Genomic DNA, 288,358 nt, shown 5'->3' with positions numbered 1-288,358 from the left:
TCCTTCCCTGGTTCCTCTTGCTCAAGCAAAGGGCACTTGCTCAGTTCTTAGCTAAATAACTGTGGCTCCTCCTCTGCCTCAGCCAGGTCCTTCCCTGGCTGCATTGCTTGCCTTAAATCCCAGAAACTGTCTATTTAGCAGTTTGGTTGGATGTAATTTGAATTCTTTATGAAGGGACTCTTCATTTGGTCTGGTGTCTTCATTTTCATGGTTGTGCAGCTTACATTTAGTATGTTTCCTCTCTTCCAATGTCTTTATACTGTCAGTTTTCACACCAGTTTAGACTAACATATTGAATATTAAGTCATGAATCTGAGATTTTGTTGTAAATTGAAGAACCTAGACTGTGAGCGCTTTGGCCTTCGATAAACTAGTTAAAAAAGAGTTAACAAGTGGGTTGAGCTTCCCTCTTGTGGCTACACTATGTAACTAAACACATTCTATAAACATCTGAGCTTAGTCCTGAGAATTTTTTTCATAGAGAAAAACTCCTCTGTGACCTCCCTTGAGTTAAGATTGCTTGGGATTTGCTGGTTTTGAAGGCCCCAGCTGTTGTTCTGTTACAGGCATGTCCTGTAAGTTACAGTTACTGTTCAGTTATGGTTCATGTATATTTTACATGAAATGAAAAAAACCCCTAAGATAAAGTAAGAAGATTAAGGGTGACAAGGAGCAACAAGTAGTAGTAAGTAGAAAACTTTATTTTCTCCTTCTGACACTCGGAAAGAAATCCCATTTGCCTTGCTGAGTATTTGGTCTCAGGGCTCTTCTCTGCCAACTCTCTTCACTCAAGGAAGCAATTTCGTATGAATAAATAAACTGTTGATCATTTCTATATTGATTAATAGCATCTTCCCTTAATTTTTCCAGTTTAATATTTGCTGTAGTAGAAAGATGTTGGGTTTTTAAAATTTTTTTTTTAAACGCTGTACCTTAAATGACCTCTGTTATTAACTGTTTATGATAGTCACCACAATGTTATATTTGGACACATTCGTCCAGGAGGGAGGTCTGCCATTAGGTGTGCTTACTCTCAGTGCAGTACTCCCTACCTACCTGGTAGGGAGTAAAGTGCTGACAGTGGAATGATTGGCACCCGAAGCAGTTCATAACTAGAAACTACTTCTCATATCTTGCGTGCATGGAGATTAGGTGGTATTATAGAAGATAATGCAATGCTTTTAATTTGACATTATATTTACTCCTTCTCTCCTTGGTATCGTGTTGTTAACCTTGCTAAGAGCATGTGTAACTCCTTCCTCTTGTCACTTTGTTGTCGTCTAGAGTAGCTTCAGCCTTTGCAGTAGCAACAGATCCTATTCCTCCAGCTGAAAGGGAATCTTTATTAATTTTCAGGAGATAGTACAGTGATTAGAAAGCTTTACATGGAACTTTTGCAGTCCTTCCTGCTACGTTGTATCTGATCACTTGGTCAGGACCATGCTGTGTGCATTTGGAGGGTGCAATAATGTATACAGTTAATAGAATATTTTGAGAAAATTGAAAAATCCATCTGACAGAGGTAACAATGAACCCCAACTGAAGCCTCTTGAAAACACAATACTTAATGGAGTTTGAACGTAAACAGAAAAAAAAGAAGTGTGATTTTCCTCTTATTAGTCATTAAGCTTCAAGGAAATTTTTTACATTAATAACCACTTTCCTGGTTTAGCTGTAATACAGGTGGTAAATAGAAGTCCACATTAGAAGTGATGCTTAGCTGAAAGCATGCTAAGATTGTTTGCACGGTGGGGAAACTGTCAAGAAGTCACAAGATTATTTGTCCTAACACCTAATAAACTAACAGATGAAAGTTAAAGGACTGTAATTGCTCACCTGGAAGAAATTTTTGTAGAAAAATAGCTACAGTATGTAGAATATTTTTATAAGTAAATAAATCAAAAGTAAAAAATGAAGATGTTGTTAATACTGTGGAGATAGTATGGTTTTCTCCACATTATTCTACTTCATTCTCTAACCCAACACTTTACTATATCATTTCAGTTAATCAATAGGAAAATCAATGTATGATCTTCATCAGTATTAGTAAACAGATGTAATTTACTGCTTAGTATACAAGTCTTGACCCCTTGGGAGTATTGTGGATAATTATTCATGGATCAAAGATTGTCTTATAGCATGAACTATTTTTATCTTTTTGAAAGCACATTCAAGAAAAAGCATTTCTCTCAATTCACAGAATATTTAAAAATGCACTGCAGCCTGAAAGAGAGACAAAATCAGAATCACGGTGTGGATCCCGGGGACAGAAGTTACTGTGACTGAAAGTCCTGAAATAAGCCTTGTGTTTTTTCTTGGTAAGATGTTGATTCCTCCTCATTGTGTTAGCTTAGGAGTGACATGTTTTCATTTTCTGAAACACTTGATTCTAAAAAGTTTATTTAAAGTAAATATTTAGCATATATTATTAAATCCATGTGTTTTCTCATTTAATAATTAACATTTTTATGACAAGCAGCGTGATGTCAGTAGTCAGTATTTAACATTGACAACTTTATTATGTTACCATAATATGGTATGTATGGTTTTCATTATTCCATTGTGATACAACCTGAAAGGTCTGTGTCAGTCTTTGACGGATGAAGAGACTAAGGATGATGTTTATAGGATAAAGTATTAGTAATTGTTTATCTTGCTAAGTGGATTAGAGAAAGCAGTTTTAACGGTGCTTTATTTTAAGGCTGTTTAATATGGTGAAGAGGTGTATGTGTGTGTGAACATCATTAGAATTCATGCTCTTTCTATTGCTTTTGGGGTAGACTTAATGTGTTTCTGACTGTGGAACTCTAAGTGGCATTGAATCTCTCCAAGGAATTGTCTTTTTTCTTTCTGATGTATCAGAGTGCATGATGTAAAACTGAAGGCAAGGTTATACTGATAAGGTCCTCTATTACATCGTTTTGCTTTGGTGGGAGATAAACAGGTTCCTTGGCAAGCCATGGCTTTGGGGCTCACTGAAAGAGCCACGTTCTGTCCCAGCATGTGTCAGCTGGTAGCAGCAGGGTGAACATTTTATTAGATTTTTAGTATTTTTAGGTTACTTGGTTTTATAAAAGGTAACAATGGTATCTAATTTTTTGGCAAGGGTTCATGATGCCCTAGATGGATCTGCTTTTCTCTTTTTGAAGTAGAAAATAGCCAAATGGCATTTTGCGCCCTGTAATAAATGTTATCTTGGTACCTCTAGTTTAGTATGGGTGACTTTTTAAAAGATTTATGTTGCATATAGATTATACAGTGAATGGCCGGACGATAAAATGAAAGGATTTGATTCTTAGCTATTATGTGCCCTGAAGTAGGTGGGGGGGAAAGCTAACTGATAAGTGCAGTTGTGTTTAGGCCTCAAGTGGGGATATTTAAAACCAACAGATCTCTGATCAGCTATGTGTTTAACTGTGATTTTTTCCCCCCCTTTTGTTACTTCAGCCTTTTATAGAGAAATATATGTCACAACACTGATTAATAGCTGAGCTGTTGAAGCTATGGCAAAGATTAAGGGTGATTTTGTTCTCAGTGTTGAAAAATAATGTCTCTTCAGAATTGCAGCACTGATTTGATGGACATGAAATGTGTTTTCTGAAAATATTAATTGACATCTGTAAATTTATAATTTAATGTGTATCTTAAGTCATCAGAGGAGATTCTCTTTGTACTTTGGACATAGCCATAACTCACTGCAATCTCAAATATATACTGTATTTAAAGACAGTTCTGAGGCTTATTATTGAACTTTGGCTTTGTTGTAGCTGGTAACACATTTCACATGACTGTACACTGAAATTCTATCCTCTGGTTAATTTATAAAAATCTTCAGACCCAGTTGACTGGCAGGATTTCATATGTCCATATAGTCCAGTTTTTGAGGACTGGTAGACAAGCATTCTTTCTTTTAGTTGTTCCTCATTCTTCCAGCCTCCTGTGATTCTCTTTTGTGCTGTGAGAGGCTAATAATTCACCTCTCATCATTCAGTTACTTAGATTTTCAAGTCACAATAGATTTTTAAAGTCCTGAGATTCCCTGAAAGAATATGAAATGCAACTACACTACAGAGTGCTCTGGTGGTACTGTAAAACTTCTGGTTCTGTAAAAGTGAAGAGCCTTGAAACAGGATCTCTTTAGATGTCAAGAACTCTAATTTCTCTCCTCCATCCACTGATGATCTTCAGGGGATCGCTGCTTCAGCTCTGCAGGTCTGCAGAGTCTCTCAGGAGTCATTTTAGAGTGAGAAGAAAGACAGAAAAGTGATGGGATAGCTGATAAAAAGGTCAGGCTGCATCACAGAAAGCAAAAAGGAATTAGAGTAGAGAGCAAATCAGTAGATTTAAGGATGAAAAGCTAAATTCCATGATAAAGGAGATAATGTAAGCATCTGGGAGAAGTGTAAATACAGAGATGTGATATTAGGGTGAAAATTAAGAGACTATAAAACAGAAATGACATGACATGACATGACATGACATGACATGACATGACATGACATGACATGAAGGATGTTTAAAGAAATCACCTGAAAACTGGGAGAAGGACGCTAAAGGAAGGTGGTACCATGTTAGGCATCAAAATGCGCTGTAGGAATCTGGGTGCATAAATTTATCCTTTAAAATAAAGGAATTAAGACTATTAAAAACCCTGATTGTGATGTGTATAACACTCTGGAAAGTGAAAAATTAATAGCTTACAGTTCAGTCTGCATGTTTTCTTGAACTAGTGACCTCATTGCTTACACTTTCCTGTAAGCTCTTTGCTTAATGCTATCATGTTTACAATTCATTCCAACAAGGATGACCTCTTTTGTTACATATTGCATATATTCTTATAAGTTCTGTGTAGCTGCAGTTTTTCCCCTTCTCAGTTTGTTCTTTTTGTCTTCTAAATATAACTTTTATTCCCTTGAACATACATTACTGGCCTGACATACTGTCAATAGTAAGAAATATATTGGTACATAAAGAAACCATCAGGACTTAGAAAACCACTAATGTTTCCCAGGTTAATTCTGTGAGAGAGAGAGTGAGCAAAATATAGTGCCTAGTCTAAAGGAATGTTTTTAGAAATCCCTTTTTTGTTTGTGTTCTGAATAACCCTGCAGTAAATGTTCTTGGCTTAAGATACAGTGGTCTTTTATTTTTCTATATTAAACCATTGACTCTTCACTGCTGATGAACATTTTTGTGTTATTAAATACATCCTCTTTGTACAAATCATGAGATTTCTTTGAATTTAATCAACTAATATTAAATGTTAACCAATTAAATATATTTGCACTTTCTCATTTGTAGTCCTATTTTAGGGATGATCCCTAAGTTTTATTAATTAATTAAATATTGGTTAGCTATTAGAACTGCTGCTTGCACAGGCAAACCTCTTAAGTGTTTGAAGTTAATGCCTCAGTCTTTCTCTATTGCTATGCTAGACTACTTAAGTACACAAACTAGTTTGGACAACTTTGCCCCAGGGTGCAGTTTGCGGTAGAGGCGTATCTGCTCAATGTAGGGCTGAATATATCTTAACCAAAAGCTGCAGATGAAGAGCTGACATCGCGAGTGCTCTTTGGCAATTAACAGAAGTGAGCAGATGTTTCTGAACATTATTAATAATTTGAATATTGATACTGATAGGTCTAGAAGGCAGCTTTGAAGTGAGGTAGAGTCTCCTGAGGCTAAGTGGTAATATAATTTTAGTCTCTATTAGAATATAAGACATTCTATGGGAATATTATAGAAAGTATGATTCTTACAGGCCTAATTATGCTCACAGCTAGAACTGTTTTCTCTGAAGTCAATTCTTTACTGGTTGAAATGGAAACAACACTTTGAAAATCTCAATAAGCATGTTAATAAATTCAGTTTCCAAAGACATTTTGGCTTGGGACAACCTTTGCTTTTGTGAAAAAGAACCATGCTGGATGTCACTTTGCTGCCTTCTTTGAATTAGGGCTGCTGTCTACAGCAGAGAAGGTTTGATAACAGGTATCAGAATTAGAAGCATCACATTTAGATTCAGCTATCTAGATCCTGAGAGGCTAATGTTAACTGTGCGTATTCTCTATTAACCATCCATGAATCAGCGTGCACTCCAATTAAAGTAAATTTAAGAAGCTGCTTCCATCAGTTCTGATTAAGTTTTGGCTTCATTTTCCCATTTTGTGATTGTGTTGATAGTGTGTGCATGTATGTGAAGGTGTATTTCTGACTTTTGAGGGTTTGAGGATAAACTGGAGGGATTTTTGTTCGTATTAGTCTGTGACAGAATTTGTTCACTTTTCTCAAAGAGAAATTTGGAGCAAACCCATTCTTTCAGTTATATTCTTTTTTTAAAAAATAGCAAAGAAATTCTTTGGTGAAGAGCATGTCCAGCTGTTTATGAAATACACTGGCATTTTTTTTCCAGGGATGACTTTGGAATTGGGTAGCTCCCTGGATGCCTCATTGAACTAAGCATGTATTTTCTTCCTTGTGATGAAATTACATCAAGTGTCAGTGCTACTCTTTTGTTCAAGTACTAGCTAGGGCTGTTTGCGAAGATGCAGGGGGTGAGCCTTCCTCTGAAACAACATTGAAACACATTTAGTGCTTGTGGATGGGGTTGGATAAGGAGCTTTGGAGGCAGAAATCCTCTGCTTATCCAGAGAGCACGTGGTGGAAGCACTCTAATCTCCTGACGGTCCACGTAAAATTTTGATCTGGAGAGCTGAGTACAAGTGATAGTTCATTTGCATTCACCTTTGCACTCATTTAGTGTGAAGCCTTTACAAGGAAATTTTTGAGATTTCACATTCAATTAGGACCAGAAATCTGATAGCTAAGAACTGAACTGAAAACATGAGTACTTCTCAGGTAGCCAGCCAGAAGGCTTTCAGATAATGGCTTTCAGGTAGTATCTGGAGTTAGTAATGAAGGCTGTATTTCAGTCGTTGGCTAAGCGGTAAAAGGGGTGATATCACTTAAGCACTTGTCTGATGATGAAAACTTTTAGGGGCAGTCAGAAAGTTTAAAAACACAAGTTGCTCCTCAATAGGTAGAACTTATGTCTGAAAACTAACCTCATTTTGCAGCTTTTGGAGAGTAAGTTCATTTTGCGGCCTTCCTTGCCATCAGTGGGGACTGCAAGGGTCTCTCTTCCTGAACAGGTTATGAAGTTTATAAGCATTTTCAATACCTCGGGATTTTTACTTCCCCATTGCACTTAACGGAAATTTGCAAACGGATTTACAAGTCATTGAAGTTATGCAGTTTCAACGCATAAATCTCATTTCCTTAGGAGATCTGGCTAGGAAATAAATTGCCTATACCTTAAGAGGAAAAAATTAAATGGGAAAAAGATTCCCTTTTGTAACAGTTTAATAGAAAGTACTGACTGAGCCTGATTAATTTAAATGACAGTAGAAATTACTGTTACTGCAACAAATACTGTTGCTCATGTAGAGCCTCATTTGTTTAAAGCTATCCAAAGGTTTATACAAATTCAGAAGTACAAATTGCTTTATTCAGAAATATAAAAACAGCCACCATGTTAATCAATGTGTTATGAAGGTACGGGGAATATGCCAAAGAACAACTGGAAAGAGCTGTATTGTTCTGTATTGAGGTACTGGGCTTTAATCCAACAAATGACACCTTATTGCTCTTTATATATTTGGTAATAGTGGTCATTGGCAGAAGATTTCTTTCAGGCAGTTCAGGAATTCTTTTAGGAATATCAGTAAGGCTTTTTTTGTGAATTTTTGTTTTAAACATGATTAAGAATTAATTCTTCCTAAGACAATTTTCCCTCTAATATTGACACCCACAATGGAAACTTAAAGTGAAATATGGTTATTCCAATTCCCGTACCCATAAAGACTGTAATTAAATTAGCAAAATTATCTCTTTTCTAAAAAGAAATCCTGCAGATTTCTGATAGAAGTGCTGTATGGCTTTGTCATCCTTAAAATGCGAGGTTTATAGAAGGCTGTTGTGACTCTCTATATGACTTTTTTTTCTTTAATGGTAACAGGCAGCATAATTCTGTTGATGAAGACCATCATAATACAAGAAACCTGTCTCTTAACATGGTCTCAGCCTCTGACAAAAGAGACAAAACCATCTGAGGACAGCATGTTTCTGTTGAATCGTGTCTAGAAGCCCAGTTAACTGATAACTGGAGACAAGGATATAGAGCAGTTGGGAAATGTTAGTAAAGGACTACTAACAGTGCTGCTTTAAACTCCACATCTCAGGCTGTGAATGCAGAGCAGGACTCGCACAAGGTGGAAAGTGCCTGTATGATTTTGCTAGAGGACAGATGCCTGCTCTTATTAGATTACGGAATCTCTTGCATTGATTTTTTTTATTTGACCATTTGATGGTCACTTGCATTGATTTTTCAAAGTAAAGACCGGTCTCTAAACTTAGAATAGTTGAATGGGCTCTGAATCTGTCAACTGCTGACTGCTTCTCTTTCATAAGCAACATATCTTTTCTTTGGGCTTTTTAAAAATCCCCTTAGTTTTGCCTGTATGCTATCTGAATCTCCCTAAAATGCTAAGAGCTTTGCATGCTTGTCTCTTTTGCTTCTGCAGTGACATTTTCAGCCTGGGATTGAGCTTTTAAAGAATACTCTTTTGAAGGACTAAGCCTTGGTGTCTTGCCAAGATTTTTTAATTGAAACTCTCTTCATCAGATATGTGTATTTCCTTAAAAAAAATAACAGTATGGCAGAGCAAAGACTACAGCATGGTATTGGTGGAATAGACTTTAAATGTATGATTAGAATGTATGCACTTGAAATTTAATTTTACAGTTTTCTCCTTCCCCATAAGTTCCCTACTGTGGCTTAATTGTTACTGGCAGTGAGTATCTCTAATAATTTCAAAGACATCTGGTTCCATCAGTTTTATTAACTTGAAGCAGATAGGAACAGATATATTATAGCATAGCTATGTCTCAGATATTTGCAATCTTCAAAAATGTTATGTCATATAGGAATGGTTCAACCTTTTGTTCACATGCTGCTTAGCTTTCTTAATGTTTGGGGGAAAAACATTTAAACCTGTGTTTCTGGTATAAACTGTGAAAATAACCTAATATTAAAATTACATGGAGTTGGAGAGCTAAAGTGTGAGAAGGTAAAGGTCCAGGAGGAATCTTACTATTGGTCTTTCTGTAAGACAGAAAGAGAAGAGAAATCTCATCAGCTCCTTCTGGGAGAAGTAGCTGGACTCCAGCAGAGTCACTCTGAATGTGGCAAAAAAATGTTGCAAGAGTATTTGAATATTATGTGCAACACAAATAGGCTTTTTATTGTGGCATTCTATTATAATTTTAAGGATCTCTAAAGGACTTGTTCTTTTGTGAGTGTTTCAGGTTGGGGATGTTTTAACCTTATGATTGCTTATAGTTATCTCCTTGAATGAAGCACCACCTTGCATGATAGTCCCAAGCTTGGGGAAAGGTCAGGCCAGCCGAATACATGTTCTGTGTGTAAGGATTAACTGCCAAAATTAAAGAAGAGTGTGAACGCATGGCAGATATTTTGTTTGCCAAGCCTTGCAAGCTTGAGTTTAGGCTCCAAAAATGACATTGGGATTTTTCCACTGCAGACCCAGCAATAAATGAAAAACAGGCTATCAAGTAGCCCTGCACTAAACCAGTTGTCTTCACTTAGCTTGGCATATGTGTAACAGAGGCTGTTCTTTCCTTTGCATCATCCTGAGAACTATTTTGTAAAATCTATCTAATCTCACCCTCCTGTACCTGCATTTTGTCTGGAATGCCACTAGGTATTGATATTTTCTAAAAATAAATAAATAAATAAAATACATGCAGATATGACTGAATAGCCAATGGAAACCATTATGGCGAGTAAGAGGCACCATTTCTTAACCATCTTTTCAGCGTAACATAGGCATATATCGTCATATAACCATTCTTTGGTTTCGTGAGTTATCAGTAATTAAACAATCATGGGCTTCTGTTGCTAGAAGAGAGAATTAAGGACCAATATTAGCATTGTTAAATAGAAATATGTACTTAAAGAAGCATCATATTTTTATATTAAAAAAACCCCGCTGATTTTTCCTAAGTGCATTGCAAAGCTCTTAAGAATAATAAAGCATTTTAAAGTTCTTCAATGTTTGGTAAGCTATATTCATTATTCACAGAGGTAAAATGAATAAGTAATATTGAATGGCAGCAGATATTTGTATTTTGCTTGTAAAAGACTATGTTAATGGGGTCTGCTGTTAGCACACATCATGAAAAAAAGCCTGTTTACTTGAGATGTGAATTAAAAATTAGGCAAAAAATGTTCTGAATTAAAGCGGACTCAAAAGTCTTTGACTTATTTATTGGGGGGATGGGACTTTTCTACTTTCTTGTTTGTTTTTTTTTCCTGAAGACTTGTCATCAAGGCAACTGGGTTAATAGATCAAAGATGACTATTTTGTTCTAATCTGGTATGTGATATCCATTTCCTTATTTCTATCTCTGTAGTACACTTTGCTGTACAGGAAGGATCCCCTAATCTTTGCTTTTCCAGTACTTTAATATGTATTTAGTGCAGAATCCCAGAAAACAATACAGCATAAGCTCTAGAGGAGCCCTTTGGCTCTATCAAAGGATTTACTTGTGCTTCCATTATATTGTTTTAACTTTATTTGAGAGCTGTCTAAGCAAATTTTAGAAAGTGAAATTTCTTTGAACACCGAAGAAGTTCTTTTGAGCTCAAAATGCTTTAAATGATTTCTGCATTATCAGCATTATTCTAGATAATATCTGTAAAACAAAGTCAGAAAGGGGAGAAATTCCTCTGACTAAAAGTAGGCAGTTTTAGATGACGACCAGGTGTTCGGCTGCCAGCCTTGGTGGGAGAGGACCCCGTAGATTCCCAGTCATGTCTTCTAGGCCACTGAGGTATCTACAGTGGGAGTAAGGGTGGTTGGTAGCATTTGTGTTTGAAAAAATAATGTAAATCCACTGATAAGAGAAAAAAGCCGTGTTGTGAAACTAAGAGGATGGAGGGAAAGGCACTATTGTGCACAGACTCAGCATAGTTTAATGATGCTTTAGAAGCCTGGACGACCAACTATAATAAATGAGTAAAGAATCTGTTCATGTTTGACAGGACTAAAACTTACTTAGGAAGTGTTACTGGCATTGCAGTTATTGGTATTCACAAGCTCTGAACTTTAAAACACAGCAAAATAAATAAAATATAAAATACAATAAGATAAAAGTAACAAAGTACAGTTCTGTCTATTCAGCTACTCCTTGCCATAATAAAGCAGATGGGAAGGAGGACATATCGAATTACTTTGTTATGTGTGTACAGACTCTAATGCAGTTCCCCCATTTTTTCCTTTATGTGTTTTTTGTACTGATAGTACTACCTAGCAAATGCCATTTTAATATCTATAAAATGTCACATTTAGTTGGCAGAATTTGCTCCCTTCTAATCCAACCACTGCTCTTGCATTCAAAGTATCATGAGAGATTTTCTAGCACATTAAATCAAAATAAATGAGAGTTTGAACTTTTATTCCTTCCTTTGCTGAATTTGAAGTTGTAATGATTGTTTAGGGAAAGCACATTTGAAATGAGTGTGAAAAATAGCTCAGTTCAAAGCAGCAGGACAAATTTGGGTTAGCTTCTTGTTTAGGAGCAGTTGAATCAGCACACAGTGCTGATAAACTTGTCTAAAATTCATAGGTGTAGCGGTGGGAAACTGCATGTATTCTTTAAATTCTTCCTGTAGCACTATATAATTCTTATAGCTTTTAACAAATACATAGCAATATTTTTTCTAATAATTTGGTTCTATAAAAGTGGTGGGAAAGTCACTGTGTTGAAACAAATGAAAGATTGCTGAATGTTTCTGTTAGGATGATTTAACTCTGGGGATTAATTTTACCCTCATTTGCCTTTGTGTTTCCTGCTGATTAAGCTACTGCATGGGCTTTAGTTCAGAATGTGGTTTGTTTCTACTAAGCGTCAAACTACTCTTTGCATTTGCACACCTAAGTTTTATCTCCTCTTTTCCCATATGGCTGGTAGGTTGAGATGTCAATAGTGTCGTACTTACTTGACTGGAACTCATTAGCAATCTTTCGATATAAATCTTCAGAGGCTATTGTGGTTTGGTGGTTGGAAAAGGATTAAGATTTGCTTCCAAATAAATCAAAAGGCACACAAAAATTAGCACAAACAGGGCACATTTCTTGGTATCATGGCTTGGACATTTCTTCGCATTGCAAAGAGAAATAGGTACTACTTTTGCAGTTGTCAACTCTTATATTATGCCATTTCCCTGGACACTGTTTGGTTCTGCCCCCCAAAGTAGCAATGACAGCAACTGTGCTCTCTGAACTGAAGAAGTCAGCAAGTGCAAAAACATTGACTACTGAAAACAAGAAGTACAATCCGCTGCACTCCCTAGATCGGCCCATTGAGTGCTTTACTTCACTTAGCAGAACAAGTGCTCCGCTGGAACAGTGTAAGCCAGGTAATAACGTACTTTATTAACAATGTCACTGAAGTTATGCTGATACTGCGCACTGGTAGTTAACCTGGGATAATGGCAATATCCAGTACAATCACAGGCCACTTGGGGGTTGAAAAGAGAGATTCATACTGTACTGGGCTCTTTTCTGAAGTCTCCATCCCCTGGTTCCACTTGCAAGTTAGCACTGGTAAGGAGACGGAGAGGTTAAGTCTCCATGTGTGGCTGGGAGTATGGGAGAAAGAGCCCACAAGGACAGGGGGAACAATTTCTTCAGGGTTAGGGAAGTGTCTGGAATAGCGGAAACCTACACAGGAGGGACAGGTTTATATGAAAAAAAAAAAGTAATTAAAATGCTGGCACTTAAAATTTAAAAGGATGTAGAATTGTTTTTAAACCAAAGTAAATTTCTTACAGAAGAGGGGGGCTATTCAAGGATGCTGTACCAGAAAAACAGAAATAACATACATATCAAAAGGTTTTGGAAAACAAAACCAGAAAGAAATGGCATTGTTAAACAGCAGAATAAGGGCACTGTAAGAAGCAAGAAAACATCCTACCAAGAGGTGAATCTGTGTTCAAATGGGAAATATCCAAAGGCTGATAGACTCTGGCAGGTTAAATGTAAAAGCATGAGATGGGGGGGGGAAGAGGAACACTTTGCAGACAGAATAAAGATAAATAATAATGTTTTTTTTCAAATACATCAGAACCAGGAAGCTAGAGAGTAAGGCTAATAGATGATCAAGGTGTAGAAGGAGCTCTCAGAGAAAATAAGCCCACAGCAGAAATTTAATCTTCATTTTTACTTCTGTGTTCTTCACCCAGTGTAATCAGCCTGTGGAAGCCTTTGCAATAAGACAACATAAATTCTGAAAGCTTACACAGCTTTCGAGAGCAGATCAAAGAAATTAATGGAAGAGGAACTTACTGAGGGCTAAATGCAAAGGTGTTCTCTGTCTCAAAATTTGCTTGAGCTACACATCACAGGGTGCTGGGAGAGCACATTGCAATGTGTTACATACTTTTCTTATGTATTTCCCTGAGCATCTTCTTATTGCCTTGTTTTCCTCTCCCTTTGCTGAGAGCACTGCAAAGCTTTACTAAGTGACTCGGCTACGGCAGGATGTCAGAAGACTGGAACAGAGTCCGGATTTGAAGTGTCAGTGATACTCAGCATGAAACAGTGTGCTGCATACTCTTCTCACAAGCACATCTGAGAGAGCTGCTACGGTACTGCCCACGGTGGCAGCAAGTGCTGTGGAGTAGAGAGGGATGCAACAGGAGGGTAGCAGCAACACTGGAAAGGCAGCAGTTCGGAAAAGGGGATTGTTTTCAGACTCCCTGCCAGCCCCCAAAGAAAGTGTATAATGTTCAGTTCTCTGTCAATTTTCTAGAAACCTGAAAAAACCCAGTGAGTGGGTTTTGTTGGGTATAGACTTGAGGCTGGATGGACCTCTGGTCTGGCCATGCTTATCTTCTTCTGTACCTGTCGGTAGGAAAGGCACAGCATTTACCTTTCACAGGTACAGTTCCTGCTCATTACCAGTGGGAAGAGAGGAGTCGCTGACTGCCAAGGGGCTGGATCACACATCACCTAGCCATCTATGGAAAAGCTGTGATTGCTCCTGCCATTGTCTCTGCTGCAAATTGGGTTATGGCAGTGCTGTGTATGGCCTAATGAAGCTAGAAAAAGTGACATCAATCTAGTTTATCGATAAATTAGTGGAAAAGTCTGGTATAAAACTTGAGATTCTCCTTTTCCTATAGTATTTCACATTACTTTGTCTATTAGACTGCAAAGATGTTCACATGCTTCATTCTTTTAGGACAGATTGCATATCAACTGTCTGATTGCTGTTCCCTAGAATTTACCTACATGTTAGTCATTTTAGGCTACTGTAGAAGAATTTACAGAGACTGAGTAAGCTGCTTTTATTCATGACTAAAATAATATTGCCTTTTTTTTTCAAATAAATGTTGTACTACTCAACACTAGGATTATCCTGCTTAGGAATTTTGCATACAGATAATCTAAACTAAAATCTGATACCTATTCCCTTACTCTTCTGTCATTCATTACATTTGCTTATTACATATCTTGTGTCTTAGATTACAAGCCTTGTAGAAGGTAGGGACCAGAATATGTCAGAGATGATGGACCCTTTTCTGCTTGTTACATACTGTACAGCAAAATATTTAGTTCTCCTATTTGTATCTTGGTAATATACAGTACAGAAGTGAAGACAATATTGAACTCTTACTATCACCTTCTGCTGTCAGTTATAAACAGGCCAGATGGTTGCTTGTCCCTTTTCATGCTCCTGTAGCATCACTCGGGCTGTTCTGTGATCTAATTTGAATTTTGCTTATCAGTGTGAGAGATACTGTGAGCACTGTCCTTGAAGTGAGGAGACTTCAGCTTCATGATTACACAGGCATAGATCATAGAATCATAGAATCATTAAGGTTGGAAAAGACCTCTAAGATCATCAAGTCCAACCGTCAACCCAACACCACCACCCACTAAACCATGTCCCTAAGCGCCTTATCTACACGTCTTTTAAATACTTCCAGGGATGGTGACTCAACCACTTCCCTGGGCAGCCTGTTCCAATGTTTAAACACTCTTTCAGTAAAGAAATTTTGCCTCATGTCCAATCTAAACCTCCCCTGGCACAACTTGAGGCCATTTCCTCTCGTCCTATCGCTTGCTACTTGGGAGAAGAGACCAACACCCACCTCGCTACAACCTCCTTTCAGGGAGTTGTAGAGAGCGATGAGGTCTCCCTTCAGCCTCCTTTTCTCCAGGCTAAACAACCCCAGTTCCCTCAGCCGCTCCTCAGAAGACTTGTTCTCCAGACCCCTCACCAGCCTCGTTGCCCTTCTCTGGACACGCTCCAGCACCTCAACGTCCTTCTTGTAGTGAGGGGCCCAAAACTGAACACAGTATTCGAGGTGCGGCCTCACCAGTGCCGAGTACAGGGGCACGAGCACTTCCCTACTCCTGCTGGCCACACTATTTCTGATACAGGCCAGGATGCCATTGGCCTTCTTGGCCGCCTGGGCACACTGCCGGCTCATGTTCAGCCAGCTGTCGACCAGCACCCCCAGGTCCTTTTCTGCCAGGTCCTTTTCCGCCAGGCAGCTTTCCAGCCCCTCTTCCCCAAGCCTGTAGCGCTGCATGGGGTTGTTGTGGCCGAAGTGCAGGACCTGGCACTTGGCCTTGTTGAACCTCATACAGTTGGCCTCAGCCCATCGATCCAGCCTGTCCAGGTCCCTCTGCAGAGCCTTCCTACCCTCAAGCAGATCAACACTCCCGCCCAACTTGGTGTCGTCTGCAAACTTACTGAGGGTGCACTCGATGCCCTCATCCAGATCATTGATAAAGATATTAAACAAGACCGGCCCCAGTACAGAGCCCTGGGGAACACCGCTCGTGACCGGCCGCCAACTGGATGTAACTCCATTCACCACAACTCTCTGGGCCCGGCCGTCCAGCCAGTTCTTTACCCAGCGCAGAGTACACCTGTCTAAGCCGTGAGCCGCCAGCTTCTCTAGGAGAATGCTGTGGGAGACAGTGTCAAAGGCCTTCCTGAAGTCCAGGTAGACCACATCCACAGCCTTTCCCTCATCCACTAGGTGGGTCACCTGGTCATAGAAGGAGATCAGGTTGGTCAGGCAGGACCTGCCTTTGAATCCAGATAACACCAGTATAGACAGCTATTGTGCCTAGATGGCAGAGGTGCTTTTCATCAGTGGACTGGCAGCAATCTCTTGTAAGAAGGAAGAGATGAACAACACAACTAATTGGGCCAGGGCTTGGAGAGGGTATTTCCTTGTCTTTAGGCAAGGAAACCTCTCAGGGCAGGGGTCCAAAAGCACTGTATGGCCAGTTGTCTTGTGACTGGGGCTGATTTAACCTGGATTTTAATTTGAGGAATAGAAACTATTTTCCTATTGGATGTTATCTCCCTGGAAGATGGATAGGATGTGAGGTTGTCCTAAAAGAGAGGTACAACACTCAGGCCAAAATCTATGGGCCAGAAGTGCAGAATTGTGACATTTACAAGAGAGGGCTGAATAAGAATTAAGTGAATACATTCAGATACTTTCAAAATTTGCTCTAGGGAAAAAAAAAAATTAATATACAAATTTTCAAAGAACACCTTTCTTTTTGTCATCTTGTGTTTTCGTTTGCATTTTTCAGCTAGTTTACAGTTAATTATGAATATACTTAAATCATTGTCTCGATCCAGTATTGATGGAAATCTTTTATAGGCAGAAATAAAAGAAGAAAGAAAGTTTGGTACTATAGGAGAAAGCTCATGGTTGTCCAATTTCAACATGCAGAAAATCACCAGCAAATCTTGCCAACCCTAGGCCATTGATTTGAAGCGGAAGTTACAGGAATTTTTCTATGAAGGTTTAAGTTAAGAACAAATGATTAATTTTCTTTGATTGTTAATTTTGAAGCGAGCAGGTTATGGAATTGAACTGTTCAGCTTCTGGGGATGAGTCATTTGTAGCTGACTATTTGCCACTTGTCAGAATATTTTTAAAATTTTGAAAAATGGGAATCTGTTTATTTGATAGCTGCCCTCTGATATTTGAGCTGCATAAGCAGGAGACAACAGTTACAAGCAAATTACTGGGAATGTTTTTTTAGTTATATGCTTATATGTATCCAAGACTAAAGATGAGATTTTAATACCTATTTAATTTGTTCAGGGTATCTGACCCTATGAAATGTGTAGTGGAAATTCTTAATTCACAGTGACTTCCATGTTTAATCCAATGAGAGTGTCCTGCATCACCTGCTGATATAAGGAAATAGTGTTATTCTCCATGTTGCAAAAGTGTATTGAAGTGCAGAAGGACCTAAGATACAAACCCTCACAATTACTTAGATATCTGTGCAGGGCAGGGAATTTCCTGCATTGTACAGATCATGTTGGCCTAGGTTTGAGCCAGGGACACAGACCAGGGAGCCTAGAGATATTTTTCTTGCTTTGTTCAAGTTAATACTTGAGGTTCACTGATGCATGTCTGCAGCTTAATAAGTGGCTTTAGGCCAGTCAATTCTTACGTATTCACCTACTGGTAATTTCTTTCTAAAATCCTTGTCCCATATTGTCTTCTACACCTCAGTAACTGCAAATTGGTTAAAAAAAAATTGTCTCAACTAAAACTATTCTTTCAACTCAGCTGTTAGTTACTGTCTCATTTGAGCTCTGGTTACTGTCTGAGTGATCATGTACAGTCTGTTTCAATGCAGTGTCAAATAGATTAATATAAATCACTGCCAAAGGTGGTTCAGCCTAGCCTGTCTCAGCACAGAAGTGGACTAGGGGCATTCATGAAATCAGTTCTAGTTAATGCAGTTATAAAAACTGTTCTTATCGCCTCTCAGCCATGAATTTCTGCAGGTCTTTCTATTGCTCTACTCAGTCTCCAAAGTTGTAAATGGGAGGGAGCCCGAGCACGTAGGAGGCTGGCCTCTCTCTGCCCTGGGCTCTTGGCGGCTTCCAGGCATGGTCAGAGGAGCACCCTGTTGATTACTAATGTGGATGGATGCCAAATTGGTTGGCAAACTTGGGTGTAACGAAGAGTTATAATATTAAACCTTTACTTGACTAAGTATGAATGGTGATAAGTGCTCGAGCTGGAGGTCATGAGTGACAGAACTATTCACCTATGCTAACCATGGGTATAAATTATGCATTTTCAAATTAATATTTAATAAATGCCACTATTAAATATGAAATTCAAAATTATAACTAAGAAAACAGTAATTTTGTCATCTTCAGGCCCATTTGAAGGGAGTACTTTATGAATGTTTGCTATGGAGTGAAATTTAAAAAAAATAAATTTTTCAGCAACCATAGCCTTGGTACTGAATTTAACTAGATCTAAATATCTCAGGAAGCAGGCCTCCTGTCCAGAGTAATTTATAATTCTGAAGTTCCCTGCATGGAAGTGAGATGATTTCTGTTTTAATTGCATACAGTTAACTAAATAATCCTCTATTTATTTTTTATTTTATCTCTTTCAAATCTATCTAGCTTCAAATCCAATCTCAGCGTTTACCTTCTTTCCACTTGCTCCTCCTTCTACACCACTGCAGAGTCCTTGTCAAGGTACGCCCATGCTACCTCAGGTGACCTGCCTTCTTTTTGGATCCCCCATCTTCTCCTCACCTGAAACTCTACCAGTCTCCTCACTTCCCTTGGCAATTTATCCGACACGCTCCCTCAGTCCCAGACTCAGCTTGGTCTTATCCCTTCTCTTTACATGTTAGTTGGGCTGTTTCCAGCTCCTCTTCCTCTTGCCTCTCTATGCGGTGGTCTCTGCTTCAGCGCTGAGGAGGCATGAGAGAAGTTTCTGGGAAGGTTCTGCACCCACTGCAGGAATATCCTTGTTGCAGGGAAAGCAGGGAGAAGGTAGGGCTAACAAGTCTCCTGTAAACTCCAGGATGGCTGTATAACCCCTAGCTGCAACTTCTTCTCCGAGGGAACAGTTGGGACCTTAGAGGATGGGGTGTCTTGCTCCATGTAGCCTGATTATGATTTAATCGTATGATTAAAAGTGAAAAACCGAACATGCAGTTCTGATACGTGCAATGGCATCTGATGGTTTAATTGTTTTTGTTTGGCTTTTGTGATGGGAGGAGGGTGATCTTACCCACCTTGGGCTGCCACAGAAGTATCTTCTGTGGCTCCCTCTAGGTTTTCTAATATTTTCAGGGCCACAGATCTGTTTTGGTGGGGGAGGTCTATACTGAACAAACTGCACGCATTCATTTTACTCTTAATAACACTGATTTCATGAAGAAGGGAGGAGCTATACTGGTGACAAATACCAAAGAATTCATGTTCAATGAGAAGTTTTATCTGACAGAGACTTTGTCAGGGGCTTTCATAAAGTTCAGGTCAGAGAAGATGACTTTTTTTTAATTGAAAGAAGGTGTAAGTGGAAGAACGTAATTTTGTTTTAATTCCATCTTTTGCTAAAGTAAATCATGAAAAAGTGAAAGCAAGACATGCAGTTACAATTATGTAACTGTACCAGTATGTGGCTTACTAATGAGCAACCAGAGGGAGGTCTTGCCTGTCGCTGACTATTTTATACCTTTTAAATGTATTATGTATTTGACTTCTTGCTCCATAAGGAGTTTGACAGATGGCTGAATTTGCATTAGGGGAATACATTGATACTAAATTAGTCTAAAGATGGTACAATGACTTGGGATTTCTTTAAAGTTCCCTGTATCTCAAATTAAAAAAAAACCCTCTGCTATTTGAGATGTTTGTATTTGGGTCACAAGATGTTATTCATAATCTTGCAAGTAATTTTTCTCATTGCACAAACTAATCTTTAGTCATGGAGAAGCACTACCATGTGTGCTCTTATTGCAGTTTTGTAGGAAGAAAAGTGACTTTTAGCAAGGGGAGTTTTCTCCTTTCCTTGTCTACCAAGAATCAGCTCTTGAGACAGATACTGGCACTTTGTCAAGTGGCTACAATCTCAGTGCAACTTGCTGCATTGCCTTATCACTGATCTGTTTCTCAGCAGAAGCCTTACTTACAGTTTCTTGACATCTACAACCACTCAACAAAAGAAAAACAGATACGAGGTAGTTACAATCTGATGGCATTACCTGGAGAGAACAGTATGGAAATGACCAGAAAACGTTTCTGCTGCCTGGCTCCAGTTCAGTCAGGCACTCCAGTGTGTGTCCATCTTGCATGTGAAATGTCTAATTGAAATAAGCTGTGTATTCGCAGTGCTTTGCTAGTGCTGGGCACAAAGGGTGGCAGAGCTGAATGAACCAGCACAGGTGTGATAGCAGGGTACATGCTTACAGAGATCCAAAATCTAGAAGCCATTTCTCAGAGTTTTTCACCCAGGTTTAAGTTAAGCTTGTGAGGAGTCTCACTGACTGCTGTCAAACTGCTAGGTGTGCTTGCTGCACATAGGCTCAGATTATTCCTTTTGGCTTTTTAGCAAGGGCTTTACTTCTGGACAATGTTTGAAAGCCTAAATGCAGGAGGAAATGCCCAACTTTATCCCTGGGAAATGTTGCTATATGGATTTAATTTTTTCTTTGTTTTACCTTTGTGAAGAACATAGTTTCAGAAGTTAAGGAAACCAATTTTCTTGTGCTGACCTTTGTTATGGAGTTACATAAACCATGCATAAACATCATGCAAATTCCAAATACATTATGCTAAGTGTTTCAGGCTGATTGACAATGTTCCATTAATTTCCACTGCTGAAAGGGATCTGGAACATTTCTAATGTAGTTATTTCTCCTTCCAACTCATGCATCACAACAGCCCTCTTAGTGCTGGTTTTGGTCCATTCTCTTCCAATTTTAAGAAACATATATCACACATTAGTAATTTATCATGTTTTTAGCCACCTGCCTACACTGGGGAATCTAGTTTAGTCTGCTTGCAGCAGGATCTTGTATTATTTCTTCCATTACCCTACACTGGTCTGTTATCTTTTCAGGTTTCCGAATGTGATAATTATAGTAATAATGATTGCATAATATTTGTTTATTTGAAAATACCTACCAGGTATATGAGCATAGAGAAAATCCTCTGTAAGTCTAACTTCTCCTGCTGTCTATAAAGAGGAAAAGGGAGAATGGAGTCCAAACCATCTGTTCTCATTTTCGCAATTTTGAAATTTCGCTTTTCCGGAAAATCACCAGCAGAGGAAACACTACACTGCTGAAAGGAAAGTTACAGAGAAACTGCTTTGACATTTGGCAAGTAGGTCCCAAACCTTATAAGTGAGGAGGTAACTTCTCAAGAATGATGAATAGCCATAAAGGAGATATTTGATTATTTTTTTAAATTTTATTTTATTTCTCTACTAACATTTTTTTTAATGCTGATTTGATGAAGACCACAAGTGAGAAATATGTGCTGGTTAAATTTTTTTTTTTTTCTTCTTTGTGACAGTCCAATCAGCCGCCACAATATTTTCAGATTTGTGGGTTGGTGCAGTATCAACTCTTTGAAAAAGGGTGAGAAATGTTGATTAAGATCAGACAACATTCAGATTGGTTAGAGAGTCTCCAAAGCAATTAAAACATGTGATACTATTGCTGAGAAAGTTTAAATGAATAGCAGTTTGTTAATAGAGGTCATGTGTGAGTAGTTATTGTGTAAAGCCCTGGCAGATCCCCATCAAACTGAAGATTTAGGGAAAATCAAAGCATACTTTCAAATATTTTATTTTGCTAAAGCTGCTTTTGTTTTGTTTTGTTTCTCTTTGAGATGCCTCTCACCAACAAGGAGGGGCTGGTGGGGAATGTGAAGCTCAAGGGCAGTCTGGACTGCAGTGACCATGAAATGGTGGAGTTCAAGATCCTTAGGGCACCGAGGAGGGTGTACAGCAAGCTCACTGCCCTGGACTTCAGGAGAGCAGACTTCGGCCTCCTCAGGGATCTGCTTGGCAGAGTGCCATGGGACAAAGCCCTGGAGGGAAGAGGGGCCCAAGAAAGCTGGGTAATATTCAAGGATCACCTCCTCCAAGCTCAGGAGCGATGCATCCCAACAAAGAGGAAGTCAGGCAAAGATGCCAGGAGGCCTGCATGGATGAACAAGGAGCTCCTGGACAAACTCCAACACAAAAAGGAAGCCTACAGAGGGTGGAAGCAAGGACAGGTAGCCTGGGAGGAATACAAAGAAATTGTCCGAGCAGCCAGGGATCAGGTTAGGAAAGCTGAAGCCCTGATAGAATTAAATCTGTCCAGGGATGTCAAGGGCAACAAGAAAAGATTCTATAGGTACGTCAGGGATAACAGGAAGATGAGGGAAAATGTGGGCCCTCTCTGTAACAAAACAGGAGGTTACCTGGGGTACGGAGAAGGCGGAGGTACTCAATGACTTTTTTGCCTTGGTCTTCACCGGCAAGTGCTCGAGCCTCACCGCCCAAGCCGCAGAAGGCAAAGGCAGGGACTGGGAGAATGAAGAGCCACCCACTGTGGGAGAACATCAGGTTCGAGACCAGCTAAGGCACCTCAAGGTGCATAAGTCCATGGGACCCAATGAGATCCATCCGCAGGTCCTGAAGGAACTGGCAGATGAAGTTGCTAAGCCACTATCCATCATATTTGAGAAGTCGTGGCAGTCTGGTGAAGTTCCCACTGACTGGAAAAGGGGAAACATAACCCCCATTTTTAAAAGGGGAAAAAAGGAAGACCCGGGGAACTACAGGCCAGTCAGCCTCACCTCTGTGCCTGGGAAGTTCATGGAACAGATCCTCCTGGAAGCTATGCTAAGGCACATGGAGGACAGGGAGGTGATTCAAGACAGCCAGCATGGCTTCACCAAGGGCAAGTCCTGCCTGACTAACCTAGTGGCCTTCTATGATGGAGTGACTACATCAGTGGACAAAGGAAGGGCTACAGCTGTCGTCTATCTGGACTTCTGTAAGGCCTTTAACATGGTCCCCCACAACATCCCTCTCTCTAAACTGGAGAGGTATGGATTTGATGGGTGGACTGTCCAGTGGATGAGGAACTGATTAGATGGTCACATCCAGAGGGTAGTGGTCAATGTCCAGATGGAGGTTGGTGATGAGTGGTGTCCCGCAGGGGTCCGCATTGGGACCGGTACTGTTTAGTATCTTCATCAATGACATACACAGTGGGATCGAGTGCGCCTTCAGCAAATTTGCAGATGACGCCAAGCTGAGTGGTGCAGTCGACATGCCAGAGGGACAGGATGCCATCCAGAGGGACCTGGACAAGCTCAAGAAGTGGGCCCGTGTGAACCTCATGAGGTTCTACAAGGCCAAGTGCAAGGTCCTGCACCTGGGTCGGGGCAACCCCCAGTATCAAGACAGGCTGGGGGATGGAGGGATGGAGAGCAGCCCTGCTGAGAAGGGCTTGGGGGTACTAGTGGATGAAAAGCTGGACATGAGCCAGCAATGTATGCTCGCAGCCCAGAAGGCCATCCGTATCCTGGGCTGCATCAAAAGAAGCGTGGCCAGCAGGTCGAGGGAGGTGATTCTGCCCCTCGACTCTGCTCTGGTGAGTCCACCCCACCTGGAGTACTGCGTCCAGCTCTGGAGCCCTCAGCATAAGAAAGACACGGACCTGTTGGAGCGGGTCCAGAGGAGGCCATGAAAATGATCAGGGGGATGGAACACCTCTCCTCTGAAGAAAGGCTGAGAGAGTTGGGGTTGTTCAGCCTGGAGAGGAGAAGGCTCCGGGGAGACCTTATTGCAGCTTATCAGTACTTAAAGGGGGCTTATAAAAAAGATGGTGGCAAACTTTTTAGCAGGGCCTGTTGCGACAGGACAAGGGTTAATGGTTTTAAACGAAAAGGCGGTAGATTTAGACTAGATAGAAGGAAGAAATTTTTGACGCTGAGAGTGGTGAAACACTGGCCCAGGTTGCCCAGAGAGGTGGTGGATGCCCCATCCCTGGAAACATTCAAGGTCAGGCTGGACGGGGCTCTGAGCAACCTGATCTAGTTGAAGATGTCCCTGCTCATTGCAGGGGGGTTGGACGACCTTTAGAGGTCCCTTCCAATACAAACTATTGTATAATTCTATATACATATAAGAGTGTGTGTGTGTAACATAATACAGGTGTAACAGAAATAAGTGAAACTTGTGCTGCACTGATAAGCTTGCAGGAGTCCCCACTTGATGGTACGAACATCAAATACCCCCATAACACTCCATGATTTTTCTAGTCCATTCAGGTTGGTATCAGTCCAAGGAGTATCAGGGGTACTCCAGCACAGAAGTGTGAGTGATCTTGGGCCCTAACCTGAATTACAGTAATAAAGTATCTCAGCAAGAAGCTGCTGAGTCACAGTATCCGGTTCACTGCTCCTTAAAAATAACTTCTTGTTATCATTTAATAGACCCTTCAGCAGGAGGGAGCCAGTGTTGTATCAGAACCTGGAGCAGAGTCCTCACTTCAAGGTGTAGGTTTTGCCCCTCTTCACCTTCAATGTAGACACACTACCTCATGGATTCAGTGTATGAGTCATCAAGCGCATCCAGCACAATTTATTTTGAGGACAATAAAGCAACTGAAGCTTCTGCTGAGCACTTCCATGAGCCTTACCCAGAAGTTCCTGAAGTTCCAAATCTGCTACAACATATTAACTTTCAACCTCTAAACTACCTGCAGAGTCAGGTCTTTAAAAATATGCAGTCACTGCCCAATGTTCTTGGTAATTATTGTTGAGCTTCTAAAGAAAGATGTTAGTTTCATGCAAGCACATATGTATAACAAATATTTTGAGCTGGGCTTAGTGACTGAAAGCATGTGACAAAACTTCAAATGTATAATCTCCCTTCTGGAAAACGGTTCAAACTTGCAAAGATTCACACCACCTTTGGAATCTGACATGTTGTCCTATTTCTGTGCTAGACACTTAAGGTACCATAACCCTTTGGTGAAGCAGGAATAATATGAACATGTAACACCATCCACTTTTCATTTTATTGTATGTATAAAAGAATAAGCATGCTTAAAATTTCTACACTAATCTCTACAGTAATTCATTCTCCTAAATGTGTTTCAGAACATGCATGTGTACATTATTCAGGAGACTATACTCTCTTTGGCCTCAACCTTTAAGGATAGGGTCTTAATCTTCAGCTAATGTTTGTTTCATCCTTTCCTTATCAAAACCACGTATGTCTACAAACAGGCTCAAATCGACTGTGCCATTACTGTATTGCTTGCTGTTAAGAGGCACTGTCTTCCTTTGCATTCCTTGGGAATTCAGTCTGCCTCGTGGTCTTTGACAATGAGAAAACCCGTAAGGAAACAGCTACACCAAATCACAAACCAGCTGGTCTGCTCCTAGAGAAAGGGGGTTAATCTCTGTTGGAGCCTTTTATAGTCACACGAGCAAAGGATGGAACAGAGGAAACGACTTGCTACTTTCTACCTCAAACAGATTCCTAAGCCTAATGTAAAGCCTCCAGGTGCAGAGTACAAACTATGCCTTTTGTGAGGGGGACAGAAGGGACTTGGTGATGTAATCGGGGTTACAAAAACCAACATGATTTTCTTCATATATATTATTCTTCTTATACAGCTGCGGCTGCCTGTATCGCACAAATCCTGTAATCATTCTTGTAGCCTTGCAAGCATCAGGTCAAACCATCATCCACTAAGCATTAATGTCAAAAGCAATGTAACTGTGTGCTGCCCCGTCACCAGGCACTCCCACTACCCTAACCACGATATGTGATGATGGGCATGCATGCTTGCTGTCCAGCTGTTACCTGGCTTTAGTAACATTTTGCAGTTTTTCAGAAAAGCTTGAGATTTCATGTCAGTAGAAAGGGAATGTTAATAGTAAAAACATTCACAATTGTGAAAGGACGGTGTTAAAAACCGTAACTAAATATTCATACGAGGGATGTTACTATCGTCTGGGCTTTTAGGGTACTGCTTGAATGGATGAAATGAATTCTCTTTCCATTTAACTCAGTGGCCAAATTTACTTGCTTCAGTGGCAATAGGATTAAACTCTTTGATAACAGAATTTCCTGAGGAAGGAAAGTATAGCATGGTCATGGACAAATCTAATAATTTTTCTGCTCTAATCATCTTATGCCTCAAAGAGGCACTTATACCCCAGGGGGGCTAATATTTACATAATTGTAATTTATTGGGTAAAGATTTTCCTAACGGAAAGAAACATCAAAGTGTTTGTCTTCTTCAAGTTCCAGAACAATTTTGAACTTCACATGGAAATGAAAGGTAAAGGAAAATATTTCTTTGGACCAATTAGAGAGAAATGGCACACAATATTTGAAATCATATAGGCTGTTTGAGTATTTTTAATGGAATGCAATTAACATTTTGTGATGAGCACTTATCAGTGCCGTCACTGGACACAATGTACATGGCTGTGGGGGTTTATCTTGAGTATATGATTAAAATAATTGGTTATGTATTTGAGCAGGGTGTTTGTGCTAGCTGTATAGGCAAAGCAGAGTTTATGTAAGAGAGAGCTTTCCCTAGCATTTAACTTCTCTCTAAAGAATAATACTGGTATTGTAATTTCAGTAATTCTACCACAGAATATAAATTCAGGTGAAATACTGATTGTTTATCAGTTGCCTCAGGCTGTAATAACTCTAACTGTGCTGCTTTTTAGTATTTAAATGCAGGCTTGTTTATTTAATACTTTCACACATTTTCTGTTCAAATTCTTGATCTCCTTTTAGTTACTCTCAGGTAAGTTTAATTCAAATAGCTTAACCTACCAATGCAGCTCTATACTGCTTGTTGTACAATAGTCTTGAGATGCTTTAAAGACACGAATTACTCGAGCTTAACTGATTAAGCTTTCCACAGATGTGGGAAGCACTGTGCTCTTTCTGCAGGCAGGAAAAAGCAGAAATGGAAGTCCAGGCTTAGGAAATGAGAGGAGAAAGATCCTCAAACTCAACCACAGCAGTTCGCATTCAGGTTTTGTTACAGCTGTAGATCATGAGTTTTCAAAATTTTTCAGGACGTGAGCAAGACCATTGAGAATGTCACAAGGACCTCATGGGGTTTTTTTAATGAGGGGAAGGAAGGCTGTTGAGAAGTATCTTTTATTAGATTAGCAGTTGAAGAAGAGTTAGCGGAGAGCTCACGCACCACAAGCACGTGACAAAAAGGAGCAGGGGAACAGCTCAAGGAGAAGTTAGGAGCAGCTTCCTAAACATGCTCTCAGCCTGAAGTGGTTTTCCTCCTGTTAAGACTTAGGAGGTGATCTTAGCCATCCTTCCCAGAGGAAGGCTAGGAGATTTAAAATGTAAGGCTTGGGCTTTTATAATTTTTTCCATTTGAATGAGAGAGAGATTTGAGTTCAAGCCCCGGTTTTCTATGGATTTAATATACAATATAAAAATTGTCTAGGAGACTTGAATGTTTTATGGTGCAAATGCAGTAGGAAAAAAACGCACATACAATGCACAGTGTTTTGTTCAAACATTTGAAATCAAAATAAATTGGTTTCAACAAAATTCTTATCTGTTGGCATTCCAGGTTTATTGAATATTTCAGTGTCAGAAAAGCTCATAGAAAATTATTTTTTTAGCTTGTATATTCAGAGCTGATGGGGGTGATTTTTAAATATACTTTATACTGACATTTATGTTAGAGACTTCACTGTGGAATTTCTAGCTAAGGTGCAGAAACATTATTATCAATTGATTTGCACTCCAACCAGGCCAAATCCCTACCTGATCAAATACTGAAGGGAGCGTTTTAGATAAAAGAGTTGCTAGACAATTTCAAATTCTGAAATAATGAAAAAAAAATCTTTTTTTTTCATATTTTGTGAGCAGAAAATGCTGGCCTTAATTTAGTAGATTATCAATTACAAATTGAGTCCTCAAAGAAAACCAGAACCAAACTTTCTGTCAATAAGGTGCTATTCCCAAAAGATGACTTTTCCAAAGTTTAAGCACTCAGCCCATTTAAGATGATAAAAGGTTCTGTTACTAATGGGTGATTAATGGTTAATCAGTTCTGTGCTCCATGAGTTACCAGTGAGAGTAAAAAATTCTGCACAGTTTCATCCCTGGCGAGGGTTTTGTCATTTTTTTGTGGGTTTTTTTTTTCTGTAACTCACTTAAGTTAGATAAGTTTTTTTTTACTCATTTAGTCATGGGCAACTCAAAACAGATAAAAATAAAATAGAAGGACAGGGAATGCAAAAATTATTAGTAAAGCTGATGAAAGCAGCAAAGTAATGGCTCCACTTTTACTTTGCCACCTACCCATAAAAAGGATTAGTATTTTCTAATGAGTACCTTGGAAGGAAGATCATGACTCAAGGACTCATGGTCCTCAGGACTGCATTGGATCTCATCCCTGGGTAGATGTGGTGGCGTGTGAGACTGTAGGATATACAGATGCCAGGTTTCCTTTCCATGGAAGAGAAGGATTTGACAAGGGTTTACAATCTGGCTCAGCTCACAAGGTTCAAATTGTTCCTGGAACCTGTAGATCCATTGAGATTTGCTGCAGAAAATTAGTTAGTGTTCACGTGAAGCACTGCAGTGGTATTTTTCTTCACGTTGTAAAAGTAGCTAGATGATCAGGATCATTTCTGAAACAGTATATTTTTCTCTCTGTTTTTGTTTATTAATAGAAATAATAAATAGTGGAGAGAAATTCACCTCCCCAAACATTCTGATAACATGCTTATGCAGATGTTTTGGTTTTGTTATTAATCCTCTCAGTGAAATTCCTGCTTTATCTCTTAGTTGCGGTAACAGTAATTGCCCTACCCACTTTTATTACCTCAAAAGTTTGCAGTTAGTGACAAGTTCTCAGTGATTCTCAAGGATTTTGTTGGTTGAATATAATACCCAAGTACCTCGTATATGAAATACAGAACTTGAATTTTCCTGTTGCAGTTTATTCTAGTGGAAGATTTATAAATAAATGTGTCTGACAGCAATAGCTGTATAAGGCATTGTTTTAGGCCTTGATCCATCATATATTGTAAACAATGGGTCTCTTTCTATTGACTAGTCAGGGTTTAAAATGGCCTCTTATAATATGGCTATTTTGTCAGACATTTGTTTTCACATCTTCCACTAGATTTTACTGCACCAGGGAGTTCAGGAGAATAGTATTTGGGTATAGTGACCAAGCCTTGGGCAAAGATTATTCTTCTTATTATTATTAAGCATAAACAGCGCGAGTATTCAGGTGGTGCTGGAGTGAGTGATGCATTGCTTTGCTCCGATTTGTACTAGAAATGCCACCAGGAGATTTACAGGCCTGGCATGTACTCCGGTATTCCCTGTTCAGGGAGGAGATATGCTATTTGTAAATGTTTTGGTTGCACATACTAGCAGTCTCTTAGTCTAAACAAATCCTCACGCTCATGATGCTCAAAGTCTGGCAGTTTTCTGTGGAGGCAGACTGGGTTTCACTCCTGTGCTACTAGCCACCTCTGACCCCTGCGTCGCTTCAGTACTGCTAGCTGAATCATTGAATTTTAAATAATTTTCTTCACTGGCAGAATCTTAATGTGACATTTTTGCAAAATTTTTTGTTCCCTCTGTATGACTGACTGAATTCTATTCAGGGGAAGCTGATAGTGGCTAGAATTAAGGAAAGAGTCCTTGGAAAAAAGCCCCTTGGAGATCCTCCCTTCTCCCCTGCCCTCTGGGTACCTGTGCTGAAATGTCCTCTTTACCGGCTCTTAAAAATGCAATTGCCCGTATGTGAGGAGAACATAGGGAAAAAGGCATAAAAAGAATGCATGATTCACTATGTACTCATTATTGAGAAAATTACTGTTTGGGGGGTTGTTTTGGCTTTTAGCATTTATTTTAGTGGTACATTAATTATCACTCATATCTTTGTCGTCTGACCTATTTCACTTTCGATAGTCTCTAATTAACATACCTTTCTAATTAAATATCGAAGTGCAACCCTTTTGACTTCAAAATCCTGTAACTGTTTTTTTTTTCCTCTACCCGCTGTACTTTCTTTCTTTGTGTCCCCACTTGGAGGGTGTTTTCGGCAGGACCCCGGCGGGATGCGCGGCTGCCATGGATACCAGCAACACAAGCTGCAGAGGAAATTGTCAGACAGTGGAAGCAACAGAAATAATGGGTGAATGTCCAATCTTGTACAAGTGTAAATTGTCATCCTGCAGCTTACATCAACTATGCATATATCAGCAATTAATTTTCTGTCTCTTCCAGGTGTGAGTTTGTATTTATGTACCTTTGAATAACCTTGTTTATTATGCGTAGGAAGTACAATTTTTGCATGTAATGACTCCCTTTGATATCAGATTGTTTTAGAAACTATAAAACCAGTGGTGGTTATTGAGGTTTAAGCCTGTGAATCAGCAGGAGAGTCTAGTTGGTAAATTGAAGACTTAAGTGATGATCCAGATGAACTGTGGTGTATTTGCCTATTCAGATGCTGAGAAGTGAATGAGTAGGGCGTTGAAGACACATTTAAAATGGGAAATAAAGGCAAAGTAAATACTCTGAGTTTGAGGTGGTAGCACTGAAATGTACATGTTGTACAAGATATGAGCAGTGTGCTCAGTGGTGAAGAAACTAGCAATTCCTCAAAGTGTGGGTTGAAACAGGGGTGATAGAATGTTGTATAATTGTGTCATTTGCTAACCACAGCAACATGCCTCATTTCCTTTGCAAACATGCATGAGTAGGAGGGCAGCTATGTTACAGGTGAAGGTAGTAGAGAAAAGGAAGATATTTCTGAAGGAACTGTTGAGACAGGCCATTTTAGCTCTGAATGAGTTGAAATAGCCTCATTTACCTCAATCCATTCTGAAAAGAGGAAAAAAGTATTTTCAGGGTAGGGTTCAGCATATTTATTCGTGTAGTAGTCCCTTGCACAGTAGGCTACTAAATAGGCTGTAATTCAGCATGCTTTTAAATGTTTTTCATTATTTCTTTCTAGGAGGTTCTGGGGTTTAGGTAGCGAGGAAGCAGATTTAATGCTAGTTTGTTGTGGGATTCAGCTTTCTCTGATGTTATGGAGGCAATTTGTTTTGCATTTGTTTCAGTCAATCCCTGTGTCCAGTGGGATGGACAGGATGGGGGTACCCATTCATTTTTTCCATCATGGGATTTTGTTGCCCGTAGAAACAGAAACATGGATAAAATGTCACATGATACAATTGAGTGAATGGTTTTACCCCATTGGAAATGGTTTAACTTCCTCAGGTCCTAGTTTTTTAAAAAAGAAGGCAAGAGTGGACCTTCAGTTTTCCCCACTTTTCGTTTTGTGTCTGAAGCAAGACTGCCAGCAAGCGGGAGCAGGGAGAATTTGGCAGGCTCCATACTTCTGTTCACAGAGGGACTACGAGATGAGTATGCACCTTAGGTTTTTTTCCCATCTGGAGAACCTGTCACTAGTGAGGGTTGAAAGTGGTGGATGCAGTGCAAAGACTATGGTTCTGAGATTCCTCAGGCACTGGAGAAATCTCTGAGATGCGATTTAAGTTACCTTTACGGTGTCTGTATTGTGTCTCATTGCTCAGTGCACGTGCAGGCTGAAGGACCAGGTTTTGTAAAGGGTACTGGCCCATGATTCAAAATATGTGATTTCTAATCCTGGCTTGGCTATGAACTTTGGGCGAGTCTTTGTAACTTCCTCTTTAAACTTTTCTCTTCCGTTTCTCCTGCATGGTCAATTAGTATGGTATGCTCCTAGGGCCAGGCACAAATTCTTGCTATCAGCACATACAGTGTCTAGCTCAGTGTGGCTTCGGCCTCGGGGTGGGTCTCTTGGTACAGTTGTAATGTAAGTAATATTGCCATCAGCATAGTAACTTTTTTGAGACGCATTTAACATTGCTCAAGCTATGCCCAAGTATGCTACACATGTATGGCAGCATCACAAATGACAGTAGGCAACTTATTAAAGCACCAGCTGTCATGTTTTTGATGCTTTTTGATACTCGGTCTTAAACATTATATAAAGTAAAAGATTATCTAGGGGTTATTAGTGGAGAAAAAAGCATACAAGGAGGCTGTATGAACTGGTTTATACAATGTGATTGCCTGAGATAGCAGAGAATTGGACTTGATGACCCAGTTGATGTCTGTGTTCAAGTAATGTTTCTAGTCATGATGCTGTCTGTCTGTTCACTTTCTGTTGGCAAAAAAGACCATGTTAACTGCTACAGATTTTGACTTCAGTCATTTTCTTTTCGCCTAGCAGTTTTCTTTTTCAGGGATTGCATTGTTTGAACATCTCTGTTTTAAAACAAAGAATGGGCACTTCCTGGAGGGTATTGACTTAATATTGAGATTTTGGACTTTGCTGTAAGAAATCTGTCTAAAACTTTAGAGCGGAAGCCTTTGTGTTTGCTGGATTGTGGAGAATTAACTTCTTAAACCTGAGTGATGCTAGTTTGCAGTGTAGTTGCTGTTGCACTGAAGAAGACTACATGAGTACATGCAGTTGCCTGTGTCCTCTGTCTTTGCCTGGCTTGCTGTTTCTCCAGTTGACCTGTGGAGAAAAATACAAAAATATAAGCTCAACGGTTGTGGTAAATGAGATGTGCTGTCATTTTTTGCTAGCAAACTGGAGACTTTATGAAAGAGCTGAAAAGCTCTTGTTTGCCGTTCAGAGCATTGCCTGTGAGAAAACGCTTACGCTTAGCCTCATTATATGGAAGCATTAAACAGTAGACAAAGAAAGGTAAAAGAGCTGCAGCTGGAGTCAAAGAATTTGAAAAATGTGTTGCTTGGTAAATGTGATAAATGACAAAATTACTTAAAAGAGGAAGAACAGTTGTATAACGCAAATATGTCAGATCCTTGGTGAATAACTGGTAGAGCTGTAAACTTTTGTTTTAGAAGTGTTTCATTTTTCAAGAAGGACTTTCTTAAGTGAGAGTCACTGTAGCGTAAGGCTGAAATTGAAAGCATCGGGGAGGGGGCTATGTATATGTTGAAGAGTGTTGCTGATGCTGCGCTGAAGAGACCATTGTAATGACATAGAAAAGAATACCTAAACCCAATTAAAAATTTGCAAAGAAATTACTGATGATACATGACAAGGCTAAACCATGGAGCAGATCCTCACCTGATGTACATCAGCATAGCTCCAGGAAAGTCAAAGGAGGAATACTAATTTGTGTCACAGATGGTAGTTTATTTTGTTGAACATGCATTTAACTTCTTTATTTTACATACAGGATCAGATTTACTTATCTGTTGATCTCTGTACTCCAGCCAGGATTCCCTCAGCTTGATAATCCTTCATTTTTGTCTAACATCTTAATCACTTCTGATGCAATTGGTTATGATATTGTGGCTATGCAGAAGATGATTGTAATTTAAAGTGAGGAGCAAGCAGCTGGAACAGAAGAATTCATAGCAATGATACTGAATTTCTTACCACCTTTCATCTCAGATGCTTCATTACTTTGGTGATAGCAATAAAGAATATGGAGCGTGGAGAGTGAGGATACTATTATGGTGAAATGGCAACCTGTGGTTTGTCAGTCCTTGCTCAGAATAACTCCTGCTGGCCCAAGACACCTCCCGAACGCAATGCAAGTCCAATTTCTGTATTAAGCAAAGGGTAACAGGGAATACCCATAAAGTATCAGCAGAATTATGCCTGAATTAATTGTTTTTGAAATATAATGGGATTATTTCTCTTAAGGCTTTTTTTTTTAAATTAAATACATTCCAAGTAAATGTCTCCAGATAGTAGTTACTGTGGGATAAAAATCTCTTTCCATACTAACTGTTGAATAAAGAAAATGCTGTTAAAGTCTCTTTACAGGGGAGCACTTTCAAGGCAGGCACTGGACAGGTGATAGAGATAAAACAGCTACTCTCAGACCTTTTAACACAATACAGTTAATTACAGACATTTGTTCCTCTGAGAAAACATTTTAGAGCTCAGTTCTCTGATGTCAGACTAGATTAGTAACATTCGATCTATTACAAATGTCCGAGTTCTTTCATGACTAATGCAACAATAGATGCTTCATGTCATCATACAGTAATGTTAAAAAAAAATATTGACTACTAGACAGTCCTGAAAATTTAGTGGAAAGTTTTGTATTTTATAATGTGATGCTACTGAGACAGGCAGAAGATAGCTTTTCATAACGCAGAAGCGGACATCCCCTGGGACCACGGTTAGACCCAGGGGAGTTATTTTGGACAAATAGTTAATTAGCCAAAGGATGCTTAGGTAATTAACCAAAGGCCATTTTTATTGAACCAAAATGATTCACAGTTGTGGGTCAAATGTGCACAATTGTTCACTTTTGAGATGTGCTTCGTTTTTAAACTCCCAAATAAATGTTACATTTCAGATGGAAAAGTGGTTTCTTTGTGGAGAAAACAGGAATATTTTTGGTTCTAGGCTGATGTTTTTCCACATTTTGTCTTTGGCCAAAGAACTGCAAAGCAGCGTTTCTGTAAAATCATAACACTGGGCCAGCCTGTAATTACTCCACACCTCCTGTGTTTTGGGTGATGCAGGTCAAGGAGCCCTTCCTACCTGCGGCTCGCCCGACTGCCCCGCTCCCACGAGCCACCACTGCCCCATGTGCTCCCGACACCTTCCCCGCTGCTGCTCCGCTCGCCGCTTTTCTTTGCACCGTCGCTACATTTTCCACTGCTGCTGTTACTGCTGACACCGTGTCACGGGGGGAGAGGACGGTGATGGATACAGGCACAGCAGTGGCAGCAGCGTGAGCAGCCGCTGCCGCAGAGGTGATGGCAGGAGATGGCAGTTTGAGTGTTTCAAATTACAGTACACAGACTATTTCCAACGTGCTCAATCCTCTAGGTCCTTTTATTTGCTACTAGATTCTCCTGGGGGATTTTGTAAGAACAGTAACGGTTCAAGGACTTTGTTTGCCTTTAGTGACAGGAAAAACTGTAAAACTCAACCTGAAAATACCTGCTCGGTTTATGTGTGAAGTTAACCTCCCTTTACCTGCTGAGGTGAGAAGTGTCAGCGGCATTCACCAGCAGCCTTCTAAGGATAGTAATTCTCAATGCAATGTGGTCTCTTCAGTCACATACTGAGCAACACTAAAATGAAATTTCACTTCAGACTAATTTCTGCTGCTGTTTTCCATCTTGATAACATGGGTGCAGTAAGTTATGTGTAAACTGATTATCTGCCCCTTGGGCTGCTCTTTTGTTTGTGCTCTGTAAGCCCTGATGCAAAGCTGTTGTTTCCCAGAGATGTTGATTGTTTTGTATTGTATCAAAAGGAGATGATGTCATCTTCAGCTGAGATGAGGCTCAGTTTCAATATGCTTATATACAGTGTCCATGCAATAATTGCTCTTGATTTCAGGAAAAGAAAATTAAGATATATGGAGTCAGACACCCGTATGTACAGCTGTCTGAGCATGATTCTGCAGTCTAATACTTTTTGGATTTTCAGTGAAAACAGATTGAACTTCTCTTTCTCATTTTGCCAAAGAAATTGCGGGGAAAGAAATTATGTCCTGATGAGCTTTAATTCCTTTGAGTGATCTGGAAAGCTGTATGAAATTCTAGATGATAGATGGTAAAGGGATATCCAGATAACACTGACTTGTTCAAACAGCTATACTGTATGACTACATCATGCCCCCTCCCCCCCAGGTCAGAAATGAAGCTGACGGCAGTGATGTATGGTTGAAGAGATAGAATTGACAAAATACACAGTGGCTTAACCAGGGGGTTAAGAAAGCAGAAGTGCATACTGAAAGAAGTAGGGTTTTTAAAAATCTCAAATGCATTTAATTCTCATCACAAATTCCTGTATTTTCTACAACTCTTTGCCTAGCAGCATGGTGTTCTGAAAACAGCAAAAACTTGAAGGGATTTTCAATCCTCGAGAAGGATAATATAATTTCATTTATTGATTTGTTTTTTAAATGAAATCATGAGGAATTACCCGCTATGTCATCACTTGCTAGCAGCGCAAAGTTGACCAGGGGATTGTCAAGCAGCCTGGTTAGAGAGTTTCTGGTGTCTGGGAGCTTGGCCGGCTGCACGGTCCCCGTGCTACCCCTCCTGCCTGTTACTTCCACCATCTTGCAGAGTGAGGAGTGAGGGCAGGCTGTGCTGAATTTTCCACGGACTGATAAACCTGGAGTAACTAATATCTGTTACTCCTGCCTCATTTTGTACAAACCCTAATCCCGCTCCCCTTGAGGAAAGAATCTGCCTGCCTCTCCATTAGGAGAAATTTATGCCGCTTTGTTATGAGCTTTCCTCCTCCCTTGCATTTTATGCTGAAGGGATAATAGGGTTCTGTATTATGAAATCTCCTTCCATTATTTATCAAACCAACCACATCCTGGCATGACTTTGCTTTTCCCTGTAGTAAGGCTTCTGAGCCAAAACTTAATAAATATGCACAAATGCTATTGTATCCAAAGTGCTCTGTATCACTAGAGTGCAGTGGTTATAAAGTGCGTGCTGTGTGTGTGGACCTACATACCTAACGAGTATATATAAGCTGTGTATAGGTATGCTAAGAATTTCATGAACATAACAAGTTGCTATGAATGAGTCGTGAGTGTTCAAGGGTCAGAAATATTCCGTATATACAACTCTCTGCTATAATGAGATGTGCAGCAATCTCTGCATATGACAGATACTGAATATTCATGTGAAGTGAGTGATAATAAGGGCCTGTTCAGTGAACATACTGATATCATTGAGTGTCACTGATTTTGCTTTAAGTGAAGTGTCTGAACAGTTAGGGACCTGTATATCTTGGTGGATTTGGGATTAGAAATAGAATTGCCAAATTCTTGGATATGTTTTGAAAAAATACTTCAACATTAGGTCTAAGTATAGATAAGCTATTTTCTTTTTAATTATGATGGGTTTTTTTGTACTTCGAATGAAGAATTGTATATTAAAATGTAAATAATGATGTGGATTAGTAACTGGCTGCAAAATGAGGTAAAATAAAAATCCAGGATACCTTGAATTTAAGTGTTATGACACTTAACTTTTTGACATTGATGGTACAAGCAGGGAATCCAGAACCCAGATTTAGGACACAGACATATAAGTCAGTTACCGCATGAATTTAAATCTTGGTGAAAGACATGCTGCAGAATAAGGTTAGGCACATCTGAAGAGCATTTTAAGGTAGCAAGAGTGCAGATCTGTCTGTGGGCACCTACTTTGAATGAGCTGAGAGAGGACAGGAATGAAAATTAACTCATAGTCCTTAAATCAGAGCCACAGGAGCTCGCCTCTGTGCTCTTGGCGTGCATATTTCTGTGCCATCTGCTGAAGATGGGTACCTTTGGTCTGTCTTTTAAAGAAGTGGCCAGAGTGCACTGTTCTTCAGAAATTGACTGAAAGTGGAGGTAGTGGGATCCCCTTTGATGTATCAGCTCGGTGGTTTGAGCTTTAGTCTGGGAAGTGAAAGAGCAGCAGGTTCATCTGGAGATGATTCATCCCCCATCCACCACCTGCTGCAGGAGTGTGTGCAGTGAGGGATGAAGGGGGCTGGGGAAGGCACTTTCTATTACAGCTATTCATGCTGTGTCATTATGGCAAGGCAAATTCAAAAGGCGACGAGGAAAAATATATCCTGTAATGTTTTGCTAGGGGCATCCCTCTGGACTGAGGAAGTCCTCAGTGGTCTCCTGATGTCTGTTTATGTGCATCCCAAGAAATGGTCATGGGACTGTTCGGTTTCCCCAGAAGAGGAAAAAGCAGTGCTAGGGGTTTGGGGAGACTACGAGTTTAGATACCTGGAGAATTTGAAATTCAAACTGGGAGTGGATTGCTGGAGGCCATTGCTTCCAGGATTATGCAGAAGCTAACGTAGGTTCGTACTGGGACCTTCACTTATCCAGCTAAATCATGCAGCTTCATGCTGCATCATGCTTTAAAAAGCTTTAAAAGCTGATGCTTGTTTTTGAAGCTGAACCTACAAATCTCAAACTCCTGGTAAGCCTTTAGAATGAAATGCTAAAGTCTCCAAGTTTGAGGCTTTATAATAAAAATGCTGTGTTGATACTTAACTAGAATAAAATTAAAAATGCTTGCTCCTGATGACTTTTCTTTGTAGCAGAGCTCACCCTTAAAGAGTATTTGATTTCTGGCAGCTTCTTCAGAATTTCTAGTAGAAAGAGGCAATGCGGTCAGTACTTAGTTTTTACATTAGAATCTCTTTTAAATTATTTATTGATATGTTTTTTAATGAATCACTCAATGATTTTTTTTTTTCAGACAGGCGACTTCATAAGAGAGAAGTTTATCAATAGATTACGTTTACCAAACCACAGTAGTGTTGCGGATTGTTGTGATATTTGGAACTATGTCTAAAGCTGAAGTTCTGCTACTTAACTATTTCTTATTTTCTTTAAACTGACTTTGTCACAATTCTGGTTCAGGGTAGAAAAATTGAAAATATGAAACCTTAAACTGGGGAATGAATTAATTGGAACTTTTAATTCTCAATACTTTTAATTTTAGTAACATAGAAAATATTCCAAATTCAAAGTCTTAGATCTTCTTATCAGAAAGGATCTACTTCTCAGTAATAGGTTGTCAGAATTTGAAATCTTTTGAGTACTGGGGGAATATGTACTGAAAATAACTAAACCGTTTTTGGCCTTGCTAAGCCAGGCTGTCACTGAAATGCAGTTCAAAATATATAGGGATGTTTCACAAATGTGGGACACAACATTGTATGTACTGATACGGTCTGCAATCTCTTTGCTGAGTACTAGCATATATATCTAGATTTCCTGAAGAAGAATACCAATGGTTTGTGCGTTCGAAAGAGAGAAGGTGAGGGAAGGATAGAATCTGTCCAGTGAAAGTCAGGTTGAACTCCAGAGTTAGGTGTAATTGGGGAGCTCAGCTGTGTAATAGCATAACAGTGTATAATATAATAACATGTAATAATGTATAGAGTTCCCTTCTCCATTCTCTCACAGATTACTTCTTTCTCTATGCTAGAGTGTCATGTCACATCTTTCCTAGGTTTACTGGAAGTCTTCCCCAGTAATTTGTTATTGAAGCTAATCTAACTTTAGACAAAAGAATTATTCTGAAGCAAAAGGTTCTCTTTTTAACATTCTTTCACTGAGGCTCAAAATCTTCATTTTCTGTTATTCTGGAAATAAAAATGCCCTGTCATTTGCTGAAAACAACCACCCAGTGCTAATCCATGGTGGGGATGATTTATTCTGCTGCCTTGCGCAGAGCACTTTGGTGCTAGTGGGTCATGGTATTATAGGTTTGGTGGTGGTGGTGTGGTGGAGCTCGAGAGCCGTCCAGTACTGTGATTATGACTGCGTAAAGGGTCTAGTGAGTGCAAGGATGTCCTCTAGTCAGATTAAAATACAGTAAGCGATTTGTAGTGTAGGGGGAACCCTTGATAAAGCCAAACCCAAATTTTGGAGTTAAAGTGTTTGTGTGATGTGCCTTATTTACATTTCAGCATGTATTAAGGTCTCCTGATCACAGAGACAGGTGGGATGAGGGAACACATCCCCATGGTGAGATGAGGCGTAAGGCAGTACTTTGCTTACGGCACAATATTTTGACAGACATTTGCTTAAAAAAAAAGAAGCAGCTTCTGCACTTTTTAAAATTGGTGCTAGGCACTGGGTAAAGGATTTCTGGATTACCCATGGCACAAAAGGAGGGATTGCTGAAAGCTGGTGGGAGAAGGAAGTCATCTCCCGAAATTCACTGACGGTGGTCTGGGCTCCTGCTCCGTCTGTTGCCGCTGCTCCTACGGCCTCGTCAGGCAGCAACGCCCTGTGCTTGGAAACCGCAGCAGGTCAGCGAGAGCAGCCGCTGTTGGGTGCCAGCAGCCACTCAGGGTAAATTCCAGATCCAAAGCAAGCCGGAACCTAATGCACTCAGTACCATAGAATATACTGGCATGAATGATAATTTCAGTAAATCACTTTGTCGGTATTGATTTTCTTTCATTGGATCAATGCAGCCAGATTTAATGTGAGAATGATCAAGGAGAGCTACAAGTAATAACCTGCAGAATCTTCCAGCAGTTGAACTCGCTGTACAAATGCCAGATTTTGATCAAAGCATATATTTGTATGATTGGAGTGTAAGGAAGTTTTAAGATGACTTGAACAGAAAGTCTCATTATTTTTGCTTGAATGTAAACACACGGATTATTTCCTTTAAGAACAGAATATTATGTTTGTGCTTTTTTCTATCTTCATGCTGGAAGAGAGAATATTACATAAATATTGGTCAAAGCAAGCTTTTTTTGATCTCTGTACTCCCTTCAAATTCTGGGTGTTTGTCATGAAAATGAAAACAGCTGTAAATGTGTTATATTTCTTGCTTTGCATAGTTGTGAAGAAGACCGCTCCTGAAAACCCCTCCTTGATAAGTAATTAAAAATTGACTAACTCAGTCATCCTTTTTGAAAACATCTTTGTAGCTAATTTCCAAATTTAATGAGCCTGACTTCAAACTAATTCAAGATTTAACAGCTACTTTTACTGCTGAGAATTGTCAGCAGCAGTCCTGGATAGACTTGCAGGTTCATTCAGCAGGCAGAAATGTATAAACCCTTTCACAGTCTGTGCAAAGGTCTCTGTTCTCTTCAAAGCCATGGCAATGCAGGACACACATTTGCAGCTGGACCATACCACTGACTGTTGTTGCTGACCAGGCATGTTTAGAAGCTGCTGTTTTACACTGATTTTTGAGGTTGCAGCCTTTTACCTGCTAGTGTATATCCAAGTTCCTGCCTGCAGTTTTTGGAGAGCTTTCCATGGGATTATTGCATAGGAGACAAAAAAAAAAAAAAAAAATTAGCCAGTCTGCTTGTGCCCATCTTGATAGCATACAGCTTCTTCTGGGCACCAATACTCAACGCTTTATAGATACGTGAGTAGATGCATACACTTCCTGATGTTCACTCTTCTTCTCCGGTTTCCTTAGATGAAGTGGTGTGACATGATGTATAAACTTCAACCTCAGTGTCTTAAACTAAAAAGAAACCAAAGAGAATTCAGCAAATGGGAAAGGTGGGATTTTTCATGTTTTAGTTACTGATGTTGTTTTATTTGCAGGGGGATTTCAGCTTTACTGTGGTGTCATTGGCCCCTGTTAACACACTGAACTTTATGTAGATCAACCCTGAGATTGATACAAGCCTAGCCTGATATGCTGATCAGCTCATTATTTTAAGAAATATCATGTTGCTGTGTCTACCCTGACTGCGGGTGGGTGCACGCTGCTCAGTGCTGCTGTGCAGGGATACTCATGGTGGCTCTTAACAAGCTCTACATGAACTAGAACTGGCATTGACTTCCAGGTGGCTATTTTGCATGGCATGTGTGCACCAGAATGCATTCTACAAATCTTTGAGTTTATTACAGATGAGACAAACATAGGAAAAGATTTTTCCCCTTCCTCCTTCCTTCTGAGCTGAATTTCAAGCAAATGGAGCTTAACTGTGACTGTTCCTTATCCCTGAATACCTTCACTGTCTGGGAAGGCCAGTGGTGAGGTATGGATCCTCCTCTGTTGTCAGTACTGGCTGCTTTTGTTCTGCTAACATCACAAGTTGTTTTTTCATCAGGTTGGCTCCGGCAGTGGCAAATGAACATGGCCAACTCCAGCTAAGAAGTAACAGTTTCATTACTACTTCTGATCTGATATCATGAACCCACCAAACACACAGATACTCATGTGTAAAGTCTTTATTAATTAAAATGTTCACGTTGAGTGAGTGCGCTGAGATACAGCCTGTAAGTAGATGTTGACCCTTATTCGGAAATTAGATTCTGGTTTGGATCTGTTTGGATTCTGTTCTAACAACACACAGTTCACATCTCTTTGGGTACCTGCTCTAAGTGTATGTATGGGACGTTAGATGTGTGAAATGCAAAAAGCATCGAGTGTTACAGCCTGGGGATAATATTCTACAGCATCTTAAAACCCAAGATGCCACTTCTCAGTGTGGAGAAAACCCAGTTATCTCATGATTATTTTCCTCATTGCATAGGCAAGGCTGGCAGAGTATGCTGGAGAAGACAGCACAGCCTGCTTGCCCTAACATTATTCCCATTCCTGATTACCCACTGCTGGCCATTGCTGGAGGCAGGAGACAGGGGTAGATGGATTTATGATCTAATGGAGTATAGTGATTCTAATGTGCTTGTGCTCATATGGTTGCAAATGTGACAGTAAACTGTAATACCTTTTTCCTCTTCATTTCTGTATAATGAATTATGGTTACTACTAATTTTCCCTTCTAGCTGTACACTGAAATTAACTGTAAAAAATGGAGTATATAAATCAGTATATATAGAGCTGAACGTTGGTAATATTTACTCCAGTTATCCATGAAAAATGTATTTATTAGTAAGGTTGTCATATTTCAAGATATGAAATAGGCTTGAGTGGGGTTTTTTTAGGTTTTTTATTTTACTTTTTTTCTGCTTAATTTTATACATGTGGTTCAAATGGTCTAAACTCAGAGTAAATTTAGTTGATCAAAAACTAGATATGCAAGGCTGTGTGTGTGTCTGTGTGTCTGTGCATATGCAATGTCCTGATTATGTTGTGGTTTCTCTGCTGCAGGTCTGGAAGCATATTCACCAGTATATTCTTAGCCTTTGTTTTCTTCCACTCTGACATGTGGGACTCGCTGATGTGTCTGAGGGCCTTTCATATAAATCAGACTGGCAGAAGCAGAATCTTTAGGGGGTTTATGGAGTCTTTTGTTCTCCTCCTTGTTCAAAGTAAACTTTGCTTGGGATTAGGTTTTAATTTTATTTGTTTCAGAGACTGAAAAATATTTTAGTTCTTTTCTTGATAAAAAAGGGTGTTTTCAAGTGTTACAGTGCTGAATTTCAAAAGCATTATAATAGCTAAACCCCAGATACTGAGACTCCATAATTTATATAGCAGTAAAATATACCTTGTGCACCAGAGTCCCTTCTGTAAACATGTGTTTATTTTGATTGGTACCTAGCAGAACAGCCTTTCCTCATACAGACTTGAGCAGTTCCACAGTTGCCTTTGTCAAAAAATCACTGTGTTGTTTCTGACTGGAAATAAATGTTTGTCTTAAGTAAATTGTAAAGTGCATAAACTGCAGGATTTCTTCCAGGCAATTGGCTTCTATTACATATAGAAGAATTACATGCTAATTTGTATTTTTTATATAAACATGTAAAGTAGACTTGCAGCAGTCAGACTTCACAATATGATTCTCACTTGCATTAAGACTCCTGCTGCTAAACAGCCAGTTGAAAGGAAAAGCTTATGTGGTGCTTTAGGACAAAAGTCTTCAGCCAGCAGAAACAGCCTGTCTTAATTTCTTCAAAAATGCTGTTTGAAGAAAGATGGGTTTATTTTCTTTGCTGGCATCAGTGTCAGACATGCATCTCACAAAATACAACTTGCACAACACACGCGAGCAATGGCATAGGGATGAGTTCACCTCATAAAAGAAAAGGTCATATGATTTAAAGCTAAAAGTGAACTCACTCCATGGCTACAAATGCTCTCTTAGCTGAAGATGTTGCCATTGGCAGGACAAACGGGCACTGTCTGAGCCAGATCGCCTGTTTTACTGGCAGTCTCCCCTGCCCCGGTGCATTTGTCACATCTTTCAGTCTATAGGGTTTGTATTTGTGCTGCATGCTGTGCTAATGAAGTTCTTAAAAAAGCTTTGCTTAGGTTTTGTAAGCTGTTTGGCAGTTTGTAATCAGGGCAGTTTAAAGATTCAAATCTTTAATCAGAAGGAAAGAACACTTCAGAAGAGGGATATTAAGAGAAAAAGAACTTTTGGGCCATGATTTACCTACTTTGAGCCAAGATAATCTGACAAATTAGAACTGAAAGTGTTGGAGATTACTTCAATTTTTAGGTTTGGTTTTTTTTTCCTTTCAGAAACAAAAATGAAACGTCTGGTTTGTGCTTTGTAAATGCACATGCAGGGTGGTCTGGGTGTTAGCAAAAAGGCTGCAAATGATATTTTCCCAGGTGGCCTGTCTCTTGAGTGCTTTTCCCCCAGTCCAGTCCCTCATGGGTTCATTAAAAGGAAATTTCCCTGTGTGAACCTAACAGAATTTCCTGGGTCCAGTTGATACTCTCTTTATACAAATTATTCCCCCAAAATTGCACCAGTTCCAGCAAGACAATCAAGTATTTATTGTGTCTCCATTCTTGAAACCAAGTGGGCTGTTCTTAATCAAGTTTCATGTTGAATCTATTAATTTTACAATTATCTCATCAGCAAAATTTCCAATAGGCTTTGATAAAAAGACTGACAATCTACATAGATCAAAGAAAAATCATATAAATGGCCTTTGTAAACTATGTGCTGGAAAGAGCATAAGCTCCATGTATCTGACAAAGCTGATTTGCAAGCTTTACAAAATTTGCCTTATGCTGTATGAGTAATTGTTTTGATTAATTTTTTTTTAAATAAATGAGTAGAATATTCCCTTTTTTCCCTTATCATCAAGGAGATTTTAGTTTAGCTTTGTTTTCACGTATTGTGAGCTATCACCTTTACAAATAATGCAGAGATTTCTTCTGGTTTTTGGAGCTCTCATTCCAAGGGTTCTCTTATACTTGTGTCCCCTACTTAAGTCCTCCCAAACCTCAAATGGGAAGAAAGAATATCTAAGGTATAGTGAAATGGTGACCTCTTCAAGGTCAAAAAAAAAAAAAAGATAAGAACCTAGACACCATGTCACTGCTGTGTGCTCCAAACATTATCTTCTCTTTTTCCTCAATGGAGTATGAAAAAAAAACCCTGCTTGAACAGAAGGCAAAATCACAAATCATCTGTTCTTCCTGAAATTTTTTTCTCGCAGTTCTCTTAGCAGAATTTGAAGAAAACTTATTTCTGAACTAAAAAGACAATTGACTGACCTGAAATGTCAATGCACCTTCCATCAGTGGATTTAAATAGTGAAATTATGCAGACATTTCTCAGTATTTAGACACTCAAATTAGTAAATGCTGGAAATGCCAGCAATAATGCCAGTTCTTGTCCTATTTACTTTCTGTGTTTGAAATCCTGTATAACCTTTGCTGAAACCTTTCAGAAAATTGTTTGAAGCGATCTGAGTTTAGCTTCCATTTCCTCAGTGATCATTCAGCATATATGTTTCCCTCCGCTCATTCCAGCCTGCAGAAACTGGTTCATTTATCATTCGGCAGAAGTCTGGAGGTATGATCCAAATCCTTTTTATTCATACAGAAGTTTCATTTCTGCTGAGCTATTCAATTGGAAGACCATTATGCTATATTCATTCATAAAGAGAAGTATCAACCCAAAAAAGATGACTGCTACTTTACAATAATATTGCCATTTTACTAGAGGGACTCCCTCTTTCTCCGCTTTCCCCTGTAGACGTGGGCTTACTTAAGAGTCAAGAATTCAGGAGTTCTACTCTTTGGTCATCAAGTATTTTTCCTTGAAATTTGCCATTTGTAAAATGAGGTTTTATATATTCCTATTCTACAAGAAAAGAAGCAGACAATAATGATCTTAAATGACCATAAACGTCTTTGCTTTTTATACTTAGTTTTGTTCCAAATCTGAGCTAGACTAAGGTTATAATTTTTATAGCAATATAGATAATTTTTAATATAATAATCTTTGAGATCCGTTATATGATCTGATGTTCTCATAGACTAATAATACAACATTTCCAATTTCCGTTTGGAAAGGAAAGGAAGCTCCCATTTTTTTATTACACTATGTCCTCTGTTGCCTGGCATATGGCAGTGGAATGACATAGTGAATTTAAATAATGATCTGCTGGTCTGCTGCTAGAAAAATGAACTTTTGTGTCCAGCAGACAACTGCTTAGAGTCCCTATAGCATTTTAACGTGGCTGAGGTGTTAAGGAGAGAACTGTGAAACAATGCCCATGCTGGCAAGCTCTGTCTTCTTTCTCCGTCAATCTTCTACGTCCAGTCATTGCCTTTTGCTCAAAGCACTTGCTCTTTCAGCTTCTTGGGTTTGGGTATTTTTTAAATCCCTTGTATATGTGAGAAAAACAGCTGTTGGTTTTAGATTTATTTTAACTTTAATGGGGTATCTTAATGTTCTGTAAGCAGTCATCCCCAAAAAACCACCGTGCTTGGTAGGTAAACTGGAATTTAAAGGTGTATTTCCTGTTCCTTCAGTATATCTGTAGAGAAGAAAACTGCAATATCTGAACTGGGTATATTTCTGTTGCAGCTATCATATAAGGATCCAGGAACGGGGAGGACTGTAGGGATAGGTAGTTTATTATACCATCTGGTATAGTTGGAAGATGTATTGAAGCTGTGGAGTTTTCTATCTTTTTGTCACATCTAAAAAAGAAAGAACAGTCTCCAAAACAAATAGGCTAACACCTAAAAAATGGAAAAAGATACTTGCACAGGAGGAGTAGCAGGCTCTAGATATTGCAGTCACACACATTCAGCCTGTTACTTTATACAGTCTGCGTGCACGTGTGTGCGTGAGCTTATACGCAAGCAAAAGAATGCCCTTACGATAGGAGGATTATGCTCTGAGACCCCACACCTGAAAAAAATCCCTTGCATACCTCTAAGCATGGAGAATAATGCTGCTGCAGTTTTGCTGGTCTTTAAATTAAGGGTGTGCATGTTTTTGGATACTGTGATAATTAAGCAGATATGTGTCCGCTGCATATTTTTATTATTCTAAGGCAAAGCGGTGACAGACCACCACGAGTTTAATTTGAAAGCTATAATTTTACAGAAGATATTTTTGCTTTCAATACATAATTTATATTTGCATCAAATTTGCCAGCTTTATTTCTCCTCTGTCCTTTTTATAACATAGTTTTAACAGTAATAATAAAAAGAGAACACAGGCACATATGATACAGATATAAAAGAAGAAATTGCTGCTGAAATTTAGTATATAAACTGACTTTATAACAGAAATTTGAGGGAAGTACAAACATTATACTTCTATTTTTTCATTGTAGGGATGTTTTATTGTCACTCTCCACAATTGCGATGAGAGTATTTGTTTTATTATAATCACCTGATTATTAATGACATTGACACTGAGCAATTGTATTGCCAAATTAATAATTCCCGTTATATAAAATTGCTCTAACGAATGCTTATCTTCCTTTATATTCCAAGCAGGCTGGCCTTAGTTTCCTATCCTTTTTTTTTTAAATTATGATTACAATGTTATTGAAATATAAAATGTTTAATCGGAGAAAAAATATTTTATTAATATCAACATCAGGACTAATCATAGGATTAGGGCTAGGAGGCAGATATGAGGTGGAAACATGTTTTTATTTTTTAAAAAAGTGTTTTTTTGAGAACATTACTGAACGAAAGCAGGTTTTCCATTGTACACTTTGCATGAATGCTTGATAACGTGCTATGGAGGTCCCACCCTTATAAAGACAGATGCATATGCAGAACATCATTCATCAGACTGTTCTGATAACAGTCAAAGGGCAGTTTATAGGTCACTGCACAGGAATTAAATTTTTGTGGGGTTATAACCTTAATATTTCTGTCTCTCAGATCCCGCATCAGCAAAGTGGGAAAAGTGTGCTTTACCTTTTATCTTCATTAGCTGGGGTGTGAGCTTTGTTTTGCTAATGTTCACAGAGCAATTGGAGTCCTCAGAGATTAGTCACCTCACCCCCCCCCCCAAAAAAAAAAAGAACATAGCTTAAATGGCATTATTTTCTTCATCCAGGGCATGCATGGTTGCCAAAGCCATCTCCATGTCAGTGTGTACTTTTAATTGATGAGACTGATCTCACTGGAATTGATGCAACTGCTTAAGCGTTTTTCCGAATGATTGCTAGAAAATGTTTGAAATTTTGATAAGTCTGTTTGGCTTTAAAGTATCATAAATACTTCTGTAGATACTTTGTTACCTTGATGTTCTTCATGAAATATTTTAGGTCTGTGCATTCGTTCAGGTTCAAATTTTTCTTTAATGAAAAATCACCATGATATTTTTTAATGTTACTGAAGCTACAGAAACATTAATTATTGCTCTCTGTTAAGAGTTAAGAAGTCTATTTAAAGCTATTAACATACTTTACATTCGTACATTTGTGCAAATGTATTTTGCATTGCGCCGCTCTTCCCTCCAATTCTTTTCCTAGTTTGTTGGTCTAGATAGTAAGCTGTTGGAGGAGTGTAATTTCCTTCCAGCTATGTGTTTGTGAGGTGCTTAAAGTAAAAAACCTCCTGATCTTGTTTGGGGATAATATTTTATTCAGTAAAAATGATGTATATGAACTGGAGAGAACAACTTGGTGCTAAGCCCGCAGGCACGTGTTTAACCTAGGGAAGATGTTCAAAGAGTACTTTTCACAGGCCCCGCAGATCTTGGTCTGCTTGGTGCGGTGGGAGGCCGTTGTGTTCGTTCTTTCATTTTAAGGAAGCTGATTTATGAATCACTGCTCTCTGAAATCAGCTTCTCATTAACACTGCATGCAGAGGGAGCTGCTGTTATTTACCCACTGTATTGTCTTATAAATAATAATAAAAATTATATAGAGATTATGTAGGGATTAGATGTGTTTCCCCACAGCAATATGAATATTGACTCTGGAAATCTCTTTCTGCCAGACCAGAAACATGCAATTTCGTTGCAGCCTCAGAGGTAAATACTGGTATTTGAGCAGTACTCAGAAGGCATAATTAAGTGTTTTAGTGGCTCCGTGCTTCATTGGTGTAGGTTCAACAATTACTGTTGAGTTCTGATCATGAAGAGGAAAGCTTTTTCCCCTTCAGAAAATACTTAGTCTTTAAAATGTGGCGATCCTACTGCACCAAAGATTGTGTGATAGGTTTCCCTTTATATGGTGTTCTTTCACATACAAAAGTTTGAATTACAATGAAATTTTCACTGAGCTAGATTCTGCTATCTTAAATATCTGTCAAAACATGGCAGGTAACATTACGCAGGTGGAATCTGTATTTCCTAAAGTGGGAAAAAAAAACCAAAACAGTTTTTTTCCTCCACCTAGAGGGAATGCAGAGTGGGAAGCAAAGCAGAAAGAATGAGTGAGTGAAAGGGACATTAATGTAGGAGACAGGAGTAATATAGGAGACAGGAGTTTTATTACTGCATTACATTAAACATATGTAACAATACATTATTGTACATGTAACTAAATCTGGCACGGGAAAATATACCAGACAACTTGGAAGACAGAAGAACACAAAGGTTGTCCTGATTTACAGGGTAAGATCCTGATCTTTTTGGGGTGTTTTTACCCTTCAGCTGAATCCAGTTAGACACAGAAACCATGGGGGTTTTATTAATAGAATTAATAGAATAAAGTAGAAAATGGTCGAAGGCAAGAACAGGTTAAATGTAAGAAGAGCAGAAAAGGAGATTCAGTGACAAGCTGGGCAGAGGGATGCAGGCATGCAAACAGGCTCCTGCAAAAGGGCATCTCTGTGAACTTTGGCAGATCACTTCTCTTACCCGGGCAGCTTCAGCTACAGCTGGGGATTTCAGAACAGGAATTAACTGATGTGGTGCAAGTCTGCTCCTCTCCTGTTATCTCAAGACTGAGGCCTGGATTCATGCCAGCTAACTTTACATACTCAATTGAGGAAAGCGAACTTAGATGCCTTTTACAGAGCCCTGTGCAATGAATAGGAAGATCTGAATCACACCCAGGAGGGTCCTGTCTTTCCTGGTTGACTGTTCATACAGCCTATGACTTCAAAGGTAGGTAACTTTTGGTGCCTGGGGCTAGGTAGGATGAATGTGGGTCTGAAAGCTTTGTACTTTCAGCAACAAGAGAGAAAATACTGGTGAGTGGAAGAGCTTTGTGCGGCCCTTATTCCCTAGTGTAGAATCAGGAACACATATGTTGGACTTGAGATACCATGTGTATTGTGGGCTCATCCTTGCGTCAAAGGTGTACGTTTACAGTGTAGTACCTCTGATACAGGTTCACTTCACAGAATATGGGATCTGTGGGCAATAAATATCCTGTTCACATGTTTGTCAGGATATCAGCAGCTGAAGAGCATCTGAAAAAGAAAAGTTCTTTTGTTTTTCTGATTGAAAGGCATAGATATGAAAGATCTTGTACAACTACTGTATTAGTCTATCCTTTTTATTCTCAAAAAAGGTCTCTGTTCTACACAGACTAATAATATACCCATATTGAGGTCAGAATTTGATTCTTAAACTCATTATGCAAGATGATGTGTATGAGAAAGAGAGAGTGATCCTAGACAGATAATAAATACAGGAGAATTATGTCAAATAATATTTCAGAAGTGTTTCAGATAGAAAATTATATGACGATATATTACACATGTTGCATAAAAAGAAAAACTTTGGCACGTCTTTTGGCTTGAGCTCTGGGTGCTAAGGTGCCATGCATAATGCTGACCTCCCGCCAGCCTCTTAAAATCAGCCCAGCAGCCATGATGAACACTATTTTTCGAGAGTAGTTTTTTCTCTCCAGATTAAGGGTTTCAAAAAAACAAGTGTGTGTGCAAATGAATAGCACTTTTCTTGCTGTTCTCATTTCCTTGAACCCAGTTATTATAAATATTTTTCAGTCTTTGTATCTTCAGCTAACTAGCTTTTCTAAAGATTTCCTTACTCATTTCAGAAAAAAAAAATCCTACTTTTTGTCGGCTCTACTGAGCTACTCAAGAAAAGTACAGAAGTTTCCATTGCTAATCTCTGTTTAACATCATTTATTTGTAGCCCCTTCAAAAGCTTTCCAGTGGTCATTAATGTTTGGTTGTGTAGCCACATTGCAATTCAGATCAATGAGCTTTTTGTCTATGGGTGGATGGGAAAGGTTTGCTTCAGTCAGTGTGCTGCTGAAGATGTGGAAGCTTTCCTTGAAGACAGTCTGACTGATGCAGAAGTCGGTTAAATCCTACTGCTAAGAGCACTCGTTAGAATAAAACCACAACTTTCTCTGAGGGTGGTATTTACATTCTTTATAAAACTTCACTTGACTGCAACTTTGTTTGCTAGATCCTAAAAAGTGTTGTGCATCCTCATGGGGCAAGCTTTGCTGTAATAACTGATGCGAATACTGTTACTGCATTTAAATATTCAGTATGAAAACACTTGTGTGGGCATAATGAAAACTTTCTGTGTACATCAGACTGGTAGCAGAAACAAAATCATGTTTGATTTACAGAAAGAAAGAAAAAAAACCCCAAAAAGTAAAAAAAAAACGCAGGCCCTGTGGCAATGATAGGAGAATATTTTAACAGCCCTAGACCCCTCAGGGGATTATAACTAGGGGCCATAGTCCTTTTTCTCCTCCTCTGATCAATAGCTGCTCTGCGTGCATCAGGTCTCCTTGTCAGATAACCTCCTTTGGGGGAAGCCGAAGCTAGCTCTTCAGCCCCAGTCTGCCTCCCAAGGTCATGCACGCAAAGCACCACGAGAATAAGCTGGATAAAAGGGCTAGATGAGTGATTGTGTGCTACAAGGGGCCATAGAGTGTGAACTGTCTTTCTTGATTCTAAAAATACTTCTGTTACATGTAATCTTGCCTGTGGTACTCATAAGGCCAATATGTATGTATGCTGAACCCATTTTATGAAAAACCTATGGTTGGATTTCCAACAAATATTTTTTCCAGAACAGATTATTTCCTACTGGTGTATGAGTTGAAGGATGCAGTATCTTCACGGTCAAGTAAAATTTTACTTCTGATGAATGCACAGCATTTCATGATTTTAAAATGTTGGAGAGCAGATAGACTTATTTCTGCCTCCCATATTTTCTATAGAAGGCATAATATTTAACACTGTCTATCTACAAAACCATCAGCTAGTACCTCCTGAACCTTCCTTACACAACATTACAGCATACGTTTTCAAAGCCAATCAACCTTTGAAAATTTAGGTGATGCCAGAATTATGGATGTTCGTACCACAGCAGAGAGAGATTTCCACCTCCGCTTTCTCAGTTTGGCAGAAGCATTCCCTAATTTGCTTGGTGTGATGAAAGCTGCCTCATCTCTTTTTCAGTCTTCTGAAACCAATGTCTGTTAAAGACTGCAAAGCATGTTCTGAGGCTTGAGATTTGGTGATGATATGAGCCTGTTGTTTTGAAATTATTTTCCATTTATGCAACTGTAATTATTGTTATATTGGTCAGTATTTCTCTGGTACCCAGCATTTCACAACTGCTGTGACAAATGGCAATGGTGAGAGAAGACCATTTTGTTCTTCGTGAGTTCAACCTCATGTGAAGCTAGTCACATCCTGGGAGGTCTTTTAACATACAGAATATCTGATTTATGTTAGACCGAATAAATATGGATTTACTGCATCTCAGTAGTGATAAAGGCAGCTAAAATCCCTGGCTGGCTGAAATTGCACCTTATTTCTACTAGAGATGGAGAATTTAATGAAATTGTTTAGCAGATGAAGCATTAGAGAGATCCCTTTAGATAAAATGAATGGCTTTAACTAATACTGTTCTTCTGAGATGGAAGGGAACAAGTATATCGAAAGGCATCGTGTTTTATCTCATCATTTTCATGTACTAAAGGCTTTCATGAGTTATTAGGTGAAGCTATTTGAGTGGAAAATATGTACATAACAGATGAATATTTCAGTCAAGTATGTTATTTAGTTTTTGAGAGGGCACCGTTACTTATCATCCTGACCAGAATGATGGATGCACTCAAAAGGGTTAAGCTGAAGCCACTGTTATATGAATCACCTACCAAAATCAAATTGCACTGGAAACAGATGAAATGTGTAGAATGTGAGAATTACTGTGTGCTTGAAAATATGAAAATAATCTTATGAGCATGCTTTCCTGTAGCACTGTAAGAGCCATTTCAGCGTTAGAGAGAAAATATAACTTCCTTTGAACAGTTGGGAAAACAAGACAGAGTATTTGGGCGTTTTTTGAAAGCTACAAAATGCACTTTTTGCATTTAGCAAATGTGAAATTTCTGCCATTATTTTTGCACCAAATCTGGCAAGTCAGTGTGTCAGTCTAGCACTGCCTGCATCTGCATCTCCGTCAGTGATAAAAATGAGACGTTGACTAGTAGCAACAGAGAATAAATACGAGCTGTATAGGAGGGCAGTACGAACATGCCCACAGCTGAGCTCAGCATTTGTAACTGTGGCAGTGTACACAAGCCCTGTCTGCGTGGTCATGGGTGTAGATTATTAAAGCAAGCCATTAGTAGGGGCTGCCATGTTTGATTAATTTAATAACAGACTGAACAAAACATATGGGAGTGTATGTCAAGATACATACTTTGCCAGAGGCTGTATATTGATACTATGGCTCTGACAGTCTGAAATCTATTAATGCACTGATAGATTAAAATTATCTGTGGAGCAGGATGAGGAATACATCAGGACCAGATACATTAAATCCAGTTGGTGGCCGGTCACGAGCGGTGTTCCCCAGGGCTCAGTTTTGGGGCCGGTCTTCTTCAATATCTTTATCAATGATCTGGATGAGGGGATCGAGTGCACCCTCAGTAAGTTTGCAGACAACACCAAGTTGGGCGGGAGCGTTGATCTGCTCGAGGGTAGGAAGGCTCTGCAGAGGGACCTGGACAGGCTGGATCGATGGGCCCAGGCCAACTGTATGAGGTTCAACAAGGCCAAGTGCCAGGTCCTGCACTTTGGCCACAACAACCCCATGCAGCGCTACAGGCTTGGGGAAGAGGGGCTGGAAAGCTGCCTGTCGGAAAAGGACCTGGGGGTGTTGGTCGACAGCTGGCTGAACATGAGCCGGCAGTGTGCCCAGGTGGCCAAGAAGGCCAATGGCATCCTGGCCTGTATCAGAAATAGTGTGGCCAGCAGGAGTAGGGAAGTGCTCGTGCCCCTGTACTCGGCCCTGGTGAGGCCGCCCCTCGAATACTGTGTTCAGTTTTGGGCCCCTCACTACAAGAAGGACGTTGAGGTGCTGGAGCGTGTCCAGAGAAGGGCAACGAGGCTGGTGAGGGGTCTGGAGAACAAGTCTTATGAGGAGCGTCTGAGGGAACTGGGGTTGTTTAGCCTGGAGAAAAGGAGGCTGAGAGGAGACCTCGTCGCTCTCTACAACTCCCTGAAAGGAGGTTGTAGCGAGGTGGGTGTCGGTCTCTTCTCCCAAGTAACTAGCGATAGGATGAGAGGAAATGGCCTCAAGTTGCGCCAGGGGAGGTTTAGATTGGATGTGAGTAAAAATTTCTTTACTGAAAGAGTGGTGAAACATTGGAACAGGCTGCCCAGGGAAGTGGTTGAGTCCCCATCCCTGGAGGTATTTAAAAGACGTGTAGATGAGGCACTTAGGGACATGGTTTAGTGGGCATGGTGGTGTTGGGTCGACGGTTGGACTCGATGATCTTAGAGGTCTTTTCCAACCTTAATGATTCTATGATTCTATGATTCTATGACCACACTTATAGGAGAAACAGCACCAGAATGTATATAAAGAAGCTGTGATTCAGTTTCTGTTATTTTCCAATGTTTTTGATATGCTCTTAAATTGATATGAAAATAAAATCTTTATAGGTTTGTATATTCCTTTTAGCGTAATCCTTCCCTTCTCTTCCCCTGCCTTTGCAACATCTGACTTCTTTGCAGTAGTAGACAATTTTGCTGTGGGCAATGGAAAGCCAAGTAGACAGACCCACTTCTACCTGAATATGCCAGGAGTCAAATGTATAGAACCAGATTTTATCTAGGATTTAAGACATCAGAAGAATATCTTACCTGCCACACCTGATCATGTCCTTTTATTGGAGAGAACTATGAGCTTTTTCTTCAGTGCTTCCCCACTATCTTTTCTAGGATTATACGGTCTCCATGCTGATACTGTTCTGTGAAAACAGTTCTCCCTTCTGCCAACTCTTTTTATAGAGAAGCATAAGTTGTGGTTCTGTTTTTAAGGCACGTAAACTTTGCACTTAAACCTGTGTTGCATTTGAAGAGTACAAGATTATTCTCTCCTTGTTTAAAGCCCTTTCCCCTCTGATCACATCACTGGGTGCGGTAAAAGCTCTGGTCTTCTTGTATGAAAAACAATTTTGTTTCATTAATGATGACAAGCATCATGTTTACCATGGTTTGATTATTGCATGACATCACTCTAGGACAGCTTAAAAATTTTGCCTAACAGGTGTAGGCTGATGTGAGATGTGCCAGGTGAGACCCGAGGAGTGGGTGGCATGCCTGAAACGCTGCGTTTTTGTTGTGGTTCCGTCATCTAAAAGCAGAACAACTCTACCACGTCCTTCCACAGACTCTCACCTCTACAGTGCTTGCTATGATGGATGAATTTCTTCTTTCCACCTCACATTTTCTATGGAATGGTTGATTTTGTAGTATTTTACCATTAAATTGTTCATCTTTGCTCACAGTTTAACATGATTGTAATATATGCAGGGCCAAAATATAGACTGAACAGAGCTGGCAAAAGACTGAAACGAATGGGGTGCGTCAGTGATATAATTCTGAGTATCAGCTAACATGAAGTAGCGACCCTTTTCTGGTTTTATTCTGAGGGAAAAGGAGAATATTGTTGCAGAGATTTCCTGTTTATTTTTAATGAAGAAGATACAGTTTTTGCCCTGCACTTTGTGGCTCTGGGAAGTGAGGCAAGGATAAACAGTTTAATAGGAGAAGAAAAAAAAAGTATTTCTGTTGCCTCGGAGCAATCCAAATGAAAGTAGGATTTCTGAAATCACAGGCAAAAAAGCTGTACTTGATCCACCTAGGAATTAGAGCCTGTATCAGGATTCACGAGACTTTACATGATTTCTCCTTTTACAATTTGGTTACATGTTTTTTTTGTGTGAGCAATAGTTTGGATTTATAACTCATTAAGAAGCTGTGTGATATTTTAATTTTTTTTTTTTTAAGAACGCTATAGAACAGAATGATCCTTGCTGTTTTACGCTGGAATCAGTGGAGTTATGCCATGAATAAACCAAGGCCAAAACTTCCTTTTAACTCACTGGGATGTTAAAGGTAAGGAGCCTATAAACTATTAAACAAAAAAATCAAGTGTGCAACATTGACAATAAAATGTCCTGTGGGAGAAAAAAACCATATGAGAAGAGCAATATGCCCTCCTGGCCTGGTGGAAAGCCATCTAAGCTTAGCATTGCAAGGTATTCATCATTCCTGAGGGCACTGATATTGTAATGGTAAAATACTGTATAGATGTAGCTGGATCTGTATCTCATACAGAAAAAAGCAGAGGTCCTGATTCAAGAAATACTTATTGGTAAGTATAATGTTTATTGATCTGAGGGTTTTCCTGTGAACCTGCCTACTGTAGAAACATAGAGCTAGTGCTAAGCATCATAAGGCTGTTAGTTTTTCAGCTGTTACATACAGTGGGATTGAGTGCACCCTCAGCAAGTTTGCAGATGACACCAAGCTGAGTGGTGCAGTCGACATGCCAGAGGGACGGGATGCCATCCAGAGGGACCTGGACAAGCTCAAGAAGTGGGCCCATGTGAACCTCATGAGGTTTAACAAGGCCAAGTGCAAGGTCCTGCACGTGGGCTGGGGCAACCCCTGGTATCAAGACAGGCTGGGGGATGAAGGGATTGAGAGCAGCCCTGCCGAGAAGGACTTGGGGGTACTAGTGGATGAAAAGCTGGACATGAGCCAGCAATGTGCGCTCGCAGCTGTCCTGGTTTCGGCAGGGATAGAGTTAATTTCCTTCCTAGTAGCTGGTACAGTGTTTTGGATTTAGGATGAGAACAAAGTTGATAACGCACCGGTGTTTTAGTTGTTGCTAGGTAATGCTTACACTAGCCAAGGACTTTTTAGTTTTCCATGCTCTACCGACTGAGAAGGCTGGAGGTGCACAAGAAGCTGGGAGGGGGCACAGCCAAACTGGCCAAAGGGACATTCCATACCATGGGACGTCATGCTCAGTACAGAAACTGGGGAAAGCTGGCCGGGGGGGGCCGCTGCTCGGGGACTGGCTGGGCATCGGTCGGCGGGTGGTGAGCAATTGTACTGTGCATCACTTGCTTTGTGTATTATTATTATTATTATCATATTATTAATACTATCATCTTATTTCAATTATTAAACTGTTTTTATCTCAACCCATGAGTTTTTCTCACTTGTGCTCTTCCAATTCTCTCCCCCATCCCACTGGGTGGGGGGGAGTGAGCGAGCGGCTGCGTGGTGCTCAGTTGCCGACTGAGATTAAACCACGACAGCAGCCCAGAAGGCCAATCGTATCCTGGGCTGCATGAAAAGAAGCATGGCCAGCAGGTCGAGGGAGGTGATTCTGCTTCTCGACTCTGCTCTGGTGAGACCCCACCTGGAGTACTGCGTCCAGCTCTGGAGACCTCAGCATAAGAAAGACACGGACCTGTTGGAGCGGATCCAGAGGAGGCCATGAAAATGATCAGGGGGATGGAACACCTCTCCTATGAAGAAAGGCTGAGAGAGTTGGGGTTATTCAGCCTAGAGAAGAGAAGGCTTCGGAGAGACCTTATTGCAGCCTACCAATACTTAAAGGGGGATTATAAAAAAGATGGCGGCAAACTTTTTAGCAGGGCCTGTTGCGACAGGACAAGGGAGAATGGCTTTAAACTAAAGGGGGGTAGATTTAGACTAGATAGAAGGAAGAAATTTTTTACGCTGAGGGTGGTGAAACACTGGCACAGGTTGCCCAGAGAGGTGGTAGATGCCCCATCCCTGGAAACATTCAAGGTCAGGTTGGACGGGGCTCTGAGCAACCTGATCTAGTTGAAGATGTTCCTGCTTATTGCAGGGGGGTTGGACTAGATGACCTTTAGATGTCCCTTCCAACCCAAACTATTCTATGATTCTATATAAAATAATGACCCTAGGAATGACAAGTAGCATTAATAATACGTACAAAAATAATAATGACCCCTTGGGATAGAAAGAGGACCAGACTAACCCTCTTGTATTCGCATGGAATATTACTGGCTTTCATGTCCTCTAGCCACCGTTTGTTGAAGGGGTTTCCAAATGCATACTAACATAGGTCCCTTGATTGGGACCTAATTCCGCTCCCCCCATTTCTTTTTTGTAGCCACTAAAACTAATCATGGTATAGAAGCAGTTGATAGTAAATCATATTGTTGTCTTTAAAACGGTTAGGTCTCTGTGGGATCAGCAAGGCTTGCCACTTTTTTTTTCTGTCTGTGTGTATAGTAAAACCATCGCTGTATGAAGTATGTGCCCAACATAACAAAACAAAGGATCTCTAGAAAAATAAAATCTAGTCAGACTTGTGAATAACAGCTTGGGTTTTAAAAACTTTTGAAAATATCTGAGTCATCCTTGGTTTAGCCTGTCGAATTACTGGCACATGGAGGATGTTAATGATTATATTTATTACGCATTTGCTCTATTTTCTCCAGCTGTTTAATTTGTTTTGTCACTTCTTTGGCTTTTGTTACATTTTGTCTCTTTTATTGTTTCTTTCCAACTCTATGGCCAACTAAAACATTAGATTATTACTGTGGAGATCTAGCACAGATGGTTCAAATCCTGGGCTCAGCACGTGACTCAAAGGCATGTAGAGAGGGCTGAGATGAGGAAGTCTCACTCTGGGGCGACAGAGCATTTGCTAAGCCGCTCCATGGAAGCTTCTTCCTCCATCTGGCCTTACGTAGTCCCAGACCTTTTCCTCAATCCTGGGGAGAGCAGGACAGGAAGCCGAGCCTCCTCGGATGTGTTCTTCCCTTCCTGGATATGCTGCCTCTTCGCTTATGCCAGTACCACATGCAACGTCCTCCCACCCTTCTACAAGGGAACTTCATCGGTTCTGATGAGAAGAACCTCTTAATGTCAGGGGAAGTGATGGGGACTGTATTTCTGTATGTTTTACTAACAAATGCTTGTGAATAAAGCTTGCAGGTTCGGCCCTCTGGCGGAGAAAGGTACCTGTGCATTTAGATACCACCTTTTATAGCACATACAAGGCAAGGTCCATTCAAGGCTGCAAGGAGAACTTTACATGGGGCACTTGTGTTTCATAAGAAAACATTTGTGTTTTATGATGTGGATTTTAAAAATACCCCAACACTCACATACCTTAATGTAAAATCACAGGATTCATACTGCTTTTTGTACTGCGAAGGTTGTTTATTTTGTGAAGCAAGACACTGAAATAGAGTCCTGATGAGGAGGGGAGGAAAGATGTTTGCTTTTTTGCTGCAATTTTGCCTGCTGTTCTCAGTTATTATCTGCAAAGTTGTGAAATGCAGTTAAATCATTTTAGTCATCTCTTGGCTGCAGGAAATGTGTAACTAGGAGATGTAAAGAATTATGAATTTGTTGAAGAGTTAAGTATCAGCCATGTGGATGTTATGTTTTTATACAATTTCTGCTGGCTTTATTGCAGCCAGAGATGCACTCAGTTTTATAGGTCTCCCAGAGAAATCGATTAATATTTCTTTAAATATTAAATCAAAGAATGCAAGAGGGTACTGAGGAGTTTCTAAAAGAGCAAAGAGCTCCAAGAAATGCTGTTCAAATTTATTTCCTCTTTGACACACTGAAATCTTGTTGAATCACTGGGCGGTTTGTCTTCCATAGACTCACACAGGAAATGTACTGAACTAGGTTCTGAGCATATTCCCAAGTTTTGCCTGAGAAAACACCAAAATTACCTTGAAAACACCCACCCATTATTTTTCTTGGTAAGATTTTGGAGGAAATATTTTTCCAGTTCTGAACAGTTGAGTTCTTTATTTTAAAAGGGCTTTTTTTTTGTGTGTGTGTGTGGGGGGGGGGGGGGGGGTAGGTGTAGGCTCTTCTGCTCACTGCATGGCTGAGCTAGCCGCAGTTATAAAATGCCAATACATGGCACCATCTTTTGCCAGTAAGTTGTTTGGAAAAAATTAACAGGAAATATTCTCTGTCAGGAAAAACAAACGAAGCAAAATGCAGCTGTGCATAACATTATAATGCCTCAGAATTTAAATACGACATCAAAATCCAGCTCCTGTCCTTGCATTGTTCAAATGCTGTTGTTATTACAGATGCTGGAGTAAATGAAGTAAACAGCTATGGGTGTCTGTTAATATGTAAGTTATATATGTAAGTTATATTTGGCATTTATGTAACTCTTATTCTGCATGTTGGGTGCTCTCTACGATGTGTCTGTTGAAGACATAACAAAGTGTCCTGTGACAATCTCAGTTTAAGACTATTTGTACCACCCGCAGTTTGTCCCAGTGCAGTATCATGCAGCCCCTCAGTTTTTGCTTTTGTTTTAAGCCAGAGTGGTACCCTGAGCACAGTTTGATCCCACAGATAGTTGCACTGGCACAGCTGGGGGTGTGGACCAGTAGTTAGTCAAAAACAAGCAGTGGAGGAAGGCACTTTTCACTTTTTTTAGGCCATTAAGCCTTTTTAGCTACCCAATGTTTCACGGTAGGAGACAACAACCTGAGGAAACTATCTTATATTCATGGTAATCATTAATGATATTCACAGTTGCATTTAATCCAAAATGAAGTCCATGCCATGTATAAATCCCACTTGAAGGGCAGACATAGATCTTGGGCAGCTAAGAGCCTTCTGCTGACCTCCTATGTCTAGAGGAACTGCAGCACTGGCAGCAGCCAAAAGCGATGGTTCACATACAGCAGTAAATCAGTCAACAATGACTCAGTCAATAACCTTTTGAGATAATACTATAGGACAAAAATCTAGTTTCAGTAAATGGCATCGCACAAATATCCACTATCCATACATTACATAGGTTTACCAGCTGGTACTTTGAAGACTGCAGCCGAATTTAGTCTGACCTTAGACAATAGGTTCTGTTCTTTTGGTGGGTTGGACAATAATGTAATGGGAAAAATCTCCTTTAATGGTAAGCACATGTTCAGAGTCGTACATGTAAAAAGTATTGTATATATCTGGAAAGCATTAAATCAGAAGCACTCTGAAAGTATATGATTGTCAAAGAGTGAGTCTGAAATGTGATCTCCCAGCAACTTTTCCCTTAAACACTGAGCACATTTTTCCTATTTTGTTCTTCTTTCCGTTTTGGAGATTTTTAATGCTTCCATGAATTTCAGATGAAGTCTGCTTAAGTGGTGGACAGGTGTAACTTATCAGGGGACGAATGAGGAATAGCACAATCATTAATCACGAAGCAGAAGCCCTGGGCATGGAGTCAAAGTGCATTGTCTGCGAAACAGTTTTCTACAGATTACTTGATAATGATATTAAGATTGATCACACAGTACTGATCTTTTAGGTGATGTGAGCTGACCTACTTTTAAAGGGGCTTAATTTGCAATTTCACCATACCAAATAGAGTTGTTGGCTTGTGTAATGTAATTTACTAATAGGATTCAAAACATGCACAACCTTAACCCTCTTTTGGGAAGAAGGTTTGATCACTTCACTTTGTCAATCCTCTTTTCTACAGGGAAGAATTGTTTTTGCAGAGATCAGGTTTTCAGACATGATTATTACTACACTGAAGAAATACATAGTGAACGAGAAAGGTGTAAAGACCCATTATACTAAACAATGTACTATAAAACAATGTCTGATCTAACCCACTCCCCAGTCTAAATAGGCAAAAAAGTTGGAGAAGAAATTGTTATCAATCCTTCTTTACAAATGAAGCACGGAGGCATAGAGAGCTGGTCCCACAAAGTAGTTTCGGCTCTGCAGCTCAACTTTTGTCTCTTATCTGTCCTCCTAGAACACGTGGGGGGAGCTGGGCGTCAAAGCACTGTAGTTTGAAGTAAGTGACTCTATGGGACACACCATGCAGGCAACAGCTGTGCGGTGGCATTGTGTTTCTCTGCTGACCTGTCTGCTGTGTATCACAACAAGGCCGCCTGCAGCTGCACGTCTTTTCACAGTGGTGCTTCTTTGTAGTCGTGTGCTCAGGGCATGTTTTCTGAGTTACAACAGAGCTGCCCAAACAAGAAGGGCGGAGCGGGTACGGTGACAGTAGCAAGGGTCAGCCACAACTCCAGATGACCAGACAAGCCTGTTGCCACAAGGCAGCTCCAAGGCCAGCATGGTGCAAGGGCAGCCACAGCCACAGCCAAGCTCAGGCAAGGACCCCGGGCAAGGGCTGAGCTTGCATGCAGCTCCCTGGCCAGTGAACCTTCAGGTACTTGTGGGGGTGAGTACACCTGGGGACCCCAGGAGAGGTTCATCAGGGCAATTAGAGCCTGTTGGTGTACACTGAGGTTCATTATAAAGCTGTCTAGTTTATCCATATGTAGTTCTTTTTGTGAAGACAGAATGATGGGTGTCTTCCTCTCACTAACAATAAGAGAACATCCTTCCTGCCAAATATAAGTCCCTGCTACAATGCATGGTGGGTTGTAAAAATTAACCGTGGGCAAAGCAGTACATGTTCTCTTAAATGACTTATTGAAATATCTGAACAATTTTAGCATACGTTAAATCAGAAACATGATATGGAAAATTTTAGATTGACTCAAAATATATTATATGATTAAAAACTAGATATTTAAGAAGGAAAGTGTTAAGGAGAAGATGTTGATGTTAATTTGTAGTAGTCATAGCAACCTAGTTCTTGCTTTTGTAACATTCTGGTCTTTCGGGATTTGAGGGGAGGGAAGAGGGAACGGGTTTTGTTGTTTCACAAGCAAAGTTTGCTCTGCTGAGATTGTGCTTTGTTCTAGCTTTTCTGTAGTCATATCACCCAGTATCCAGTTACTTTAACATAATCACTTCACGCCAGCAGGAGTAGCTCAGGGAAGACAATAGACCTAAAGGAGCAGTTTGAAAATTGGGGGTTGAGCAATCAGTTCCCTGCTGTTATTTATGGGATCAATTCTGAAGGGCCTGACTTTTCCAAAACATTCGGCGAGAGATTTCAGATGCCTAAATTGTGGTTGCAGGTATGTTCTGTGGGCCATGTACCTAAAGCTTAAGTATTGCAATGCTGATGATTTTAACAGTTAAAGTTCTTTTTTGGATCTATGCGAAAGTGATTTTGCTCCAAAGTACTGTCTTAGTAAAAAGAGAAATCTCTCTCTCAAAAGATGGTGATTTTTTTTAGAGAGCACATGGAGTTTGTTCTGAGTTGGACCTACGTTCAGTTGGTGCCTGAAGAACTGACCTGACTTCCTAGAGCCCCGTTGAATTGCAGCAGCCCATCGACTTTTACAGGCGCCGCCTGACTCGCTCGCTGTTGTCTGTTGGTGCTTGGCGGGTCTGGATTAGTGCGGGTGAGCCTGGTAGCATTTCGCAGGAGGTCTAGCTTCGTAGCTCTCTTTTAAAGTCAAAAGCACTCTGCTGATTTACACATGCTTGCTCCTGTTCATTGCCCTGCTCCCTCGCCCAGCCCTGTGCCTGAGCCGCTTGCTGGAGCTTGGGTGGCTTGGGAAGAGCAAAGCCATTGTGTTCGATAACTGCTCCCACGCTGCCGCCTGCAGACGTGGTGGAGGAGTCTGGGACGGAGCCTCCAGCCTGGTCTGGATGCAGAGGTTACGGGTTTTCTTTCTGCACGTTTCTTTCTTTTGGAAATAGCTTCAAGCAATTAATTGAAGGAACGCAAGGAATTAATTGAAATTAACTTTCCTGGAATTAATGAAACACAAAAATAAACACCCCCTGTTTCAATTAGAGGTATGTTCTGTACGATCAGCTCTGTTTTCTTTTTCTGTGATTTTTATTTTTAATTATAAATAGAAAACAAAAAGATCACTGCAGCAGGACAGAAATAACCAAGCTGTACCCAGTTAGAGAAGCTAGTCTGGTTTTGGTCACCATAGAAATGAAAAGCTCTAAAAAATGCATCTGGGAGCAAACTATTTCAGGAAGGCAAACTACTAATTGCGGATGTATTTAAACATATTAAACAGACATATAGAAGATAGACATACCAAGGTCCAGACATGTTTTTTTTACACTACTTTAGAATAGAATCATAGAATCATTGAGGTTGGAAAAGACCTCTAAGATCATCGAGTCCAACCGTCAACCCAACACCACCATGACCATTAAACCATGTCCCTAAGTGCCTCATCTACACGTCTTTTAAATACTTCCAGGGATGGGGACTCAACCACTTCCCTGGGCAGCCTGTTCCAATGTTTAACCACTCTTTCAGTAAAGAAATTTTTACTCACATCCAATCTAAACCTCCCCTGGCACAACTGGAGGCCATTTCCTCTCGTCCTATCGCTAGTTACTTGGGAGAAGAGACCAACACCCACCTCGCTACAACCTCCTTTCAGGGAGTTGTAGAGAGCGATGAGGTCTCCCTTCAGCCTCCTTTTCTCCAGGCTAAAGAACCCCAGTTCCCTCAGCCGCTCCTCAGAAGACTTGTTCTCCAGACCCCTCACCAGCCTCATTGCACTTCAGCTTCTAGCAATACAAAAAAAGGTAAACCTATTCCCCTCTGGTCAGCGAAGACTGTGTGGAAGTACAGCTCTGCTCATGAATTACTCCTGCAACAACTTTCCCCTTCTTGCAATGTTGCAGGCAGGATGCTCTGTAAGCCAGTGCATACCATAAATTTTCTCCTAATGGTCTGAGAAACCTCAGTGAGAAATCCAATATTTTAAAAGAATATTAAGTTAGCTGGCAGTTATATTTTACATTTTAAAGTCTAAAATGAGTAAATAAGCTTTTTTTATAGTTCATAAAATAAAATGTTAGCAGTATTCTTTGTGTATTATGTATTGTGTATTCTAATTGCCAATGTAAAATTCGTACCTTAATTAGTAGAGCAATGCCTACTGTAAATGACAATTAGTTTGGTAACTGTTGCTTGGAATAAGGTGCATTCCTGTTGCTCTTATTTATAATTGAAATTTTGAAATTTTTTGTAATTGGCAAAAATTGAAAAAATAATATTTCATAATTGATAAATTTTTGATAAAGAATTTGCAAAGTTCTGCTTTGTTAGGTGATTCACACTAAAATGTATTTTTTTTCCAAATTACATCAAAATAGACAAGGCCACTGTTTTCTTGACTTGCAAGACTTTTAATTTTAGAATGTACTTTAATGTGAAAAAGGAGAAAAAGCTGTTTTGAAATAGTTTATCTATCTCATGTGAAATTAAACAATACATTTAAAATATTTAACTTCAACTGCAGCGAAAATGTTCCTAAACTGCTACTTGCATATGAATTTTTTAAAGCTCTGTTTAAGCCCCAAAAGATTAATTTTTCAGATTTGTTTTCCCTTTTCTGATTCTGAGCCAAAAATCCTTATGTGTTATACTCAGTCAGTGGCATAAGCTAATGTTTTCATGTTTTTTTTCCCAAGAAAGACATAAAGGATTTTGAACCTAGGCCTCCTTGCTCTTGAAACCCATCGAACCCAAAACCTTAAAGGTGTTTTTCTGTCATCGATCCCTTTTAGATAACGCAGCAAACAAACAGCTTTACTGCTGCAGGTCGTGCTTACAGGAGGACAGAGAGGGATGCTGCCTGGCAGCTTGAAGCTGGACATGGCTTTGGACATGACTTAAAACTTGTACGAAATAAGTATTACCAATTTTCTTTTTTTTACATGATTTATGTTAAATGGTAAGGAGTACTTTGCCATTTGTTAATGGTGTGTGGATCATTGCATATGACACAGTAATTCGTCTTGGATGGCTTTTCACAAAGACAATGCTTTCGAAATGCTTTTCAAGAAGAGAAAAGCTTTCCAGTCCTGTAAGCTATGCTTTATATGAGCACAGAAGAGATTTTACATGGGTAGGAGTACTGTGTGATGTAGCTGCCCATTGCACTCAAATCAAGCAGGTTAAGGCTTGGGCTGCTTTTCTGTGCACAGGCTGTAATAAGTCATTCAGATTTCTTAACAGTTCTAAACCATTTTCACCGGAAAAGCACTTATCTTTACAGAACAGTGGTGAATAAAGTAATGCCACCACAACTACAACAGGTGCTTTACTGTCTCGAGTACAGAAAACCTTACCCAAGAAGAAACTAGGCACCAAAATTACTTTTGAGTCACACCAGCCTCAAAACCCTGTGCGTGGTTCTAACCCTGGCTTCAGCCAAGGCGTTTTCCCCGCTGCCAGCCCTGCGGGTGGCTCGGGAAGCCCGGCTACAGCCCCAGCCTCAGCTCGGTTGCCAGCCCCTGCGCCCCAGCACCAGCACTCAGGGAGGCTGGCTTTAAACCGCATCTCCTTTGCCCTCCCTTGCAGGAGCGTTTCAAGCCCTAGGCCTGCTGCCTCCTAGCCAAGTGGTTTATTTCCTGGTCTATAGGATTTCTGAAATGTTGCTACTTCTGAAGATTCATAAAAATGCGTTTTTTTCTAGGGGAAGGTATGGATGCCTCTCTGGAAAAGAAGTCCACAGGGGTCTGTGGCTTCATGGGCAGAAAAGACATTGTTAGCTCATTTCACTACTTCCCGCTCACCCATTTCCCATCTAATTTGTGTCCGGTAGCATTTCTACAGCTAATTAAAGAAGGTCGGGACAAGATTCATGTCTCCCTGCGAGGTGCCTGGCATGTCTGCAGGCAGCTAAGCTGTGGTAAGGCTCTCGGTGTCAGCAGTTGTGAGCTGGCAGATACAGAGAGAAAAACGCTTACACCCTGTGCAGGTCCTTGCAATCCGTGATACTGTGCGTATTGACTCTGTTGCTTAGTTGGGGTGTTACGATTTTTTTAAAAACACGCAGCTGTGTTGGCTTCCAGTGCCATCTAGTGGGCTGTGATTTTAGTTCTCCAGTAGGCAGGGTTCCAATAAAGACATTTCAAGCCTGTATGTGTGCATACATTGGTATCGGTATTCCTTTCTGTACACCGCTGTGTCCTTCCAGAATGATCCGTTTACAGATATTTATGCTCATTCCCGATATTTAGGGTAGATATAAGCTGGAAGTTGAAACATGTCATAGAAAAGTAAACAGAACTATACGTTTGCAAGTAGACGGTATGACAAATATTCATCTTTTCCTTTAATGGAGACTTTTGAGATAGAATGTAAATGTTTTAACCTTTCTAAATAGTATAGCTGCTTGTTTGTACTTGGAAGCACTGTTCCTGTACTTGTACGTCTTGTTCTCCATGTGTTTTTTTTATGTAAGCAGTATAAAAATTGTATTCTCCCATTCATAACATTTTATGCATTTTCAACTCACATGTAGACCACTTTCACATTTTAAAATTATAATCTAGAGCCCTTCTTTTCTTTTCTAGACACTGGTTTGTTTCCCTAGCTGCTCAAGGGGGCTTAAGGCTTCTGTAAGTAAAAACCTTCTTTTTTGTTGTTTTTTAACTTCTGACTTATGTTGATAAAGTATTGTAAGCATATAATATGTAATACCTCAAGGTTTATGGGTAAAGTGTGGGATCTGTTACCTACATTTTTTTAAAAGACCTATTTCAAAACACCCTGCCTTTTGCTAATGAAAAGGAAGCAAACTGGGAGCTGAGAGGCTTCATTTTCTCCACTTGTGCTAATGTGATAAGTAATCAGAAAGGGAGGACTTTCCTGTCTCAGTGTTTGCAAGTTTATTACTGATGGCAGAGTAAATGATGTTCCTAGGACTTTTATGAAGAAGATATGAGAAGAATATAGAGCTCCAAGCGTTAGCATTTTAGATGCATTAAGCTATCTAGACCACATGTGAAAAATGTCATTGCCTACTGAGCAGTTAATGTGCCCATCAGTCATGGCACAAACTGTTCTGTCTTTTGGAAACCAGAGGAGACAGAACTCAGTATCATTCAGGTGGCCTGTAATTGCTTTGTTTTGCACAACACTGCATGAAGTGACTGCGTCCCAAAGTTGAAAGCGTTGCAATAAAGATCTTAAATGAGTTTGCATGTGGAGCAAAGAACGCTAAGTGCCTGAAACTTGGTAGCTAGAGATTTTTAAGCACACTTCAATTTACTGGTAAAGGTTTTTCCCCCCCTAGTAGTTAGTATGCTGCTTCCTAAGTGGAAAAAAACCATGAAAAAAATTGTGGGACAATGTATGCACTGTATACCATATATATATATATATATATATATATATATATATTTACACACACATGCTATAGTTCGCTTTGCAGTTAAGAGCATAGCCATGTGACAATATGTTGTGACATTAATAACTATATCAGAAATGGAAACGATAGTTGTCAAATAGTCTGCAATGATAGGCTTCAGATTTTAGCTAAGAGCTGTGCATAATTTCAGGGTTTTGCCAGTTTTTTCCCCACCCCAGAAACACAGTACCTGTGGCCCTCAGAATGGCAGATACCTCTAGAAGGAGAGTAAGGTAACTCATATTACAAATCATGGTTGAGGACCTGCTCTACCCATCATCGTTCTGCCATGCTGGTTATGTTTTAGGTGTGTTGGCCATGCAAAGAAGAGCATCCTAAATTAGGGCAGGCATACTGTCAAGTAGGTCCTAAGCAATCCCTTGGATGGCTATTACTTAAAGAGGCCATATGTTCACTGTGCTGACTTGAGCATTGGGGGGTCTGTGACCCCTTCTGAGGAAAAGCTGTTCTGATACAGCTTTATGGGCCATAAGATCATGATTGCTGTTCCAAACATCTCTCCAGTCAGTATGCCAGAACATTATATTGCTCCATAAACTCACTTAGCTTCACATTGTCAGTGGAGAAAGAGTTAGTTGGCTCACTTGGTAAATTGTCCTTCAGAAAAGTCTGTCTCTGTCCGTTAGTCATATATGATGTGAAGGTGCCCAGCTGACTTGTCCTGCTAAGCCAGACTGCCGTTACTGGCATTGCAGTGACTACTCTGCTCATGCCAGGCAGGCTCAGTGCTGTTGGTCTTATTTGAACACAAAAGGATTAGCAATTTTTGCTGAAATTCCACTACTCACCAACAAACTAAAGCAGGGATTACAGAAAGGTGAGTTAATCTGTCTTTGTGCTTCTAAAAGTGGCTACAAAAATTGAATGATGCTATGGCAGAGTACCTGCAGGGAGGCGCTTGGCAGTAGGCACTGTCCCTTTCCAAGTAGCTCAGCACCACTGGTGCAGAGATGCTCCGTCGGTAGGCAGCTCTTTGCAGGTGAGCAGCACTGCTGGGGTGCCTCACGCTGCTGTTGTACACGCTGACAAACCTGCCTCGAAGCAGCTGCTTGGAAATACCGAGCATTTTTCTAAATGCCAATGGAGTTTTATTGGACCAGACTCTGCCTTCAGTTACTGGTAAGCAACACCCAGCTTGTCAACTCCAGGCAACTACCTCTAGGTCCGCCTCAGCCTTGTTACGCTTTAGTCTTAGAATAGGGTTTTTTCATGAACATGCTGGTCACTTCCAGCTGTCTGTAAGATGTTACTTATAGTCGCATTTCTACAGCAGCAACTTTGCTGAGTGGCTCCCTCTAACTGCTGTACTTTTCTGTGTAATATCAGTGATGTACTTGCACTCGCAGCGTACCTAAATAATCTTCTAGTAGCACAAAATATCAGTTGACAGTTTCACAAAATCTCAGACTTTTTGAAAGCTCATTTTTAACAATTTTCCCATTCATGTATCACCAGGCTTTAAAATGTGTTCTTTTAAATAGTTTCTCTTTTATTAAAAATGAACAACAGCAGCAACAAAACCAGCACAAGAGTAATACAGGGTAATTTGAGTAACAACACTAAGTTACCCTGTGATTTCTAAAGAACAACAAACTGTTTGACAAAAACCTTGATGCAAATAACTTCCAAGTGGAAAGAATGACTGGCTCTAGTAAAATGCAGCTTACTCCAGACATCCCATTAGCTTCAACAGGAGTAAAATGTAAATAAGAGCGTGACTTGACTCCTTATATTGATAAGTTTGTGGGGGTTTTTGGTGTACATAATCATAACAGTTGAACAGAATCTCATACAAGTGTAAATTTCATAGTAAAGATGTCTTTATTCCAAAATAATAATAATGTGTTAGCCAGACAGCTACAAAACATCTACACAAGACTTTGGTAAGAAATATTCACGGTAGCTTTTTCATAATTCCACAGCAAACAAAAACAATGAAGGAAATCTAAAAATGCGATCAAACAAAATTTTGTTTAAATTGTATGCTGCACACAGAGTCCTACTGTACATTTATTAAGCCCCTAACTTTTCTTTTTTATTATGTGTAAAGCTTCTACAGTTTGTATGTTAGAAAAAAACACCATACACACAATGCTAAAATCTGATAGTTGAGGTCTACAAAACTGGAGCTTTCAGTTCAGCAGTATTATTCAGGAGATAAGAGAGAGAACAGTTCTCATTTTTATTGACTGATAATCAGTGGCTATTACACTACTAGAAAGTTTACAGTAACAATGCAATACTTCTACATATTGTATATCAGAGCTTTTTCTTCTGAATAGAAAATCAACCTCTTATTTTTTCTTCATTTGTTTTTGTTTGTGTTTTTTGTTTGTTTTTTTTTTACAAAATGTAACAAGCTTAAATATTTCTTTTGTATCAAGTTAGAAGAAAGACAAGCGACTTGTAAAATGTTTCAACAGAAAAACAGTGTGAAAAGCTGAACCTAAGCAGGAACGATCACGTTTCTGACCCAGTGCAATCTACGTTGTCATTGCATGTATTAACAAGGTGTGTGGGGGGGAATTTTCCAACATTCATAACTTTAATGAGCCTAAGAGAAATGACTGGAAATCACACTGAACAGCCTCCTAAGAGAAAAAAAAAGTATATGGAGAATCAAATTAGTGAGAACCACAGTGAAAGGAATGCCAGATTGTTTTAATGGACAATTTTGTGGGCACATTCAGAAAGATGTGTATTTCCTACATACCTAATGATGTATTTGGACTATGTAGCCTTTGGCAAAGGGAGTAATTAAAAGACAAAACAGCTTGATGAACTGGAACAAACATGAAAATGAAAATAACTTAACATTGTTTTTAATTGATTATTTGCAGAAACAGGCATGGTTTTGCAAGATTAGCTTAAAGAAGTGGTAAGGGTTGATGAGATAAAATATAGTCCATAGACTTATAGCATTCTTTTTCCATTCAGAAGAAACTTTCTTCTTCTGCTTTCTCTGCCCCAAGCTCTCACAGATCCAAGCCTACAAAAACCACTCTGTCACACATTACATAGTCAAAGGTTATTTTTTGAATGATTAGCCTCAGCTGGGATAGCCTCTGTCAGGCTCAGCAAGAACGGCTCACAAAGGTAGGTGGTGTGTGGGTCTTGATTGCACATGTAGCTCTGCCCTGGCTGAGCGCCTGGCATTAATTGCTGTAGCCCTTCTCTGCAACCATCTGTTTCTTCACCTGAAATATGCTTAGCTGGTCACTCCTCTAGCATCTATATCATTCCACTGTTTTTTTGTTGGGTTTTTTTTTGGTCATAAAAGGGTAATGTGCAAGGTAAGGTCATAAATACATTACTTAGGGATAGTCTTGCTGCTACACTGTAATGACAGTGCTATAGAGACATAAACTGCAGAATTTTTCAACAGGCACAAGGAAGCAAACTATCTGAATTAATATTATTAAATGAGCCAAGCTGTACAAAATATAAAATGTTTGGTTTTAGCATTGACCCTTGTTGTATTCATTTTTCTCCTGGTTTGGTTCACTATGGGCTTGCACCCATTTCATTTAGCAGCGGCGGGAGAGGCTTAACACTGCGGTTGTCTCCATTTTTTCCCTGGCCCTCCCTTCATTCCAGATCTAAAAAAAAGCAGTAAAATACCTTGAGGGGGTGGGATGCAACAGCTGTGGAATTCCTGAGCAGCCCTTGCAGTGTTCAGTGGAGAAATGATGATGAAAAGCCCTACAGTGTAATGTGACTAGCCCGTCTAGCCCGTTCAGGTACAGGGAGGTAATGAGAGGATTCCCAGGGTAGTGATGGTGAAGTTGAACAGCCTCAGCGGGTTGTGGTTCAGGTCAAATGCGGACACTTAAAACCTGGGTGTCAGGTTCTCAGGATTGTGACCAAGTGTTAAGGAAGTGAGTAAATTAGTTAAGGCTGATTTAAAGAGACTATGAAAAAGTTTTTCTCCATTCATTTCTCTCAAGCTTGTTTTAAGAGTCAGCATCAACAGTCTTTATTTTCAGTGCATTGTTATTACTTATGTAGAGACATAGGTGTATGCTGCCTTTCCTGGACCAAAAGATAACCCATCTCCTTCATCTCTCATCTTTAATGTTAATGTGTTAAACTTACAGGACAGTATTATATTCCAATAGCAAGTGAAGGCCAAGGTCTCGCTGGTCCTACACCTGGTTACACGTAGGGATAAGAGCTAAACTCTGCAGGAGATGGTGTAAAATAAAAGCGATTAGAATGGTAAGGAGCTATTTTCTAATCTCAGGCAGTTTGCTGATCGCTCAGGTGGTCAGGGAAAATATTTATCCTGGCTAGTATGGGTACAAATGAGTAATTATCACACATTTAGTAATTTTTAGATCCTCCTATACTCTGAGTAAAAAACCATAAACAACACTGCTATAAATATATTCTTGTGTCAATCTGTATTTAGTATTTTAAGAGGCTGTCATTGTTTCATTTCAGAGGCTCCCTTCCCTTTGTTTGTTATAAGGGATGCATGGGAACTTGGCTCACCTTTTCGCTACCATTTTTATTATGTTATAAACCTCTTTCTCTCTTCACTTGTGATTGATTAACAGCCTCACGAAACCGAATCTAATTTTTTAGTGTCTCTCATGTGGAAGTCTTTCCGTGACACAGCTATTGCAACTCTCTGTGTTTGGACCAATTTCTATTAGTTCTGTGTCAATTTTGAGAGGCAGTGGATAGACCAAATATAAGAATATGGCATCTAAATATATGATGACATTCACACATTTTCTTTGTGTGCTGTTTTGAATTTGACTATGTAGTGGGCAGACATCACTATTGAGCTCCACAAATCATTTCCTTTTTAAGTTTTAAAGAAACAAAGACCATTTGCATGGACCACAGCATCCATGTGAAGAAAAGTATATAGGATAAATATTATAACTATCAGCTTAACCCAGTAGTGTAAAAAGATAAACATGCACCTTTAATATTATTGAACCAGCATTAATGAAATTGCTCCTTGGCATAGTTGTGTAATCATGTAGGCACTGCTTTGGATTTTCAAAATCAAATCGAGAGACAAATCCTCCCACATATGAAACGTGTCACTTTAACTTAGTTATGTTAATATGCATGCATCCCATGTCTTTACAAGTAGTATTTCTATATGGCTATTCCATGTCCACAGATATGTCTGTATTTTAGTTAAATGACTCATAATGACTTACTATTTTTATGCATTAAGGGCTGGCTGGAGTACCAAAGATTTACTCTCAGCATAAATCTGTGAGGAAATATTTATAAAATATATTCTTGCACCAGCAAGACTAAAAAGCAAACCACACTGCAAAAATGAAAACTAATATACACTTTATATTTTTTGTGTTTTAAAAACCAAACCAAGGTTGACTTTCCATTTAGCTCAGAGTGCATCACTTGGAAGCCTTGTGTTTTGTTAACAAGGATGAACATTACATGCTCTTAGCTCCTTTTTGTCTTTGCAACTAGCAAACTGAGTACTTTTGGACCTCTTCTTTACCATCATGTAGCGTTCCTGAATTCCACCTCCACAGAGCGTAGAACATTCTGTCCAAGCAGTCCATGGTTTCAGCCTACAAACTGAAAAAATAAGTCATTTGATTAAGTTTTTAGTATTTCAGTCTAACCTCCATATCTCAGTATGTGTACCACTATGCAAGTGTGCACACTTACATGTTTTGAATCTAAGATAGCATATTGCCTAGTTTATTACAGCAGGAATTAAGAAACCCCAGTTAAGTATAATCAAGGTGCATTTGTCAAACTGAAAAAACATATTAAAAAAGAAATTTACTGTCTACATTATGAAAGACAGATAAAATTAAGAAACTGTTAAATTTTCACATTCCACACTTGGTAGTGAAGAAGCTAAAATATTTTCAGTGATGGGACATGGACAGATGTAAGCCTTTCTCCACTGTGCCCTAAACTTAGGTCACAGATTTTTGGTGACAGGCAAACATCGAAAGTGGCTATGCTTTACTTTATTGCTAAAACTTTCCCTAGACTAAAATGCTGAAAATGTTCTCACAGCATGAAGTGGAGCTGCTCACAAACTCCTGTTATGCAGAAAAGGCAGACAGACATGAGCATACTAAAAAATGGTTTCCCACTCACCTGGATATTGCTCACTATCTATATTTTTTTTTGCTTGTTCGCTTCTCCTTTTCTCCCGGGCCTCTTTCCAGCGCCTTTTTTCCATACCTGGGCCTCTCAGGCATTTCCTTACTCGACATTTTGTACGTTGGACAGTTTCTGGGCATGCTGTTCCTCCAAACTGTGGTTCTATTTTAATCATTCTTGTCCTGATCATATGGCCCTTTCCACATGAGGTATTACATTCGGACCACTGGGACCACTCTGTTAGTTCACAGTCGATGGCTGCAAAGAATGAGAAATATTACATGAAAGCCGTGAGATCTAAACATAAGGTCAAAAAGAAAAACACAGATGTGCCTAATGAGTTTTTACATCCTAAATACATGAACGCAACTTAAGCCTCCAGTCTTTTCAGCAAATGTTGTGAGGCTACATGTCAAAATGTTCTGAGTCCATTTCTAGCAGAATTATTATTTGACACTTTCCTCAATTTCTTTTTGAAGAGTGGTACTGGCAGATCACTAAAATTACAAAGCGAATAACTAATTCTCCTGTGCCTTCTTCAATTTTCCCACCCATATGTCTGTTTTATAATGAAAAGCTGTTAAAAATTGAGTTATATTTACAAAGAATCTGATACCTCTGAGATCTAAGCCTTGCTTTACTGGTAGTGTTATGCAATAAGCAAGATTCACTAATACCATTAAGTCTTAAAAGTTTTCATCTTTCAGCACTGCTTAAAATTTACAGCCCCAGTGAACAATAATCAAAATGATATTTCACATTGTTTAAAAAGCTGAATTAGCAAATTACAGTGTAAAAGCCTTTTTAACCAATACTTTCTGTGAAAAATAATGTAATTAGTTATAAAGCCTCATAAACCAGCTGGCAACAGGACACTAAAAGCAATCATATCTTATTCATTCAGCAGTGCCTTAGGCTATCACGCTTCACAAAGACTGCAAAGCAACTAGAAATTTGCACCACCCAAGAAGAGGAGGATTTTAGTGGAGTAAGGTAAAAAATCAATGCAGCTGTCTCCACACCATCTGCTGGCTAATATGATATTCCAGGTTGCAAAGGGATGTAGATCAGTGAAAAGGCTACGATACAGTTCGGAGATGTATCAAAGGTGGAGTGAGCCTCTTTTGTGTTCTTTCTGTGAGCTAAAAGAGTCACACAGGCAATTTTAATCCTTCTTTCCTTCCTTCCTTCCTTCCTAGCACACATTCTGCATTTGAGTAAAAAATAGGTTTTATAATTCTGACTTATTTACTATTGGGAAGTGCACAAACTGTTGCTTGAGGTTGTAGTGTGTTAAATATGCAGAAACCCTATACCCAAAGCAATATTGGTCATCAGCGTAGGGTTAAGTAAGGCAAGCTGAAATTAAGACATGGACATATTCCAGCTCTCAATAGCTCAAAGTGCACAATAATAATAGTAATACAAAAATTTAAAACAAAATAATCCACAGTTGATATCACTCCTATCTAAGAAGTGATGCTATAAAATGGTGATAGAGTTTTGACCCATAGACTGTGACACACATAGTTAGGCTCCTCTTTCCAGAGAGTTTCCCACACTTACGGCATTCGGGCAGCATGCATTTTTCTGCTTGTTCCAGCTCCTCATTGCAGTCTCCAAGCTCAGCAGCAGATTTCAGCATCCTTTGCCGGGTTCGCATTCCCTTCCCACATGTTACACTGCAGTCACTCCATTCAGACCAAGGAGAGAGTAGACAGGGGATAGTATCTAATATGAAAATGAAAAGGTAATGAAGTCTTGTTATATATAAATTGTGAAGCTATACACTTTGAAAATAATACAGGCGGAAAATGTACTATGTTTTATCTGTCATCAACCAATTATACTTTGTTGTCACTTTGGACAAAATGAATCACCAGCTGAATGATGTTGCTGAAGAAGCTCAGAAAACACTATATTAAATTGGAAGGTTTGCTTGGTTTTAATACCCTTTCTTTGCTATCTTTTTCTATATCTTATTCATATCTGCAGAGTCCCAGTGCTTCCAGGGAATAAACAGTTTGAGGAGGTATGTTTCAATCATAACTCCTATAAAAAAAACCTGGATTGTTGCTGTGGACAGAACTGGAAGTCAAATTGATATAGTCTAAAATGTGATACTTCTACATTTTGTTTACCAAAAATATTTTTAAACTTAATTCTTTCTGTCTTTGATGAAAATCTTAACATTTCTTAAGAAATTAAAAACAATATTAATAGTCACAGTAAGGGTGAGACTGGCTGACTGCACAAAAGGAGCACCTCAATTTCTGAACTGTTCATGGGCTAAAAGGAGAGGGCACTGTTTTATTCTAGCCTTATGATTAAATATACCTCATATTCCATAAATTAGAGTTGCTTATGTATGGCTTGCTAATATACACATCACTGTATGGGTAATAGAGTAATAGCATACCACTGAATGTTTTGTACTGATACTCATTCTGTTGGTGAACGTGGCATTTAATGCACATTCCCTAAGGGATCTAATTTTAAGGAGAACAAGAAAAAGCAACGTTGCTTCTGGTTTAGCTATATTCTTTGTGTGATGGAGCAACGTGTCAGAAATGATGCCTCTATACCAGAGGAGATAAACTCATGGACACTTACGGCATTCAGGCATCATGCATTTCTCTGCCTCTGTAGTTTCGGCCTTGCACATGGATCCATCAGCGGGAGTCATCTTGATCATCCTGTGTCGTCTCTTCATCCCCGTGCCACAGCTAGCACTGCATTCATCCCACTCTCCCCATTCAGTGACAAGGCAGCTGCTAGGGGCTATTCAAAATGGACCGAGAAAATCATTCACTAGTAGAGCTCATATAAAACAATGTTTTGGGCAGTGCTGGATTTTAAAAAGCTAAATAAAATACTTACAGCATTCCTCATTTACAATACATTTCTCAGTCTCTTCAGTAGGCACTTTGCACATAGAGCCATCTTCAGGGAATTGTTTTACATATCTCTCTCTAGATCGCGTTCCCATCCCACAGGAAACACTACAGGGGGACCATGTAATCCAGTCAGACATCATGCAAGTGGAACCATCTAAAATACAGAGAACCATTTCAATTGCTAATATTAACATACTTGCTGATAAATCTGTAGTTACCCATTGGTGTGCAGTATCACTTTTATGCTGCCTCTCACATTCTATCCTCTCCTCTATTGCTTACTTTACTCCTTTATACTCCTGTGTACTTCATGCACCGACTCAGATGAACTGCAGAATTGAGCAGAGACAGCTTCAATTTGTATTCTTCAGCAATTATTCCTCTGTTTGCCATAACCCAAGTCATACAGCAACCAACAGCTTTAAGAACTTTAAAGGAAAAGTAAACGCTACAAGGTGTTCTTCTCCACCCTTTCCTTTTGGTTACCTTCATCACTGCAGCCTGGACCCATGCATGGCTGGAAGTCTTGGGTATCTGGACAGGGCACACTGAGGTCTAACTGAGCTTTAAGCATTCTCTGCCTCATCCTCTTGCCCTTTTCACAGGTAGAAGAGCTGCAGGCTGACCATGGGGACCAGTTTGAATATATGCAGGTCTCAGGGGTATCATCTAAAAAGTAAGAAAAGGCAGTGAATGTTAAAAATAGATTGTCCTCCATTTGCTTCTCTTTACTTGACTGGTGATCACTTTGGATGCTAATAGGATACATTCTTTCCTCCTGCACTCTATCTTCTCTGTTTTAAACCCAAAGGAAAAAAAAAGAAGACCAACTGCCAACTTTCATTAAAAAAAAAAAAAATCTTTTTATTTGAATTCCAAAAGTCTTCTTATTGCTTTTATTGTTATTGTCATCTTCCAGGTATACATGCAATTTCTTTGCTGTATAAGGGAAGGCTAATAGCAGATACCGCAAAAGATGAAAACCTAAATCACTTTTTGGCACTGAGTGGGACTTTTGCTCCTAAGTCAGTTTTGTACTTTATCTAGAAATGACAGTGGAGAATGGAACAAAATATAAATTATTGCAGCACAAACTAATTTAAAAAGTACCTTCTTCTTTTTCCTCTGGGGCTAGGTCTGCCACAATATCATCTATGTTATCAGGTACGATATTGCATTGCTCCCCCTGCAAAGAAATTGTTGTGGAGATTGGATATAGGAAACTCATACATATATGCAGTGAGAATGGCTAAAACAGTATACTGTGAGGCACTATTGCATCTGCAGCACTTTTTCCTCTTCTAATTCCTATGCATACTTTTAAAAAAATCCCCAATTAAGCAGATGCAGCAATTACCAGAAGTAGAAGAAATAATACCTTAAGACAGTTTTAAATTTAAGAAAGAGTTTTAGATCTTTTCTGCCATTATCTTTGTTGTGGGTAGGTTAAGGAGTGTCGATTTGGAGGGAGGGGACAGGAAGGATTGGTTTTTTGGTTTATGAAGTGGGTTTTTTTGCTTGCTTGAGAATTTTATCTATATATATTATACCTTGCGTGCAATTCTTTCAATGACAACTCTGGCTACCAGCTTGATAGATCCTCCTTCTGGATCATAAAATGGACTTTGAGGATGATCTAAGCTTGTAAGTGGTCTGATCTTCTCTTGAGGCACTGTAGGCTTGTTAGGAGACTGCAATCAAAAAGAAAAAAAAAGTTAAAAAAGAAACTAATAATTATGATTAATAATATAATTCATCTGCAGAAATTAAAACTTCTCCAAAATGCTAAATTGGGAAATTCCAATATAAGATGAACTCGGTACATTCATACTTAATGGTAAGGTGTTGGTTTTTTTTTTTCAGGAAGCACTTTTCTAACACTTTGGGATTCAACCCTAAAGCTGGGTTCACAATAAGATGTATGCCTTGTTGTGTGTTTAGATTACATTAATAAAAAAATTATTCAGTATGCCTCCAGAGCTACATTGTAAGTGGAGAAATTCCTTAGGTTCTAAAGAGACCAGGTCTGAATGAAAAAAACCAGCCATCTTCTGTCATCTGAAAATAAGTGTGGTATATGGAATATGTGGAATATATGTGGTATTTGAGGATGTGACTAGTCTTGCCCAACTTCAGTGTCTATACTGTCTGTATAGACACATACTGTAGGTACACTTGTCACCTATGGAGACCTAACCCATTCAGTAATTTGACATAACTCATTTGGTCAAAACCAGGACTTTACCTGAGGATGATGTGAATCTCTTCCTAGACTGAGAGAGTGATGGAGACAGAGAAAATGGATGATTTGAGAGTCTTGTAGTGAGGAGAAGTCAAGAGTTTTAACCCCTGCTGTAAGGAATAGGTAAGTTCTCTGTGCCAAGCAGAATAGTTGGCATTGGGTTGAAACAGTAGAAAACTCAAGTTGATGCAGCTGCTGATGGCACACAGATTTGTATCAAAGGGCTTGGACACCTTAATGCTTAGTTTTGAGCAAACGAAGTTTTCCATTTATTTAACAGGTGAATATAATAATATCCCAGGTGAATGTAATATTACCCCATTAATAACAATGCTCAGGGAATTCAGACACAATGACCGACAGTAACCAGCTAGCATCTGTCTAAATGAGTTTTAATTCATTATAAGCAAAATGTTTACTAGAGTAGTATAAAGGCATATATGGCATTACCATGGATCAAATAGCTTTCCTCCTTCACTGCTTTAAGGTAAACTTTATGTTTTGAATATATTACAAATAGTCCACGTACCTCATAGGTAACGCCACTGTCTGTGCCAGCATCCCAGGGTATTAAATCCTGAACAACTTTCTGAACCCAGCCGCAGTCCTTGGTACAGAGGTCTTCAGCAGAGAGACCCACATTCCAGTCCGGGCTGGGGCCAAGCATGGTGAGGAAGGACATCAGGTGCCGGTGACGATCGACAGAAAACTCAGCAGAGGGAGCAGCTCTCCTGAAAATTGGCCGTAGGAAGACTATTAACAACTGAATTCAAGTTTGCTGTTAGAGGGCAATGAAACTGGTGCTTCAAACTGAGAAATCCTGAACACTGACATGACACTGTGTATGTGGAATGTGGAGATGGAGAAGCAGGACAGGGAGAGGACTCCTGCTCAGCACTCTGTATTTTTAGTCTCCATGTACCATCTGAGAAACAGCTCTGATATCATTCAAGGAGCTTTACAGTTTAAGGGGTGAGAGAGATGTAGCAATAAAGAGCTGCAGCAGCATGCTTATGTCTTAGTTGTATAATAATAATAATAATAATAATAATAATAATAATAATAATAATAATAATAATAAAAAAAAAAAAGAATCTTTCATGACACTTACAAAAATTTGAAGTAAAATAGCAGGGAAATACCCTGAGGTTTTGATTGCTGGAATACTTTTGACCTCCCCCCCAAAGATAATACAAATTCCAATGCCAGAGTGCTTGGAAGTGCTACTGTGTGTATGTGTGCAAAAAAGCACTCATTAATAGAGTTTTAGTGCTTATGTAAGTGAGAGATTAATGGCCATTGCCAGCCCTAGCGAGTTCAGCCAAGACTTTTGCAGGTTTCTGCCAGTGTATGTGAAAACACCTCTATTCATCCAGCCTTTGTCAGCCGTTCCCTTAGGAAGAACTCGTGCTGAATCATGCAGTGCTCTGCGATGCTGACGAGCAACTATCACATTCCTTTGCAAACAGAAAATAAAATCAGGGCTGAACTGGAGGTTTCTGTTCACAGATGAAAACCTGGACCTCTTCATGGCATCCTTCTCATGAGCAACAACAAATGTGGAGTGATTTAAAATATGATTTTGGCAATTCTGCTCTACCAAATACTGGTCTGATGTCAACCCAAGTTTTCTTCAGTTACAGGACTTGGATCAATATAGACTCAAGTTGGTTTTTTTTTTCAATTTTATGCCAAAACACACTGCTTTATGAGCACCTAAAAACCATGATTGTTTTTAATATAAGGGATTTTTACAGTGTTATTCATCTTCTCTTTTTCAGTTAGGTAGCTGTATATATATAATGCACATACACTGTTTGTCTCTAGTCATAAGGAGTTTATTCTTCCTATAAATGCTTGCATCCCTGTAAAACTGTGGCATTTCATTTGTGTATTTTTTTCTGTCTCATAGCATTCTCAGCATGTTAGGAAAAACAGAACAGCCCGAAGACAATGATTTTGAGTAGTTATCACGCAGTTTCAAATGTAAGATGTCTAAGTTAGTGTATCTAGTTCCCCTTCAAGAGGCAAGTTGCAGAAGTAGGCATTTGCTAATGGGTAAAATGTTCCGGCCACTTCTGTTCCGGAGTCTTTAGAAGCTGTTTCTTACTGTGTAAATTATCTTACATTGAATTAAAGTCTCTGAGTAGAAGAGTTTCTAAGTGTTTGATGACATTAATCCTGCCTTTCCCAGAAAGAGATGCAAATGAATTTTTTTTTCCATAACAGATAGAACTCTGATTTCAATGGAGCAATTTGTCTAATGTAAAGTAATAAAATAATGAATGACGGTATCAACTTTGCTTTGTGAATACAGTATCCTGGTATATTTGTCAAGTACCTAGCAGTGATTAGTCTTAAAAAAGCCTGCTAACTGACTTCAATTAACTAAAGGATTTACTGCACTGTAAGGGTCTCTAAGAATTCCCTATAGGAATTTTATATTTAAAAGAGTACACAGCAGAAGTCTAAACAGTACATAGTAAAAATAAGAAGGCGCTGTGTGTTTGTATACCTGATCTTTATATTAAGGATATGTCTAATACGGACATTGCAGAACAGAGGCGCAGGTCAGCTCTTTCAGGAGAAAAGCAAGGGCGGTGTGGAGCTGCCCACTACTGCGCCTGGCACCGGAGCCGATACTAAGTTAGTTGGTATGTATTGCGTGACATTACATTTCAATGCTCTATGCACACCTGCTCTCAGGAAAGACAAGAGAGGCAGACACAATCATACCCTTTAAAGGCAGAGGGTTGGAAATCACTTGACTACTTTAGGCACATTATAATGGGAATATAATAGGCACGTACAATTAAGGCTTTGAATGCTTTGTCAGGAAAGTAAATATTAATCATGTTATTAATATAAATAAAAATTGTGTATTTACATTATAACTAACTGTATCAATACTGAAACTGTGTAAAGGAACACTTCAGTAGGAGATACTCTTTGCCTACAAGCCTTTGCATGTGTTAAATTATATCAGTAAACCTGAGCCTCCCATAATTTTCCAATTTCAGAGCACTTCACAAAAATTACCTATCTTCTGCTCCTTTAAGACAGATAGCTAGTTTCATGGCCATTTTACTGTATTTTATCCCATAACTGCTTAACACAGAAATATAAAGATTAATAGAGGACAAATGGAGGCAAGTTTTCTCCTCTTCCTTCCTCCACTCTTGTGCAGATACGTACACAATGCACCTACACTTTGTCTGCAGTGCAGCACAACATGCCAGGTTGGACATTTTAAAAATTTTTATATGCAGTGTTTAAGAATGAAGTATTTAAAATATATATTATCATAAAATGTATTTGTTGTACTTGCTACTTTATTCTATTAACAATTTCTGCATGGATACTTGTAAGCAGTATGTGTACAAATTTGAACCACAATTATGTAATGTTGCCCAAAATTCAACATTCACAGTCCTTCTTGAGTTGCTGTAATTAAGGAAGAGAAATGGGCTGATCTAAGGCTCAGTTGATAACTACTACCTAAGCGTAGGGATAGGCACTGATTGGGCTTATACAATAGAGAGCTTCGGTGGTTTCTTTTGTTTGTGGGTTGGTTTTTTTTTTAATAAAATGACAAATTTCAAATGTTTCCAGTATCCACATGAATGATGAATTTATGAAGCTGGCAGGAACCTAAATCCTTCCCTGCATATCTCAACAACACATCTGGCTCAAGTGTCCTAAGATTGGCCTATGGATGTCCCTGAAGGAAACTAGTGTAAAGAGGTACTCAAGTGCACCCTAAAACCTACCTTTTTCACTTCTGTATTGTCAACACACCTGATATAAAATAGGGATGTAGATCATCTTCTTTATCTCTGTTTTCAATACAAGTATATATTGCCATTTTAAGGCTTTTAAATTTTAAGAAAGTTTTCTTCTGTGACAGGTAGATCATGTTTGGTAATGCCCACAGAAAAAGCCTGAAGTTTGTAACCGATGTGAATTTGCTGTAAGAGAAAAATAGGTCCCTTTTCCTTCCCCTACAAATGTACATGCGTAAAAACAGTGGTGAATATGAGTTGCAAAGCAAATCCTAAACATTAGGTAAGTTCTAGGTGACAACCTTGTGAGCCCCACGGGGCTGGGAAATCCTGCTTTCGTTGCCTGAAGCAGACAGTACTTTTCCACTGTGAGCCTGATCAGCCTGCTGACAATTCCTGTCACGTAGTACAGAGTGAAGCAAAGTACTAGATAGTGTCCTGCATCCTAATGTTTTCTGCTTTCTTTATTTTTATTCTATTTTCTTTTTGCTAGCAAGCTTTGGATCTCCAGCTATAGGGATGCAATACACTGAGCAGCGTAAACGAATGCTCTTTTTTCCCTCTGTTTTTGTGTTTGTTTGGTTTTTTTAAGGTTAAAAGAGCACAAACATGATTTTGCTTGATAAGTTTTTTTTCCCTAAATGGCAGTCTAGTTGCTATCCCTGCTGGGGGTGGGGGGGTTAAGAAAGCCTTTGACAAACCAACAGAAAACTCAACTTGCTGCAAGACATATTTTTGAGTGTTGCATCAATACTGTTGTGTTCTACTGATATCCCTGTAAAAGGTAATAGAGCACACGTAAGGAAGGTGGTTGTGGAGAGTTACTGGATGAGAAATAGTAAGAATAATATTTTGCAGAATAAAACTTTGAGGTTACTTTTGATTTAATATTTGATTAGTATACACATAAAAGATGTAGAAAAAGGCAGCCCGAGCATGTACTCTTTGTCTCTGTGATACTAACTAGCTCAACAAATAAGACCATTGATAGGGTTGAGTTTGTGCCATTGGAATCAATGTGAATTTTACTACTGGATGCTATATGTTCTATATTCGTATAAGAAAGCCATTTGCCTCACCCATGCATAAGGATTTTTGCAGCAACACAAAAGCCTATTATATAAGGACAGATCTGAACATGAACAGCATCTGTATTTCCACTGCAAAGTGCAGTGTAGTGCAGAGAATCTCTTGCTAGCTGTTAAACTCACCAGGTTGGCTGCTAGAAGTCATTCTAGCTATGGCAGCACAAATGCAAATAATTTTTTCAAATAAATTAAAACAATGTATTAGATGCTTGTCATACAGCAGTGGAGGAAAAGCCAACAGCCTGAAACATCTTCAGAAATATTGAATTTGTGCAGTGCTTCACAGTTATCCAAGTTCTGACTTCAGTTGTGGGTGAAAAATAATGTTGTGATTAAGTGGGCATATTAGAAAGAACAGGAGAGCGTAAAATACTAATTGTTATGATATCTGTTTGAAATAAAATTCTAATTCAGGTAGTCATATATTTTATGCTGGGGAAAAAATCTGATTGATTCCATGGATTTAATAACTATATGGCACATATGGTAGTTTGAAATGTCTTAAACCTCTCCAGGTTTCTTCACAGAGCTGTATTAAGGTATAATTGTCCTAAAGCTATTATTAGAGTCTGGATACCAGACTCATTTGAGCGTACCAGGATCTGATCTCGCTTGTGCTAAGGATAACGTAGTAGCCTTTTCAGATAGGAAGAAAAAAGTGTAAACACGAGAGAAACCAATCCAAGTCTGATGACCATCGGAGGAGGTAGGTAGTTGAGAGTGCTGCGGGCCACATTGCCACTGGTGTAGTGTCAGTTCTATGTGATGTGAAAACACTATTTTTTTTAAGCTGAGAATTTAGCTCATTACAGAGATCGTGAAAACTGCATATTTTACGGAAATAGTAAATGAATTTCCTATTATACCTCTAGTCAGCAAAAGTGACATCCTTCTTTTTTAGAGGCTTACACTACATCACATACACTTTCCAGGATAAAGAATCTATTTATTCATCTTTAGAACTTTTTGCTATTGATACAAATAACATTATGAGCATGGAAACACATTTCACACCCTTGAACTTCCAACTCTGCACCTCCTGCCTACCAGCAGCGCCTACACAACATCTGTTTTATTGAATAAACTTTAAAATCATAACATCCTGAAAAGTGCACTAGCTTCAAAGAAAAGAAAAAGAAGAAAATTAAGATCTAAAATTGAATGGAAAATACTACTCTCCCAGAAGTCTGCAACTAACAGAACAAATTTGATGGCATATTTAGATGACGTATTCTTAAGAAAACCATTTATGAAGTGATGCAGAAGAATTAGGGCCATTACATGGACAACAAAGTTTTATGCGCAGATATCAACACCTGAACATAAAAACAGAATTTCAGAGTTGCACAGAAGGAGGGGGAGAATCCTTCTTAAGTTCTGCTTAAATGCAGGGCAGGTAAGCATTTAACCTAATGAATAATTTAAACACGTGCATGTCCCAGAAGAGCCAGGGAAAAGAAAACTACAATAAAATGAACTGAGTGAATGAAATTTAACTGACATCCATATAAAAAGTTGAAAAATGCTTTAAAGCCAAGCTGTTATTGTCTCTGAGCACCAAATCAGAGGAGGTGACAGTAAGAGTCTGGCTATTTTATTTCATAATGAAAGAATAAAGAAAGCCGCAACAAATTCTTATCCACTTACCTTTTGGACTACAAAAAGTCCTGCATAACAACCTCTGTCTTTGCTGTATGTAAGCTCTTAAAATGAGAATATTGCCTATAACCAGCTAAAAGAGATGGATATGTAATTGCATACACAACTAAGGGATTATGTCATTACCACTGACATTAAAACCACTAATCAGAACAAATGCTGCTCGAAAATATCATTCATCTGAGTATTTTTAAAAAGCATTACAAAAGGAAGGGACTTTGTGCAGCGTATCTTTCAGACATTTTCATATTGTCATCTAAACGTACCTGGCATGCTACTTTAGGTAATAATGATATATTTTTCATTAAAATACCAGCTATTTGATTGAATACCTTCAGAATGGGTATACCTTAATGGTATGATTAATAAATGTGAACAGTCTTTCTGCACTGAAAAAAAATTCTCAGATATCTCAAGTTAGGATTGCAATTTCTGAAAACTGCTGATTTTTGTGTGTGTTCTTTGCAGGTTGTCACAAAGCGGTTAGGTTTAGTTATCCCAATGGTGCTGTCAACATTTGCTCTTGTTTAGAATAACTTGCTGTCACTTTTTAGATCACTTACTGTGCATTTACAGTCAAACCACGTTTCAGGAAGCCTTTTGCAATATGTGGCATTCCTGCATTTTATCCAGGCCAGGCTGACTACAAAGCCAAAGGACTCTGCCTGTACGAATTCAGGAAACTTCTCTCTCCTTCACTTCCTAGGAGCTTTGGGGCTACAGATTGTCTGCCCAGAGTAATTACAGCTATATTTACTATGGGAAATCCTATAGGATGTTGTAAGAGCACTGTTGCTTTGTATCTCCTTTTCACCTGGCTAATCTACAAAGCCCTGGCCATGCACTGTTTGTCCTTAGAAACAGCGATGAGAGATCAGTTCTTCAACCCAGCATAAGAACCATCACAGCCAGATTTCTGATCCTTTCCTCTCCCATTAACAATATCAGATAAACAGCATAGACTTATTTATGAGACTGTTTTAGCAATGAGCTCTGGTTTGCTATTAATTTAATTTATTCTGAATATTCTGAATTTTGATTACAGCAAATATCTCCTTTTAACAAAAATTACTATGAGGTTATTTATTGGAATATCTACAAAATGTAGATACTCCTTCAAATTCCTTTCAAAGATTTTAAAATACTATTGTCATGCATTTCCAAACCATTTATTTTGCAAGTGTCAAAAGCTCAGAATTGCATATTACATTTCCCCGGTCCCAGTGTAGTCTCTGAAGATATCCAACATCTCACCACCTTTATTAATATGATACACATTCCATTTCATTCAGCATGTATATCCATCTAACCTACATATGACTTTTGGTGTCTGGAGATGTGAATTAGAGTAAATGTTTAATTATCATTACATTCACAACAATACAAACAGATAACAATTGGAAGTTTGAAATTTTGCATATGGATTTCTGTTCACTAGAAATTTAACTGTCAAGTCGTTCCAGTTACTTGGTGAGTATTTACACAAGAATGAGGAGTTAGGATTAGTAAGTAGACATATAATTGTGTGAAAATAATGCACACATGATTACTCATGAAATTATAAAGGGAAATTATTTTGGCTTAAGGGAAGACAACAGATGGTTGGGAAATAATCATAAACCAGTAACTACCAATGGGAGGAACATGTAAAGAAAACAAAAGCAAGGACAGAACAGGATGAGTAAGTTTGATTTAATTGCATGGCCATTAATTTCTATGAACGATTAGTATAAAGTTCTTGCAGTGATCGTTCTTAGTTAAACCTTTCCTATGTTTTAATACCCAACTTTTTTCCTTGCCTAGTGACATTTGAATTTTAAATAGAAAGTAAATGGTAAGTGATAGAAAATGGAACTGCCATATGTGCTTGCTCTGACAAAAAAATGATCGATACAATTTTTTTTTCTTTTCCAACAAACACATATGTTCTTCCTTACTTTTCTGAGATTGAATTATGAGTTTCTTAATGTGGGTGTCAGACCATCTGTCAAACAATGAAGTTTAACTAAGTCTCAATAATACACATAACACTTAAGACATTCATTCTTTTTATAAGCATGGTGTAGTTTTGTGATTAGTTTTTTTTAGTCAACACTTAATAAATGTATATAACTATATATGCAAAGACTCAGGTAAACATGGTACTTTACAATAGCGTGTGACTTCATGCTAGGAGAGGTAGAAATTTGCAGCCTTGTGCTGCTAGTATAAACCCAGCATTATTTAGTCCTGTTTTCTGTGAAAAATAAGAGACTATGTTCTTTTCTCATTTACATGGAGCTCTGTAGAGCCATTAAAATAGAGTACCAAGCTGCAAGGGCAGCGCGTGGTGTTGGGTTTACTCATTCTTGTTAATACTATTGTTTATTATTATTAATAATATTATTACAATCATGTAAGTATAATATAGCATTATTGGTGTTATATTGATAATATTATTTATTAATAATAATAAAATAATAAAATGGAAATTCATATGATTAAAGCTTTTATCTTACATTAATTATCTGGATATATACATGCATTTTGAGCTCAGTCACACCCAATCTCAAATTAAGATGAATTATAAAAACTGGTAAAAATGCCAATTATTTTATATGGATTTTTAAAATGTGTTTTGTCTGAGATTTACTTCAAGTAGTTCTTTTGGTTTTGGTGAAACAAATATTTCTGCTTTTTGGATAAAATTTAGAATTTATATTTAAAAATCTAAAAACACTGGGAAGATTTTCTGTTTTCAATGTGAAACCATAAATTTACCATTTAGATCCAATTCTTATGTGAAAGCATTCATTTTGAAGTCAAAGCCTTTTAACAGAAGTGTTTTGATTAGCTCTGCTGATGCATAAACTGCTCATTCAACATAAATTACTCCTGCATACAGCTGTCAGGAGTTTACTGACACTTCTATGAAACTTCCAAAGTACTTCAAGTCATACAAGCGGGGATCACCTCACGGTTTAGGGAAATGGTGGTCCTTAAGACGGCACATCAACAGTGTGGAGGAATGATATACCGCAGTAAGGAAGGATATACCAAAGGAAGTTTTCTGACCTAAAATATAGTTTAAGCATTAGCCAAATGCAAAGCTGGAGCACTCAGAATTATTTCACAGCTCCAGAGAGATTTATGTATTTGCCTTCATGTTATCAAAAGTCACAACTGACTTTTTCCCCATATATTTTTTTGTATATGAGGTTGTCCTTTATGCATTATTATTTCTGATTAGACTGGGGTAGAATTCTTCTATTTTTGACAATATTAAACTTCACTGGATTAATCCCATCTATCTATAAAATCATAAAAGGAGAAAATAGCTGAGCTAGACACACCATCGTGTTTCCATAGAAACAAGCAACTCTGTCTGGCCTTCTCATTCCTCTCATTTTGTACACAAAATCTCCAAACTTTGAAAATGTTTCCTAGTACTATACTGTCATTTTGTGGAAGGAAACATCATTTACATCTGGACTGACGATATTGACTTTCACCCCGTTTTAAGATAGACAGCACAATGTGACAGTGGGAGATAACAAGAGAGAGAAGGATTTGTAGGGGGAAAAATACCTCCAGAGATTTACAGAAATAAAAAGTAGACACACATGCTGTAGTGGCACTATCAAAATAAAATGTTGTCATGCAAGAATAAAAATACATACTTTACAGAACACTATATTTGGGGGTGGGGGGAAGCAACAGAAATCTTTGCAGGCTATCATCGTATTCTATTCCTGGGATGCATGTCATCAAACTACTTAAGTTAATATGACTTTTAACTGTAAGGCTCAAATAGTATATCCATGCTAGTAAAAGATTACACTTAAAAAGCACAGAGGTACAAGAATGTGGTATTTTCTTTTTTTTTATGGCTATATCTCTTTGCGGTAGTAGAATGCCTAGAAAGTTCTGCAAGAATTTATTGTTACTACTGCAGCTTATGACTAACTAGATTTTTTAAAAGTCTAAACCCAGAAATATTAATTATTAAAATTACACTCCTGTTCCCTTGTGAGCAGTTGACCATGAAACCTGAGTTTTTTAAAGACAAAGCACTTTCATCATCACTGCATAACAAATACTCTGCGAGAAAGCATTTTTTCCATATAGGACTATAACAAGAGATCTCATCCAAAAAATTGAGTACATAAATCTGAACAAGATATTTACTTTAATTGATGTGGTTGCATATCTTCTACAGATAATGTATTTTTCTTCTGAGAACTGGCTTCATTTTGCCTTTGTTATATTTCCTATGAAAGCTTTTACTTTAAAGAAGTTAGTTTCTAAGAAAATAGGTTGGAATTTGACCATTTCTTAGTTTTAGGACTTCAAGATAATTTTTTAACTTGTAATTAATATAAGGAAAATATCACTTATTGTGGAATCACTAAAGGATGAGTGTTTCACATTTACATCTCTCTCTGTGTTATATAAACTCAAGTCCTAATTACTTCTTGCAAGAATAATACTGTTGGCCATGATATAGTGTGCAAATGCCAATTCATATGTGCTGTTTTCCTCCACTTCTTCCTGCAGTTTCACCAAAATATATCACTTTTAACTATTAGAAATTGTTTTGCATTACAAAAGGCTGCAATCCGAAAATGTTTCCCCATTAGTCTGAGCTCTGCTTTCTGATTTTGTTATCACTGCATTTTACTGGCTTCCATCGTGGAAGCTTTCACAAAGATTTTGTTCATCCGTTTATGCTTTACATGGCATCTCAAATAAGGTCAGTTTCTGAAGAAATAATGAGCTACCAGATGTTAACAAGTGATCACAGGAATACTGAGATCTCTGTACATTCATTAAACTTGGTCAGATGTGGATGAGTTTTTCAACTCTTTGATCATCAAGTCATTTTTCCAAAACGTGGCAATACAAGACCTTCATAGTTAAACAGCTATTATAACATTTTAAACATAAGTAAAACATTGTATTTTCCTCTAACTTGGCATGAAAATTTCAATCTGAATACTTAACATGCAGTGAAATTAAACCAACTGAAAACAAGGTATTGTAATCAGTATCCTACAAGGTGAACTATAATTGATACATAATGTTTCCCACATTTTGCACTTGTTAAAAAAATGAATCCATTGGTCAAATTCACTCAGACAAGAAAATGATTGAGCATGCTATTTTCCTCCGTTCAGGCAAATCCTGAAATCACTTTCTACTATTCTGTGCCAGCAATGAATTATAATGTGTGTAATGACACTGTGCAGAATTGTAACGTGCGTAATGACGCTGTGCAGCATCCCATACGAGCACAGAGGGACAAGTATATAGGTGTTTTAGTCGAAATCAGAGTTGCACTTCTGAGGTGAATTTCCCATTGTGCTTTGGTTCATACCCTGGAGCAATCTCAGAGTGCAGACCTGATTTCTTTCCAATCAATCTAGCCTGGAGCTTTTCCCCTGCGCTCCCACTGCCGGCAGGCAGCCACGCTCCATGCGACCGGCGCGGGGGCCACGCAAAGCAATCTCCCATGCCCAAAATGTGTCGCTTCCTCAGCACTGTTTCACTCTACAGATCTGCTCCTGTTGCAGCGTATTTCTTGCAGATGTAGATAGCTTATGTGGCTATTCATTATGAAGACTGTTCACGGTTATAAATTCATACACCATAGAATTAAAGCAGGGTTTTAAGTTTAGACAAGACGTACCCCACACAAAATCTTTTTAAAATATTCCCAGAGCATGTATTTAAGGCAAAATAAGGGCCATACAATACAACATTACAACTTTTATTCTTATAAAAGCATATCTGTACTTGGAGAGAGCCACTTAGGGATTTAAAAAATACTTTCAGGCATCTCAAAATTTAAATCAACTCATCTGTCAAGAGAAAAGCACATCATAATTCTTCAGCAAAAACCTCATATATTTGCTTTTAGGATAACATAGATCCAGTGAGATGTCAAATATAACCACATTTCACTCATCCCATTACATTACAATGGCAAGTCACTGAGAATAAATTTGTAACTCAGAAAGTTCATCAGCCTATTCCTTGTTTCAATTCTTCATGCTTTAGCTGCTAGCAATTTTATATCCTTTTCTTTTCAGTTGTTCATGATGACTTGTTATCAATGAGACAGGCTGGTACAAATTTAATTATTTCTTTGCTGGAAGTTTTATTTTCCTGGATGCAGCTGTTACTGATTGAAAATCATGTTATTGTGAATTCAGTGCACTATGGGTACAGTAATGGTGCTGTTATAATGGCAATGACTAGTTTGGGTTTTATGGCCGACTTCCCAACCATGTGTTAGCCAAGTAATGTTCACACCACTATAGTCAAAGATCTGTTGATATCGTAAGCTATTAGCTGCAGTTAACACCATAAGCTATTTTTCCTCCCAAGAATCCCTAAAAGGGTCATTCAGGTTTGCTTTAGGCAACAGTCTGACACTGTCTTAGCATGATAGTTATTTAAGTTTCATTTTTAATCAGTTATTCTTTTTGAACTGTTCGTGCTATCCACTTTACTATATGGAGAGAGACTGTACTCTCACAAATTCTATTTACATAACTACTCACTTGAGGAAAGTCAAATGTATGAAATTGTCCCATATACTAAATGAATAGTTACACAGCAAAGAAATTATTTGCATCTTAGCTTTGGAGTAAATCAACTAACATTAATGGCATTACCATGCATACTGACAGAAGAATTTATCTGTAGTATAGATAGCAATTGATTTCTTTTTAAGAAAATAATCTAAAGTTGAAGGAATATTGAACTTTGTGAGTAAAGATCGTGTCTCCATGGAGCCTTACAGTACTGTTATGCTTCTTCTGCAGTAGTATTGCTATTAATTTTATAATGTATTCTATATAATGATTCAATATGTAATATATTCTGCAAGGGCCATACTATTCACAGTTCTGCTACTGTATTAAAGGATAGAAAATGTCTTTCAAAAATCTGTTGTAACATAAAAATATTATGTGTGTCCAAAATAGCATTTTTTTTAGAACAGGACTGTGAGCTTCTCTGGGTGTGCCTTTGACACCCCAGCTCCCTAAACGCAGAGCCACCAAAGTTCCACTGTATCACAAATGCTCTGAAGTCACCGGCTTGCACCCACGGTATAACAAATAGTTTTCCATGTGACCTACATTATTTTCTTTTAATTAAAATAATGTCTCAGCCCTCCATATGTCTTCCCCAAAAGATTTAACAGCTCCTTGGCTTTATAGTACACTTTTCTGTTATAATAGGAGAGTTAACTATACTCACTTTTCTCTATTAAAATGGTTAAATGCAGCTATGGAAGGATAGATAAACTTGTAAAGCAAGAAAATATCTGAACCTTACTTTCTTAAAAGTACAGAGGAAGTGGAAGATAAATGCAGCATTCAACCAATTAGGAGAACATGTCTAACAAGTATGCAAGAAAAATGAGCGTTATAAGGAATATAAGAAGTAGCAATAAATAATAAGCTTCCTTATTTCTCTATAATCCTCTGCTGACTCTTAGTCACGCTAGGTGAAATTATACGTGCATGATTTATTTTTCAAATCATTAGGTGGAACAGTGTTTATAAGCAATTTGTATAATCAAATGTTAATGATATACAGTGGATAGATGATTAAAGGACTATGATATGAGCTTTTCTTATCACTTCGGATAAAACAAGAAATAAAATTTAAACTATGCCCATTACAACTGGTTAATTGCAGTTCAGTCTGTATTTTGCCATTCAGAATGCCAGTTAAACCCAAATACAATATGCGTGTTCAAACATGTCTTTTTTTAATTCTCATCTGGGTAGTCTGAGGACTTGATTAATTAAGCAACTGAATAATTTACTCATTTCTGATGTATATTTTTATAAATTACATTCTGATACCAATGTCAGCTATTTATGGACAGCGCATTGCATGGCAGGACAGGAAATCATTTCAGCATTCTTAATGGGATAGGAAAAGTCACATAACTGAAAGTGAGCAACTAATCTCAGAATTTGTTCACCTAGACATTACAGAAAACAAAACTTTTGTGACTACATAATATTTTAAAAGGACTAAAGGTAAAGTTTCAATTCATATGAAATATTTTAAGTGGATGGATAGGAACTGGAATGACTGCAAAATTCAAAACCCCATCTGTCTATTGAAGTTGATTAAAGAAAATTAGGAGGTACTTTTCAATGAATTTTAGTTTGTGTGCTATGAGGAGTTTAGTGTGGTACTTGTGAATAATTCTATCAATCCTTAATAAGATGCTCTAGGAAAACTAATTCACAGAATTAACTTACAGACGTTGTCAGGTCTCTAGTCTCTAGGGCTCTGGGCATTTCATTATTTTTTATCTAAAGCCTCTCTGTTATCAAAGCTGAAAGGTGCATTGATTTGAATCTTCCCCTCCCAACGCCGATATTAACATAGATTTAGTAGAGAACAGCATTTGGCTCTGACATTGGGATTCTGAGTTACACGCAGCAAATGTCTGGCTCCAGAGGAAAACAGTGAGCGAGGATTTCTGTTAGGGTTTGGTGCATAGGTGCGTCCATGCTGAACCAGGTGGTGGCAGCAAGTTAATGAGACATGCAGCACATCCTCTTGCTGGCACTGAGCATCCCCGGGACAATGGCTGTGCAAACAGGTGGGCTACTTTTATAACGACACGACTAAATGGACCATATTTTGGTTATGTGCATTTCCTAAACAGTTAAACAAACACTATTGGCTCTGAGCAAGTAACGTACCCTCCGTCCCTACAGAAAGTGTAACATCCCCTACAGAAAGTGAAAGCACTTCTAGAAACGTCACGTACGGTGCATTTATAGAATATAGGCATATACGAGGTGGTTTTATTTTGGTGCGTTCAAGCAGCAGCTGATGCAAGACTTGGCAGCACAGGTGGCGGTGAGGGTTTGTGCCAGGGACTCTGAACGCATGTTGGGGGCTAACCTGGGCTGAAGGCTGCATAACTGCACCTTCTCTGCTCTTTTTCTTCAGGCTGGCTCAGCTGGCTCAGACCTGTGCTGCTGTCACACATGATTTCAGCACGTACTGACCCTATCTGAACTGCCTTAAAAAACGTAGCTGGCATAAACTGCTTAATTATTTTAACCTTAACATTTATAATAATTAACTGCAGTGAACCATCTGAAAATTAAAACATGATGCAAGGGAATAAGCAAGTTGTTGATACGAGCTCAGTTTTACCAAAATCAAAGGCAACAAGTAAACAGGCAGAAAACAGAAATCCTTTTTTTTCTCCAGTAAGATCACTGATCAAGGCTATGAAACTACTCTGTACATCTCTTTCTTTTTCCTCCAACAGTCTCCGCGTTAAGGTCTCCAAAACAAATTACTCCAAATGTAGGTAGCACAACAAAGTACTGTTTCTGAATATAGCCTATAAATATTTTTTAATATAGGTCTTATTAAAGGAAAAATGCCAGCTTTAGCTGTGGCATGTGTGCACATACATTTTATCCACAAATGCAGTTTAGAAAGGAATAGATAATTCACATAGATGGATAGGTAAATTAAATTCTCAAATTCTCCATATAGATAGGTATAAAGATCAATCACATAAATCCTAAAAAAGACTACTTCTGAAGGATTTTCAGAAAATCTCAAAAAGATTCCTCAAATAACATATTTATTTTATAGGACAACACAAAAGGACGTCTACTTGAAATCTTAGTTCTAAAAAACTACTCCCTTTATTATGAATGTAATGCAAATGTATGTAATTTTGTCCTTTTTCCAGCACAGGGAAATTAAGCAAGTAATGGAAAATCAATTTCAACTAGATCTAAGCAAATTATCATTTACTTTAAAAGTGTATTTTTGGGTGAACAGAAACATTGTTTCTTAAGTTGAATTCAGTAAATATCAGTCAAAACTAAGTGCTTTCTTTTCCAAAATTTACCTAATTCATGCATTCTATTTTAAGTAATATGAAGGTGTTAAAAAAAAAAAAAAAGGCTAAAAACCTGGAGGTAGAACAAAATATTTTTGTTGGCCAGGAACAGTCTCTCTTCGAAGGCAGCCAGGGAACTGAAAAAGCCATCGTCATTGCGTAAGTGCCACAAAATAAAGACACAAGGATTTCTAATTAATGAGAACATGTGACTGATTTGTACTTATTCCACACATACCCCTTCCCCATCGCACAAAGCTAGTTAACTCACTGTTTACCAAACATTCTAGCTATTAATATCCTTCAGTGAACTCCTCTGTCTCTCCTCCCTTTTCTTGAGGGGCAAATCCGAGTGATTGCTTTCTTTCTCTGGCTAATAAATATTTAATTATTCCATGCAAAATAGGGAAGCTTGAGCTAGAAGAACATGATATGTGATAGTAAAGGGCTCTCACTGTGTAGGTTGCTGGTTTGAATTTTACATTCAGAGGTAGGTGTTACCATTCAAGTCTTGTCAGGAGGAAAGGTGAATTAAACCTAGACTTTCCAAGTACCAGAAGAGTCTTCTCCATATTGGGGGATACCCTTTATTTTGCTGACCATATGTGCGTGTGGCTAACTTAAAAGGTATACCTGAAGATCAGGCCCTCACTGAGAAAACAGGCAGGGCAACAACTAAATTATGGAAGTTAATATGGTTTAGTTGTGATCTGTTGCCTAACAGAAGTCCCCTCACCCTTGTGAAAATGTAGTCAGCTTTAGGAACACTGAAAGTTGTTTGTATTTTTATGCATTTAGTAATGTTACTAATAGCTATTTAGGTATGTAAACACTTCTGGAACTGAAAGTTTGAGAATTAGGTGTTTACAGCAAATGGTTGCCTAAATGCCTTCCAAAGTCCTTTTGTAAATTAGCCTCCCTGTGAACCTCACAAAACTTGCAACATGTGAGAAGGTCAACAGAGAAGTTCAGCAACACATCATGTTTAGATGGATAACATTTATGTATCAGCTCTCTGCCATCTGATGGAACTGATTAGATAATATCAGTAATATTAATATAGTCATAAATTGTTATTAAAGCTGTTTTCACTGCTGAAGATTTCTTTCAAGTATGCAACTGTATACTTAACCTTGGGTAGTTTTACACATCAGTGTATCAGTGAGACACACTACATTAAGGCTGGGTGAGTTGTAAAGAGTAAAATATCAGACACAGAAAATTAAGATCTTTAACAATGAAGCATAAGATGAGGAGAAGGAGTTATTTTATTACATTTCAGAAGACAGTAAAGAGTTCCATTTCTGACTTAAGCGGTTCTCCATCTAACAATATCTAAGTAATCATTCAATGATCTAAATATGGAGGTTACTTTAAGAAAGAGAAGTTTTGTGGGCACAAGAATAGCAGAAGATTAGTGTGAAGTAAAAAAAGCAGAAAGTAAAAAATGTAAGTAAAAAAGAAGTAAAACAAGAAACAAACAAACACCGAAATCCCAAATAGATGAAGTTCCTTACTCATCTGTGGCTTGGCTTTCGATTCCCAAATGCTGTAATGAAGACTCATTGATCATAGCAAATTCACTGCAGGATCAAAACATACAACAAACATTTTTTGCTCAAATTGTGGAAGAAGAATTCTGGAAGAAAGCAAAGTTTGAAAGAGCTTTCACTCAAGAACAAAGGAAGGAAAATGCAAAAGAGTACGTCAGCATTTTTTTCTCCAGCTAGTATGATCCATCAACTCAAACATATTTGGATCAGAGCATTTTTGTGTTTCCTATCACCTTTCTATAGGATGCTCTTTGTTTGATTTCTGGAACAGTTTACTTTGTTGCCCAGTTTAGTCATATTATCTATCTCAATGCTGAAAACCATAATTGGGAATATCCTGTTGCATTTTCTGATATCCTCCTTGCAAGCCAGGAAAAACACCCCCAATATCTTCATAGTCAGAGAAAAGATATCAAAGTTATGTAAAACTTGAAATGGAAGGAGATTGATGGGATAATTTGTAGGGGATGATGAGGTAACCATACTAAATTATAAACTGTTCAGACTAAATAGTTCTATCCATCTGAAGTATAGAGGAATAGGCCTCCTGTTCTGCTAAGCTTCACTTTCGAGTGCTTACTGGAGTGTTTTCAGGTAATCTCCAAATAAATGGGGAAGAGCTGCTTAAATGAACAAGAAAAAGAATAACCTCTACACACAGTCAAGAGGCAGAGGAAAAACACAGGACCATGACTACTCATGCAAACAGCACGGAGAGATGAAATGGAAACAGGAGAGACATAAGGAAGGAGGGAATAATCTTCCAAGCTTCAGATAGTTCAGAATTATAATAAAGAAAAATGCCTATCACTTTGATATGCATTGTTTGTAACTAAGAATGGAATGAGAAGGTAAAAAGGTTGGAAAGCAGTGGTGTTTTTGCATAAAAGAAAATAAATGAGAGGAGTATGAAAAGTAACGCTTGTGAATGTTTCAGAAGATCCTAACCTTTTAATGTCAGCTACTCTCACTATCCTGTTTTCCTAGATAAAATATCTTGAATTTTTCCATTGAAATATATTGTCTGTAGATTTGATCTACTAAGCCTAAAATAATTAAATAAATGGAAAAATTTAATAATTAGAAAACACATGATGTGCTTAGTGGTAATTGCAATCATACTGCTGGAGACCCCTGTCCAAACATATTCTTTCTCCTAGCTAAGGCTCCAGACTGAAACTCTGGCAGGAAAGGAACGGGAAATAGGCAGCTAATTTATGCAGGGAAGTGAGGTCGTCTTGCCAGTTTTTTAGAATCTGAAATGTTTTAGGACAGAAAGTTGAAGCTACTTTTTAAATTAATTTTTTTTTTCCAAATCAAAATTGCCTTTTGATGTATCAGGAAAAGCCAGAATGAACACATGAAAATACTTGGAAATACACACTATCTGTAGCAGTATTTAATAATTTATAAGGTACTGAGTGTTTAATAATGGAATACGTGACATACTGGAGAATAATTTCCATCCTATGTCTGCTCTGTGTTTGTATTTATCAGCGTTAGGCTATATGTACATGGAAGTCCATATTTCACAGTGTTGCATAGGGCTGAATACTTTCCTGGTTTACAGGAACTACAAAAAAGTGATTAGACACAAGAATTACTATTCAAATACTTCTCCCTTTGCCTATATTAAGAAAGAGCCATATACTTATACTGGACATATTTTTGAAATGTCAGAAACTACCCAGAGAGATGTCTATTAATGTGTGACTCCTGCCCAACTATCCGTTTTCAATTCCATTCTTTTTTTCAGAGAGCTGAGAACTGTGTGGTGAAATGATTTTCCTTGTTCTGATGCAGTATCTTGGCTTGGAGGTCCTGCCATTTTGGAAAATCAGAGATCCACCTGAAGAATCTGCTTTCTCCTGCTCCCCAACCATCACAACAAACATGCTGTTATATGAAAGAAAGATACACATATGATAATGCCTTTCCCTGATGGTGAGGAATCATAGAGGACAAAGTGACCGTGAAAAAACAGGCAGCTGTAAAAACAGCAAGTGCCCTGACAACACTGCGTGGCTTGGATTTCACCACATTAAAGACAATCCAGCTCATCCCAAGACGTGGAATTGACAGCTTCTTCCATGCCCCCACACCTCCAAAAAGTGTTCCATTTTTCTTCTTGTAACTGACTCTAACTCACATTATAGAGTAGGACTAGTTGATCAGGATTTGCGCTTATTTTCTTCTGGTGGATTATCCTGGGAAGCTCTTATTTAGATAAAAGTGTGTGTTGAATGAAAAAGGGGTGTGTTACAATAGAGATGTCTGGATTCGAAATAAAGTCATAATGAATACAGCCAAAAAAAAAGAATGTATTTGGGGGAAGGGAATTCAAGGCAAGATTTTTAAAGGTATTAGCTCCTGTGGAATTTGATGCATACTATCTTTAAAAGTCTTGCCTTCTTTATCCCCAAATTCTTCTGTCATGGCTTGATTATTTTACAGGTGCTGGATATGCAGATTTGGATACCAGTTGTACTATCTGTATTTGCTGTATTTTATCCTCCATACTGCCAAAGGCCAATGATTTGCAGCTGAGTTTGAAAGTAAAATTTGATTCTGCCTGAAACACAGCTGAGAGAAAGGGAGCAATGAGCTGTGCTCTTGTTTATACAAGTAAGATAAGAAAAATTACTTTCATTTGACAGCATGCTGTATACTGATACCATTACACTCAAGGAAGAATGCAATCTCTGCAAGTACTTTAAAGTCAGAATTTCAGACACACAACTTGGTAATGCAAACATAAGCAACAGCAAAATGTTTTATTATTTGGTCTGGCATTCCTTCTCATGCTACCAATATTGGTCTCTTGGTTGGGCAACTATAAAACTAGTTCACAAAGATCACCCAAAATGGTCTCCTGCATGTAGCAACTCAGGAGAGTTTTTTGCATGCTGGTACCTTGGGTAAGAAACTGAATGGAGGATAATGAAGATGAGTGATAGGAAGAAAAAAGAAAAAGAAAAACTGACAAAGAGCAGGCATATACAGGAACTGAGGAGAGGAATGATAAAAGACAGTGGAGTATTAAGTCTATGGCAGGATATAGTTTCCACAGCATTATATTTTACTGGGAGATGACAATATGTTAAAGTGTATTAGCTTTAATTGTAATTAATAGAAAGCATTTGAGAAAATTACTTAGTGTCATTATATCCTTCCCTGCTTAGGGCTGGCAACTTGTCTCAGCCTCTTCTGTAATTTCTTGCACCTGAACTCATGTCTGAAGCCAAAGACCTTTCCCTGGGGAGGCACTTTGTGCCCACTGGATCTGCACTGAGAACTCTCTGTTTTCTTCTCCCTAAGAAGAAGAAAAGTTCCCAGTTATATTTCCCTTCTTATCTCTGGTGTCATGAACCAAAGGCTTTCGGCATCACCGTCAGATTAGACACAGGCTTATACACTTCACGCCCTCAGTCCATACAGAGCTTGAATCATTACTTAATGAGGTATGACTGGCCTCAGGAGTCACAGCCTCATTGACCGGCATCAACAGAGTAGAAGAAAAGCCGTTTAACTCCATGATGAATCCACGAGAGTTGCCCAGCCAAGACCATCCTCTCACACATTATTATAGGTGACCAGAGTGGAAATGCAAGGGCTCACCAACTGCTCAAGATGTGGGCAAGAATTAGCATCTTGCCTTGCTACAGCCTCTGCAAGGGAAGGAGATACTGCAGTCTCCCTCGCTGTTTTGGAAAGATGGGAGGGGTCCGGCAGCCCCGGGGGCAGGCGCATTGCCCGTCCTGGCTGGCTGGCGATTACCCTGTGTGGGCAGCAGGGCTGGTGCCCAGGGCTGTGCTGAGCCTCGGTGCGTGCTCCCATCTGGTTTCTTTTCTCTTGGGTTTCCCCTGAAAGGGATGGGTCTGAATGAGCTGATGCCTGCAACGAGCAAATACCGAGCCTGTAAGTCTCCCCTCTGTGACAGTGTCTGCCACCACCTATGTGAATGTCACTGCACTCCAGCCCCATTGACTGTGGGTTGTTACTCTCAGATAACGTGTTCAGCCGGGGTGGCATCCTGGTGTCCGCGGTGCCTCGTCCCGGATTCTCCACAGCAGCATGCAAATAGATTAATACTCTTACAGCCCTCTCACAAGTTTTGGAGGTAACTGTTCCCCTCCTCCCTCTGATTTTAAGTGTAATCGCTGTAACTAACTTGGTACTGCAACTTGGATAGTGTTAGCAATAAAAGTTACTGTATGGAATCAGGAGAGAAACTTTGAAGTGCGAGCAGGTTGAATTTGCCAACTTTTGACACTTTAGGCCGCTATAAATTGGCTCACTAGTATTATGAATTTTGTAATTGTTGTAAAACACATTCAGGAAGGTTTTTAGGCTGTGCTTATTATGCCACATTATAACGCCACTTTGACACCACAATCACATCGTATTATATATTAGATATATAACTAATGATTATGCAAAAGAAGGTTATTCATAACTTTTAGTCAATTCTGGATTAGTAAGGTGGCTCTTATGCATAATAATAGACCAAATGTTTATCCTGAGCAGTTATTGTCCAATACTTGTGCAACCTAAATTCCAAGAAGGCCCATCCATAACAGCAAATGGGAAATTAAAACCAGAAGTTAATGGCTATTGAAAATTTTGTCTTCTTTTGAAGCTTAGATCATATTTTAAAATGTAATCAAAAAGGACATCATGGCAAAATATGATTAAAAAATATTTAAAAGCAAAAATCCAACACTACCTGTAAAGTGAAGGAACATTTGTTAGGGGAACCCTTGCACAGCATTTGAAAGCACAAATACCAAGATATATTCCTTTTGATGTTACTGAAAGGTGAGAATTACAATATAGAAAAGGTAAGAATTGACTGGAAGAACATCTGGAGGATGTTGCAGAAGCATTTGCAGTCTGTGAAAGAATATGCCTAGAAAGTATCTGAAGTTGTTCACTCTCAACTTTTTTGTGAAGCTTCTCATTGCTGTATTTAACTAGCTATTATGACCAGGGACAACATATTTTAATTAGCTTTGATTTTTGTTATGTCATATATTCAGTGTATTTGAAAGGTGATGGATTGAGACTCTGGAGCGGGAGATCCTCTCTCCATCTTTCTGTGAACAAAGTACAAACCTGCTCTCCTGTCAATGCTAAAGCCTTCCAAGCACCCAGAGCAGTCAATTCCTAGTAGTATTGTTCACTTTGATACAGAAAAACATATATAAATGTTGCTTCAGGAAAGTAACTGAAATTGGAAGGAAAAAATAAATGGCTTGTTTCAGTCAGAGACCTCACCATAGTAGAACAGAGAAGTGGAAAAAAGTTTCCATTTTAAAGTGTTAATTTGGAGTGAATAGAAAGAAGGCAGCAGGGAAAAAAATGCTATCCACAACTACTACATGGCAAACACTACCAAATCCAAATACTGAAAATTTCAGGGGAATAAGACCGTAAATAAAGAATGCCATTACTGTCACCTTGACTGACCACTTGCATAACACCAGCCAAAAAAAAGCCTAGCCCACAATTCCTCTGCAGAGCCTACAACTCTGTCTCAGGGTTGAAATATATTAAAGTGATGGAAAATCCATCTCACGTTCAGGTAAGCTGCTCTGAGGTTGGTCACACTGTTAAAACCTTTTCCCATACCTTTAGTGAGAATTTCCTTGTCATGAATTTCTTTAGCTTCCATGCTACAAGGGATTTCATAGTGTTGTGGGTTTTTTTTCTAGATTAAAGAAGGATCAGCTATCAGAAATCTTTTCACTATTTAAGCTGTGCTCACCTCCTAACCTTTTTTTTCTTTTTTTGGGGGGAGGGGATAAACTGAATAGCTTAGGTCTTAAGCTGCTTAAGAGTTTCTAAGCCTCTTACGGTAGGAGATGTTTTCTAAAAACTGAACTCTCTTGCAGCTTTTTTCTGACTAACCTCCAAATTTTCACATACTTTCTGAAATACAGATGACAAAACCAGACACAGCGTTCCACTAACTGCTTCTCTTATACATTTACAGAGGAAACAGGACTACCTGGTCGCTACAATCTTGCAGTAGACTAATTGCCCTGCTTCTCCAAGGACTTAGTTTGACTCTCAGCTAATGGGGTGACCCGTTATACTGGGTTCTCATCTTTAGTCACTTCTTGCAAGTCTCACTCATGTGGGCCTGGATAATTAGTACAAACTTTGCGCCAAGCACAGATAAGTTATGCAGGAACCACCACCCCCAACACCGCCCCCCTGCCAAAAGACAACCAGTAAATTCAAGAGTACCCTGAAAGAAGAGTTTTGTCCTCTTTTCTGCTGAGAGCCAGAGAGCCCAGAGTTAGGATCCTGGGAAGCCAGCTAGCTGTCTCACTTGGTAAAACAATCATGGTTGTACTACCATCAGGATCATGATGCTATCATAGAGTGTTTCAGATAAGCATTTTAAAGAATTAGTCCTTTAGGAGTTTTTTGTTGGTGGATTGAGGATTTGCTGTATTGACACAGTGCGTGACACAGGATGCTAAAAAATACTGCATTTAGAAGAGTACAATGTATTTTTGAGCAAGCATTGAATAAACATCATTGTTCAAAGAAAGCACAAACTCCATGGGATAATCCTTCTCCTGTAACAGTAAGTGAACCAAAGCATGTAAAAAATGAAGAGATGCTAAAGAGGAAAGAACAAGAGAAGCAACTGTTGGCAAAAAAAAAAAAAAAAAAAGATTAAAAACTCATCTATCAAAATATTTTTAGATTGTTTCTTTACAAGAGCGAATGATTATATGAGACGAGCTTAGAGCAGTCCATTAGCCAACACTGAACACAAGGCTATTGACACATACTATTCCCTACTTACTTACACATTCAGAGGTTGCCAGGCAGGCCACTGTGCTTTTGCCTTGATGACTGTTAAAACCTCATCGCTCTGTGAAGAGACACAAAACAAGAAAGTGATTGGGACAATTTTACAATGAGAATAATATAATTTACAGCAAGAGGTAAGAGGTACTAGATCAAACTGTGCGTCCAAATTCTGACTATGAGAAATATGCTTTGTCCTTTTTGTTATCTGAGCACCTTGAGTCCTCAGCTGCACAGGGTTCATCCAGGAACCTATATGAATGCAGGAGGCAAGAGCAGTAAGCAAAGGCAGCCAGACCTTGGGCACAGTCTCTTTCCCTTCTGCAGGAACTGAAATGAGCTTAAAACACCAGCAGCAGTTCACAGACCATGTTATTTTTGCATCATGAGCTGAAGGGAAAGCTTTCAGAGTGGTGCACTGTGATGACAGGTATAAATAAGGAGAAGACCTTTGCATTGGGGAAATACTCCAAACTGAGTTTGTTCTGGTAACACTATCACAGAAAGATAACCGTGCTGTATCCTGGGTGTCAGTCCACATGTAGTAGTTTATTAGCAAAAAGTATATCTTGGGCTGTTGAATTTGTGACTCTCTGACAATCCTTGGCCAGATCCTGTGGCCAGAGGAACTTACCAGGCTAAAGCAAGCAAAGACAGAAAAATTGCTCTTAATGTGTTACAGATCCACAGGTCAAGAGGCAGGCAAAAACTAGATGCTGCTGCTCTAGGCAATCTAACACACCCTGTGAGCATGTATGATGTATTATTTATTAGCCTCCTGTATGTAAGGATGCAAAGAGTCCATGGTGGATGCACTGCAATCTCCTCCAAGTAAAGCCATTGATAACACTTTCTCTTTGCTCTCCATTTACTCACGTAAAAATTATGGGGTGAAATATAACACCCACCTGTGGAAGCCCACAGTGTGGCAAAGCATTGTACAAAGATTATTTTCTAAAGTCTGTACGAATTCCTGCATCAGCAGTTCTAAACTTTATATTGGTACAATAAACCCAGGACAAAGGCAGGAGACCGTTAACGAGGCTCTGATGCCCAAAAGACATCTATCACACTTTTTTAGAAGCATTTTCCCCATCTCCCTTAGGAATCCACCCCAGTAATTTGCCTAGACGAACACAAAGTTCACGACTCACTCACATGATTTCTACTGTCTTTTAAAAATATTTCCCAATTAGACTAAGAAACCCACCTTATACATTACCAGTAATTGACACTTCCAACAGAGCTGACCTTTCAGTTTAGTAAGAATAGTGCAATTTCCTGCTTGATAGCAATAGTTCTGATACCACAGACTAGCTCTAGTCCATATACACACATTTAAAGAAAACAATATTCACTGCTTGTTTCTACCACTCTCAATATTTTCTGACTCCCTCTTTTTACCAAAGCAAGGTAATTACAGCGCTGATGGGCCCTCTCTGTAACACAGAAGGTTTTCAGTCTCGGGAATATATATGTGACATGACCCCTCCCTCAACCTGAGTTGATGGATAAGCCATTTCTTAAAAATCCTTTTTAAAAATGCAGATGCTTGGCAAAAGCCTATACTACATTAAATGTCCTGAGGTAACATAGCTGAAAGTCTGACTCTATAAATGCAAGTAAGTATAAAAAGATTTAATCAAACTCCCATACTACTAATATAGTTTGATTAAAGAGAGTTTTAGGATGAAAGGGAGCAATCAAACAGAACACAGCAGTGCAATGCCAGCAGGCGGATTCAGCGGGGCAGGCCCTGGGTGAGTAGCAGCAGGCTGAGCTGCCAGCACAACCCTCTCCCAGTCTTGCTGCTGGGCTGGGCAGCACCGAGCAGGGGTACGCTCCATGCAGGAGAGAGGCATCACATCTGGGTTCATCTATAGCAACCTTCTTCTTACCTCCATGCCTTCAAAAGTCGAAGAGACAGCTTTCCCCTCAAAGTGATTTAAAAGGAAACTAATTAAATGAATGAAGTTAAAAATTTGAAATTAAAAGACATTACTTGTCTTTATCTGTCAATGGAATTTGCCCTATTTTTTAATCTTCCTTGTTTCAACATCCTAAGAGTTTCCAGCCAGGCATATCTTCACTTACTTGCCTTGAGAACACATTTGCATTCAAAATTATTAACTGTGTGTTGTACATCCCAAAGAAAGTCAGTTACGTTTATTAAAATAATACACTGCTTATCTAACAGAAACCAATAATTATGTCAGTAAAATCCAAATCACTTGTGTCTGAAAGCATTTTAACATGTGCTATTCATATTAAAAATGCATACCAAGAGCAGATGAACCATGATTAATAGTTTAGTAGTAAGTGCAGAGGGAAGGAAATAAGGAACAGAGCATGGCGCATTCAGACATCCCTGAATTTTTAAGGGAGGTGAAAATTCAGATGCAAGAGCTGAACTCATGGCCACTTCCTGAACAGTAACCAAAATCAAAAGATGCAGAATCCAGCATTCTGATGGGCCTGAAAAGAAAGCACACATTTTTGATACCTAGAGCTCCTTGACAATTACACAGGATTAAGCTGTCACTTGAATTAAATCATTGTTATTCCAGACTGATATTCTAATTATGCAGTCATCTCTATCATGCAGATTTATAATATTATTTTTTTAATTAAAAAATGTAACATCTACACTGTAATTAATGCCAGTGTATATTTACTTCTACATGCACTGATAGACAGACAGATACTTGAGTAGATATTTTGTACACTAAAGCGTTTTCCTTGGACAAGTGTTTATGTCAAGAAGATGAAATCCTGGAAAAAAATACAGTAAATTCTGCTTGCCACCTCCTTGGGTCTGTGACGCTGTTGCCATGTGAGGTCTGGCTGCTGGGCGTTGTGCCAGCCTGGGAAATCCAGCTCCACTCGCCACTCGTGGTGCCACCAGCCTGCATCGCTCCAGCCTCCTGCAGGAAGCAGGCTCGAGGAGTTCCTCCAGAAAAACAGTGACCTTCCTCTGCCTCCAACCTCTCCGGCTGACCTCCACTTAAACAGCTCGAGCAAACAGATGTTATCCACCACACAAGTTCACAGCCTTGTAAACAATCTATAGATAGAGAGCAATCTATAGAAAAGATACAGTGCTTGGATTTGCTGGCCAATCTCTTTAGCTATAATTTATTGGCAGATGGTAGAAACTGAGAGGATATGAAATGCCTGAAGAGAAACCCGCAAATTAATAATATACAACTAGTTGATATAACCCAACTGCCTTGAATAACCCAATTGCACAGACTTTACAGTAGAAGCATAAAATACCACATAATTTTTATGAATTTTAGTTAACATTTTCTTAGGGCTTCCTTTATTACATTTGTACCCATTTTTCTCTCCTCTTCATATTTCCAAAGTTTTGCTTTGATTTTTGAAGTAAAAAAATTCACATCAAAATATGGCAAAAAGAACTAGGAAGTTTCACTTGTATATTGCAAGTTGTCTTGTCATCATTTATGTATTTGGCTGGGAAGCAATGATTCCCAAGTAATGAAACTGTTAGATTTGGAAAAACTAGATCATTTGCACAATGATGGAGTGTCCAAATGGTACAACGTCAGAACAAGTTAAAGGGAAGGGCACCAATGCGCTTGCTTGGAGCTGCTGAAAATCCCTTAGGTAAAGTCTGATACACACCTCTTCCAGCAACAAAAGGGGAAAAAAAAGGGAAGAAAACTGTCAAGCCTATGTTATGCCTCTGTGCATGTGGAAGTTGTCAAGGAGCAAATTTGGGACTACCTGTCAGCTGTTACAGAGATATACAGGAGGAAAGTTGCTACCCTCTTTCCTTGTCACATTTAAGGGGGTTTCCCCCTTGAGTTAAAATCACAGAATTGATACTTGGGAATTTGCAATTGAGTTTTTGCTCAGCTTCTTTTAAGCATATCGATATCATGCAATGGAGTACAGGTATGAAATTCTCCCGGGAGGGGAGTGAGGGTGCGTGGCGCCGTGCTGCACCGCCAGTCAGCCCCGGCACACCGCAGTTGCGTGCAGGCAGCTCCTCATGGGAGCAATGCGCCCGGCTCCTCGGCAACTTGCTTGCACCAGCGTGTCTGTGCCTCCATTCGCTGTGAGAACGCGTTACCGTTGATGCAGCATCTCTACCACTCCTATAAGCAGGAAGTCATGATTTAATAATTAAATTAGTATAAGCTCTCAGGAGTCTTCATGGTAAATCCCTTTGAAAAGTGTAGTTAGGCATAATCACTTACAAAACTTGGTATAAACCCTTTGTAGAGCCTACTGAAGCTTCTTCTTTAATTTCAGTTATTAGTTCAATTATGATTTCAGTTTCCAGCTGAAATAGAATGCACCCTTCCCTACATGCTTAGAGCTTGCTCAAAAAGTCCAGTGGAGCCAAAGTAGTTTCTAGATTGACTTCAATATTTTCTGGATTGTGGCCTAAATTAAAACATGCAAAAACAGCAAACAACTATCCTTCTCTCCAGATCCCCTTTCTACATTTGGGTTTCAAGCTGGGGTGGGTGGTTGACTCAATAGCTGTTCCCTATGAAAGTACTGTCCTCCAAAAAGTCCTAATAGTATGATTTTAAAAAGTTGATAATGTCATTCTAATACAGACAGCCTTACTGACATTCTGAAGTTGGTAAAAATTAATAATTTACTTTACATTCATTTGTTCCTGCAATGTACAAATGAAGGTGTGTGCAGAATGGCCATTAAATGGCAACAAATAGAACCCCGTGGTATGAAACCACCGCTAAATTAGATCGTTCAGCTGCGCACTTTACAAAAGATTAAAAATATTTCCTCATCTTCAAGAACAGAAAGTGGGACATAGCTCAAAAAACCAGCATTGAAGATAGAATTTGATTTGAAGTCTTTCTCAACCAAGGGGATTTAAACCAACTTGTTTAAAGGGTAACATCCATTAAAATGTAATGAAAGCTTTCAAAAGTTTTAAGTATCATCTGAATACCTTTAGAATAAAAGTGAGATTAGTAGGATCTGGAAAGCCACATAAACTATTTCATGTGCTGCTGCTGCTTTGTGGTAAATGATGTGACTAGTATCTTTTCTGTACTGGAAGTTATTTTTATAAGTAATTTTTATTACTATTTTTATTTTACGTGTGCCAAATAACATTAGAAAATGTTACTGTGCAGATCACTTAGCACTTCATAATAATGATTTGATTTGGTTCAGCTAAACAAATAACAGTGTATTATCTGACATCAAAATCAGAGTCAGATTCAATGAACTGTGGGAATGAAAAACACCTGTTTCGAGCCAGAGCTTAATTTCACTCATTTCACACCACCACTGCTTGGCATTCATTCAGTTGTTTTAGAACAGAGAACATTTAATTCATTCCACAACACTCATTCTCATACTATCGGAATGCCTTTCTATCCACTGTGGACTTATTTTCACAAGATTCTTAGAAAGTAGAAAAAACAGCATTATCCTCAATTCACAGACGATGAATCAAATGTCTTCTGGAAATAAACCTACATATCTGAGTTTTAAGATAGCATCTCCACCACAGGATCATCCTTTCCCTCAAAAAATAATTTGTTATTGAAGAAGAAGGAGATAAGGTGAGAATGAAAAAGAATAATACACAGTACGTCTTCTGTGGGGAATCAAATGCTATGAAAATGAAAATGATATAGTGCTTTGGAGGGATAGCTGGGTGCTCTTAAAAGCCGATTAGTCTTCTGTGATGAGTATAAATAGACCTTATTCCACCTCCACCCTATGCAGACACACAGAAATCTCTTTAGGATGTGGAAAGCGTGTGTTCAGTATCCCTGACTTCTTCAGTTCATGAAAATAGTTTCAGGCTAACAGAAGTCTTCAAACCCTCAAATTTTGGCTCCTTGTTGCTACATATACTGTATAGTTAGATGTGTCGTTACAGAGTGGTGTTAGGAGGAAACACTTAAGAGACGATACAAACATCTGCTTGCACGCTTTGAGCAGCCAGGTAGTCTACAAGGAAGCCTGAAGACTCAGCACCGAAGACAAGAGGATGCTATAGCTATTCCTCTTGTGGGCTTAGGTACCTCACTCGTTACTAAAAGGATGTTTACTTGGGACTGACAGCGTGAAGCTCCCTTCTGAAAGCTGACACCTTTCTTCTGAACTAGGAATTGTGATAGTGTTTGCTGTAATACTCTACTAGTGTTTATACCTTTATATAGGTACAATTTTCTACCAAGGTGTTTATGTTTACAACTGTCTTGCAACTGTCCCTGCTGCTGAGTGAAAAACTATCTAGATGACATTGCTATCTAGTCTACTGAAGAAACTACCACAGCCTGAAAAAAGTCTTCAATTTTGGGGCCAGAGTGCAAGACTCACAGTTAGGCTACTTGCTGGAGAAGGAGGAGTTCTGAGCTCTGGACTATGATTTTTTTATCTAATAACCACTTAATGCCAGAAAGATGTTATCAGGTAAGAGGGAATTGACTGTAATTTTAAGTGCATGTACTTAAATTCTACTTAAGTTATGAGTGAGATGTACCTTCTTTGATGTCATAGGATTGTTACGATTCAATAGCATAGCTTTCCGTAGAAGCTGAATTGCATGATATTCATTTATGAAAAATTCAACTGCAGCAATAGATGTGCCAGAAGGTACATTACAAGACCAGAGGAAAAAAAAAAGTTCTATTTTACCCCAATACAAATGCACACTTTCTTTCCAGGTTGAGAGAACATTTAAGATCAATCTTGTCTTTAAAGCATTAACTAACACAAAATACCCGGTTAATTAATGCTCAAGACATTATGGACTTCCATGGATATTAGTTGAAACATGGCATGTTTTCTCCTCGTTGATAAAATCTGTAGACATCTTGCCTACCTCGGTTTTACAGATGTATTTGAATAAAAAGGAGACACTGAGGTAGGCACGTTACTGAAATTTGTAAAAAATTTAAAAGAAAAAGGAAGTAGTTGTCTGCTCTGTGGTAATAAAATATTTCTGGGATGAAAGCAGCTACATACAGCTGTATTTGCTCTGCAGTTCATCTTCACGTAAATATACACATTTGCTTTATAGTAACTGTGAATGTGATCTCCTGTAATGCACTCTGAATGGGCATGTTTTATTAACTCCATAGCAATCAGCCTGCTTTGAGTCTGCCCAGGTTTCTGAGGATTTCGTTTTTATGCGGAGCATGTCGGAAGTTTCCCATAGCTATTAGCATGGTCATTACAAAATCTTACTTGCAAGGCTACTATCGTGAGCTGGTAATACATCATGCAACGCATCTATTTTCCTGTGGGTGCAGCCAAAGAGGTTGCTGAAGTCGCCCCAAGCCCCAGTGCTGAGGTGCAGTTCTTTTTAACACGCAGAGACTTTTTGATGAAAGAACATGTAGAAGCTGTTTTTTTTCTAGTTCATAAAAAAGAACATTTTTGAAAAGGTTAAGCTTTTAGACACAGATTACTTCGTTTGGAAGGAAAAAAAAGCCCATAATTAAAGACAAAGACTTATTTCTACCATTTGATGACAACTAAATTCTGTTTAATTCTATGACTGACTTAGATTCAGGCAGATTATACTTAAAGCCAGTAGCACAGATTTGGGGTTACTTTAAGCAACAGCAAAAATACATTTCAGTCAGTGGAATTATACCAGGATTGTGTTTGCCCATTTTATTTTGACTTCTCTATGTTTATGATAGCGATTTTGTGGCAGCGGAGAAAACCACACATATTACAAGATATATAAATATGCCTGAATGCAATTCATTATTTGATCATAGTACATACAAATTCAGTATTTCCCTGTACAAATAGCCATTTCTTTAATTAAAAAGTCTTACTTCTTTTCTTCAAAAACAGGTAATGACATTTCAGAGAATATAAAATCTGTGTTTTTCAGTCACCAAATATGAAAGCCTGGGGGAATTTCCAGGCTTTTAATAAAATCCACTCAATTACAAAAGCACAATTTTGGGGCTGAGCTAGATAAAGAAATACTGTTGGGGTGCAACTAAAGACAAATGGAAGGAAAGATGAGCATTTAAATCCAGTCCTGAATTGTTACTGTCTGAACAGGTCCCGTTTCAGGAAAGCAAGTAACCTAGTGCTTCAGACAGTCCCAGCTTAACCGCCGTGCTGTACAGGAAAGCTTTCCTGAATTGGATACTTAGAAATTTTGTATTCACTTTTACAAAGAAACACCTCTCTGTTAGATAATCAGGCTGAGAATTTTCCCAAAATGTGGATACTGTCCATATTTTCCAGAAAATATGGAAATATGTGTTAAAGCTACAATTTCAGGATGGTGACTGCACAGATGTTAGCTGACAATGCACATTTAAAAAAAGCTTTTAAAAGGGAATTATAGGAATTATAATTCCTGATTTTGTTAAAAATTACTAGGATGGGATGCAAAAAGAAGTATGTTCATTGTTACTCAGTCTATATCCCAAAAACACTGATTCACTTTGCATTAACAACCTTCTGCATTACCTGTCCCACAGGGTTTTCTTTCAATGAAGCGGTTGTTTCAGGAGGGGAATGTAGGCTGAAATTAATAACAGAACTGTTGCTAATGGCAACAGTGAAAATCATATGCTCTATTTTATTTCCATTAAGGTGCAGTTACATAATCTAGGGCGTCCCAATAAAGCAATAATTCATTTTTGCATAGTATAAAGCTTAGCAGTGTGTGTTAATGAGCCCTAGGTATGCTCTGAGTATTTGAGCTCTCATTTTCTGTGGCTGAGCAGATTCTGTAGGAAAAGCATCTCCTTGTGAATACACTTCTTGAGCGCATGTTGATTTCCTACTGCACGTTTTGCTTCATTCTACATAGAATGCTTTGCTGTCTTTAGGACTACAGAAACATTTTGGGATCCTAAATTACTTTGCCAAAAACAAGGGAAGATCTTTTTACTACACTTAGGAATGGCTACTTTTTAAAGTAGGGGATTAAACTAGATTTTGAAGCTGACCATAAGTGGTGTAACTCCCACCCTCTGCTTAACAGGTTTATCCAATGCATACCCTTTTGTCCTCCTTCTGTCTTAACTTTCCCAATTTCATCAATCCTTTAGAATAAACTAGCCTTTAAACCTATATCTAAGTGCTATAAAGCTACTGTTATTTTAAACTCACAAATGATCTGGAAACAGTGAGCACACCAGAAAAGAAACAGGGGGAAAAAAAACAAACCAAAAAACGATCCAACACACCAAGGCATTCTGTGTATAATAAAGCGGATGTGTGCAACTGAACGGCAACCTGCAAGCAGCAAGACAAAAACTACCTTCACTGGAGATAGCGATAAAAGTGTCTTAAAGCAGTAGGTTCACTCATCAGATTCATAGTCGGGTAACTACAGCGTTTTTCTGCTCAGACTCCTTCAAATAGTTTCAAAACAGTCAGGGGTGAAAGCATTGAGACAGGTTCTTGGGCATGCTATGAATAAGTGAGTTTCCCTTGCTTAAATATCAGCAGGAAACCTCAGGAGAAGGCTGGGTCTGCTCTGAGAAACAGCCTAGAGAACAGGGACAGAGAACAACTCTGTCTTCTGGTAAATGCTGGCAGTGAGACTCCAGGTATCACGATTATTCATCCTGCTGCTTCTCTCAGACATTAGCCAAATGTAGTACCTTGAATGGGGGAGAAATAATTATTCAGAGAGTAAAAAGTTATTTTAAATAAGACCAGCAAATTAGCTCAGGAGGTGAGCTTTCCTGACCCCTGATAGCATTTTGATAAATCAATGTCAGGGTTTTTTTTTCATTCAGAATGTACAATATAAATATTCTAAATGTGCTTTAACTGCTGTACAGAGGCAATCACAACTGCTTAATTTCCCTTCAGTAAGGGAAATTAAAGGTGTCTAAGCCACCTTTTACCATTCCTTCAAAAAAAACCCCCAAACCAAAAAAACCCACCAAAGTACCCAACCAAAAATGTACCCTTTAAACAAATTAAGGAATTGAGCATCCTATCATGAATTATATTTTCTGTAATCTGGAAAGGAGTATTCTTTTAGAGAAATCAATTTCACATCTCTTCCTCCCCCCATACGCTTTCAGCCACTGCTGTGACAAACAGGTTGCTCCCCTTGTGGACCATTTCTCTGGCACTGTGTAGTCTCATGGTTTATGCTTTGACATTAACCTGTCTCAGAATTTAATGACCAAAACACGCTTGTCTCAGATTTTGGATAAAGTCATCTCAATCTCTGACAGGACTTACAAGAGCAGGGTTTTAAGAGGAATGTCAGAGATTTCTCCAAGGAGTGGAGGTGTCACCATTTTTCCCATCAGGGGCTGCCTTTACCACCTCCTTTCCTTGCAACTCCCTTCCCTTTGAAAAACAGCTCTACACTGTGAGACACAAAGGACTGTCTACGTAGTCCTCCATGGATAGTGGCCCCAGTCTGATATCCCTGATTCTGCTTGTGTACTTTAAATTTTGCCTCATCTTTGCTTCTGCACTGTAAGTCAGGAGAGACAGACCGAGAAGGAAACTGACTGCAGTACCCATCCTGAGGGCAGGATTAGCATTTAAGGGAGTGGATAGCTTTTGTTTTTCTCAGACAAGGAACTCTCCTGTCCTGTTCCCCATGGTGGATTTGTATACATTTAGAAAGGTCTTGTTTAGGTAGACGTTACACGAAGGCAAATCCAGAAACTGAGACTGACCCAGAAAAGTTTCCTTCCTACTTAGAAATTTCAGGGGCCTGAGCTAAGTAACATTGTCTCCCATCTCTGATGGTTTACTCTGGCTCTCCAGCAGTTAGACAGCTGGGAAATGCTATTGTGATTTTTTTTTTTTTTTTTGGTAAGCTATTTAGCACTAACTGTTCCCTCAGAACAGTGTGGGAGGTCAGATGAAGGTTATCTCCCTACCTGGTGCCCACACTACTTGTTGCTTAAAGAGCTTCAGGTATCTTTAGATCAGTTAATATGGCTATACTTTACACGTGCCATTGAGCAGAATTAATATTAGAAGAGGAATTATATAAGACTTACAGCTTTAAAAACAGTAGGAGCTGCTATTAGTGTGACATCTGCAACTGATGTAATTAACATACCAGGGAAGAGCTATTAATTCCACTGTAGAAAGTACTGTTTTGGTTTCTAGTTGCTTACTTAGAACAGCAAAAACAGAACAGAGAAATAAGAATTAAACTCTGTAGCCACAATGCTGTATGTCATCCTATAGTAATCAGAGATAAATGGGTGATGTTGTCTCTGTAATAAGCCAGACATGAAGAAATGTGTTTGTCTTAAGAGCATCTCTAAAGTACTCTGAAAAATCCCTAGGACAACAGATTGCTGAGTGTAGCGTTCCTGTAGTTATTTTATGATCAGAATAGCTGTAAATTAAGGAACATAGAGGCTTGCACTCTAAAAGAAGGTATTCACCATATTGCACTGTACTTGCTTGCCACAATATTAATTCTAAAAATAAGAAAATAATCGGAAACAATCACTGCAGTGAGATCAGGATAAATATAAGTATTTTCATTTTAGCTGTAAAATACCACTAACTGGTAAGGACACACCTTAAAGCTGCGTACCTACATGTACTACTAAAAATGCTTATTGTGATGTGCATCCCTTGCTATTTCCCACGATTGTTTTGAAATTATATGTACACTGACCTATTTATATGCTTATCTCTAAAGCTTATGTCTGGTTAGGTTTAAATTTTAGAGTTTAGCTGTTAGTCATGTTATCATGAAATGACACAATGCATTATTATGCCATGAAACAGGCGTTTTGAATATTCCATGGCATGTTCAGAGCCAAAAAAAGCACACTTCTCATTCCAGTAGTAAAGCACATATTTCTGTTGTGATCATCTCATTTGTACTCCTTTAGGCATCTAATAAACTCTTTCTTTTCTAGTAACTCCATAATCAGAATTGTACAGTATTAGAATTGTGCTCCGTTCTTTTAAATTAGGGATATTGTGTACAGATATTTATCTTCCTTCATCCTTTTTTTTCTCTCCCTTGAGTCCTCTCTCATACCAGACTCCTGCTGGGGGATTTCCAGAAGAACACTGAACACAAACATCATTCCCTTCTTTATTTGTGCAAAAGTAGCAGGCCAGATGGGTCCCCACTGAAGTCCTAATTCCAGGTGTTAAGCCACTTTATTAAAATAATTTACTCTCCCTTAAAATAAAATTAGGTTGTTTTTTGTTTACTAATCTCTAAAGAGATTAGAACTGCTCCGTTATTGCAGGGCAAGCTTCCAAAGTGGTTAATCATCAGAGCAGCAAAGCATGGTAAATGCCACGTCTCATTACGAAGCCAGTGCTTGGACTCTATTCACTGGAGTAACTTTAAAGATAAGTCATCCTTTGGCTAATCAGGATGAATGTTTTTAGCGTTCATGTTTCTAATGCAAAAACGTGCAAAATTCAGAGGGTCATTCCATCTTGTCTTCTGACACTGCAATTGTACACTGAAAGAAACTGATGGAAATGTTCACTTACAACAGAATTGCCGAGTTGTTGCACCACTACTGAAAGACTATTAAATATGCAATTACTGTGGCATTCTCTAAAGTCTGATGAGCCAATTAATAGCGCTTTGTATTTTCATGGCACCTTACCTCAAGGAATTTAAAAATGCTTTTAAACAATAATTAAGTTCTAGAGCTCTCCTGTAAATCATTTGCACCATCGTACAGACACAGAAACTACGGCAAAGTTAGCAGACCAAATAAACCACTTACGGTTCAGAAAGTTTTTTTCCAAGCATGTTTACTGACTTCCAGCACTATGATGATACAACAACATGCCTTGCAAGAAATAAGACTGACAATATTACCGTCACTGGTCTTATCTATAACTCCAAAGAAGTGACACCTGCTAATCTACAAGTAAAGGTGGGGACACCAAGCTTTCTCTACGGTACTGAATGACTTGATGATCCAGCTTCTGATAATCTAAGTAACTACATACAAACATGGCACCATCATTAATCTGGACTGTCAATTTGAATTTGTGGTTAAAACATTAATTAGTCCAGCAAGCATGATCAAGCTGTCTGTGAAATACATTAACTACATTAACTTTGTATTAACTAACAAACAGGTAAAGATAATCTATGGCTCAAACCACATCTTTCACAAAACCAAAACCCATGTAAAACTAACCTAAAAGGCACGCTATAAACCAGGCTCTTAGCGGGCAAGCAGTTGGCTCTGAAGAACAAATGTGTGTCTTTCCAATATGTACCTGACTCTAATGGGCTTATAAATGAGGACATTTGTCTAAGGATGATAGATGAGAATTTTGAACAATTGCTTTCCCCCAACACCATCTACAAAGCTAGAAGCTTGTTATATCTCATCCTGTTTTGGAATCATTGCATTATAATCTATGCTTGAAAAAAAGTATATAACCCCTCAGAAAAAATTCTCTCAAACTACGAATTCAGCCTCATCTGTCTCTACCCCAGTCAGAAAGCAAGTGACCTTTTGCCACTCCATCCAGTCTTGACAATTGTAATGCCAAAACTAAGTTTTCTGTGCACCAACAGACTTCATACAGTGCTACTTGCTGTGCCAAAACCCAAACAAAAGTCATAACATTTCACAGGAACTGCGCAAATGAAATAAAAAAGAAAATGTATTATGCCCTAGAAAGAAATCACACGGTCAAGAAAAAGGGAAATCCAATCTCCAGTAAAATATATTCTGATGGTCAGGAAAACCTACAAAATATTTTCAAAGCCTGGGAACTAAGATCCAGTATTCTCTGCTTATGAACAGTTCCTGTTGTCTCACATGGTCTATCTCCTCCCCATCACACAGCTGTATAATTAATTAAACATAGTCAATGTTCAAACTTTAGAATTACCTTAACTTTTGAGCATTATCTCTTTCTGTAAACTTTCCTCCTGTCAGACAAACATTTGTGAAAACTCTGGGAACAAAACCCAGTACTACTGAGCCAAGGTTTAATGCTCTTAACCATCCAGCTTCAATTTCTCCAAAACGTTCTGCTCATTTTATAGATGAAAACAAACCTCTTTCTCACATAAAGATCTGAAAAGATCCCAATTGCTCATAGGCTTACACTTACCAATTATTCGTTTTCTGAGTCAGAGTTGCTCTATACGACAGGCAAGAACATTTGCAAGTGCAGATATTATTGACGAATAATGTTAGTTTATTTTCAAATAACTGAATTGTACAAAAGTTATGACTGTTTTTGAAGGAAGGTACTACTTACTATAAGCATGGCCAGGTGAATCTGAATTTAACACTTTATAAGATATGATCAGATTACTGAAGTAATTAAGATTTTTTTTTCTTTCCACCTGATTTACATATAGTTCTTTGCACCTTACCCAGATACAGAGACTTCTAAACTGTTCTGAATACCTCTCTCTTACTGATCAGGAATACAGTCCTGATTGTATCAGCCTTTCTTAAAGGCTGTTCTTTTAATCACTACTTCCTACAGCTCCACAAGAACTTACAAAAAGCCTTAAACATTCACAGTTTCTTTTTTCTGCTTTCAGGTCCACATTTCTGCCGATTTGTTCTGCACATTTCTTCTACAATAAATCATCCAGCATTATTGGTCCCATGTGGCTGCATGCCTTTCATTTTTGTGAACTAAAATCCAACCATCTTACTGACTGCAGTTGCTTTTAAATACACTTTGGTGTCAGTGGTGATTTACTTTTTAATTATATTATTTTATTTTAGATGAGCGGTCCTGTTGTTTTCTTAACAGCTGCTTTAAAGGCAGTGCTCAAATAAATGAAACCTCAGCATTTGAGCAAGGAAAACAAGTTAATTCACAATTCCTTAACAAAAGAATTTCCTACAATAACATTCTTGATGAAAATATCACCACACTTCGTGAATCTTTTACATTTTAGCATGATGATTAAGGGGGTCATTTACTTGAAGTATGTTCTAACTGAGTATTCTTAGGAGATTCCTGATAAAAAGACCAGCAGGGACAGTACAAAGATAAGATTATTTCTGTCTCTCTTCCAAAAGCCCGAGAGACTGTTTTACTGGTTTTCTATTTCAGCTGCAGAGACAAGTTCTGAATCCAATGCTCACCAAAATTAAAGACTAGGGATTCGATCTTAGTAGAAGGTCCATTTTGGTCCTCTGATATGTGTATGTAATTTCTGTTGTCTGCAGGAGCACATTTATGCTGTATCTGGGGCAAAATTGAGCGTATAGGTAAGGTGGTATTTCTCCAGGGAGAGGTTATACTCAGTAAAACCAAAAATTTTTTGTTTTCACAATCCATTGCAAAAACGTACTCTCTGCAATGGAAGTGTTAAGCAATAAAACATTCGTGAATGTGGAAGGTACAAGTTTATCCATGTTCTGTTGGGTTGATTTTACCCAATATTTCTTGAAAAAATGTCCTGGAAATGCAGGATATATATTGTTTCTTTGACACATGCATGAAGCATCAGATATTAAAAATATTTATGTAATCTTATCAAATATTTGATGCACTTTCATTACACTGAAACATTATGACCACAAATGATAAACATGTCCACTGGTTTCAGATCAGGTAATTGCTCTCAATTTCTATACTACTGACTGCTATTAATCTGGCCACTATTAATCTGGCTGAATGAAGCACAGGGAATTGTACATTTTTGTAAAGATATTTTTGTATAGGAGATGCAGAATTGAAAAAAAGCCAGAATAATAACCATGGCCCACAATTCCTTCTGATTCTATGTATTTGCCAAAAAAACCCCAGCGCAGTGCAAGGCTAACTTCATAGTGGGGTGTGATTTTTTTTCTGTTTTTTTCCAGTTACTTTTGTCCTTCTGAAGGTCTTTTTCTGTTCCTTGCAGCAATCATCTTCAAAAGAACAGAGAGGAGGGGTGAAAGGGAAGGAGCAGATGTTTTAGGCTAATGAGCAAATAACAACAAAGTAGTTGCCGTGGGGGTCTTAACATTACTTTGAATCGAGGCCTTGTTCATTCAGTACTAGAAATGTGTTTGGTTGCTGAGAAATACGTAACAGCTGGTCGAGATCATTTTCCAAGGAGCAGTTTGCAACCCTTGTCCTCCTACGCCACTGAACTCTGAAGGAGCAGGTCCAGGAAGAAGCCAAAGTGGTAAGCCCTGCGAGACCACCCCAAGAGAACATTAACAACCAGTGTCTCCATTTACCCATTAACCAGACACAACTGTGGTTGGAACTGAGTTGTGACAGTCATCTCCTTACTCTTCTGGAAATGTTCAAACTGTAGGTGCCCTCCTGCACTCCTTGTAGCCACGTTCAGAATAGCAATGATCTGGTTTTAAATGTTTTCTGACTGCTTTCAAAGAGCACACAGCTATGCTCTATGAAAAGTAGAAAAAAGCCACAGATAAATGCTAAACATGTAGTCAATTCAATTTTGGGTCTAAACTCTTCCCTTTGGAAATAAATATTTATCTGCTGAAACTGAAAGCTTTACTAGCATTTCTGAGGATAGAATGTAACTTTTGTTATTAAAAACAAGAGGTTAAGCATTTGTTCCTACTGCCATCTCTTGCTAGTATTAGGGCAGGGAGCTCTTACAGTATTCATTAGCTCTGCATGTTTTGTTTTTTTCATCTGTTTGCTTACCTAGGCAAAGAAGGGAAGATATATTTAGGAGCTCCATCATTCTGCAGCCCACAGAAGGCTTCATGAATGCACAGTGCCAGCATTTCAGAATCTCTACCCTCTACATACCACTTAATTCCATTATCTTTACTACATTAGCTCTGATGTGTCACGGAAATCTCTAGGGCCTATAAATGACTTATGAATTAATTACTTGAAGCATAATCATTAAGAATATAAATTTAAACATCACGATTTCGCTTTCTATTTCATTAACATTCTGGAAAAAAAATAACATTCAGCAAGTTTTCATGTCCACGTGCAAAAATTTTTATGCCAGAACAACACATCGAAGGTGAAAAAAGAGCTTTGTGGGGATTTCAGTGAATATGGAATTTCAGTCACATGGATTTATATTGAGCACTGTAATACCTGGTTCTATGAAGTGAGACAAACTCCCCAACAAAATGTCATGGATTTTTTGTTAGTAATGACACAAAGTCAAAGACAGGAGCCGTCTCTGTGTTTGGAAAGTACCTGGAGTATTTTGGGCTCTAAGTCTAATAAAATAAAATGGGTGTGTTCAGCAACTCAGGGTGTTTGCAGCTTTCGGGTCTTTAGATGGTCAGATGCCACACGATAGTCATTCACATATTTCAAGTGCCAAGAACCACCTGGCTAGATACATGAAATTTAGTTATATTTGCAATCATCATGGTTAAAAGAACTATGACAGATTCTTCAAGATCGTATCCTCTTCTCCCTTTTATTATGCTACAGATCTTTCTAGATGTTCTGAACAGTTTCTAAAACTATTTCACCTTGATACATTTGGAGACAAAAAGAAGAAAAAGGAAACAAGATCCAGAGAAGTATTAAGGTTATTGCTGACATCTGTCTCACAAAACTTTAAAGGGAGGGAAATAGTGGATCCATTTATCTCAAAGTGAAACTTGTGAAATATATTGCTAAGGCTTTCCATGAGTCAAAAAGGACCATTCTAGAAAGACATTGGAAAAAAGGCATAATAATCTTCAGCCTCACAACTGGAGAGCCAGTTGCAGTGGGACATGCTGTCAGTTTCTACCAAAGATGGAGAAATTTATTAGTCTAACATCCAGATCTCACAGAAGACAAATAAATTCCCAGAAGAGACAACTAACAGGAATCACTTGGAACACACTGTTATAACTGTTTAGAAATTTACGTTTGTTTGTATTTTAACATAAGGCCCCTTGGATGATTCTGCACTCTCTTGAGAAGCAAGAGGCCTATCTTGCTTGTAGAACCCCTGGTATTTAGTGTGTTTTTCCAAAAACTTGGGCTTTTATTCCAGGGTGTGAAATTGAAATGATTACAAGGAATTTGGCCTTGTGAAATCTAGTTCTTAAAATCGCCACAAGCTATTGTTATTATTACGGTGTGATTGAAGAAATTCCAAGACCGTTATTAGCTTACAATGCTGGAAGATGGGATTTTCCATTTTAGTAGGAGATAGCTTTCCTTAAAATAACTTAAGTGAAAAAAATCAATTGCTTATTCATCTTTGACGCATAATTTCTTCTGGAATACATTATAACTTAGGGACTTATTGTTAAACAAAATGCCTGAAATAATTCTCCTACCACATTCATTATACTGATTTCTGTCTGTATCAGCAGGCAGCTGATGTCTGGGTGTCTGTAGAACAATCTCTTCTCAACACTGTCAACTGATCAATTAGCATGAAACTGGTTAATATTTTTTCCAGTCTTTTCTTATTCATGCATTTCTTCTTTAACATCTGCCTGATGGGTGATCCATATTTCATCTCATAAAGTAAAGGACTTATTATCATCAATATATGCAAGATCTGAGAAAACTAAAATTCACTAAGAGTTTATATATCAAAATATTTGACATTTCTAGGCTGTTTTGTAAGTGAGGGTCCCAGCACAATAAAGAACATAATATTGTTATCTGGTAAGAATTATTCATTTATTCATTATACACACGTATCTGTAGGCAAAGTCCTTGTCATAAAGTTCTTATTGTCTGATGGAGAACTGACTTTTGAATTACAGCTAATCTTGTGCAGACTAATGTAGAATATAGTACTTCTAATACATTTCCTTAAAAAGACAATAATCATGCCAATAGCTTGAAAAATTATTTTGAAAGAACTAGATCTCTATTTATTGAAATAATAGTGCTAGCCATTAATAGTATTTAAAAGTTAGCATTACTGTTATAATTCTGCTACTTTATATATAAAACATAAAATCAGCTTTTCAATAACACATTTCAACCTGCAGTTGAAGTGCTGTAATTTCTTACATGCATTCAGCCAATATACTATGTAGCTTAAACACATAATTTTATCACACAGCAATTCTAGCATGTAAGTGCTTTTATTATTTTGTTTGTATAAATAGGATTCTGAAACCCTCTGATTACACATAAATGGTGGTATTTGAAACAATAATGAATAGAAAACGATTGGTTTCTTTTCTGCTGTACCTCACATAAGTGTAGTGTAAATGTCTTCATTCAAGTATTTGCCTTTCTTATTTAACATAGCGAGTTTTTGTTACAAACTGAACTTTAAGAAGTGATCTCTCCTTTTGCCATGGGAACATGAAAAACAAAGATTTGGACACAGCATGCATGAAAACTGGAAGACCTAGTCAATGAGGGGTAGGTGTGATTTTTAAAGAAATAAAAGGAAGATATTAATTCAATGAACACATTAATTCAGTGAACATCAAAATGATTTGATACTACAAGCTATAAAGATGCAGCTTGTGTATATACACTTAAAATCTGCAAGTCCTAATCTAGTTTCTAACATATCCTAAATCCACAGATAATCCGTGCATGAAATAGAATTGCAAAGATATATTCAAACTAGGCACAAGACTGATAACTGATGCTTAAAAATGGAATCTTATCTCTCTTGATAGCATTTTTCTGGGATGACAGTCTAAGACTGGGGAATGCCTGCCTCAGTGGGAACATGCCACCAGTGATTCAACCCACATGATTGTCTTGACACATCTATGGTTGCGCTTTCGTGATGCTCAGGCTCAGATACCTTCCCAGTGCTCCCAGTGAAGGCCAGTGTTACGGACGGAGCTGTGAGAACATTACAAGAAAAAGAAAAAGGAAGACAAAGAAGAAACATTCATATGCAATTACACTAATTGAATAAATGAGAAGCAAAGATTAAAATCAATATTCCAGTGCTCTAAGGCAGAATAAGAATAGAGGTTTACAGGGTACAGATTTCTCTCTATTGCTGATCAAAGACAACTGAAACATGGAGTTCCAGGAGAAGTGGATTTGACCTGGGAGGCTTGTATAAGCGCGAGACCTGTAGTGGTTATCAAAACAATAATTGTTAGCTGAAATCAACCCTGCTAAATTACACCACCTTCATCTGTGGAGCCTCATTTCAAGCAGTCATATCAGCAGCCCTTTCAGCTTTGAATATGTGCTGTGATGCACAAAAAAATGTGACTTCTTGCTTTTTGTTTTAGATACTTTCAATAGCATTAAAAATGCTATGTCTGCTATCTTGTCTCAGCTAATTAATATCACAAAACGTGATGAAAGCACACCAGTGTTGATTCACTAACAAGATGGTATTTGGTGCGTCTATAGTGACCTGTTGTATGCCTGTTGCAAGAACAAGCAAGTCTTTTGTTAATGAACACATTCACATCAGAAGCACTAAAATCACTGCTTTATCCTATAACGCTGCACTGATTAACATTAATTTTCACACATGGTATGGGGTATGGGAGAAATAGTAATGCAACTTCATCTTCCTGTTTCAGTATTACTTCTTCTTGTCTACTGGTTCCTGTGCGGTTTTAACTATCTTGCTACTCCCCTTATCTGCCCATATATTTTTAACATCCTGTTGTCTTTTGACTTGATAGCTGCCTAGGGCATGGATTCTCTCTGTCTTACATGCCTATAAAAATATAACACATCTATGCCTAGAGAGACTGGTCAGGTTTTTAAGGCACTGCTGCAGCAGCAAGAATCAATAATACGTGGTATAGCGGACATGAATGAAGGTTGTTACATGTGAAACCATTTAGGAATTAATAGCTTTGTAGGTATGGCAACGGAGTTCCTTCCCTTGTCTTTGTTGATTGTCCAAAAGGATTTACACTGAGGGACAGGTGATGGATTCTCTCTGTAGGATAAATTAGTTTGTGCAGATCTCTTTATTGCCGTAGCTAGGCTAGTTTAAAGCTAGTTTGAGTATTTCTGCACTACGCTACAATTACTGAACCGTGGGGTAGACACACACAGGTAAGTTTCACCGCACAGTACTCCTCTTTGGCGGGTACTTAGTCCCTGTCTATCTGGTTAAACTCCTGTTGTTTTGGAGTCATCTTAGGTCATTGCACACTGACCACAGTGTGTCCAAAGCCACTACGCTTTCAGAGGAAGCGTCTCTATGTGCCTTATTCTTAAAGCCTTAACTGTAATCCTTACAGTTACTGGTCAGCGGTACGATATGTGGTTAGAAGGACTTTCAGTCTATCTAATCCACCAAAGCAGCTATTGTGCTGTTAAATAGCAGAAACTGTGACTGGCAGAAAGGATGAGTCATTTGCACAATAAACACAAGATTTTGCCATCTCGTCTAAAGCCACAACCGCATGCTGCTGTCAGGGAGAAACAAGTTCTTTTCCCAGGATGACAAACACGGAGAAAAACAGGGGGAGATAGAGAAAGGAGGGGGAAGAAGAGACGGTATTATGATTAAGGCAATATGTTAAAGCACAACGTTAAGGCAATACGTTATGTGTTATCCTTTTGTTAGGGCACCCTATTATACCTTCTTAAATGGTATTCATTGCAGAACAGGAAGTCTGTTCTGAAATGTGCAAGACTATGTAAATCAAGGCTTAATATCATTACAGCTGGATGACAATTTTTCAGTGAAACAATACTGATTTGCTGAGGTAGAAAGAGATTGTAGAAATACATACTTGTTTTGATGAATTCCTTCAAAGTTTGGGCAGCTTTCTGCTGGAAATACACTCGGTTTCCCATATAGCAAGCTGCTTGGGAGCATGGGATCTCATTTAGTTTGCTCATGACTGGTACTTAAAAGTCTCACAAATCCAGGAGCACACTGCATGTTTCTAAAGGGGACTCAGCTTTTTCCTTAAGCCATGACTTTTAGGTTTTTTTGGTTCCCTGCCATGGAGTTGAAATGAGGCTGATTCTCCCTGCTGCAGCTCCGGCTTTCCAAACTGCCTGCTGTGTGTGCTGCCTGTTGGCTGCGGCAGCTGCCCAGACGAGCGAGCTGGGGAATCGTAGGCTTCTTGCAATGCTGGGAGTCTTGCTTGAATTCAAGGCTCTTCCATTACCCTGGCCGATTTTCTGAGACTTGAAGACAGCCAGTACTGTCTCACTTTTGGAAAACAAACATACAAACACAAACACCCAACACAAAACAGCCGAACAGAACTAGAAAAAATATTCCAGTTCACTGGAAAAGCAAATATTGTGCTACTGAACAGCTATGAACAGCTTATGTCGCTGTCTTAGGCTGCATGTTTATTTTAGGCCACTCTTTGAGTTCAGTCACTATTCCGATCACCCATGGATGTCAGAGTGAGTTGGACTTTTTGACTGGATGAACTGAAATGCTTGAGATGCTAGAAGAGCATCTTAAAATGCTTCATACTTTTTATAAAATCATATATGAGTACTTAGGAATGTCCCTCTTAAAAACACTACCATGCCTCTATATTTCCATAGCCTGTTACTATTTGATTAGGAGATTAAAATGCAGAAAGAGCTTCTATCAAGAAGTAGTTCTATTCCATCCTTAAGCAAATTATCATCCTAAACTGGATTTCTAAGTACATTTTAAAGAGCAACAGCCGTTATTAAGCCACTAGACATTTTGGCTTAAAATGGACCAAAAGGTAGGCAATAATCTCATTTAAACAGGATGCAAAAGAGAAGTGGGAGGCAGGTTTATTTTCTACATTAAGCATGACTGAAAAGTAAGCTCCAGTTCTGTCTCCTTGCACATCTAAACCCCATCCTGTGGAGAGACAGTGTTAGAAAGAGGTGCAAGAATGTGAGACAGTGGTCTTGGTTTGGATCCTCTGTGAGCTTTTTTGAGAAGCACGTGGGTCTATCTTGCATGAAGAGTGCATCCTGCCAACACTCCCCCCCAGCAAAACTTCATGTCTACATATCTAAGTGACACTAACTTACTTAAGCCAAACAAATTTCTGACTGAGTTTTTTGAGTATCCCCTACTTGTCAAAAGTAGTTCAATTGTTCTTGTCTTCTGCTGGTGTAAAATAATACTTTCAGTACTTAGACCCACATATTTAATTTTCTTAATATAAGTTTGCAGTCATGGGGAGTTTATGCACATCTAAATAAACTTATTTGTATGGTCATCTTATATGTACACATATGGAAGTCTATCTGAAAATCTGGCCCTTGGAGTATGTATTAGTTAAATAAAAGGATGTGTGTGCTGCACTCGGGAACACAGATTTCCTATGAGTAAAAATCTTACTGAAAACAATATTTCACAATTTTCATTTTGGAAAAGATTGTAATGCCTCGCTCTGCTATGAAAGAATAAGGCATTTTTACCCTGTTGGCCCAAACTCTATGGTTTGTCACATTTAGGCGCACAACTATCTCAAGAGTAAAAGTCAGGTTGAATGCTGAATAGAAAATGAGTTACATTCATATATTCTAACAAATGTGTGCATGCTTACAGATATGTTTTGTTGACAGTCATTAATATTCAATTCCCTCATTCGACTCAAAATCATTCTGCTCTCTGAAGAGAAAAATCTTAGCTTGCAACTCTCTCAGTCTGAGGAAAAAAAATTGAACTCTCCAACTCAATACTCCCTTACTTTGACCTTTTGTAAATCCACTGAAAATTCCATTTTTCACAGCTAGTCATTCACTGAGTAACATAACGCAACCTCCTCTTTGCTCTGCACTGTGACTTATTAGATTGTACACTGCTCATGAAAATGAACATTGATTATTCCTGTGCACTTTGCTTATGAACATGGTTTCACTGCTAAGCTTACTGTACCTATCATCCGTGCGTATACTAATTTATAATGTTGCAAATGGATTCAGTGAAGATATGACTGTAAATGGGTAAATGTGAGTGCTGTTCATATGTGGAGATATTCACAAATGAGATGCATGGGCTTGAATCAAACTGTCAATTAAAACATCTTGGATGCTTTCCCCTTGGCAAAGAGCTATACTCGGTAACATGTTTATAAACAGATTTACATAGCTTTTAATATTTCTTTTTTCCCAGATGACACAGTAAACATTAAAATACGTTAGTGATGAGCCATACATATAAACAAAATAAAACTCGCAATTAAAAAAGAAGTAGAAAAACAAACATAACAAAAAAACAATGGAGCAGAAAAAACAAACCATCAGCTATATGCTGACTTAGAATATATCAGATTCATTGGCAGTTTCTGTGACTTTGCACAACTCATCTGACCGTACCTCAGTGGAGGGGCATTTAGGCCACCAGCCTGAGCCCTGGCAGATCTGAGACTGCAAGAGTGCAAATATCCCCCAAAGTCCCCTTTCCCACATTTATTCTCATTTTTGTGTTGAATGCACTTTGCCTGTACATTCAGAACAAGCCCTAAAACAAACCACTGAAAGAGTAGGAAGGTTTTGAGGTTGATCTGAATTTTATTTAACCTAAAATAGGTTTTTGGGGGTCTTTTAGATAATTTTAGTAATTTCTTCATTTCTGGACGTTTTTCTTCAGAATTGCAAGTGACCCCAAAATTCAGTTATTGCTAGGTTTAAGTGCATTAACCACGTAGCCATAATGATGATTGTTACAGTGTTTACTATATTGTTACATTGTTATATTAGATTGTTATAGTACAGTCCCTTAATGTTTGTTACAGCATTTACAAAACACCACGATGAACTAAGGTTCCTCTTCAACAATAAAAGTACTGAAGGAAGATGCTGTGCATTAATAAGTAGCTATACTGGAGTGAGATACCACTTACAGACAACACTTTGTGAAAAACATATAAATCAAAGTGATGGCAAAAATTTAGGTAACCTTTGCAGAAAAGCTGACTGATGTGAGAGTTTCTTCCTTTATTCTGTTCTGCAGGTGGCATCATGTTATCTGTTAAAATCTAGGGATTGCTATATTCTCATAAGCCCCCACATGGCTCTTTCCATTCTAAGGATGCCAGAGCTCTTTAAGCAACTTCAAGAAGTGAACAGGTTTGACAGTTTTTGCCTGAAGTTATTACTTATCTCTCAGGTCTTTGTCAGTAACAAACACTTCCATTAATTCACCTCAGAAACACTGCATAGATGGGGTAACTGGGCTTTGGGGATTTTGATGGACTTTTTTTTTTTTTTATGGTACTGACCTGTAGAGTATATTCTAGCTACAAGATGAGCACAGTATTTTCAAGGAGCAGATGGGTGAAGGCTCGCTTTTACCTCGTATAATGACATACCAGGAAAGCACAAAGCTTCTACGTGCAGCTGTATGCATCACAGCTATTTGCAGGTGGAGCAACTTTTTAATGGACCTCTTCTCAAATCAGCTACTGAATACATCTATAATGTACATTCAAAGAAAAATACCTATCTATCTTCTCTACAGCATACTTTTGAAAGTACCCTCCCTGGTTCCTTAAGCCAGAGGAGGACACGAGTCAGTTTGAAATAGCTCTCTTATATATGTAAACTATGCTCATGTATGACCACCTTCTCTCTTTCTGGGAACTGAGGAGTATTTTCCGTTATAAACTGCAACCATATTTGTGTTAAATGTCTCTCTTCTTGGAATGAGCCATAAACCAGAATATTCTCTTTTTGATACTCTAGAGAGTATGAGATGAATGTGGAAGAATAAAAACAAACCAAAAACTCCCTCCAAAAGTCTTCTATGAGGAAATCAGTCTCACCTGATATGCTTTTAGTCTGATAACTGCTTTCATGTGTGTAAATACTCATGCTTTGCACAGCTTTTGAGTTCTGAGGTACTAGCAACCCAAGATATTTTGAAAAACAGGGCAGTCAAGTCCAAAACTATGACATCTTAGTGAAGGAAGATGTTGTTGAGAGTTAATTCTGAAACTGAGGTATAGAATTCCGTTCCGTACCATACCATTAACTTGCTCAAACTATAGCAGTATTTATAAAGGTATTTAGATGCTTTACTCCCATTGCAACTAGTTTCTAAAAAGTAAGGATAATCCTTTTCTATCTTGTAGAAATCTTTTGTATGCAAGTACTCTAAGGATATTACATGCTTGGAAAACATAATCCTGAGGCATACGAATGAATGGCACATTCCTGCTCTCACACAGTTGGCAGGACTGGGTGGTACACCACATGGGTGTGCTGCCATTCAGAGGGACCTTGGCAGGCTGGAAAAATGGGCCAACAGGAATGTTATGAAGTTCAACAAAGGGAAATGCAAAGTCCTGCACCTGGGGAGAAACAACTCCATGCACCAGTACAGACTGTGTGGGCTGACTGGCTGGAAAGTTGTTTTGTAGAAAAGGCCTTGGGGGTCCTGATGGACACCAGGTTCACCATGACGCAGAAACATGCCCTTGTGGCAAAGACAGCCAACAGCTTCCAGGGCTGCATTACGCAGAGCATTGCCAGCAGATCAAGGGAGGTGATCCTTCCCCTCTCCTCAGCACTGGTGAGACACTTCTGGGGTTGTCAGTCCAGTTCTGGGCTCCCCAGTACAAGAGAGATATGGACACAGTTGAGTGGGTCCAGTGAAGGTCACAAAGGTGACTAAGGGACTGGAGCATCTGTCATGTGTGGAGAGGCTCAGAGAGCTGGGACAGTTCAGCCTGGAGAAGAGAAGGCTCAAGGGGGTCGAAGATGGAGCCAGACTCTTCTCAGTGGTGCCCAGTGACAGAAGAGGTAATGGGCACAAGCAGGGAATCCCATTTTAAAATATGAAAGGGGTTTGGGGGTGTGGTTTGTTTTTTTTTTTGTTGTTGTTCCTTGCGAGGGTGGTCAAACACTGGCACCACTTGCCCAGAGAGGTTGTGGAGTCTGTCTCTTTGGAGATTCTCAAAACCTGACTGGACACGTCCCTGAGCAATCTTCTTTGATTGACCCTGTTTGAGCACAGGGTTGGGCTAGATGATCTCCAAGATCCCTTCCAACCTCAACAATTCTGTCATTCTCCCATGACTCCCACTGTCACAGGAAGAAATAATGGAAAACATTTCTCAGAAGTCTAGCAAATCTCATCCAGTTGTATTCAAAAGTTGAATATAAACTTGTGCTGATGGAAACCGGAGGACACTCAAAGGCTTTAAATTCACACTTCAGCAACACAATTAATTTTCTTGTCAAAGATGGAAAAAGTGGTATCAACCCAGCTGAAAAAAGGTTACAGACAGAGTTGTTGTCTTATGCTCATAATTAAATATTTCATTTACAGTTATTATCAAATGTTAACTAGAATATGTTTCTGTCAGCCTTCTCTAGGATTCCATTTAACACACAAACCATTTCATCCAAAAAATCTATCACCATTCTATTGAAGATAATATTTTGCTTCACATATGACTGAAAATAATTCTCCTGGTATTTTTGAACTCTAATGTTTCTGAATTTCTTTTTCCCACACCAAATGGATATGCAGAATGAACACAAAGCAAAAGTAGCCCGATTGTTATTATTATTTACAGTACAGTCACAATAAGGCACCTTTTTACTTCTGTGACAGTACAAAGAGATCTTCATTTGATCTCAGTAACAATGCATTGAGGGACTTGCACACAACAGTCTATTTTAACTTGTTTTACAAGTTAGGACTATTTTTGATATATTGAAGATCTGTGAATGAACTTTTTCCCCCTGGTTCTTCAGACTACCCAAATATAACAACTGGCAGGAAAAATCAGTCAAGTGTAACTCTTTTCTTAATTATCTTTAATCAGAATTCACTGTTGTTCTAACTACAGTTAGAGGTTTGCACAGAAAAATGTATGCATTTTTAACATGGAAAACTTCAAACTCACAATGGTTCTTACTGGAATGAATTCCAGAAGGTCCAAGAATGACTACTGTCAGCTGGCTCTTATCTGAATGAATTCCAGAAGATCTAAGAATGACTACTGTCAGCTGGCTCTTACCTGATTTTATTTACATTGACAAAACTAAAAGATCAAATATTTCTAGCCAGCTAAAGTAAATTATATATTATAATATTATAATTATATTATATTATATATTATATATATAATTATATAAAGTAATATTATATATTATGTAGCAATTTGTCATTTTGTGGCTCTATGAATGAGACGAACTGTAGGTACCCCAGGATAGCTGTTTCAATTCATCTAAATTTAACAACAAAAGATACAGGCTTTGTTTTATAATCAGAGTTTTTGAGATGATATTTTATTGCAGTTACTTAAGAGTTTTTATTTCAATTTAATATATATTGGGGCTTGTATAAAAATTATAAGTAGAAGAGTATTAATTATGCCTAACATTACATACCTAATAGGCCAGAAAACTCATGGAAATGAAAGTAGAACTGAATTGACCTGAGCCCAGGTCAATAAAATATTTGGCATTTTTCATTTTACTTCAGTAAAATTTCTGTTATTACTCCACATAAAACTCTGCTTGAAATGTAAAGTTTGATGTGAAGGAATATCCAATATATATATCTCAGAAAAGCTTTATCTCAGATTTCAAAATCAAAGAGCTATAAGTACAATTCTGTACTGATACAGAGTAACATAAAAAATGTACTTCCAAACTGGAGCACAGCTGCAGTACCAGAAAAAAATGTATATATATGTGAAATTCATATTCAGTTCTCATGTAGCCAGATGTGTTTAAAGGCCACTGTCAGAATGTCTTTTAAATTTAAATGTCTGGTAATAGAGTGGAGAGAGTCAAGGCTACATATGCTTAAAGACTAGCTCAGATTGTGAATCTCCAGATAATGGAACATTATTTGAATCTCACTTGGGCCCATGCAAAAAAAAATTCTAGTACTGCATCCATCCTTTGGAGAATGTCCTGTGTGGATGAAAATCTACTGACAACAGTGAGGCACTGAGTAGAGACATGGTGTAGGTGTCCCTCAGTGACGGGAAATCCTGAAAGAGAATCTAGACAGTTATTTTGAGTATGTTGCCCAAAATATCTTAGCACACCTAGCAGATTTCTTCTGAGAAATTATAAATATCCTGTTAAAATTCCTATTAGTTTGTTTTCATGTACTTTTATCACTGCTGCTAGAAAGTAGATAATTTTAAAAAATATAGCAAATGGGAAGCCGCTTCCAGCCATTCCACCAGTGATACTAATAAACTTCCTAAGTATGAACATATCGCTTCTATTCATTATTCTTTGTGCCAGATGGTAGTTTTTAGGTTATTGCACAACATAATGGTTATAGAGTACCAATAGTTAGTACATATTTTTACTCTAAAATTTTTTTTCCCCCAATACGCAGTCATTTTCTCTACAGGCTTTACAATATTTCCTTAGATAAGGTACCTAGGTATTCTCCATTCTTTCATTACAGAAGACCTGAGAACTCTGCAGAAGATATTTGGTTGTCAAAGGAAAATGACAAGTTTTTACAACTGACCACTCATGCTATGATTAGCTGTTGTGGATTCTGCTCACAGTTTAAAAACTTCCTCTAGAAAATATTCATATTGACAACTGTACCTCTGACGTAAGTAAAAATAATTCTGTTGACTTAAAAGAAACTATGAAAGCTCAGAAATTAGTGTAATCTGTCGAGGGGATTTTGTGTTGATTCCTTTGTTTTTTCCTACTATTCTATGTTCAATCTTTACCTACTCTTTAACAATGAAGTATTAACGCACGTGGACCAAAAAAAAAAAAAAATCCATGCCATCAATTTACCTGCAGTCAAAATATATTTCTCACAAAGGTTCTGCCAGTAGGTGACTATAAGACAACAATAAGGAGATAAAAAAAATCTTTCTTCTGTTAAACTTTTCTTTAGTGAACTCCATGTCCACCATAGTCTGATGGTGGTAGACACTGAGTTTTTCTAAGTCTCCAACAAGCTGGAGAACATGAAAAGGTGGCATCATTTTTCTAATACCCAGTACATCATCAGCCTGGTCCTGGCAGCACCATTCAGAGCAAAGGAATAATTCATTCCCCAATGCCAAGGTAGTCTTTGCAGTCCCAGAAAGCAGAACAGAAAAGGCAATGAGATTTTGTGTTGTGCATACTTGACTATTTAAAAATGAGTTGACATCAACAGCTCGTTTTAGCCCAACTTGTGAATAGTTACAATTCCTGATAGTTGCCTGTTTGGCTTATGTTGAGTTGGGACCCATGAGCTTAAGTACTTCGAGGACATGACTAACTTCAGTAACCTTACTTCCTCTCAGTAACTAACAATTATAAATATTTGTAGACAGTAATGGGCTTAAACTTGAAAACAAGAAATGATGAACTAGTGAGAACTTTGATCTTGGTCCTTGACTTTCCCTTTATTTTCTTGATAAAGTATGTTTCTTTCAACAAATATAAGTTCACACAGCTTTGCCTCTTTTATATTGACACCATGCCAGGAATTAGTAAAAGGGTAAATCTCTACTATTCATCACCCAGCATCTCCAGCTGTTCACTGAGAGCTCATATGTAGTCCGAAGAGACTGACATACTTCAGAAATACTACATTCATGGGACAGGTCAGCGGGTCACCGTCAGGGTGGAGGCTGTTAATGGACAGGTTGACTCTATGCTTGATGTTTAGAAGTACCAAGCAGTTGCAGCTCCCATTCAAGTCAGACATTTTTATTAAAAAATTAATGAGGCAAAAGATCAACTAATGTTGTAATTATCTCTCTCCTGTTTTCTCAGAATGTGTGTATGTGTCTTAATGATTTAGCAGCAGAGACAGCACAGGTGGCCACGGGGCCCGGGGAAAGGGGTGACTGTGGCCATTACTCCAGAGAAATCAGAGTTGTGAGAGAAAGAAATGTGTGCTTAGGAAAAAAGAGAGAGAATCTGGAAAGCCTCTTTCCAGCTGAATTGGCAGAAAGTCAAGGCCTGTCAAAGCAATAACTGCAGTAAAACTGAAATTTAGTTCGTCACTGTGTTCATATACTAGTGCTACTGGAAGCATTTAAAGGAGATGCCAACCACTGCTATTTAAAAATACAACCCCTGCTCTACCCACCCCCAGCCCATTCCAACCACAAATTGATTTTTTAAAAAAATCATTTACTCTATTTGCAATTTTGTCCTGTAGCTGTCAAGCAGGGTTAGGAATGAGACTGCTTAGGTTCTCTTTTGTGGAAGAGATGCAGAATGATGCTCCTCTGGCATGATTAGATACACACTGGAGACAGGGATACTGGGGAAAAGCATTCTTTAAAGGCTACGCAGGTATATATCCATTATTTTGTAAGTGGATATCTAAAACGTGTTTTAGGTCATTCTTATTTTCTAGCCTTTCTGATACTGGATAATTTATTTCTAAGGTATAGTATTCTTCCTAAACACCCCATGACCTCACTGATAAAGACACTTCTGAAATATGTATGGGAAAATAAAAAAAGTTTTGAGATGCCACCCATGCCTGGAGCTACCACTTATCAAGGACCACATCCTACAACCTCTACTTCAGTGGCAGTACAAAACATGAACTATGCACCGTCACTGAAATATTTAGCTAGCTAGTAAAGTAGGGATAATGGTACTTTCCTAATAACAAGAGAATATGGCAATTCATTAAAAAATTGATATGACAGATACTTGAATACTATAATGATAAGCACTTTAGAAGATTATAAATAATACATAGTGCCTTTGATCACACTATTCTTAAAAGTATGTATTCTCAAACTCAATACTACGAAAACATGTAGAATAGCCTACTCAGTGTGTTGTTCTGCAGATTTCCTCCTTCTCCCAGAAATTTCAAAGCATAACAGGAAATCATCAACCATGGAGTCATATTTAGAGGGTACCACAAGAATGTGTTCTCAGCACACAGCTATGTATAACCCTAGCAGTAATTTGGAAAAAAAATATATGGAACCCTTGCTAAAAAAATTTCATATGATGCAAAATCTGGCAACATGCTGCAGAAAGTTAAGAAAAGATCAACTGCACTGCACAGATCACTTGGTAAGTCAGATTCATTCACTGCATAGGTTTATAAATACTTTTAAATAAAGTACCTGAAGTTTAGGAACAAAGCGTGTAGAATATATAACCAAAGGAACAGGATCCTAGAAAACTAATTCTGGAAATGCCTTAGGAGACTGTGGCTAATCAAGTAAGATGAACCATGAAGAATACTAATTCAGGTTTTTATGTATAATTACCTAAATAACAAGTACGAGAAGGGAAATTACAGTATTTGTCACCACATTATGTGGACGAATACTAGTACTGGCTTCCACACATGGAAAAACAAATCAAAACAAACAAAAAAAATGAAGGCAGGAGAGGGAGAAAAGGTTTTTTAAAAATGCAAAAATATCCAGATATGGAAAAACAGACTTTAAATGAGACATTTAGGACATTTGATTTATTAAACTTCTTTACAGAAATGTTAAGAAATTACTTGATTCCTGACTTTTATACCTTAACTGAAAATACTTCAGATGATAGCTAGTTCTAAAATCTGGCATGCAAAAAAAATCAACGTCCAAATGGCTCAAGTTAGAAACCCCAAGTATTATCCTCGCCACTCTGAAACAACCTCTCCACCTCTACCCTTTGTAAATAGAATAGAAATGTAACTTTCTCACTCGCACTCCTTTAGATTAGGAGTAGGCTTATGAATCAACCAAGGAACTTCTCAGTTAAGTTATGTCAAAAAATAATAGGATATTTCAGGGAATGCCAGAAACTGATGAATTTATTTCATCAGTTTTTTAATTATGCACTGAGACATGATGGTACATGCATTATTATGGCATATATCTCATTTGGGACTAGCTAGCTACAAATAAAAAAGCATGATAGAATGTTTTTTGATAATGATAAAGTATGGAAGATAAATATTAGCACATGGTTTGCTTACAGGATGATATTTAAAACAGTTGCAAAGAACAAGGTGGTCTCTGCTGTGTATCGTTTAGCAGAGTAAATAAAAAAAACCCCAACTGTGAGGAAAGGTATGAGAGGTCATGTAAATGTTTAAAAGTATGGAGGTGAGAGCTCCTTTAAGACAGTAACTTTTCCAAAGAAATGGCTACCAAAGCTGACACTGGTTCGGCCTGTGTTACCGCCTTTTGGCAAAAAAAGTAGGCTCATTCAATCAAGAGGATTTAAAATATACTCAAAGTTAAAGCAAAATTTTCAGGAACAGGAGCAATGAAACACACATGTACAGGAACTGAATGTTAGCAAGTAGAAAGGACATAGAAAAATAGTCTTTTAAAGCTTCTGTAGGGATCTGTAAGGAGCTCCTTAGATTTAAGTGGGCAGTCTGCAGGTTTCTGACCTGACCTTTTGGTCTGTACAGTCAATAAACCATTTGACTGGGTATTTCTTCCCTCCCCAAAACTGACCAGATGTCCTTGTGAGTCAGAGATGCCAGTACCCTTTTCACAGAACCACTTTGCAGAATTCAATGCCATTTATTATTTTAAGCACTTTAGGCATTTGAGTATGCTTCTTTTCCAAATCACTCAATTTTTACATCCCACTATGTCTACTTCCTTGACTAATGTGAGTAAAGCTTAAAGCACAGAATTGTTAAGAACTGATCTGACATGAATTTACGCATGTTTGTTAGCAGAGGAAAATAAACTAACACTCTTTAAACAAAAGCAAGTAAACTGAGAGAACCCCACTCCAAACCACCATCCTCCAAGGCCTGTGGGAATCACGGACATACGGTTTTGGGGAAGCAGATTAGCGCAGCAATCATATATTAAGCCCTTTAACTACGGTCAGTGGATGGAAATCATCTTCTCTAAGAATTAAGAGGCATAAAAAAAAGCTCATGGTGTTTGGGTTCAAAACTGACAGAAAAACGTGCTATGACACCTGAAGGAATTTAAATGTGTGGCTAGCGTCACAGGATGTCACAGGACCCGCTTGTTGTGGTTTACGCCCAGCCACTGGTTTAACCAGCACACCGCTAAATCATTCAAGGGGAGACAGGACAAGTTTATGGAGAAGGAATTAATGGGGGATAACTGATTAATGAGAAACCATACATAGCCTGGGAAGTCGCTGAGCTGAAAATACTTGGAGGCTGGGAGAGTATCAGAAGGAGGAATCACAGCCGTGCACAGTCCTCCTGCACCACTGGGGGCTATTTGTGACTGTTCCTTGACACACAGGAACAGTGTGTCTCCTATTCCTGGAGAGGGCACAGTGGGCCACTGCCACAGACGGACCTTTGGTCTCACCCACTGTAGCTGTCTTGATGTGCTCTGACCCCACCGGCTGTGGTGTGTCACTGTCACCACTCTCAACACGACTTTTCCGCTATTTTGTAACCCAATGAGTCTTCTGGATGCTGAGACTCCAAGAATGGTCTTTCACCAAGCATTTCAGTAGAAATAGTGTGACGAAACACGAATATTTTGCAAGTAAATAGAATGGTTTTTTTCAGGGGCAGCTTTAGCACACACTTTATGGCACAGGCAATACCTGGGAGAAATACAAACACAGAAAGTTCCCAAACACCTTGTGCATCATTGAAATGTCAGCGAACTCTACTCAGTATGTGGAAAGCAAGGCAGAATGCTTTTTAATTAGGTATCTTGCACATAATTCTCCATGGTTCATCCTAAAACTATCTCTTGGAAAGGCTGAACTAAACTTTTCTTTCACCCAAGGTTTTGCATACACATGAATGAGAGAAGAACTTGTATCTTTTTTGGGGGTTTAGTTGTATATCTGCTCAGTGTCCGACATTTATGCCCGATTCTTACACCCATCAGATATTCAGTAATGTTGCAATAAATCATGTTTTAAAAGAAATATGCATTTTAAATTTAAAAGCAAAGGAATAACTGCAGTTGCTGTTGATGGATGGCGTACCTTATCTAACAGCATCTTGAAAGTAAAGACCATCCAATTGCTCTGATCTCTCCCTGCGTGATTTACACTGTACCTTGTTTTTCCATGGGTAAAATGCAAAACTTGCCCTCTCCAGTAAAATAGAAACATTCTCTGAATCCTTTTAAAAGACAATACCTATTTGAAAAAATGATGTAACCAAGAAGAATACAGTGAAATGAAAGCAGCTGGCTATACTACTACTTTTTTTTTTCTTGGACAACCATTAACTAAATTAATTACCTTGCTGCTGAGTTAATTAGGTAATATTAGTACATAAATACCCCAATTAATTATCCTAAGCTAATAAAAAGACAACCACATCAAACGTGTTTGACACAACCGTATACGTTGAATGTAAATTTTCCCATTTGCTTCCCAATCCAATTTTAATTAAAACATTATAAATATAAGTCATTCTCATAAATGAGCTTTATAGCATCACAAGCTAATCACTCCAGAAAAATAAATGAAGAGACAATAATCCCTTGTGTAATTATACTGCCAGTTAGAAAGAATGACTTCAATAAACAGCTCATCAATTTCAGAATTTTAAAGTAAAATGTTCACCAACCAGATGAATGTACCTGCAGCCTAATTGCTTGAAAATGAGCCCAAAAAGATATGAAGAAAATATATTTTTTCACCAGCCTCATAATTCCCTATTTCAGCAACTTCTTTGCTGTTTTCCCAGGAACCGTTTTTATAGTATTAGTTATTAATGAAGACAGATGTTATTAATGAAGACAAATCTTGACTGCTGTCATCTTTTTCTGGCTCCTCAGTACTGTCTAGTATTCTGTTTTATTGTTTTAAAAGTGAAGGCTCAGTTTTATTAGGATCACGTTTTGTTATTTAATAACAGTGTGATTTATAGGAGGAAAATCAACAGGTTTAGGCCAATACCAGTCAGTATTGAGGACTAAATATACCTACTAAAACTTATAAAATGGATAAGAGCTGACAACAAAAGCCTGATAAAAGCTCATAAAGTGGTTTTTAATGCTTTGGCTTTTTCCAATGCATTTGGAAAGAAAGAGATGTTCTGACAGTCATAGCCAAGGGCTTTAAAAACTCTCTTTCTTTTAAGAAAATATTTTGAAAGTTTGCAAAAAGAGCAAGATAATTTTTCTTTTATTATGATCCCATGTGGATGGGTATACTAATTTCTTCAGCATATCTGTGCACCCACCATTTAAAGAATTACACACACACACAAAAAGGAAGAACTAACAATAATTAACAATAGTATACATGAACTGGGGAAAATAGGCCTATCAGAAAATACATTCAAAGTAACATTTGGAACTTCCTGTCATTTCTGTTAGCACCAGGAAAATATTAATCATGTTCAGCAAACATGTTTTCAAGATTTTCATCGAGGGGTTTTCTTTAATTTAATTATCTAAATGAACAAATTATTGTTTGCATTTTTTGTAAATTAAAACAATTAAATGACTTCATTTTAGCCTTTTGAAAGAACAATATCTTTCTTGACCTTGTGTTCCTTATTTCTGCCCTTGTCTCATCAAACATTATTTCTGTGATTCAAGAAGCTTCAGTCTATTTAAAAGGCCAGACACTTTCTCTGGTTGCAAATGATGTCAACGAAAATAGGATTTAATTTCTTCCCAGTATGGCTGTACTTTTCAACTTGTGACCTAGTCCTGCATTTCTCATTCAATCAAATCTTTAGAGAAATAATTCTGGACTATGCATATCTAAGTCACCAGAACACAAATTCCTGAATTTCAGACTCCTCTTTGGATCTAAGTTTGGCCTGAAAGTTTTATTCAGCTTTTAAAGAGTGTGGCCCTGTGAGCAGGTTGCAATACATCCCTTCTTCTCAGATCCCCAATTCTTAGTTTGAAACCTTATCACAAGCCCATCTTTATGTGCATTTTAAGCAAGTGTATTATTTGCACATCAAGAATCTGAGGATGGGCAAATATGCCTTTATGCCATGCTATCTTCTGTAGCAGGGGGTCAGGCAGACTACTGATGACGGCAATACCTTTAACCAAGACAGCGAGATTTAACTGTAAAACTTCACGCTCACATTAGTACGCCACAAACAATAAACAAGGGAAATTACGTGTCTCAGAGTCTACTCAGGTTGGAGTCACGCCTCTTTGTTGTCCTACGGTGATAAGAAGGTGACCCACTTACTACTTACATACTAAACAAAGCAAGTTCTATGTCATCTCTTGATTAAGCCAACAATATCCCAAATTTTGGTTATATGTTGTCAAGTAAATCCATGAAGCTGACATTTGACCTAATATTATTTGAAAAGTGTGCAAATAATAAATCTTCTCCAGAAGTATGCCTTTTTTTTACTGCCTTCATTAATTTGCTTGAAGATAACTTCTGAACAAGTAACTTTTTGAAAGTAACTTGAAAGTAGATTCTAAGCAAACAGATGACACACAGACCAAAATCAATATGTCCCAGTCTTTGCAGTGACTATCTTTCAAATCTCAAAAATATTGTCTGACGTGAAGACCTGTGTTCGAGTTTTACAGAGAGATGCCCAGCCAGTGACATGGTAAGATTTTGGAACATGAGTTCTTTTCTTTTTCCAGTTATTAAAGGACTAAGAACGAAGAATTATCTGCTCCAAATTTTTCTTCCAAATGCTGTTTTATCACCCCAAGTATTTTTAACTCTTTAAAGGGGCTTTTGTTTCTTCTATCTCTTCAAAAGAGGGAGAGAACAAAAGAGAAAAGGAAGGAATGGAAGGAGAGGAGGAAAGAAAAGCTGTTGCCCTTGCAGAAAGAGCGTCTCAAAAAGAGAGGTGTTCTTCATTTCTAGGTCTCCAGAGAAGAGAGAAAAATAAGATTAAGACCCAAATGAACACCCACACTCACATGACTTGGTTAAGGATCATTTTTCCTTGTCGAACAGAGACAAAGAAAGGAGAACAAAAATCCCAAAGCTTCCTACATAGGTGGAAGGAAAACATCAGCTGCTGCTTTCAAAGATTCAGAGATCCATAACCACATGGCTTGATCTAAGTACAGGGCTGCAGGCATGCACGTGTGGCAGGACTTATCTGTCTTCTCTGTTCTCAGGCATGTCTCTGGGGAGCAGGGAGGACACTGTTTTAGAGGAGATTGCCTCTTCAAAATAATGTAACACTGAAGTTGTGGGTGGCCTTCATACAGAAGGGGACAAGCACATTTCTCCCTATCTGGACTTCACTGCACAGAAGGCAGGCATGACCTTGCTCTAAGTTACATGGATGAACCTGTTCAACAAAGTCAAAATGGTTATGAATCCTGTTACGTTTTCTGCAGAAGTATTTCTTTCTAGCAACAGATTTCTTATTTTCAAGCTTTTTTCCCCATAAGCTTACTCCTTTGCTGTTTTTCTACATTCATTTTGGTTTAACTTTATGTAAACCTGTTTAGACTCATAATGTATAAATTATGAGTGCACATGTGAGTGCCCTGAATTTCTGAACCTCATAGCAGGGGTGGGAAAGTAGAGGGAATAAAAAGTATATGTTTATTTATCAGTACTTAAGCACAACCAAATGGACTGTATCACATCATTATTCTGGTAATAGGATTTGCCATGGACCACTGCCATATTTCTTTATGAAACACGATAGTAACTGAGAAATATGGACTGTTTTCAAACTATTGCAGACAGTGCGCCCCTGATTTTATTCTGAGTTTATAGTGTGAAAAAAATGTAGCAGGAGATAAAGATACCCAGTGTGTGGCAGTACCAGACTTAATGGCATGTCACTACCACTCACTTTCACTGTGATTATCTCAAACAGGCAGAGATGGGGAGCCAAACTGGGAATCCGTTTTCACTGAGCAGGTATCGGTACAACATCTGCCCCATCATGTATTTATGAAAATCTCCCTGCTGTTCCAGGAATCACTTGAGCATGAAATAGCTGAGTTCCAATAAGTTAGAATTTCTGGCATAACTGATGCTACAGTAAAACACTTCTGCAGAAACTTGGTAAAGATTATTCTAGTATAGAGGAAGTGACCAAAATTAGTAGCTTTCTTTTTGTGCTACTTCTAACATATCTTAAATGTGCCCAGCAGTATACCTGAGAAATTTAAAAGCTATTTCTTAAACAATTTTATGTTTTCTAGATACACACAAGTCCTGTATATAGTTTTCTAAAAATCCTGCACTTTCACTTAGGTAATTCAGAGTTTAAATCAAGACTGCTGCCCTATTTAATCACTGGGAAGAAAGAAAAGAAGCACCTAAAATACTTTTCCTTGCTAGATTGCCTTAAGTTGATATCACTTTGAAACTCAATTCTGATAGTTTATATAACCCCCCTATTTACCAGAATGCACTGGGCACTTCTAACTGAAGAGATTTAACTAGTAGGGACTACAAAGTATACTTTTTGTCTTAATGCTTGGTTTAATACAACTAATACAAACTAAAATATTAGTCAAATTTCTATACTACATCTGCTCAGGAGTACCAAGTAGAAAACATTTTTTTCTCATTAATATTCTGCTTTCTGAATACATGAGGTCTACAGGGATTCAGATTGACCTTTTTCTTTGGGAAAGATAACTTTCCACAGAAAACTCATTTATTTATTTTCTGAACTAAAAATCATCTTCTGAACTTGAGAACACTGAATATAATAATTTGATTTTCCTAATCCTCTAAGAAATTCAGATCAAATACAAGCATGCTAAATAGTTTTGACGAGACAACGTAAAAGAGGAGGAGAGGGTCCTGCTCTCAGCTGCTTCCAGGAGCCAAGTGTCCAACATGACTGCAGCCAGCTGCAGTCCCAGTGACATCCTAGCTCCTCCCTTGGCCCTCCTGGCACATCTCAGCAATGGCTGAGATCCAGCAGCAGCAAAGACCTGCTTTCCTCTCTGGCAGGGTTTTCTGCCAAGTTGTGAACAAGTTGCTACCCTCCAGAAACAGACTCATTCACCTGCATGATGTTTGCCTTGATACCCCTGGCCCCACCAAGACGCATTACCTCTTTGACAAGCAAGATATTTGAAAAATGATATCCGAGAAGGAACTGGAAACTATAAGCCCTTACCACCAACAGAGACAGGATTGGCAGGATTTTGGGCATATTTGGGTCTGTGCCAAGAAACAAATCCCATCTTTCTGGCAAAGGTGACTCCTGTCTTTATGAAAGCACTGGTATGCCTGTTCCCAGCAGATGCCTAAGCACAAAACCTCTGGAGTCACCCTCAGGCTCTTGCTTGATTCAATGAAAGGAGCAGCATTGCAGCAGGAGGTTGATGGAGATCTCCTCCAATACTTTATACATCCTGACAAATGGAAGTTTCCTCAGAAGCGGAAGCGATTGGTTTAACATTTCTGAATGGCGCAGATAGCGGGTTTGCGGACATGCGAAAAAGTCCAAAAATGTTGCTTATCCAATCTGGCAAATGAGGCCCTAAGAATATCCGATGTCTGGAAACTGTCATGGGAGAAATCCAACTCTGAATTAAGATGCAAATTTCTACCAGGAAGGCTATTAAACATGAGAATTACTTATCTCTTATCTGGTAGTTTTGTTGGGACTTGAAATATTTAGGGTGTGATTATATATAGTTCAAATGAGGGTTTGGTAAAATTCAATGGGCTGTGCAGACAGGTATCAAACTGGAAAATAGTTTTGCTCCTTTCAAGTCACAGCCTCTGAAAGAATATCAAATGTTGTATTACTTAGTTAAGTTATTTGACATGGTAGAAACTGTGCTGTGAAGGGCTTCTTCTGGTGAGATAAGAACAACAGATGTGGAACTAGAGCCTCCTACTCCACTGGTAGATTATTTCAGCTCTATTTATTCCATGCATTCAGAACTCCCTTGCATCAAACCTTCTGTTGTCATCCATGTGCCAAAAAGCTCTAAGCCTTTTGCTCTACTGAGCTTTGGAAAAAACAGAGGCAGAATTTTGACTCCAGAAACTGTTCACTATTGTCGTGGTTTAATTTCAGTCGGCAACTAAGCACCACGCAGCCGCTCGCTCACTCCACACACACCCGGTGGGATGGGGGAGAGAATTGGAAGAGCACAAGTGAGAAAAACTCATGGGTTGAGATAAAAACAGTTTAATAATTGAAATAAAATGATAATAATAATATGATAATAATAATAATAATAATACACAAAGCAAGTGATGCACAGTACAATTGCTCACCACCCGCCGACCGATGCCCAGCCAGTCCCCGAGCAGCGGCCCCCCCCGGCCAGCTTTCCCCAGTTTCTGTACTGAGCATGACGTCCCATGGTATGGAATGTCCCTTTGGCCAGTTTGGCTGTGCCCCCTCCCAGCTTCTTGTGCACCTCCAGCCTTCTCAGTCGGTAGAACATGGGAAGCTGAAAAGTCCTTGGCTAGTGTAAGCATTACCTAGCAACAACTAAAACATCGGTGTGTTATCAACTTTGTTCTCATCCTAAATCCAAAACACTGTACCAGCTACTAGAAAAGAAATTAACTCTATCCCTGCCAAAACCAGGACAACTATACAGATCGAATTTACTGGCATTTCTAGACCTAAATATAAACCACATTCAACAACTATAATATAATATAATATAATATAATATAATATAATATAATATAATAGTTTTTTGCATGTGAAAGATGGGGACTTTCCAATCCTAAAATTTGATTCTCACTGTTCCTCTGCTACTTAATTCATTCTCAGAGGATGGCCAGCTGAGCTGGGGATTTTATGTTTCTCTTACGTAATCCAGCTTTTCCATCTTAACTTTTAAGTAGCAGGATCACTTTTTACAAAGGAGAGAATAGTGTATCAACAGCATCTTTACAAACATTGGCATCTTCTCTGAGATGCTACCACAGGCATTAGTTGTAAAGTTGGGGAGATGACTTAGGAATTTGAGGATACAAAACTTGTTTCTCAGATAGCCATCATCTCCCATTTGATGATGCACCATTTCCTATCACTGCTGCCTTGGCTGAATTCCAGCTGGAACTGTGCCTATCAGTGGTGTTTTCTGTTTTATCCCAGTCTTCTGAGATATCCATCACCCTAATAACAGATTTGTCATTTAGTTAGAGGTCACATGTTGTAGTATTATTTTTATACTCTATATGGAAATAAAATTTTATGACAAAACAGATCATTATGATAATTTAATACAGACATCTAAAAATTTTGTAGAAAGTAAATCTCCCTACATGATAGCTTGCAAATATTTGCATTGCCATCTCACCACAAATAGGCAGCAAATACTTGGCATGCAGGCAGCAAATATCTACCTCATTTCCATTTCTATACCTTCTTCTGCAAGGGCAATGGTGTTTCTCTACTTTACAAATAAGAACACAAACATGTTGAACATCTGGATGTTTAATGGGATGAAAGAGACAGTGGTTTCAAATTGTTCACTAAGTGAATATTATTCCATATGCCAAAAATACTATGACAGGTCCCCTTGAAACGTAATTTCAATTATATATGCCTCTGCTCTCAAAAACTACACTGTAAGCATTAGACAGCTTCACTCAGGGTCTGGTTCCCTGTGGTGCATATAGTACAATTTTCTGATTGAATAATTAAGAACGCATTTTGCTCATCATTTCTGTTATTTCAGTTAAAGTGATCTGAGGAGACTTGTGTATATCTGTTTCTTATTAACAGGTATGCTTACAAATTTCTTGTTAGATACTGAGTGCAGCCAAACCAACAAGGGGTTTAGATCAATGAAATCAGGGCCATAATTTAGAAAAAATCAGATTGCTCAGTGTCAGGGAGTCTTATTTGTACATACATACATTTATTTGTATAGGTGTTAAAGACATGTAAGACTGCGTGCAAATTGCAGGTACAGCAAATGGAAAAAAAGGCCTTTTGTTTACAGTTAACACATACTAAATACAGAAATCACTGAATGAGAATGAGTCCAGAACTCCACAAGCCCGTATTTCAGAAGACGACTGCATTTTAAAGGAAACGTCTTTTATAAAACCTTGCATAGTAGATGGGTGGCAAACTCAAAAGACTGAAAACTATCAATACCTCTGTGAAAACGACTATGCTATAGCCATATATTATGTGAGCTATGAATTTCTGATGCTTCTCTATACCTTAACTATCTTTTAAGACACGTTTTCTTATTGAGATATATTTCCTATATTTACAGCTCTCATAGAAGCTTTGGTTCCCAAATATGGAATGCAATTTCTAAACTCCCCTTCCTCACACTTTAGACCATTTCTGAAGTCCATTGAAATTTTCTACTGAAAACCATTGAAATTTTCTCACAACATACACTGCAAATAAACTATATAGGGCTTTACAAAGGCTGCTTTCAGAATACATGCAGAATGAATTCACTACCAAGAGATATGACTAAGATTTACACAAGGAAAACAGAAATCTTCAGCAGTGAACCTTCCTCCAAAGCTTCTTTAAGGAATAGGTTAGCAAAAGCACTCTTCAGGTAAGGAACTCCACTGACTAGGTATAGTGAAAATATTCATTACAGCACAATTGTCTAAAAATGAATATAAATAATACTAGATACGATCCTTCCCTGAGGCAGTTTTGGCTATGCACGGAAATTGGCCCAGCATTAGGTCATCTATATCACATAGTTTAGGACCTAAAAATCTGAGCGGGCGGTGGGGGAGTTACGCCAAGTCAGCAGACATTTCTTCCTAATCAGAAGCTTTTGCTCCTGTCTTCAAGAAAGGGTTCTTTGAGTCCATTTACTCAGCAGTGAGGCAGGTTGCTCAGTGGTGCTTGTTACAAAATGCAATTCAGTGCTCTACATTTCTGGAATTGGGACCACACTTCCTCTTAGTCCACCCAGAGCTACATTAAAAATGTATAATAGGTTTAAGATTGCCATTGTCCCTGCAGTCAAGCACAGGCATTGGATAGAAAACCGTCACTTGCAGCTCAGTGGCCCACACAGGATTGGATGAGTCCTTAGAGGTGGTTCCCGGAACTGGCTGAAGAGGCTTGTGCTGGGCTGGTGGCTTTTTGCTCAGCTTGGGGAACAGGGATGCAAGGGCAGTTCCTGCAGTCGCTGCCCTTGGCTCCTCATGGGCTCGCAGGATCCCTGGGGCTGTATGCTGCTTTTCCCCATGCCTCCCTCCAGTGCCTGAGCAGAGCTCCTTCAAATGGCTCTCAGCTCTCCTCTGCCTCCTCTCAGCTTATATATGGGGTGAATTAGCTTTAGTTAGGGGCAGAATTAATTCCTCTAGATCAGGAGGTCCCTGAGTGCCTGGAGACCTTAGTATTTCGACCATTTGAACTGGAAGGAAATTAAAGCTCAAAACTAGACTCCAGCTCAGGCTTTCTGCATCATATAAACAAACCTAATTGTGATGTTACAAGCTTAAAAGAACAACTCTTGACATCTTTACTCAGTTTTCAAATGACTCTTTAGTCCACCAAATCTTCCAGAAGTTTGCTTAATTACGATAGGATGGGTGAGGGAACAGAGGCAGAGAGAGTCCTAGGTCAATGCCCTTCCTCCTAACTATTTTTCTCACTAGTTTTATTAGAAACATAACTTTCTTGCCTGTAACAATGAAAATTTGGTAGCACTGCAGGATGGACAGTTCATGAAATGCCTGGAGACAAAGCTGCTTTTAGATTACATGGCTCTAACTTATTTTTTCCATGTAATAAGTGACACTAAAGCAAAGAGAAAGTGACTTTTGTATTGGCATCTTCAAGAATTGTGTATGCAAAGTTGTAAACTCTCTAGAAATGCCTGCAAATGCCAGTATGGACTACGTGCTTATGTGTATCTGATCATGTGACACAGGAGCTGTGATGATATAGACAATCCAAAGAAAAGCCACCGTGGTGAGACCATGCATTCAATTCACAGTGACAGGGAACAAACCATGTGGCTCTAGCAGTTCTCATACATGTTTGTCAAGAAATAACAAGTCCCAGATTATTAAGCCACAAATATGGTTATGGAAAGTTTTGTCAGGGGGCCCTAACGGAACATTTTCAAATGAACAGTCAATTCTGTGCACTAGTAATGGGACCGTAATGCAGTCTTCTGCTCAGGGATGTTATGTTGCGCGATTAGACAGGGTGCTCAATAATCTCATCCAGGCTCCCTTTCCCATGAAGGGTTGGAACAGATGAACTTTCGAGGTCCCTTCCAACCCGGGCTGTTCTGTGATTCTGTTGGTGTATGTTTTATCTTGCTACCCGTGCATATTTGATCAAGGTGCAAATACAGGCATTTTTAGTCTACATACAAAATATTGCCATGCTCTGTAACGGCCCTAAGCACAACAGCATCCTTTTGACACCTATGAATCATTTTTTGGTCTCCTCTCCCTCCACTGCACACAAGTGCTCTACCAGTGTTTCTTGTTTTTGAGTTTCCCTCACCCCTGTTTTACTTCCTTTTGGACCACTCCTTAGCAAAGGCATCTGTTCTGTTGCTACTAAAGACTTGGAGAGGAGAACTGTCAAAGTTTTATTTGTCCTTCTCCTTAGTATTATTTTTACCTTTCCTGTATGTGCAACCTGCTGGAGGGAAGCTGGGCTGTTCCCTCTGACTCTCCTTACTAGCTCCATTACATCCTCCTCTGCCACAAAAGACAACTTATATTGGCTTGTCATCTATTAAGCTGCCTTACAACGTAAAATGGGGAAGCACCAAGGCTGTACTGCACACATCATGCATTTTTCTGGCAGAGAATGGTCTTTAACCTCCCTCTATCATGGTCTCAAAGTTGAAGTGTTACCTCCTGCCTTCCCTCTATAATCAGCGCATAGTTTATGGACAGGTGTAGCCTCTTATAGGAAGTAAAAAAGCTGAAAAAAAAATCCCAAATTTTTGCACTAGCCATTTTTGAGGGCTGCCTATAATTACACCCACACATATTTTTCCATAGAAACATACTGTAGCTGCTAAAAGAAGTTACACAGTCAGAAATACAGGGGAAATGACACATGGGCTCAGAGACAAGTGAAAAGGGGTTTATAAATTCAGGCAGAAGGGCAGAGATAAATCATAAACCAGCCTTTTTTGTGGTCTTCCCCTCACCTTAAGTTGAGGTCCATGCAATGGATAAGACTGCTTATAGATTGGCTGCTAATGGATTGCTACAAATCTAGAGAATTTAATAAGGAAAACCTTCCCATGTAAAATGAAAAACATATATGTAGACCAACCATTTGGGTGAGTTAATTACCAATGTAATTTTGTTAATTGGTACCAATGTACCAATTCTTTTATAGCACTGCCATAAAAACAAAATGCTATTTTTACATGTAGAGAACCCACCAACTGTCCTTTTTCTACCTGATGAAAGACTTACGTACAGCTTACTGAAAATCACTTGAAGGAATTTAAAAGCAGAATAATAACAAAACTGCTATAGGGAAGAACACAAGAAAGTCTGCTGTAAACATGAGAATATGTATAACTACTTTCACCTGGTTCTTTGAAAATTCGTGCATGGCATAAAACTAATAATGGTAGGAACAGGAACAAAAAAAAAGAATCCTTTACAATCTTTCATTAAGACAGAGGAAAAACATTTGTTTTTCCTGCTATTACAGAAGGCTTATCTATGCGTATGCAAAGCATCATTTTAAATTGCTGTACTTCAACAAGCAACCAAAATCTATTCACAGGGTCAGTTTGTTGCCATCATGTCTCAGCACTGTAGGAATGCTCTTGGGGTTGTAACTCAGAGGCAAGTAGGTCTGTGTTAAATACCAACCTGAGTGAAACAAGAAAATTAGATATTTGGGAATCACAAGACTATTTTTGAGGAATTCATTGGAAATGCCAAGATAAACATTTTGTGATACTCACTAGTTACTGCATACCAATATTTGGAAGTTAAACAACCAGGTTGTTGAGTACAGTTACTCTACTTCATAACACAAAAGGTAAATGTCCAGATTCTCCATCCACTTTGCCAGTTTGACTCTGACGGTCTCCCAGGATCCATTCTCAGGCAAACAAGATTTCTAACTCCAATTTTTGTCTCGTGCTGTCCTTTCTCTTTCAAAGACAGGCCTACAGAGTTACAACAACTCAGGAGTATCTTCCTTAGAGATGTTGCAAAGAGGGAAAAGGGAATGGATAAGTTGCTGAACTGATACTTTCCCTCCTACACACTTTTGGGTTTGTGGAAGAGAAAGGCTAAAGAAGTTTGACAGGGTTGGTTATAGTTCTTTCTTTCTGTTGCTGTTGGAAGCAAACTTCCCTTTCATTCCCTGTCCCTCTGCCAGAAACAACTTCATACTACCAGGAACACCACATGAAAACTGTCAGCCAGGTACTTGCTGGGGGCTCAGATGCAGGTATGACTGAGGTGAGGCTCCGGCCTACCACCAAGAAAGGGTCTGGTTCCCCAGACCATGTGGAATTATTGGGAACAAACAGCAGAATGGAGCAGATACATTAGGGAGAACTCAGGGAATCATACTAGACCCAGAAGTTATATATTTCCATAATTTCTGTAACTTGTTTGAATTCCCTATCTAAATTTTATGTAGTAATTTGGCTGCTATCTTTTGTCTAATTAGAACTAAATGTAGACTGTACTTTAACTCTACTAATTCCCTTAATGTCATTATCTCGAGTTTGCAGAGGTATTCAGTAACGTCTACCCTGGTGCCCTTTACCTAAGGTTCATTTCTTTTCCAAGTAATAACACAGGCTGAGGATTCAAGGGGTGATTTAGTTAGAGCTAAATAAGAATGACTTGAATTGAAAGAGAGGAAAGAGCCTTCTTAATTTGCACTGTAATTTTTTTCTTCCTTTTGTGTTATCATTGCTTTCCCATCTCTCCTTTAATAAGATGTCTCTCCCTCCTCCCTTGTATCTGTCTACTTGCAAGGACCTTTGCATCTATCTTTTTCTTGTCCTTCTATTTTTAGTGCACATCTGTTCCTGTTTTGACCTCAATTCTCTCTCATCTGGGGCTTCATTTTTCTGCGTCTCCCTACTGCCAGATCTTCTCACAGCTGTCAGATCCCTTCTCTCTAGCAGCTCCATAATCTTTCTGTTGGTGGTCAATGCCTGGACTCCCTCCCTTGATGTGCTGCCTGCTAGGAGAAGGCAGCTCTCCAGAAAGCCTCTGCTCAGCTGTGCCACCTCCTTCACCCAACTCCTTACTTCCAAACACTGCCAGTGTGGGCAAGTTACAAAGGTTGTAACTTGCTCTCTGTTTTCTCCCTGCACTTCTGTTATATTTTTCTAATACCTTAAAATTTTCCCAACAACTGTGAATTAAACTTGTTGGCCTTACAAGCATGACAATAAATGCCACTTTTGTTCATTTCATAGGCTGTATTTCAATTTTCTTTAGATCAGTAATTATGAAATTTGTTTTGTTCCACCTCATTTCTTCCCTCTTGTGTCATGTCTTCATTCACTGCTACAGTTATTATTTTCATTGCTCCATTTTCTCTTTCATGAGGTTTTCCTTTTCTCCCTCTCAGGTTTCTTTTTTGTGTGTGTGTGTGCAGAGTTAACATTTTTGCTATCCCTCAACTTCCTGCCACCATCTTCTTTGGAGACCTCAGTCTGAGAGTCACCACATCAGATTAAATGGGGAGCATTAAACAGCGGTTGCTTACAGGGGAGGCTCTTGATCTGGGAAGTGGCTGGCTGCTCTGGCTGACTGCTTAGCTGGCCCTGAGGCATCGGGGATGGGGATGCTCCAGGCAGTGCCTGGGTCAGACTCCACATCCAAACTCCTCCTAGCAGCAGATTTAGGAGCGTGAACAAGGAGATGGAGGAGGGTCTTTACTGCTTTACTCTTGGCCACAGGAACATGTTTGTAAAGTGTTTGTCCTCATCTTTTCAGGTGCACCTACTAATGCACCTAGTGCTGCTCTAAATCACAGGAGTGCCAATGTAAGCGTTGGCAGATGCTGACAGGCAATGATGCCTCCTGGCACTTGGCCCTACCAGCACGCTCCAGTGACTGTGAGTAAAGCAGACAAAGCTCTTTGCCTCCTCTCGTCATTATTGAGACCCCTAATGCTGTTGCTCCATTTGTAAAAAAAGATTAAAAAAAAAAAAAAAGTCGTGGTTGTGCAAACAAGGATCAGCTAACATAAATATTTTCCCTGTTTAGCTGATGTGTGCTATATTTTTGTTCCAGTCAAGTAGCTGTGCAGTTTCAGTGTTATAAAACAGTGTTGTTGTAACAGAATATATTAACATTTAAATAAGACACTGAGGATAATATTTTTAAAAATTGAATTTTAAAAAATTACTCTGTACTAGATGCATATTATCCAAAGGCCACATATATCTTTAGCAAATTCAGAGTGTATCGTGAACATGTCAATGCTAGAAATGTCTACTTCTAATTGCATGTAATATTGTAGAAAAGAGATATGTGCACTGCAAACAGTGCTCAACTGAAACATTAAAAATTATCCCTTCTGCTTTTCCTCCTTCTTAGAGCACAAAGAACACAAAGAGAATCAAATTAACATGCTTAGTTTCTCTCCAAAATTCAATTCAAACACAAAGTATGCTATCAAAGGCTTGAACATCCGACAGAAAAGTAATTTGGGATGACTGAGCTATCACTACAAATACATTAAATTAACTCTAATGGGTCCATATGAAAAATGATACCGAATGCAATTAAAAGGACTTTACCTACTTTTAAGAGGGGATAATAAAGTTATTAGGAAATTTTCTTTAACCTTAAAGCTGTCTTGCAATTGTTGGGTATGATTGTGTACTTGATAAATGGAGCAAATCACACAGTATCTTGTGAGTAGACTTGTGCATGACATTTTTCTCTTCAGTGATCTTTCCTCAATGAATAAAGTTTTCTCTCTGTCTTACAGAGACAGAATCTTTCAGGATCTGCAATTTTGTTGGTTCTCTCAAATTTCACGAGAGTGTCATTTACAGGCTTTGCATTCTTTTCTCCTTTTTTTTCATTAAGAAATTTCTATACATTAGATTTCAAGCTACCCTGACAGCATTTCCCGTCCAAGTAATTTCTTTCTTGCAGTATTCTGCATCTCTGTGTTGCAGACGATAAAGCAGGTTTCAGCATTGTTTAGCATGTGCCCAGGGCTGGTGTGTCATTTCAGTAAATGCAGGTTGGTAATCAGCTAAATCATAAAGAAGAAGAAAAGGAGCGTAAATAGCTGTTTCTTTCAAAATCCCTTTATGGATTGGAATAAAGCAGACCTTCCCACATTCAGCACAGTAAATGATTAGCTCGCTATCACCCATCAACTTTTCTGTTTTTATATAGATGTGCTATTCTGAGCACATTAAAGCAATGTTGATAAGAGCAAAATGCTTTATTTTTTTAGTCTAGATTTCAAAGAAATGTTCTTAAGAAGGAAGGTATGTCTAAGGAGCAATGCCTTATCACAGCACTCTTATTAGCATTTCTTCAAAGATGCCTTCTACTTGGTCCCAGCTACAAAGACAAAATCTGCATTTGAATACAGATGTTCAAAATGAAGTTAAAATTTGTCAGTCTTATGGAAAAGATGGACATAACCCAGAAAACTGAATTGTAGCAAAAGGTAGAAGACAGTAAGTGTGCACCTATAAGCAGGTCTTGCATGTTAGATATCAGAAAAAGAAAAAAACTGCCTACGTTTCAGAAGCTTCATGCTGATCACAAAAAAACAAATGCAAATTTCAGTCATTTGACTTGTCACTAATTACCACTACTGCTAATGCCAAAATGGTCCCTCACTTTATGAAACTATCAAGTCTTTCAGTGTCTCTAAGTAATTACTGCCAAGATCACTGACATATACATCCCAGTATATCCAGACCTGTGCGCCGAGATCCTGTTCCTTCACAAAAATATATAAGAAACCCAGGAAGGATAATTATGCAGTCTCTGTGAGACAATTTTTCTTCATAAACCCAGGCAATTAGGGTTCAAATCTCAGTGTTCTTATTTTATTCCATACAGTTTAGTTGTGCCAAATATGTATATGAAAAAAAATATTAATGACAGCTTTTGAAATAATTGCTTAGAATAGGACTTAGAAAGGGTCACGACAATGAATTCCATAGCCAAAACTACACTGAATAAACATTACTTCTTATCCTTTTTGTATTTTAAGCCCTTTAATTTAATCCATTCTTCATATATTATGAGAAAAAAAATAAGTCGGAACTCTTAAATAACACTTATATGCTATTCTTTATTTTATATTCCCCACAGAAAAAACGTTTAAGAGGCAGTTAAGGCCGAGAGACCCTAACAGTAGCTGAAGGATAAAAAAGAACTATAAGAAACTAATTGCTTCCAAAATAGATTGTAAAAAAAAAAATTAGAACCTTCAGTGCTCAGTGCTACAGTTAAATTTAAAAGAAATTGAAGTTTTGCCAGAGTTCTGGTTTTCCATTTAGCCACATCAAGGTGTAATATGGTAAGGTTGACTGATTTTTTTGACCTCATTCAGACCAAAGCACCAAGATGTTTTACTTGTGCCTATAGCTTGCCCAGAAAGCAAACTCACTTGTTCACTCCTGAAAGACTTGTAAAAATTGTACTTTACTGATTTGTTTTTCCCCACACTATGTGGATGTGTAACTTCCTTAGATATTTTTTGAACAGACACCCAAATTAACAAAGTGAGTTTTGTTTTATATGACATTTTGATATTGTGAGTTTTATTATCTACCCTACAAAACAGTAGAATGTATCTTAATATCTTAGCCCTCTCTTTTGAAAATCTGTAATTTCATGGAGCTGTATACAGGTCAAAGGTTTTCTTATGTATTTCCTATGAATTTGAAGCCATAAAATGTTTGTCAGTAGTTCAAATTTCTTCTCTTACTGTTACCTCTCAGATTTTTATACGGTGTGCATCATGAAACTTTGCCTCAAACAGAAGATCTCTGACTGTGGTCTGTCTGTCTGTACCTCTCATAATGCTGACGCTTCCATGTTGCAATCATCTGAGATGGGTTTTCACTACAAAAATACAGTGTTTGCGTAAGCCCTGTGACTTATTCTTAACATTACTTAGGGGCTTTCTCAGATATTACTCATTAACAGGTTAAGTCAAATTAACAAAAAAAAAAAAAGTGTTACATTATGTATAAACGTGACCATTTCAGTGTTTATCTTCCAGAAAGATAAGTCATTTCAATGACAGCTCATACAGTTTTGTTAGCATCCTTGTGACTTCATTCGTAACCTTTCTCAGTTATAAATGACTATACTCAGGTATGATGACTTATTGTAATTTAGACATATTGATTCAGTCTAATCTCTCCAGGACATAATACTTAATATATTAAGGTTTCACTTAAAATACTTGCAAAGAATACATGTCAGATAGCTATCTTCATCTTGCCTGTAGTGAAAACCAATGAAGAAATTTGGTTCCCTCACTGTTTAGCTGTCTAATAATATTCAGAGGTTTCTTTTACAGAAACATATATTTATCTTTTTTTTTCAATGTACTTTACTTGTTTGTAAAATTCCCTTTTTAGTCCCCCTAATTTGTTGCACTTTTCATTTGCCTTGGTTAATATTTCCACGGACAGCTATTCTTTTTTTTTTTCTTTTTATTTTTTAAAGACTTATTTTTGATTCACTTAAACTCATTAAGAACTGCATGTCATTATTTAGCCAAACTTGTCTTCCTGGCCTTTCTCTTCCTTTCTGCCAGGGGTAAACTTAGTTCTTGTTGAAAGAAAACATTAGAGTTCAAACATATGTTTTCAAAATTACTTTGGAAGAAAACTTTTCAGATAGAGTAAGAAAAAATTAGGTGTTAAAACCAAATTTTCTAAATTTAGTCTGTTGAAACATTAGCAGGAATTTAGTGGAGAATTCTAAATAGCTTTAAATAAAATCTGCCACTGTAAGTTAAAGTATCATTTATGCCTGATCTTGAAACAATAACTGAGCATGTTCATGACTTATCAGGTCTGATTTACTAATACTGTCAAGCACTGTGGTCTTTTTAGGTGTAGTTCTTTCAGGAGACTTGGAGAAACCTGCTCACATTTCTAGAAGTCTATCAGTGATTAATCCCTAAAGTAACCTACCAAGAAATGCAGTGGGTTCCCCATGCCTTGTCTCCAAGTTAAGCCTGGACTTCTTTCCAGAAGATCGGACTTAGTCAAAGACTACGTTTTAGTCAAGCAGAAGATACTGATCTCAGTGTAAAAGTGGGTGAATGTAGTGACTTACACAATGGAAGGATCTGTTGATCCCACAAGACTCAACTTTACCAAGAATCAAATATGGACAGGCATTTTCCCCTTTTTATTGATCAGTTCTTTATAGGTGGACCCATTCTTATTCCATGTTTATCATTCAAAATTGCCATGTAACTGGAAGTTTGCTTATGTAAGATTTGCGTAATACTGTCCTTGTTAGTACACGGCTGCTACAGAAGACGTACGTTTCCTGAATCTTTCTATAAATGATCAAACCTTTAAAGATACCTCCCCTGGAGTAAGCCAATAAGGAATAAAGCATACCCTATCCTTTTTTTAAAAAAAGTATATACTTATTTAACAGATGCTAGTTGCTCACTACGTAAGTACCTGCTTAGTTTCCAATTACAATGCTGATGGAAGTCTCCTAGGCTTAAATTGCAAAATTTAGACTGATGGACTTTTAACTTTTTTAATTTTGAAAGGAGCAACATAATCCAAGAACAAATTAAAAATATCCCCACTGGAGCAGCAGAAAGCAGAACATTTGAACAAATTTACGCATAGCAGGAAGCAAACTCTGTTAAACCTTATTTGGAATCAGGCACATAAAGCAGGCATTGTTTATATCCTGATTTCCTAACTGTAATGCTTATGCACACGTTCACACATCATTACACAACACTCAATGCAGAAAAAAAAAAGCTCATCATAAAACTCAGCTCAATATACATATCAAATTCAGGCTTTAGACTGCAACAGTTAAATATGAATGGGTCAGATTTACTTGGAATAGCACAGAATTGCACACCAGTTAAGGAAAAAAACCAAGCCCAAAACAAAAATGATAACTTGATCTATCTGGAGACCAGAAATTCAATGACTGAGAAATGCTGTGTTATGACTCAGGATCATTTATGAAGATATGTTGTTGTAATAAACATGGCAGGAATTATCTTTGTCATATACCACCAGCTTACACTTTCTTCTTTTAAACAAGTTGGGTTTCTTTGAAGAGATCTTAATTCAAAATATGTAACTCTGAATGTGCTCAGGAGGTAACAGACTTCATGGCAAATAAAGGAAACAAATGTAGGGAGGTTTTATTAAAGGGGAAGGCATGCAGGGAGTATAATTTTAAAATAGGTCTGGTAAGGGAAGTAGTGTCACTAGCAAAGTTCTCAGCCTCTACATAGTGCTGCATGGGCTGAACCATTAGTCTGCTTATTGCAAGTCATTAACATTATCTTAGTATTTGTATTATTGCTTTTTATGAGCTGCAGGGACAAATGATAAAACTGCACTTATATAAAAGTCTTGTCACAACAAACTGTAACTGTCATCACTTTGTCCTTATATGCTGAGAATTACTAACTCCATTAAACTTTGTACAATATCTACTCTACATGGTTACAGAAAAACAAGAATAAAGAACAGAGGGAAAAGCCACAATTTATCTCATGACTTTTCCTTTTGTGGCTTAATATAATGGTTACCATGCTACCTTGTCAAGCTGAAGATAAATGGAACAGTTGAAACCTAAAGCCTAAAACAGTTTCAAGCCTGGCTCGAAATTAAGAAATGACTGGAAGCAGCCACAGCTCAAGGAGAACTGAGTGCTTTGAGAAAGGCCATTATTCCAGAAAAACAACACACTCTCCAGCTATTCTTTCTTTCTTTTCTTTTTTTTTTTTCCCTGTTGTTGTTGTTGAAACGTTAGCATCAGTTGGCACCCTTCCTGCTCCCCATCTGCCAACATTTCAGTAAAACATTGACCATTCTGACGGGAAACGTGAAAAAAACCATCAGGTTCAAACGCAAAGTTGTATATAAGTTCATGCATGATTCTGTCTCCCGCAGGGCTTTTTAGTCTATAGCATAGGTCTCTATAGCTAAAATGTAATAGAGAGGAAAAATAGTGCAGGAAAATGAGTCCTAAAACTTTAAAGACCACATTTTACCCTTGTTATTCACACAGAGTACTACCTAACTTGCTGCCTTCAATATGAATAAAAACCAGCTACTTTCAAAATAAGCAACAGGGGAAACTTGGGCACTATATGAATACAAGTATTTTTAAAATGTATGGTGCCTGGCAATATTATAACTTTGATGCCAAAGTTTTTAATTTCCAATATGTTACAATTCCAAATGTAGAAGAATCTAATATACTTGGGTTTGTAAGAGAATGGCCCTTTGACATCAGAGGTGTCACCCAGCTCAACTCTCAAACTTACAATTTTGACTGCAACACTGTCAACCCAGCCCATGCGTCAAGCAGACTTCATCAGGGCATTTCTGCAGTGGATCAAGGAATCCTTCTCCACCACAGGTCAGGAAAGACCTCTTCAGTTCAATGCAGAAGGGCCTCCAACATGTAGCACCTTGTCCCAAATCCAAGACCCTAAAAGTCTGAATGGCACAGAGGCTATATCTGCCCCTCTCTTGCTGAGCAGATTGACACAGCCCCACAGGCAGCATTGCTGTTAAAACCCTGAGAGGTGGAAAACAGCTTGTTTGAGGATGCTGAAGGGCTGAAGAACACTTTGAGGCTATGTTCCTGGTCAGAAACTGTCAGAGGTTCCAATCTAGCAAAAGGATGAATGCTCCAATTAAATGGAAACTAAAATTTGCAATCGCAATTCCTCTTTGTATGTAAGCTTAAAACAAAAACCCCCAAACAAAAAACCCAACAAATTTTAAGTTGGAAAAAAACCTAAAACCAGAATATTTTGGAAACAGGAGGCATCATAAACAGAAATGGCAGAAAATTGTCTGATTCCCAGTGCCAACGTTGCTGAAATATTGTCTTTACTCAGCAAGAACTTTGCAGCTCTCCCATTCAACTTCCTATGTCTACAATACAATATATTTACAGATTTTTAATAGTTTTTAATGATTTCCAGAAGAACTGGGGCAGTATGTGTTAATAATGATCCAAAAGTTCGAATCATAAACAGGTGACGGAGGAAAGGAATGAAGAGAACTTATTTTCTTTTGTGTGGAAATTAACAGCTAGTAGGTAACTTGGAGCTGGCTAGTAAGACAATTTATTTTAAAAAAATGTTTGCAGAACAGTGGCAGATTCTAGATGGTTCTTCTATTTTCAGGCAATAAAAGTTTTTACTATGCCATCTTTGGTTATTGGAAATTGCAGAATTGTTTTAAAACCAAGTAAAAGTTAATTCGTGGGCTTTTTTGGCATCTGTACTGTTAAGTAATAAAATTCATTCAAACTGCAGTATTGAATGTTTATATAGGTGTTTGCTTGTGTGTTGGGCAGCTATATACCTACACTATGCAGAAAAGTAAAAAAAGAACATTAAAAAGCTCTAAGAAACAAGTTACAGCTTTTTTCTTCTCAGATGACACAAGATAATTTAATACCTTAAGAGCTTTCCTCACAGAAAAGCCATAGCCCTCCATTTTTCATGAACTGTCTTGTACTTTCTTATAAAGAAAGAAAAACATTCTAACTGTAAATTTCCTCAATCTGTCTCCTTTAAAATATGAATTAATCCTGTGGAGATGCCTGTTATCTAATGGTATTGTACAGGGGATCAGAAACGTCTCTCCAAACTTAGGTGTCTTAGCGATGTGCTTAAAATTAGGCAGAAAGAATATGGACCCAATTAGGAAAAACTTATCTCTGTTCTTCAGTAATGCAAAAAACATTATCTAGCTTTGATTATGTCCTTCAGAAGTCTGAGAGTCTTAAAAAACCCTCTCTCACCCTTAGCATTTCCCCCTACAGTCTGAAGAAATGCATTAAACACGGACCTGATTACAAAGCCACTTTCCTGAGCTGCACTAAGAGCATTTAAAGCTTAGTTTTCAAGTTATGTGAAATGTCTTCCTTCTCGCACCATAAAGTCTACAATCCATTTTCTTTTTCCAAACCACCTATTACATGAATGTTCTTAAAACCAGAAGTTAATGCTAAACTAGCATAACACGGCTAGTTGCTATGCAAGATAGCTCCACACCACTGCTGTAGTTGTTTGCAGTATCAGCCCTGAACAGAGGCTGCCAATCTGGTCAAAAGGCAGCTGCTTTGAAAATTCCTCAAGGGTAAGACCGCTTCTGGTTTGACCGAGATTTTGGGCTTGTGGCTTTGGAGGGAAAAGTTCAATGAAATACTTCACTGCAGAAATAGCTACCACAGTTGGAGCTACTCTCATGTAAAGATACTTGATTCTCCAGGTTTGACTGTGGTAAAGCAAGGCATATGTCTGCAGAGGACCTTCAGGCCTCTTTTGAACTCCTGTATACTGTCAAAATTTAAGTCAATTAATTAAAACTCTTGAAAAAAAAAATCCCTTAAGTTATTCCCACATAAGCATACTTACATATGTAAGACCTGCTGCTTGCCTGAATGTATACAATTTCAGAAAAAGGGAAGATAGACAATGCTACTTGTAATTGTATGTATAATAAGAGAAAAACAAAAAGAAAAAATACTATTTTAAAGACTCCATGAATGACTGCCACCACTGGGTAACAGTTTGGTTATGAAGAATTACTTTAAGCTGTCAGTATTTGACCAAAAGCTTCTCTCCTTAGAACAGTTGCACAAGTTTTTGAGTGAGTATCACGGGCTGGTGCCTTGTCAGAGATGCTCGCTCTGCTTTCAGATGTGTAAACTCACTTCCACTCCAGGTACATGGGAAGAGTACACGCAGTTAGCGTGAAGGCACCTGGGGGAGGAAAATTCCACCCAAGCAGGGCTGCTGGACATGAAATCATGTGGACAGGGTCCTTCGTTCTGCAAAACGAAGTGGTTTTGTAGTCCTGCCTCATTGACAGGTACTGCAGGCGCTCACACATTTCATGCAACACTAATTAAAGGCCTGCTCTCTCTGGTTCGCCAGTATTTCACTTCTGTGCTGCTGAGCATCCCCATGTTGAGAGTTTATTTCTCTGACTAATTTTAGGCACACGGCAACTTTTTCTGTAATTAGGCAAGAGACATATGGCTGTTAGACTGTACCTGTCACATGTTGCCATGTTGATTTTGAAAAGATACCAGATGAATTCTGCAGGGAGCATTCACTGGATCTCCTGCAGCGCTTGTGCTTATTGTGCGATTGCCACAGTACCGAGGACATGTGCACAGCGTGTCAGTTCACATTAACAGACTGCAGTCCATCCACTTCCCAGCAGAGCCACGCCTGATTCCATCTGGTGAGAACCAGCCGCTGCTCACTGTAGCACTTTGAGATACAGCAGTTTGCGCTCTCCCAGGCCCCGGCAGCTGGCCCTCCAGTGCGGGCGGCACAGACATTAATCCCTATCTAAACCAAAAGCTGGGCTTAAAACCAGCCACCTCCCATTTGCGCCAGACCTGACCCTAGTTTCACCCAGTTTCAGAATGGAGAAGTTGAAACTGGATAAATGCAAGAAGGTCTAAAATGCCCACCCTATTCCCCTACTCCCCTTTTTCTTTTAATTCCTTCTGGGGGCGGGGAGTGAGCGAACGGCTGTGTGGGGTTTAGCTGCCTGCCGGGTTAAACCACAATAGGTCCCAAGCCAGAAAGGATGCTAAATTCAGAAAGACATATCTAGCATGAAAGAATCTAGGGGATAACATTAGTATTTCTGTGGATAATCTCAGATAAATCATAGTCTCTGCTACTTATCTGAGATTTGCTTGATAGATCTAAATAGGATGATTTTTACTCTTAATGCGTATCTGTTTCTAGACAGGTAATGTGATTACCCAACGTTGGATTTCCACTGTAAAGTTAAACTTGCTTTCCCATATGGCAGTAATTGCAGTGCAGGATCCCAGTAGGCGTATAAAACAGAGAGTACAAGAAAGATATATAGCAGAAGCAAACTATGCCAATTCTGAAAACATTTTTATGCAAATTGAAAGCTAGAACCAGCATTTTTAACTAAACAGCATAAGTGTATTCTCAGGCTTGGGAATCAAAATAGATTTAGGTATTTACATTAGGTCTATAGGTATGCAGACCAATTATCTCATTGCTTATTTTAAGAAAATGACATGTAACACAGATTCAAAATAATGCAAGATTATGCAAATCTTAATAAATGTTAAAGGAAACATCCCTATCTCTGTGAAGATACTGGATATTCCAATAGTTTTTTCTTCATTCCTTAATTTGAATCTTTGTCACTAACAGTAAATCAATACGGTAGGGCTCAAAGAATACTGGAAAAATTTAAACAAGCAGGGGAAAAAAAAAGGATTACTGCAGTTGATTTTCCTCTTTTGAGGAAATACGTCAAGAAGTAGAAGAGCGGTTGAGAGACTACTTATTATTGAATCTAGAATGATCAAACAGTTAAGGTTTTACTAGGAAACACTAAGAGCTACATGAGCCAATATAACTCTTTTATGTGTAGTTATGATTAGAATTTTTTATGTATATAGAAGAGGTCCATTTTTCATTTGCAGTTCTGCTGGGTGTGTTCGGAAAGGCATTTGTGCAATAAACTACTTTTTATTGCTTCTCCCTGCTGTTAACACTGCGAAGCTACTTTAGAAAATGAGATAAATTTTACTTTATCTCACATATCATCAATACAATTCTTAGTAAAATCCGCTATTGCTGATGTTTTGCACATGATGACACTAAGTGATGATACTAACAGTCTAAATAAGCCTCAATTGCTTTTTTGGGCTTGGTTTGAGTTTTCAAAGTTAGAAGTTTAGAAAACTGTGTGTGTGCCTGTGTTTCTAGGTGGGTGTAAATGTATTTGCTAATAAAAGCAGTGCGCCTGCTATACAACCTGCTTAGGTTTTTTATCCAGTTTCATTATCAGGTGTTTAATTTTTCAAAGGTAAAGATGACATTTCAGAATTCTATTTTGATAATATTTTTCCATAGTGTGTCTCTCTATTGTATTCCATAAATCTCTGAAAAATAATTTTGCATCCAAAATGATAGTCATAATCATAAAGCATTGGAAAAATCTCCCACCATACATTTTTTTTCTCTAAATCTTGTTGTATAGGACTTAAAGACTTAGTACTCCTTTAACTCTGTCTCTTGTCTACCACAGGAAGTTCTTGTTTTATTCCAAAATACTTTCAAAACCTTACTAAATCACTATCAGTTTGCTCACTAGAGACTGATGTTTCCTCTATCAGTTGCAACATGTTGCACTGAAAATGTGAATCAGAAAGTCTGCCAGGCACATGAGATACTGCTCAGAAATGAGATACTGTTTCTTAAATCAGTAAAATTGGTCCACAAGTAGATTCCAACTTACAATTCATGAACATAATTTCTTAGTAAATACTGTATTACTTTCTTTTTCCCCTTAAAGATGGTTGGGATAACTTATCACCTAAATAACATTACTTAAGTTTAAAAAATGTTTTGTTTTATAAGATCAGAATCTATTTTCTCTAACCCTAAAAATATAGCTGTAGGAAAAGCATAATTTAAAGGAGGATATGTCTGAATTAAAAAGAAATAAAAGATTATTACAAATTTTCTCCTGCTAGTTTAAATCTTTCCAGTATTGGAAAAAATGATCAGTAAAGCACTATGTTTTTAATTCTTTACAGTATAAACTAGTTCAGCTGTTCCATCAAACTTGTTGCTAAGAGCTAGAAGTTCTCCATCCAAACATTATCCAAATACAACTTAATGTGCTATGAAGTAAGAAAGTAGTAAATCACAGTGTCTCCACATTTGTAATTAGGAAGCCATAAATTCCAAACAAATGAGATGTTATTTGCTTCTCATATATGTATGTGTATGTTCATATAGACACAGATAGGTTTCTACTGTACTGTAAGAAAATCCTGCAGCACACTGAAATCTGCCTCCATGGGGGAGCTACGAAGGTCTGTTTGTTGTTACAGACTTTGTTTATTTAGGGACCACAGAAATTCTTCTCTGGCTCTGAGGGCACTGTCTGGTTACAGTAAGCTCATTTTACATTGGCATTGCTAAATTCATTTATTGAAATAGCTCCAGGCTCTACATGCAGAACCTCCCCCCAGCCCCCCACAAAGATAAAAACAAAACCTAAATAACTACAAGCGCACAGCGAGAATGACATGTACTTGAAAATAACAGCTAGCTAGGCGAGCAACTATTTAAAATATTAGCAAACCAGCATGTGGCCCTGACAAGGGAAGATATCTAAATTCTCTCCCCTTCCCTTCCTCATTTTTTATTGTTCCTTCAGAGGAATGCAGCAAACTGAGTCAATCACAGCATTTGTGGAGGATTAGGAAAGGCCTTAGTTTAACTGAGAGCTTGGGGAATTCTCATGCACAGGACAGATCACTCACGAATTTAGTGGCACGTAAGGAAAAGCTGTATTTATCAGTCTGGCACCTTCTGGGGAAAACTACTTTTTTTTTGAAGCAGTAAATGTAAACAACCTTGCAAAGTGAATTCTGAGATCTCAAGGAATCCCATTATGACTTGATACAATCCTAGAAAAGATATTTTATTTCCATCTTCCTAATAAATTTATGTACAATGCTTTAGGCAATGCACACACCATGCATAAATTGTTTACAGTGTTCTGCAAAGCATTTAAGGAGTTACATATAGTAAAGGAGTAATATATATCAAATTAGCTTGTAAAAGGTAAAGCATATATAGGATAAATGGAACAGCAATGAAGAAAAATAAGCCTATTAGTACTGTACTCAGTAGTAATATCCCATTTAGAAGTACATTAATTAACACCAGTCCTTGAATACTTGTGGTAACTGAAACACAGGAACAGATTATTAAGAGGTGCCTATGTTTCTCACCCTAATTAAATCCCCACATGATTACTTATGATGCTTTAATTGTCTGTGAGGAGAAATCACTGCTTCTGATTTTACTACACCCTTAACTTGTTCATGACTTTCCCAATATTATTTCAACAGAAATGCTGGTAATAGTCCAGCCTTGAGAAAAACATAACTACTAAGGCTAGCTTACCAGAACTGAGTGCTGCACCAGCCAGAGTAGGTGAAGAACAGCAGTCAGATATGAAATAGAGCCAGGCTGCACAAAACAACCTGAGGGCAAAAGACCAGACAGAAAAAATCTCCCTGGCCTCTTCCTTTAAAAATAATGCTTTTATTCCCTGTGCTGAAGTGATTAAGAAACATTTTTTACTAATAGCTTTTTCCATCTTTTTGTGACTGGTACTCTGCATAGTAAACTCCTAACAACATAAATTTCCTCAAATCTCTCATGGTCCTATTTCCTAAACATGGCTCTACAATCAAGTTAGCAACAAGCTTTCTTCGCGCTAAGTAGAAAATCTAGTTTGATAAACTGAGTGTTGTGCATCAGTTTCATTTTTACACTGCATCAGCAAATATTCATTTCCAACACATACCCTGCACGTTACATCATGCTTCCTCCATAGTAAAGTTTACATAGGTGTCTACACATTTGCATCTTTCATAAGCCAAGCTCTAGCACTAAGTAGCAATTTAACCAGAAAATGCATAATTCAACAGCTCCCCAAACTTTCTTGTTCACAGCCACATTACATATGTTTCTGCTTTAATTCAACACCACAAGGAACTTTGATAGACAAGTGTGTTACTCCTGCAAAGTTACACATACATACAGATCTTTCAGACATTTTCAGCACTCACTTTTCTTAGGATGTTGGTATTTGCATGATCTGTTCTTACCACTTGCACTTCTCAATTCCCAGCTACCCTTACACTGAATCAATATTGAAACAATCTTTGCACCAAGCTGGTCTTTCACTAGCACTAGAAGCTGTGTTATGTGAAAGAAGGATCTGCTTGAACAACTTGATTCTCCTAAAAATGCACCCTCATCTCTATCCCTGCAGGCAAAGCTCAAAATTCAGTCTGCCATTACCAATGGTGCACCTGGAAGAAACTGCTTAGTGCAGAGAAGTAATGGAGGAGAGGTAGGCAGCAGAGACAGCAAGCTCCTTTGAGTGCACGGCTGCTGGGACCCATTTTTCCCACTGTGTTCCCCCCCCAAATAATGCACGTAGTGGGGGAACAAGAAAGGAAAATATCCTATGACTCCCTCTGAAAGGCATCAGTGTCAATTCCAGCTCTCAACATCATCTCTGCTTCTAGTTTCTACACTCCTGGCCTTTTTCCCACTCAGCACCCTGGTGTCTCTCTGGCCCTGTTGCAGCCACCAGCTCTCCAGAAGCCCACTCTCCACGGGACACACTGCAAGGCTGCTCCTTGTCCTCTCTGAGAGCTGCCTGGAGAGAGGACTTCTGGGCAGCATCCCAGCATTTGGTGGGCAGCAGGTATGTTACACTTTGTCACATTGACTGGAGGTTTTGAGTTGGTGGATGGAGTTAAGGACACAGTAGAAAATTCTCTTAAGTTGAGAAGAGAAAATAGGAAACAAGGGAAACTCTTTGGAGTCTCTGGAAACTGGGAGGTGAGGGAAGTTATCTTGATTCTTTCAGATGCCCAGCTTATCAACATGTTAGAGGTAGTGTGGTAATGAAACTCAAATTCCTGAAACAAGATCAGCAACTGGAATAAACACCAGCCCTAAGAAATGGGACCAATGCTCTGCAGATTTCCTCTATGTTTAACAGAATGGCCACAACTACTCTTCTACATGGGGCATTTCTGCTTATTAAATACCAAGTGGAACAGTATTCAGTACATCCAATTCTGCCAAACCACCCAGACAAAACTCAGACTATTTCTATGAGATCACAGGTCAAGTCTATAATATTTTTCTTTTATTCTTTTCAGGAGACAGAGATCATATAAAATCCATCTATTCTGTTAGCACTGTCAGACCTCTACAATACACAGGTGCTTGATGTATGGTATTAGCTTTCCAGATATTTTGATAACCTGTCATTCCAATAAGCTATTGAGATTGAAAAGTGAATTGAGAAGAGAGGAGGAAAATGCCTCCACTCCTCTGACAGCCAAGAAGAATTTCACAAACGCTCTATTCCCCCCAAGGTATCACCAGATAAGCACGAGCTCTATTCCCATTCAGGTGGCACTTGCTCTGTAATACTGCTGGCTGTCACAGGAATGAAGATGTGCTATCTTCCTGAGAACGGCACAAGAAAATGCGACAAATTGTAAAGGGTCATCAAGAAAATCTGGATTAACCTCTGTGACCGTAAAACACTCTGCTTTTGCAGCTGGAGGTAAAACCTACAAGGTAGTGCAAAAAAATGGATTTGAACAGAATTATAGCAGCATGTAGCACTTTCAAAGAGTTTCATATCTGGGTATTTGTGCTCAGTGATTATACCTAGTGGACTAGACGTCATTGGGAAACTTTGTTTCATTGTGAAGCTGTGCTGTTTTATTTGAATGTTTTGAACTACATGGTTTGCTCATGTAACGTTGTACAGGACTGTTCCACACAGATTGCCCTATTTAAAAAGAATGAGCGAACAGATACTTTCAAAGCTCATTTGAAGATGGAAGCATCAATTGGTCATCTCTAACTGCAGCTACTAAGCAAGAGTTTCAGGTGGGCAGATCCACACACAAAACCACACACAGAGGAAAGCCCAATGGGCCTCTGAGAAGAGAGCTTTGCGGTACAGCTCGCTGAAGTCTCTTCAGTGCCATCTGCAACCTGGCATAGGGTACCTCAAATTAGTCCTGCCTTCTGAAATGAGCAGACATCAAAGAACCTGTCACACAGAAACATCAGATTTTCTTTCTTTATTGTGATTCCTGGTTAACTTATGCCCTCAAGGTTTGAGCTTGAGCAGAAATTCATCATGATTGAATAAAACCACAAGATTTTTTCCACCCACAAGGACAAAACATAAGACTTTGCTTTATATTTTTATATTTTTGATGCAAGAGGAATAGAGGAACACAGGCAGCAGTAGGCAACGTTCCCTAGATCCACTCTACACAGGATTTCAAGGTGGCACGTTTTACTGTATATCCACCCATTCTCCTCCATGGTTTTCAACTTCTCTAGGTATGGATGAAACTCCACCTACTCACTCATCCACATTCCCCTGCATTCCTCGTGAGAGCTGCTGCATGCCGCAGGCAGAGCTCTCCTAAGATCTCCTAAAATAAATCAGGGTAGGGAGAGGGAAATTTGGATGCTCCCTATCAGAGCTGATTTTAGAGACCAACCACCAGGAAAAATTAGTTGTTGAGGAAAAGTTGAAGAAGAGTGGACAGTAACTTTAGGTTACATGAAGCTACAGGGCAGGTCAAACCATAAGCAGGCAGGATGACCCAGCACTCATACCTCTGCTCAGAGTCCTTGTGAATCAACCTCCTCCTTTTGTAAATGGTGGATTAGCTTTTCTATTCAACTCTACTGATTTTCCCTTACTCCTGGTAGGTGCAAACTGGGAGCCAGGGGGTTTCATCTACCCAAGCAATTGCTATTTTATACCATTTTGGTCCCATTTGTCCTCTTTCCTTATGTTCCCTATAAGGTAACCCTCATTAGGCAGTCGTGCTGGATCTGCCTCTCTCCTAACTCTGAGTGGAGCATTAGCAAACTCCTTGCTGAGCTGCTGTAGGAAGAGAGGTGGTGTGCTCAGGAGTAGATAGGAGGACTATTGGGAATTAAAATTAATTCCTAAGATTTTGGGATCCAGGATTGACTGAGATGAGAACGGACTAGGGAAGAGGTATGGGACGTGAGGAAAAATTTCTTTACTGAAAGAGTGGTTAAACATTGGAACAGGCTGCCCAGGGAAGTGGTTGAGTCCCCATCCCTGGAGGTATTTAAAAGATGTGTAGATGAGGTGCTTAGGGACATGGTTTAGTAGGCCTGGTGGTGTTGGGTTGACGGTTGGACTCGATGATCTTAGAGGTCTCTTCCAACCTTAATGATTCTATGATTCTATGATTCTATGAATCTCACAGAATGAGCTATCAAAATGCCACACAGGGATACCATATTTTCATTATTATGCAGGGCTTAAAATTTCTTTGTTCTGTCAAAATGTGTTAGGCACATTTGAGCTGCTCTGTGCCACTGCTGCCATTTTTCCTCATGGAAATTCAGAGAAGCTTCCTTAGAGCTAATACACAACAACAGAATACAGTAGAAAAATAACTGTTCAGTTAAGATACCTCTGAAGGGATAAAACTCTTCAACTAAGCTTCCTGCACTCAGTCTAAAGAAAAATCTTCTTTACCTCAAGGATTAGAGCTATCATTCACTGAAAGGAAGCTGTTGAAGAATCAGACATTGAACAATTCATAAAACTCTCCCTGTTATGGTCTGAAAATTTACTTTTCACCTGGTTATGAACAGACCTATTCGTCACTGGGCTGGTTTTTATTTTTAAAAATAGGAAACTGTATCTTTATTAGAATTCAAAGACTAGTAATTCTTTGATTAAAACAGTAAAATTAAAAGGTTTTGTCCTTCTTATGAGTGTGTCTCTGATACATTATAGTAAGTGTGTAAATTTGCTTTGATGTGTTTTTAATAATTTAAAAATTGCAATGGCATAGCAAGATGAAATAGACCAGAATGTCAGATCTACCACTGCAAGATTCTCCTTTCAATCTCATCGGATTTTCATTTTCCCTTTTCATTAAACTCTTCATGATATTTACAAATATTACATTCAATTTGAAGAATAATGAAAATGTGTTCCTCAGTTATTTTTGCTTCAGCCCTAAAATAATTTGTCACTAATACTAACATAATAAAACACCAGCTTTAAAACATATTGCACATACAGAACTAAGCAGCTTTGCTATTAGAAATTCAGTTGCTCATTATGTTAGACATAGGCTTCATCTTACACTTGTAAAATTTTATCATGATTTCCTTCTTTATAATATATAAATAAATCAATTTCTAGGTTGCCTAGTATATCCCCTGACAGATGCTATAAAATTTCATTGATTCCATGTTTATTATTTGGTAATAACAGCACAGTTAAGTCACTGCATTGTAAAAATGCAATTAATTCTAGTTAATCCAATGATTTTAAATTCCTACGACTTATCACATCAAATATTTGACATCTTCAAGTTTTTTCACCTAAATACTTTAATTCTTTTATCAGAAAGCCTGATCTATCAGTAGCATCAACTATATTATTTTCCTAATATTTGGTTAAGGATATTTTACACACAGTAGTTTTTCTGATCAATGGATTCTTCAGCCCCTAATAAGTGTTCCAAAACCAGAATCATTAGCAGCTTTTCCCTCCCACCTTATTGCAATTAAAGCTGTATATTTTATTCAGCTGGTGAGTTCTATGGACTGATGTTTTTAGAAATACAATTTGGTTAAGCCTTAATAGAGTTTTGATTTTTTTTTCCCAATTATTTGATTGACTAGATTGATTAGTGACAAAGGAAGAAACATGAGACTACATGCAGCAAGAAACCAGGACAGCAATGACAATTTTTAATGCTACATTTGCAAAAGAAAGAAGAAATCCTACAAGGATTCCTACTATGCCTAATTTATGACATTGCTACTTCTACACTGGTTTGACTATTTCTTGCCATGAAAATAGGAGCTCATATGGCTGCAATAATATCATATATGACTGCATTAAGATCTTCAGTGAGTTAATCTGCATGATTTCTATGGTCACTACCTTACAGAAGGGAAAGAAAACCAGGGAACTAAATTATTTGGCCACAATATAAAGTAGAGAAAGTAAACTTGGGTTTATAACTTAGTACTGCTCCCCCATGTACCCTTCCACACCTCCAGCGTGTCAGATTCTCCTTGTCTTTTTAGATCTACTGTTCAGATCTGTTCGAAAGAAACTGGGAAAGAAAGGCAGGCCACAAATATTTATTTCCATAAGTGGTTTTGCAGGAAACCTGAATAAAACTGTGTAGTATGCCCAATGCACTGAACATCAGTCTTGCAGTCCACAGCACTCAACAGAAAGAAATAATTTTTGGCACTTGGGTTAATCCTAGTAGGGTCGTTCAATTAAAAAAATACTAGACTAGAATACAAAAAGTACCGATGCTAAATAAGTGTTTTGGAAAGGTATATATACACATACAATCTGCAAGGCAAAGAAGCATTTAAAGGTAGTTGATAATCTTATTACACGAAGACTGTGCTCCCTCTTCTAGAGAAACATGATGACTCCCACCTTCAGTAAAGCATTCATAGAAAAAACACCTATATTCTGGTAGATAAGACAGCACGTATTTATAGTCTTAGATAAAATTAAGCATGGTATTATTGCATATGTATATATATATCATGGGATGTATGCCAAAAGAATAATTATGAAGAGTACTACACAATAGAGCTTTTGTCAATTATTTCACAAAAAATTAAAGATTCAGTGCAATATAGTACAAAATGGAACAATTCATATAAAACACAATAGATAAAAACAGGAATGAGATAGTTAATATTCCTATTAACATTGGGGTAGGTAAAAGAACGAAGAAGAAAACTATTTGTTAAAGGACAGAATGTGAAAATAAATAGGATTGATACAGACCTTATGGATATTAAATGCTGCACTGAGAAACCTGGCATTTGAATGTGTCATGGACTCTCTAGGGCATGACTAGGCTATGAAATGACTATTTTAAAACAAAGTTTTAAAGCCTGAACAAGGTGATGATGTGAGGAAAATAAAACATTAAATCACATTCTCAAAGAATCCCTGATTCGAATGATGGCAATAAGGATAGCAGGACAAGATTTTTGTTTGTTTGTTTGATCATAAATGAAGAGGAAAAGACCCAGTAGCAGGAGTGACATAACTTTAGGCACGCTTAGCATACAAAACAGAAGACAGAAGCGAACCTGAGGATCTACATTAACTTTAATGACAAAGAAAGGAAAATTAAGAAAGCTGAGAAAATGATATTATAATACATACAGAAATTAACAGGCCTAATTATAATTACCATCAACATTTTAAATTTAACCACTGAAGCAAATCCTGTGCTGGTTTAAATCAGCATTACTTCAGTAACCCACTGGAGTTATATTTTTGCACTGACTGAAAATATGACCATAAACTCAACCATCTAGAGAACAGCACAATAGAGCCACTGGAGGAACTTAAATCTTGACAAATAATACTGATATATCTGAGAATTATAAGATGACCTGAACATGCTGACTAAAGAAATTGAAAGCTCTTACCTGAGGCACAAGAAACATACTAAAATGCTGAGCTGTGACATTAATGTTCATTCTGCATTGTTGGAGATAATTCTTCAGAAGGTGCAAGGAAAATAGAAAAACTTTTGTTGGTGTCCAAATTGATGTGTGGACAATTAATGAGATCAGATGCTCGCTAATCTGCTTTATTGGTTTTGAGGCAGTTGAGAAATCCATGTGTCAATCTAACGGGCTATCTGCCATAAACCTGATAATACTCGTTTAGTGAGAGGGTAATAATCTGAAGCAGATCTGCCCTTCAACATATTTTAAGTACTTTCTGTTAAGAGATTCAAGTTTTCTTACCTGGATAAAGTCTGAGACCCCTTCAGTTAAGTTGGGAGATGAGTTTATTTTAGTTCAGTCACGCTTAGCAAAACCACCGATTCCATGATGGGGATTCATCCTGAGCTGACAGACCTCTGACTGCTCTCCAACGCGGAGTACACCACCAAGGACACGCTGCGAGGGCAGCGTTGCATCCGCTACGTTGGTGAAAGCTACAGTCAGAGACAGTCTCAAAATAAGGTAGTCTTAAACTGTGATATTCTCACCATGTTCACAGCCCAGGGCAAAGGAAGCTGTACAGGAAGGACGGCAGTAATGCCGTTTCTGTATTTTAACAAAGATCAAAATGAGATTCTACGTTCATTTGTAGAGAAAAGTGAGAGCAGTGGAAGATGCTCACATTGCTCAAGCTCCACTTAGAAATGTAAAGTGAAAAAGCAGAAGTCTTTCATTGGCACTTCAGGAAAGTTTTTTACATTGTTCTGATAGGAAATATTAACATAGTAAAAGTCTGAATGTGACTACAGCAAGAAGGCAAGTTTGAAGTTTGCTTAGTTGCTCTGCATTAAGCACAGAGAGCCTGAAAGCCAGCGTCTGTCTCGTGCCTGCCTGCCCTTCTTTCAGAGGAAGATATTAATCTGCATCTTTCCCCTCTAACCTCCTGACAATTTTCCCTAATTATCTTCTAACACAGTGATATTCATTTTCAGTTTCTACCCCTTGTTCAGATTTGCTCAGTAGTTTTTAGAACTATAGCTGACAGATGAACAGCACAATCACATAAACTTCAGTTTCTTAGGAAACCAACCTAAAAATGAATATCTATGCTTTTCATATAATTTAATCACAATGTTACAGTTCAAGATCCATGTTAAAGAAGCATAAATACATGTGACTAAAAGAAAAGCAAGCATTTAAGTCCTTTGAGAAGCTGAGATCTCATTTATATTCACATGCCCTAGCTTCTGTAATTTATATATGCAAAACACAGTAGTATACATGCTGCAGAGAATATAAAATTCAACAAATATAAGGAAGGGGCCACAGCGCACTGAAGGAGCCAGCAGGAGGCAAGCTGCTTTGTAGTCATATTTTACCCTAAAATAGTTTGTGATGAACACAGGGATTAGTCTTGGGTTTAACAGCTGGAAAGGTAGTAGCTGGGATATATCACCACCAAAGACTAGTTTAGAGAGTAAAGAAGGGCGTAAAGTATGGACAGATGGAAGGTTATATGCTGTTGAAAATCTTGTAGTTTTATCAAAACTATTTCCACATGCAAGGTTTTACTTAAAACCTCAAGAAGTCTGGTGACTTTTAAAATTTTCTTTTTTTAAGCAATTCCAGTTCTTGTAGCTGTAGCACAATAATTGGAAACGTAACTATAATGTACTCAAAAATGAGCATATAAACCACCTACAGAAAGAGGAAGATTCCAGTTCTTCTAAATCTAATTTTTCCCAGTTCTTATAAATCAATTTTAAAACCACTTTCATGAAACTGAGTGTTTTAATCATGGTATTTGAACATCTTAGCCTGGTAATACAGAGAAGCGAAACGGTATGAAAAATGATCTTCTAATCTTATATCTACATTCTTAAAATTGGAAAGACAACACTGATCTGAGCAGGGAGCACTCTAGAGGAACACCTCACGGGGAAGCAGCATTCCAGCGGGACGGGAGCTGGATTCACAGTGCCTGGCACTGTATATCATTTCCCTGTCTTTTCTATGATGGTACACATGGACTTTCTTACAGGGAAAGCCATCAAAAGTGCAGGACCAGCTTCACGATCACTCTTTCAGCTCTGTGTCTCTCCAGAGCACAACAGAAACCCTGCTTTAATTAATGTCCAGGTAATCTCCGCTGGGGAGTTCCCAGTCTGAACTGCAGGCGGAGGAAAGGTGATCTAGCTAGCACCACATCTGATTCCAAATCAAGAAGAATTTAACACCACCAATGAGCTGCTGGTATGGTTGTCAGTGTCAGATGCTAATTCAGTACCAGGAGGCAGGATTTTGCAGAAGCAAAAACCGGCAGTGACTGCAGCATTTTGCTACATTCAAAGCACAGCAAAGCTCTGTAAATATTAAGTGCCAGCAACAATAAATGGCATTTTTTCTCACAAAAACACACTCATGCTCAGCACTTTCTGTAACATAGCACCTGGCCAGGGAAATGTATTTACTAATCATCGCAGAAAAGTGACCCTTAAAAATTAAAAATTTTAAAGTCTCATGTGTTTTTTTTTTCTCCTGGCTAAAAGAATATTACCCTATTAGAACTGTATACTTAAGGGACAATGCTAATTTGTTTTGAAGTATGCAAAGCAATAAATAGGTTTGGAAGTTAGTTACACGATGAAAGCAGGGTTAAGGCATTTGACAACCATAACGAAAAATCTATTTATTCCAAGCACTTATATTCCAAACCATTAACATTGCTCCTGTTATATATGATCAGATAAAAATAGATACAAAACCCTACAAAGATTAAAGATAATAAAGGAATTATAATAAAGGTGTCATATTCCTAAATTGCATGGTGCACTGAAATTCCATGATTGGTGGAAATTGTGTGGAAACTGCACACTATATATGCACATTAGGTGACCAACAATTTCCACACGTAACAAGCTACCTCATCTGTATTCAAACATTTTTGTTTTACATGAAATCCTAAGACTTGCCTGCTAAATATCTGGGTATGAGTTTTATACTCCCATTAGAAAATCAAGTTAGATATAACAAACAACTGATTATAAATTGTTTGACTGAAATAGACATTTTTTTTACATTTACTTTTCACAATAAACCATTATTTTACATTTGTCCATAAAATACACCTGTAAAATAAAAGTGACTTTTATCTTATGAGATATACTCCAATGTTAAGCACTCATGTTTCACCTCATAGTCAATGTTAACAGCTATGTTGTGATTTCCTGAAATACAGAGTCAGTAACAGAAAAAAAGAGAATAGCATTCATTCTAGCAGTAATAGAAGAAAAAAATGATAATGTAAAAAACTGAGAACTACTGAAATACAAGATGTAGCTCTTGAGGAAAATATAAGGCAACAGGCATTTCCCTGAATAGAGTTGATAATGCTCTCGTTCAAGCTACAATATGTGAATTTCAAGCACTATCAAGCAGCAAATTCCTGTCTAAAATATTATTTTCTATAACTACTTTTATTTTTTTTACTACCTTAATGGTTTTAAAGGGATTCTGATAAATCAGGAAGAACTACTTATAACTGAGAGGTTTATTTTACAGTGCTAGGTTTTTCTTGTAATTGCCACTTTTTCCCACTTTTTCATAAAATTAATAAATATTAAGGTTTACCTTAGTGTTGTGGTTTAACCCCAGCTGGCAACTAAGCACCACACAGCTGCTCACTCACTCCCCACCCCGGTGGGATGGGGGAGAGAATTGGAAGAGTAAAAGTGAGAAAACTCATGAGTTGAGATAAAAACAGTTTAATAATTGAAATAATAATAATAATAATAATAATAATAATAATAATAATAATAATAATGATGTAATGAAAAGGAAAATAACAAAAAGAGTGAGAAATAAAACCCAAGAAAGACAAGTGATGCAAATGAACACCACCCACCGATCGATGCCCAGCCTGTCCCTGAGCAGCAGCCCCCTGGCCAGCTTTCCCCCTAGTTTATATATTGAGCACGATGTCATATGGTGTGGAATATCCCTTTTGGTCAGTTGGGGTCAGCTGTCCTGGCTGTGTCCCCTCCCACCTTCTTGTGCACCCCCAGCCTGCTCACTGGTGGGGTGGTGTGAGAGGCAGAGAAGGCCTTGACTCTGTGTAAGCACTGCTCAGCAGTAACGAAAACATTCCTGAATTATCAACACTGTTTTCAGCACAAATCCAAACCACAGCCCCATACTAGCTACTGTGAAGAAAATTAACTCTATCCCAGCCAAAACCAGCACATTCTCCACCCCTTATTCCATACTATTTACATCATGCTCAGGTCTCACGCTATCCAATACATTCTCAATACCTACCACCCCCCTTCCCATCCTTTGATACAATGCACAGATATCATTCCCTTAGGCTATGGGCCACCCCTGTAAAATGTCTGTAAAACGTTCATAAATGTCCACAAAGGTCCACAAAATGTCCATTGAGTTCATTTAGTCCACGACTTTGGGCTCCATCTGTTTTGGTGGTCACTCAGGACAGGCGAGGTGGTGTGTTGCGTGAAGCTACTGGGCACCAAAGCCAGCTCAGGTCGGGTCACTGCTGCACTTGCACTGCTTCTTGTAAAGCTTCTCCTCCATTGGTTCAGGTGGTTCCTACTAAAGTAATTCCTATAACATGCAACTCAGATCATGGATTACATCAATTTAAAGGTATTTCCGTTACAGTCTCCACCCCTGGTCCCTTTGGGCCAGGTTATAGGGTTTAACATCGCAATGAACTCCTCCCCTCACTCCTAGCCTGGCTAGCAACAAGGGGTTCCTGCTATAGTAATTCCCATAACATGCAACTCAAATCATGGATTATTTTCACCCAGAATTAAATCACCGCGAGGTACACATTGGACTCCCCTGTCCTTCTGCATTACCCGCCAAGTGCACCCAGGTCCTTGAGCAAAAACAATCCCATGAATATGTTTACCCTTTCCTGAGGAAGGAATAACCAAGACTTTTTTTCCCAACAAGTTCCTTATATGTACTACGGGGATCTTATCTCCTTCCACAGTGCGCATGGGTTTTGATTGGGCAGGGCCAGGTCAACTGGCAGATCCTCTAGTGTTAACTAGCCAAGTGGCTTCTGCTAAATGTGTATCCCAATGCTTGAACGTCCCACCACCCATTGCTCTCAGTGTAATTTTTAGCAGTCCATTGTATTGTTCAGTTTTCCCGGAGGCTGGTGCATGATAGGGGATGTGATACATCCAGTCAATGCCGTGCTCCTTGGCCCAGGTGTTTATGAGATTGTTTCAGAAACGAGTCCTGTTGTCTGACTCAATTCTTTCAGGGGTGCTGTGTCACCATAAAACTTGCTTTTCAAGGCCCAAGTTAGTATTCTGGGCAGTGGCATGGGTCACAGGGTATGTTTCCAACCATCCAGTAGTCACTTTCACCACTGTAAGCACATGCTGCTTGCCATGGCGGGTTCATGGTAGTGTGATATAATCAATCTGCCAGGCTTCCCCATATTTATATTTCAGCCGTCGTCCTCTATATCAAAAAGGCTTTAGCCACTTAGCTTGTTTGATTATGGCGCACGTTTGACATTCATGGACAACCTGTGCAATGGCATCAACAGTCAAGTCCACCCCTCGATCACGAGCCCATTTGTATGTTGCATCCCTTCCTAAATGTCCTGATGTGTCATGGGCCCATCGAGCTATAAATAAATCACCCTTATGTTGCCAATCCAGATCCACCTGAGCCACTTCAATCTTAGCAGCCTGATCCAACTGCTGGTTATTTTGATGTTCTTCAGTGGCCCGACTCTTGGGTACGTGAGCATCTACGTGACAGACTTTTACAACCAGGTTCTCTACCCGGGCAGCAATATCTTGCCACAATGTGGCAGCCCAGATGGGTTTGCCTCTGCACTGCCAGTTAGTCTGCTTCCATTGCTGTAGCCACCCCCACAGGGCATTTGCCACCATCCATGAGTCAGCATAGTGATAAAGTACCGGCCATTTTTCTCATGCAACAATATCTAAAGCCAGCTGGATGGTTTTCACCTCTGCAAACTGACTCGATTCATCTTCTCCTTCAGCAGTTTCTGCGACTTGCCATGTAGGACTCCACACAGCAGCTCTCCGCCTTCAACGTTTTCCCACAATATGACAGGACCCATCAGTGAACAGGGCATATTGCTTCTCATTTTCTGGTAGTTTATTATACAGGAGCAGCACGAGTCACCTCCTCTGGTGACACTCCAAAGTTTCAGCCCTCCGGCCAATCCATGATAAATTCCAGGATTCTCAGGTGTTCGGGGTTTCCCATTTGAGCTGGTTGCGTTATCAGTGCAACCCATATAGCATCAGTTGCATGATGCATAGAGGGGATCCTCCCTTTGAACATCCAGCTGAGCACAGGCAATTGAGGTGCCAAGAGGAGCTGTGCTTCAGTACCAACTATTTCTGAAGTGGCTCAAATTCCTTCATATGCTGCCAATATCTGTTTCTCAATTGGAGTGTAACGGGCTTCAGATCCACTATATCCCCAGCTCCAAAACCGTAGAGGTCGACATCAAGTCTCTCCAGGAGCTTTCTGCCAGAGGCTCCAGGTAGGGCCATTCTCCCCAGCTGCGGTGTAGAGCACATTTTTTACATCTTGTCCTGCCCGGACTGGCCCAAGTGCTACTGCACGAACTATCTCCCGTTTAATTTATTGAAAAGCCTGCTGCTGCTCAGGGCCCCATTCAGAGTTGTTGTTCTTCCGGGTCACTCAATAGAGTGGGCTTACAATCAGACTATAACCTAGAATATACATTCTCCAAAATCCCACAATGCCTAAGAAAGCTTGTGTTTCCTTTTTACTAGTTGGTGGAGACATGCCTGTTGATCACATCCATTAGGATCTGATGACGTCCATCTTGCCATTTTATTCCTAAAAACTGGATTTCCTGTGGAGGTCCCTTGACCTTACTTTGTTTTATAGCAAAACTGGCTTTCAAAAGAATTTGGATTATTCTTCTCCCCTTCTCAAACACTTCCTTTGCTGTGTTGCCCCACACAATGAAGTCATGAATATATTGCAGGTGTTCGGGAGCTTCTCCCTGTTCTAGTGCAGCCTGTATCAATCCATGACAAATGGTAGGGCTGTGTTTTCACCCCTGGGGCAGTGGATTCCAGGTGTACTGGATGCCCCTCCAAGTGAAAACAAACTGTGGCCTACACTCTGCTGCCAGAGGGATTGAGAAAAATGCATTGGCGATATCAATTTTGGCATACCACTTGGTGGCCTTTGACTCCAGTTTGTACTGGAGTTCTAGCACGTCTGGTATGGCAGCACTCAGCGGAGGTGTGACTTGGTTCAGGCCTCAATAGCCTACTGTTAGCCCCCACTCTCTGTTAGATTTTTGCACTGGCCATATGGGACTATTAAAGGGTGAATGAGTTTGACTGATCACTCCCTGACTCCCCAGTCGACGGATCAACTTATGGATGGGAACCAGGGAGTCTCGATTGGTGTGATATTGTCTCCAGTGCACTGTGTGTGGCAGGTGCACCTGCCCTGACAAAGACTGGGGGCATTAAGACCACTGCGTCCTTACTTTTCATGTCCTTACTTTTGCACCTTTAAGGTGGCGAGTGCTGACCGTCACGTACGTGCTTTGGGCCAGTAATTATGGTCACGTATACACCTCAGGCGAGGAATAAGGAAGTTAAGGCCCTCAGCCAATTAGAATTGACCACAGATTAGATTGGACCAGGGTATAAATGGAGCCCCGCCGGAGGGCAAGTTAAGCTGGTCTTCCTCGGAGCAGCGGGTCTGCAGTCAGGGACTCTCCCCTTGGGTCGAGATGCTGCCCAAGGAAACTCCTTGAGGTTGAGAGCCCTCGTCTTATAGGTGAGCGATTGTGCGCATTTTGGACCCTCATTTCTCAAGCCGGCTGTGCTGTATTAATCCCTTGTACACCATACTGAACCTGTGGTTTACTGATGTCGGAGTGTTGATGCCTCATTTCTAGTTAGTTTTCTGCTAAACAATTTTGGTTAAAATAAAGTTTACTTTTTAATCTATCACCTGCCTAATTTGATTATGTGAGCCTCCACAACACTGTCATGATAACAATTGGCACCTGCTGTTCTTTAACCTGCAGCAACCTCACCACAGACGGATCCTCTGAGAGACCAGGCAAGTTAGACAGCTGTTTAATCTTCTCCATACTCAAGGCAGCTATACCAAAAGCCCACTGGTACCCTTTTGGGTCTTCGAAGTACCCTCTCCTGAGGTAGTCTATGCCAAGGATACATGGAGCCTCCGGACCAGTCACAATAGGATGTTTTTGCCACTTGTTCCCAGTTAGGCTTACCTCAGCTTCCAACACAGACAGTTCTTGGGATCCTCCTGTCACTCCAGAAATACAAATGGATTCTGCCCCTTTGTAATCTGATGGTATTAGAGTAGACTGTGCACTGGTGTCCACTAGAGCTTTATACTCTTGTGGGTCTGATGTGCCAGGCCATCGAATTCACAGTCCAGTAAACCCAGCTGTCCCTTTCCTCTGCCTGGCTGAAGGCAGGGCCCCTCTATTCCTGGTCTTTCTTCATTACTTGATTTTTGTAACTGCAAAACAGAAGTCCCTTCATCAGGGTCAAAAGTACGATCAGCCCTTCTACTCTGCCCAACAGACACTGGAGCAGTAATTTTCCCAGATGGATGCTTTTTGGCTGTTGTTTTTCCTTGCAGTTCCTGTACCTGAGCTTCTAGTCTCCAGGTACGTTCACCATCTCACTTCCTCATGTCCTCTCCCTGGTCATGCAGGAAGAACCACAAAGTTGCATGTGGTGTGCACCACCAGTACACTTTCCCTTGAACAGAAAAAGACTGACTCTTAATAGCTGAGGTCTTCGTTGGAGTGCATGAGGAACACCTACCCTTCTCGGCTTGCTCAAACATTTTATGGGTCAGTCTGTCCACAGCCGAGACACAGGCACACATGGAGGGAGCGAGATTATCTTAGTATTCTTGGAGATGTCTGGCCAGTTCATCTATAGCTGGTGCCTCTATGTCTATCCAGCTCATTATCGCCAGGGTCTGGGTGTATGACATTGGTGCATTTCATACAAACTTTCGCCACATGGACCGCATGATCCATATTTCATCCAGGTCTTTGGATACCTGTTGTTATAGATCACCTCCAACACGGCTAATTCCCTCAGATACTGGATACCTCCCTCAATGTTGGTCCATTTGCTTTGGGAATTTGCAAGTTCTCAAAAGTTGGGCCCCTCACTACAAGAAGGACGTCGAGGTGTTAGAGTGTGTCCAGAGAAGGGCAACGAGGCTTGCGAGGGGTCTGGAGAACAAGTCTTATGAGGAGCGGCTGAGGGAACTGGGGTTGTTTAGCCTGGAGAAAAGGAGGCTGAGGGGAGACCTCATCGCTCTCTACAACTCCCTGAAAGGAGGTTGTAGCGAGGTGGGTGTTGGTCTCTTCTCCCAAGTAACTAGCGATAGGACGAGAGGAAATGGCCTCCAGTTGCGCCAGGGGAGGTTTAGATTGGACATGAGGAAAAATTTCTTTACTGAAAGAGTGGTTAAACATTGGAACAGGCTGCCCAGGGAAGTGGTTGAGTCCCCATCCCTGGAAGTATTTAAAAGACGTGTAGATGAGGCACTTAGGGACATGGTTTAGTGGGCCTGGTGGTGTTGGGTTGACGGTTGGACTTGATGATCTTTGAGGTCTTTTCCAACCTTAATGATTCTATTCTGTTCTATGATTCTTCCTTGAAGGGATACCTGTCCTTCACACTTGACAAGAGTTACCACCAAAGACTGAGGACTCTTGCCTTTTTTCCAGTGCCTTTGTCAATGGCCTTGTCCTTAGCAAGGGATCCTAGCTGCCAGGCTTCCTTACCCTCTAATTCCTGACTACTGACCCCAATATCTCAGCATCGGAATAACCAGCTGAGAATTAGCTCACCTGGTTGATGGCTAAAATCTTTTCACATATCTTGCAGCTCACTTACAGATAGGGATTGGGTGGTTTCTGTCTCATTTATTATTTCAGTCTCTTCCTCCTCCTGTTCTTGTGACTTCTCTGCTGCAAAACAGGCTGCCTCTCTGATTCTTTCTCCTGCTCCTTCTTAGGAGAAGCTTCTTCATCCCTTTCTAAATGAGTTTTCTTCCGCTTCCATTGTTTCTTTTTAGTTATAGGGGTGACTGATATAGTGTCTGATTTAGCCACAATGTCTGTTGGTTTGTTTTCCCTCTCTTCTCCCTGAGGGTGCTGCATAATATCGAGCAGTGTTTGGTAGATCTTGACCAGGGCCCAGCACAGTGCGGTAAGTTGTGCCTCTTCGGAGTAGCCACAGTATTTTTTTTTTTAATTTTTTTTTTCAAACATTCTATCATTTCACCAGGATCCTGTAGTTGTTCGGGAGTGAAGTTCCAGACCACTGGAGGTGAGAAGTTCTCTCGTTACCTGCCCGCAGTCTCCCACATACCGTGCCAGCCATGATCATACTCTCATGGAGCCTGGGTCATATTCCTAAGTTGCTTGTTAATCTTAGACAAAAACAAAGTAATATTTCTAAGAAATACCAATAGAAGTATTTTAACTATCCAAGGATGTTCAAGATACTGAGAAGTTATCGTAACAAGGGAGAAAACATCACAGAAGAAGGTAGTGAAGGTACCATTCTGTATTTCCTCCACAAAAAACCTCTCAGAGGAAGAAGTATAATTGTTAATTGTCTCCATGAGATGGTACCCAAAGTACAGTAATGGCTTCAGTACCGAGCCCAAATACCAGATTAAGCTCAAGGTCAGTGTTTTAATAACAAACCTCCCAGGCAAAACAACAGTAATCACTACAGAGCACAGCAAACTGCAAAAGCCAACACCAATCTTTAACAGGTACAGGAAAAAGAGCATGGCACAGATCAGATAAACTAATATCAAGAACACCTGAATCAATATCGTGACCCACAACTGTTAACAGATATAAATTCCTTCTAATACGCTCTGGTCAATCTGTCATTATCTCAAATCCTTCGAGCCCCTTGTTGGGCGGCAAAAAGCACTGTTATGGTTTAACCCCAGCTGGCAACTAAGCATTGCACAGATGCTCGCTCACTCCCCACCCCGGTGGGATGGGGGAGAGAATTGGAAGAGTAAAAGTGAGAAAACTCATGCGTTGAGATAAGAACAGTTTAATAATTGAAATAAAATAATAACAATAATAATAATAGTAATGAAAAGGAAAATAAAAAAAAGAGTGAGAAATAAAACCCAAGAAAGACAAGTGATGCAAATGAAAACAATTGCTCACCACCCACCGACCGATGCCCAGCCTGTCCCTAAGCAGCAGCCCCCCTGGCCAGCTTTCCCCCTATTTTATATGCTAGGCATGACATCATATGGTATGGAATATCCCTTTGGTCAGTTGGGGTCAGCTGTCCCGGCTGTGTCCCCTCCCACCTTCTTGTGCACCCCCAGCCTGCTCGCTGGTGGGGTGGGGTGAGAGGCAGAAAAGGCCTTGACCCTGTGTCAGCACTGCTCAGCAGTAACGAAAACATCCCTGTGTTATCAACACTGTTTTCAGCACAAATCCAAACCACAGCCCCATACTAGCTACTGTGAAGAAAATTAACTCTATCACAGCCAAAACCAGAACACTAAGACATTATTTCAATCTTTCTACAATTACTATCATCTGTTAATACAGAGAGAAGCGTGACATGGCAAGAATATTGTTCCCTGATAGTCATTCACTCTCAGTCAGTTTTACAGTTGTCTCTGGCAAATTATTGCATTTACTTCATTTCCCACCATTCAAACATGAAATCACCACAAAAGCTGATATACACCAATAGGTCCTTCTGGAAAACCAGTGTGGCCCTTACGTGTGCAAATGCCTTAAGTCGGTATCACACATTTCAAATTCATCCATACATGATCCTGATACACCCAAATCTCTATAAGACCGACCTATTTGTGATGGGTTGACCCTGGCTGGTCTCCAGGTGCCCGACCACTCCCTCTCCTCAGCTGGACAGGGGAGAGAAAATATAATGAGAGTCGTGGGTTGAGATAAGGACAGGGAGAGATCACTCAGCAATTACTGTCACAGTGAAACAGACTCCCTCCCACGGGAGGCAGTTCTCCATGAACTTCTCCAGCGTGAGTCCTTCCCACGGGCTGCAGTTCTTCACAAACTGCTCCAGCCTGGGTCCCTTCCACGGGGTGCAGTCCTTCAGGAACAGACTGCTCCAGCATGGGTCCCCCACGGGGTTACAAGTCCTGCCAGAAAACCTGCTCCTGCATGGGCTCCTCTCTCCACGGGTCAATAGGTCCTGCCAGGAGCATGCTCCAGTGCGGGCTCTCCATGGGGCCACAGCCTCCTTTGGGCATCCACCTGCTCCAGCGTGGGGTCCTCCACGGGCTACAGGTGGATATTGGCTTCATCTTTAACCTCCACTGGCTGCAGGGGGACAGCCTGCCTCACCATGGTCTTCACCATGGGCTGCAGGGGAATCTCTGCTCTGGCACCTCCTCCCCCTCCTCCTTCACTGACCTTGGTTTCTGCAGAGTTGTTTCTCTCACATATTCTCAGTCTCTCTCCAGCTGCAGCTGCTGTTGCGCAGCAGTTTTTCCCCCCCCTTCTTAAACATGTTATCCCAGAGGCGCTACCACCATCACTGATGGGCTCAGCTTTGGCCGGCGGCGGGTCTGTCTTGGTGCTGGCTGGAACTGGCTCTGTCCAACATGGAGGAAGCTTCTGGCATCTTCTCACAGAAGCCACCCCTGTAGCCCCCCCACTACCAAAACCTTGTCATGCAAACCCAATACACTATTACACTTTCCTATTGAGCTATTTTAGTCATGGAACAAAAGTTGTGCTGGATATTAATAATGCAAAATACTGCACTTCAGCATAAATAGTGTACCTACAATTGCGGCATCAAGGCACGCTTTATTTTTAGATAATGCAGGAGTTGACTCAGAAGAAATGGGTGATTAAACTTCAGTCTAATTGATCATTATTTTTACATTCAAAATAATAATTTTTTCAAAAAGAAGGTGGCTAAATCAAAATCTAAAGAAAAGACTGGAGGTTTAGACAATATAAATACCATAATTTCACAGTTATGGTATTTTTATGGTTCAGATTGTTTCCTGGGACACACATTTGGAAAAATATTCAACAGAAATTAAGTCCACAGATTTATGTATGTTTAGAAATTCCCTGTCAAGAAGGAAGATAAGGTATTTGGAGTACAGATTCTAGCAGCCAGACAGAATGGGGACAGATAAAGGCATGAAAATTTGCTGAAGCCTTTTAAAATTAAGTAATTCCTCACACAGTAGTATTAAAGTCGTACTGCTGTAGTCTGCATTGTCAGCAAAGACCTTAATGACTCAGAAGGTTGCAGCGAAGCTACTTTACCTCTAAAGGCGCCATTAAGCCTATTAAATTTATTTCCAATTTATTGACATAATTTTGCATTTGAAAGAAGGTACCAATGGAATTAAACCACTCAAACGTCATTAACATTTACACAAAAGTCTAATTTCACAGGAAACCTTCCTTTCACAGGAAGTTCTGAGGCTCAAAATCAGTGCTAGTATGGAGGTGTATATGCACTAACAACTCTTCTATGGAAAATTAAAACACTCTTCTGGCTGTAAAGTGAGAAGATACAGGTCTGAAAACAGGCTGACATGTTGTGCTCACAGCTTCATACACTTAGATCCCCTGTAGTGATCAGAGCTGTATATGCTGTGAGGCAGCAGTCAACCAAGGAAATATCTGCATAACTACTATACATATTTTCCTCTGATGCCGAGAAAAGCAGGGCTTAGCACCGGCCTCACCGACTTGGTTGATAATGGGCAGCAAGAGTGGCACAGCTACAAGGTCAACACAAAAGCTAAAAAACCCAGTGATGGCAGAGAAAATGCATACAGAAAATTTCACTGTGCAACAATTGCAGCTAAGCACAGTAACATTCTTTCAGCCCAAGAAATTAAAAAAAAAAAATCTAAACTATATAAATGTTGGAAGAAAATTTTTTAATTTTATTAGCTCAAAATTGGCAGGGATCACCAGGGCTGAAACGCTCTCACAGGAGATTCAAACAAAAATCTATTGACATTTTCAAATATCTTAACCTAAAATTGTGGCTGGCACTGTAGAAGTGGTTTCTTTTCTGAAACAAAAGAAAAGCATTTGACTAACCAAGTTTCACTTGTGTTTATGAGACTCTTCTCACTCTGTTTTCTCCTGAGTTTCAAACCACGATTTGGGAAGAATGTGTGCATTGAAAAAAGAAGGGAAGAACAGCTTCCAAGGTAAGAGAGAAATGATCTTCTATTAGCTTTGATTTGGGAGCATCAACACTGTTGGCAGAGGCTGATCTTCTGTAATTCAGGATATTTGCTTGGGGGAATCCTGCCTATCAAAACTCAAAATGAGTTCCCTCTGCAAAGATGGGAAATATGTTGTTTGCCAGTATAATTTTGTTTTTCATTAATGTGACATGATTCTAGTAGTATGCTTCTTCAGCAGAAACAGACTTGTCCTTAACTGTCTTCTCTCATCTGTCAGAGGGGGTTCACCTTCCTCAACAGAGATTTTGTTCTAGTAGCTAAATTGTTTTTGTTCCTCTTCTATCTCATATTAACTGTTTGGATTCCCGATGTTGGTGATAATAGGGTGGGCATGACATTTTTCATTCATATTGTTTCTGTTGGTCATTTCAATGTAAGAAATAGATTTTCTAGTCCCATCACAATAAAAACATCAGTTTAGCCAAAAATTAATTTAGGAAGAAAATAAGAAGTGTTTTGAATCATCAAATTTCAAATTTTTAAAATAAAACATTTATGTTCTTAATTTGAAGTGGGTTTTTTGTTTGTTTGAAATTACTAATTGTATGGATTACTTCATCACACAATAGTGATGCTACATTTTCAGAAGCTCCTTTGATAACCAAATAACGTACAACGTAATAGCAAAACCATAAAAAAACCACACACAAAAAAGCAACCTATTTACCAAAATGAAATCTTCTGAATAACCTAGGACAAATTAGTTTAAGAATTTTTCTGCACATGAAATCGCAGAATTTTAAGATTTTGCTCAAAGTCATTAAAAACCACAGATTATTTTTTTTTCTTCTTTTAACAAAACTGCTCACTTTGCACTGCGAATCTCCACAGAAAGTACTGGAGAGAAGTTATGAAACAATATTGGCTTTGTGGATCTGAAGTCAAGAGATGAAAAAACAATACTGCAGGATGCACACATTTCTAATTTCTTCAAATTAAATAGCACCATATTGGCATAAGTCTAGCAGGGCAGGAATAGTTCCATTCAACTATATTCTTTTAAACTTTTTCTTTCCAGAAAGCAATGACATTCTAAAAGAAGGAAGGAGAAAAGTAATTGACATGAGTGTACAAGGAAGACAGGAAAATAAAAACAAGAAAAAAACCAAATCAAAAAGAAAAAAAGAAACAAATCAACAAGATATAAAAAAACAAATGAAGGAAAATTGACTCCTTTGAAGGGAGTCAAGAAGAAGGAAGGGAAGAGACAAATAAGGCAGAGATGGAGTTACAAATGCACAGGGCAGGAACTAAGACCTCAAACCAAGGATTCTGGGCTTTTACTCTGCAGATTCAAATTCTCAGAGGTAGCCTCAGATAGCAAGCAATGGAATAATTTTCTGTTCCACCAAAGACTTCCCACACGCCCTTTCAACAAACCACTTTATCTGCGCCCAATTCTTTATATATACCCTGGGGATAAGAGCATGTCTTAGCCGTCAAGATGTGCCATAAGATACAAGAGATTGTGAGCTGGTTCTTCAGATGACAGCAGTAGCAGTGGTCATCAAATAAATGCTGCAGGTAATATATGGATATTAAAAGAAACTAGGCAATTAAGGATACAAGCTTGAATTCCTCTCTCCTGTGCCAAAGTCCTAAGTAATTACAATGGGAGCAAGAGCAGAACCATATCAAAGAGCTATGGTGTGCTGTGATGCAAATAAAACAATTAGGAATCAAGGAATTAATAAAGACTTCATTTGTGTCAGATCTGAAATATCTAACCAATATAACTGGTTTTAATGTGACATTTCTTTCTAGGGCATATGACAAAAATTTAATTAAATCAATACATTTCTCCTCAATGTTAACTATTCCTTTTTTTTTCATGTCTATACTTGCTTCTTGACCATTATTAAACTCATTAACTCAAGTCAAGTAAATGTGAAAACTTAAAGGAAATGCCTGTGATAAGTAGCCAATTATGTACAAGGGATTTTTTTTCTTTGTTTAAATAATGTTTTTATTTTAGAGGAGAAAACTTTAACAGCTCCAACTTCTAGAGCGATACATTAAGATGAAGGATATTAGGGAATAAATAATTATGGAAATAATCCACAAATGGATGAGTAATTCATTGAAAGTTTTCTGATAAATACTTTGTCTTGTTTGCAAAATGTACAAAAAGGTACAATGGGTGAAAATGTATATAAGAAGACCTGAACTGCTACCACATGAGTGTTTTGATGGACATATTAGAAACTTTCTCTGAATTTTGGACAAGCAATTATAATCCTACATGACTATGAAAGTGTTTTCTTTATGGTAAAATATCTCTTAAAAGAGTTATTTTTTGATAACTACACCTGAAGAGAGAAACTTTTTAATTCAGTACTGAGAGGACTAGTGTACTCTTTTTTGGTTTTGTGGACTCAATGAAAGCATACTTATGAGTCAACACCCAAACACCCACATCCACAAAACTCACAGCAATGCACCATGATTCCCATTCTAAGTTCTTGCTCTGTATAAACTGAGTCCCCAGAAAAGGGAAAAGAAAGGGAACAACAGCTTTATTCTTTACTTGGAAGAGAATGAAATAGGATGGGCTCCTTGCTGCCACACTAGGGCAAAGTATAAAATCTCCTTGGAAAGAGAAACAAAACCTGGAGTATTAAGCATCCACCCTCACAAGTACAAAACTGAATGTATGGATGCAAAAGCAGGAGCTTCCTTTCTACCAGCAACCAAAACAGCTGTAGAAAAATTTATGATCAGTGCTTCAATCAGACAGACTGTTGGATTAAGTTCTTGTAAGACCACTGTGTTCTTGAGTTTGCAGATATTGCCATTTTCTAGTAATTTTATCTCTAAATTCATTTTAATTCATCTATAACCAGCTTCTAATAAGAATCTCCCACAGGTATTAGTCTATGTTTTAATGTGAAAAGGCTCAACCTACCTATTCCTTAGCAACCGGTTTACTCCGTGTATAAAGCAGCACTATTTCTAGCACCAAAATTGATTGCAGTGATCTGTGCCGTTCCTGATGAGAACTTGTGATTTCTTTTGTCATTTGCAAAATAACTTTTTGCCAGCTTTGCATTTCCCAAGTGCAACATAAAGAATGCTTTTTTCCCTGTATATTTCCACCCAGCCTGATCAGCCCTTTTGCTTAAAAGGAGATTTTTTTGCATTTGCTATTGAATCCTAAATCAAACTAAAACAAGTACAAAAGGCATCCTTGAAAAAATAGTCTGCTGCGTTCTTCACCATTTAAATAGATCAGTTGAACCAAGCCACCTTAATAAGAACAGAATTAAGAGAATAGCCAGGCTGAATTATGCTTTTAACTTTAAAAGTGATCGTTGTGTTTACGTCCAGAGAGCATTCTGAGATAAATGGCTGCTATTAAAGTGATGATCTCATCAACACATGGCAGCCTTTCTTTTCTCATACACTGTGAAGAAAATAGAATTATCCCACCACTTGGAACCCATCTTATTTTCTCATGCCTCACAAACTGAGAGAAATGAAGGCAGTACCAAGTCTTAGCTATCGTATAAAGAACAGGTCAAATTCCTTTCATCCACACTCGCAGAAGGGCAAAATTGTTAAAAGGATTCTAATTAATTCCTCCAGAATCTCCTATTTCTCCTCAAATGATGAACAAATGATTTGCCTTTTACCTTAGAAACATTCAAATGATTCAGTCTTTCCTCTCTCCTTCACTGTCAGCCTCCTCCTGCATGGGGTTGTGGTGTTAAGAGTAACAGCACGAACGCTCCCTTTCTTGAAAATCAAAGGCACTTTACAATATTTTACAAGTGTTTTACAAAAGCACGTACAATATTAACTGTCACAACATATACATGTTCTGCCTAACATTACGGTCAATTCACAGACTGACTGTCTGTCACAGGTATCGAAACATAGACTAAAGTGCCCAGCATTGCCGGATGCAATAGCACTACCAGAGCCAAGGAATCCCGACTGCTAGTTTTCTGCCTTAGACAGTTGTCAAGCCACTTTTCTGTAACCTAATAAAAAAAAGGTAACAGAATATATTCTACATTACCTATACTATCTTACTAGTTAATGTTCTCACTAACTCTTAAGCATCAAGTTCCCGTGCAAACTAAGCTTTGAATATAGCTCTTTCAGCATCACCTCATAATTAAAGAGTGTAGTTTGAAGCAACCCTGAAAGTCATGTACAGTCAAAAACACTATTCAAAGGCACTGGCCAAAGAAAAGACCCTTTGACTTAGCTTTTGTTTTAAACTGGAACACAATCTTCCTCTTTCACAATTCAGTCTAGAGATAACACACAATGGAGGGACATCAACATAAAAATACTTACTGATGGAGGTTATGAAGAATTTCTACACAGCAACCAGGAAAAGCTTTACAAATATATTTGTCCTTAAATTGGACCAAAAGTTAATTTCCAGTTTAGTCACTGATTTATAACATATGCAAGGCACTTAACCACTCTACACTGATAAAAAATCTCTATCCAGCTTGTCTGAGTATTAGGAATTTTCTTTTATTAAATATTTTTTAAGTGCTCTGAAACTGTTAGATGAACCTTCTGTGAATAGAAAATATTACTGGACATGACTGTGGGAAAACAATTCTTGCCTTAATGATGACATCAAGGAATTATGTCATCAGTTATATAAATTTATAAAATATAAAAAAATATAAAATTTATTAAAAAGAACTATAAGCCAGTCCCTCCCCTTGCATTTTTATACGCTTCACCAACATGTGCTAAATGAATATATTTTAATTTATTCTCCTAACACCATAATGAGAAAAGTATCTACCAATAACCTCTTTTTTCCAAAAGCTATCTAAGATTCAGGGGACATAAGTGACTATCCCAAGGAAAAAGCAACGTCAAGCACAGTGGTGACTCAGTCAGGTGCAAGGCTACTGTCTTATCCCAAACTGGCCATCATTCTTTTCCCTTTATTTTTCTATATTTTTAGCTCTTTCTTCTAAATCCTTTAAAACAACTTGGGTCTACACTAGTGCTAATGGAAAAGTAGCAAGCTCATCTAAGAGGAAAACAACAGGTAGCAATCAGGCCTACTGTCTAGCTCATTGCGGTGGGCTGACCCTGGCTGAATGCTAGGTGCCCACCAAGCCGCTCTATCACTCCCCTCCTCAGCTGGACAGGGGAAAGAAGATATAATGAAAGGCTCATGGGTCAAGATAAGGACAGGGAGATCACTCAGCAATTGCCATCATGGGCGAAACAGACTCAGCTTGCAGAAAAATTAATTTCGTTTATTGCCAATCAAATCAGAGTAGGGTAATGAGAAAATAAAAACTAAATCTTAAAACACCTTCCCCCCACCCCTCCTTTCTTCCCGGGCTCAAATTCACTCCCAATTTCTCTACCTCCTCCCCCTCAGTGGCGCAGGGGGACGGGTGTCGTGGTTTAATCTCAGTCGGCAACTGAGCACCACGCAGCCGCTCGCTCACTCCCCCCCTGCCCCAGTGGGATGGGGGAGAGAACTGGAAAAGCACAAGTGAGAAAAACTCACGGGTTGAGATAAAAACAGTTTAATAATTAAAATAACATGATAATAATAATAATATAATAATATAATAATACACAATGCAAGTGATGCACAGTACAATTGCTCACCACCCGCCGACCAATGCCCAGCCAGTCCCTGAGCAGCGGCCCCCCCGGCCAGCTTTCCCCAGTTTCTGTACTGAGCATGACGTCCCATGGTATGGAATGTCCCTTTGGCCAGTTTGGGTCAGCTGTCCTGGCTGTGCCCCCTCGCAGCTTCTTGTGCACCTCCAGCCTTCTCAGTCGTAGAGCATGGGAAGCTGAAAAGTCCTTGGCTAGTGTAAGCATTACCTAGCAACAACTAAAACATCGGTGTGTTATCAACATTGTTCTCATCCTAAATCCAAAACACAGCACTGTGCCAGCTACTAGGAAGGAAATTAACTCTATCCCTGCCGAAACCAGGACAACGGGGAATAGGGGTTGTGGTCAACTCATCACATGTTTCTGCTGCTCTTTTCCTCTTCAGGGGGAGGACTCCTCACACTCTTCCCCTGCTCCAGCGTGGGGTCCCTCCCAAGGGAGACAGTCCTCCATGAACTTTTCCAATGTGAGTCCCTCCGACGGGCTGCAGTTCTTCACGAACTGCTCCAGCATGGGTCCCTTCCACGGGGTGCAGTCCTTCAGGAACAGATTGCTCCAGTGTGGGTCCCCCACAGGGTCACAAGTCCTGCCAGAAAACCTGCTCCAGCGCAGGCTCCTCTCTCCACAGGTCAATAGGTCCTGCCAGGAGCATGCTCCAGCGTGGGCTTCCCCCAGGGTCACAGCCTTCTTCGAGCATCCACCTGCTCCGGCATGGGGTCCTCCACGGGCTGCAGATGGATATCTGCTTCACTGTTAACCTCCATGGGCTGCAGGGGGACAGCCTGCCTCACCATGGTCTTCACCATGGGCTGCAGGGGAATCTCCGCTCCGGCGCCTGGAGCACCTCCTCCCCCTCCTCCTTCACTGACCTTGGTGTCTGCAGAGTTGTTTCTCTCACATATTCTCACTCCTCTCTCTCCAGCCGCAGCTGCTGTTGCGCAGCAGTTTTCCCCCCCCCTTCTTAAACATGTTATCCCAGAGGTGCTACCACCATTGCTGATCGTCTCGGCCTTGGCCAGTGGCAGGCCATCTTGGAGCCAGATGGCATTGGCTCTATTGGACATAAGGGAAGCTTCTAGTAGCTTCTCACAGGAGCCACCCCTGTAGCGCCCCCCACTACCAAAACCTTGCCATGAAAACACAATACACTCATATATCCACAAGAATTTATGCTATTACATGCCAGCAACAGAAGGTCAGAAAAACAAAAGCATCTTTGGCTATAAACATGCAGATGAGGAGGCTATTGCTCCTCTCAATTATCCTTATTCCAGAGATTTTTCTCTTAGGTTGAAGTCTGACTGTGGGTGCTTTAAGCACAAAGGCAGCACTGTATTAGCTGGACAAGGCCCAATCTCTTCTGCTACTAAAAAATAAAATTTTACAGGATCACAAAGCTGTAATGCTTTCTGTAAAGAGCAAGAGATTTTTCCTGCTTTATCAAACAGATAACAGACCTATGGCATATAGATATGAAAAACAATTCATTTAACTGTTATTTGTTGGGGTTTTTTGTATTGTTATTTTTGTTTCTCTTTAAAGTCACCAGCACATGGGAAAGGTTATGGGGTTTAGTTAACATCTGGACATTCAAAACATATTAGGTGTATATAGGAATTTGTATAATTTACTTGTAAATTTAACAATGCTTCACAGTACACTGGCCAAAACAATACTGGAATTCAAACAAAGCTTGGTCTTCCTGAAACAGATGTTAAAAAGACATGAAGGCAGAAATAAAAACTGACAAGGGACTTACAAGCTAGTTTATTATACCTTCCACAGAAAAAAAAAAGGGTGAAAAATTTTCCCATGTAACATTATGGATGAATAAATGGCCTGCAACTGAATTCCTTCACTTAATTTGAACAGTTATTTAAAGAAAAGAATATATACCCTATAAACTCTGGAAAGTCCTAAAATTACGTATAGAAGAATTGACCAAATAATGGCATACGATCTGGAGAGATTGAAACATAGGTGCTCTTTAAGAGAAGCCAGGAAAACAATTTCAGAAAAAGTTGATATACGTTTACTAAAATGCTTTTCAGTGCAATTACAGGAAGATTAGAAGGAAAGATGAGATGAAAAGTAAAGGCAAGACTGAACACGTAAGGAACTAATTTCCTCTACTTTGCACAACAAATACATAAGAAATGGCACTGCTATTGCGCTGCGTATAGGCTAGCAGAAAACATTTACAGATAAGTGTCAAAGGATCAAATTACCTTGATTATTTATTGTTAATTTAATTCCAGCCCTTGTCTCCAGTGGAGCTCCACTGAGGCAATCAGGGGTACTTACTGCAGCTCTGTCAGAGCCTTTAGTTAGGAAGGGAGGCAGGGCCACGGAGACAGGCTTAGGTCAGGTAGATGTAATTGTTCAATGCCATAAAAAGAAGAGTCGGTCACTGATAGCGGGACCCACTCAAGAAGTCCAGCAGAGAGCGAGAAGGGCTTCCAGGATACTGAAGGTGACACTGGAGGAGCATCTTCTGGGTAAACTGCCCTTTTCTGAAGATTATTCTGAAACGTTGCCGATAGCGACACATATCCAATCATGCTGCTAAGTGGAGCACAAGTAATCAGCTAATTACCTGCTTTACATAATGAGTGAGGGACGTGTCAGTAAGAATGTTTTCACCCAAGGAAACCGATAAAAAGAAGAAATAACATTTCCTATAAGCATCACAGGGGCTGTGCTCCCAATCAAATGACAAGGCACACCAAACTTCAGAGAGATGTGTCAAAACACCGAGTCAAGTAGAAAAGAGCACCTTCCTTCCCAGACTGGGAGAAGGCAGCAGTGCTGAGATCAGATGGGCACCTGAACTGAACTGCTACTATGGGTAGCTGGCCCAGGCCTGGAGATCCGGGGGCACTCAGGAAGGTACCTGCAGCTAACAAAACTAAAGCATTACTGAAAGAAAGTGGTGGCTTTGATGCCAAAGAATTGTTACAAAGAAAGGCGAAGTTTCTGACTTAAAAAAATGAAAGCCTTAATCTAACTAACCAAACACATACTTGTTGTTAAAATAAGGTATCTTACAACATCTGCTGACTATAATTTCAGTTTATAAAACCGAAATTTCCATTTTCTTCAATCTTTGCATGAATTCTTTACTAAAAGCTAGTTCTTTTAAAATGGATGAAATTTCATGTCATTTTGCTAATTCCTGTAAATAAAATCATAGAACGCCATTATAGTACACCAGACTTCTTGGGAAAAGGGCTTTTCCCTCGGAAGACCTTAAGTGTTACAGAAATTAGCAACATCATTAAAAAACATAATAAAATAAACATAAGCTAGAATATCCCACAGTTATCATTACAATTCTGAATGATAGCCAAATCTTAAATGATTTCAGTAATATCAGGGCAGTCAGAAAAATGCCCCAAAACCAAGCACTGATGGAGAGATCTCATTGTCAGTACCAATCAAAACTACTGAATATTGATACTTCTCTGGTTGTCTGTGAACACTGTGACTTTGGAGCCACGACAGCATTAATAATGAACGAATCAATAAAATAAATCTGCCTGCAATTGCTCCTGATAAAATTAATCAGTCATTAATACCATATTTCCTTTGCAAAGTTTATCTAGTTTGATGGATAGTAAACATGAGCATTACTGGCAAGAACAGCTTTGCAGTTATGCTGCTGCATGTATTTTATGTATTTTATATCTGTTAGTATTCAATCATAAAATAGAATAGAAGTGTCCTCTGTGTTCCCTGATGCCCTTTGAAAACTACTTTCACCATTTGAAACATTCCCTTTTTCTCCCTTAGAAGAAAAGAGCAGTGGAGAAAAGTAATGAGGGGCTATAGTGAATAAGGGAAACACACACCATTCTGCAAGCCTCAATTTCTAAGAACAAAGTTTTGGTTTTGTTTCATGATTGAACACCTGTTTGCAAATGCAATTTATGCTTGCACACTGAAAATTGAATTATTTCATATCTTTACAAACTCTCATTCTCCACTGTTATTTGAACAAGAATTATACACAGAATATGATCTTTGACATTTTAATTAAAACCTATTAAAAAATCTACAGCAAGTAATAAAGTACAAATCGTCTCCCTAATTTTAAACTGTGTTGCAACTGTGTCATGAATTCAGACAACCATGGATAAAAATCTTGCACAGCTAAGAGTATGAGCTGAGCAAAAAATTCTGGGACTGACACCTAATTAAGATATACTTCCCCCTGATGAAGACAGTTCTTCATCTATTACTGTGTGTTACAGTGGTTCAGCGCTATATTTAAAAGGCCATTAAAAATGTTCCTGAAGGCAAAGTTAATCTTCATATTTGACAGATAATAGTAGCTTTTTTGCAGTAAGTAGCGAAGTGAATATTTTATTTCTTTATGATCTAATGACCATTCTGTTTAATCTTAATGGAGTAAAGATGAACAAGAAAATATGCTTAGGGGATATACTAATACATCAATTATGGAGAGTGGGAAAGTACTTTAAAAAGTAGCAGTAATCTATTGTAAATGAAGATCTCAATAAGCACTCCTAGCCACAGGGAGAGCTAAAAAAGATGCATTAAAAATCTATTCAGATTCTGACCGTTATAGACATGTTCTTCTCAGCTCTTAAGTAATGCAGCAATCACGTAATTAACTTTTGAAAAGGGAAGCATTTAAAACAACCGTGTACCTATGGAACACAGTAGGCTTTCTCTTTATTTTGTTCAGTGAAACTCAATTTTTCCACCTACTTTCCTTAACATTGTTGCAGAAGTGCTGAGACTGAGCGGCATTTCTTCTGAAGGTATTGCAAAAGTATAAACGTGATTCCACAAACAAAACAGACACTAATTTTTTGTCAAAGGAACAAGATAAGTAAAGAAAGACACATAAATAAACTCTGCTCCTGCTTAACTACAAACAGACAATCTATCCCATATAAAAGCAGGCACTTGTTTCCCCTGGAATTTCACTCTGAAATGCAGATCTGAATTTTACATAGGAAGGTTTTTTGCTTTTAAATAATTTTGATTTTGATTTAGACCTCTGTCCTGTGAGGTGACATGAGGTGACACACCCCAAAAGATTTGTATGCCCCAAACCCACCCATTAACTCCAAGAAGAAAGTTTACAGAATTTTCCTAGTGAAATCACTGGGACTACAACCAACTAAGGACGCTGGCTGTGAGGATGTGAAGTCCCATTAAAGTAATGAAGAGCCTTTGAATTGAATCTACTGAGCATTGATACTACATGCAGTAATTTCAAGGAAAGATGTCTCTACTCAGTAACTCCCGGGACAGGACACTCTGGATTCTTATCTTCTCATAGATATGCCCCTGTAACTTTGAATTTGTCTACAAAAGCCTCAATGACCTACTGTAGAACAGATCACCTATGAGGACAGTTACTTGGTGTTAGGATTCTTTTGTGCAGTTTTCTTCCTTTGTTTAGCTGTCTTTCAGTGTGTTGGAACATTAGTAAGCTAAAATGGAAGAAAGCCACCTCTCCAGAACAACAGTTTCCACCTGGGGAGTTAATGCAGCATAACTATTGTCTGTTAAACTCAAACAATTCCTTACATCCAAAAGTTGCCCCAGGCAGATGAGTCCCAAATGTGCAAAGATGCACTGGCTTTCACATAGGCAGGCTTCTGACTGAATTAAGAAACATGAATATCGTTGATATTATATGAATAATCAAGGAGTAACCTGCCTTTCACATTCCTAACATTGCTGAACTGATGTAAAATTCAGAACGAACTGAGTATATTTGCCTACAGACACTCATGTGCGCACATACAAAATATAAGCAGTAATTTGTAAAAATGCCCACTTCAAAAGGACGCCTACAAAAACTCAGGTCTTGGGTTTTCTGAACTCATTGCATTGCTTGTGTCTGATCAAAACCATTCTGAACATCATACACAGCTTTGGGGCAACACCACTGCTACTGGCAGCAAAAGCGCTGAAGCTCTGTTTGTGACAGAGCTGTCGAAAACCAGGTGGGAATACAGGGCTGACAATGACAACAGACTGGCAAATGCGCTTTAGATGCAGTGAAACATAGTCTTCGACATTGCAAGTTATGTAAATTAAATCAATTAAAGATTCTTAGATAAATACTGTTAGATTATATACTAGCATTTAACGCTTCTGTAGTAAAAGTGATGAAGGTTTTCTGTACTTTCCTGAGTCTCTCTTCTTCCTTCGTCTACGAGCATATATGAAAAAGGACAGAGCAAAAGAGAGGGAAGGAGAAAAAGCACAGCAGAATTGCACATGTGCAGCAATTCTACCCAATCTTTTATGTAAAAAAAAAAGAAAAAAAAAAAAAGAAAATCAAAACAGGAAATATCCAAAGTGGCATCTGACAGATAATTTACCGACAGCTTTTATACTTTAGGTGTCTACTGTGGGTATTTCTTTGCCTATATAACACAAATGAAACATTTTTATTTGACTAATGACATAGCAAATTTTTAAACTTTAATTTTAGCGGGTGATTATTAAAGTGAATTTATATGGGATGTAGAAAAATTATATTTCCATTTGCAATATGAAAAGAAAAAGCTTCTGTACTACCTTTCTAAGAAGGTCCGTGTGTGGGATTCACACTCCTATACTTAAAAAGAAACCATGCATTTTCAATTTGCCATCAACACAAGCTGTTTCATGAGTATTACAGCACATATTCTTGTCATATAGTTTAAATAACCAAGAAATTTCATTTATTTGCAGTATTGTAGCTTTTTTAAGCCAAGGGGAAATGAAGAGGTAGCAACAGACCTTGGTTGCAAATTATTTTTAAGAACTCCTGGATGCCTTTCTTAATCTAAAGATTGGGGGTATGCATGCACCTTGTGTGTTAAGAAACCAGAATGTTACTATTCATGGCTGTATATTAGTTAATGACGGCTTAGCCCCTTGACAAAATGGTTCAAGAGGAAAAGCTAGTGATGCTCAAGCAGATCTTAGATAGTGGATATATCTCTTGTTACATATGTATGACTAGCTACAGACTTTTGATGTAGTTTACATGGATAAGAAAATTATTATCAACAGCCTTCTCATATGTCTAAACATTACACTATATATATTATATGGCCATATATTTCTGTATATTATACACATTTTTATACATACACATATTTCCCTTTGTATATATTGCTTTAAAACTAATGATGACAAAGATCTATTTATTCCTTTGTTTTTTATTTTAAAAGCACAAAAGTCACATAGTGAAGTTTTCAGGAGAATGCACTACATGGAGCTATGGAAAACTGCTTTTAGAGGCCCATTCTCAGCCATAAGAGAAATGCAGGCAAAAAATTGTACATGTAACAAAGTTCTGAAAATTGTTGTGAGAAACCAAAGCTGTGAGGATGGTAGAACAGTGATGATTCAGCTGAGTATTTGAACTGACCTAATTGTTTTGGAAGAACACTAAAAGCAAATTCTGCATTTTGATGTTTTGGAGCATCAATGTAGGAAACAAGAAAAAGCCCACCGAAAAGAGTCCATAGATATTAATCAGTATTGTGTTAGGTTTATATGTGACTAGATATATCTACAAAATTTTATCTAGAATGTACATTGCTCATGTTAGTGTCTTCAACCTCCTGCACAGCCCCAAAGCACAGCTTCTTCCTCCTAGCAACTTGAACACAAATAATAAACCATCATTTTGTAGACCCCAACCTCCACGACTACAAAGCCAAATGAAGATTACGTTCATTATAAATAAAAAATGAACAAAGTTATAACTTCTTCCTCTGTGGGCAAAATCACTGACTGTTCTTTTCCCCTCTCTTCGTTCCCCTTACCCTCATATCAAGAATCCTCTCTCAAACTGAAAAAAGTAGGTACAGTTAATAGATTAATAAGCATGTTTGAAATGAAAAGTTACAGTTCTGATTTATGTATGCTGAAAATTATAGTCTTCAAGAAATCATCCATCCTCTTCCACTATCACTCCACTGTCAACTAATATAGGAATTTATATCCAAATAGGAGCAATAAATCCCATCTCATATCATGCAATTTAAAATGTCAAAGACACAAATGCACTCACACTTATTTAATCCTTGCTTGGTTTACAGGCAGATCTATCTGTCAGATATTCAATAACCAATCCCCAAACCTGCAACAAATATCAATAGTTTATCCGGTTTGTGTATCAAAGTAACTTTATGAACTATGTAGTCCAAGTATATTTTCAGTCTATAATAAAAAATTCTTAATAATCTTTCTCCTTTCCATATTTCAATGGAATTTAAAAATAGAGACTATTTTAATGAGTTCTGTTTCCTATGTTGATATTTATTCTTAAATAAGATCTTTTTAAAGTACTGAATGTATTAAAAGTATTGAAAGTATTCAAAAAGTCAGTTATAAAAGAAGGGGAGAGTGTCAAAAAAATCACTGTATCCTCAACATCTAAATTAGTATTACCAACTTACAGGGAATATAGCACAGATGATAATTTTAAGATGCATTTCATTTCTACAAATAAAATAATTTATCCAGCCACTTAGCTATTTTTTTTTCCTTTCCCAAGACTGACTATTATTGTATAAAATAAAATATGATAAAAGGAATAAACTGACTTGTCCAAATTAGATGACTTACAATATAGGTAAGGTATATGGTATTTAAGCACCTCATAAACCACTCCAGGTACAGTGCTAGCCTCTTTTCTCTTACAAAGAAGAAAATAAGCATTTGAGGTACTCGGTGTTTATCCTGGCAAAGCATCGACTTACATGCTGGGATACAGGTTACTATCTCACATAAATTTCCAGATTATTATTTGAAAACACATTTTCTATAGAATATTTTTAGTTATCAATATACCTACTTTTGAGCCCAATATTTTATATCATATGCTACAATATTGTCATCAAATATTGGTGAATGTCAATGCAGGTAACAAATATTCCACTCTACTCTTGATTGTCTCCTTTCCAATAACTCTGCATAGGTTTTTTCCACAGAATGTTCTTGGAATAGCAGAATATGGCCCACGATATAAGTAATGGTATTTATTTGAAGATATCACTGACTGAAGCAAGAATATAATGAATGAGTTGAGCTATGTTTAAAGGAGAGAGATGACTGGCAGAGAATCCAATAACATCTTTTTAAAAGGAATCCAGAGAGTTTGTAACTAGAAATTAATTACAGTAACAGACATTTTCATCTGAGTCCTGTGTTAACTCTTGAATCTGTTTCAGGTCGCAGCATATATTACAGTTCCTAAATTCATTCCTATGTTATTTTATGTCAATGTTTGACTGGTGAACTTCAAAGAAACGTACAATCTGCAAGCATGCCTTCTTTCCTGAGCTAAAGACTAGTCAACAGCACTTTCCCCCACCTAAAAGTAAGTAGTCCTGCTTCTGTTTTTGACTGAAGTAAACTACAACACATTAGAGTCCTTTCAGATTCAGACTGGAAAAGTAATCTAAGAAAACAAAGTTAAAAGTTGAAATAAAGACCGATGAATAACCTCCCTACTCAGTGACTCGGGCCAGTTGATTTATTACATATTAATACATATGTAACATAATACCTGAATATGCCTATTCATGGCATATTAAATGCAATAAATAGATTTTGAAATCAGTATCTGTGATCTAGATATTTAACTGAGAGGAGCTGTCTTAGAAAATGACACAGGCCAAGTAACGTTCATATATTCGCATCCAAATTTGTTTTTGAAATATGTATTATATTTGTACATGGTATTTTTCTGAGTGTTCTGCTGGAATTTAGGTGGAAATAAGCATCTGATACAATCACAGTAAATAAACAAAAAAACTCTAAAAAGCTAATGCCAGAATGATGAACTTGACATTGTGGGTTTTTTTCCTTAGTTTTTGTTTAAGTTGAAAATTTATCTGAATAATTAAGCATTTGCAAGTCAAATGAGCTAGTAGAACTCTTCAGGTTCAGCTGTTATATCATGCTGTTCCTTTGAACAATGTTTACAAGGCAACAAGAGAGAAAACAGGGGAAGATCCTGTGGTTCCTGACAAATGCTGCTAATGAGGGTTCAGGCATTTCTTTAGTGCTTGCAGCACCTCCTTAATAGGCAGCTGAATGCCACTGGCTATGCAGCCACTGCATTTTAATCACAGGTTAAGCCACTGCAGATGAAAGTATTCAGAGAGAAGTAGACTCTTCCCTAATCTAATTTTTAGTGGTACCCTGCCTGACCCTCATAAAACAGACTTCGCTAAAGTCAACGGGAGTTTAGGCAATGTCTCCCAGGGGAGGAGGAGCCTAAGCATCTGCTGTACATGCTCGTCAAACAAGTTGACATTATTGGTGTTAGCTCTTCTGCAGTTTATGTTACTTAACATGCTGCTTATGTCGCTGTAAGACAGTTCCTGCGTGCCTTAGAGTCGCTCCGCAAATGCATCTGTTGTGCTTTGTTAGGATTTAGAGCTGCCATTCCAAAACAGAGTAGTTGTGAGTAATAAATCCAGATCAGACTTTGGTTTCTCTGACCAAAGTCTTGTGTTAGGAGTGCTGATATTCTGCTATCAGATGGAGTTTGTCCCTCAGTGTTAGCTGCACAAGAAGAATCAATGCAGCTGACATGTCCATGTTTTAAAAGTACTACAGTGGTAGACTGAAAGAAAATAATTAGAAAGTCATTTCATCGCATCTTTCCACTGGATGAATCTGCTACAGGATAGTAATAATTTTGTGACAGCAGAACAGTATGATAAAATCTAACTGCAGGAAATGAAAAGGCAAGACATTTTAAAAGACTTCAAAATTAGCAAATAATGTCTAGCAATCCAATCATATTGTCTTGAACAGACGACATTTCCTAGTCACTTTTATGTCTGTGTCATGGAGAGCTAAAATTATTGCATACTGTCCAAATGAATGAATCTACCAGAAGCAGAAGCAACTGTTTTCCTCCTCTAGCATTGCTTTACTGCAATCCAAGCAGTTATCAAAGAGACAGAGAAAATCTTTATAAGCTTTGATGGGCATCTCAAATATTATAGACATTAAAAAAGGGTAGGAATTTTTGTTGGTCCCATTTCTGCAAGATTTAGCATCAGAATTCACTGAGGGAAGACTAGTCTTTGAGTTAAACCTAATTGTTTTTCTTGAAGGGTCTGTCTTCTGCAAAAAGAATTCTACCTCGTTTGAAGGTTTTTTTATTCAAAAAGAACCTGATTATTGGATTTTACTGAAAAGTTGTATTTCTTTCTGTTTTATATTAGAAATGGAGGGTCTGTGATAATTGGAAGAAAATAAGCAGCAAGGCAAATTAAGGTAAATGAAAGGGAAACTAACTGTTGAACTAACTGATAAAACCTTAACTCATTGTTTGGTTATGCAAATTGTTTCATATCAATAACTGAGTAATTATTCAGAGGGCAAAACTTCAGAGACTCCCATACAAGTTAGAGGTGTGAAACCTCTGGAATTCATTAAGCAAGATGAGAGCTCGCAACCTGGAGTTTTAAAAGTCAAGCTGCCTTATTTTTTATCAAATAGTAACTGCTGTTAAAAGCACAGAAAATAAAAAAAATTAAAAAAAAAAGATTCCCCCCCCAATATCATCTCTACTTGTCTATTACCAGAACAATCAGCAGTCCTCAGCTGACAAGGAATGAGGGAAGACAGGAGATTGTCAGTAACTTCTGAGAAAAGGAGTTAAGAAAGAAGGCCTTAGCCAACAACCTCCTGCAGTTTCACCCAGCGGCGGGCGGAGGGAAGCCCAGCTCACCTCATAACAGCCATTGACTCCTGGGAATGCTCAGGAGGGTGCCAGTGTCCCTGCCATTGACAGAATATCACTCCTTAAAATTATTTGCCTTGAAGAATGGAAATGTTGGACTGGAGGCCACTTTAACTGGGGGGAAATTCCACATTTCTGAGCAGACTGGAGATCGATTCATGGACAGACCACAGGCCAGGTGTTCAACGGAGGGAGAAGTGCTTTTGATGTTACATTTGCATGGCATAACTACATGCAGTGTGCACAAGTCAACGTGAGGTTATTTTGTATGAAAACAATGTCCTAACAGGAGTCTCTTCAGTACTGACAATTTCCAAAAGCATTTCCTAATTTTAAGTAGATTAAGAAATTTCCTGCAATGCATTATACACCCCAGTATATTGAGACAGAATTTTTGAAACAATAGCACATGCCTGTCATCTTTGCTATGGCATGACTGCACCAGTCATGTTAAATCGCAAAGGCTGTTTCTTGCAAGGGAAACACCCATCCATTACAGAACAAAACTACAGTCGTTTAACAGTTTGTAGATCACAAGTGCAAAAATTCTCCGTCTGATTTTCACAGATCTTTAACAGCAGAAAGGATCTTCACTTCTCTATGACGATAAGGCACCTGGCCTAGCTCTGCACATAACTAATACAAGTGGGTTAAAGATGTACCACAAATCCAAATGAGCAATGGTAACCAGAATGTTTCACTAAGACTTACAAGTCTACTGACAGAGTGAGCTTCCAGTAATTTTTCAGCATTTTCCTGTTCTTGTTACTAAACCTGGCAAAAAGCAACTCGACAAAACTTGAAAAAGCACTGTTAACCAAGCCACTATTTTGCTAAAGTTTTGACCCAAGGGTAAATACAATTTCAGAATTATATTTTGCCTAGTGTTCTAAACCAGGGACATTACCACAATCATAAAAAGGATGTTTTGCACAAAATGTGTTCAGTATCTGCCAGCTCTTACGATCCTCCAAATAGAAGAACCACACATGGAGTAACAGTGGCATAAGGGCTGTGCTCTAATGATTAAGAGCTTATCCATAGCACAATGATATTTTCAGAGTACTCAGATAAGCACAAATTTTCCTATTCATTTTTATTGGCTGACTGCATGAACTATTAAAAGTAAGTTGAATCTTTCATGTTTCGGCCCAGGAAATAATACACCACTTAATATTTATTTGTCAGAGCTTGATTTTGTAAAAGAGTGCTTAACTTCAATGGCTTTTAGACTAACTGAAAGTACTTTGTACTATTCAGAATTAGTAAAAATGATACGTATTTTGTAGTATTTACAGGGACTATTTTCACCAACTAAACAATAGTTTTTGTGACTGAAATGGGAGTGACACTTTTACTAAAAAAAAGACATGACTTTTTATTTTACGTTCATAGCTGAATGTTTCTTTTCTTTTTGGTATCTCAAAGTGAACATTCCACATGTTTAGTTATTTATAAAGCCAAAACACAATTGCTTAACAGTTGCATAAACAATCAAAACTTTTGCAATGTAATTCCAGTTAGAGACTACAGCAACTATTGAAAACAAATACTAGCTTACTGATGGGAACATACAGTGACTATGTTGTTTATATAAGCCTACAGAAATAAAACTTAGTGAAAAAATTTAAATTTGGGGTTTTCCATACTTTCTTCAGAAGAATAAAGATTTGTAGAAACACCATTTATTTACTGTTATGCCAGAAAAAAAGTTGATTTTCTCTTTCTGGCTTTCCTTTTAAAGTGAAGTGACCTCTAAGTATCTGGCCTATAAGTCACTAGTAAGATATAAAGAAAATTAAATATTATTTTTAAAGGTTTTTTTTTGTATTTCAGTAGTTGTCAGAAAAAAAGGCACCTTTTAGATGTGTCTTTTCAAAATGAATGCTGTACTTTGACCTACATTAGTATCATGCTCACAGCAATTAATCATATGGCCACAAAGAGCAAAATGGCACAGCATTCAACATCAGCTTTATTTCTTATTAGAGAAGCATATCTTTATTATTATCAAGTACTAAAAAAAAAGAATGCAATTGTGATGAACAGGTTTTGTTTGTTTTTTTTTTTTAAAGAAAGCAACACAAACTGTGAATCATCCTAATTACTGTTTCCAACAGAAGTTTATTAAAAGATGGAAGCCACCGTAGAAGAAGTGTTCTGTTGCATGAGTTATTTACTGGTAGATAAAGCTTCCCTTTATGACATAAATAGACAATTTCTTTTTGGCAGAAATTTAGCATAGTAAACAGGCATTTCAAAACTTCTAATTACCAACATGCCAGAGATTTTAAATTATTATATAAGGTATATCTTCCAAAAGGAAAGGATGGAAAATCTACCACTTAACAGTTTCAAAAGGCATAAAAAGTACCATAATTCACAATAGAGGTGTATGCACAGAGCAATAGAGGAGTCTAACTGAGCAAACAAAAGTCTAGATACAAATTTACAATCAAACAGCTTGATCTGTCCAGAATTAGATTAAATACAGCATTAAAAACATGCAGTCAGGCTGTAACTAAAGTAGAAAGCATGCTGGGATAGTGTTTACTATTTCACTGTTAGACCAAGTCCAAAATCTACTGAAAATTTCTGTGGACTTTGCACAGAAACCTAAAGGGCTTTTGGACTATTTACAAGAACAGTGACTGTAGTTTTCATATGAGACTTTATGGCCATACTAATATTTCCTAAGTGGTCCTGTCTTCTTGACAGAGAGAGGCTGGTGCCTCTGAAAACTGGATGGGAACTCAAATCCCCTCTCGGGGACTGAGGAGGAAGGGGGTCCTGTGGGTATGTTGACACCATTCACTGAAGGTTTGGTTAAGCAAAGGTAGACATCCCAGCTGGCCAATTTCTTCTAGTTTTCATGAGTAACAATAGTAGCAGAAATAGCAATAGTAATATATGGCAAAATAGTCTAAGTCCTGTATATGTTTTAATCTCCACCTGCAATGAAGGCCAAGCCGTCATGTTTTCACTAATTTTTTAGCTACTTTAAACAAGCGCAGACTAAACTACTTCTGTAGCAATCACAGCTTTTAAGTGCAAAGCACTTGTTAGGGGTATCACGGTCTCTGAAGCTTAAGTGTTCAGGGAGAATTTTTAGCGTTCTGTCAAGCACAAGTGCAACTCAGTTAAACCTCACTGGTTGGTTAGCTAATTTTCACTTCTATAAGCACACAATAACAGATAATTCAAAAAGCAAAATTTTGAGCCTGTTTCAGTAAACACAATAATAATTTGCCTAGCACTATAACAAAATGTAATCAATATACTACAGATTCTTCTTTGTAATTCAGGTGATTTACCAGCTTCAGTCAGAAAAATCTAATGACCCCATTTTTCTATGGAAGAACATAGTGCTGTGTTACAAAACAGGTAATGAAATAGAAACTATTCCACTGAAATACTGAAATTACATTTATCAAAAAAGTCAATCAATCAGGATAAATCCAACAATGAAATTATTTTAATTTTGACTCCCTATTCTTTTTTTTTTTTTTAATTGCATGGTTATATTTAAAAAAATCCAAACCAGAACTATTTTGTGAAAATAAACGTTTGGACAGAATCATAACAATTACATATTTTATTCTGTAGAAAGTTTTGGATATTTCAGGTTTCATCTTCAATTAATATCTCTTCACATAACTTATCATGTGTCAAAAAATTTACAAGCATCTTACTGGAAAGCAGAACTTGCTCTTCTCAAAGGTCTGGAGGTATAGTCAGCTCTAATCTGAGGCTACTGAAGACAATGGAAAAAGGCATCCCACTTACTGACATTTCAGAAAGCATTAAAGCAAATCTGTAAGAATGTCATCTATGTGTCCATAGGGAATAAGCAGAGAGTACAAACTGCGTTTCCTGGAGATAGCAGCAAGGTACAGAATATTACTTATCCTGGTTTTTAAAAACATGGCAGCAAAATGACCTAGTATTTATCCTAAAACAATTAGGCAAAACCAAATGGGTTCTCTCAAGGTGTGAGACATTTAAATCAAAGAGGAGTGGCTATGTCTCTATTTTAATCTTGTTTCATCTGCCTAGGATATGACATTTAGCATTACACTTTATTCTTTTTGATTCACGTTTTAACCATCTTGTTTGGTTTTTTTGTTTAAACAGAGCAATCACAATATGGGTGCAGAATTCCCCTTTTAAATTCTGTACTTGTTTCTGTCCAGGCAGTTTATCAAATAACAGGTTCTGGGCAAACCAGAGTTTCTGAAAACAAAGTGAAAGAGTGAATATATTTCAGGGATACATGAGGTCAGTGAACATTCTTTTGCTCGCATAATTCCTTTTCCATCCTTTGTTTGTTCATTTATAACCCCTGAAGTATAACGCATGAATTATCCTATTGCACACATCAGCCACTTGACAGATTGTTTTAGTAAAACTCTTATGTGCTGTGGCTTTCCTTCCAGGCTGCCAGGAAAAGTTTAACAAAAAGGCTGATTAGTTCCTTTAAGTTCTCCCAGATAAACAAACTACAAAGCAAGTTTACAGTACCAAGGACCATCCATGCAAAAATATCACACAGGCTCTTTACAGTAACAACACAAATCAGAGCATCCGAAGGTGCTCAGTCAAGAAGAAAAGCTGATGATGATTCAGCAGTCTGTCAAATGGGGAGCAGAAATGTTCACCTTTGAGAATCTTTAGTTAATGGCACAAAATTGTTAGGACGCTTCTTAACAAAGCTCTGTTTAAAGAAAGACTTTTTCTTTGTTTCATACATGGACAGTAGTTTTTTAGTAATAATTCATAAAAATCATTAGATATATTTTTTTTTTCCCTTCATAAAACCTTAGATAATGTCAATGTCACAGACGCTGGTTACATAAATATGTGTCTATGTATTCACCTAAGAAACTGCACACAAAACACAGTAGACACACAGCAGATTTCCAAACCCAAGTCTGGCCTTCTAAGAAGTGCATTACCCGCTGCGGGCATGCTGCAGGCGAGGGCTACGGCCCCAGCCCCGCGCTGCTGCACAGAGGTCTGGGTCCAGGCAGCAGAATTAAGCACAAAAGTTGCCAATCTTGTGTTTTCAAAAACCTCAGAAGCAGCTTGGGAGGGTGATTTTAATGAATTGCATCTTCCCACCACCCCACAGCAGAAGGCTGGGAAGATGACAGACAGGGGAAATAAAGGTAGAATAAGAAGTGTAAAAGGGGGAAATGGATCCTGAGGTAGATTGGGAAGTGTGGGGGAGGAAACAATGTTACCAAATTTCAAGGCAGGCAGGGATATTGCAAGGGAGAAAGTGCAATTAAAAAAAAAAAAAAAAAAGAAAAGCCTGAATGAAATGTCAGCAAATTAGCTCCTGGCATTACTAGCTCTGCTGTCCTGGTTGTAGAACTTTACCTCAGCATCTCTCAAAAATACTAGCGCAGCTTAAACACATGATAAAAAGAAACAAAAAGACAAATAAACTCGAAAAAAATGTTATGGTGTTTGTTGATACGCTGTATTGTTCTAGGTAATACCCAGTTGCAACACTCATTTACTACTTGGATTAGACTGAACCAGGAGAATCAGGGGAATTACTGCAGGTTTGACACACTCAGACAAGCCCGATGTTGAAATGAACTGCGACATTCATTAATTTCATGTGAGATTTCAGCAGCCCCTGAAATTGTAGCCAGTTAGCCATTTTATGTACTCTAAAAGTCATGATCACCTCTGATTTGAATCCAGCGTATAAATACATCTCCTTTTTGCAAATACATGGCACATAACGACAAAGAACGCAGAATTTGGAAAGCAGAAAGAGTCATGATTTTCATTCTTTTCCATATTCCCTTCAAATTCATTGCCTTTTCCACCAATGCTCAGTATGACCTTTCACAACTGCACCTCTCTACTTGTGCTTCATCCCATGCTCTCCCCATGCCCCTGCTGCTTCTGGACCAGACCTAATCTTTGTGTAGTTACAATTCACGTGCGCCAAACACTTATTTATAAAGTATTTGTGAAGACTGTGCAAAGAAAGTCTCTCTTTTTTAGTACAAAGATACTAATTAAGCTGATTTTCTTTATTTCTTGTGGACCTACTATGAGAAAAACTTGATTTCCCAAGTAAGCAGCAAAAATTACAAATTACATGTGGTATATGGAATACTCTGCTATAATTTTAATCCATCTGGGTTTATATAGTGTTGCTAGGATAAAATCCAGCCACTTCTCAGCAAAGGTGCAAAGGCAAGTTATCTAGGATCAAGGCCTACGTTCTATTCCCAGGTATGCCAAAGGTTTATTATACAATAAAGAGAATAATGTACCCATCATCACATCTCCCCCCCATATTCAACACGTTTTTCCCTTTCATATTCCTTATGTATCCCTTTAATATATTAAATTATAAACTGTTTTTATTTTATTTTACTTGGTTTGGGAAGTTTGGTGTGTTTCTTGTCAAACACACTAGCTGTTCTTGTACCGTGATTATATACACTTAAGCATCACAAAACAGCAAATGAAACCCAGAATGTAAAGCCTTTCACTATACAAGTTTTCCTGTGGGTGAAACAGTCTTTGAGGTTGTTCTACACTGTCTATAGAAATATAATTGAATCTTTTTTTCTCTCTCTACAACTTTTTATATAATTTAAGTGTTATATAGGAGGCCTCGAAATACTCTCTCTTTAACACGCAGCAGTTACCAAAAGTGAATATTATTGATCAACATTGTCATCCTAAATACTGATTTCAGTTTTGCTGACTTCATATTCAGAAGTATCAAATATAGGAAAGATCCACACAAATATAGCAAAAATGATTGTAGGTAAAGAGGGTTTCTTAAATGTGTTCAAAATTAAGGAATAATTTTCTCTGAAAAACATAATTAAGGAAAGCATGCTTGTGATACATAAATACTGATTAATAGGGAAAGGTATTTTTGTTGATTACTGAAGCGTAAAGTACTATTTTCCATTCTTATTTTTATTTTATTGTTAAAATTTGTACCTTATAAAAAGAATGGGCATTGAATGATCGAAACACAAAAACTTCTATAAAATTCCAGCTGTTTTGAAATCTTTACTTCTCAGTACATTTGGCAGAAGCAGAAAGTGTCCCAGGAAGACATTAAAAATATTGCATATCAATTAGATATTAAGTCACACCTCTCACGGCATGCTAAAGGCTGGCATAGCAAAGCAGGCACATGAAATGCCAAAACAAGCTCTTTGGCTCCCATTTTGCTGTCCCTTGCAGTGTGTCCCTGCTACCCCACCTGACTATTCTGCCTCAGACTAGGCCTCCTCCTCACTTGTATCACTTTATCAGTTTGGGGGGAAAGTCAGGAAAGCGGAATCAGACAGAGACCCCAGTAAACCAGATCTGTCTTTAACTTTTCTGCCTTTAACTTTTCTTACTGAATGCTGTTTCCCTTCTGCTCCTGTCTTGTCTGTACAAGGTGATAAGCTGTTGGGGGCAATTTCTGCCTTCTCTCCCATGTGGAGCAATCATAACTATATATTATGTATGCACTTACCCACACACATACATCTACATAAAATTATATATATAGCTCTATTATATGTAGTAATATTTACATTCTTTCTGTCTTATAACTGAGCTCAGTTTCCACTGAGCTCTTAAATTTCGTGGAGGTAGACATCCTAATAATAATCATCACCATGTCCTGGTATATTTTATTTGGTTGCTTGTTACTTGATGTAACAAAATGAAATCATCTATAAACTATTTGAAAGATTGATTTCTGTTCAGCTGAATCAGTCCCCTGTAAGATGATACACTGTAAAGGCCCTTTTGCCCTTAAACCATAATCCTGATTCATCAAATATTGTTAGTGCAGTTGTGTAAAGCTTTCCTGCTCAGCAACAAAAATCACCTCACTCTCCTGTAAGAGCTTTTCTAACTTGAAAGAATCTGCAGAAAATTGCAAATAAGGTGCTTAAAAAAAAAAAATACTGCAATATACTATAAACTAAAAATCACCACTTCAAAAAGGAATACAGCTTGCTGTCTTCATGGTATTCCTTTAACAAACTCTAAGTGTCTTCACGATTAAGCCCGGAAAGATGAATTTTACTTTTTTACCTCTCATTTATGCCTTGCATACCACATAGATTTTCTAAGTTCAGAATACTGTAACTTACTTGTCCTTTCACAGACAAAAACTTTTGCCAGAGTAAGAATGAGTCTAGAAAGAAAGGTAGATCTCCTAATCTGCTTAACTGAAAATTAGCCAGCAAAATGACATTCACAGGCATTGCCAATGACAAACCATTCACAGGCCAAGGTAGGATGCATTTTTTAAAGTATGCACTAAATTACACCTACTTGCTGTCGAATTTCTTCTTCCATCTTTACTGGGGACCCCAATTCTGCAACTTGTTTGACACCTTCACTAGCATATCCTCCATACTCCCAAAGGATGTAGTTCTTCGAGTGAGAACTACCAATGATCGCAGACCAGTGGTTGGTGCGTCCTTTCAGAGGGAAGACAAAAAAAAAATCAACCATCAAGACAGCTTCAAAGCAAAATTCCTAATTTTTTATTAAAGTGAAAGTTTTAAAGTGCCCAGTCTTCACCAGTACCAAGCTTTTGCATCTGTTGCATGCTGTCAGTTCTCACTACATCAATACACCATATCTTTAGAGCAATAAGAACAAGCCAGTGGACTACAGAAATATAGCATAAAGTGTCAGTAATTATTGGATATAACAACAGAGGCAGAAATGGTGAGAAAGATTGTATTCTGGCTAATCAAGCAGCCCCCCCAAACAGGTAGGTTTAGTATATTTTTTCTTAACCGAAGACTTCACTTCTTCAGGAAGTTTAAGAATCCTTTAATTTTAGGTTTCCATGTAAAATATTTTTGAGAATGAAACCTGCAAGGGAAGACTTCAGCGGTCACTCAAAGATTTAACAGCAAGTCAATTCTTACTGAGAGACACTGGTTTCTAACAGTCCGCTAGATTTGTTGTGTTTGAGTGGTGACAGCAGATTACCAGCAAAAGGTAGATATAAGCGTGATTACACTATCATTAAATAGCTTTGTGCCCAAACATTCTCAGGCACAGAGCTATAAAAGGCTTACAGCCAGAAGCTTCCCACAGCAGCTTCCTGCTGAAACAGAGGTGAAACATTTGCTTTCTATGGGCAAATGGTGTCCAGCACTTCTTCCAGGAAACTTTTGAAATACTGGTAAAGAACTGCTCTTATTGGCACTGACATAGCTGTTTTTTCTGCTTCTGCATACTTAAATTATACATGTACCATGTCTCCTTCCTCCACCTTCACCCCAACCATTAGTAGGGGTTGCCTTTAATTTAGGAAGGGAGCAAAGGAGTTAATTTGGGGGATTCTATATTCACTGAGTTTGCTTGCTCAAATCTCTCATAGAGCTAGGCAAAAGGATTCCTGTTCTTGTTTCTTGTCTTCTTGAACAGAAAAAGAAAAAAATGTAAAAGTTTAAAGAGAAAATGTTAAGAGAGGTCTGATGGAATTGAAAAGAGAATCGAGCAGAAATAAGGAGTCACAGAAGTCCCACAGTACTGGAAATAAAAATGAATTCACTTAAGTGTCAAATAACACTCTGCAAAGATAGGGGCTTAAAGGAAAAGGGTGAGAAAATGAACTGCTCACACAAGCAGGCAGTCTGGTAACAGTGCAAAGACTGTAGGAGATGAGGAAGACAGAATGATGGAATGAGACAATATTTAACATTTTTCTTTGCAATGCAAAAGGTAGAGAGTAGCAGCAAAAACAGCTGAAAACTAGAATAAATGAATGAAAAATGAATAATGAAGTAAACAAAAGGAATGCAAATTTAAGATGTGAAAGGTGTGACAACGAGATTGAAAAAGACAGTGTAGAGAATTGAATAGATAAAGTCAGATGCAGGAACCTAATCGCAGGAAAACAGAAAATAAATTAGAAACAAAAAATGAACTCCAATGCTAGGGGAAAAAAGCTAGAGTGTAGCAAGCAGAATAGACAGATGAGGGAGATAGCCTAGCAACACAGCAAACAAAGCCTCCATAGTTTCCCTAGTGCTAAACTTGGACCAAAATACACCTACTGAGCTCTGAAATATAGTAGGGTTGATGTTTTCAGAGTCCATTAAAGCTAATCAGTAATTGAGCCCCAAATGGAGAAAAAACAAAACTAAACCTCTGCCCCGCCCAGGTAATAGCTGAAGAGACTACAGTGTCAGAAGATGGTTTCTTGAGCTAAGATCTAGTAATTGTTCCTTAAATATACACTGGCACTTTGTCAAACCACAGAGAGATACTGTCATTCAGCTCCAGTGATGGGACCACCAGTTTTGCCCATTCTTTCTTCCTAGCACACAGGTCTAACTATCTCACAAGTCATAGACAGAAGCTTTCCCTGAAACACAGTAAGTGACACTTACTGAAACTTATTGAAAGAGAAGGTTCCACATGGTCCCTACAAAAGAAAAATGTATCACTACAGAGAGGAACCACAGTGCCTTTAAGTCTTTAATAAAATGGATAATGAACTGTTCCACGTGCTCCAAAGCTTCTCACGCTCCCTATCCTAAACAGATCAAGAACATCTGCTGTCTTTGCAACCAGAGCCCAGCCTCTTCCACTAAACACGTCTCCTTAAAGATATTGGCTCTGCGGAGAAAGCAGCTGGCCCACCTACTTGCCCAAATGAGCTGTTTGAAGTATACTACATCTACCCTAAACCTTTTACAAAATCTGTACGACGTTTGCAAAAGTTTCACTCCTCATCTTGAACCTCCCATTTTTTATGAGAATGAAGAGACAACTCAATATAGCTTCTTAAACCTTTTCCCCTAAACATTAAAGAAACTTCTCTACATGAAATAATCTGAGCAGTACGAGGCCAGATCTATTTTGCATCACCAGTGCAATGACGCTACCCAATTCCTAAGACAGCAAACAGAATACTGACAGCTTTCCAATGGCGTTATTTCACTTCCTTTTTATACGAATAGTTTCTCAATTTACACACTTATACGTGTATTTTTGCATAAAGATTAAGGTGTCATCACAACATGAGAATGTATCTTCCGACATATTTCATAGATGTGCCATATCAAATCATCATGGAGAGCATATATATTTATTATCATATATGGGTGATACCCAGAAAGAATAAATGCTTTTAAGCCACACTGCATATGTAAATACAAATATTTCTGACTCGCAAAATGTGATAGGAAATTTAATAGTTCCCCTTGAGCCAGATTTAATAACAAATGAAATACTCAGCTTCCACTAGTCCTATTATCAGGACTTGTGATAACTTGCAAAAATTACTTGAAAAGCATGCTCACTTTTTTTAAGCCTTAGTTTGCAAATCAGTTTAATTTTTTTTTCAGTCTGTCTGAGACCCATGAAAGTAAAATTGTTTTAAGAATTAGTTTTTTAACCCTTTCTACAGCTGTGGTACACCTCTCTCCATTCATTCTATGGTTGGCACACTCAGAACAAGATTGTATTGCAGTGGTTTCATTCTAAGCAATGATTTATAGAGTAGGCGCATCTGATAACTCCTAAACAGACAATACACACTTAAATTCAATGGAACAGAGGTATTTTAATTGCACTGGTATAATAAACATAAAATTATTTCTAATCCATTGAATCTGTGAAAACCTCAAAATAGAATTAAAAGATTTGCACTGTACCTTCCAGAAACATTTTTGTGTGATAGCAAAAGAAAATACTTTATTTGGCAAAAGCACTTCTTTGAAGAAAAGCTAAGCAACAGAGTACATATTATTTAGGGATTTTTAAAGTAAGTCAGAAGATAAGTTAAAGAAAAGACACAAACTAATAAGTTTTATGATCTGCTTTCTATTTCAGCCATACTGATGGTATAAGAGTAGAGCACAATTTTTTATGTGATGGCTTGGCAAATAATTAGTGATTTACCACAGTTCTTCATGAATAGCATTTTATTTTAGTGTAATTACTGCACAAGTTCAACATTTTGAAGAATAATGTTGATGACTAGTTTTCATTTTTAACATCACTACATCTGGATGAGATTGTTTCTCCACTTTCAGAAATTTCAATGTAAAATCTTATCAGCTGTTGTTACTGGGCTTAATCCTGCTAGCATTATATGGTTATTTTTTCACTTTTCCAGTTTTTTAAGTAAAACTTTAATGTAATTCACCATTTTGTAACTGAGGAGAGATAGCAGTCTACAGAGTCAAATATTGTGGCAAACTATTGTGGCAAACTATTGCAACTTGCTTACTTTCAGTTATGCACCCATACCCTTAATGTGTTCACTGACTTGGATTTAAAAGAAAAGACCATTTATCCCCAATATTACATCATTAAGTCACACTAATTTCGTAGTTTTCAATCATTTTCTCATGCCCTATTTCTAACCACCAGCTGAATCCATACAAATAATGCATATAAAGTGTCACACTCAGCAGATACATAATCATCCAATAGCCTAAAAGAGCATTCCTGCAGTTACTGGTTTTGGTTTATTTTATCTCCCATGTATTATGCTGACAAATAATATTCGAACAATGCTACATTCAACTTAAATTGTATGAGAGACTCAACATAAGCAATATTGCTTAGGCTGTTAAAACTATGAGCTGATTGACACATAAACCATATTTGAGTTATATGACGATATTCTGACACTGTGACAATAATAAAAAAAAAATGATATATGAATTCTGTATAATAAACATCAGCCACAGAAAACATAACAAAGTTTAAAGACCAAGTAAATGTGACTCACGTTCTCAAATAACTTCCTAGCCTTTATTGCCACAGACTGTGGAGTCAGTAATGAAAGAACAAATGCCTAATACACATTTTTGTAATTTTAGCTTTTACAGTTACTTCGGTTATTACAACAAGAATACTGATTCTGTAGTTCAGAAACTTTAAAAACCCAGACAGGCAAAGCTCAGTACGTGTATTTTATCTGTCTATTCAACCAGCAAATACAAAGAAGACAGAATATTCTAAGGTCTATATATCTAATTAATGTCCTTGGGCAGCAAGATTCAGGGCTCACCAAAACTAACTGGAATCTTTCAAAAGACTTTGAAGAAAAACATACTGGCTAGATTGGCATGGTTGTAGAATCAAAATGTTAGTGTGTTGCCCATCCTTTGTGGCCTTTTTCTTAAAATTTCATTTCCTAGCTGTACATTATAAGCCAGTCTAAGCTTTCACTAAAAAAAACCCAAACCAAATCTAACCTTCCTCACCACAATGAAAATGTGGAAAATCTTGAAAATGTGATTCTCATACACACCTCAGTTCAAAACGTCAGGCAAATCAATAGAATTTATTTGTAATGTGTAGCATTCGCAGAAAGATCCATGGATTTTCAATACTGAACGTTAGCAGTATTCTATATATGTCATAATTTACACTGCTGAGCTGTAAATAAGTAATGTTGTATCATGCAATAAGCTCCAACCCTCTTAACAATCCCCATATGGCACAACAATAGTAAAAGAATGATACTTACGTGGGAAATCTTTCGGATGTGTTTTTTCTGACCAGTTTCCATAAAAAGTTAGCCTGTATTTGGCAGTTCCACAGGCACAACAATCTAAAATTGGTTTGTCAGTCACACCCTCTGAGGCTGAGTCTGAAAAAGCAGCAAAGTATCCATTGAAAATGGTTACAACTCAAAATCAACAGATGACAGCAAAGTTGCCATAATAAACACTCCAATAAATAAATTTGAATTAAACACATATTTTTTTGTTTATTTTTAAGTTAGGCTGAAATACCTGGATCATATTTATAAGTGGATGTAATGATTTAAATTTATATTTTTAAGTAAGAAGGCACTACTATTTCAGTAGTCTTCAGATTCAAAATGGGGTTGTTTCTGGCCCTTTTCTGATATGGACGAAACCTCAGTTGATCTCAAAACACAACAGGCTTGAAATTTCTGGACAGCCAAAGCATATAAATTCTCCAGTGGGATGCAATAACCAACTGCAATGCTTAGGTTTAGGAAAGGATGAAATAGCCCAGGATTCAATGAACTAAGTGCCCTGGAGACAAACAGGTTTCACACGAAGACCAGGTAAAAAGTTGTAAGTGTCACATTTAGGGGAAGTCAAGGAAGATTGTATGAGGAACAGTATATGTGATAAGGAAGAACATAATTGAATGTAAGATCCCAAATTTGAACCTGGATGAAACTGTTCAAGGCCTCAAAATTTTAGTTTGATATAATGAATTAAAAGAAATATGTAGAACACAAGGAAGTCAGAAAGATGTTTTACTTTACCTTACCTTGTTCACAGATTTTTTTGGTGAGAGAACCCTCATCTTGAAAATAAATTATGCGCTTCTGCACAATACTGGCTCTATAAAGAATAAAAAAAGGTTTTAAATATATTTAAGAAAAAAAAAAGTTTTAAATACATTTATTCCTTAAAGGAAGAAGAAAATGCATGATAAAGTAGCAAAAGGACAGAACGGACTGCTAGGACCTAGGCATATTTCCCTTTTCTGACAATACATATACACAATACAGGAGTACAGATAGGATATTTTTATTTCAACTTACATTTGAATTTCATCTTGTTTTACAGACATTTGGAATGTTATTACCTTTAGAGAAGTGATCATAGTCATATGGTGAGGATCTGTGCTCTTGAAATGCATGACGGTCAACTGAATATTCAATATTTCAATCAAATCTTATATTAAAATACTGAAATTATATTCCATTTCAGAAAAATAGCACAGCTAAAGCAAGCAGCTGTTTGAAGGAAAATACATGGCACTCTGAAGAGATAAATACTTCTGATATATGACAGTAGTTCAGTGCAAATATCATGTAAAACAGAAGTTAGAAAAAGAGCTAGCGTAAGCTAAAGTTTTTAAAAGCAATTCAAAGCTTCCAAAAGACAAGCCACTTTAAAATTAATTAAATCTAGAATATTTTATTAAGGCTTATAGTTCAAACAAAATATAAGTTTATAAACCTCACTTTGGCGGGGGGGGGGGGGGGGGGCAGGGAGGTTGAATCTGAAAATGATACAGAGAAAACCAGAGTTACTGTGCAATTTTATTTTTTACAGCTAGAATTTTACAGCTGAAATTTAGGTGCTTTTTAGCTTCCCATCTGAGAGACCATAAATTGAATTTTGCATCAAAGATCTTCCAAGTCAGCAAAGCACCAAGCCCAAGTTCTTCTTGCAGATTGGTATCATAACGACCATATGGTAAATGTCAAAACCAATAATCAACTGGAAAATATGCTCAAATGGCTCAGGTGACCCCTTCCAGTCCTAAATAAACTCAACCAGCCTCTTTGACCATTTTTTAACTATAAAAATTTAATTCACATGTAATCTATATCTTCTTTCTATAAGAAAACAGAATTTGGTTAAATTCAAAGACATTCTATGGGCAGAGAGTTTTCTGAGGAGAACATGCTTTGGGAGCTGGCACTCTTTGTTTACCAGTAAGGGAGCATATTCTTCCAGCAACATTTTGTACCATCACTCGTATTCAAAACTCCAAACAGCAAGGGCCAGGTTCTTGTCTTACCTCAACTTTACGGTCAAATAATTATCTTGATCTCTCTAGAGTTATTCCTCACTTATACCAGTGGAAGTGAGAAGAAAAATAAGACTGTATATGCTTAGAAGTGTTGTTGTAGTCATGTAAACCTTTCCTTGACAATGTCCCACCCCATAAAATTACCAAAAATAAGATGCAATTTTACTGTGCTTTCTTTGCCAAGATACAAGGTCAGAGTAGGATAGGAAGGAATCCTTCGTTTCACATTATAAAGCACCCAGGAGAATAACTGGGTTTTCTAAACCTCTTAAAGCTAGATCAAACTGGAAAGGGTGCAGAAACTACAGCTTGCTCTCATCCTTAATAGGGCTGGCATCTTCTAAAGGAAGATGTGGTAAAGGACAGTACCGGCAACCAACCAAGGCTCTGAAAAAACAGCATGAAAGAGAGAAGAGCAAGACTGACTTTTACAAAAAGCAAGGACATGATCTGCCAGTATTTGGTGAAGGGGAACTCCTAGGCCTCATTTTTATAACGGAGTGTTTACACTAGGGATAAATATGAGCCTGTGGTAAATAATAGAAAGTGAATGAAACCTAGAGTTAGTTAAATCTGTCTTTTATTAATATGAGAACTGTCATGAGACAATTTAAATGGTGCCAGAAGAGACTGACCAAGTGTGTGAGAAGCAGAATAAAAGCTTTCTGAGAAATCTTTTTCAGATTTTCTAACAAGAAACAAGGAGAAAAAATAAAACAAACAAAACCACTAAAACAACTACTGGCAAGAATATGAGCCCAATGGCCAGCCTGACAGTAGCATGTTACTTTAGTGTTTCCAGCCTTCGCACTGAAAACCAAAGGAAACCAAGTGTAGCTGGGATGCTACACTGCAATTGAGAACCAATACTTTCACACAGACTCAATGAAACACATACAATTTTTGATACACCATCAATCATGGTTTTCAAACACTGTACCATAAAACTGGAAGACGGTTATGTGGGATGATTAATAAAATGCAAAGTAACAGCAACCTGAGCTGAAATGTATATGCAACTCATATATTTTCAAGATGCTTTAATTTCTTATACACTGGCCAGTTACCGGCAGCCATCTTCCAGGACCGATACTAGGGTCAATAACATCTTTGTTCAAGTCCTGGATGAGGGGGTGGAATGCAACCTCAACAAGTCTGCAGATGATACTGAATTGGGGAAGCAGTTGACATGCTGGAAGGTAAGGCTACTATGTAGGCAGATTTCCAACAGACTTGAGAAATGTGTTGGCGTGAACCCCAAGGTCTTGCATATAGGATGGAATAATGCAGTTACAACAGTACAGTACAGGGCACCTGCTAGCCAGAGAGCAGCTTTACAGAAAAGGCCTTGGGGGTCCTAGTGGACAAGCTGGCCATGAGCCAGCAGCGCGCCATTGCCGCCAAGGCAGCCACCAGGCTCTGGGTGGTTTCAGCAAAAGCGTAGCAACCTGGTCAAGGAACATGATTTCTTCCTCTCTATTTGGTACTTGTGAGACCACATCTGGAGTATTACAGCCAGTTTTGGGCTGCCCAGTTAGAGAAAGACATTCCATTACTAGAGAAAGTCCAATAAAGGGCCATCAGATAGATGATTAGAGGAATGGAGCCAATGATGTCTGAGGAGAGGCTGAGAGAACTGTGTTCACTCAGTCTAAAGAAGAAAATACAAAGGAAGGATCTTACTGCTTGTTGTCTTCAACTACCTATTGGAAAGATACAGAAAAGGTACAGCCAGATACTTCTCAGAAGTGTATGGTGGTAGGATGCAAGGCAACAGACAAGTGGGGACACAAGAAATGCCATGCAGATACAAGGAAAATCTTTCTCACCACGAGGATGGTCAAAGTGATCAAACAGTGGAACAGGCTGCCTAGACAGTTTGTGCAATCTCCACCCCTGGAGATATTCAAAACTTGATCAGACCCATGCCTCAGCAACTTACTCAACCTACCTGATGTAACAACACCTACTTCAAGCAGGCAGGTGGACTAAATGACTTCCAGAGGTCCCTTCCAAGCTAAATTATTCTATGATCCTGTGCTTTAAAGATAATTTTAAAGAACAGGTTTTCCAAAGCTTACTCAAAAAAAAAAAACCAACCCCAAAACCTTAGAAAATCCAAACAAATAAGAAATCAGCTGCATAATAAAGGAGCTCCCAAATTTGCAGATAACAAAGATATTGTGAGTATTTAATTTGAGAAGCAGTTATTTTAGCAATAAAATGTAGAAAGGTTGTTTGAAGCCTGAAGTGTACTCATATTATTCTTTTTGCTGCAGTTAGCTTGTCACTGTGAAATGTCAAGGGAACAGTTCCTTTTCTAACAACAAAAGCTTCACAGCTTTTTGAGTCATTGTCTCTTCAGCTGTGTTTGAAATTATATATGGAGCCAATAATCTAAATGGGAGTTTTGTTATTGATACCAAGTGGAGCAGGATCGGTATATTAGATGGCTGCATAAATACCGAAAGCAGGCACACAACTTTACAAATACTCAGACAGAAAAAATATTAAATTATTTTTTAAATAGTCATTGCTTTAATAATCAGCTTCTAGATTGAAGACAGACCAAAGCATCTGATCAGTGCATTTGCCTAGTTTTTATCACTACCTTTTGTTCCCTTTTTTTTTTTTACGTAATTTTTATTCCTCCATAAAAGTTCTGATTTGGACTAAAGCTTCTTTCCTTCAGTTTTGAGGCTTACAAAAACAGCTTAAAAATGGAATGGCTAACTTTTGCAGAGAGGTAAGAAAGCTTTTAAGAATCTACACAAGGTACACATCTGCTTAGTCTGCATAAATCCTTCCCACCACTTCCAACATCCAGTGCTGTCTGAACTTTATGGGAAGGGGAGATCTGAACGCTTTCGCCCACATATTAACATATTTAAGTGGATCTTTAATTGACTTGTTTCTCTCTTTGACTGTCAGCATACCATGGAATAAAAAAGAAAAAGGAAACAAATATGACTCAAAAAAAATCTGTTTGTTTCTCATTTTCTTCAAAGTGATGCTTCTGGATTTGTGTTAAAGCTTTTCCATCACCAAACTGAGGAGCAAAACTGTATGTTACAGGCATATATACACCTAGCAGCACCTGTTTTTATTTTTAAAAAAACCCAAAACCCCTCCTAAAAGTGTTACTTATTATTTCTATTTTGTAGTTCTCAGCAAAATCAAGGAATATCTAGTAGCTTCTGTAATATTTCTTTTGGCAATACTACTTTGGAATGTTGTAGGTTGGATACAAGCAGGTCAGAGTATCTGTCCCGTCTCAGTTTGGTCAGACCACATCTGAGCGTGAGGGGAGTGAGACCTGCCCTGAAAGACTTCCCTGGAATAAGAAGGTCCCTCTCCAGCACAGTTCCACAATGATTGTACCATCCTGCCGTGAAAAGCTCTACCAAGGTCACATAAATTGCATTTGGGATATTAACAAACAGGAAATGTCATAAACCATAAAAATTCAGAGCAGCTTGGGAATGTTCCAAGTCATACCAGAAACAGTTGTGGGTTTTTTTTTTTTTTTAGTTTCTTCCATAGAAACAGCTTTAGATCATCTTCCTTACTCTTTTTGTCAAATCCTAGCATCAACAGAAAGACTCTTATTTTAAATTGCCTCTGTGGGTGTAATGATGTGACAAAAGAAGTAAGGAAGAGGATCTATAAGAATTGTTCCTATGACATTTTTTAAGCTTACATCAAAACCATTAAGTACAATATTAGAGTTACATTTTAATAAAACAGGTTTTGCCAGAGCTGGTGAAGATTCCCTAAGTTTCACCTGGATATTGAGAAATAATCATAAACTACTGGATTGCAGACAAGAAACTTTTTCTGCTCTATATTACTTATGAGTTAACCTTGTCTTGCCCTTCCAGCCATCAAAATTATTTTCCTTAATTATTCCATGCCTTACTGATTTAATTACATTATTATAAGTTGTTTCCCACGCCAGAAAGCTACCAAGAACAATTATACTTAACAGGATATTAAGTTCATTTGCTTGTTTGGTTTGGTTGTCTTTTGGAGAGAAAGAATTTCTAAATGTACCATTTACCTTAGCAATAGAAAGTAAGGTGAAAACCATGTATTTACATCTACTGTAATTTTGTTGGTGCTAGTGGATTTTGTAATTTTAATGCATTATTTTAGGATGTTCATTTTATTTCCTTCTGTGTTGACTTAGAAAAAACAACCCTATGTTTCTGTCAAGCACTTACACGGTGAGGAAATGTGCAAACTCCCAGAAGTTTACCAACAGCATTTACTTCTCTTTCTAGTATTTAGGAGACTTATTAAAAATAAATTAAAATTCCTCTGAAAGCATATACAACCCTTTAGCCATTAGATGCCTAGCAATTTTTACACTAGTAGGGTATTTGACAACTACATTCTTCAAAATAATTTTCAGCTAGGAAACTGTGCTCAGTCTCGCCAAAGAACAAGCTCCATCTAATCCACCAGAATCTAATTTTGTCATCAGCCATCATTTACAAGGATCAGTACTATTAAAAACTTGCATGAAATTTTTTCTTTCTTGATGCCTAACTTAGGAGCTAATACAGATGGTGCATTTTTTGTTGTTGTTTTGTTGGTTTTGTTCATTTGTTTGTTTTTAAGTGTGTTGTTAACACAATTTGAGCAAACCAACCAGACTTGATATTTGATGTTGGATAAAACACGGTAATATTAATGTGAGGATTATCAATGTTGCCATAATTCAACATTTACATCCCTGCACAGGACGAGTACCTTTTCTCTATAGATTAGTCAGATGAAAAACAATAAAAGCTGCTCAATTCTAAAAAATTCAGTGCATGCATATACGTCAGAATATTCTTCTTCAGTTTTATTTTTCAACACTTCACCCATCCTGTCAGAAAATATAATTGAGAGAAACCCCACAGCAAGAGAAAAGTACTCTAAACTTGTGTTACAAATTTGCTCTAGCTTCAAAATCCTTTTGTTTGTCCTTCCTATCATACTCGGGTCTACCATCACACACATACATGAGAGCTCAGTGACTTAAGGACTGATTTAGCCATCATATATAATACAACAAAAAGCTTTAAGGGAAAAGAATTATATATGCTGCTATCTTGTATTTGTCCTCAGAATCTCTCTGTTCTTTGCTTGAATGGTCACAAGATATAAATATTAAACCTAAAATCTTCAGGATAAAAACTCATACTGACAAAATCATTTCCAACATGTATACTACACCTATTACTTGCAAAAAACCCACAAAAAACCCCAAAACCAAAACAAAATGCAAAACCAAACAAAAAAACCACCAAAGGCAAGAAAGATGAAAGAATGAGTTTGTCTAGGACTCTTGAGAAAATTTCACATTGCTTAAAGCTCATTGCTATTGATGGGCTGTATCTTCACCGGGTATTTTGCTAGCCACCATTTTTTGTAGCAAGTACCATCTTCTTGAATTTCAAAACTAAGCATTCTAAATTATACCGTAAAGAAAAGTCAGAAAAGATTGGATAGGACTGCATGGTTGGAGGATATATTTATTTTGTTATTCTAAGTGCTGTTTTTGTATAGTAGATGGAAACAATCTATCAAAGGTGGGAGTACAGTTTTTATCAAGCTAGCGAGCCCAAAGTCATATTACCTGATAGCTATATTCATTGAGCTAACTTGTGATAAGAACTGATGCAAAGCATTTGTGTATTAACTAACAAATCCTAAAATCAAAATAAAAAATGAAAAAAAAAAATAAAATTTATCAAGCATTGTTTTATTTCTGCTTAAAAGGTCTATGCAACCTGTATGACACTCACCCAAATTTGCACAGGGAACTCAAAGACTTGATTCATCTGGGTGTTCGAGAGAAGCAAGAAAAGAAAGAGGCAACCATCCCCCAATTTTGAGTCTGTAGCCTGCTTTACCTGCTATGCCAGGTCATGGCAGAAAACAAACCACACAGGCAAAGGTCACGTTTCAAACCCTCCCACACGTGCTACTCTTCACCAGTCCTCAAGTTCCCTGCTGTCACTACTTGACCTCTGTTGATTTTGCCATTATTGCACAGCAAGTGTGGACAGCCGTGACACAGTAAGAAGCACATTTGCCCTTTTACAATATTTCTTTTAATCTCTATATCCTACACATACTCCCCTCCCCTCTTTCCTCACCTTCCCTCACTCCAGGTTGGGGCAATAAAAAGCCCCCATTTTTTTTAAATATGGTATTAAAAAAGCAAAATAAGTGAAAGTTAAACATCAGCATGAGTGCCCAGTTAATGAAGCTTGAAAAATTTCCCCAAAACTTCAGAAAAATTGTTCCAAATCTTTAGTATTCTTGGGGGATTCAGGAAGGAAGGAAGAGAATTTGTAGACAAAAGCAAAGATATCAGAGCTGTCATTCTCCAACTATTGTTTTGGAAGAGGTGTCAACTAGCAATATACTGAAGCTATATTTTAACGAGTAAATTATTTGCTCGTACAGACAAAAATTGTATGTCAAAAGCAACATCCTAACCAGGTCCACCCACTTGTAAGATACCAATCACTAGGTATTCAGTAGCAGGAATCCGAATTGGAATGAAGTATTTGATGGGGTTTTTTTTTCTGTGATCCAGAAAAATCTTCACCTCAGTTTAGTTGACAGGAGCCTGAAGGTTAAAGTGCCACAATGGGTGACAGATCAAATTAACATCCACTGAAACTAAGCTAACTTGATTAGATATTAAAATGCTTAATATTACTTCTTAAAAAGAGACCTTAATATCATTAATGTATTTGGCCAGGGAAGTTTAATTTTGATGCAGTACCTTTAGTACTTAACCTTAAGTCTGACACCACAAACCCACTGGAACTGGATCTGGAACCACCAGAAGAAGAAACTTGCCATTTCCTTAGTGCAGCTGAGACACACGTTTCAGCTTTCAAGAATTAATACCTGTAACAACTGAATCTCTTCTACTCGGGCTTTTGTAAGAGCTTTTGCTGACAGCTGAGACTGCAGGCTACTGAACATTCAGACAGCTAATGCCAGGAGATACTGGTTGTTTACGCTGAAAGATATAAGTGCAGAGAAATGAAAGACAAGAAAGGACCAATAAAGATAAAAGGGTTGAGATCTGTAACTTTTCCACTTTCCTCATTCTGAAGGGACAGTGTATGGGAAGAAGGCACATTCAAATTGTATATGAGAAATAGCTGAAAGACCACCCTGCTCATGCAACACAATTATCGAAGAATGATCAAATTGATCCATGAAAGTATTCTACATCATCATCAAGCTTCCCCTCTTACTCTTTGTTCAACATCTGCTGCAACAAGTTTGTGGCTGAGGACAGTGTTAGGGTAGTGTCTCTAGTTCATGCAATTGTCCTGGTTGCAAAAATTAGTTGCAGTAAGGATTTGTAGCAAACATTGTTGCAAAACTTTGTTACATAGATTTTTGGAGAACGAAATGGCAGGGAAGCTGTACAGCAGGGTTTTTGCTCTTCCTGCTTCAGCCCTAAAAATGCCAAATTCAATGCAACCTTCTTGTGTCTGATTAGCTGCCATACTAGTAGCACTGGTAGCAGTTTTGCTACAACAGATCAAAAAACCAAGCTGGCCCCAGTAACCTACGAATACATAAAAATAGTAATACCAGAGCTGTGCTCTTCAGTCTATGTTTGGGAATGCTTAGCAGCTGCTTGGACAATACAAAAATGAAATATTCACATGTACTGCCCCTATCATGACGCAAATAAGATGTCTCCTTTAAGGTATACTCTGCCAGGATCATTGACAAGAAGCACAGAGCTTCCAATACTTCTATTGCTCTGCAAACATTAGTATTAACGAACCACAGATTAGCCTCAGAAACTTTCAGTAACCTGGTATCTTTTATTGTGCCCTCATCAACATGGGAACAGAAGGTCAATGCCCAATCATTTACAAACAACACCTACACATGGGATTGAGGAAGATTTTGAAGGATTTCAGTACAAAGTTACAGCACAAATCACCTTTGGTTCACAGGTGGAATTTCAAAGTATATTGATGGAAATGGTGTCCAGGGCATGCATGCCTTGAACCTGAATGGGACAACATTCAAGGAACACTGTAAGCAGGTCAGCCCAGCAAACAGACTACAGTAATCCTTGAAGTTTAAAGACAACTAAAGGCTGGGTCTGTTGTGATTTTACCTGATTCAGATTATTGTGTGAAGGGAACACGATATTGCATGTTTGACTAGGTTAGGAGAAGGTAAAGGCTGGGTGACAGAGCTATTTTTGAATAAGGATTGGTGCAGAAGAAATTTATAAGCACGGGAACTGCTATGGCGATCAGTTGTGACTTAGGCATCTAAAGCCTCAAAGGAATAAGAATTGGGAAGCTGAATGGGATGATATGGTAGATTCAGCATCTAAAGCAGCAGACGACCTGGGACATATGAAGTAAACAGCAATGGCTGTTACTAGAGCACAGCAGAAACAAAAGGCCTAAGAAAGTAAGTGGAGAAAGAAGAATTGCTAAACACGCTACATGAAAATCAGAAAAATACTCTTAGGGTTAAGGAAATAGCAGTGTTGAAAGGTACAGAAACAGGTGTTAGGAAATAGATAAAAAGTTGTCCAAGATATGCATAGGAAGGGCAAGAACAAAGTCTAGTCATATCCCTTTGCTGCAGCAGTGGGCTGTCAGACTGTGGATGTGATTACATATAGATTATATACATTAGCTCCCCAAAACAGGCTAGGGTAATGAAAATCCTTGGAAGTGACTGATTCCTTCTCAAGGTGGTTTTAAGCCTTTTCTATAAAACAACATATAGCAGCAGGGAGAGGGAAAAAACCCACAGCATCAAGAAGCCTTTTGCCTCTGTGGGGCTCCTGAAGTCTTGTTGACCCAGATAAAGGTTATGATTTCATGGAGGAAGTGATTACAACTATGCTTAAAGGATCAGGGATTAAGCAAAAGCTACACAGTCTGTCTCTCCCTCAATCATCAGGACAAGGAGAGCACATGAATAGAACTATTAAAGGAGCATTGTGAACAGTAGTAAGTAGTAATAGAAAGGATTAAGATGACAAATTACCCTTCATATTAGCAGCTTTGAGAAGCAGGCATAGACTAGGAACTGGAATACAGCCCTACCAAGTTTTATTTGGAACAAAAGTGCAATTATTAGATTCTTAACTTCATAAGAAACTCTGAGAGGGAGACGTTTTAACATGGATAATTGAGATACACAAAGTATGATTAGAGATACAGAAGGAAATAGAGCAAGGCATCAGGCATTGTAGAGACAAGCAGGGGTGCTTCTTCAGATATGTGTATGGGAAATAGGTGAATCGATTATGTTTTTGAAATTGCCACCCAAGCACTGAGATTTGAACTTTTCCAATAGTTGGTTTAGATTTTGAAACTGAAGCAACAAGGAAAACAAATCTCCTGATCTTCAAGACAAAAGCATAAGGAGTACCTATCTGACTTTGTTTTTTATAGCGGGCAGTCATTTGCTCCCACCAAGCATTTACACAGAAAAGGAGACAGAAAAAATACATGCTTTGAAAATTAAAAACATAAAATTATCAGATACACTGATGTTAAGGGTGTTTTGAAAACCTAGATGTGCCCTGCAATCTTATGCTGCTGTTGATTACAAGATGACACTCTATCGAGAACTGACTGACCTTCTACTGAAATGAATTACCAACTTCAGTTTCACTTAATCAGAAGAGAATCACAGCCTGAATTTCTTCTGATGCATGAGTAGCCACTGGAAAACTAGAAAATTATAAAGGACAGCACTTAAAACTTTTCTTGCTGAGCCAAGTTGCTTACCAATAAAGACAATGCAGAAAACACATATCTGAGTATCTGTGAAATTTGCCTCCTCTTCATGAGTTTGGCTTTATTTTATTTACTTGCCTGAACATATTTAGTACTTTGTGAGTAGAACTATGTGTGGCAGAAATATAGACTACTACTATAAAACTGGCAAGAATAAAGAGCTATTTGTGTTTCTTCACTATATTGAAGACAACGCTTTGTCCATGATTTACTCAGAGAAATTAAATGCCTGTTCATTAGTATTTGTTATCTAAAGTAACTGTGATGAACAAGAGAATTTCTTTATGAACCCTCACGAAGTGGTGGTACCTCAATACATAGTATCAACTTTGCAGCGTAGAACATTTTTCTATTTTGTATAAGAGTTCCTTGTCTCATCACATCTTTACTTCAGCAAATAATTGCAAGGCAATCGTGGCATGAGCGAGCACACCTTTTTTTCTATGTACGGAACAAGCATATATTCCATTTTCAGAGAAATCTGTGGGAAGAAACATTATAATAGGAAATCTGTAGAACTTAAACGAGTTGTTGGTACATATTAAGGGTATCACCAGGCTACATGCACTGTCTGTGCAGTGAGCGAGCATCAAGCTCATTATCCTCCTAACGAACAGAGCTGACTCCTTCTCTAGACGCAGGCCCCTATGTCTGCAACCCTATCCTTTCTGCAGCAAATGAAAACCCAGAAACCATTAAAGAAATCAAGTGTGCTTTCTGGTGCATTGCAAGACTTTAAACGACATTTTGCTGAAGTGGTGAACTGACTGAGCAACAAATCCATTTCTTCAGGAAAGCACTGCAAAAAGCAGACTGCTGCTGTTCAGATAGCAAAGATACTTAATGCATATCTAATGAAGCAGAAAAGATAGAAAAAGTGGGTACCTAATTACTGCAAGGAAAAGAAAAGAATGGCCTACCCAATTATTGGTTGAATTTAATATTTCAATCCTTTCACAAATCCCTTCAAAAAATTGTCAAACCAGATAAGTAGAAAGACAACAAGAATCAAGTCACAGTCAGTTTACATGAAGAACAATTCCTTTCCTAGGTGTCTTTTTCCTTTCATTATTTCTAAAGAATTGCAATAATACATGTAGCTGCTCCTTTAAGGAAACAAATCAGAATTGATTTTGTGGTGCTTCATATGAAAAAAAGAATCAAGATAAATACCATGTTCAGGTTCTGAGACCCTTATTTATATAATACATCACTCTTAGATAGTCTCCAGTTAATATATTTAAATCCACATGAGAATGTAAATACTATTCAATATAAGGATGGCAGAATCTGACACTGTTAATTCAGCCATTTGCCTTTCATACTGAAATATAGCTGTGCTTGAAATTTTAACTGTAAAATGTGCTATGCAGAGCTGTTCTAGATTTTTGTGGGCATGCACAGTTCAGCAAATATTGAACTCCGCATGCTAGAAAAACTTAGCTAACATAGAAAATTTCATACACAACAGCACACCCAGTATAGCTTCTTAAATTTAACTTCAGGTTTACTTATATACCGTCATAGAAACACAGTCTTGAAATCCCTGAATAGATTGTATTACGAAGGAGCAAATGACCAGTAAGATGTGCCATCTTTATGACTAATTTAAACTAGACTTTGTAAGATGTAAGAATTGCCAAAGTGTTGTAGGATTGAGACTATATACTGCTAATTTCAACTGTCTTGTCTGGGTCTATAGACATTTTGAATAACGGAGAATCTTGCCAAGATATTCTAACAGCACATTTAATTAAAGCCTCCTAGTCACTGGGCACATACTGGATAAAGTCATTGTTACTAAAATTAAAAATGAACCATATTCCATCACTTAGCTTTTTCATTATCTCATTTCACCATTACCGGACCCAATTTGCCCTTCGCTTTTGTTGATGTGAAATGAGAATACTATTATACTACAGTAAACATTATGTTTGTATGACAGTGGGCCCACTGGTGCCCTGATTTTAATATAGAGACAAAAATCTCTTTATCTGTAAACTGTAGAAATAGTATGACATTTTGATTCATAAATAAAATACATATTTTAAAAATGTAGCATACTACATTAAAATAATGCCTTCAGTTCCTGACATAAGACAAATCACTTCCTTAACATGAGTTACCATGCATTGAGAAAGCTTAATTTCAGTTCACGCGGTTTTAAAAAAACTGATTTAAAACATTCAGTAATAAAAAATGAAAACACTTTTGATGTCATCAATAGTGACTCTGCTTGATGTTTTGAAAGGAAATCAAATTATGACTATCATGATTATTTCTGTTCCTTTCCTCTCTTTGTTTTCCCTCAAAAATTGACAATGGCATTGAAGTCAAATTAAACATCTGTTTGTAAAATAAACTGGAGTGCTACTGACAGCTGCTGCCTAATAGCAAATGTTCTACAGCTGTCGGGCTCCTAAATTAACAATGATTTTCATTTACAAACAGCAAACAACAAGAAAATTATGGAGTCTTTTTTTTTTTTATCCCACTACTTTAATTTTTTGAAAATACAGACTCTGCTAGAGACTTAGCCAGAAAGAAATCAGAGTTTACTGCTTTATTTCCACACTTATTGGGAGCAAATTTCAGACAAAATCAGATTCTAGTGCAAGATACTTCAGAGAACTTCCCTCCTTACATGTCTTAAATCTTTCATAATAAAGCCATAACTATATTCCCCCTACCACTAGAGGAAAGACCATCATCCTCTCCTTACTCTGTTTTTTTTTTCCCCACATTGTTTTTTGATTGCTTTGCACTCCTCAAGGAATAACCCCATCTTTCAGTAGCAAAACCATTAAGCTGCTTTGCAACACTATGCCTTTCCCAACAAAACAGCATATGAATGAATCCAGCCAGATTTTATGGGATTACAATATTAATTGTGCTGTAAAAAAAAGATTATTCAGAAGAACATAAAATTACAAGAAAATCCATTTACAACACTTTCCAAATTCACGTGCTCCCATTGTGAAGTTAAAGAAAAAATACTATATCTGTGAGAAAGTGAAACGGATTTTTGTTTTGAATGTAAGTGTGTTTAGTCAGTAGATCCAGGGGGCTGCTAGTGTATATATTAAAATGCAAATATGCATTTTTACAATCTAATATTAGAGCTGCTATAAATATAGAAGCTGTATAGAAATGCAGAAGGCTATTTTTCCTTTGTAATACAAGTAAACTCTCTGTGGGTGTTTAGCCTAAAAAATGAAATACAGGGCTGTAAGTTAGTAACATTGCAAAGTTTATATTTTTTTCCTACTTGTTTTGTTTAAAAAAAAAAGCTGGATGAAGAAAACATTTAAATTACTTTTAAGGAATTAGAATAGTGCAATACTAACATGTAGTCTTTTCTATCTTGCAGTGTTTATAAGGAGTCACTGGCCTCTAGTTGCTTTTGAGAAAACAGAGGCATTGAAAAATGAGTTGGGCTGTATATGACAACCCAGTGTGAAAGACAGGAATGGACCCAAATCTACTCACTTCCAATCTATGTCCCTAGCCATTTAAAGCTGTGTGCATTTCTGTAACATCAACTCCTAAAACTGAAGAATGGGGAAAAATGAAAGCAGGTCAGAAGAATCGCATACGGAAAATTAGTACATTTTCTATATATCAAAGGTTGTATTTGTTCTAAGGACTGTTAGGATGTGTAGAGATATCTTAGATTGCTATCTTAATTGTGTAGAAATACATAAAGTGTCTACATAAAATATTTTATTTAAGCTATGCACAAAGAAATATTAATCTATACTGTTATTATCTCTATCAAAAATGAAGCTCAGAAGCCACTGCTGTTGTCATGTGGTAGTTAACTGGAAGATACAGATTTATTTTTTTTTAAACTATTAGTACAGGAATTTTGATCATTTCTCTGCATGCAGAAGACTCATTAATTCTACTGGGAAAAATCAATATGTTATTTATAATATGAGAACGGTTATCTGCTATTTTTCCATAAACAGCATATAATTGTTACTGAGAGCTCTTGCTAAGCAAGGAAGGCAGACTGTTCTCTATTTTTTCTTGGCCATTATATTTAGTCATAATGGAAAGTTTTCAGTAAACGCTTTATAACTGTGTTCAATTGCTCCAGTATTAGTATTCTAATAAACAGTCAGGTAAAACTGTTGACATGTAAGTATGTGGGTAATCACACAGGAAGACTGAAAGGATAAATGGAAAAGTGAATAGCAAGCTTAATAGCCAATTCAAACAAGCAGGGATTTTTTTTGTTGTTTGTTTTTACACTTTGAATATTTAGAGGCATAATTTTGTAGCGAACTCCTCATAGCTCTTCAACTATGTACTAGCAGCTCAGCTGCTTCAAAATAAACAGTGTGATTTTTCAATAAGTACAAATGCATGAATCTCTTTTTCAAGAAATACAACCCACAAGTATTCAGGAATCCTAAAAGAGCATGTAAAAATCATCATACTTCATGTTTTGTAACAAATAGGATGCATTTAAAGAATACATCCCATGTAAAGCATTTAAAGAAACACTTAATTAAGCATATGGAAAAAGACTTGAGCTATATATTACTCAGGTAAGTATCCCGACAAATCAAGGAAAATTGCACATATTGGGGTAAGTACAGCCTAGCAACGAAAAAAAATGTTTTAGCGGTGACAGCATCAGAAAGGAGCAAAGAATCTACTTACACTGCTTAATCACCTTAGTCTAGTAACCTGAATAACTTAAAACCTTGCCCCACTTCTCCCTCTGCCACCTCATAGATACAGATGAGGAATTTGTATGATGAGGAAAAGTAACACACAAATTTGTCAGCTGTAACTGTACACCATTCTTTTTTTCTTTATTGTTTTTTAAGTTCAAGTCTGTGATCATCTATCAGATGTTCCTTTTATATGGCTGGCAGTAATTTCAGAAGCAGCACTGATGCAGACCCACTCTGTAGCTCACTGACAACTGGAATTTCTTTCTGGTAGGACATAAATTTCTGCCACTTCTTTTTGTGATAGAGAATCATAATATCAACACTTTTAGCAAGAGAGATTAATTCCGAAATGCATTTAATTCTGACCATTTCAATTTGGCATTTCTGATAAACACTTTTCTTAACGCAGTGTTAATAAGTTGGTCATATATTTACAGACCACAGAGCTGCTCTTGTGTTTTGTGGGTTTTGTTATCCAGATGCCTTTTGCTCTGTTTCTGGCCCAAGGATGCCCTGGTTGGATCTCACCATGAGTTTTGAGTGTAGAGAAGAGATTTGGCTGCGTATCAAGACAGTTTCAATATGTATATGTAGTTATGAACTCATGGGGTTTTGTGACATTTGGTTCCTTTGCATTTGGTTCTTCTTTTGGTCTTTCCAACATTACATTTCAGTGTAGTGTTTAGTCAGCGTGAGATGCCAAGTAACCTGAATGCTTGAGGTTACAAGAAATCAAAAAGTACATGTTCAAAAAGCTCTAGCTGGAGTTCATTCACCCTCAGAGTTTTGAAGGCTCGAGAGCAAGAGGACTGCCAGAATCCACACGGAGGTTGGAAACTGAGTATTCTATCCAAGGCATAGACCCATGGACTAGAATTGAAATTGTCCTTGTAGGTATGATAGCTTTGCTACAATAGCACAACTACCTAAAAGTCCTTGCCAATACATACTTGATATACTAAATATTTGGAAGACCACAATTCTTTAAAATTCCTCTACTCTTTTTTTGTTTGACTACGTACAAACAAAAAACAATGTAATTAAAATAATGAAGATAATTATGTATGCAGAAAAACAATAAGTTTCACACACTTTTCCTCAAAAATTATAAAACATTTCCCTGAAGAAAACATTTCCAGAAACAAACAGCAGAGACATTATGATAAATACAGTAGATTTCTGCAAGTAATACAGACACACTATTTACAGATACCAGATTTTAATTTACTGGTTGTTTAAGCATGATATGTATAGCAGAAACAACTAACTTGTCAGCAAGAACTTTTGTTACATTTACCACACAAGACACATCCATTGCCTGAGAACTCCTTTATTCCATGAGCCAATCAGAGAACTGTGGTTTCTTTTCTAAATGGTAAATTGAATATAACTTATCTGCATGCGGCCATCATTTGCTACATTAACAATTAATCTCAGACTCAGTGAAAAACACCAAATGCTAAAGGAGGAAAAGGTAATTACCATCTAGCAATACTTGACTCTTCATGAGATCTACACCAGCTGACAGATTTAATCAGTTTGGATATTAACAAGATTCTCGCGACCATGAAATTTTAATATGTGACAAGCTAAGACAACTTACAAAATTTTCCTTACTCTTGTTTTATATTACAAAATTCTAAAAGTACTTGCAGAAAACTGTTTTGTTCTGTATTTTCCATCAATTACATGGGTCAGACCTTTACCTGCCTGTTCAGTACGATGGTGAACAGAGACACTTTATCTTGAGGAGTACAACTAACCAGTCGGATCTAGAAATCTGGGGCTAAAAACAGCCTAAAAGAGATGATTCTCCATCACTGCTAAGAAACTTTTAATAAACATTTGTTGTCTTTTTTTGTCAATGCTGTAAATCATTTATTGAAATCCATATTTAAGACTTTCTTTGTTAAACCAGATAAACCTCCATTAGCTGGGTTTTTTACAGAATTAAGCACAGCCTCTGAATATTAGCTGTCATATTAAAACAAAAAAAAGGCACGTGGTGCTGTTCTACTTTTGCTGAAAAGTAGAACATACTAAACCAAGCATGGCAGTTTACATGCAGAAAAAAGTTTAAAAAAAAAGTTAAAACTGTTTTCAGACTCACATATACAAAATATTAAAACAGACTGATTCCAACCCCTGAAAATTTCTCCGCTTCCACATGATGATATAAACACCACCAGCTTCTGTCACTGCTCAATTGTCTATATAATTAGTTTTTATATAAATTGCACATAGCAAAAATAATTATAGATATCTCTCAAGAAAGTTTTAACAGTAGGTTTTCAAAGATTCTAGAAAGCAAATGCATTCTGAAGAGCCCAGAAATCTAGTAAATAAGTTTTAGAACAGAAACTTTTATCAGAAGATGAAGGAAATTACCTGGTCCTCCCATATTGCCACATGGCACCTTAGTGTCCTATCAATCACAAGGAACAAGGGAAAGTAAATAGGGATAGAAAGATTAAATGTTGCATTGTGAACAAGAAAACAAGTAGACTGCACACAGCATGACAGCTCAGAATGGTCCAAATAGATATCTTTAACCAGAGAAGCAAGAAAGATATTGTTGTAAGCACTTTCCTGCCCATGCTGATATTTGGGTAGCTTCTGAAGCTAGCACAGATGCTGAGGCAGCCAAGTGAATCCTTATTGCTGAGTAAGATCGAAGTGCGTTCTGTTGATTTATCTTTTTATAACAACTTTGTTCCACATAGCAAAACTTTCTATTCAAGTACCTAGGGCTGTGATGAGGCCGACTACACTATCTGGCAGCCGACGGTGCATTCCATTTCCATTAGGTCATTCTCAAAATCAAGGTGCTTAAAATTGTCTTGCAGTGTCTGGGGCCATCCCCAAAGTGATATGCTGTTTCTCCGTTTCATGCATCTGCAGAAATCATTTTAAGAGCTGGTATGCTGGAGTCTGTGTACCTTCCTATAATTGGATTTAGCTGCACAGTGTTCCTAGCATACATCAGGCAAGTAGAAAGAGGGCTTAAAGCTTGAGGGTATCCCAAGCAATGCGTAACATCTAAGCAAAGTCTTCTGTCTTGTGTCTTCAGTGAGACTCAAGCATAGGCTTAAACACTTGGACAAATAGAGCCTCAGCTATTGTTTGCATCCCAGAAGTACATTCAGTACACTGGCAGTTTCAATAAAGAGCCTGGAAGGATTCGAACCGTTCGGCTAGTTCACCGTCATCACTTAGTGGGAACGAAGAGAATGGATGAATTGTTCTCGACTAAGCAATTACAGTGCAGCATCATATGTTAATCCATCTCCCTCTTTTTTTTTTCCCAATTCTAAGTTTTCACACAGAAAGATGTTTTAGAAAGCTAAGTAGTGATGATAAGTCAAATTCAAATATATGTTAATTCTCCTAAACTTTGTATTTTGCAGTCACCCAGAAAGCTAGCATTACACACATATGTGCTCATGCCAAAAGATTTAGCATCCCTTGCTGAACCTGGAAACTACAGACTACCATTTGTCTGTGTCATTTTGTGCTCATTCACAACCAAACTGATCACATGCACTATGCCTAGAAAGCATTGAGAAGACTACTTGCTAAATGTGGGCAGTCAAGTGTTTCTATCAAAGGTGTCAGACTTAACAAACCATGAAAGAAAAAAAAATGTTCCCAAACCTCAGTACTAGTCCAAGGCAAACTTCCTGGAAGCCTCTATACTTAATTATACCATTATAAATCTAAAAAACCCCAATATTTGACACTAAAACAATAATATGTTTTTATGGATCAGCTATGTTTAGGAAGAAGGAAGAAGTATATCTTTATGATTCAGAACAGGCTCCAAAATGCTGCTATTCTGTTTTGCAAATTCTAAAAGAAAATGATCACATAGTCTCCAAGGACTGAAACAAATATGTATTGATAATAAAAAACTATTTGCACTCCATCACACATGAAAAAAAGAAAAATACAGAGGGCTTTTTTTCCTCTAAAGTTCAAGGTTTCAGAATTTTTCCATGATGAGTTTGGACTTAACTATATAATAATAACTGCCTTTAGACTTTTGTTTTTATTATATCATTAAAGCTCTCACAAATGACAGAATAATTTTGAAAATTGCATCCAACATTTCTATGCTATTCTATGGGAGCTGACCATAAATAAGGTTTATAAAGAATGCTGACTGTAAACTCTAATTCAGATGTGGTCAAAGCTTTACATACAGAAGAAAAAATGTAAGTGTTGTTAATGCCAAAACTACATCAGTGATTGCTATGCACGGTGCCATGGAGGACTGCACTGCAGCGCAAACAAATGCCACATTATGATGTTAATTTCTGGCATCAGCAACTCGTAATAATGCTGACTGTTTCATTCTTTCTTTGAAATATCCTGGGGAATGGAGTAGTTACTTACCCTCTGAGGTCAATAAAGCAACCATTGGGAGCAAGCTTGTATTTTTCACATAATTTTTACTGGAAAGTACTTACAACTTCCTTTCACTTTCACCAGCACACACACATCTAAGATACCCGCACACACTGTGAATAAGCAGTTATAACACCAAAGACTTTTTCTTTCCCCATGAACTTCAATTTCTAAGATGTTCTTTTAGCTGCCCAAACAGATTATGGGAACTGGTGCCAGTCAGCTAATCTAACTCTATATTAGCACTTCGTTGTTTTGTTGGCACTACTGATGTACAACCAGCAGTCTGAGAAGGTTGTATGCCGCTGATTTAATCTATACATTCTTTAAGACAGTGACAATTTCATACTTTTGTGTGTATAACGCAGCTGGTGGTACTTTACTACATTCCTTTGCTGACAACACCCAGGCGGGCCCCTGAACCAACTTCAGCCACAAAAGTTTACGTTTCAGTGAGAAAAGTATAGGTCTTGGTTAATTTTTTTTTTTTTTTAATGGCAATTCTACTTAGGACAGTAATGAAAAAAAAAAAAATCCATCATCAACTTGTGTTGTTGCACATCATTACTGGATTAAACTTTAAATCTCATCTCTTTAATAGGGTGTATAAAACATTATCACTTTATTATTACACCACTGAAGTAGTAAGTGCCTCAAGCAATATTTGTTATACAACTAAGAGGGAGGCAGTCCTGAGGGGAAAACCAAATAGCTTTACTGATAAACAGCTTAGCAACACTGAAAGGATCTTCTTGATTGCTTCCTGAAAAATTCCATATATAAACCTTAACACACAACCTGTCTGGCCACCCAGCAAGCAGCAGGCTTCACAGTTTTGCTGCAGTCCAATGTACGCTTCTCTGTCCTTGGCTTAAGAAAAGACTGCAAGTGTATTCTTGAACTGCTTTGGTGCACATTAAAACAGATGATCTTAAACAAAATTCTTTTACAGATATCGAGAGGCAGCAGGTAGAAGTGCACTGCCAAAGATCTGAGACTGTTCCACAGCCCACGTCAGGGTTGGGACTAGATCACCCTCACAGATGTGGAAGAGGAGGGTGTTTGTATCCTGGCACAATCAGCAAAAGGAGAAGGAAGTGAAGCACAGGGTGAGAGGAGGGCAGCTGTGGACCAGTTTTGCTGGTGGCAGTTTTGCAGCCTGTTCAGAAATCAGTTGCAATTTTAACAACGCATTTTCCTGAATTGGCCTGAACTACCTTCAGCCCAACCTTTGTGCTAGCATCTCCTTAAAAGCCTAGAGGTGTTTTGTGTCTCTAAAGGCATCCCCAGTACTGGTAAGACTCTTTGAAATTCTTTGGTCTACTGCAGGGCACATCTTAGCAATTGCAAAGGCTTATCCCAGACACAGATTCAAAGCAAGCAAAGAAATCCCAGTTGTCCATGCATATTTGACCAATTTGACCAATCTGCAATTTGACCTATTAAATATGACAAGCAAAATCTTAGGAGAGAGGAAAACGTTTCTCTGGCAGTTTCCTCCGATACTCTTCATAGTAGGAAGTGACTTAAGGTTTCTACAGGCAAATGAATGGCCCTAAAGCAAAGTGCACCTACGTAATCTTACCTTTGTCTATTGCTGAAAAAGCATGAATACACATGCTTTAGAAATAGACTGTAGAAATAATTGGCAAATATTGGTAAAAGATCACCAGTTCTAAAATGAAAGCATTCACCTTTAAACAAATAAATCTGGTTTTACTGATAAAGGTCCATTTAGAAAATCCTGACTCTACAGAACGTTCCTATTATTCATCTCAACTAAGATCACGTTTTTCACCCAAATCTCAACCAGATGGATGTAATTTTGATCTTAAAGAATAAAAATTTTTAGATTTTTAGGTGAAATAAATGGCTAAGAACCTACCAAGTTCAATTAGGGTTATCAATTCAATGGTTACTGAAGGCTTGGAGAACTTTTAAACACTTAAGCTTTAAGATGCTAACATTTAACTGTGCAAGTAGAACTATCCTTGGTCAAGTGTATCAAAGGAGAAAAAAGCATCTGAGAACTCCAGTAGTTCTTAATCTAATAAATATTAGATTTATTATTAACTGAATTTTACTTTAATGCTTAGTTTAATATGCTTTAAAATACTTACTTCAGAATTACACAGCCTGTACCAGTAGGAGGAGCCGTCCAAAACACTTGAATACGTGTCCTTCTTCTTGGTGTGCTCTCAGTAACAGCAACAGGACAATTACTCATGAACTGCGTTTCTTCTTCATCTATGATCTAAGGAAATACAAAGAGAAGAATGTGAAAAGATAAGGACATACATAGCCAATGACTCGAATATGTCTTGTCAGCTCATGTTTTCCTTCAGTGGGATTATTTATAATACTCTCTGCTTAGCTCAGCACTACTTTGGTAAATTTATTTATAATGTGCAGATCACCCACTGAAATGAAAACAAAAAGCCCACAAAATAAAGGCAGAAGAATATTTCAGTTCTAGGTGAACAGAAGTTAGTTCCTTCTGAGCGTGGCTGCAAACAACCTTTCTTGTAGATCCCGATTACTGGAGCTTCCTGTAAATGTTAATGAACTGAAAATAATAAAAGATGCATAATTTCAACTTTTTTTTTACATTATAGCAACTGGTTAGGACAGATGGAACATGCTAGAGAAGAAGGGGTTTCAATTTTTTTATTTTTTGTTTGTTTTTTAAACTAACCTTTGTTTAAACAGTATTATTCTTCAGGCATCAAAAGAATCTCCAGGTCAAAAGAGGTAATATATAAATCATAATCATTTATAATTCAGAGACCATTATTTAGTCCAATCTGCACACATTTTTGCTTTTTGTTTGATTGATGTTTAACAGAAAGGTTTAAGTGGTATAAGTCAACACAAAACCAGAGAGGCTGATTTGGACCTGGTGGTGTTCTAAGGATTTTACTCAAGGGTGCCTGTGACAAAATAGCTTTCTCACTACATATGTACTTCATGGATTGTACTTTAAGCCTTCTGTTCATCAGATCTCAAAGAAAATTCATCAGAAGCTGCCAAGTTTTATTTGGAAACAGGCAATGCTGTGATATTGCAAAATTTCTCTTCAAAATTCCTCAGTGGTCTACTTTCATTTGATGAAGCCACAATTCTCACTACATTGGGTCAAGATTCAGGCAATAAATTATAAACCTTACCATTTTGAGAAAGAAGCTGTATTTATCAATTTATAAAAAGACTCAACTCTGAAGGAGCTTTTTCAGAATTCTGGTTCTAATAACACACACAGTTTTACCAGATTACAATAATTAAAAAAAAAATCTTCTGGCAGTGAATAAAACTTTAAACAAGTATTTTGACAAAAAATACTATTTTACATTCTGAAAAAGTGGTAATATCTATAGTTTGACCAGATCTGCTTTAGTGAGCAGGCATCCACATTGTCTCACCCAATGATACTGCCAGCATTTCCAAACATTTTTAGCTGAGCCAACTAACATTTCTGGTTTTCCATGGCAGAATGAAGGGGCACTGGCCCAGAGGAGTGCTGAGAAACTCTATTTAGCTATCAATAGGGTAATGGTTAATGAGTTTTAAATATAAAGCCATTAATAGTCTTCAACTTTTTTAACGCTTCATAGAATCTGTGTAACTAAACACAATGTGTACAGCTACTACTTTGAGAGATTTTAATTAACGTGAAGCATTGGGAAGCATGGGATCTAGTCTAGGCTTAAGCTGGCACTGCACGGTTTCTACTTCCACTTGATACAATTTAATGCACTTAACTCGAGCATCAGGAAATCCCTAATCTGCAACTCTGTCTTGGCCATCAACTGTATTTATTGTGTCTGCCTTATTCCTGCAACAGTAAAATAAAGAAATAAAACTGTTTACTTATCTCTCAGAAAGGTTGTCTCAATTATTCAGGACCATATCAATTGACCTTTTATCCATATCTCACTAATTAATTCTCAATAAAACCCCCAATTTTGGTGGAAGCTTTGACTGAAGAATGGGTGACTTTATACCATCTCATACAAAATAAATTACTACTGTACATTATACAAAAGCAGGATAATTCCCATTGAAAGGGCTCTTAGGAGGTTATCTGAAAGTTCTTAAAAAGGACAGCTTTTCTAGAAAAAGAGAAATATTGCAAATTATTGTACAAGTTACACTAGCTCCATATTCTCTTGTCAGATGCACACTGCTGCTGTAGTATCATAACTCACACCCTTGGATAAAAGCTTTAAAAATACGTTCAATTCAGGTGAAGAAAGATTAAGTAATTACAGGTAAGTGTAAATACTTTACGACTAACTAGATAAAAGCTATTCAACAATGATCAATATACCTTTCACATATGTTGATTTTTGCAAATCTAGTTTAGTTCTTGTCTGACACACACTTCATCATGAATGTTTCTTGAGAAGCCCAACTGAAATGAATCCGTGTTCGCAAAGTATAGAGTTGCTATTTTCAGCTAACAAGAATTTAGCTGCTTTCATATCCCTAAATATCATTCCTCCAACAGTCATCATTGTAGACCCATCTGTGATGCATTTGCACGTTAAGTAAGTTCTTGTCTCCAGGTGAGTCAATCCTGCTTTTTCCCCCAACAATGAAGGGATTCACAAGGAACACCAAATCCAACAGCTACTATTTAAGGAAGGAGTTGTGAGCAACTGTAGGTAGTTATTACAAGTCAAATTTCTGGCTGCTGCAAAACCAGAACCTGAAATATTTGTCTGAGTTCTAGATAGTCATTAGGTTGGAACACATCCATGCCCTTTTCCAGTAGCAACAAATGAACACAGAAATGCAGACATATTTTGCACTTCTATAGCCTACCAAATTCCTGCAACCTAGCAAGTTATGAATTTTCTCAAGGAATACAGATGCCTATAATGAAATAATTTTAAAGTTCTGGTTGCATTTTAGAACATAGTCCTGGAAGAACAGGAAGTGCTTGAACCTCAAGGCTACATCACGATTTCCTGCATCACTAACCATCAAAGCAAGAAGATTTATGCAATAAGTATCTACTGGGAAAACCTGACCATAAAAGAATAAGGTCCTCCAAAAAAAGTTCCTCTGAAGAAAAATTAGATAGAAGCTTTCTTAATAAAGACTCCTAATATTGACAGGATACAGTAAAGAACTCCGAAACTAGTTGGAAAAACTCAAATGCCAGTTGATCTGAGAGGATTAAAAAAAAAAAGTTATTTTAAGATATTTTATGAAACTCAGAAGAATTATCCAGATCCTAGGAGTTCAGATAAATATAAACCCGTCTCAAATATATTTGTTAAAAAGATGGGGTTTTTTTCCATATCCATAGAGGTTTGATTCTTTATAAAAAGTTCTTAGGGGCAATACAGAAAGGGTTCACTACTTATACAACAGGATTCCAAATGACGCGATATTTTAGGGTGGTGGATGATATTGCACTCACACATAACACAGGAGAAAACAATAGCATCCTGGCCAACTTTGGGGGAAAAAAAAAGATATGTGATCTCTGAAAATAATACAATCCTGATTTTTCTTCTGGAATCAAGTCAGACCACATAGGCATGAAGGAAAGAATTGGCAGGAAAAAGACATGCAGATTAAAATGTAGCATTTGCAAAATTATAGCTTGCTAAACCCCAGGTTATCTGTAATGGGAAGCCTTACATTTTCAGGAATGGGCCAGCAAATTAACTACATGTTGGACAAAAATCCTAAAAACTAAAATAAACACTTGGTTGAAGAATCCGAGGTCTCAGATCTCAGATCTCTCAGGGATCTCTATGTGACTAATTCTTTTGAATCCACAAATGCAATGACTTTAAGTCTTAATGTTCTATTTAGGTTTTGGTGTGTTGGGTTTTTTTTTACTTATGATTGAAATATTATTGGACCAATTTATTCCTTCAGGGAAACTAGTGTAAATCCTGAACAAGACTTTTGGAGTTAACCCGGATTTGAATGAGTGTCACAGAAAGTAGAATTTGGCTGAACTTGGGTAAATCTACAAACATGGAAGTAAGGATATTAAAAGGGAGAATTCACCAGCTCCAGGCTCAGTCTTGCATTCTTTGCATATTCCAAACACTGAAGAGGTTGAGGATGGGTTTTGGGTGTTCCTGAAAAGCAGGACTGGATAACTGTTGTTAAACAGATGAACGAGCGGTTTTCTTTTCTCAGAACTGGAACATTTCATGCTGAGTAATAGAGCTTGCTATCTGTTTCTCATTTCTATAAACTGTTAGTCAAATAAACTAAACCAGGCAGTTATTCTTTCTATCGTTAAGTCTATATCGGTATTAAAAAAAAAAAAAAAATTCAAAATACTATAAACCACAAAGAAAGGAATTAGTATCAAGTACAAAAGGCGATGAAGTTACATAAATCCTCTACTGGCTTGTGTCCACTTCTTTAGTTTAAACCACTGGCTAGGCTCTTCACCACCACTTGTTCTGTGGACACATCATCACTTTCCACCCACTGAAACAGCTGCGTTTCACTGGAACAACTGAGTTTAAAAAAATAAAAAACAGACAAAGTTCACAAGATAAGCATTTTTGTGGGCAGTTTTCTTCTTTGGAAGAGCTAATATGGAGTCAGACTTCCAGAATGTTGCAAAATGATCTTCTCCTTGAGGAAACTTTCTCATTATAAAAGGAACATTAGGTCTACATAATGGTAATAATATTTGGCCTTTAGGGATAAATCTAGAACAGAGCTTATTATATGGATGGGAAAACTAATGATGAACAAAGTTGGTTTAAAAAAAAAAAAAAATCTATCTCAAAGATATGCTTCACATAACCAGTTTCTTTGACTAAAGGACACAGTATTTCCTTCAGAGTCTGTGCTTAGAATCAGAAGAATCAGAACTGGGACTTTTTATGAAGTGTCAGTAATCAATCTTGATGCAGACTATGATTCAAAGCTGTATAGCACCACCGAGCACTGCTGGGCTCTCAGTAAGATTTGCCATCTTTAACGCCACACCCGAAGACTGGAGTTGTCTGATAACTAGCCACACCTTGGAGCACTGGAGAAAAGTGTGCAAATCTATTGAAGAAAGGCATTGCTAAAATACACTTGTAGATTATCACTGTTTTCTAGTAACTTCTAGCACAGACTTTACATAGCTATCCTACAATGTTGTAACTGGAAATCAAATTTAGTTCTGTAATCGTTACCTGAGCACAGACTTTATTAAGTAAAGATGAAATGCACTAGATGACGTGATGGTAAGTTCTGTGAAAGCAGTATCAGCACAAATCATATGCCTCTCCACCCACCTGCCTCTGTGTGTCCACCTACCTGCTCATTTTTCACCCCAGACACAAGGTAGTTGGAATCATGGGAGGAAAAAAAAGACCCTTCCAGTTCTACAAAGAAGTATGATGCCAGACAGTCAGATCAAGTCTTCGATGTATATTAGCAAAAGGAGAGGAAAAAATAAAGGATTGATAAATCATCTTCCAAGAAATGGGGGGGGGGGGGCACGGAACCAAACCCAAACATTTGTGTGTGAGATGTTCTAAGGAAAACTATTTGAATTCTGTCCAACTGTCCTTCTCTTCTTTAAAACAGACAATTTGAATAGTGTGTTCATTGCAAAAGCCTGTGTTGGATGATCAAAGGGAAAAACAAGCTACTGAGAGAATCCTGTCTGAGAATCTTATGCATTAAAGTGTCCCAAAAATTTTTGCTATCAAGAATCTTAGTCATACTGTACTGCATGTTGCTCTTCAGTCTAAACAAACCTCAGAGCTATATTACACCTATTATAGGGCAGGCAGTAGGGTCTATTCTAAGGTGCAAATCAAACAAAAGGAGGACGAAAGCAGTTCAATGTGACGAGAACCTGAAGCGCGTTAAAGATAAAGCACTACACTGCCAGGTTTTACACTAAACAGCCTTTCCTGCCTGAGAGACTGTCTATGGAAATTTTAACAAAACAGCAACTTCTTTACTTATTTCAATGTATATGAAAAGAGAGGACGCATATTGACAGAGACAGATAACAATAACTTAACAGCATTTAGTAAATGTAAAAAGTTATATTGCATATTTTTTGAGTTTGAACCACTCTCAGTTAACTTAATCAGTGTTGTAATATGTTGAATTAGAAGGCTTATGCTTGTAAATTGAAAATGGCCAAATAAAGTAAAAGCTACCCATGAAACTCAAGAGATGAATGAACTTAGATTGTTGTGAATTGAGACAGTTTTCATCTAAGTAGTCACTAAGAGTAGACTTAAGATCCAAAGTTTAATCTTTGTTTCCTATGAATTTTTCTCCTTAACTGTAACATTAACATTCCTATGAAAACAGTTGGGTAAATTGATTCAGGCTACTTTATCAGACTATATTAATAGTATTTTTGACAGATAATCCAGCTTTTCCCAGATAATGTATTACTTTTATAATCTCTAACAGAAAAACTGTATTAGGCACAGAAAGCTGTCATTATTCTCATAGCTATAAATCTCATTGTGTTCCATGTATAACTTCCTTTAAAAAGCAGCTATTTTGACTAACAAAAATCCTCTCATTTCATACTTGAAAGGCTCTTAGTAAATACTAAGTTCCAGCAGGGAAAGAGCAAAATCTTTTAAAATAGTATTGCCTTATGAAATCCCTTCAAAGATTCTAGTTTCTTAACGCAGCCAATACTATCCAACAATTCTCATCAGAAACGGGAAATTATTTTGAAGACCGAACTTGCTTTTCTCACCTTGGCACGTAAAGATTCAAAGTGCACCAGCTGACTCGTGCCCAAGAGAGTGCCCCGGCGTAAGCAACAGAGCATACAAATTAGTCGCAGCATTAGGGACATCAGCATGAGTAGATTGTGTAAAGGAACTTCTCGTGATGCTTTGTACAAAAGCAATGAGTCACTCTGTGCCTTGCATGACAAATGGCTTAACTTTATTCTTCATGCTTCGTGTTCAGTTTAACACAGATCCTTTTATAAGATTTGAAATGATGTATTAGGATTCTGGGCAAGATTGAAAATTTTAGTTTCAAATAAACAGGGCTTTTGGCTCACCTTGATGTATAATTTAATAAAGTTAGACCTAAATCTAGAGTAAATTTACTGAGGTCAGACTCTATGCTGAACAATTCAAACACATTAACTTGTAGGTTGGGGTTTTTTTCATTACATTCAGGCAGTAGCTAAAGACTGAACTTGCTTCTCAATGAAATCAGGGTTCGTTTATGGTCTAAATACAGTTTACTTTTGGAAGCATGAAACAAGCAGATGAAAAAAGGGTACATTTTATGAACACTCAGTCAAATGAAAATGAAGAATTTTAAAACTTTTAAAACGCTGTTCCAAGGATTAGGAAGCAGAACTGTCCTACTGCAGCCCTAAGACAGAATAATAACCAGTAAGGATGATGGAGACAGCTAGCAAAGTTATGCTGCGGCAATCCTTTGCTGGCCTCCCAGGAACAGAGTCAGCGTTAGTTAGAGCAGTCCTCCACCTGCAGTTCCCTTCACCTGAGCCAAGGCCAATCTAAAATAGCAGCTGTAGAGAATCAAATCCAATATTAAAAAAAAAAAAAAAAAAAAAAGGAGCACAATCACTTAGGCTTCTTGCTGGCTCTCGCAGAATTCTCATTCCTCTCCTTCTTATAACTGGAAGATCAGAGTGCAAATGGTTCTTCCAAGATTACAAAACTAACATACTCATTTCAGATAAGACTATAACCACAATAAACTTCAATAAAGATACAGGCAGGATTCATTGTGTAATACTGTCACAGAGAGATTATTTATACTCAATGTTATTGTTGTCAAATTATTTCAGTATGAACATTATTTATTTGGCAAAAAATAACCACTATATCAATCTGATAAGAAATTTTCACAGGGAAGAATAACTTTTGATAGGTGGTGTCTCAAGTGCTTTCAGCCTGGAGAAATGTTGCTTGCTGAAGGGGGTGTTCCCTCACTAGGCCAGCAGGGAAGAGACTGGCTTTGCAACTTGGAGGGAAAGTCATAAAAACAAACAGAACAGAGATTTGAAGACTCATCAGTGCTTTCATTTACCTGACTGTCAAGCCAGTTTTTCCCCTTTGTTCAGTGATTATATGTGTGAGGTAGAACGGGTCAGAAAAGAGACTGGCTGAAGGTTACTCATTTTGTAAAAACTCACACTAGCAGTGAACTGCCTGATTCAGAATAGATATATGAATCTGCATCTTCCATATCAGAAGTAGTCTCTTCAGTGCTGCTCCCAGAGCATGCTCTACTAGAACGTCTCTCAGCTTTTGCAAGATAAATAAGTACATAAGGTTTGTCTTCTAATCCCAGTGTGCAGCCAGGTGAAAATATAAACATTTTTTGCAAAGCAAGGTTCTTATTTTTTTAGCAATATTTAAATTTCAATTTTAAATTAATTGTACTACAATCCCTTGATATGCTGAAAAAGCACTCTCATTTGTAAAAGATGCAATTGTCAAACTGGAGCTATACCAGATTTGTTTTTGTTCTGCTTCCTGGGTTCTGTGGGCATCAGTGCACCAAGCTGGGAGATCTTTGACAGAATTTGGCTGTTCTTTTTACAAAAATGAGACAGAGGGTTGGTACACAGGGGGCCACCCCAACTTTATGGCTTCCCTGGATTTCCCCGACTTGAATTCCTAGTTGGTTTTCTAAGCCGCTTTCCATCTAAGTTGAGCTATTGGCACATCACAGAGCAGGCTGAAGATCCAGCATCTCACGTTTAATCTCCTCCCAAAAAACTCCTGTTTATGAAGTCTGAGGCCAATTTGAGGTATAACAAGCTGTTAAGGATAATAAGAAGTATGTTTTTGTAGACCATTTAACATATTGTTTTGAAAAAGGAGCTTGATGTCTATATCTCCACTTCACAATTGAGAAACAGACTACACTAAAGTGGTTTGAGAAAGGTTGCTCAGCAATACAAGTCACGTCTCACTTCCAGTCAAGTGTTGTATCCACATTGCCTTATCTTATATCACTTTCTTTTATGAGGCTGTGAATACATTTCTTTCTTTGTACAACCTTCTAATGCCATTTATCCATCTAGAAAATCAGATTAAAATGGGCTCTTAAATATGAGGTAGCTAATTGTATTATATGTAACTAGATAAAATGGCAGCAAATCTATTTAGGAGAGATCGCAACAGTTTTTTCTCTTTCCAAAGAAATGTGTGTATTATAAGCTTAAATGAAAGGTCCTAACTGTAGTGACTGCACAAGATATATACAAAATCCTTAAGCTTATACTGTTTTTAAGTGATTGTTATCTAAAAATCCTTGATTGTGATGTTGATTTTTATATAACACCCCCTTCAGCAAGCAACATTTCTCCAGGCTGAAAGCACTTGAGACACCACCTATCAAAAGTTATTCTTCCCTGTGAAAATTTCTTATCAGATTGAAATAGTGGTTATTTTTTGCCAAATAAATAATGTTCATACTGAAATAATTTGACAACAATAACATTGAGTATAAATAATCCCTCTGTGAAAGTATTACACAATGAATCCTGCCTGTATCTTTATTGAAGTTTATTGTGGTTATAGTCTTATCTGAAATGAGTATGTTAGTTTTGTAATCTTGGAAGAACCATTTGCACTCTGATCTTCCAGTTATAAGAAGGAGAGAAATGAGAATTCTGCGAGAGCCATCCCTTTACAAAGCAGAGGGATCCAAGAGGAAAAGACTGAGAAATCAATCCTGAAATAGACTGATGTTGCGTGGAGGAGCACTCTTTAGGGCTGCAAAACGCCCTGGTGCAATCCCTGTTCTAATGACTCAGACACTTGAACCTTCCTCTCTCCATCCAGATTGAAAGCCTTTTGTCACTTGTGATGGACCTCTTCTCTTCTGACTGGAAATTATGTCTGGATGAAAAGTTTTCCCAAAAAATTTGTGAAAATTTATATATTCCGTTAAAAGATTCAATATACCGGTGTTTCTTTCTGGAGAGACAAGAGACTGAAACATTTCTCCAAAATATTGAGAATCCCTTCTAGCATTGGTTTGCTCGTTCGGGACTGAGATCCACGTCAGTTCTAACAGTGCTAACTTAGAACTTTAAAAAATGTTCAATTAAAAACAAATAACAAAACTCCTTCTGCATTTATTTCTGACCCTCGCAAACAAATGCCTTTGTTTGAAAAGGAACAAAACCGACCTCCGAGCTTCCTCCCCAGACCTGGCCTTCTGTGTTGTCTTGAACTAGGGCTCATCAATAGTCTCTTATAACACATCTCTTATCAAGAGTTTATGTTTAAGCCAGAATGAGCACTTTGGCCACATAACTGCAGCATATATGTATACACACACACACGGTGCTGCATCTGGCAGCACCAAAAATTCATAAACAACTTTTAGTGAATAAAAGATTAATCCCTGGTTGACACAGTAGGCCACTCATGCATGCAGAGGCACATGCACATAAAACAAACTCTAACAATACATTAAAAAAATAATTTTTTCCCCACATTTTCCAAATCACATGGTAAAGAATTTATTCAGATTCTTCCTGTCTCAGCACAAAAAAAAGATTTATAAATACGCACCTAAAACAACTTCCAGGTCTTATGCTAAGTATGCATTTAAGGTCACTAAAAAGTCAGAGGCAGAGTGCTCAGTACGCTGCAGGACTAAGTCCAGGATAAATTAGAATTATGTTTGTGGACATGCTTGTAGAAAGCTGAAGGACTATCTGATTGCTGTGAGCACATTTTTCTGCTATATTTGTAAACTTAGCTAAAAATCAGCATTCACATTTTTGCTGTATGCAAACGAAAATCTTGTCAGCACATTCTTAATCATTTGTCAAAGCTACATGAAACTTTTCATACTAATACTAGGATTTTCCCCAATTTCTGCAGCAACTATCTTTACGGGCCTGAGGTCACGTGTCTTTGCTTCTGTCAATGCATGTAATTCTTTGCACAAAAATACTGTTTATAAATGCTTGAAAGGATGTGTCTTCACTGCGACTAATAGATATTTCATTAGTAAGGACCTCTAGTCACCATTCAAGTCCAGTCAATAACATATTTTAAATTCAGTGGTCCAGACTTCTGTTCATCATAAAAATAAGCTTTAAGCACTCAAACAGATGAGATGCAAATAACCAAAAAACTGACATTCTCATGTTCATAACAAAACAATACTTGAGAGAGAAAACATGATCTAGTCCTAAATCCACCATTCTTACCATCAGTTCTAGAAAGCTTAACTAAAAGCAGTCAAGAAAATCTGACCTTCATATCAGAACAAACCACATGGACTGGGTGAGAGTCATTACCTACTAATTATTGCATTTCAGTAGTTTGGTAAAGTTGGTGTTAAACGATACTGCTGAGGTGTAGCTCTTCCCCTTGAAATTAATTACATGATTAAGTTTTGATAAGATTATCATTATTCATGTACTGTTGCCACAATTGTATATTGCCAATATCTTTGGCACCGTAATGAGCAATGCACAAGTAACGTGAGTGCCAGAGAAATATTTGCTGTGGATTCACACAGAAGACATGGACCTTATCTTCTGCTCACACAGGCACTTCTCATTTACATTTCTGTGGCAAAGAACTCCAGGTTCATTGACAATTCAATTTAAAACTCAGGAACTGCCATTTTTATTTCAGGAACAACATCCCAGATAAGAACACGGTTGCAAGACCAGTCGATTGAAGGAAAAGGTATGTTAAATTTGAGGAGACACATAAAACATCAGATAAGGAAGAAATTTTATAGTGGCTGGTCAAACGACATATATAGCTTTTCTACTGAAGCCACCTTTCTATGCCTCAGGTTCTGCCTGCAGAGTGATGATAACAGCCTGCTTTCCTCCTCAACCTTTTTCTCTCTTGCATTTGTCAGAGTGTTGTCAGCCAAAGGAACCTTTTCTAACTACGACTTTGCAGAGTACAAAGCGCAACCTGGGCTTAAACATAGATGGGGCTTCCTTACTAATGTAATCAATAATAATATTGTTATAGAAGTGACACTTTTCTTTTTTCATTTGATAGTAAAGCACAAGGGAAATGCCTCTTCTGCTATTAGGTACATCAGAATTGATGAAAGTAATTTGAAATACATAGTAAAATGTGAGTCTGCACATTTTACTGGATCAGCATTTCTCAGTTGCTTAGTTTGTTCAGGCTTTTCATTTATCCTTCATTTTAGAAAATATTACACTACTCAGCATTATGAATATACTGCCAAGAATAGCTACCTCACTTGGAGCTCCTCATTTAAGTTAAGAAGGGATTTAAGGATTACAGAAAATACATATTTTTAATAGCATTATTGTCCTGCTTGGTGTTGGAGCTTTGAAACATCAGGAGCTCTGGCACATGTGCTATTCACGTTCCTCATGAATGTCTCACTGCCAAAATATACATCCCAACCTAGTTCAAGCAGATTCCACACAAATTCCCTTAGCCTTCAGATGACTGTGTACAGAACATAATCTATTTCAGAGAGACTTAATCCATTGCTACAACCACATTTCGAGAAAAAATGCTGGTGATCTGGAACAACAGGCTTCATGCAGATAAATTTAAGAAGGCATTTACCTCCTTAAAAGAGCTCTCCAATCTTTTGCTTAACAATGTGCATCAACTATCAGATCAGGAATACTGTTCGTACAGAAGAGCTGCAGAAAGTCAGGAAGGGTTTGTGGCAGCACTGACAGTAGTTGTGAGCAATTACAAAGTCACCATGTTCTTTGTGCGTGTATGAGTGTGTGCCTGCATGTTAGGCAGAGTCAAGAGATAAGAAATCCAGGCTATGGCTCCTTTTACTTTTGATATGCTGATGAACCGCTAACACATTAATTCTCAAATTCTTTCCTTACTTAGAGGACATCACAGATTATAGTCTATTCATGAATAATTCTCCTGCCTGCCTCTGTGCCCCAGGTTTTCTATAAAGCCTAATTTCACATTACCTAGAGTACCCTTCTGGTAAATTAAACCTGCTTGATGAGAGTTTCAAGGAAATCAAAAAGTTATGCTTTCTCCCTTCCAGTATGAGAGGATTCTGCTTCAGAAAGACACACAGCAGTCAGTCAACAGTGAAGCCATAGTTTGGCAAAAAGGAGAGTTTTGTGGGCAGACTTCAGATTTCTTTTCAAGAGCTTGGTAGGCTCTCTTCAAATGCTGACTGAAGTCCAAGTGGGTTAAATGTTGTGACTAAATGAAAACATCACAACATCAAATATTAAAACTGCATCTGTATTAAAACATGGTTTGGACACTTTTTCTGAACACTGTCTTGCACAATGACGTGACTATCAGGAAAGAAAAGTAATTTAAAGCTTCAAGGGGTGTGTGGGGGGTTTTTTTGGTCGGTTTTTTTTTTTTTCCTCAAAAAAAGTTCTCTATTCTCTTGAAGATAGCAGTATATTTCATCATGGTATAAGATGTCTGCTGGAGAGTTGTACAATCTTCTTAAAGGAAATAAACATACAGAAAGTTATTCTGAAAAAATAGGAAAAGAATTTTGGTAAAGGCTTATAATAAAATTCTTCATAGATCTGTAAATTGAAGCACTCTAAAAAATGAGCTGTAAACTGAAATGAAACTGTATCAAATTGTACTTGTACATAGATTAACACTATAAGGACTAACAACCTTTGCCAAGTTTAAAAAAAAAAAATAAAAAAATTGTGATATCTTGCTTTCATATTAATTCCAAGCAGGGCACAGTGGTAAAGATGTGGTGTGTTCAATGCAACTCTCACTCACTAAACCTGGCATGACAATCAGAAGCATGCCTCAGTGAAGAGGCTTCCTCTGATGCAGGAGGCTGAAGAAGTTTTACACTATTATGATTAGAGAAATAAAGCTAACAAAATAAGTGGCGTCTTCTCATGCAGACATCACTGTCTATTTAACTTTAAAAAGCTACAAAACATTTGTAAAACTTAAAGAGCTCCAACTCTGCTGTTGCATCAGGGCCTAAAATAGTATTCCCTCCTCACATTAGTACAGTAGGTCTTCATAATCCTCAGTGGATACACTGATTCCATTTTGCTTCAAGTGATATATTGAATAAAATATTCACTAAGTTGTACTTCCGTATTAATGCATGGACCATGAATTTTGTCAAGTACTTGGCACACAACACTTTTTTAAACCAAATTATTACAGGCAGTGATTTTGATAAATCTGCTTCTGAAATTATTTGTACATTCTAAGTGCATTTCCAAGAAAAATTGCATAGGGGCCAGCAAATTTCTGAAGGACAGAAACACAGTAAGACCGAGGTGAGGAGGGCATGCGTGAAACTGGATCCTGCCAAGAAGGTGCCAGACAGGAGCCCAGACACTTGCATACTGTGCCACAGCCACTGCAGCTGCTGCCACTGCCACTTCGCAAGGCTGGCAGCTCTGTCCTGGACCGATGCAGAAGAAGCGGGAGGAGCAATAAGAAGTCTGAGGAAGAAGGTGGGACACGACCTGCCTACATCTCTTGCCTTGACGCTGCCAACTGCACACAAAATAAAAATCTAAGGTTTACTGCACTGTCACAGAAGAACTAAAGCTGCAAGCAGATTTCAGAGAAACCCTATATATACGCATTAGGCTAAGTTTTCATCTCCTGATGGTTTGGCATGTTTTGTTTTGAAATATAAGCTTTCTTTATGCATGTCAACTTTATGGCTGTAAATAGACTTTCCAATTAAAAAATTGTACTCCCATCTTACCATACATGCAGATGACAGCACAATACCTTTAGACAAAACACAAATGTATCTCAATCTCAAAGGGATTTAATTCTGATGAATATGTATTTCAAGACTATAAAGCTGTATCATCTGAAATTTCATTAGGGTAAGTAGAAATTCAATATATGCAGTCATAGACCAAGAAGGAGGTAAGTACATTTTCTTTGGGGGAAAAACACCCAGCTTTTTGTGATATTCATTAAGAAACTAGAAAATTCATTTCCAAATCAGTTTGACACATAAGCAAGGAAAATTTAAAATTGCAGATCTCTAGCATCAACCACCTTTTTAGTAATATTCCATCACTGCAAAATGGGCAAATGTGTATGGAATCAAGAACATGAAGAATGGAATAAATTATAATGTGAATTAAACAAGCAAAACCTGTATTTACACTGGCTCTATTTCCAAGGCTTTCCTTCACGCTCTTAGCAAACCCACTTCAAATACAATAGATTAAAGAAAACAACAACAACAAAAAAAATCTCCAGACATTCCATTATTTCAAAGGTACATTTTAAAATAAACTAAGTTTCTAATTGACTTGGTAGTATTTCTCGCTACACTGAATTTAGGCTCTAGAATTCCTACCACTTCTAACTACCGGTAGTAGGAAAAACATTCTTTTACACAATTCCCAGTTTCAAAACATAATTTTGTCAAAATAAATTTTTCTTCAGGAAATATGTCATTTTAGTGAAATATCATTTTAAACCATTTGGAAAACTTTAAATGCATTCAAAATTTTGATTTTTTCATCATCTCAAGTATCATTGCCTCAATATTTTATTTGCAAAATTTATCTATTGTAAATAATGTAATAAAAAGAATAGTATACTTCAGTTTTATCTGCATATAAAGTGCTGATGACCTTTCTATTGGAAATTTCCAAGCGATTTAATTGTTTAACTAGTTAGCACTGTAGCATATTTTGACAGGGAAAATTTCTCATTTCAACCAGTTTCACTTTATGTTGTTCAAAGACCCCTCCGCGTAGCCTTTTTTACTACTAGCCCTAATTGGGGAAAATAAATAGCCCTCCTGTACTGTTTGAATGTGCCTTTCATATAGTAGCAACAGAAGAAAACAGTAACATTAATTACAAAGTAGAAAAAATTGCCTATACTTTCTGCTGCTGATCAAAACTGTCTTCAATATACTCACAGTACTACTGTTCATGTGCTACTGATAGTCGGGGAGTCACATGATATACACCTTCTATTTATCCGTAGATTGATATTACACAAGATTCTGAGAGATCTTGAAACCTCGTTCTTTGCATTCAGCTCCCACATCATCCTGGTCATTCAAATATGAAGAGGCAGCAATAGTTATGAGGCAAAAGGCAGCTGCAAAGGTGTTATGCACAAAGCATAAAGCGTTCACTTTCCTTTTGGCAATCAGTTTTCCATGGAATAAAAGAGGTGACGCCCTTCTACTGCACTTCTAAGGGTCATCTGAAAAGATTGACAAAACTGAGGTCCCAAGCAGCTCAACTTCACCTATACGTGCTCCCCTTCATGCTTTTCAAAGAGACAAAGATTCAGATACTTCCATGGAAACAGACACAGAAGAATAGTAACTCTACAGGGAGTTTAAATGGCAGCATATGGAAACTGGGAACGGACAGGCACAGACACGAGAACCACAGCGCTTTTGTGCTCGTCTTGTGCACTTCAGGATGACGTACACTATTTATGAGCATACTGAAGGGCTTAATTCACATGGGTGATTCTAGACATAAGTGAAGTTGCAAAGTAGCATGTGGGCTTACAATTGCTGTATTTACTTTACAACTCTAGCTCTACTTTAATAGATGTCAGTGACGAGAGCTTCTAGCAAAGGGGAGACGTCGGGCTCAGGTCCTTCCACACTCCCCTGGAGACTTTTAACAGGACAATAAAGACAAGCAATTAAGAGATTGAGAAAACAAACAGAAGCAACTTCTATAGTTTTTTGCATTAACAGTTCTAAAATTGCAAAATAATGGTCAAACAAGTTTTGTTTTTTTAATATATATTAACTTTTTCTTAGTGGCAGACAGAATTACATGAGAGTCTCATCATATGGAATATACACAGTGACAAGTATCAATACTGAACCCCACACTGCTCGATATCTTCATAATTTATCTGGATGATGGGATTGAAAGCACCCTCACCAGGTTTACTGATGACACTAAACTGGGTGGTGAGGTGGGCATGTCAGAAAGGAGAGCCATCTTAGAGAGACCTCGACAGGCTAGAAGAGTGGGCAAAAGAGGCTAGAAGAGTGAGCAAGCAAGAAACATATGAAGTTTAACAAAGACAAGTGCATCCTGCACCTGGGATGACATAACCAAAGAGCCCAGTACAGGCCAGGATCTGTGTGGCTGGGGAGCAGGCTTGCTGAAAGGGACCTGGGGGTCCTGCTGGACAACAAGCTGAACATAAGTCAGCAGTGCACCGCTGCAGCGGCAGAGGCAAATTGGATCCTGGGCTGCAGCCACAGGGGCATTACTAGCAGAGACAGAAACATGATCATACCACTCCACTCCGTGCTTGTCAGGCCACACCTGGAATAACGTGTCCAGTTCTGGTCCCCACAAGTCAAGAAAGAAGCGGACAGATAGGAGAGGGTCCGAAGGAAGGCCACAAAGATGAGCAAAGGGCTGGAGAACCTGCCTTATGAGGAAAGGCCGAAGGAGTTGGGTCTCCTCCCACTTCTCCCCCTGGAGAAGTGAAGGCTCAGGGTGGACCTCACCACAATATTCTAGTACTTAAAGGGCAGCTACAAACAGGACAGAGGCTCTCTCTTCACAAGGAGCCACATGGAGAAGACAAGGGCCACTGGGTACAAGTTGCACCAGGAGAGGTTTCATATTGATATAAGAAAAAAATTTTTACAGTGAGAACAATCAATCACTGGAACAAACTCCCTAGGGGTGTGGTAGAGCCCCCATCACTGGAGGTTCTCAAGATGCGGTTAGACAAGGTGCTAGATAATCTCATCCAGCCTCCTTTTCCCATGAAATGTTGGACCAGATGATCTTTTGAGGTGCCTTCCAACCTAGGCTGCTCTATGATTTTATGAAGTACAGTCAATGAATTTGTGTTTATGATTTTTGATATGTATTACAAAATGTTTCTTTCCCTTCCTTGTATTTGTTTACTACACTTAATCTGCTACAGGTACTTTTTCCAACCTTGAACAAAACTTCTTTCAGTCACATGACTTTATATGTATTTGGGAGGGGGTCCCGTAAGAAATAAGTATAATGAAAAAATTAAGTGCAGCACCAAGTAAGTCCAGACAATACCATCTTCTCTTAGACTGATGAAGTGTTGGTATGTAGGAATACAAACAGCTGTCCCTTTCTTCTAGATTCCCATGTGAGAATCTGAAACATAAAACTATGAAAGCTTTTATCTGAGAGCAGAATGTACCCAAAATCCTGTAATTTCAACATAAGTGACACAAATAGACTAACCTGTCTATGTAAACATTTGCAGAACGTGAGCATGGAAGCACTAAAAATAACACAGATTTTCACTGCAGAAACTAAATAAGGTCCAGCAGGTCATCTCAAGCTCATGAGAAGTCTCACACCATCTTTCACTTCTAAAGCTGAATTTTGGTGATACAGGAAATCTACCTCAGTGGTTATGGATGACCAGTCACACTAGTGTTTATTCAGAGACTTACATTTGGTAGTTACAATGTTATTTTATATTATTCTCAACAAATTTCAATTAAAAGCTGTATAAAGCTCAAAGTCAGCACTCTGGTTATTTTTCTGTGCTTTTACATCTTTTGCAGACCAATTTTACAAATTTCGCACAGGTACTCGAGAAAACAATCCTATGAGGTATGCGACTGTAAAACAACTTTAACAAAGAAGTATGAAAAAACCCTGACTCAAAAAAGGGAAAAACAACTTCTGATAGTCAGAAATTCAACCACATATAAAGGAAAAATTAATTTGCAGGAGATACCAACACTTGATAAATGACAGCTTATCTCCAGAATATGAACCATGTAATTAGAGAAGTATTAAAATTAAAAGCCAGGAATGATATTTAATAGATGAGACGCTTATTACTTCTGGGATTATTATTTTTTTTTAAATACCCAATACTTCCATATTATACAGAGCTCAGTAGGCATTACACCATCCAGTTTACTAATCCAAAACACATGTTAATGCTGCTGTTTCCATTTCTATGCCAGCAACAGGCAGAACTAAAACATAGTATGGATCCAAACCCACTTATTGGTTTAAGTGACTAAGCCTAGAGTGCTAAGTAAGATAGTATTTGGAGGGGCTTTGTCATGTTAATCTTGTAGTGGGAAGGACTTGCTTATCTTTCTGATAACACACCAGCACAACAGCTACCATAACTGGAATTGTTTTTAGGGACCCCACTATATAGACAGAATTAGACTGTGCTCCCAATATTTTAAAATCCCCATGTTATATTTTACACTCACAGTTGGAATGTTATACATTTTACAAACATTTGTTATTTTATGCATGGACAGTATTTACATGCAAGAAGAAAGATGACTATTTAAACGTTCCTGACTTGGGAGGCAAACATTGCGAAGAGCAGAACTCCTGAAGTTTAATCGTGGCTCAAATGCGATATGTGATCTTGAGTAAGTTGCTTCAACATTTACTCTCCTGTAAAGTGGATATGATAAATCCGCATTCTACAAAAAAGTTTATGGAATTTAATTTATGCAAGAACTTTGAAATCTTCAGCAGAAAGGCAATATAAAAGTACATTTGAAAGCTGTATTATACCCATAAATGTAAACACAAATCTGGTAGCGCTGACAACAGAAAATCATTAGGACAAGATTCAGTAAATTCAATTGGAAAAAAATTTAGTCATGATTTCTCTAAATTCATATGAGAGATATGTATGAAGAGTCACATATTTTAACAGCAGTGAGTTCAGCATTTTATATGTTTACCATATTTTTAATCTTGCAATGTTCCTTCCCATATTTTGTCATTCTGGCTTATTTGGCTCAGGCATAAACTAACTTTTTTTTGTACATGATGTGTATGGATGTAAAAACATGAACAGAAATGGTCATACTCCAAGACCAGCTTTCACATAGGTTGTATCAAGTTTGTTATTCCTGAAAAGAAACGCCAAATCTCTTTCGCAGTCAGCAGTTAGAGGCAAATGGATTTAGAAACCTAAGAACATATTGTGATGTACACTATGTTCTTTCTGTGGAAGCTGGCAGTTGCGTAACATCTGCAACACATATAAAGCTGGTTGTTTATTATGTGAATTTAATACATTTTTCAACTAATGTAGTCAGATGAGCTGGTGAGCATCGGATGAACTAAAAGAAAAAATTAGATTAATATACAGAAAGTTTTGAGTAGGTAGCATACAGGTCTTTTTCATCCTGTATAGAAATCTTACACAACCTTTAAGAAAGAGTTCCAAATTATTGTTTGGAACACACTGTATTTGAAGCTAAGGCTATTATATAATCCCACTGTCTAAATATATCATAACCCAATTCTAATTCATGTAAGTACTTTGTATAACCTTTATGGATAATAAAACTAGGTTACTGAAAGAATCTCAAAGGAAGCCAAGAAACTTTGCATAGCCAAAAAAATACACTGAGCCTATGCATGCAGCAAATACAGAAAACATCTATGATTATCCTAATAATATTGGGATTTACCACAACGTGTGGGCAGATTTTCTTAACAGGTGGGATTAGCGTGGGGGGTAATTTACTAACTGCAGGTTCTTGCTTTATTCCTATATCTGGGATTCCCACACTATCATGTATGGAGAGGCCAGATCAAAAGGACCACCAATAAGAGGCAAACTGCTGCCTTAGCAACCATTTAAAATACCTCCCTGAAGCTCCCAGAAAGCATTCTTCTATTAATAGTATAAAATAGGTAGCTAATTTTCCTACGAAAGTGACCTATTGCTCAAGAGAGATTGCAGTATAAAGTATTTCTCCATTTTCAGCATTTGTTTGCTACTTCATGTCCCCTCTCTCCTCCCCTTCTGTTTTCCTCCTCTTTAAAAAAGCAGTAGGTTAGCTAAAATAAGTTTGTGACAAACAGGCTAAACCAAGCAACATCAGGTATAATTAAGCCTCCCATACAAGCAGAGTCAGCTTTACTCATACAATCGGAATTTAAAAAAAAAAAAAAAAAAAAGATTAAATGAGTTTCAAGAGAACAAAACCCTGATGCGTGCCTGACAAATCATGAATAAACACGGGCAATGCCCTAAGGAACCTCACTACTGACTGTATCGAGATATATAATCATTAAAGTTACAGAACAGTAAGTACTAAAACAACTTCTTACAAACACATTCTTTTAAATGTTTCTTTCGAAAAGAAATGCAGGTCCAAAGGAGCTATGCCCACCCACAAGGAAAAAAAAGAGGCAAGAGCAACAACAGTGCCTCAATTCACATAGATGAGAATAATTGGAGCCCAGTTCAATCTGTGAAGTAAACAGAAGCAGGATGAAGGCTTTTCAATTTACACCTACAGCCTACAAATTAGTAAGCAGTCTGGTAGGATGAGCTTGCCAGAGATTGCATAATAACCCTACCCACAGTGACAATGCAGGGGAACAAAATGGTAGCTCTATACCAGCAGGGAATTTCCATTTCTAATTACTGAGTACTATGAAAAGCATTCTCAAGAGCCAAACATTAGCTTTTGTGCAACTAGATCAGGAATTTCTTTGGTATTCTTGATCAATTTTCATATGAAAATTAATTTTCATATGCTGCTGTTTTAATAATCAAAAGTAACTACGCATAAAAAATACAAAATATTGTCGAGCAAATGCTGCTTGGGAATTTATTTGGTAAAATTTTTTTTTTAATAGAAAGTTCAATGGGTTACCAGTAATAATGGCTTCTTGAAAAGTCTTGCCTATATAGGTATTTATTATATTTATTATATACTCACTTGCCTATATCAATTGAAATCAAAAGTACCTAAGCCAGAAAATTCTGCTTTCGCAGTACATGTAGGGTACATTCATATCCTGCCCCTTATATAGCCACGAGCAAAGCAAAGTGGAACACACAATTTTCAGTTTCTTCCACAGCAACTGAAAAGGGAGAGAAAACAGAGCAGAAGGGGGGATGGTTGGAGATATATAGTTTAAAAAAAAAAAAAAAAAAGGAACCCACTTTTGAGGAACGTAATTACTCACAAGTGACTTTTCTGTCCCCTTTCAATGATTCTTGATATGTAGATTTCCACCGTGGGTTATTCCCAGCAATAGGTCCTTCCACAAGCACAATTACTTGGAATAGGAGTCAAGAATCATTTCAGAAAACAAACCTGCATAACTATACTGGTGAGTGGTGCATTATTTCGAGATACACCCTTGATTTTTTACTGCTTGATTAGAAAATCAAGCTCCTGTATAAAATCAAGTCCTATAAGTAAGTAGCTGTCCTAATGCTATGTAAGAAGGAAACATCCATACCATAGCTTGAGAAATAACCTGACTCAGAAGTGGTCTCAGTGGTGAGACCCTATCTACTTATGGCTGCTCCCTGGTGTCCCCCTCCTAGAGATACCAAAAAATGAGAGGACCTCATTCAGCCAATGTAGAAGGCAAGAGCTCTCCTTATATTAAGGAAGGTCTCGGAACTAAAGGAGAAAGTCAGGGAAGGGGGAAGCAGAGATAACCTTATCTCCTGCTTAAAGTAAAAGCCCGATCTCCTGGCTTTGTCTGCTGATTAAGATGACAGTCTTGCACAGGTACCAGGGCAATTCTGTCAGAGAACAATTTAGCAGATGAGAAATCATCCATAAAAGCATGACTCATATAGCAGTGATGACCGCAGTCAGGAAATCCAAGCAGACCGAGATGCAGGGGACAGGCTGGGATCAGTGCAAGTGGCTAACAGAAAGGTCGCAGGAGAACAGACGGGACTGAATACAAGTCTCACTGGTGGCACTGCTCACTGGGGCAGTGCCTCAGGAGGCCTTTGAAAAATTATAGTTATGTAGCGGATGAGCACTGAGAAACTCTCTGGTTAATGGAAGGAGATAGCCTCTGCTTAATGATGACCTGAACACTGAGGTAGATAGCAAGCAATTGGAGACAATCAGGATGTGGGAGCAACAGACCAGGAGAAATTCTGATGATTGAATTTGGTCCATATGTCCGAAGAGATCCTTCTGTGTAAGTGCTTTCAGTTAGTGATATCCTTATAATCCCAGACTTCACAAACCAAAGATGAACAAGGTCACTTTACATTGAAGGGATCCAGCATCACGCTGGGTAAGACAAGTTCCTGGAGTTCTGCAAGAGTAGGTGTGAGAGGAAAAGCAACATTATATGGCTTCTTGGTCTAGGACTCCAAATAGTCTCAACCAGGTCAGGGAAAGAAGACTTCTTAAAGCTACATCCTGGACTTACTGTACAGTTTTCAGAGAACACAAACCAAAGAAAATCAAGCATCCTGATCAGAAACATGTCTGCAAAGTCTCTTGAGTAAAGACTAGCATTGAAGCAAAACATCTGATATGTTTAGGATGAGAAGGTATATTTTTCAGTTGTACGAGTCCTTGCATATAATTCTGAGGACATCATTATGGATTTCCATTCATGACTTCATGAAGTGAAATGACTAAAAATATCTATGAAGGTATATTAGGATAAAGCACCGAAAGGCAAACATGTTGAATGCACCAGAATCAAAAGAGATGGTCATTTCCCTGAACAGATCTTGCATCATTCTGATGTAGAGTAAATACACTGTGGTCAGATGACTAATGATCCTGGGTTGTTAGGTCATGAGAAAGAGCTATCACAGCAAAGAGAATAATCAATTACAACTGTTCAGGACAGCAATGGAAGTTGAAACAGTATCCCTTTGCAAACACTGAGAGGTCCCTACCATCATTAGAAAGAGAGCAGTTGTAAAGGAGGACGACTCTCAGGGTGGACTGCATGTAGGTCTGAGAAGGGTACACATGCAGTCTAGAATAATGAAAGATAAATATATTGTCACTTTGGTAATGCAAAATTGCCTTCTGAATTCAGAAAGTAGTTCTCAAGACAACTGGCATAGCAAGCAGTACATTTAGTCTGGTAGCAACTCATTCAGCGATGAGTTGTGATGAAAACTGACTTGCCTCACTTGACTATGAAGCCTGGAGGAAGGATTTTGCCTACAGCAGCCATTCATGAACGAGTCAGGTAGGTAAATTCCTGAATTTAAAAGAGCCATTCTGTTTCTAAGTCACCAGAACCTCTCTGAAGACACTAGGGGAAAAAATAGAATTAAAGAAAGAAGACCATTTAAATTTAATTGGGAGACTTCCTACTGGCATATGTGTACCTTCCTTCAAAGTCCAGAGGACTGACAGCAGGATTTTCTTAAAGCAGCAGAAAAGTCCATATAGCCTGGAGAAACTGTCAAGTTGAGCCTCAGCCTTTATCATCACCTTCACCCACACCTTCCCCCTTCCCTCCCCTGCCCCAAACCACTTGAAGGGAAAAGAAAGCACATTATGAGAAAAGACTTTCAAGTACAGGCATAATTCTGTACTTCTATAGTCTAGTCATTGTAGTCTGGTAGCTGACAGCGCTTATTTGGAGAGAAGTGTCAGAATAAGCACATTTCCCCAGAATAACCCTTCCTTTTAAAAGCCCTGTGTCATGGGGGTAACGTGGTTGTCTAGACCCATAGCTATCACAGTTAGGATTACAGGCAGCAATAGCTGAAGAAGTCCAGATCAGTAGGGAATACCTGATAAAAGCTTTGTAACCTGATGTAAAGTGGTAGTGCAAAGAACAGACACTTTCTATAAGGTCCCGTTGATTGGAACTGACACACTGAAGGTTTTCTGATGCTGCAGAATGGCAAATAACTACATCAGAGGTAATTCTTGGAGCATTAAAGAAGGATAACAGGAGCTAATGAGATAAGAGTGATGATCTTTCTCAACAGAGACACAAAGTATCTGGAGTAATTGATGAGCACCTTAGATGAAGCTGGTAAATAATGAGGAGACCAAAAAGGAAATCTAGGAAGGAAAGCCTGATGGCAACATTATGAATGAAGAAAAAGATGCTGAATAGACATTTCAATGAACCCAGAGCCTACATACATCTAGAGTTATAACACATGACGGTTACCCTATGGTAATTGTAAAGCATCTGGCTGTTGCCAGAGGGTTAAATGTCTTTCCTAAAATTTCTGGCCCAGGTGAGTCGCCATCCGAAGAAAGACTATCTAACACTGGAATAACAAGGAGTTAGGTAGATTACCTGGGCTGGAGAAAAGGGATATTTGAAATACGTTCCTTTAGAGTCACTGAGGTGGATATGTCCTCTTAAACACTGCCCAGGAGAGGAACATATAGCTTCTACCGATTGACAAAAGAGAGTTAGGGGGATCTGCACTCCCAGAACCAGACTTTGGCTCTGAACGAAATAATTGCAAATGCAAAACTGGCCTCAAGTCTGGAAGCAAGACCTGAACAGAGAAACCTTGTGAGGCGTAAAACGGTCCTAAGTCCCAAAAGGCACAGAAGGGGACTCCCAATGCTGATGTGTCTGAAGAGCAGACTGGAGTCTCCAAGGCAGAAAGGGACAGCGCTGCCAGTGTAATTTCCTCTCTTTACTTCTTCCCACAGAGTGGAGCCGATTTGTTAAGTGTCAGTGCCAAATTCTAGGAAACAATTCTCTAATGAGCCTCTTCGAACCAGAAAGTCTTGCAGTTTAGTACTAATCCAAGGAACAGAATAAACCTGTAGATATTCTTTTTTAACAGATTTAATCAAGCAATTCTGATATCTTACCATGACATAGTCTGGCACTGCAGAGGTAGGCTGCATGCATTGGCAGACTGCAAGGCAGGGCAGAAGTTAGACTTGAGATAACCTGACTCTGATAAGCCTTGGATCTGAAAAGGTGTCTGGAGTTTTAGCTAACATATCTCAAGAGGCATGCTTCCTGGTTTGGGGGTTTTAGTTTTTTTTTGTTTGGGGTTTGTTTTTTGGTGGTTGTTTTTTGTTTTGTGTTTTTTTAAAGCAGAACTTGAAACATCAACAAATAAAATATTTGTTTAGGCATAAACTCTTTCCAAAAACCATAAGCTGTTACTGTGACACAATCATCATTTGAAGTTATTCTCAAGAATTAACATTTCCACAACAGACAAAAAAAAAGAAAGAAAAAGAAAAAATTAGATATAAAGAAAAGAGAATAAATAAGATTAGATTAAACAAAGAAAGAGGACTAAAAACTACATGGCCAGAAGCTAGATGATCTCTTCCATAGCCAAGCAGAGAAACAGGAAAAGGGTGAAGAAATAAAATAATTAAAAAAAAAAGCAGAAGAGAAACTAAAGCCAAATAAATAAAATAAAAAAGAATTTAAAATTTTACGAGTGATGGTAGTGACATCGCAAGAAAACCCTCACAAAAGGTATGCCAGCATATTTAGAAATAAGCTGGCTGAGAGGAAGTCAGGGTTACACAACCAATCTCCCATCAGCATGAGTATGCCCTGTTAAAGGGGGGCTGGGGCAAAGAGGCCTCTGGTTCGAGTGCTCAGAGTATGAATATTTAGCCCAAAGGTAAATACAGGCAAGTTTTTCGATATGAAATCAATGGTTATGAACTTGTTCAGATTTATTCAAATACCCATGTAAAAGGAAGTTTGTACATGTGTCAAACTACAGACTGAGCGTAACTGGACTGGACCATGTATGTACTAGAGACTGGGTAGTACTGTATGTGTTGGCATCTGTTCATAACTCCAATTATCAAAATACATTACTAGAAATACAAATACTTGTATCCAAGCAAGTCTTCAAAACATCCAAGAGTGGAGACTGCACAGTCTTCTCGGGGCAATCTCGAGAGAAAAAGTTCTTCCTTGTATCTGGTCTTACCCTGCCTTGTTTCAGCTTGTACCTGTTGACTCTCATCCTCCCAGCATCCACGGTGGGAGAGTCTGGGTCACATAAATCCCAGAGGGCTTTCACAGAAAGCTTCTTAACTCTTTCCCTATTACGTGATGAACCAGGAAGCTACATGAAAACTCGCAGAGTTGAGATAAGCAAGCTGTCAACAGAAGTAAGAGCCCAGGCTAAGAAACTGAAACCCATTTTTGTTCAGTAGTGAACTAAGTTACATTGCAAGGAAGTACAATTTAATATTTATTTCCTCTTCGTAAATGTGTGTTAGCTAGTACTTCAAAGACCCACTATAATAAAATACATAACAAAGCAGTATTCAGAAATTTCTTGTATTTTCTGATTTTGGCTGTGCGATTTTATGGTTTCAATAATTAATTCTAAAAGACACGGCAATTACGTATACAATGAGTTGAGGGAGTTCCCAAGGTATAATAAGCCAACATTTAGTATATGCAAAAAGTGGAAAATGTTACAATATAAAAATGTTTGCCTCATTCATAACAAAATCTGAAACAACAAACAAAATAAATGTAAAGGAAGGGTGCAAAACCCCCTACATGGTCAGAATCTAGTTTGCTTTTTCTACAGCCTCATCAGTAGCATATAATCACTATCACAGAGCTGTTTCTCTTCTGCAAGTTCCTGGTCCTCATCACTCTCCTTTTAAGTTATTATCTTTTACTGTCTGAAGCAAGACATAACTATCTCCTCAGACAATTTTTAACCAAAACCTTGCCAATAAGTGGTTCAGGTTAAGGTTTCTCCACTGTACCGGAGATTTTTTTGTATTTAATCTCATTCAGAGTGTTCATATTTTCCAATCAATGCTAGAACTGGTTGTGGCAGGTACCTCATTTTTTTTTTTTTTAAGCTCATATGTAATCCCTGAGTATCATGATATGGAACTCAGAGAGTTCTAGAAAAACATGAAAGTTTTCAAAGACAATCAATTCCACCCTACAGGAAAGGTGAACTAGAGCTTGTTTTACCGTTATGAAATTATTTATTTTTTCTGTCTAGAATAACATATGCAATGATTTTTACAGAAAGAAAATTCAGGAATTCTCTTGCAAATGCGAAAGACCAGGAGACTTAAATTTTATAGACTCAGAATTCATCTCTACCTTCTCAGTCTCCAAATCATATACCTGGCGTATTCCGATTCTTTCATATTTAACATACTCCTGTAATTATAGCTTTGGATCATTAATTTAATAACTGTGTACAGCTATTTCACTTTGATTTCTCTCCTGCCGATAGTAGAACTGCTGATCAATACTTCAGAAAGAGAATTTTCATTTAGGGGTTTGGATGCAACTGCATTCCCGCCCTTTTTAGGGATACAGCATCTGTCTCTCTTTGAAACCAATGTAGACAGCTTTGTATTCCTTTTCTGTTTGATAAATGTAAAGTAGGTATATAAAGTCATAGCCACATAATAACCAGGTTTAAAGCCACAGGTAAATATTTAGTGCCCATTCTTTTTTCTCCCCCCCCCCCCATCATATGTCACTTGAGGATTATGTTTCCTACTTGTAACGTCTCAGCCCTCCTTCATGAAAATCCTGAAGAATTTTTTTAAATTTGAAATTTTAATTAGGTAGGAACATTGTTTTCATTCGCTAGTGGGAGGAAGTTTTACTAAGAAACCTAAACTATATGGTTTCACTATGAACTGGAAACTCATCTCCCTTGATTTGCAAACCATTGGTGATTGAACATTTCACATCAAATCAGAGTAAAAATGCATTACTTTCATATGCTTATAAGCAGTAACATGACAGACTCAGTTTCAGTGATAAGATGCTGGGAAAGGAAATGTAGAGAATGCAAACATGAGCAAAATACTTGAAAGTTCTGAGCACCTGTTAAACAAAACTACATCATTTCATACATCCCAGAATAAGCCATTTACTAAGTAGGCTGATGTGCTTATATTGGCATACGAGCTTAAAAAAAAAACCATACAAGTTGAGTGCAACATCAAGATTAAATAAGCATAGCTTAATTTTTAACATAAAAAGCTTAATAAATAATTGCAGTCATTAATTAAAAAAATAAACAAACTTTGCTTATAAATTCAAGAACTAATAAATCGTGAGACATGGCTAAAAGCCCTTTAAGGCTGCTTCTTTCAAAATGCAGTATATCAACTGCTTAAAAAGATGTAAGATTCCTTTAAAATGCTGGAAGACAGCAATTGAGGAACTGCTTTTTTAAGAGCTTATAAAAATACCTTTTAATCTAAAAGCTTTGGTAACCACATCAGTCAGCTAAACAGCATCAAAAGAAATGGTCACCAGTCACGTCTTCAAAAACAAAGGCAATGTTTGGGGCTATTGTTTCAGGGTAAACCTAGAGAAGGAAGACTTAGAATAAAAGGACCACTTACCTTACTTATCTCACTACTACTCCAATTTTCCTGAAATGTTTTCTTCTTCAGCACACGTCCCCAGCTTTTATAAATACCATACTTTTAATGAAACCTTCACCCTTGCTACTGGAGTGCCTGCTTACATTCTTACACTGGTTTTGCACTGATGGGTCAATTACATTCAGTGACCTAAACTAAGAATTTCTTGGTTCACTCTAGAGCAAAGAAAGTCAAAAGGACACCTCCAGGAACACTACTATGATGAATGCATTTCACACTAAACTATCACAAAAATAGAGGACATAACATAAGAATCTAACAACTGGTTATGCCAAAACAATACAGAGAAGTGTCTAATTTTGAGTCTTTACAACTCAGTTTATCACTGAACATGAGAAAAGCAGGTCACATTTGCACATAATATTTTATATTGACTATTTAACTGTCAAGTATGTATTTATAAAATCCACAGATAGCACCAATTTTTGGAAGAATGGTGAGCACTTTGAAGGATAGGATTGTAGTTCAGAACTTTCTTGGTAAATTGAACAAAGCTGTACACTTAGAAGAAATAAAATGCACAGACAGAAAATGAGGAATCACAACGTAGGCAGCAATACATGCAGGAAAGAATTTAGGACTTTATCGTGGACCTCCTGTACAATACTGAGATGCTCCTGCAATACAGGCAAGTTGCATACACTTAGAGGATTCTGCATGAAGACAAGGGAAGCAATTACGATACTCCGAAGGATTATCGTGTCTAGATTCTATATGATTTTATGCTGAGGGTCCAGATTGACTGTTGTGTACAATTCTGGGGAATATAAATAAGACTGAACTCTCAACTTGACTGGCAAAATTGAAAAAAAGATGCCCTACAATGAAAATATTAAAATTTTAATAAGAAACAGGTAGGGAGTGTGTGGAACTGGAGAGAGAACAAGGGAAATTTCAGAATAACTGTCTCATAAGATATCAAGAAAGTTCTTAATTCAGGAAGAAAATCTGATAAAAGACCAATTTAACCACTATTAGTGAAGACTGAGTTTAGATGTTAGTAAAAGCTCTATAAAGTTTTCCTTAAATTTCCTATAAAATGTAATATATTGAAGTGTTTGAACAGGCCACCTGGAGAGATGAATTTTTTGTTGTTGTTGAACACTTCTTCAGAACAGATTCAGAAAACATCCACCAAGAATTTTCTTAGAATATTTACTCTTCCGCAGAGAGTGACAGAGATAGATGAGATGAGGTTCAGCACTAAATTTCTATTATTCTACATTATTTACCAGACTAAATCTGTTACATTGCATACATATGTTGATTAAAATGGCCTGTATGGATACTGTTCTATAGTCAATCAGTGCTTGATTGTTGCCCTCGAGTATAATTTGCCTTCAAACAATTTGCAGACTGTTGCTAAACATTACAAAAGAGAAAGATCAGCAGTCTGCATGACAACAGTAGGGAATGGCTTGTGTTAAGAGGCCAATGGGACATGATATCCAAAGCTTTCAGAGTGTTGCACTGCACCCCCAAGTTGTACAATTACCACTGGCATAAGTATTATTATATTATATATATCCCCATATTATTATATCCCCAAACTTCTATGACTGAATTTGGCACCTCCAGTTCCCCAGCCACATTTAATTTAACTATTTAACATATGTTTGCGTGTTTGTGGGAGACAATGCGATTTGTTAATTTTAAAGCCAAATTGTGCCCTGGGTGTGCTACAAGGACAAAGAAAAAGAAGTTTGACTGCATTAAATAAACAAACAACAGTAAAAACACATTTAAAAGTCTCAATTTTCTCAGAGGAAAACAGATTTAGAATGATGGAGTCCAAACTACACTTCTCTAAAGGTCTCTACTCCATGGCAAGTATAAAGGGTAACCAAAAAAAGTACAGAAAAAAATACGTGTGTCCGATCAAGAATTTTAACAGCTGTGCTATTTATAGGATCAAGACCCTGCCGCTTAATGATTAATGAAGATTGACTGTACCTGCTGACGGTAAATGAGTAAATGAGCCACGAGGAGGTTGTAAAAGGCAGAGCAAAGCCCCTGCAGGGTGAACTCATGGTAGATGCTCACTGCACAGTCATCCTTTGCAATGGGCTGCAGAACTCAACCTGCTGCAGCATGACTGTGACCACTGAAAACAGTGGTTTTCCAGCCTGAGTGTACCATGTCCGTATCAGTCACTGAGATGTTAGTCCTTATTTAACACCTTGCTACTCCAGCACATGTCCCTCTACAGCACTTTGAGGCATTACACCTGTTGAACACTCAGTAGCTGTGCAAAACAGAGGCCACAGCCCCAATGGGATCTTGACCCGAGTACAGTGTGGATTCAGGTTTTCCCCATGAAATACATTGCAACCCATACTTCATGATTTGAAAGTGGCACTCAAAGGCTTGAAAATATAGTGTTTTACAGTCTCTGAGGCAGGGGGGGAAAGCACATGTCTTATTTGATCGACTTTCATTTCTTTCTATCCTGGTTACACTGCAAAGTCTTGCTAATATGAGTGAAGCACTTTGCTTCATGCAGTGCATTCATGTGCTTTGTTTTGACTATTATTTGAACAGTAAATACGTCTCCTCATGGAGGCAGATGCTTATGCCAGTAGTCCAGAAGTAGCATTTAGTCTCTTGCCACTATTAAGGAATTTTCACTGAGTTCTGTTCCACTAGGTAATTCATTGAATAACATATTCTCCATCTGAGCAAGGAAATACATAACTGCGAGTGGCATGCAAGTTATTGTACACACAGTTTTTTCTTACTCTGCACAGCTGTTTAGACACCATTAGGATCTTCCCATTATAATAAAAACACAGTGCAAACCTTTGAACTGAACTTCTTTTTTTCTCCTCTAGTTACTAGCGCCTAGCCATGATACAAGAGACATCGGTATTTATCACTGTAAGCATTCATTGGATACTTAAATAAGAATCTTAAATCTGTATCAACACAGGCAGAACTGGCAGGCACTATCTGAATGAAATTCAGTTAATTGTGCTAATGCAGGATGAGCACAATGAGTACTGTTCGTGCCACAGAAATACAAACTTAGTTATGCATAAAATTTGAAACTCTCATCTGCCAATTAGAATACTGATTTCAGATTGCAATCCATACAATAAAGCTAATTAAACAATCTTCCCTCCACTGAGATCCATTGGGCTTTTTTTTGATCTATATAGAATTTCCATTTGCATCCCACTCTGCTGACTTCAAAATTCCTCTGCACTTCAGCAAAGCTTAGTGAGTTTCTCACTACATTATGAGTTAGACATATGCCTGGCCATAAAGGCAAAACTCAGGGCAAGTCCTTCCCATTAGCCACAGCTGTAGAGACATTAACAACTGAAATACAGAAATGAATGGTGACAAGTTTCTTTTAAAATAGATGAAGCGCTGCCATTTCTGCTTCTTAACATTAGCTGATGTTTAATGCTAGTTGGTTTTTTTTTTTTAAACTGTCCATATTAAACAGGTTTCTCCCAAATAATATTAGGAAATTGTTTCATTTTAAGGAAGATGGGGTTATTCCAACACCAAATAAATCCTCGCTTATTCTAGATTTTCTTACAAAACATGTGAAAAACAGAAAGAGGCCTCTAGGCAAACTCGATAGGAAAACAGGGCAAATACTGATTGAGTTTGCACATCATATTTGCTGTATACAAAAAACAGAAGATGCTTCAAGAAGACATGCTAGGATAAAGTTGATTTCTGTCTCCTTGTAGATCACCAAAATTAGAACCTTTGAGTATTTCCCTTGAAAACATAGAAATGCTTCTTTGAGGCAAGTGAAATCTTCTATCTATAAATCATTATTAAAATTACTATCAATATTATTACCCATGTAACCAACATCATTCAACAATATTTCTACGTTTGGAAAGTCAAATAGCAAACAATACCTCATCTGAGACTCAACAAACAAGAAACCTACATAGTTTCTACCTGCTTTCATAAATATGATGTGTATTCTCAATTTCCAGAACTCTTTTCATGCAATGTGATCTTGAAATAGCTAGAAATACTATTTTGTGAATCATCACTCTGGATTCCGATCCTTTTAATAATGACAAACAACTTTTCATCCCACTGAATGTGCTCGTTAAGTAAAGTACTACTGAGCATCAATAAAACAGCGGAATCTAATTTATGACTGATAAAACAGTCATTACAACTGACAAACACTTCTCAGAGGCATAATCTGCATCTGAATGGACAAAAATATCTAGGCAAAGAAATACAAAAAGCAAAATGTGAATAAAACAATTTTCATATTCACTTTGGATAACAAATTCAGGTGTCCTAGGCTCTAGTCCAAATAACTGATGCTTGTGTTTAAGAATGTGGGAAGGTGAGCTGAACTGAAAGTACAAAAGTCTTGACCTCTTGAAGAGGTTGCATGGAATATAAAATATGCTATGATGTTCTCATGTCAACATCCACAAATATTTATGCTTACTTAAGCATAATCTGCATTCTGCTGTGCAAATAACATCTCCCTTTGAGCCAAGCATACGGTAAGAAAGACTCCTAGAGGTACACGTCAGGGAAAGTTCTCTCACCTGAAAAGTTCCTGCATGGTCTTCTTCTTTGTCACCTTCTTTTCCTTCCTTGAGAGCAATCAATGTGAATCCTCGAAAGTAAGCAGGAGTGGCAGCAGAAAGTGTCACTGAGATATAATAAACAGAGAAATAATGAAAATATAATATTAATTGTGAAATCAGCCACTTGCATATCATTTCGCAGTTCAACTTGAAAGGTGTGTGTTTTAAGTTGGTATTAACAAAAGCTAGAGCACTAACAACACGGAGCAGAGCCAGCCAGAATACAAAAGTGTTCAGTCCAAGTTTCCAAATAAACTGAAAAACACTGGCATGATGTGAAATACAACTTTTTTTTTTTTTTTTTTTTTTTTTTTTTTTTTTTTTTACACACACACACACTTTTTTTTTTTTAAAAGCAGATTGCTAATCTGCTCAGATCTACAGGAGAGTTATTTTGGTGGTGGTGGTTTTGGGGCAGGGACACACGTTTGGTTTTTTTCCTTTGGGTTTTTTGTGTTGTTTTTTATTTTTTAAAAAAACGTGAGGGAACGTCTCCTGAATATTTGGCTTCAGCTTTTGTCCTGCTCTGAGCATAGACAAGGATTTAGGCATTTTAGTGCACAGAAAGTTTCTTTAACTGTAAAGCAAGATGACCACATTGTCTGCTCCAGCTCAGCTACACTCAACACAGTACTCCAGCTGATGGAGATGGTCGCTCTAGAACTATCCTTCCTCTCCCTTAACCTCAGGGCAGAACAGGACACGAAGTTAAACTAAACTCATGGCTAAAGCTGACCTCTAAAGACTGTGTTGCCCGCTCCGATTGCCAAAGCATCCTACATATCAGCAAAACACCCTTCTTCACACACCAGTCCTGACTGGGAAGGCATCATTGGATCCACCAGCAGAGAATAAATAACGTAACGCCGACTAATCTGATTTTACCACGCTCAGCATCAGGATTACATCCCTCATTTTCTGCTGGTGCAAGATACCTTTTTATGATTTTTCTATTTGCCATCATCGGTACCTAAGCACCACCCAGCAACACTTGAGCTATGTCAGCTGTGGCTCTTTTGAACACTGTCAGAAAGATGGAATGAGGCAGAGCTTTGAGGCAGGACTTTCGGGGCAATTTTAAAATTACTGAATCCTTTTCAACACCTTATAGGAATCCTTTTCTGAAACAGAGGTAAATTTTAGGGAAAAAAAAATCTTTCTGAATTAAAGGAAAAGAGACAGAAAACTGGACTACTAATACCTTTAAGTAGCTTTTACTTTAAGCATAATGCAGACAGCGTTGCTTGTAGGACACTATTGTCACACTCTCAAACCCTGACTGGCACAATAAAAACTGAAGACCACCCAGAGTTTTCATGAGCAAACTGCAACCACCAATGCTGTTTCATAGAAGAGTATTCACAATAGACTCCATCTCACACAAATAGGCTGTGAGGGGTTGAAACACATTACTAAAAATGACATATTGCCCTTAAAAGATATGGATTTCAGAATATGTCCAGAGTTTATTTGGAACATGTAAAGAGCTCTTTGATCTAGAAATTCAATAGTGGAAAAATACAAAATAGGCTATTTGAAGATTTCTAGTATTGCGCAGCTGTATTGGGGTCTGAAAACCACAATGTTTGTACCACTACATAACTTTTCTGACTATATGTGAAAAAAGGAAGATTGGAGAGATGCATTTCAGTTTTCAACCTTTTGTGTAAGTGACATGTTTAGACCTGTACACCTGCAAACACCTGTACAAATCTAGAGTAGTGACGGGCATGATAGGAAGCCCCCCAACTCTCAAGATTTTCAGCATACTTTTCATTCCATGGAACCTTATTATGAGGTTAAACATAATTTTTGAGGAGAAAAACTTTCACGTTTTATATACAGGAACTGAGTAGTAGCATAATAGCATTAAAATTTCTGATTACGTTTCTAAGTATTGTTCCAATTCATTAATTCATTATCTGCCCAATAATTAGTATTAGCCCAATTTTGCAAAATTTTGCAGCTCTATCTAAATGCAAATCCACAGCCAGCCTCTCAGTTGCAGTAATTGAGAACAGCACTCAACTGCTGAACTCAACAAGGATGAACGCATTACACTTGCTTGATCACTGATTCGTAGAAACTAGTTGCCGTAAAGGTCTTTTACATGCAACAATTTTTTCCATATATTATATGTAATTCAAAAGTCTGAATCACTATGAGTAAAAGGTTACACCAGAAATACTTAAGTACTTATGCAAGCAAACAGAGAATCCAGCTGTGAATTGACTCAACAGTTTTCATCATTTTCCTCATAAATTTACAGATCAAACCAAACAGTTTTCGAAATTCTAAACAAAACACCTACCTATAAAATAGAGGACATCTGAAATGCTACAAAAGCCATCAGAGGGGGGGGGGGGGGAAAGAAAGAAAAAAAAAAAAGAAAAAAAGGAAGATAATTCCAAAGCCTGACTCATAGTTTTTGAATGCCTGGGGCTAGCAATACTCATGCTGTGGCTGCACAGTCATTTTAACCCAGAATAAATCCATGCTTCCTCCAACATGAGTGATCCTGCCCTCCCCCACCCCGCACTGCTCGTACAGCAGCCGCATCCAGGCAGCTGTACTGTCAGCCGAACTAGGGAACACATCCAGCTGAAAAGTAAAACAAAACAAAAAACGCCAACTGGAGAGTTCAGCTGGGTCCAATCCCTGAGTGGCTGCACTGTGCAGCCCCAGGAGCACTTCTGCCAGTGGTGGGGACACCCGGATACATGTGAGGGGCCGGGAGGGCGATGACCCGCAGGAGCAGAGTGGACTGGTGAGATTTAAGTGTCCGTGCAACCTCAGCTGAAGGGTACCAAGATGAACGTGCGCTTTGGTCATCCCTGAGCTAGGCCAGAACAAACGCTAACATCTGAGCTGAAAAGACTTCTGTCAGTTCTCGGAACTATCCAGTGTGCTAAGATAACATTGCAGTGCAAGGCTTTATTTGAAGCACTCCTAAATACAGAGCCTTGTTATGGTGATGGTTCTGTAGTCGCTGGCTCTGGACTGATTGTTTCAGCACAGAAGGAGGAGGCTTGCATTGCACAGGCAGCAGTGGGAAGCTGTCAGACTACATCTGGTTTTCACAAGAGATAGCGGCTCCTTGTTGCATAAGAGTTGAGAGCTCTCCTTTTGGGCTAAACTGCCATTTTAAAGAACAGCTAAGTATTGCTCACACTGTGTTCACATTAATTAACGTTCACTGAACAATATGAACCTCCTGAAACGTTCAGTTAAATCTCAGTGCAAGTCTCAAAGTTAAGGATTTTACTTTAAAAGGAAGATTACATCAACAGTTACTTTTGTCTGTTTCCATCCCCTCTGGCAAACCTCTAATCACCTCACAAGTTGCACTTTGGCACACACCTTCAACACACTCCTCTTTCCCCAGTGTCCCCAGCTAAAGGTGGGGTGATCAAAGCAATTGCTCCTTTGGTTTCAGGCAGGAAATCTGACTTTCCACATCCTACGCTACAGCACATCCTGTGTTGTACATTGCACAAGTACCAACCAATACACTTTTAATATCTACTTTTATCCATAATTTGTGAAACATGAGAATCGCTGAAATATTTACAGAGTAAGGGTTTATTTGTAAAGTATAGAAAAGAGCGTTTACATGTTGGAGGGAAGAAAGAAATGGAAAGAAAAAGATTCAACATTCCTTAGAAGTCCTCAAACTAATGCAATGGAGTGTGTAACGTTAACTGAGCTCGTCCTTGAAAACTGAGGTGGTGAACAGACCTACAGGTGGAAATTCCATTAAAAACAGAAACAGCACCTACATAGAAGGTATATCTAAGCACTATACTAGTCAAACCCTCATTTTCTTCATCAGAATAACAATTTCAGAAAATTATGGAGGAAACTATGTACATTGCATGTTAGCACGTGAAATGGACATACTACTGCCTTTTTTAGAAGCAATTTCATTTATAATTTTAAGTAGGATGAAACACCCAATTTTTCATGGAAGTCTCATGCAATCATTAATCTAACTCTACAGATCAATAAAGCTAGGACTGAGTACTTTCAAGGATCATTATCCTGTAACACCATCTAAACTTCAGGCTCATTTGTGCCCTTTGAATGCAATGGGAACTTTGACCTTCAGTGGAAGCAAGAGCAGCTACATCAAGGTCTAAGCTAACCAGCAGGTAGGAGAGGACCTCAGCCCCAGGATGGCGTGCCCACAAACCTGGTACTATGGGAAGACCTGCCCACCACATGCATTTGGCTGCCTTCTCCACAAGGGGAGAGGCAACAATATTGCAGCCTGAAAGATCAGGCAGGTGAAGGCCACTTGCAGGTTACAGCATCAAGAGTCCCAAATAAGATGTTAGAAATCAGTCATGTCACCTGCCCCTTGGGACACCATGAAGCCCATAGCCATTGTTGCTTTGTTAGACATTAAGGAGGAAAGGAGGATGGCTCCTCAGCCCTGCTGCTACCTCATTTTTAATTGTCTGAAACAGGAGAAAGTGTCCTTGTTTACTGCTGTCGGTGTTTGCAAACCAGAGGAGGTGCATATCCATTCAAAGAGGTTATTCAGTGCTCAGGGCCATTTTCCTCTATCACAGCTCCAGAGAGGTGGAAAACCAAGGCTTCCATACACACAGATCCACCCAGGATTTCCCGCTCTGGGCAAATAGATCCTGGTTGATCTAAAGGTGAGTAACTGCAGGAAAGCCATACAAATGTTCCCAAAGACAAATGGCAGCTGTGAATTGTGGTCTTCTGATTCCCACACTGCAAGAGTGCTGCGAGGTTTCCTCCAGTCACTGCAGCTTGAGGGTCTTACGTGGGTGTCACGTCAACCAATGATCGAGAGAATCATGAACATAAATGGATGCCTCTACACTGTCAATTTGGTGGAGTATGGCATTTGTATGCCCAGTTAATTCCTGTGTTATCCACCTTGAAGAAATACTAGTTTATTCCAGGAGCCTGCTAGGGTATGTGCCAAGGATCCAGACTGCGTTAAAATCAAACAGGGGCCATGGAAACAGGCACATTTTGCACAACCTCCGTTGCGTTGGAGCCAATCTTCTCCAGTGTTGTACATCTAGTAATTTACAGATAAAAAAATCCCACAGACCTGCCATAATCCCGCATTTTTTTTATCATGAGTTGGATTTTCTACCCTTTGTTTAAAACAGTAATAAAGTTCCAGTTGTACTGCAGAATTTCCTTTGAAAATGAGCTCTTGAAACTTTCTGTAATGCTGTTAGTTTTAACTATTGCCATAGATAATATATGTATGTTATGGTAACATTTACTTATGTTCTTCCCACCATTCAGAAAGTGTCCTTAAAGGACTATCTAGATAAGCTGATGTGCCACCTGAATACTTCAATCTTAAATATCAAAAACTTGGGCACGTATTTTGGTCTACATTTTAACTTTTTACTATTAGCTGTAATTTTCTCACTTCCTAGAAGCTACAATATACTAATGTGTTTTTATTAATTGAGTTCTTAATGCCAAGACCTAATATCTCCAGAAAATTAGTTCTGCTAATTCTTCTGGGAGTTTCTTTCCCCAAACATTTCCATGCAGTAGAAACTTCTTTCGTAGATGACTGAAAATATCCCATAATGTTTTTACAGAAGTAAATTCCAAAACTTTTTTAGAACATTCACATTCGTCACTGCCAAAGAACTTGACACTTATCTTTATCCTGTTTAGTAGACGTATCAAACTGACATGCAACATGAAATCTTTCAGACTCAAGGTACTAATCCTAATGTCTGGAACAGTTAACCAGTTTGTGGGAAACGTGCACTTCCTCACACCACATTAAAATAAATCAATTCTTGAGAAAAAAATTAATCAGAAATCATGCAAAGTTATAGGCTGATGCTCAAAACAGGTTAATCGCTGCTGCAGAAGTATTTTTCAACCTTTAAGACAACATGACGATTATGCTACGTGCAGGCTTTTTTCTCCCCACCTATACTAAGATTCCCATGTTCATGCAACGGGAAAACATCGCTCTTTACACTGAATCTAAGGAAGGTCAGGAGAAACACTTAGAAGAAACTCTCAAAATTTGTTTTCCAAAGTGATGCCTATAAAATACATTAGTACCTAAACCCGCCCAAATTCTTTTCAAAGTGCTTTTAAAATACAAAGTTAACAGTATACTCCAAGAAGGTTTGTTTCCAAAGGCATTATATGGTGAGGCAGGAAAAGTGACCAAAAACCGCTTTTGCCTATTAATTAGAAAAATATGCCGAAATATGCTTTGGAAGTTAATTTCAAGGATTGCATGTGAAATGCTCAGCGGAGAACGAATGCCTCCATCTCTTATTTACAGCGGTCATTAGCACCGTCTCTGCCTCTTTCCTGTTTGAACCATCTGTTCATTTCCCCAGAAAAAAAAGGGGGGTGGGATAAACACAAGTGGAAAATGTGGGAAGTTGGCAGCGTGCTGCATCACTGTTTGCCCATATGCTAACTCATTATATTAACATTCATATTTCAGGGCAAGAACAATTAGCTCCGAGTTTCCTCTCCTTCCTGCCGAACGTTAAAGCTTCTCCTATTCACTGTGTTGTATTTAAAGGGATAGAAAGTAGGTAAACGGGGGAAGAGCGTGTTTTGTACCACATCAACTTGTGATCTTGTGCTAGCGCTGAGACAGTAGAGAAGATTCATAAAAGAAAGGAAATTCCTCTTAATACTGAGTTAATGTTTGGGAGCAAAGCGATACTGTGAAATCCAACTCCCTCTCACTTGTCATGAAAGCATCCCCAATAAAGTAATGCGTGGGAGTATATTACCCCGTCTTAACCCACACAATGACACACACACACACGCCAAAAGGGATACAGAGATGACAGGCAGAGACACGTTATCGGTTCGGAGACACTTGTCCTGGCCATTATCGTTAGTACGGGAAGTAGAGGATGGCCAACTTACCCCGGTAACTGTTTCCAGGCTTGTAAAATTCTGGATCGCCCTCCACCCTGAGGCTAAATTCATTATACCCTTCCCTCCGGGTGCCTTGGGCTCGCAGGATCCGACTGCAATATCCCTCGGATTTCGCGGCTTTCTCCAAGGTTTCGTCAGAAAAACCCTTCGCCACCAAGGGGAAAGTCAACGCCAGAAGCCGCAGGGCTAGAGGCTGCAGATGCGCTCCCATCCTCGGCGCTCCGCACAACTTTTTATCGTCGGGGCGGCGGCGGTGCCTGGGAGCCCGGCGGCGAGGGGTGCCGGGCCCGGGGGCGCGGGCAGGGCGGCGCGGGCACGGGCAGCGCGGGCAGCGCGGCCTCGGTCAGCCCCAGCCGGCAGCGGCCCCCAGCATGAGGCTGCCGGGTCGGAGGGACCGGCTCGGCGGCTGCCGGGGAGAGGGAGGGGAAAAGCAGGGAGGGGGCAGAGAGGGAGGGGAGGGGAGAGGAGGGGAGAGAGGGAGGGAAGTCTGATCTTGCCCAGATCCCGAAGTGAAGTGCTGTTTTGTTTCAGAGCGTGTGATTAGCAGCTCGGTAATGTTTATTTAGCCGAGCTGAATTCGCAGGGTTTGGTGAAAGAGCAGAGCACGGGGGACGCTGCTGTCTCCTAGACATCCAGCGCAGCGGCGGGGAGAGCTGCTGCCGCTCGGGCTAAGCCCACAGACCTGAAATTAATCACCCGCATTCCTGCCAAAGTCTATAGTTACTGTAGGGATAACAAGGCTCAAAGAATTTCCCGACACCCCACCAGCCCCCATCTTTCTCCAAACCAACAGACATGGTAAACATTATCAACTAAATCAGCGCAGATGGACCGAGACAACTGCTTGCTCTCTGCACGCTTGACAAGCAAGGAACATCGGCTGCAGCTTCTCGGGTGTAAGCATCTCGAGTACCACAGAGGAGAGGGATGTGGAGAGGTGGATGTGCCAGAAACATCAGATTCATTTCCACATCAACCTGCAACCGTGCATATCGGAGTTTCAGGCTACGTAAGTGTACATGCACGCACACCACGTACACGACAGCTGTGAACACAGTCCACCTAAGTGAACCTGGGAGGTCTGCTCCGACACTTGGAAAAATCCAAACACACAAAACCAGGAGAAAGCAAGGAGAGCAGGTCTCATTATTTGCCTTTATACAGGGCACACTGAGGCACAATGACACTGAATGACTTACCTAAATCCACAAAAGAAGTTTACAGCAGTGGGAAAAAAAAGTGAACCTAGACCCCTGGGGTCCCTAACTCCAGTGTTTTGATCGCCAGTTGCTGCTCTTCTCTCCCTCCCTCCGCTGCTTTCTAAGTGGAGGGGAAAGTTGGAAAGGTATGTCCTCAATCAGGACCTGAATACTTTCAGGATGCTAGATGTACAAGAGGGTACAAAACCCTTTAACCCCTTTCTCTGGGACAAGACTGTAGCAGATTGATGAATACAACTGAATTTAAGCACAGCTTCCAAGGAAGTATGGAAAATAGCAAGCAGCTTAAAACCCTCCTTGTACCTACTAAGGCATTTGCTAGTATCAAATCTGTAAATTTTTAGGTTCTAAACTGACCTTTGGAAGTTGTTTAGCAACAACCTAATGTTGTGTGCCAAATAAAGATGTTTCTCCATCAAGATCTCTGTGAGGATGCTGAACATTTTACTTTCTGGAAGGTTACTTGCCAAGAGCTTTGCTACTGTAAGATTGTCTATAGTTTAGTCTTTATGTTATATGTTTATAAAGAATGTAAACCAGCACAGCCTCAAAATATATGTTCAGTAAAGATAGTTAATATTAACAGTTGGATGAGATTTTAGCTTTTATCGCAAATATGGAGTTACTGACAATGTCCATCCACATGCTTCTGAAGAGGTGGCAGTCAAAGCTTTTGTAACTGCACTGAACAGCAGCATTCAAGTCTTAGGCACACGCCTGCTTAGGCACCTGCAAAAGTGGCCACGATACCATCTACATTGCTTCTGCCAGACTACTTGGAGAGCCAGGCTGACTGTAGAAACTTCCACGGCTGAGAGAAGGGTTCGACTATGAGAGAATAAAAGCACAGGTTGCTTTTTCTGTTCCTCTAATCCTGCTGAATGAGGCAGAAAGAGCAATCCTGACTTTCCAGTGTAATCTGCCAGGTCATCTGCCACCACTCAATCCTCTCCCTTCACTGTTCCCCTCCCATCACCTGCCAGCATGAGGGCAACGACCCATCATCTTTAGGGCAACAATATTCAGTCTGCTTTTGCTACTGAAGCTTTGAGTTGGCTTAGTTATGCAGAATATTTAGTTGCATGCTTCCGAAGACCCACGTTCGTGTAGGTAATTAAGGGACTACTGTTCAGCAGTGTCATAGACTCTTGGGTATCATTTGATCGCTATGTTCAGCTCATTCATTTTATGAGAACAAGGTTCACTTTATCCAGGTTCTTCAGTCAAATGTATCAGTGAAGAAAACCAAACCAATATGCAACTGAAAATAACAAGATAACTATAACCATACTGGTATGAGATGCCTGTGAATTTGCTTCATTCTCCATACTCGACTTCTCATTTCTTTTGCTGAGATTGACTGAAAAGCAATTACCTGACTGAAGTGTTCACAGTGGGAACCGCACATGCTTCTGCACAATCTGCCTTTGTTCTGAGCCAGAGTTCTGGGTTCTAACTCAACGCTCCTCCGAGGATTTCATTTCAAGTCCTCTTTCACAATTTTGTTTTTTATGAATTTTTTTGGTACCAAACCAATTAAAAGTTAACTAATTAATCAGCATCTATTGACTCTTTAAACTTAAAATAGATCCTATATCTCTCACTTTTTTATCCCCAAATTGGCCTGGCCTGTTTCTTTTTTGTTTAAAAGCTAAAGTGCTGGAAAGTTTCCTAGAAAGGTATAATACCGTTTGTCTTGTTAAAAGTGAATGCTTCAACTTAGCAACTGATACAGAGAAATTAACTTGCACTGCACTGCCTACAGCCATGAAATGAGTAATTTGTTGTAGAGATGGTTTAGAGATGGTTTAGAATATGGGCAATGTCATTAAGCATGGGCATCCTCAGGGTTTTCTATTTGTTCTACTAATTAGTGTGTGTTTGCCTAAAGCATCCAGCATGATGTATCAGTCAAAGACACATGCAAACTGATGAATCCAACCATCCATGGCAAATCTAACAGAGAAAGCTTCGTATCTTAGAGACTGCAGCGCTGCTTTTCTTTGTGTACTTTCTGGGATGAATAAAGTTGCTGTCCATGACTATTAGGCATAACAATCATTACTGGGGTAATATTGCATTTGATGGAGCTGTAATGGTTAGAGGAAACCCTCTACCCTCCCACTCGCCCCTACAAAGTGGGCTTTCCTAACAAACAAAAGCATTTCACAGTATCTGCAGTCTTTCTTACTTTTTGCTTTTCCAATAAGGAGCTTATTTTTAAATGGCATTTTAGAAGACTGCACTAACTACTGCAGAATATCCCTGCATTGACTGGAAGGTATCACAGGTGGCGTTTTAAAAATTTTTCTTTCCTTCTGCTTCTATGATTTCAAATAGCTATTTGAAGTCTTGGGAATTATCTACAAGGCAATGTGTCCAATGCAATGCTTGGCTATGCAACGCCTGATTTTAAGGCCCCTAGCCTTCAAAGTAAACCAGTGCCTCAGGTAAATGTCTAAGCTGATTATAAGATTATTAGACCCCTTGGAAGAGTCAGTTCACAGAGCAGAGGCCAACAAAACTAGCCAATAAGAAACATCAAGGTGACAGGTGCCCTAAATCTCATGGCCATCAGGTGTTTGATAACTTTACTGGGCTGTAGGACTCACCTTCCCAAACCCAGGAGCTGGAAGCTTAAGCCCAGCTTTAATATATTATATAAATCAATATAGTAATAATAACAGGGGAATGCATCTCTTTCAAAAGGCGGCTGGCAAGAATGATGCCTACTCTTTTACACAAGAGCTGGTGATTATAGTATTCATTTAGGATGCTAGAGAGACATGGGCTTCAATTCCTTGCTTGGTTTGTAGGTGTTCAAATCCTCATCTCTTACTTCTTGTGAAGCTTCTAACCGTGAAGCTCTAAGTCTTCTGGAAGCACCCTCAGTCCCTCATGGAAATGTTAGACTTCTAAAGTTGAGCTCTCAGCCAGAGAGAAAGGAAAGTGAGGGTGCTCTATCAATTAGGATGCATTTTCTGGAGACTGAGATCTAGGGTGTCTTTTCTTCCTCAGAAGAAATAAATTGTATTGGGATCAATAGCTATTCAGTGTTCAGGTGATCACCTAACATTGGAAGTTTGCAGTAAGTGCATTCTGAATACCACTACCAAATTAAAAGACATAGGTTGAGGAAAGTCCCCAAAAGATCTTTTCCTCATAAGCTAAATGTTTAGTTGCTCATCACTGCCAAGACAAAGGATACTGCTGTTCGGGCAAAGAAAGAGTGCATCGGATGACTGGCAAATAACACTGCAAAACAATCTGCAGTAAAACCTTTGGTGACTGGAAGGGTAAGCAGGGAATTCGAGGATTGCACTTTCAAATATGCCTATCCTATTTTTAGACCTTTATGTCTTACTTTGGATCTAGCTATTAGTCTAATCTGTATCTCTATCTCCTTTCCCACCCCCCACCCCCAGCAGTCACGGTCAGTTTTTCTTAAGCAAGACAGAAACTGCCTCCATCGATTTAGATAGAATAATAATCCCGTTGCTACTAAAATTCCCCTCTATCTACCATTAGAATAGGGCTTTTCTAATACTGATTGGTCCATGCTGTCTTTGAAGCTTGTTTAAAAAAAGATCTGGAGATATCTGTTGTCCTATTAGACAAAGGAAAGGACTTGGGAGACACTTAAGATGATTCGTTACGGTGCTGTAGCACTGTTCTCAACTTCCTTTCTCTTAGGAATCTAAGAAGTGAAGAGTAATGACAGTAAATGTTTGCAGAGGTCTGTTCACCATAGAATCATAGAATCATTGAGGTTGGAAAAGACCTCTAAGATCATCGAGTCCAACCGTCAACCCAACACCACCAGGCCCACTAAACCATGTCCCTAAGCGCCTCATCTACACGTCTTTTAAATACCTCCAGGGATGGGGACTCCACCACTTCCCTGGGCAGCCTGTTCCAATGTTTCACCACTCTTTCAGTAAAGAAATTTTTCCTTACATCCAATCTAAACCTCCCCTGCCGCAACTTGAGGCCATTTCCTCTCGTCCTATCGCTTGTTACTTCGGAGAAAAGACCAACACCCACCTCGCTACAACCTCCTTTCAGGTAGTTGTAGAGAGCGATGAGGTCTCCCCTCAGCCTCCTTTTCTCCAGGCTGAACAGTCCCAGTTCCCTCAGCCGCTCCTCATAAGACTTGTGCTCCAGACCCCTCACCAGCCTCGTTGCCCTTCTCTGGACACGCTCCAGCACCTCAACGTCCTTCTTGTAGTGAGGGGCCCAAAACTGAACACAGTATTCGAGGTGCGGCCTCACCAGGGCCGAGTACAGGGGCATGATCACTTCCCTACTCCTACTGGCCACCATTTATACTACTGTCAGTCAATACAATGCATCTCCAATATTAAACTTCCCAGTAGCTCAATTATATTTGCCTGTTTAGCCATGCATGTCTTCAGCATATTTTTACACTGACAATACAGAGTTTTCATTTCTAATACATTTTATAGAAATATTTGGTTCCTGACATGATGAGAATAGCATCAGACATATTATTAGAGAAACACTGCAATGCTGAGAGAAACAGAGGGAGAGAGAGAAGCTCTGTTAAGGTTCTTTTTGGGCTTAACTGGGGCAAAAACTGAATGAAGCTGGAAAACCGTGGGACAAACTGTGTGTTTGAAACAGCACGGAGGCTGCAAAAGATCTAGAAAAATCTTGCCAGCACCCTGGGTAACACAGGCTGAATGGGATTTAAAACTAAGGCTGCTCTTGAATGGATCTTTCAGGATCAAATGTTGACAGAAACTCATCTTCAACACTCAGTCTATTTTGGGGAGGAGGTTTGCTAAGGAAAGACCCAGATTTCTTGGAATATTTAAACTCAGGATTCCTTCCAATACCAGAGAGTAAATATGTTCTTAAAAAATCTCTCTCTCTATCCCACACAAAGACTCAAGAGCTATCTTGGGAATCCCTGAAAACTCCCAAGAGTAGATTAAACAGAACTAGTTTCTCCAAGCCCAGCATGAGATTTCATTTACCCCTAAGGAAATTCACTGCTGCAAACCTAGAGCACAGCAATTTCTAGGTCATATCTCCTCCAATTACACCTATCTCCTTCACCAGTCCCTGTCTTTAGGAACTTCCCAATTTCCATGGCGGGGGGGTAGGGGACATGTTCCCTGGTGCTCCCCTCTAGTGCTTGTGCCAGCCCTCCCCCGCTCCACCTCACCCAGGTGCTCACCACTGCTGCCTTGCCGTAGTCCCACCACCACTGTGTCCATGGTCACCTTGGCCAGGACCTTTTACCACAGAGTAAAAGTTTAACTCTAAAAAAAAATCCCACACCCAAAAAAACCCACAAAAAAAACCCCTAAGTAAGTTCATCTATGCTCCTTTCAAACTAAACCACACAGTAAGCCTGCAAGGGCTTGTGTTAATTTAAAATCTTAATCCCCACCCAAAATTCAGCATCTTAGTAATTTATTCAATCACCTCTCACTGATTTTACCTGT

At 38.3% G+C, this 288,358-nt stretch overlaps 1 protein-coding gene across 1 annotated transcript; it reads right to left on the bottom strand.

The window, feature by feature from the left end:
- Positions 1 to 69,767: 69,767 nt before the first annotated feature.
- SPON1 (spondin 1) lies at positions 69,768 to 281,943 on the bottom strand. Its single transcript, XM_076343905.1, has 16 exons — positions 281,653 to 281,943; positions 274,693 to 274,799; positions 241,186 to 241,319; positions 218,881 to 218,954; positions 218,099 to 218,221; positions 212,920 to 213,068; positions 104,017 to 104,081; positions 79,748 to 79,949; positions 78,527 to 78,667; positions 78,087 to 78,162; positions 77,463 to 77,645; positions 76,960 to 77,130; positions 76,693 to 76,860; positions 75,646 to 75,810; positions 74,074 to 74,337; positions 69,768 to 73,536 (listed from the first exon to the last, which is right to left on the bottom strand). The coding sequence occupies exons 1-16, from the start codon at positions 281,873 to 281,875 to the stop codon at positions 73,373 to 73,375; spliced, it is 2,409 nt and encodes an 802-aa protein (XP_076200020.1). The 5' UTR covers positions 281,876 to 281,943; the 3' UTR covers positions 69,768 to 73,372.
- Between the last annotated feature and the right edge of the window lie 6,415 nt (positions 281,944 to 288,358).

This window comes from Aptenodytes patagonicus, chromosome 7 (assembly GCF_965638725.1).
Source record: "Aptenodytes patagonicus chromosome 7, bAptPat1.pri.cur, whole genome shotgun sequence".
In the NCBI taxonomy this organism is placed as follows: Eukaryota; Metazoa; Chordata; class Aves; order Sphenisciformes; family Spheniscidae; genus Aptenodytes; species Aptenodytes patagonicus.
The sequence above is the reverse complement of the archived record's forward strand: the minus strand, read 5'-3'. Positions and strand labels throughout refer to the sequence as shown.

Excerpts from the sequence above, each read along its gene's own strand:
- SPON1 (XM_076343905.1), bottom strand. The coding sequence starts at position 281,875 with ATGGGAGCGCATCTGCAGCCTCTAGCCCTGCGGCTTCTGGCGTTGACT. Across the intron at positions 218,955-241,185 it reads ACAGGCTGTGTAATTCTGAA|AGCCAGTATTGTGCAGAAGC; the intron begins GTAAGTATTTTA and ends TATTCTTTATAG. Across the intron at positions 76,861-76,959 it reads TATTGTAAATGAGGAATGCT|CCCCTAGCAGCTGCCTTGTC; the intron begins GTAAGTATTTTA and ends CATTTTGAATAG.